We start from the raw sequence: 288358 nt of genomic DNA on the forward strand, positions 1-288358 counted from the left end.
CCTGGGCTGCTCTTGCTCTGCTGTGCTCAACCAGCACCCTACTTGAGAAGATTCCACTTCCCAGAGTATAATGCACGTTGCCTGACTCTTCCTCCCCATCACCTCTACACAAGCCTCTCCCTCAGCCTGGAAGCAGTTGCCATCTCAGAGTGCTCCCAGCAATGTGATGTGGTGCCGGTGTCTTGAGGGGCAGCATGTGGCACAGCAATGGGGGTCCAGGTTCTTGCCGTAACTTTGTTGCCTGTGTGCTGTGTGTCCCGTTTTCTCTTCTCCACAGGGCTTTTAATGGGTATGGGAAGAGACTGCATCAAGGCCTATTAGCCAAATCTCACACCATTTCACACCAGAAATTTAGTTTCTGCTTTTAAACTGGGAACACAAAGTGAGGACATAAGTCTGATGATGTCTGTGTAGATGGCCCTTTCACCAGGCAGGAAGGACATCCTGCCTTTTTGATTCATGATTTTTTGGTAGTGAAAGAAAATACCTCAGTGTGACCTGCAGCAAGACTTGATTCTGACCTGACTTGGCTAAGCAAGGATAAAAGCCCCATTTTACACCTTGCAGATAAGTTAATAAAAGACCTGAGGTTAAATCATCCTCTCAGGATCGCTAAGTCTGAATCCAGAGATGGCCAAGGAATGCTGAGACAATATCCTTATCATGTTTCCAGGAAAACTCAGGACCTTATGAGAAGTTCTGTATACTGAAGCATAGTATTACATTTGGAATAAGATCTGTATTAAACCTTTATGACTGAGTTTCAATAACATAAGAATACGATTTCTTTATTAAAAGTTTAACTGCTTTTACACTAGTGAAGGTTGGAAGAGGTATAAATAATAAAAACAAATAAAATGAATAGTTCATAAAGATTTTGTGCTTGGAATACAGTCAGGATCATACACTCAGTCAAGTCACATGCCCTCAGACCTAGTTGGACACCCACCCTTCCCTGCACCCTTTCAACAGCTGTCTTAGTTCCCAGAGGGGTGGGGATAGCGGCAGGAACTCTGGTATCTGGGGGCCATTAATCACGAGGAGTGTGCCTATGAAGTTAACGTTAGAAACATGTAGGACATCACTAACTAAAGTAAGGACAGCAATATAGACTTTACTCACATATGCTACTGAAATGCATCATGACCAATAAATTTGAAGTATCAAATTCAGATGGTTTGACAAACATTTTCAAGAGCCTCTAACATAAGCAAAACAAACTAATATTAGTAGTATGAGACTATATAGGAGTTAAAAATAGTAAGATCAAAACACAAAAAAATACCTCTTTCCACCAAATAGGGCCATCTCTCCCTACCAATGTATGATGTCCAGGACAATAGTAAAACCATAAATTCTTTTCCCCCAAGTTAATGAGTAATGTACATACCAAGAATTTGATGACATTAACAATTATGGGATCAGAGTTTCAACCACACTTTTTACAAAGAATTGAAGCCCCCAGCTCCAAACTTGATCTTAGGGGTGGCATTTCTCCTCATTAGCTCTCCTATGGCCCAGATGCTGGGATCTGGTGATGGCAGGTCTGCCGCAGGCTGCCTGAGGTGAGTGGCCTGGCCAGTCCTGGGGCTCCTCTGGTGAGTGTTGCAGAGAGTTCCGTGAGGACAGGGGCCCAGAGAACCAGCCGCAGGGGTACCACCAAGGCTGCACTCAGGAAGTTCCCTCCCCTGCCACCGGGGCCCAAGACCCGAGGAGGTGTGCAGTGGCCCTCAGGGTCCTTTCCCTGACCCTCTGCACCCCTGGCAGAGGCAGGCTGGGCAGGGGGCACAGCCTGTGCCTTGTATCTGAGACCTGGAAGCCCAACTCTCTTACCTGAGGTCCACCACTCGATTTTGCCCAGGAGCTCTAATGCTGTGATGTGAACAGGACTCTGGTTGACTCACCTGGAACAGTGGCCTTTAACATGGAGAATATGTACCCAAAGGGTCCTGGAAGGGGTTGATGATCATATGTTCCTAGATCCTATGACCTTAAGATTCCTGTATTTCCCTGATTTATACTCCTGTTAAAGTGTCATGCTAAAGAGGTTATATTTTAGTCCATATTGGGATTATCTGAATTCATATACAAGCTAGATTGCAATGATGGCAGTTAGATACTTTTGGACTAATGACTATCTTCTTCCATGGCCTGGATTTGCAAAGTATGCATTTGAAGGAGAGTTTCATGAAAGCTTGGCTAAGATAACATTAGTAAGGAGTGTGGACTGTTGAAAAAGCCCCCTCCTGCCATGCATTTAAACAGAAGCAGCTCTTTTCAGCTTTTCTTGATATTTATCCCTAGGACACATCAATAGCTAGAAAGAAATGAAACTTTAAATAGCAAAGCAGTTTAGGTTATTGTCGCTAATTCTTTTAAATGTAATTAGAACGTTTTCTTAGACTGCTGAAATTTTCCATCTGTACTGGATAAAAGTTCTATGAGATCTTTCCACTTGGCACTTATTATTCAATGAAGCACTTAAAACAATATTCATCAGATACTGTTTGGAATGTTTATTATATATATATATATATAGAATACAGAAAAATCTTCATCTTTATTTCATCTTAAAATGTTTAATATTTTCCACCTCCTGTTAATAAAAAGTAAATAAGATCCTATATAGACCAATTATCTCTGACTGCATCTACCTTTGTTTTCATTAAATGTAAAAGAAAACATTATAATTGATTCATCTCATGAAATGTGTTGTCAATAAAATTTGACTTTTATGCTTAACAATTATCAAATTGTAATATATTTACATCATTTTAAATAATAGTATATTAAAATAACTTAATAACTCAGTCTAGAAGAACTTTATAATGTTATGTAAGTTTTTGTAGTGATTTAACATGATATGTAGTAATATAGTATGATAGGACACCAATAAAAGGCTTACAGTCACAAAAATATCTTAGAGCAACAATTTTATTTTTAAATGTCCATATTTAAAATATACTGATTATCTTTACAGCATCCTTTGCAACTACTTAAATTCATAATGAAGTATTTTAAATGTCAATCTAAAAATGTGCAAGAAGTACATAGTTAAAACAATTTTTTTTCAGGGCATGTTGGCAAAAACATTGACTTAAATTCTGGAAGGAACATGTGGATGAGGTCCTTACTTAATCACTGCTATTAAATAAGGTAGTGAATTCTTTTCTCCCTAACTTTATTTTTTCTCACTAATCTTAGTTTTATACTGAGTACCGTGTACCTCTTGGAAAAATAGAAAGATTCTAGTTATGAGATTCCATCTTAAATCTCAACCATTTTAAAAGTCTAATAGAGAATGGAATCTTGGCTGCGCTGAATTTTAAGATATTCTGCTTTAAACCGGTAAAAAGAAGTAGTCATTTTATTTTGGCAGTCACCTTAATTCCCTAGAAATTTAAGGTTTCAGAAAAAAATTACATTGTAGAACTCATTCACTTTTAGAAGGCAGAAGACAGAGGCATCTCTTTAGATTAATGTGTTAGGCCGTATCAGGCTCACTAGGGAGAGAGGTGGATATGTCAGATGACAGTGTACAATGCAAAGCCAGATGTTCATATGTTTTCAGAAAAAAAAAAATTTTCCAGTGTTAAGTTTTATGATGGCCTCAATTTTTAAAATGCTTCACTATTCTAAATTATATGTTTGTCCTTGGACTATTATTATTTGTGAGAATCACTGATTGTAATAACAACCATACAAACTAAGAATCAGCAGTGAGTATATTAACAAAATATAACAAAAACTCTTTAATGGCAAATGAAATCAATCACTTTCATTATTTTCTGAATTCAGAAGTTTAAAGAATGTGACCACCCTGTGGTATAATGAGATGAGCTCACTTTATACTGATGGGCACATGAACATAGTGCCTTATTGTGTAAAATGCAGTTTAACATTGAGAATCTGAATCAAATTCTCATTCAACTGCTGTTAGTTTCACCTTTAAAGTAAATTGACCAAGGTGTAATACTGCAAGTTATATTTAGGGATTAAGAACTACTTTCAGAGGGAATAGTGATATAATATTTCCTTCATAATCCTAGTAAATTATCTAACTGTTCTATGTTTCATAAGCCTCAAAAGACAACCAGCATAACTGAATTTTCTTTTGGGATGCACATTTCCAAATATATTCTGTTATGAGATTAAAATTCAAGATTATTCAACGATTCAATGATCAAAATGAAAGTATTTCTACTGGTTTAAAAAAAAATTCCAGTTCTTTGTGGATTCAGAATCTAGGGTGATGATAAAAGATTTTGTGACTATTGATCAAATATTGATTTCCTGTAAATCACTAGTTTTCCTGGAGAGTTACAAATTTATAATCAGTAGGCAAGAAACAGAATTTGAAGGAGCTGAAAGGGTCCAGGAGGTGGGGAGCAATGTCTGAGCACTGCTGGTTTCAGTTCGGTGTAAGGAACTGGGGTTAGCAAGGTTATTTCCGTTCAATACAGATGCAAGGCTTTTAGAGGCAGAATATGCCAGGGCCAGTGGAACCACTGTGACCGTTGATTCGCATACTTTAATGTACATGAGTCACTTGAGGATCTCATTAACATCAGATTTCATTCATTGATTTGCGTATAGGGTCTGATATTCTGCACTTCTAACAAGCTCTCAGGAGACACTGATCCTGCTGGACCATTTTGAGTAGCAAGAATTTAGAACACTGATCTGTTCTTTCAGTCTAGAAGTGAGAAGTGTGGCCAGGAGTCAGGGGGCCCAGGCTCTCTCATCAAGTTGACTGGTAAGCAACTATAAGAATAATAAATTATTTAACCTCAAAGGGACCTATTATCACCTGTAAAATTATAGGTGTGGACCAGGTCATGTGTCAGGTCCCTACAGAATGATAAAACTTAGGATTTTAAGATAACCCCTTATTTTTATTTTGGCTGCTATCCTCTATATTTTCCCTCAGAAATGGTTAGCAAAAATCAGAATGAACTTTTATTGTACTGTGTTACTCCCAAAAATCACCATGGAGTGTTTTGTGTTCTTTGAGCCAAGATGATAGCTACTTTTTTATGCCAATTTCCACACTTTCCCCATAATTCTTAGGACACTATTCAGATTTGTGTTTTCTTTTAATTTTAATGAGAATTCTTATGAATACAGAGTCTATGAGGTGAGTTATCTATTACCCAAATGAAAATGTAGTTCCTATTATTGCATATTTTTCAGAGAAGCTGTAATATTCTAAAATAGAGGGTGATCCTTTAATTGGAGCCAATCTCATATACTGCACCCCTGCTAAGTGGCATGGCTGGTAATGGTTTCGAAGTGCACTTAACTGGGAAAAAATTCTTTTCACTCTCTAAGCACAATTTGAGTCAACTTCTTCCTGCTTATTTCCATTATCAACACCTTTATTCAGAACTTCATTAACTCTTGTCTGAACTGCTGTACTAATCTACCAACTGGTGTCCCATCTCTAACCTCTCCACTCCACAATTATTCCAGTACAGCCCTGCCAGAGTAATGCTCACACATTTCAAAAAAGTACATGCATTCCACATCCAGTCAAAATCCTGCAACGGGCCCTTAGTCAACACCTTCATGTTGTGGGGTTGTGTGCCCACTATTTTCCTGCACTCACATCTATGACTCTGTTTATACATCACCTCTACTTGGTATATCTTCTTCTATAAAACTCTATTCATTCTTCAAGACATATGGTAAATGCCAACTCTTGCTAAAAGTGTTCCCTTATTCTTCCAGCAAGAAGTTGAACTCATGTAGCACCTTGCTTTTGATATTGTTCTCTACTCAACACCTACTGCCCTACGCTATAATTTCTGCATATGCTTCAACTCTGCCCTCTATTATACAATTCTTGGGAATCTGTAGTATGTCTTTGTTGTCTTTGTAGCTCTCACAAATCTCCACATCTGTTGAAGGAATGAGTGAATATACAACATAGCTTCAGTATTATTCTATGGCTCAAAATGTCTAGAAACTGCAGAAGTTAAAAAGTTATTAATTGGTCTTATTTAGTGTTTATCTGAGCAAATTACTTAATCTCTGTGAGTATTCCCTTATGTATTTGGGGGAGAAGAGTGATGGGTGCCTAGTAAATTTGTTTACCCACATATGGATAGATGTAAAGCACTATGCTATATAAATGCTGGAGAAGAGGGAAATATTTTTATTTTCTGGATCATGGTAAATATTATCATATGGTAAGTGTGTTTCAGATTCAACCACTGTGCTAAGTAAATTTTATATGTGAATTCAGAATAATATAAAATATACAAATGATACAATATTTATACTTAAGATTCTAAAGATGCAACACAATTGCATTGGCTTCATGACTTGTACAGGGCTAATGTTTTCAAAAGGAAAAGTAGAATTTCTTCCTTAAGATACCATCTTAGCAATGCTCTCATTATTGTCTATCATGGTTTGGGGATTATTAAAGGTGTCCTGTGCAAAATACAGTGTACATTAATTATTTTCTTGAAACATGAAAGGAAAAAACTGAAAAAGTCCATAATCATTATAGGATTTGTGAGCTTTGGGCATATACCAAATTGATTTCCTCTGCTCCATAAGCTACAACATGATGGTTGGGAATTTTCAGCTGCAGATGCATTAATCCTTTTAGGACACTAGGTTGCTCTATCACTGCAGTACTGTAATAATCATAAGAATTTTAAAAGATGAAACTTGAGAAAACTTGTTCCATAAATAAATAGACTGTAATTAATCTGTAATATTACAAATACTTTTTAGACTAAGGGAACATGAAAAGATCTTAGTCTTACATAATTTTCAATATTAATGTCTCTTCCAGTCCATTCCATTGCCAGAAAAATATGTTTAAGTATTTCTGACTAACTATAAATATAATAATTTAATTCGATAAGACTTTTTAAAATTGCTTGAGAAATGTACGTTAACTATAGAAGAATTCTCCCATCTTTGTCCACCAATATTAGTTTAAGAGGAAGAGCAGATAGGGTTATAATTCTCTGAGGAATGTTTCTATGATATTCTTTTCTTTTGGCATCTATAAATCCTCTGTTGAGATCATAGAAAATGTGTGCTATAGAGAAATTACTCTCAGATTAGAATAATAGCAACACATGTGAAATATGGCACAAAAAACTCTCTGCTATTTGGCTATCATAGTGATGAGAGAATTTATAAAATTACTCATTGTAAAGCAAGAGTGAAACAAGTAGGCTTAATATCCATTATATGCACTTGAGAGCCTTATGTTGCCATAGTACTCACTGCTCTCATAAATTCCTGATACTGTTTCACACCAGGAGTTAGTTCATCAGTGAGAAAACACAGAAAGCTTGAATGTGTTCTTAACCTCCAGGGTATATATTCTAATGCGATTCTCTTTAAGTGTTCTTCCTTCAAAAGATACACACACAACTTAGACTGCACCACTGAAATGGTTTGAAATGAATGTAAATGTTGTCTCTCTGTTCACCCAGGGAATTACCTCTCTCATACACAAGTGGAAATAATACAGTCTTAGTGCAGGTCAGAATTCTGTTTTCAGAGTGATCATTTATAAAATTACTCATTGTAAAGCAAGAGTGAAACAACAGGCTGAGAAGCTAGGTTTTGCACTTGTAGTCTTTACATCATTTTAGGAAGGCTTATGTGTGACTTCCTTTACAAATTTAAATATGTTCATAATTTAGGAAAACTGTATGCCCATGGTTCTTGAAGAGTGACTTGAATTACAAGACTGTGGAAGAGCTAGTATAATCTCACAACAAAAACTGTCACCCAAAGTATTCTCTTATGCTTTTACTAAAGCCTTGGCCATTTCCTTTACACTATGAGGCCTTGTAATTTACACATGCGAAAGCCAGGTGGGAAGCGTTGAGGTCTAGTGCAGCTGTCTCCAGAGTGTGCCATGAGGACTGCTGGCAGTATACACATGTTTTTAAGGAAACACCAAGGAACACTTCATGTTTTTATTTAAAAGTTATTAGAGAAAATACAACTAGCAAATCAAACTCATTACTCTAATGTTATTCCTCCTTGGGTCAAGTCTCTTTTTTACATAAATTTAAGTTTAAAAAATGAGTTTAAATTTAAAGAAACTAGTAGGTAAATATAATGCAAGTGCTTCCGACAAAAGTCATGATGGAGGTCGGGAGGTCTCTGGTGAGTGGCAAGTGAGATGGAAAGCTGTGGTCAGGGGTCAGTGGTTCTGGCTCCAGCTCCATCACTGACTGGCTATCCCACCTTAGCCAAGTCGGATCTCTTTGGACATCCACTCCTTATTAGTGAAGAGACTGTTGGGGTGACTGCTAAGGTCCAGCCTAGCACCCCCGCTTTATGATGCTATGTTCTTTTGTCAGATGTCATTACAAGGAACTCTAGTCTCTGTAAAACCAAAGTCAGCATTCTAAGCCTTAACACGAGAGGTGCTCGCTTAAACTAGCCAGAGGAACCAACTGGCCTAATGTGGAATTATTTTTTTCGAATTTCAAATCAAAACACTGTATTGATAGATTAGACCAAACCTTTGAAAGATTGGAAATAAACTTGTTGCATGGTAACTTTACTTTTTTGTTCACATGGGAGGGATTCCAAATGCTTTGGATTCTCTCATCACTGTGATAGCCAAATAGCAGAGAGTTTTATGTGCCGTGTTTCACATGTGTTACTATTATGCTAATCTGAGAGTAAGAAACCTGGATGTCCATAAAGCAGTCAGATGAAGGGTTTAAATAAAGTTAGTCTTGGAAGAAAAATACACTTCTATTAGAAGTTGAAAAAGATAGATGAACACAAGCTTAATATAAAGGATTGTGTTTCAAGGAACAGGAGGAGCCAGAGCTTTAAGATAACTTAAAATCGATGGTCTGGTTTCTGGTTTTAACTTTTCACTCTGAAAATAGAAAACACCTTAACCAGATACCCATTTTTAAGGGTAATAAAATTTGAACTCCAAATTAGCCCTACGTGCCTCTATGAAACTGCCTTGTATCAGTTCTCTTCCAAATGGCTCAAGAATACAAGTTCAAATCAAAACCTGAGTACCATAAAGTATTCAATGTAGAAAATATCCACCAAGTAATAACTTCACAGCCAGGCTGTTTTCTGACGTGATCTCGATAGTTTGAGAAGTAAACCACATTTTTCTTGAATTGGAGTTGCTGTTCCTTTTTTTAGAAGGTCCCCTAGCTTCACAGGGGAAACTTTCTTCCTGGAGGTTACCTATCAATGCTGCTGCCTTAGCCTAAAAAGAAATAAACTGATTGAGTTTGTGAGAAGAAAAGGAGAAGCTTTTAATGATGATGAACTCTGAGTATTTGAACTAAGCATTTTGGAAATGATTGAATTAAGGACTAATGTATTTCCAGTATGTATTTGGAATACTAAGTTTATCTATTTAACCTATTCAGCTCAACAAAGAAATTAACGCCAACAAAATGAATACAATCTGTTCTTTGTGGAAATATATCTGCTTGTGATGCTGCAGAAAGAAAAGGGGAAAAAAAGATGCTATGGGTGAAAATTTTACCTATGATCTCTAAAAGGGCATACTCCTGGAGCACATCTAAATACACAATCCATAAATCGAGAAGTTGGCCCTCTGGAATACCAACAACTTCATTATCTGTTGCAATTTCAAAGGCTTCTCAGAAAATGTGGAGCCACAATTTCCTAGCTTTTCCAATTATCATGTTACAAAATATCTCTAGACATGCATTCTTGATCTGTGATAATAATTTGATGCTTGTCATCCTCAGTTACAGGGAGTCTGGCCCTCTGAGAAAGGCCCAGCATCCCTGGTGGAGCTGCTCCTGACTGGATCGGTCACTGCTCACTCAGTCTCCGCCACAGAACAGCAGCCAGTCTTTGCCTAGTCTTGTTTACTGAAGATGTGTCACCCCTGGGAGAATGGGGCTGGGGGAGAGTTGGCAGTGCTGAGCTGCTGGCCCTCTTGGGCTGAGCTGAGCCTGGCGTCGCAGTGGGTTTTGACACTCCGTGCAGGCTGGGGATTTTGATTCTTTTCTCAGAGTTCAGTCTTGCGAGGCTTCTCCCTCCTTGGTTGCTGACTGCTGCTGCAGAGGAGGTCAGGCTGCCCTGGCTGAGGGAACATGGGGACAAAGGTAAACTTCCACCCAGCTTCCTGAGCTCCAGGAGCTGTTCTCTGGCTTGACTCAAAGCCTCCGTCAGTCCAAAGCGTTCTTCACACTCTCTACGCACTGTTTCCTGAAGAAAAGCATTCTGAAATGAGAAAACGGGGAAAAAAAGGATCCCTATCTTTTAATTGTATGCATATGGATAGTTATTGGCAATATAAATTGAGAACTGAACCAGAAATCAGGGGTCTATGTTCTCTATCTTTGTGGATATTCTACCACATGGGACAGACAAGGCAAAAATTCAGACGATTTCTGAAGCTGGAAAGAACTTAAAGAGAACATTTGATTCAACCCTTGCAGAAGAGAAACCAGGGGCCAGGGCCACTCAGATGGTAGTGGTGGGGGCTGGGGCTGGAACCCGGAACATCTAATGCCCACTTCAGTGGGGTTTCCACTCCTTTGGGCCTTGTGTCTCAGACAGTGTCCTGCACATGTGATGTCTAGCAGTGAATATCTGTACTATCATGTATGTTATTTTATATGAAGGTCAACTACAATACATATGACAGGTAGAATTGCTTGAATTATAAGACTGAAAGAATAAAATATATCAGCTATATTATTTAAACAACAAAATCAGTTACTCTATATGATGCTTTCTCAATAGAACTTAAAAATACCACTCATCTGCTTCTCAGTAAGAGATGTATCAACACAAAGAATATCTTCTGCTTTCAACTCCATTTGGCCATCATTTATCAAGTTACTAGGAGCTGCAGTGAATACTGTTTTTGCCCTCAAGAAGTTTGCAGCCTCATAAGTTTGAGCAGACTATTTTTTTATGCCCCTGATAAAAGTTGGAGCCAAGGGTGGAAGCTGTGGGACCTAAAAATGAGGACGAACTTTTTAATAGCCAGAGCTATCTGGAGGGTACTCTGAAGGGGTGAATCTCTCCCAAAGGGGATATGTTGGAGCCAATTTAAGCTTCAGATGTGTGACTGGACTAGAGAGCATCAAGGTCTCTTCAAATTCTGAGAGTACATTTCTAGTTGAAGAATGACCCTTCTTTTATCTATGGAATTCCTCAAAATGACTTTGGGCCTATGGTAAGAATTAGTTCTGGGATCTCTTGACATTCGCACCTACAAGATGTCAAAAGAGGTTGAAAAGTAAACAATTCACAATGGTGTCTGAATGAGTAAACATAATTAAAGTGATTGGGTTATTGGATTCTTCAACTCAGAATGAATTTCCATCAGATTAGCTTGCCTGTAAAAACTGCCAAGCATTTCCCAGTCTGACTCTCAGTGGAAAGTGTCCTCTGAGGGGTTTGCTGACTAATTTGCTGTCAGTGGAGCTAAATAACAAAGCATCAGGGAAAGGAGCATCTTCCTGTATCTGAGTTTCTTGTGATTATGGTCAGAATGCTATTCAACTCCAAATTTGGTCATCAAAACTGAAGACCATGGAGCAATTCCAGATTAACAGTTGCACAGTAATTTTCTATAACACCAGTGGCTTGTCTAGACCAAACAAAACTTCATCTTTTACATATATTATTAACATATACACACACAATGCATATAACCACATTTTTAAAAAAATAATGGGGGCTAATTACTTGTTTCCAGTTAATATATTTTGCAGGAAGAGGAGACCAAGGAGTGTGTTTGTGGTTTTATCATCAGATGCTCATTATCATGCCTGAACTACTTACTGAAAAAGCAGGGGAAGGAAGGCTAGAGAAGAAGATTAATAAATTGCCATGTTAGGTGTCATTTCATTTCCTGCTCCTGTATTTGGCAAAGAAAGATACTGAAACTCAGATTGGTTATGTAACCAGGTCTGAAGGGGCGGGGCCCTGCCTGCTTCCGGAGTCCTGCTCCAAGCTGCCTGTGCCTACATTAATTGTCAGATAAATTACATCAAGCATGCTGGGGCCATTTTGTTGCAGGAGCAATAAAAAAACAGTAAGACACTTCATCTGGTTTTGCCAAGTTTTCTAAACTTATTCTAAACTTTTTTTAAAAGGAAAAAAAGTCCACAATGCATTGTTTTGTATTTACTAGCCAGTAAACTGTCAAAACATGTTGAAGTGATTCATTTAGGACGCTTTCAATAAATTAGTACAAAAATTCCCTTAAGAAAGCTATGAAAAATAGTTAATTTTATTTGACTATAGTAAAGGAAAAAATGGATACCAGTTAACAACAAGATCAATAAATTGGTGACATGAATAATAAGTATATCAATATGGAAGGATGAGGTGAGGGGTGACATGATAACAAGAACTCTCATTAAAAAAAAATAAAATTCAATCCATTTACTAAAATTAGATTCAGGTCTCAAAGGAAAGGGGTAGCACTCTACAGAAAACATCCGTAAGCCAAGTCACATAAAAGCTATTTCAGGTCAGGACTCTCCACGAAGGAGGAAATGAAAAAGTGGAGCAAACCCAAGATGTCCCCAAAGCAAGTATAACAGGAGCAAGGGCCGCACCAGCTCAGACTGAACTTGGAAGGGCGGATGGCCATCTTAGTCTGGGCCCACTGCTCTGGAACGCTTCCTTCTTCAAGGCTATTAGTTTCCAGAACAAAGGACTCAGTCTCTTTCTTCTATTATTTCCCAAATTAGGAGGAGCTCTGAACTGAAAACAGGATCCAAAGTTAGGTCTTCTATTTTTGTCTATGCCACAAACACTATGATATTTCAGGTGAATCTCAAAATACCTGCAAGTCCTCTGCCCTCCTTGTTGAAAATTGAGATTGTAACTCAGTTTTGTACAACTGGCAGTTCAGATGTTATAATTTATTCAATCATGGAGTAAAAAAATGGAAATAGAGCACATTAAGTTTAGGGGATTGCTATTTCAGGGGTAGAGTGAGTGTGAAAGCACATGACAAGAACACATGTGGATGTGGCCAGAGTCAGTAAGACACGTTAATGGAAAATTCCATCATATGTGGAAAAGAATTGTTCACTTACGGTTGGATTTCTTTTAGCAATTTAGGCAAAAAGTTTGTCTTTTTGGATTGTTTCTCTTTTTGGGAGGTTGTATTGTTGCAGAATTTTAATATGTGTTTTTATTGAACAACATGGGAAATAGGTAAGATGGAATATGTTCAGTAAGATTGAAAATCATGGGCAAACATTAACCAATGAAGCCATAGCATTCCAAATGTTTTAGGTAAAATTACCTTTGGCTGCATTTTTGTATAGTAAAATGCTATCACTGGATTGCAATTAAACTGTACGTCAAAATGAAAAGGGAGGAATCAGACAGGTGAAGAAAGGGCAGTAGGGTTTTCCTGGCAGAGCGGGCAGTTGAGTGCAAATGCCTAGTGGTGAGAGAAGGGAGGCAACTCTGGGGATGAGACATGACTCAGTACGACTCAAGTGTGGAGTGCACAAGGGGAGGAGAGCCCGGGACTGAGGCAGGGAGGAGTGGGCGGGGTCAGACCGAGGACAAGTTTGGCAACATGTCAATACTAGAGTTTCCATTTAATTCTGAGGGCCATATGGAATCATTGAAAGATTTATTTCAAGCAGAGGACTGGCATGGTCAAATATGCATTAAAGGAATATCCCTTGGTCAGCTCTGTGGAAAATGGCCCTTAATGGGGCAAGATGGGAGTCAGGGAGGATAGGAAGAGGCCAGAGTTTTCATGGAAAAGGTTCTTATTCCTAGTGCCCCTTGTTTAGGGTGGTCTAGGGGAGGAGAACTAGTGTTTCTGGGTCCTTAAGCTCTGCCAATGGTGGAGAGTTTTATCTATAGATAAGTCTACAACATTTTCAGATGAAGGCCATTTTGAATGGGCTTAGAATATGGCTTAATTGCACTCCCACTGGGTAAGTAAATGTCAAAATGAAAATATAAATTAGCTCACCATCTGTTTGAAATTTCTAATATTAAAAAATGGCCAATTTTCCCACTCTTTGCAGTGTAAGGGTGGTTTATTTTTATGTTTGTTTTCATTTTTATCCTTAGAGACAGCTGGATTGATTTCAATTCCAAAAAGAGTGGAAGAAACAAGAGAAGGCCTTGCTGGATAACTTGGTCATTCTGAAGGTGAGAATCCCATTTTTATGGCAATCAGCTGTATTTGGCATGATCTGGAAGGAACATGCCAGAAAAACAAGTCCTCAGTGAAGAATAAGCTCAGATGATGGTCTTAGTTCACGCTTTATACCTAGGGAGGTCTGAACCAGTCATGGAATGATCAGATGAACCAATTCCACCAACCCAAAGGACATCCAGCCCAGCACAGTGGGTGGCTAGCCAACCCGGTGGGGAGCTGAGGTGAAAGGAAACTGTGGAAAAGGCGTGGAAACCAGAAAGATGGGTAGGAGTTAGCAAACAATGTGCCTGAAATTCCATTTAAGGCTTCTATTCAACTCATCTGATCAGCCCAAACACGGTAGGAAAAAAGTGGAAATGGCCCTTTGGTAAGACAGGGAAGGGAACCTGATTAAATTTCCAGGAACACAGTAAGACCCATGTCAGGCAGATTGCTCTCAAAGTTGTCTCTATGCTTGCAAATGTAATGGACATGTGAAATAACTATGGCAGATGTATCCAAACAGAAGGAGCATCAGAGGCGATATTCCCATGGGCTGACAAACTTCCAGAGCAGATTTTCAGAATGGGGAGAAAGAGCCTATGAAGCCCATGAAGTGCAGAATTTACTCCTCTGTGTCAATAATGTAACCTTAATTGATATTTAATTAGTATTAACTAAACACAACCAAAACAATTTCTCCATACTTTTTTCTCATTCGGTCAGCTTTTTGGCATCCATATGCTCTGAATCAGGGTGGACTGCCTCCAACATGCAAAAGACAGGCTTGCCTGGATGTCTCTCCATGGCTGGACACTCTTAGTCTGCACTCCTCCCACCACCGTTTTGCCCCTTGCCCCAAGGCTCAGGTTCTCTGTCAGTTTATCCTTCGGCCCTGCAAACCTGCAGCCTGTGCACCGTAAAAGCTCCCTGACCGCCCCCTGCTCCTCTGGAGTCAGAAATTAGAGAACCTCCATTTAGCCCTTTACTCATTGAAAGAGACTCAAATGTTCTAATTTTGGTTGGTTCCAAGGTTGAGAACCACTCATTTGCTAACTTACTAACTAGTACTTCAGATTCTCATAAATAGAATTACCAGAAAAACATGACCATCTTCTCTATATCAATTAAAATGCAAATACAATAAATGTATAATGTAAAACTAAACAAATCCCTTTTGCCAAAAAGCTATGTGTTTGAAAATACCATGTATTCCTAAAATTTAATCTTAGGGATTATATAAATCCATCCTTGCCAGATTTATTAGTAAACTTTCCTAAAGAAATGGGTTTTCTTTCTTTTAAAAAAATAGATTTTACATTTGAAAAAAACTAGTTTTAAAGTCACCCATAATCCCCCAATTTTTTAAAAGTACATAAGTGAAACCCATGCCCATCTCTTCTACCCAACAGTGGTAACTACTGTAAACTGAAAATATCCTTGATTAGTTTCTGGATAATTTCCTGGCTTCCATTTTCTCTTTCTCACCTTCTGGAACCCCTATTAGTAGAATATTAGATATCGTGACTTGATTCTCTAATTTTCATTCTTTCTCTCCATCTCTTTGTTTTTTTCTTCTGCTTTCTGGGAGATTTATTCATTTTTATCATCTGACCCAAATATTGAAATTTTTACTTAAGTGTTTTATTTTAATATTCATTCTTATTCTTTATTCATATCTGTGGATGCAATATCTTTATTCTTCTCTCTGAGGATATTAATTCCATTCTATTTTGAATACTACTTTTGCTCCCTACATTGTTTTGTATCTTTTTCTTCTGAGTTCTTTTTTGCTTATTTGTTTGATCCTAGTTTCTGTCTTTCATATTAGAGGCTTTTCTAAAATTTTTGTTTGATGACCTTTGCTGTGTAAAAATGAGTCTCCAAAATGCTACTAGAAATTTCCTGTGCTTAGTTAACGTTAAGAGCTTACCGACTGGTATACTTCTCAGTGGCTGGACTGCACATGGATACTGCCGGTTCATTGGGAGGCCCTAACTGTCAGTATCCTTAGGTCTTTTCTTTTGAGCCAGCTCATTTCTCCAGAGAGGGCTCTTCCAAATTCCTGGCTATTGATACATAAGCCTGGTGGTCTATGTCCTGGGAAGTAACTGGGTGAGGTGCAGTGGGAGGTCTCACTCTTTAATATACAGACTTTCCCTCTAGCCTCTCATCCTCTGTCGTGCATCCTTAGATCCAAAGCCTCTCCCATCCAGTTTTCCTAGAGTGTAAAGCTTTGGAATCCTGCCAGGATGGTGAGTGGGGGCTGCTTGGGGGTTAGGGAGAGCATCTGAGGATCTCTCTGCTCCTTTTGCAACCATTCAAACAGCCTGTTTTCAGATTCCCTCTTCTCTCCCTAATTTAGAGATACCCAGTTCCTGAGCTTTTCCCATGCTGTGTCATGTAACTGGGTCTGCTTCTTTTAGGACCCCACCCTACGCCCTGGCCCCGCTCAGGCATCCTGAGCCTACTGAGCTCTCACCCATACTGTGCTTCCTGTTTTCCAAAATTTGGTCAGCATCCTTTTCATCTAGTGTCAGTGCCTCCCTCCCCTGTTCTCTTTTCCTTATGGGTTTATTCACTTTTTATTAATTTACTGTCATTTAGTACTATTTTGGGATGAAGCAGAGATAAACATATTTATTCAATTCTTCACGTTTAACCAAGAGCATTCCTTTCTATTGCTGAGTATCTTCCATCTCCGTGAGACGGTTATAGGAACTGGTAGAATTTAAAACTTCTGTCCTTTTTCTTTCCTTATCTGTAGTTTTAAGACAACAGAGATATTGAACTGCATACAGGTTTTCCTTTGCTAGTTATATGTAAACTGTTTTAGTTGTTGTTGTTTTATTTTTTTGTTTTCTTCTAATTTACCACATTCTTCCTCTGGATCCCAAGACCCCTCACAGTGGGGCCGCACGGGAAGCAACGGGCAGGAGGCAGCATGTGATCTGTTTTAACCTGGTTTTAAATGATAATGTCTTGTTCTCTAACATACCATGTTTCTCTTCTGACTTCCTTCTTTTTAGAAGAGTATTCCATTTTGTGTGTGTGTGTGTGTGCCTTCTCCCTGTGAAGAATTTTCGGGGGCCCCCTTTTCACATTTACAGTTCCCACTCGGTTTTTCTTTCTGTTTTCTCTGCTTGTTGACCTGCACCTTTTGTTCCTTCACCTCCTTGGCCCTGTTGTTCCTGTGGCTGCTGTCCAGCCGCCCCTGCCCCATGCAGGAGGGCCTGTTTTGCCCTTCAGAGGCTCTGGCTTTCCTCCTCTACTTGAGAACTTTCTTCATACAATCAAAAACAAAGTCCACCCTTTCTCTGGCCTCTTGAAAGAGAACAGGGCTTTCCTGCCCTTAATTAGCTTCCTTCTTAGACCATTAATTTATCTTCATTGTAATGGGAATTATTTCTCCACTTAAACGCGGCTTTATTTTCCCAGAACCTGAGAAATTTCAAGCGTCTGGAATGCATGCTCAAAATAGTAGTGTTTTTCACTCTACATGCTATAATCTCTACACTTTCTGGTTCATAGCTCCTATCAATTTTATTGACTCATTTTCTCTTTTTATAAGAATATCCTGGACTTTGGCATGCTTAACCAGAGAAGCAGCCTTAATTATTTACTCTTACAGTTCAGTTGTAATTATTTAACTTCTAGTGGAAAATCTAGTGTCTAGTCTACCCTCTCCTTCTCCCACCTAGCTGAAGGAAGTATGCCCCCAGGCATGCCCTTAGGTAACTTTACTTCAGGGAGACCCCCTTTTACTCCCCAGTAATGATTCATGATCATTTATGTACCAACCCAGAGTCTTGCGTCTTTCAAAAGTCCACATTTTTAAAAAAATGGAACTTTATCTCTAAGTAGCTTCCTTTTGTAACAATGAGCAGGAAGAGCTCCAAATGTTGCTCCTTTTGTCTGAAAAAGATACACACTCTTCATTTTTAATCTAGTTTTTCTTGCCAAAATGACCTCCAGAGGTCCTGAGATTAGCAGCCTCTAAAATGGCCCCCCGTTATGCCTCCCCTCCTGCTATTCATTCCCTTGTACAATTCCTTCACTTTGAATGTGGGCTGGACTTAATGGCTCATTTATAATGAATAGAACACAGCAGAGCACTGGGACGTCACTTCTGAGATTAGGTTATGGAAAGACTCTGGCTTCTCTCTCCATCACCCTTTCTTGTCTCGCTCAGTCTCCTTCATTTGCTTTGAGGGAAGCCAGCCACCACGTGGTTGGCCATGCTGTGGAGAAGTCCCTGTTGCAGAGAACTGACGGAGACCTCTGACCAATAGCCAGCAAGGTGCTGAGCCTGTCAGCCCAACGGTCTGAGGAAATAAATCCTGCTAACAACCACAGAGTGAGCCCGGCAGCCAATCCTCCTCCAGCTGAGCCTTAGATGAAAGTAGTGCAAACCCTTAAAACCCTGACACCAACTTCCTGAGAGGTCTAGAGCCAGAGACACCCAGCTAAGCCACACTCAGATCCCTGATCCACAGAAACTATGAGGTAATAAATGTTTGTTGAGGGTAACTTACTGCACGACAATCAGTAACTAATACAGCCTCTTCAGGCCTAGGCCTTTTTTTTTTTTTTAGCATTCAGTCTTTGCTTTTTATAAGAAAAACTTCTGTTCAAGTCATTCTTTCTTCTGGATGTCAATTTAATTATTCACGTAAGATTTTCATTAAATTTCTCTTTGAGAGCAGGAATGGCAGTTGTCAGTCTTGTTCATAATTGCCTATCTAGTACACAATGCCTGGTACCTGAACAGATGCTCTGTGTATATTTACTGGATTTGGCCCTTCTGTCTATTTCTACTTGTCCTAGTTGATAAGTGACTCCTCACTTTTCACAATGCCATTTGTTTTGGGATGTAACAGTTAGAAAACTTGCTGGTCCAGGTGCCTTGGCCTTTCTTTCCTTTAACCTGCTGTCCCTCCTCTAGAACGTCAAGACCGCTGTCTTATTTGAAGCAAATGTGCTTCACCCGTCCTCCTCAGGGCTTCTCCAACTAAGCCGAGCTCACGTATGCTGTCCCTGGCCACTACTGCCTGGGCTGATCAAAGAGGCTGTGCTGCTCTGGTGCAGCACAAGACACTCAGTCATCTGAGCCCCTAACCGTCTGGAGGAGTAAGTGGTGTATTTGCTCTTATTTTAAAAGCAAAATAAACGAGGCCTAGAGATGTTGAGTGCTAAGCCTGAGGATCACTTTGAGATTTATAAGCAGAATCACTAGAACTCAAGTTTCCTGAAAGAGGAAACATCATATCCATGGAAACTCAAATTTGAATCTTGGCTCCGCCATGGTGTGTGAACTTAGGGAAGTTATTCAGCCTTTCTGACTCAGTTCCTCATCTGTAATGTGGAAATAATTTCTATGTTATAGGATTGTTTTAGGCCTTTTTCTTAATCTGTATTCTGTCCATTCCGTACTTTAACTTATAACTTCTCTGCTATAATTAGGTTCACTTCATAATTATAATGATAGCATAAGCTTTTTACAGGCGCACCTCATTTTATTGCTCTTCACTTTATTGTGCTTTGTACCTATTGCATTTTTTACAAATCGAATGCTTGTGGCAACCCTGCATTGAACAAGTCTATCAGCACCATTTTTCCAACAGCATTTGCTCACTTCATGTGTCTGTGCCACATTTGAAATAATTCTCTCAATATTTCAAACTTTTTCATTATGATTATATTTGTTAAGGTGATCTGTGATCAGTGACTATAACTCACTGAAGGCTCAGATGATGGTTAGCATTTTTTAGCAATAGAGTATTTTTAAACTAAGATATATACATTGTTATTTAGATATACTGTACATGTAAAAGACTACAGTAGAGTGTGAACATAACTTTTATTATATACACTGGAAAAATTCATTCGATTTCCAAAAAAAAGTCATTTGACTTGAGATATATGCTTTATTGCAGTGGTCTGGAACCCAGCCTGTAATATCTCTAAGGTGTGCCTGTATGTTGGCTGATGATTTAAATATAGCAACACCATGGCACATTTCTTACACTCAGTATAATTACTAGCACTTTCCTGTTATTTCTTTATTAAGATGCCAATAAAACCAATAAAAATATTACTTGTCATTAACATTCAGAATCTTCCTCCATTTGCCTTTATTTGCTATATTGTCATAAATGGGATCAAATATTCTAATGTGACATTACTTTGGTGATTAGAGGACAGATTAATGGTTTCACTGGCTTAGTCTGTTCAGGCTGCTATAACAAAGTACCACAAACTGGTGGCTCGAGCAGCAAACAAAATTTATTTCTCACAGCTCTGGAGGCGGGAAGTCTGAGATGCGGGTGCCTGAAGATTTGGTGTCTGGTGAGGCTTGCATTTTGGTTCACAAATGGCCATCCTCTCTGTGTTCTCATAATGGCAGAAGGGACCAGGGAGTTCTCTGGGTTCTTTTTCATAAGGTCATGAATCCCATGAGGGCTCCACCTTCATGACCTAAACACCTCCCACAGTGCCCACCTCCAAATATTACACTGAGGATTAGGTTTCAGCATAATCATTTGCATTCAGTCAAATTCTAAACAGCATCCACCATTTCTAAACTCCTTAACAGTTCAGAAATAAGACTTGATTAGAAAAAAATTTTCAAATCAAAATAAGTCTACTCCAATTTAAATAAAAACATTGCTGAAATAATCATGCATACCTAAGATAATCATGCATACCTAAGACAGATAACAGATAGGACCTGAATACGTGAAGATTCTTAGTCTTAGGGTTTTAAATGGTATTTGCAACACAGTAGACCTGGGTGTAGAGGAAACCTTTGAGATGATGTAGTTCAGTGCACTCATTTCACAGAAAAGGAAGCCAGGAGCAGAGAGGCTGAGTGACTGCCTGGTTACCTGGATCTGCTGCCAGGTCCCTGACTAACAGTCCAGGACTCTCTGCCTGGCACCAAACTGCCTTTCATGTTTTTCTTTGTTTATTTTGTTTTTGAAGGCCCAGGTGCTCATTCACAATTTGCAATGGTACCATCATTGCTTCCTACCTCTTCCTGGGACTGGTTAAGTTTCTGCAGAAGTTCTGCCTGTGCCAGCATTGCTCTTCCCAGCTCATCTGACTTCTGTTGCAATTCCTTCCTCAAGTCCTCTGAAATGGAATCATTACTGTCAACTTCCTTCTTCAAGTGAGATTCAAATTCTGCAACCAAATTTTTAAGGCTTTCAATTTCTTTCTTTTTTGACTCGGAATCTTCAGTGTGTTGGATATGGGACTCATGGAGTTTTTCTTCAAGAGTGGCCACTTCCAGCCTTAGATCTCTAGTAGCGCCTGCGATTAAGTCAGATATCTGTAAGATAAATCTCATGTTAATTTGCAGACAGTATTTCTAGGTAACCATTGAATTCTTATGGTTTTAAGAGGCTAATTCTAAATAATCAGCATGCTCTTCTGCTCAGATGAAAACAAAACCTATGACATATGTAGGCCTCCAAGATTTTCTTTTTTAAAGTTAAGACTAAAACTTATATTTTCACCACCTTAAATGGAATCATATTAGTTATTTGGGCATCCTTGGAAATATACAAATCTCTTTTACTAGATTGAGCCATCAAAGACAGCTCAAGTCATCATCAGGAGCCTGGTTGGATTCACTATAGGGTGACTTTGGAACCTAACAACACCTGATATTTGGGGATCCATATATGGAAACACCACAATTATATTTTACTACTACCTTACTGGTAAGTTTTCCTTTGACAGACTTTTTAAAAATTTCTTGTATATGATGACTAGAGGTACCACAGGTACTACACATTTTACAGCAACACTGTCCAATAGAACTTTTTATGATGACAGAAATATTTCTGCGATGTCCGACATGGTAGCTGCTAGCCACATGTGGCTATTGACAGTGGTATGCTAATAAATGTTTAACAACTGGCTCACACACACAAAAATGCAGATATGTATCTAATTTCCATGGTATAAATACTCTCACCATAGTCAATTCTAAGCTACCAAGGTAACATCACCAGTTACTGAGCTGGGAAGAGATACGCCAATAGTTTGCTAGTACTGGCTCATGAGCATTTGGAATGTAGCTGATGTGACTGAGGAACTGAATTTTAAATTTATTTAATTTTAATTAACTGAAATTTAAGTAGCCATGTATGCTATCATATTAGACAATGCAGTTCTAGGGAATAACCAGAATACTTTGAAAATACACTGCTTCTCAAGGTAGTACCTCTAGAGGTTCTACCTCTAGAAAGATGTAGAAATCTTTCAAAGGGAAAATATTGCTTGTTGGAGTATAACAACGAAGCAAAACTGAAGGAACAAAATGGCAGGAGACTCACAAACTCCAAGAAGGGACTTGCAGTTACCAAAGGAGAGGGGTGGGAGAGGGCGGGTGGGAGGGAGGGAGATGGGGATTGAGGGGTATCATGATTAGTGCACATGATTAGTGTGGGGTCACAAGGAAGACAGTATAGCACAGAGAAGACAAGTAGTGACTCTGTGACATCTTACACTGATGGACAGTGACTGCAATGGGGTATGGGAGGGACTCTATAATAAGGGTGAATATAATAGCCACATTGTTTTTCTTGTGAAACCTTCATAAGAGAATATTTCAATGATATCTTAAATTAAAAAAAATATTGCTTGTTTTCTTCCACCTTAAAACACAAAACCAAGAATAGAAAACAAACCAGAAAGAACAAAGTTGCTTCTGATGAAACATCATTATTTACGCTATGAGTACTGTCATATTATATGTATTAGGACAACAAGGAAACCAGCTCATAAAGATTCTGGAAAACATTCATAGACCAAAATTCCAAGGATTTTTTTAACTATTACTTAAGAGTTATGTATCCCAAATTTGATTCAGATGTTAAATTTACATCAAGAATAACTTTTGTAAGAAATCTATTGACCACACTTGTAATTTATAAATTAAATTAATATTGTATTACTTTCAGTTAATCCTGGACGGAAGAGATCTGAGCAGCAGTTTCCCGCATCTGGAGGAGAGCTGTCACTGATAAAGGGCAGGGTACCCTTGGGAAAGGAGGCTTCCATAGATATCTACAAATATATTTTTATCTTTTTAAAAAGGGAGTCAACATTTAAAAATCAAGAGAATTCACCAATAAATTCTGGAATTATTTCTGCTTTTGAAAAACTGTAACCCCTGGCAAGCTGGAGCCTGGCTTTTGGCATTCCCCTGCTGAGGGGACCTTGAGGCACCCAGGACGGCAGTAGCAGTCACAGAGTGAGGCAGGAGGAGAGCAGGGGCCAAGGCGGCGGGGAGGGGGGCTGGCGCGAGGGGGCCAGAGGCCTGCCTAGGTCAGAGGGGTCCCAGCTCCCAGCATGTGCTCCCCAACAGGACTTCACTTGCGAAACACAAATTCAAAGACAAAGTTATTAAGAACTTCAAGACAGTGTTTACAGATCATTAGAACCAAAGCATGAGACCTTTATGAGTGTGGGACCCTGTGACGCTGCACCTGTCATACACTCAGACAGCTGGCCCTGCCTGTTGTTCACAGTGAACTGGGAAAAGGCTGTCCGGTGTCTCCTGTGCACCAAAGCGAGGCCACTGAGTCTCATTTGGTGCTTAATTTATCCAGACTGCTAATGAGTTTTTTCAGAATATGGTTTCCCTGTTGGGTCTTGGTTAATATACACACACATATACATACACACATGCCAACATAGGGCATATACCCTACACTCAGGACTTATAAAATCAGGGGAACCTTAGCAAAACCTTAAATTATGTTGAGGACACACTGTTTCAGAAATTGTACAGGTGGGTTACATTTTAGAAATACTTCCCTTCATTCAAAAATATTTAGAATTGAAAATATTTGCAAATAAAGGAGATAGCCTTTAGTTGGGAAATTTTAATTATGTAATACATTTCATTATCTTTAATGTTGGATATTGGAGGTGTTGGAATATCTAACCATGATAATTACTAGTTATAAAATTTATGCTGTTTTAAAAATAAGTTTATTTTAGTAAAAATAAATTTCACACATAGCTGGTGTGTATAATTTATCTGTTGTGCATTCTGGAGACTCTCCTAACCATCCTTCCTATGTGACTAAAACCAAGGAGAGCTGCCAGAGTTAGAAATACTTTAGTGTTCTTGGGAGGGAATAACCAACATCTGTAACTTCAAATCCATTAGATAATAATGTATACCATAACGACAGACCTTCATTTGTAGTTCCTCTTGTTCTTTCTTGTGCTTCTGGATTATTTCTTGGTGTTTTTCTTTTTCAATATCAAGTTCCAGTTTAGCTTCTTCCTTAAAGAGAAGAGCTTGCTCCTCAAATTCAACTAAATGTCGGGCTCTTTCCCTGGCAAGTTCAGCTTCAGTCTAGAAAATAGCGTTTAACACATGTATTAAGCTGTTTTATCTTAAAATAAGTAAATTAAGCTTATTTGCAGACTCTAAAAAAATTAATTCTAATATTAATTCAAAAGTCTAATTTTAAAATTCTAATATTAAAAAAAATCTGACTCAAACCTTAAGTCAGAAAAATCGACTTTGGGCCAAATATTTTAAGATCTTCTGAGACCTTCTAAGACCTAAGAAATGAGTAGACCCTTCAGAAACACTGGAGGCTTAGCCTTCTGTTCTCTTACACTATAAACTCAGTGCCTGCCACTGACCTTATAGGGAAAAAATAGATTTTGAGACCCTTGTACTATGTTATGTTGAGAGCTCAGAGGGGATACAAAGTACACATGCTGATTTTTTAAAATTATCTTTTCTTCATGCAGACCATAGAATGTTTTGGAGGCACAGATTATCATTTAATGTGACTGAAGCCAGAAGGCTGATTAAGGAAAGAGGTCAGTGTTGCCTGTATTCATATTTTGACTCAGAATCACAGCGCTGGAAGGGACCTTAGAAATCCCCTAGTCCAGTTACTCAAGCTTGAATTGTGAAAAGAATAAAACCAGGACTTTCGATTCAGATAGAGTCGAGTTTAAATCCTGGCTCTGCCACTTTATAGTTGTGTGATCTTAAATTGTGAGTGCAGCCTCCCCGGCGGGGTTTTAACTAGTCCCCTTGGGATTCAATAGTCAGTGGAGACTAGATCCATGCTCTGACCCCTTGGTCTCTCCCATGGCATCCGCGCCAAGTGATCGTCGGCTCTGTGCCTCAGTACCACCAGGAGTGAGTTAACTCCTTCCTCAGCAGGCGTTTCCATTTTCAGACCAGTGGCTCTTAGCTGCTGGTTTTGGCTCTGCCTACTGGAGCAAGAGAGGGAGCTCATGCATGAGCACTGGGGTCACTCAGGCCTTGGGGGTTTATCTAGTGAGACTAGACAAGGGATCCCAGGGACAGGCTGACTCTAGATTTACATTGTGCCATGATCATAAATTCTAACAGGGAGTAAATGCTGGATAACTTGGAACAAAAACTGTCAGACCTGACTTACTGTGACTGTGATTTAGGCTACTATAAAAGGAGAAGGAGAGAGGTCAACCTGAATTTCTCAAGGGAACAATCAAACGAGTGCATCAGGAAATAGAAAGTATGCTAAGAAAGTTTTCAGGAAGACCTTTAAATGAAAAAAAAAGTAGATCAAAGGCTAGCCCCAGTGGGGTTAGGCGGATTTACTGCGCTGGAGAAAGGATTAAGCATTTGTCCCAAAGCAAAACAATGATCCCCTCCCCACCTGTTCCTCCCTCGACCCTCCCCATCTCAGGACACAGTACCACTATCCACTTAGTTATTCAAGTCAGTAACTGGGGCATCATCTTTCATGCCTCCCTCGCCTATACTCTCCTATCTAATCTAACATCAAGTCCTGTTCATTTTGCCCCCAAAATATGCCTTGAATCTACCCATTTCTCTTTATGTCCACTTCCACTACCCTAGTTCTGGCTACTGTCACCTCCTGACTGGCTTACTTCATTCCTTGCCTCCTCTCTCTAGTCCACAATACACACAGCAGAGTGTTCTTCATACACACAAAAAGCGGGCGGTGGGGGGGAGGGGATCTTTATTCTCTCTTAGTGCTTTCTCAATGCATTAGCATAAAATAAAAACTCCTATACATGATCTTCTACTCAGATGAACATAGCCTCAGGACTTGGTGATCAGAGCATAGGCTGGAGTCCAGCCCCCTCTCTCCCTGAGCCTGGGCTGTTGGGCAGGCACAACCCGAATACCGGCCCTCGTAGCCCTGGACTTCTCCAAGGTGACTTTCACTTTCTCTGTTTGATCGCTGTGCTCCAGCCACATTGGAATAGGTAAGTAAAAAACACATGAAAAGAAGAAATCAAATGCAAAACATTTGGAAAAATTGCAAGCTATAACTTTAAGAGTTCATAGGTCACAAGATTCCTTGACATTATTTTTAAAAAAACAACTAAATAAACGTTTTTTGAGACACTCAAGAAAAATGTGTGCTGAGGTACTAAAATATCAAGTGTTCAAAACAATTTCTTGTTTGTTTAATTGGTAGAGCCAAATATTATGTTACGACAGAAAAACATCTCTCAAAATATGAACCGATTGCTCAAATTAAGAGAACAAGAATGTACACAAACTAGGTGGGACAGGACAAACTGTAAATTAGATGACAGAAAAACTTTAGAAGGACTTTTTTAAAAGCCCTTTAAATTTATTATGGGGAAGAAGCCATTTAGGAAATCAGTAGAGTCCCTTGGTGAAGATAAAACAAAGAAAGCATTCAGGGAAGAAAAGGGGGTGGCTGGCTGCTTGAATGAGTAGAATGTTCTGTTCTATTTGAGTCAGGAAGCAAAGACATCTTGCCCCTTAATTATTCCTTGGAATGAACTATTATAGGTGAAGAGGGAAAAAAAGGAAGGACTAAATGGAAGATGGAAAACAAAAGTCACTGTAGATAGAAGGGAAAAGGGTGATTTACTGTTACTGATTTGATTTTTAATTTGCAAAATCTGAAAAAGAGAGGCACTGTGATGAGCTTCAGGTGGGATTTTTAAACACTTAAGGAAGCTGTGCTGGGATGCCAAGAGTCATCTGAATGTGCTGACGCTGTAGCACAGAGAGATGAAACTACTGGTTCCTTGATGATTTGAATAGTTTGAACAAAATGATGAGCCCACAAGCAGAATGATTCGCTTAAGCTAGCATATTATTTGTCATTGAGAAGATGAATTCATGCCAAATCATCATGTTTGTTTTTTATATATTGATAGAAGCTGTTTATCTAAAATATCTTGGATGGCAGAACTTATGTTTATGCAAAATAAATGAATTTGGTAACAGTACATATGTAAAATATGAACTGCTTTATATAATAACTAATAATAATTTTAATAATCACGGGGAAATTCAGATTTACAAAAAAAAAAGCATGAGTTAACACAAAGTAAAATAAATGATCTGTGTACACATTCCAGGATTTAATTTTTTTATGCTTCTTATTTACCCATATCCTCCTTTAGCTCAAACTTTATCTTCTTCATGAGGGCCTCCTGATGATTCCAGAGAATTGAGTATGCTGTTTTTTAAATTCTTTTTGAATTTGTTAATGAAATGCATAATTAGTATTTTATATACCCCTGTATCTAATGCTGATGTGCAAAATATTGTCTTTTCCGACATAAATTTACAAGTGAGATCTTTGTGGTTGATTTTGATATCATTTTCTAACTGTCCATGGAGCCAAACATCATGTTATAATCATTTATTACTTGATGATCCCTTTAAAATCAAGGGAATTCAGATGCCAAAGTGGAAATCAGATCATTTGTTTATATTTGAGGTACATATATCATTTTAAAAAATGTATCTCCTAAAAAATAATTTTACTGCTTTCCAAAAGTTAAAAACAAATTGAAAACTCTACTTCAGATTATTTGAACTGAAATTATACTTCAAATGAAAAGTACACAAGATTATTTCTGAACTGAATAAATATATTGTAAAAATAGATGATTATTCAAATACACAGACTTTGTAGTTATAAAAAAAACCAAACTCAATGCTAAGGAATCAAAATATGTATTGAAGTCCTGCCAGGAACTTTATAAACTTATGATGGAATGGGAGAATATTCACTGAGTACCTATACCTAATACAAGCTAGGGTGATAGATACAGTATAGGACACCTTCCATTTGTTCATTTAACAAAAATTTTGGGAAGGAAATATTATTATTCCCACTCTCTAGGCTCAGAAAAGTTAAGTACCTTCGCCAAGGTCATAAAGCTACTACCGACTGAAGAGGATGTGCACAGTCGGATGTTTCTGGTGGACTCCTTAGCTCAGTGTGTTTAATTTTTTCCTTAAGCCTGTTTTCCCACACATCTATATAGCATACTGGTAAGGACAGAGAATTGGTATGTATTTAGTTTCAAAATATTGGGGTATTTTTCCAGATAACATTCTGTTAATGAATCCTAATTTAATTCCACAGTGGCAAGAGAAAATACTTTGTATGACTTGAATCCTTTTAAATTTATTGAGACTTATATATGCCCCAGAATATGACCTATTTTAGTAAATATCTCATGTGCACTTGAGAAGAATGCACATTCTGCTGTTAAGTGGAGAATTCTATAAATATCAGTTAGGTCATTTGTTAATAGTGTTGTTCCATATATCTCTTAAAAATAAATTTTTATACTATTTTTCCATACTACATACATATCCTTACTGATTTTCTGGATATTTTTCTATCAATTATTAAAAGACGGCTATTGAGATCTCTGACTTTAATTATGGATTTTTAAATTTCTCTTTGCAGTCCTATCAGTTTTTGCTTAAATTTTAAGCTTTGTTATTAAGTGAATAAACATTCAGGATTATTATGTCCTCTTGGAGAGCTGATCCCTTTGCCATTATGAAATGACCTTCTTCATCCCTGGCAATATTCTAAATACTCCAATTTGTTCGCTCTGAAATCTATTTTGTCTGTTAGTGATATAATTACTCTAGCTTTCTTTTGATTTGTGTTAACATATCTTTTTCCATCACTTGCTTTTAAACCATTTGTTAAAATATTTCTTTTTATTAAAGTACATTTCTTGTAGGCACTCTAGTAGACTCTTGCATTTTTACCCAACATGACATTCTCTGCCTTTTAATGTGGATATTTAGACCAGGGCTTGGTAAACTATGACCCACAGACTAAATTCAGCTATGCCCATTCATTTGCATATTTTTATGGCTGCTTTTAAGCTACAGTAGCAGAATTTAGTAGTTGCAACAGAGATTGTATGTCCCACAATATTACTAACTGGTCCTTTATAGGAAAAGATTGCTGACCTCTGGTTTAGACCATTTACATTTGATTATTGATAAGATTAGCTTTAAATCTATCTTGCTATGTGTTTTCTATCTGGCCTATTTCATCTTTTTTTCCTTCTTTTTGTGTCTTCTTTTCGACTGAGCATTTTTTTAGTTCAATATTACCTTGTTTGCTGGCTTATTAACTATAACTGTTTTTCTATTTTTGTGGTTGCTTTAGTTTATTGAATACACCTTTAACAGTCTATTTTCTAGTGATATCACTTCATCTATTATATAAGAATATCACAATAATATACTTCCATTTCTCCCTTCCTAGCCCTTGTGCTATTTTCATATATTTTGCTTCTACATTTTATAAATCACAGATTGTTAATATTTTTGTCAATTATACTTTAAAGAAATTTATTATAAATTTATTATAAATCCTATTATAATTTTCCTTCTGACTAAAGCCCTTCTTTTAACATTTCTTATAGTGTGAGTGTGCTGATGATACTTTCTTTCAGCTTTTTCATTTCTGAAAAAGTCTTTATCTTACCCTAATACTTGAAAGACACTTTTGTGTAGAATTCTAGATTGGTGACTCATGCCCCACCTTCACCTTCTTTTAGTACTTTCAGTCCCCCTGTCTTCCTGCTTACATTGTTTCTGATGAAAAATCTGCTGTCATCCTTTGTTCCTCTAAATAAAATGTCTCATTTTCCAGTTGGTTTAAAAATTTTCTTTATATCACTACTTTTGAGCAAGTGGATTATAATGTCCCTCCGTGTGTTTGAGGTTTGTTGAGATTCTTGATTCGGTGGTTTTATAGTTTTCCTTAAATTAAATTTTTTCAATCAGTATTTCTTCAGAAATTTTTTGTTCCCTCCTCTATTTCCTGTCTCTTGGGGGTTCCAAGTATACATATAATAGTCCACTAGAATTTGTCTCACAGCTCACTAATGCTCTTTGTTTGTTCTGAATATTTTTTCTATTTTGTTTCATTTGATAGTATCTATTGCTGTGATTTCAAGTTCATTAAACTTTTCTTCTGGAATGCCTAATCTGCCATTATTCCTATCCAGTGTACTTTTTATCTTAGACGTAGTAGTTTTCATCTTTGGAAGTTTGGTTAGATCTTTTTTATATCTTCCATATCTCTACTTAACATGGTCAATTTTCCTCTAGTTTTTGGACATATGGAATATAGTTATCATAACTCTTTTAATATGCTTATTTGCTAACTCTAACACCTGTGACTTTCTGAGTCAGCTTTATTCATTGATTTTTATTTTTATCATGAGTCCTATTCTCCTGGAAATTTTTGATTGGGTGCTAGACATTGCATATTTTACCTTGTTAGATGGTGGATATTTTTTTATTCCTATGAATATTCTTGAACTCTGTTCTGGGATGCAAATAAATTTCTTAGAATAAGCTTGATTTTTTTTTTAGGATTTCCTTTTAAAATTTGTTAGCAGGATCAGCTCAACATTTATTGTAGGGCTAATTATTCCTTACTAATGATGCAAGACCTTTTGAGAACTCTATCCAGTGCCCTGTGAATTATCAATTTTCCAGCCAAGCTAGGTATTATCACTGGCTTTGTGTAACATTTGGTAGTCTTCTCTCAAGTCCTATCACATGGGTCTTTCCTTGGCTTTGGGTAGTTCCCCCACATATATGTACTGACCATCCATACAATTAATGGGGACTTTGTTCTTTGTGCAGCTCTCTCCTGAGAACACCATCCTGGAAACTCTAGTCACTTTCATTTCCTAGATTTTCTGAAAGGTCTCCTCAATTCAAAGAATCTACCAAACACTCCACCAGGGTTCCCAATCCTTGCACATGGCCTTAATTTTTTTTCAAGGTGCTAAGTTAGGGAAATCAAAGGGCTCACCTTGATTGTCATCTATCTCCAAGGACTACTGTCCATTGCTTGATGTCTTGAAACAATTGTTTTCTATCTTTTCTCCAGTGTTATAGTTGTTTCAGGGAAGAGTGTAAATCTGGTTTATCCAGGCCAAATATTAGTTCATCTAGGTCAAATGCATAAGTTTTGGACTTTGTGTTTACTTCTCATGTTCTTCTTTCTTCCAGGTTTATACCAGTTCTCATTTCCTGGCTGTATATCTTTGGCAATTACCTTACTTCTCTGAGACTTATTTTTTCCATGTGCAAATGGGAATTAATAATGTTATAATAATGTTTGGTAGCTATTCCAGATTTAAAATTAATTCAATTTTGAAAATGATATGGCATAATTTAAAGAATTAAAGTGTGCCCTCAATATTCTTTTTAGCCATACATTTATTATGTATAAATGAGAATTTATATTTTATAAATGACAGCTTCATCCTTGTCAAATTTTGTTATTTTACAAGTTATGCTTTTCATTTCATTACTAGTACACTAAAATATATTAGGACTTACAAGACCATTTGGTGTTTCTATTTTGAAGAAGAATTTGAGATTTTTTTTGCCTTCCTTTGATGCTAGAATTGACTATTTCTGGAACTAACCCCACCCCACCTCCACTGCATTTTCACTATCAGTCCAGTTGCTCAGCCAAAAAGTAAGGTTTTGTTCATTTTAAGTCTTGGTTTTTAAAAGCTTTATGCACTATTTAAAGTGAGATCAATAGTGTAATTCTAAAATGTTTCAAAATGTGATATCTTAGTAATATCTAAGAAAATACAGTTGAAATTTGTTTATGGCACTACAAAAGTGATAGTCAATAAGTGGCTATCACTTATTGTAAGCTGTCTGGCTATAGGAGTTTTTTTATTACAAATTTTTAACTGAAAAGTATCAACACTGTGCATTTGGAATCAATTTTAACTGTTCAGCATGCACATTAATTTGCTTTCTTCACATCAAAGCAATTCTTGAAATAAACAAAAACCCATGACAATAAGTAAATACACAATTATTTAAAAATGTGTCACCCTTGTTACATAGCAACTATTGATTCTATTATGTGCTTTTTATACATTCTAAAATAATCAGGCATAGGCACCAATTGCTATCTACTTCTTTTGAATGTTAAAACATTTAAGCTGTGAAGTTTATTCCAATATTTGTCTTATAGATTTATAAAAGGAACATTTCATTCCCATGCCAAGGCACAGGCATCCAAGAAAGAGATGACAATGTCATATTAGTGATTCTCCTTTCTTATGAGAAGACTTTAAGGGAACTTTTTATTCAGAGTCTTAACATAATTATCATTCCTTTGCTTTACTGGTCTTGATCTTGATTTACTGCTAAGCTAGATGACAAGATTTACTAACAAGAGGTCATGTTCTCCCAAAAAAATGAAATATAAATCTATATTATAGAAAGTCATACATGACAATTTACATTGTGATATAATTAATTTATTAGAAAGATACCATGACCTTAGTAAGAACTTAGAGAATCTTACATAGGTTTATTTTCATCATTAAATTAACAGCATAAAACAAGATCATAATACTCTTATATGATCAGATGCTAACATTCATTCGGTCTGCTCTCTGTGCTAGCACCCTGGGACACTGTATAGTGAGCAGCAATACTTCAGTGCATCATGGATGCAGAGACTTCTCCAATAGATTGTACCTAAACGTCCTTCGTGGGATGTGACTATGGAGATGAACTTCTACAAAAGCAGAGGCAGGAAAGTCCACTCTGTTAGTCTAAGAAGAGCTCAGGAATTTAAGGGAAGGGAAGGATCTGTGAATTTTTACCCACATTAATTCAATCACCGAATTTCTGAGTCAAAAGATAGGGCGTTTATAATTTCCCTTCATGTATATTGCCGAACTGCTTTCCAAAAAATTGCTATAATATCCAGTCCTTTAAAGTATAAGTGTGAAAGACTATCTCGCTAGACCTTTACCACAGTGCAAAAACTACTCTATCAACTGGATAGATAAAATATAATCTCCCATTGTTTTAATTTGCATTTTTTGGATTGCTAGTTAGGTCGATCATCATCTTATATTTTTAAATGTGGATTGGCAAGGATGGAGCAAGTGAATAAGAGTAGACTAGCCAATTGAGTACACTGAGGCTAATACAGATTAGAAAGAATTAACGAGGTGTGGACTGTCGAGAAAAAGTAAAAGATTTGGTACAAAATAAAACAAAATAAAATAAGACACTTAGAGCAACTTTTGTCCATATTCTCCAAGTTGAATTGTTACCTATATGGAACTGTTGTTAGAGTGATCATTTTTTTACAGGCTGAATGTGCTGTCCCTGAGGGACAAGGGAAGAGGGACTGATTTATACAGGGCCAGTACCAGCTGAATAAGGCCACTGCATGAGGAATGGAAATGAAAGTGACAAATTTAGAATTGACCTGAGCCAGAAACAATACTTAAAGGATTTCAATCTGGTGGGTGGAGAGTGGGAGATTTCAAGTGGGAATGTAGGTTTGAAGGTGGTCAGTGCTTGCTGCTTGGAGTTACAAGTTACAGGGTCTGGTCACCACAGAGAAGAATCTCATAGTAACCAAACAGCTTCTCAGGATTTTAGTCCAGCAATCAAAATTTCAGTAGCCAGCTCTAGTTCTAGAGGCAAATTTAAGATATAACCGGAAAACCAAGGCAGAAGGCTAGTGCTAGGGACGGGTACCAGCTGTGAAGAGAAACAGTTGGGAGGGTTTCATGGCATTGTGCAGGACAAGGCCCAGGGAGCGATCAAGGCATCTCAGACGTTGATTAAGGGGTGATGATGGCTGTAGCCTCAATAACTAGAGCTGGGCACAGCTTGAGAAGACAGGGGCTAACAATTTTTTAAATATTAGTAGGATTGTTTAAAATTATGAAAGTAACAAATATTCATTCTTGAAAATGAAAAATATAGAAAAGTTCAGGCAAAAATCAATGTAATATTTTTCATACTTTCAGAGCAAATGTTTTCTTTATAAATAGTGAACTAAATACTTATTCTTTTAAACTTGCCAAAAGTTCCAAACTAAATAATTTTAAGTCATTTTTTCATTCTTTTATGTTCTTAAAACCATAGAAATTTTAAGAATGATTACTATTCCCCCACTTCTAAGGATGTGGTCAAATGCAGATTCTGTCACTTTATGTGAAAAAGGTAAATATTTAAAAATAAAAATTATGCTTTTACGTGAGGACTATGGGCTATCTTAATCTTACAAGATTTCAAATTCTTTTCTTGCCTTTTTATTTCCCATTATGTAGTCTAATATTTTGGAAAACTCACAAATCATAGTATGTTTCATTAAGAATTCCAGAAGGAATCAAATGTGTGCATAGAAACAAAGAAATCTATCTGGAATAATCTCCTGCAAGCAGAATTTTTAAAAAGCAAATAAGATATATGCTGATGAAAGCTACATTGTAGTTACCTTCTCACTCCAATTATCATCATTCAGCAGCTTCTGTCTAAGAGTTTCCTCTAGTTGCTGGATGCTTTTCTGATGTGAAATCAGCATCAGTTCCCTGAAAACCATAAACCCAACAAATGAGTCAAGACTTACCCCTAACATTCTTCCCAAGGTGCAGTTCCTGGTTCAGAGAATATTATTTCACAGCTTAGTCTGTTTTTTCTCTTTAGCAATATAAATACTGTGACCAGCTCCATTGTAACTGTTAATAGCAATTTGCAAACATTGCATTCAAGGTAACTATTTTCTCCAGTATAATTTTCACTTAATGAGTAATGTAATTTTTGCATGAAATAATAACATGTGGAATTACAAATATAATGAAATGCTCTACATTTTGGTTCCAAAGTTTCTGACTAAATTCTAACACTAAACAAGATTTTGTTTTTTAGCAAAAGGAAAATATATTGGGACATTCCATAAAATCAACTCATATTTGTTGTTCCTGCTTGACTTAGTTTAATTTTACTTATCTCAGATACTGATAGAACAAACTAAATTAACTAGAGGATGATGTCTGAAATGTGGTAGAGTACAAAACATATCAGAAAACTGAAAAAACCCAAAAAACAGTTTAATACTTTAATCCACAAAAACAGATCTTAAAACTTAGTCTGTAATTTTGGGGGTGGAAGTGAGAGAGATTCATGAGCACATTTCATAAGGGCACTGAAATTAATTTGAATGTCACAAGTAGTGGCAAAAGCATGCTTGTTGATCAGGGCTCCTTCCTTCTTCTGCAATCACCATGACCCTTCTTACTTTCTATGTAGGCAATTCTTCTCCATTGCTTATTCTTCTTCTAATCCCTTTGTTTTCATCTTCACCCTCTTCCTTTTAGTTCTGACCCCTTTTCTCAGACATGTAGCTTTTACTATAACTGCCTGTTGGACATCTCCTCCCTAATGGGCCATCAATAACAAAGAGTCTACATTTTGAAAAACAAATTCACCATCATGTCCTACAACCTTGGTTTTCCTTTTGACTTCTGAAAAACCTTCAGCAGTCAAAATCTTTTACTAGAAATCCCTGAGTCTTCCTACTTCTTGTTCAATTCACATGCATTCAGTAACAAATTCTGTATTTGTTTCTTGGTGCATCTCAAACTATTTCTTCCTTTCTTTTCCATTACCAACAGCCACATTTTGCCTCTGACTTTATCTCCCACCTAGAATATTGTAGTAGGCTCTCAGTCTATCTCTTGATCTCTATTCTAGTCTCACTCTTATATATTTTTTACACTACTAAAAATAATTCTTACATTTCTAAGCTAGAAAATTTTAAGGACACAAACATAAGAAGACACATTTGACTTTGTAACCAGGATTATAAATATCATTTGATGGAAACTGAACCCCCCCACCCCCACCCCACAGATTGTTCTTTCCTGTTTCCTGAAACATGCTGGACTAGGTACCTTGACAACTTTCCTACTGAAAATAAGTTGCAAATTTTACTTATAAGAAAAATTTTCAAACAAAAAGCAAACAACCCAATTAGAAAATGGGCAGAGGAGTTGAACAGACAGTTCTCCAAAGAAGAAATCAGACGGCCAACAGACATATGAAAAGATGCTCCACATCGCTAGTCATCAGAGAAATGCAAAGTAAAACCACAATGAGATATCACCTCACACCAGTAAGGATCACCACCATCCAAAAGGCAAACAACAACAAATGTTGGTGAGGTTGTGGAGAAAGGGGAACCCTCCTACACTGCTGGTGGGAATGTAAACTAGTTCAACCATTGTGGAAAGCAGTATGGAGATTCCTCAAAAAGCTCAAAATAGACATACCATTTGACCCAAGAATTCCACTTCTAGGAATTTACCCTAAGAATGAAGCAGCCCAATTTGAAAAAGACATATGCACTCCTATGTTTATTGCAGCACTATTTACAATAGCCAAGAAATGGAAGCAACCTAAGTGTCCATCAGCAGATGAATGGATAAAGAAGACGTGGTACACATACACAATGGAATATTATTCAGCCATAAGAAGAAAACAAATCCTACCATTTGCAACAACATGGATGGAGCTAGAGGGTATTATGCTCAGTGAAATAAGCCAGGCAGAGAAAGACAAGTACCAAATGATTTTACTCATATGTGGAATATAAGAACAAAGGAAAAACTGAAAGAACAAAACAGCAGCAGAATCACAGAACCCAAGAAAGGACTAACAGTTACCAAAGGGAAAGGGACTGGGGAGGACGGGTGAGAAGGGAGGGAAAAGGGGGGAGAAGAAGAAAGGGGGCCTTATGATTAGCATGTATAATGTGGGGGGGTGCATAGGGGGGCTGTGCAACACAGAGAAGACAGGTAGTGATTTTACAGCATCTTACTACGCTGATGGACAGTGACTAATGGGATATGTGGGGAGGGGGGGACTTGGTGAAGGGGGAAGTCTAGTAAACATAATGTTCCTCATGTAATTGTAGATTAATGATACCAAAATAAAAAATAAATAAATAAATAAAAATAAAAATCTTAAAGTTCATCAGTGAGCTGGACAAAAAATGAGGAAGATGCAGAACAAAACTCAAATGAAAGAGCAGAAAAAAGATACCAGTAGAAAACTAGTGAAATCTGAATAAAGTCTATAGGTTAGTTAATTGTATTATACCAATGTTAATTTCTTACTTTTTGCAGATGTGCCATGGTTATGAAAGATGGGCCAAAGGAAAATGTAAATTCTCTGCACTGTCCTTGTAACTGTTCTACATATATAATTATTCTAAACTAAAGGTTTAAAAAAATGAACTGAAAGGAAGAACCCCAACAATAAGTAGAACATTGAAGCCAACTTTCACCTTCAAGCTACTTTCCAAATCTGAAGAAACTTAGCTTTTAAATTTCACAGTCATGAAGAACACAGGTGTCAGGGGAGAGAAGAGTCTAAAAGGAAACTCACCTGCATGAAGATGCATCTCAAAGAGCTACATATGCAGTGTAAGTGTGAAACTCATATTCAGCATGTGTAAAATACAAATAGCATCTCCTCTTTGAGATTCAAAAAGGAAATTACTGGCTTTGAATGGTGGTGCTAGATAGAGAGGAAAATATGCATCTCCCACAAGAATCTGTGGACACAAACCAACACTAATGCATGTGTGTATCCTGAATACACATTATGTAATTGGTCCAAAATCTTCATGTTAAAAAGATACTTTAACTGGTGCTGGGTTAACCTTTCCACCAGTTGCTTGCTAGGAAAAATACCAATATTTTGGGGAGAAACCTGTCTTCAACCTGGGATTTAAACAATTCCTACAGGTAAAATTCAAGACCTATGAAATCATAATTAAAAAAACACAAAACTATATTTTAATAAAAGCCAGTAAGAGGAACAATGAGCGGACACAAATGACAGCATAATCAAATTCACAAATTCTAAAGTATTAAATTTGCAGATACAGAATATAAAATAAAGATGTTCAATATGTTAGAAGAAATGTAAGATTGATTTAAATGACTAATGATGTTTGAAAAAGAACCAAACTGAACTTGTAGAAATGGAAAGTATAATAATTGAAATGAAAAACTCAGTGGATGGTAGTGTAGCAGAGTATTCAAAACTGAAAAATGAAGTAATAAACTGAAAGGGAGAGTCAAAAATTCTATAGAGTGCAGTACAGGGAGTCAAAAATACAGAAACTATAATAAAGAAGTTGATATATGGAGGACAGAGTGGAAAGATCTAATAGAGATCTATTCATCATCTCAGAAGCAAAGGAGAGGCAGGTGGAGGAAGCAATTTTGGAGAGAATATTCCAGATTGAGGAAAATCATCAAAGCACAAATATAGAAAGCCCAAAGGATTCCAAGTGTGATAAATAAAGATAAATCTCACATCTGAGCATCTGGTAGTAAAAATGAAAATCATCTAAGTTGAAGAGATCTTAGAAGGAGCTGGATAGAAAAAAAACAGATTCTCTTCAAAGGAATCCAAACATAGTGAAAGCTTATTCGCTAACAGAAACAAAGGAAGCCAGACAGTAAAATAAGAAGTTCAAAGACCTATTAGAAAATAGCCACCAACCTAAAGTTGGGTACCTAGCAAAACTATCTTTAGGAATGAGGTTGAAATAAAAAATGTTCAGATAAATAAAATTCTAGTGTCCACCACCACCTAAGGGAACTTCACTAAAGAAATTTCTAAATAATATACTTTGCAGGAAGGAATAGGACCTCAGAAGGAAGGTTAGGCATGCAAGGAGAAATGGTGAGCAAAGAAACTGGCAAACACAGAGGCAGGGAGGGCTTCTTGGGCATGTGATCAGGACAGTTGTACAGAGCCCTTGCTCAGAAGGGGTCACTGTTCTTCACATGTGATGCTCTGTGGTCACCATTGAGAAATTCTTAATAAGTTTATCTTTGAATTTGTGTTTTGCAAGTGAGCTGTTATGGGACAATGTGCCAGGGGTTTGGAGTCTTGGCTTAATATAGTCCTACCTCCTGCCACATCCCTGCCTCTCCAGTTGGTTCTCAAACCCCTACTTGCTGGCCCTTGTCCAGCAACTGCTGCCATCCACTGCTCTGGGCAGGGGCCCTTCCTGGGCATGGTAATGGGAGGGTTAGGGTCAGTCATATGTACCCCCTGCTCTGAGTCATGGGGAAGGGTCCTGGGTACCTGTGAGAGTTTATATGCATCCCATGATTTCCCTGTGCCCAAGGTACATAATATTCAGTAGCAAACAAACAAATAAAAAACCACCATGTCAAGTTGAGAGAGAGAGACTGAAGGAAAGAAAAAGCTTTTCAGCTCTCTGATCAAGTACACATGTTTATTTTGCACTGGGCCCTGAAACAATGCAGCCAACCCTGTGCATAGGTAATTGTAAACAAACATCATCTGTATAAAATAATAGCTTTGGCTATTAGTTGACCAAAAAAAGGGTTGAACTAAGAACACTGGATAAAATGTAGGATGTATGTCATATGGCAACTATCAGAGCTCAAGTGTTCTTTGGTCCTTGCATTATTCAAGAGGAGATTGAGATGTTAATTTTAGACTTCATTAAGTATGCATGGTAAGTTTTCAAGAGTAACCAGTAAAAGAATAGAAATAGAATATACCATTAGATGAAAAAATGTGCTAGGAAAATAAACATGATTCCAACAATACTCCCTTCCCCAAAGGCACAAAAGGAGAAAACAGTGCAGAAAAGGAAGGAGAAGTAGAAAACTTAAAGCAATAAAATTGTAAATCAACTAAAATTGTAAATCAACTAAATTCATGAGTTAAAAGAAACAGAACTTGATAGAAACATATAAAAAAACTCAAACTATATGTTCTTCATAAAAATTCCTTAAACACAAGGACATGGAAAGATTTTCTTTTTTAATGGAAAAGATATAACAGGGAAATATTAAAGAAGAGAATTATGTGACTATATTCATAACAAATAAAGCAGACTTTAAGACAAAAGTCATTATTCTGGGCTGATAATGATGACAGGTCAATTCACCATGAATATTCTAAATTTACATGCACCTGTTTAAAAAGTCTCAAAGTATATAAATCAAAACTTTATAGAACTGTAAGGAGAAATTATCAAATCCACATCATAGTGGGTTTAATACAGCTCCCTCAGTTATGGTTAAGTCAAACTAGGACCAACATATAAGATCATGGAAGTGTACATTGCACAGTTCCAGGCTGTTATGTGAATGACTCTCCTGTAATATGTAATGTGGCAACCCAGGGTCAAGCAGACAAATAATTCAGTAAAAATTAAGAGGATTTAAACAATGGAAATAATAAAATTGACTTAAATCAATAAGATTGGCTCACATACAGAGCCCTGTGCCCAATTAGTGGGAAAATACATCATTATTTTTCAACTCACATGGACTTGGCCACATACTAATCCAGAAAGTAAATTTCTGCAATTTTCAAATAATTGCACTATAAACTTGTATAGCCCAATATGGGAGCCACTAGCCACATATAGCTACCAATCACTTAAAGTGTAAATAATCCAAATTAGAATGTGCTGTTAATGTAAAATACATGAGATTTCAAAATTTAGTACAAAAATGTTCTAAAATGTCTGTGATAATCTTAAAGATAATTACATATTTAAGTGATAATTTGGATATATTGGGTTAAGTAAAATACATTACTAGATAGATTTTCCCTGCTTATTTTTACTCTTTTAAATGTGGCAATTAAACAGCTAAAACTACCTATGTGGCTCACATTATATTTCTACTGAACAGCACTATTATAGTCCATATCCTCTAAAAACAAAGAAATGTCAGTACAGAAGATAAATATCTCCATGTATTTGGAAATTTTTTTAAAAAGTATTTGTGAGTAACTCATAGGTCAAATAAAAATTCATACTTGGTATTTACAAATACTTAGAACTGAACAATAAGGACAACATTAGATATCAACATTTAAAGAATTTAGTTAAAGCAGAGAAGATAAGTAAATTGTGCTTTTACTTGAGAAAACGATACACATGAAGGAATGAATGTTTCTCAGCCACATGCAACATCATGGACAGATCCCAGAACATAATCTTGAGCACAAAGAAAAAAAAATCACTGAGTAATACCTATAGTATGATTTTATTTCTATGAAGATAAAATATATGCAAAACCTGTTTCTTAGGAATACAAATGTACTTGGTAAAGTTACAGAACAAAGCAAAAGAATGATAGGTGCGATCTGCAGATTTTTACACTCTTTATCAGTTTGAGGAAGTTCCCTTCTAATCGTAGTTTGCTGAGAACCACAAAATGCAGATTGGTGGTTTCCTCTTAAGAAAGAGGAATCCAGTAGAATTGGGGAGAAGCAAAACAGGACTTAAAAGCTAATGTAAAGTTCTTTTTCCTAAATTGAGCAGTTGACACATAGGTGTTCATTGTTTGTATTTCGTTATGCTTTACACCTATATGAGCCTTTTATGTATCTTTTTGTATCTACTTAATATTTATAAAAACAATTTTTTTATAAAGCCTGAGCAGAGAGCAGAATGGGTATGTGGAGGAGAGATTTAAAGGGAAGAATCAAGGTGAAGGAATGGGCAATAGGGTGATGTTTACTGCTGCTCTGCCCACTATGGACAAGACAGTGTCATCGGAACAGAACAGAGGTGCATTAGGAAGACAGGGCTCTTGTCCAAACGGTGCTCAAAATCCAGCATTGTAAAAAGATTTATTTTTTAGTGTGAGGGAGACCCAGCAGGTTCTGAGGCTTGCTCAGAGGAGCTGGAGAAAAGGAAGTGAAGCAGAAAGAACAGAGAATAAGGGCAGCAAAAGTGGAATTACCTTGAGAACCTCATTTGCAGCTTTTTCTCCAAATATTTGGCTATTCCTGTTTCCTTTGCAGATGCATCTTCCGCTACTTGTCAATTAAATGTTTATGTTCCTCAGCACTTTGTTCTGGGACCTTTCTTCCTCTCTTCTCTTTCTCCAGGTGATATTGTTCACTCCTATGGTTAAAATGCAATCTAGATGCTGACAGCTCCCAAATTCTAACTCTAGCTCAGATCTGTTCCAAGTATTTGACTCATGTTACCAACTCTCCACCTGCTCTACTTTAATATTTGAGACATCTTGAATTGAACATATCTGTAATCTCAGAGGCTTACAATATCAAAGTTTATTTTTTGCACATGCTCTGTGTCATCTGCTGCTCTGCTCCACATGTTTTGATTCAGGATGTAGCCAAAGGAGAAAACCCTTACCTAGGAATGCTGTTTTTGTGGCAGATGGAAAAGAAAAATCACCAAAACATTGGATCTGTTACAGCTTCCTTTAGAATTGGTGCATATCACTTCTTTCACATTTCAGTAGCAAGAATAGGTAAAATGGCCAAGTCTGATATTAATTAGGTGTGGACAGTAATACTCCTGTCACTGGAAGGTGCACATTGAGTCAACTGGCACCAGGCAGAGACCATTCCAACTCTGAAATTCCACTTGGAAGCAACTTGAGGATTCCTACCCCAGAGGTGGGGAACATTCCTTGCTTGGACACTGGTTCTTTTACCTGTGAGTAATTTCCCAGTCCAGTTTTCTCCACAGCTCCTGGCTTTTCTATCAGAGATGTACCTTCTTTTCCATTATCCAGCTTGGCCACATCAGAAGAGAACACTAGAGAGTTAGCACTGATGGGAGATAAACAGCTTTCTCAACTTCCTTCCTATCCATAGATTTTTTTGGGACAAAGATGGTTTCAAGAAGAATAAAAAAAAATTTTATTCAGACAAAACTGACAAACAATAATCTGCATGTTTAAAGTATATAATTGGATGAGTTTAATTGTATAAACCTGTGAAACCATCACTACAATCAAGATAATGAAAATATCCATCATATTCCAAATTTCCCTATGTTCCATCATAATCCTTCACTTCTGCCTTCTTACTTCCAGGCAACCAATGGTTTGCTTTCTCAGAATTCTGTGTATCATATAGAATATTATTTTTTGGTGTGCAGCATCTTTCACTCAGAATAATTCCTTTTAGATTCATCCATGTTGTACCATATATCAGCAGTTCACTCATTTTTATGGCTGAGTAGTCTTTCATTGTATGGATAAACTACAATTTATTCATTACCTATTGATGGACATTTAGATTGTTTCACAGATTTTTGGCTATCAATAAAGCTGCTATCAATATCTATGTACAAGTTTTTGTATGGATATTCCCCTTGGGTAAATAGCTAGAAGTGGAATGGCTGGGTAACAAGGTAAAAGTATATTTAACTTTTTAAGAAACTTCCAAACTGTTTTCCAAAGTGGTTGTACTGTTTCACATTTCAACAAGAGGGGTATGAGAGTTCCAGTTTCTCCACATCCTTGTCAACACTTGGTATGTTCAGGCCTTTTAATTTTAGACATTCTAAAAATGTACAAAAGTATTTCATTTGATTTTGATTTCCATTTCCTTAATGACTAATGATGTTGAGCATCTTTTATGTGCTTATTGGCCATCTGCATATCTTCTTTGGTGAAATGTCTGTTCAACTCTTATTCATTTTTTGTTAGGTTGTTTATGGTCATATAACCTAAACTTCTTTATATATATTCTGGAATATATAAAGTCCTTTATGAAATATATTTTTTTACAGATATATTATCCCAGTTTATAGCTTGTCTTTTCATTCTCTAAATAGTGTCATTTAGAGAATGGAAATTTTAGGTTTCATGAAGTCCAATTTATCAAGGTTTTTTTTTCTTTTATGGATTGTGCTTTTGGTGTTGAAGCTAAGAAATCTTTGCCTAACTCAAGGTCATAAAAATTTTTCTTGTATATTTTCTCCTAGAAGTTTATAAACTTAGGTTTTATATTTATATCTATGATCTATTTTGAATTGATATTAATATATTGATTTATACATTAAATTATAGTATGAATTAGAATTTGTTTTTTACATATGAATGTACAGTTGTTCCAACATCAATGATTTTAAAAAAAACTATATGTTCTCCAAAGAATTGCTTTGGCACCTATGTAGAACATCATTTAACCATTTATTTTGCCTATTTCCAGATTCTCTATTTTGTTCCATTGATCTATTTGTTTTTCTTGAGACCAGTACCACACATCTTGGTTATTTGTAGCTTTATAGTAAGTCTTAAAATCAAGTAGTAACTTTGATCTTTTGGCTACTTGAAATTTTTTTTGAAGTTGTTTTGATTATTCTAGGTCTTTGCTTTTCCTTATGAATTTTAGAGTTAGCTTGTAAATTTCTACAAAAATGTCTGCTAGAATTTTGATTGGGATTACAGTGAATATATAAACCAATTTGGGTATAACTGCTATCCTAACAATTTTGAGTCCCCTGATCTGTGAACATTGTGCATCTCTCCTTTTATTTAGGTCCTTCTTAGTTTCCCACAGCAATATTTATAGTTTTCAGTGCACAGGTCTTGCATATCTTTTGTCAGATTCATCCCTAAGTATTCCATGTGTTTTGAAATATTTTTGTAAATATTCTGCCTCTTAATTTCAATTGTTCTTCACAAATATACAGAAATTGACTTTGGATGTTGATCTCTTTTCCTGCAACCTTGCTAAGCTCACTTACTAGTTCTAGTAGCTTCTTTTGTAGATTCCATAGTGTTTTCTGTTAGCAAACATGTCCTCTGTGAATGAAGACAGTTTTATTTCTTCCTTTCTGGTCTGATACCTTGTATTTCTTTTTCTTGCCTGATTGTGCTGACTAGAACCTTCAGCACAAGGTTGAATAGAAGTGCTAGCAGTTCTTGATCTTGATTTTAGGAGGAGTCTTTCACTATTAAGTATGATGTTATCTGTAGGTTTTTGCAGATGCTCTGTATCAGTTTGAGGAAGGAAGTTCTCTAGTTCTACCTTGCTGAGATTTAAAAAAATCTGGGATGAATGTATTTTATAAATTGCTTTTTATTTATTTTTTTGCTTCTATTGACATAATCATATGTTTTTTTCTTTTTTTAGTTTAACATATTGAATAACATTGATTGATATTTGGATGTTAAACCAATCTTGCATTCCTGGGATAAACTCCACGTATTCATATTTGTTTCCTTTTTATATGCTGCTAGATTGAATTTGCTACAATTTGATTTAGAATTTTTGCATCTATGGTCATGAAGGGTATTGATCTATTCATTTTCTTTGTAATGTTTTTGTCAGGTTTTGATATCAGGGTAACACTGGTCTCGTAAAACAAGCTAAGAAATATTCAATTTTCTGAAAGGGTTTAAGTAGAAGTAATATTATTTCTTCCTTAAATGCTTGGTAAAATTCACCAATGAAACATTCTGGGTTTGAAGTTTCCTTTGTGGGAAAAATTTAGATTATAAATTCAGGTTATTTCTTTCTTCTTTAGTGAACCTTGGTAGTTTGTTTTAAAAAAATGTGTCCATTTCATCAAAGGTGTCAAAATTAATGGTGTAATATTATTTATAATATTCATCTATTATTGTATTAATATCTGAAGAATGTATAGTCATTTGATCTCTCATTTCTGATATTAATAAATTCTGTCCTCTCTTTTTCCCTGATCAATCTAGTTTGAGGTCTACTAATTTTATTGGTCTCTTCAAAGAAATTGATTTTTATTTGTTTTGTTTCATTGATTTCTGGTCTGACTTTTTATTATTTACTATCTTTTACTTATTTTGAATTTCATTTGTTCTTCTTTCTCCAGTTTCTTAAGGTGGAAACTGAGATTTTTTTTCTTCCTTCACATAGACATTTATTGCTGTAAATATGCCCCCCAAAGTTTTGCTTCAGTGATATGTCACAAATTTTGATCTTTTCATTTCCATTTAGTTCAAATACTTTATAATTCCCTTTTGACATTTTTTTTTACCTATGTCTCATTTAGAATTGTTTTACATAGTTTACAAATATTTGGGGGATTTTCCAGATAGTTTTCTGTCATGAATTTCTAAGTTAATTATATTATGACCAGAGAACATACTTTGTATGATTAGATTCCTTTTACATTTCTTTGATTTTGTGATTTTGTTTCACAGCCCAGTTGAATTCAGTGCCCAGGTCTGTCTTGGTAAATATTTGATATGCATTTGGGGAAAAATGTGTATTTTGCTGTTGTTGGGTATAATATTGTATATAGCCTTACTGATTTTCCTGTCTTTGTTTTATCCTTTACAGAGAGAGGGCTATTGAAATCTCTAAAAATATTTGTTAATTTGTTTACTTTTCAGTTCTATCCATTTTTGCTTCATGTATTTCTAAGCTCTGTTATTAGATGTACATTTAGAATTGTTATATCCTTCTGATGGATTGATCCATTTGTCATTATGAAATGAATTTTATTTTTGGTGATATTCTTTGTTCTAAAATCTATTTTGATATTAATAGCGTCTCAGCTTTCTTTTGATTAGTTTCAGCCTGGGGTATCTTTTTCCATTATTTTACTTTTAATCATTTGTGTTTTTATATTTAAAATATATTTCCTGTAGGCAGTATATAGCTGAATTTTACTTTTGTATGCAATCTGATAACCTTTACCTTTTTACTGGAATATTTAGACAATTTACATTGTTGATACAGTTGGGCTTATATCTGTCATCTTGCTATTTGTCTCCTATTTGTCCCATCTGTCGTTTCCTTTTCCTCCTTTCACTGCCTTCTTTTGAATTTTTCATATGTCTTATGATTCCATTTTATCTGCTTTTTTGGCTTATTAGCTGTAACTCTTTGTTTAGTTTTATTTTAGTGGTTGTTAACAGGATTGATAATGGCCATCTTTAACTTAATCACAATTGTGGTAGGCTGAATAATTACCTTCAAAGATATCTATGTCCTAATCCCCAGAGTCTAGAAATATGTTACCTTATATGGCAAAAGGTATCTTGATAATGATCCCTTTGCATGAGTGACTAAGGACCTTGATAGGGAGATCATCCTGGGTGTCTGGATATGCCCTAAGTGTAATCACCAAGATCTTTATAAGAGACAGTCAAGAATGTAATGTGGGTGGAAGTGATGATGTGACAACAGAAACAGTTTAGATTCGTGAGGCCAGGATCCGAGGAATGCCAGCAGCCTCTAAAGGCTGGAAGAGGCAAGGAATGGGATAGCCTCTGTAGCCCCCAAAAAGAACCAGCTCTAATCACACCTTGGTTTTAGCCACTTAATATTCATTTGGACTTCTGACCTCCAGAAGAGAATAAATTTGTATTGTTTTAAGCCACTAAGTTTGTAGTAATTTGTTATAGCAGCAGTAGGAACCTAATACCATGGTCTACCTTCAAATGATATACAACTTTATGTATAAGATTATAATCTTATAATAGTAAACTCGATCAAATAAAGAACAGCAGTCAATGGAAATAAAGGAGCACTTCACCTGGTTTTCAAAATGCCAGTAGCATAAAATGGATGTGGCTGGCCATGTGCTTGTTAGAAATGGCTAGACAGCAAAAGTCATGGCAATTTGATCCACTTTTCTCAAGCCAGATTTCCTACTTAAAAAGGAGGTCTCACTGATTAGAAAATTTCCAGGTAAGCATTTCCAGGTAGGTTCCTGTGAGTGCATTAGAAGTTACTTTTATTATAAAATGAATGGTACTAAATATCTGAGATTCTCAAATTTCAGTCTCCCTGAAGATGGTTATAATTTTTATGCCAACAAAAGTAGTCTATTCCCTATACATTCCTCTGATGGATCCAGTATAAAATACCACTGTTTTATGTATTTTTTTGGACCAAAACCTGTGTTATATATTATAGAAGCTAAAATATAGTAGACTGAGGTTCAAAAAATGCTAAAGAAGCGATATTTATTTGCTGAATTTTCAAGGAATTATGAAGTTCCTTATAACATTTCCACAAAGTATAATGTGGTTTGAAAACTGTTAAAAAAATTATGAACTTGCATGTGTAATGGTAAGTTTGCTTGATATTTATGGCTACAGAAATGAGAAGGACTTTCATATTTCTTTGATTCCTGTCAAGCCTCTTTTCCTGACCCTAAGAACTATTCAGTTTGTCTCTTATAATAAAAGGCAGAAAGAATAATTACATGTGATGTTACCAACACTTACTGTCTTTGATTAGCATGGAATGGGTAGTGAGTAATGTGTACAGAGATTATTATATGTGTGAAAAGGATGATCCTGATTCCAAAAATACAACCACACCTACATAGCACAGTCATGGAAGAGCTCTCACACTATTCAGGAATTCAAAACCATCCTCACACATTGATAAAGAAAAGCAATCTTGTGTTAAAAGAAACTATAAAAGATCAACTTTGACCCTAGTGAGACTTTTTGCTAGAAATCTAGAGGGATGATATGAAATAGAACATCAATTGTTAGAGGTATATTCCATATTTTTCCATGTTATAAAAAGCTGAAAATATGTAGCCAGTTTTGAATATTACACAGGTATCTAATTTTCTATTCAAAATGAGTTCTAGAGATATTGATGCTTCAGAATTAGAGGATACAATACAGACTTAGGTCCTAAATTTGGATTTTAGTAAGAAATTAAAAAATGATTATAAAATGCAGGAGTTTGAATTATACTCCCAGCTCTAATTTTTGACAAGTCAGAAGCCCTCTGGGCTTGAGAGAAACAGTGGGAAATACTGAGTTTTAAATCCTGCAATCAATGGCTTGATTGGGATTAAATTAGTTCTCATCCATACATCCATCTACCCAGCAAATATTTATTGAGTGCCGACTGTGTGTTAGGCACTATTTTAGTCTATGGGGATACAGTGGCTCTTTCATGCCATTCCTTGGAAATATTCCCCAGAAATTCCCTATTTTTACAAAGAATGAATATTCTCGGTGATAAATGACTATCTGAAGTGACATGGTTCATAGGAAGCAAAGCTGGCTCAAGTTTATATAAGCCTTGGGCTCTCTGCAGTATGTTATGTTACCTTTGCTTTTCACATTTGAGGAGGTATGGGTTTCTGTAGCATCCTACCCTGCAATTTCTCCAGATATTAAAAAAAAAAAAACACTTTTAGAGTTGGCACAATAGGCAAATTAGTATCTACTCGCAATTAAGAGTATTTATTTTTAAAACCTTAACTTGTAAATTCTTAAGTTTAAAATTCTTTTAAATTTTAAAAAGAAAATGAGAATCTAATTTCTTAAATACATGTAAAAAACCTAGATTCCCTTAATTTTAGTTAAAAATGTAACTGAAAGCAAATGTCAAACCATAATGCCAAATGACAGTTTTAAATTCCTTTTCACAAGTTGTTCTTTTAGAGATGTCTTCACATTGTCAATCAAAGAGATAATTTTGATTTTGCCACAAGTCCTGCCTTCGTTAAATGCAGTTAAGTCTATGATATCCTAAGAAGGTTGGCAAGCTTCTTGTTCTGAGAGCTATTGAGGGATAGGAATTCAGACGAAGAGGTGAGTCTTGGAAAAAACCTATAAGGTTTTTAGGAATGATATTACTTGGAACATTTCAATTCATAATGTTTAAACTAATAGGATAGCATCCAAACTCAGAGCTGTAAAGATTAGTCTGTGGAGTGACTAAGACCAAAGCAGATAATATTGAATTCAACAGACATTTACTAAATATCTACATCACCAGTGCAGGGTATAAAAATTAGTAAGATATGATGCTTTAAGGGGTTAGCCACCTAAGGAAAGATGAAAGAGGGGGTATAGTACTTCTGGAGCACCTATCATCTATAGGTGTAAGACTAGATGCTTTAATCTTCACAAGAAGAGAGCTAGTATTAATATGTCCATTTTGTAGATAAGTAAGTAGGTCTTCCAAACTTGACACTGGTCAAGTTGGGATTTAAACCCGTGTTTGCCTAACTCTAAAGTCCATTCTTAAAAATATTAAGCTATACTACCACGAGGAAACAGAACCCTTGAAACACTGCTTCTAAATCCCTTTTGATATTCTACACTTCTCATTGCTTCCTGCCTTCGTGAAAATATGACAAGCCTCATTAAAGTAACAAACACTAAGCTTTTCTTCTAGAATGTTGTGAAATGTTTTTATTCTACTTTCATTCTGAAACTCTAGCTTCACTTCTGATTTTGCTGACACAGTAGAGAGGAGAAGACAGAAGTCACTACCTTAAATTTACTGAGTGAATGGAAGAATCCTGGAAGAGTGGAGGGATGGGAGAAGCAAGCAAGGGAGAGGGGACACAGAGAGGCACTCTCGGTTTCTCTGCTTTCTAGGAGGGCTGGGACTCCCCTGAAGACTCAGTAGTATAACATGGTTAAGAAATAGAAGTCACACTGAAAGAAGCTGACAAAATTGAGCCCCTCAAGACAAGTGCTGAGAGGCTTGTGCAAAATGTAGAGGAGGGAACATGGGTTATAAAGTTAGATACAACAGAGCTTGATTTCTGGCTTTGCCAATTATGACCCTGAGCAAGAAATTTAGCCTTACTTGACCTATTTCTTCATGTGTAAAATTTTGAAAATGACACCTGCTTCACAGACAAGGTGCTTCACAGGCCACAGCTCTGTTAGACAGTACCTTTGTGCAAACTTGAAAATGGCCTGCACTCTGAGTTGGTGAATTAGAAAAGGTGCGCCCTCTCGGTGGGGGCAGACCTAAAGACAGAAGGCTTCGCAACAGGGTGGGGGTAGTGGTACCCTTATGCAAGAAAAGTGAGCCCCTTCCTCTGTGGCAAGTGGCCAGGAGAGCAGAGTGCAGGCCAGCTGTGACATCTGTCCTTCCACCGAGGGCCACAGTGATGCCGGCACCTTCCTCAGGGCAGCGTGAAGACAAGATTAGATCAGATCACGTCCACAGAAGCATGCCAAGGGGGCTGCACGACCTGCGGATTGTGTGGGAGAGCTTGAGAGGGGTAAGGGTAGGAGGAGGGCTGGAGAGAAGTGGGGGGGAGCCCGAGGGCACAGGCACGACTCGTCCTGGGCTCGTGTCATCTATGGGAAAGCAGGGAACTCCAAGAACTTCTTAAAATAATTTGCTAGATTTTGTGTTTATTTTTCTGGGGTGGGGATTTGTAGCTTTCAATTAAAAAAAATAGGGAGGACTAGGAAATTGAAAAAGAAGTTAATACTATGTGTGTGGACATGGAGATAAAACCCTTCTGTAGAGCCTAAAAAATATGCTTCTGGAAGGACAGGAAGCAACTAAGTAAACTTCATGAAGGTTAGAAAAATAGCTAGACAGAGAAATACAGACATGTACTTCTTTCATAGAATAATTTACACATAAGCAACTTGCTCCTAACTGGTTACAACTAAGCTTTTCCTTCAACAAAGCTCTTCACTAATCCCATCATGTATTCACAGGTAAATCACGGTGTTTCTCTATATTTTTTTCTTGGAGTTTGCCAAGATGGGGCTAATACAGCTCTTGGGAATGCATAGGGTGTGAGAGGTGTGACAAACTGCTGTGTGTTTTGATGATGTGGTTGTAGGCCACATGCTAACGCATAAACGAATTTCTCTAAGTGTTATACATGGGCAGTCTCCAAGCTTAAACACATATGTCCTTATAAAATATATTTGTAAGTTATAGGGAAATCCAAACATTTTGCCATAGAAATAATTTCCCATAAAAATGGAATTAGGCCTGCACACTAGCCCACCAGAACCCTATTTAATCCACAGTGCCTTTGAGTGGGGCGACAAATTAACAGTTCTAGGCAGAGTTCTGGCTCTGGCTGAAGGGACCATAACCCAGAAACATGAGAGCTGAGGGCTCACTTTACACAGAATTAAAAACCAGTCACACCTTTCCCTGGCACTGTCCCCGGTGCCTTGCTGCCTCCCTGCCCCTCACAAAGGAGACCCCTCTCTCCAGCCTCAGGGTGTCTGTGGCCAAGCTGGGCAGACCTTCCCTACCCACAGCATCTGTGATCTTGAAGGACCTACTTCTCTTCTTTCCAGTGGGGCCTCTTCTCCTAAAAGAGCTTCCTCAGATGAGGGTGGGAGAGAAAGCAGTCCATAATTAAACACATTTGTACTAATATATGAATTATTTCCTGGTCACTAACAACTTTCCTGCTCCAAATTCAGAAGTTCTGCTGCTTTTTTTCTAGCGTTGGTTCTGGCTTTTTACATCTTTGTTTCCTCTCTGCATAGCTTCTAAATTGCATGTATTTCATAATGGTCCAGGGGAACTTCAGCAAGGGCTCTGCTGTTAGGAGGAGGGTGCAGGAGGGGCGCTGTGTTTAGGGAAGCAAGCCGTCTGCCTGCCTGAGTTGAGGGAAGCACGCACTGTTGCAGGAGGGAGTTGGCCTTTGGCCTTTGGTGCACACATTTAGCAGCCTGGTTGGTCGCAGTTCTTCATGGTGGTGTAAAGCTGTAGAGCAGATCCCTGGGCACCGCCCAGCCCTACTGGACAAGAATATCTGCAGGTGTCACCAAACATCTCCTTTTTAAAAGTTTTCCCAGAGCCCAGCTTCTTATGGAGGGACTTTAGCATCTCCAGCTGCTTAGGGATGTCTCTACTTACAGGTTCTACCAGTGCTTCCAATCTCAGCTTCAAGAGCAAACTTGCTAAGCTGAGAGAGAGTTTACTGAAGGGAAGAAAGCAGAGAGAGGAAAGCCAAGTTCATGCATGAACCTTAAGGAATGTCTGCTGCCAGGTGATTGCAGGAGGGAAGGGCAAACACCAATAGAGAGGCAGGAAAGGGACAGAATAACACGTTTCCCCTGCAGCCAAGGAAGATAAAGTTTTAAGGCAGGTTTGGGCACTAATGTCAAACGCTTCTGAAAGGTCATTGTTCTTCTGGATGTCTTTTTAACTTGGCTTTTCTATGTCCCCTGTGGTTCAACATAGAGTAAGCCCCAGATATTTTGCTGCCATCCACTTGGTACAGACACTTAAAAAATACAAAAGCAACTGGCAGTGTGTGTGAGCTGAAGATTTTCATTTTTCTCATGTCTCTTAGGCTTAACTCTACAAAAAATGATCCTTTGATTAACATCAAAGCAGTAAATGACCCGACTTGCTTGCCTTGCCAATGCCATACCCAGCTCCAGAAGAAGGTTTCCACAGTGTCGCTCCTCTGCTTCAATCCCTTCAATGGTTTCTTTTCATTGCACTGAAACTACTACCCAAACCCCAAAAGGCCCACAAGGTTCTTCATGATCTGGCTGTTGCCTGCCTCATTCACAACAGTAGGCCTCCAGTCACACAGCCAGTTCCAAGAACTCACCAAATTCTTTGCCTGTGAGGCTCTTTCCAGGTTCTTGGCCTGGTGTGGGGAAGTTGGGGTTCCTCCTATGACCAGGATCCTCACTGAACTTAAACCACCTGATGATGTAACTGGCCTGTTGCTAGGCTACAGCTTCCACACCTTTAGGCAATAAGCTATTATGGCTCTATATAGAGAGCTCAGCCCAGTGCTCTGGGCAGAGGCAGAGATGCTGGTGCTCGACCTACTGCTGGGAGAACAAGCCGGGTAATAAACCCTTTCACCACAAAGAACGTTTTGCTGTCTATTTCTTTGGTCACATTGAATCCACAGCGAACTTGCCTGAGGCTGAAACCCATTGGCAAGACATCTAATAACTCCTATTGTCTGCCTTTATGCAACACTTTGGAAGTCATATTTATGACTTTCGTAAAAGAAGGGGAGTCTTTCAGTCTTCCCTACAATCCCCTTTACTTATGTCAGTCCATTATTACAATGTATAATTATTCTAGTTAGTTCTCTATTGTCTTTTATTTTTTTACTGTCTGTCTCTCCCATTAGAATGTAAGCTTCTTGAGGACAGGGATGTTTTAGATTAGATTCACTGTTGTAGCCCCAGGGTACATAGTACCTGGATGATAGTAAATGAGCAACAAATAATTGATGAATAATCTAATTAACCAAAGCAAGTCATTCATTCACTTAACAAATACTTATGGAACGGATACATGTGCCAGACTCTGAGGATACAATAAAGGATAAGGATCTAAATGTGACGGAGGACCAAGACAAAGGACAATGCTTTTGTCTAGGAGTCATCCTACTGTAATGTGATAACTTACTGGTACATAAGCACATTTTAATTTTCCTTATGTGACAGACATGTCAGTAAACTTGGCATCACCAAATGACTAAGTGTTACCATGCCTGCCGTGAGATAAAGTATAGAGAGCAGAAAAGGAAAAAGGGCAAGGGTATGAGAGAAAAAAAAGTTGGGGGAGGAAGGAGAGAAGGTAGTTCAGTGATGTCTCTATTGTCTGAAAACAAGAAATCATACTTCTCATTCAGCACTGATCACAGAAGGTAAGGTTAGAATCATACTAAATTTTTAAAAATGGTAAAACATATACATCCAGGTGAGTATGCTATTTCAAAGCAATCCATCAAGAAAGCCCTAGATATATTTTAATGATGTTATTAATCCTAAGCATTCATAAAACTGCCTTCTTCAAATTGCAGCCAGAGATAATTTATTAAGCACAGAAAAAAAATTTTATTTTATTTTTGATCGCAGATGGCATTTTCCAGGCTCATTTCCAATCATATTCACTGGACTTGCTTCACTGGACCTACTGAGATTATTTTAAAAATCAAATTTATTCCTAACGGGCAGAGTCATTGCACTGAGGATATTCTAAAACATGTACACTTAGGTCAATCCCCAGAAAAGAGTTGCAGAAATGTCTGAACAAAGATAGGATCTTTTCAGTGACGACTGTGAAGGAGACAGCGTTCATCTGGATAAAGTTAATCTAATTAATCTGATATCATTGAAAAGTATATTGCTCAGATAACCAAAGTTATAAACAGAGGACTGTAAAATTTTTTATTTTTTTCATGGTGTCTGTATCTCTTGTATAGAATATGTAGCTGATTTTAATCTTTCTGACTCAGGGCCATCATCGCGGCTGTCAATTATTAACCCATGTTATACATACAGGGAAGCTTAAGGTTATTAATATATGTGGGGTTATTTGTTCCTATTGTATATTGGGCAAACTGCAGTGCTTTTAAAGTTTTTTTTTTTTGCATTTATAGTTTTTCTCTCTTCTTTTGTATGGTCAGTCTTTCAGCTGACATTTCTTCTTGTTACTATTAGTGAAGTACAGCTCTTGGGAATTTCCTACTTATTGGTGCTTCTAAAATGCTATGGGCTGAGCAGCTACATAACTGAAATGACAGAGGTGGTGGGGTGGAATGAAGAGTCATATGCCTACAAGGTACATCATCTTTGCAAGAAGCAGGCTATAATTGGTGTGGCAGAATGAGGAAGAAATGGTGTGTGGCAATCAGCTCTGCAATTTTTCATCTTACTCAATCAAAGAACGCTAATGTTTATCATCCCAAGATCATAAATAAGACCAGAGATAAGACTTGCTTACCTGTGTATTAGCCTGGAGTAGAGACAACTATAACCTAGGGCAGAGTGGTGGAAGAAAGTTCTGAGACAATGAAACTGCTTCTAAGCTGTGTGCAACCTACTCTCATGGTCCCACTCCCAGACTCTTGCTCTGGGAGAAGATGGTGGCTCTTATAAAGAACTAAAAAAAAGATCACAAATCTCCTAAATTAGAAGCAGTCAAATATTCATAAGAGGAAATTAATAAAATAAAAAATAAAATAAAACATGATGGAAAGAATAAAAAACAAATAGCCAATTGTGCCTTCTGTGCCCAGAGAATAATAAAAGAAAAATCATTGCCCTTATGGAACTTGTGTTCTTCTGGAGTATAACAGTTATATCAATAAATGTAAATGGGATAATAACTTCTATTAAAGACTCCTGGATTTGCTAAAAACCAATAAAGTCAAAAGCAAAACTTGTACTATATATCAGATATCCATTTAAATCAAAAAGAGTCAGAAAGAATGAATAAAGACATACCAGACAAATGAAAACAAAGGAGAAAGAAAGTAGGGTTGATATAGTAAGTCCAAATAAGGTTATATTAAGTCCAAATAAAGTTAATTTAAAGACAAGTTAATAAACAAAAAAATCTAGGAAGGCTGGACAAATATGCTTCTTATGTCCTTGATGCTACCTCAACCCGAGAGGTATCTTTATGGAGAGTCCTCAGTAAGAAGTATTGACAAATAACAAACAGAAGGAAAGTAGGAGCCAATAAAAGGAACAAATGAAATAAAAAGATGTTGATCTGTTGGACTATGATAGAATCCACCAATTATTGGCTCGGGTGAAATTCAGTAGTATACATATCACACATTGTCTTTTTGATTCTTTTCAATAAATATCTAACACCAAATTCAATGTGGGTTCTATCTCTACTTTCACTAACTATGATGTTAAGTAAGTCATTTAACCAAATTGGGCTTCAGTTTAATCATTTGTAAAATGTGGTGGTGGGATCTGATGACCTTTCAGGTGAAATACATCTTTAATCCCGTGATTTCACAGTCATTAAAATATGTAGGACATGAAGTTTCAAATATATATGGAATACTGACTTAAACATAAAACGTCTTTACAAGAAATTATTCTTGACTTCACCTTTCACTTTTCAGTGTTACAACCTCTTCCTTTGTCTGATTCAGAAGAGTTTTGGTTCTCTCTAGTTCATTTTCTGCAAGGGTAATTCTTCTTTTTATGTCTTCTTTTTGCCTTTCTTTTGCAGTTAGTTCTTCCTGTAAAGTTTTATGTATTTGTTGACTAGCCACTAAAGAGTCTTCTTTTTCTTTAAGCAATTTAGTGTGTCTAAAATGGAATAGGAAAAAAATATACATTAGATATGATATTTTTATGGTTACCAAAGACATGAAAATACCATTTGAAACTAAAGACTGTAATTTTAACTTAAAAAAATTTAGGATGCTAAGAAAGCAGCTAGCTCTGTGATATTAAAATTTCCCACCTAGGAGAAAGCAAAATCAATGAATAGCTTCAAGATTTTATAAACTTGAATTAGGTATTGCATATGCAAAAATATAATAAGAAAAGTTATTTAATAACTTTTCTATATTTAATATTTATTTAATGAAGTTATATATAACTATTTTAAAATAAAATGTTATTTAAAATATGGTTTCAAATTCAATTACTAAAAATATTAATTAAAAATATGTGCAGTATATACCGTGACTCAGAAATAATGGATTCAAACTTCAGTTTTCTGAGTTCTCTTTGACAGTCATCAGCTTCATTATATTTATTCCTAAAACGATACAAAAGAGGTTCAGATATTTTATTTCAAAATAGCTAAAGTACAAATGTTTTCCTTTCTTTTAACATTGTTTCCCTTATTACCTTGCTTATTCTAGTTGTGATTATATATACAGATTATCTTTGAAACGAGAAATATATAGTCAAAGGGTATTTCTTTGCCAAAACCACCCCCAATCTGTTAGTCCAACTATATGTGTTTTTCTATATCATTATTATATTCATCCACAGAAAAAAATTCTTAGCATCTTCATATTATTATTTCTTTAAAGAAATAAACATTCAGTCTATTTCTATAGTGGCCAAGTAAACTCCTATTAGACTAATCTACATTTAATTAAAAAGTCTAAACTTTGGTTAATGTTAAAAAAGGAAAGGAAAGAAAAGAAAAACCCCTATGTGAAGGCATTAGAAAGTGGCAAAAAGCTGGAAGATTTTAAACCTGAGGGCAGGAGAACTAAAATTTGATAGAAAACTGGTAAAAAAAAAAAAAAAAAAAAACAACTCAGTCATTCCAGCCTGATGAACTAGGGAGTGTTTGGGGTAACTACAGCTGCTGGAAAGTGAAGAGTGAATACTGAGCAGAAGAAAGGGGGTCCCAGATACTGTGAATGAATGAACGCCTGAGCCTGGAACTATGCACAGTGCAGACTCCAAGCTGCCTCCTTAAAGACAAAGAACTGAACTGAGGTTTGAGCTGTTGCCTAGAGACAGAGTTTGCAGTTTGAGGCCAACCAAATTAATTGCCTGCTTATAGCCACATGATCCCCACACTCCACTCCCACCAACAACAAAATTTGGAGAAATATAGCAGAACCAGAATTTCTGTAACATAACATTCACAATGTCTAGAATATAACAAAAATTACTCAATTTAGGAAGAAACAGAAAAGCATGACCTATTCTCAAAAGACAGTTAATAGGGACTGACTTGGAGATGACCTAGATATTGAAATTATCTGACAAGGATATTTGAAGGAGCAATTATTGTAATTCTGCTCAAAGACATAAAGGAAAATCTACTCTAATTAGTGAAAAGATGACAAATCTCAGCAGAGAAATAGAAACCATTAAAAGGAACTAAATGAAAAGTCTAAAACTAAAATAAATAGTTGTCTTGATCTTATTTGAGTTTTAAACTCAAACGATTAATATAGTAAAAAGATTAATAGTCCAGTTTAAGATTGTATGGACCACTCCCTAATTAGTCATTATCTGACTATACCTTAAAATAGCTTATCAACTGTACAATGAAATATGCTAGAGTATCAATGGGTTTGCCACACTTGTAGAATCATTTTAATTTCTAATAAATAATTTATTTGCATCATGAACACGAACACTCATTTATTTTTAACCTTTTTATATGAAATATGATTAAATTGTAAGCTATATAGGATTACATAAAACTATTATGTAATGAATTATTATAAGGAGAAAACTCTTGTAACTATCATCCAAGTCAAAAAACAAAGCCTTACCAGTTCACCTAGAAAATTCATGTCCGGTACCAGTTACAGCCAACTCCCTCCTCCCTAAAATAACCATTTTCATAAAGTTGAAGGTAATCACTTTGATTTTCTTTGGAGTTTTGCTACCCAAGTTTTATCTCTGAACACTATACTTCAGTTTTACTTTTTCTGTTACAAACATGTTTCTTTTAAAAACATGTTTTTCCTTTATTATCCACCTTTTGTGAAATAGCTTTTTTATTAAGGTATTGTATTGATATACAATAAACTCCATACAACTTGATAGGTTTGATTTATGTACAAGCCCAGGAAACCATCAGCAGAAGGAAGAAGCTCACGAGCTTACACAGGGCCTTGATCTTGGTCTCAGTACCATTCCCATTCAAAGGAACCAGTACTGCTCAAGAGAAATGGCTGATTTCATGGCTAGGGCAGAGTAGGTATATCTGAAACATCTTTTTATGCCAGGAAGTAAGGAAATGCATATAAAAGATGGTTCTCACATCACAGAAGCCAGCTTGAAGGGGCTCCTACTGGCTAAGCCTAGGATGACCTGTGTACCAAAATACTGAGCACAGAAATAAATGATAAACAGTTGAAAAACATAGTTAGAGTTCATACCAATAATAAATGGTGGGAAGAAGAGATGTTCTTGCTTAAAGTAGAAGGCTGAGGGTTGACTAATAAATGGGAAGAGAAGGTTACAGTGGCAAAACTCATCCTTCAGCAACCACTGTGGTCTAGATTGGATACAGCAAAAATCATTAATGGATGCTATATCTAGGGAAAAATTTTGATGAGAAGCAGAGTATATACATGCATTTAGTCTCTTATAAACTGCTTACGAGTTGAAAGGGAACAAACCCCCCCAGTAATAATGCAGTGGAAAGTTGAGCAGCACCTGACCAGGTGATCAAAATTAACATCAGCAAGACAGGAGCCTCCAGATGTGATACCCTGAGAAGGGTCCATCCCTGTCTATGAGATTTTCTGGCTGACAGTACATATCTGTAATCCAATCAAGAGGAAACATCAGACCAATACAAAATGCAAAACATTTTTACTTAAGTATTAAGTGTTCTGTATTCTTCAAAAATGTCAATGTCATAAAAAGACAAAGATGGACTGGAAATACTCCAGATTTCAGGAAGCTAAAGGGATGTGCCAAGTAGGGTGACCTTACCTGTATTGTATGCTAGGAGAGAAAATGCTATATTTGGTCCGCTAACAAATTTGGAATAGGGATGGTAGATTAAAGTGTTGTATGTAAATTTATGAAACTAATTATCATGGTTTTGTGAAGTATCACCCTCCCAGGGAAAGACAAGATGAAGTATTTAGAGGTAAAATGTCATATTGTATATAACTCATCCTCAAATCCTTCAGGAAAAAAACTGTGTGTGTGTGTGTGTATGTGTGCGCGTGCACAGTGAGAGAGGGAGAAAGCAAACGGGTTAGAATGTTAATAACAGGTAAATATAAGTAAGGACCGTTTATTTGTGTGATCTTTGTACTATCATTGTATTTACAACTTTTTGTAAGTTGGAAATTATTTCCAAATAAAATGTTAGAAAAGAAAGAATAAAATATAAAGATTAACATACCACTAGAAAAGTGGGCAAAGGCTATGCTCAGGAGAGCCATAAAGGAAAGAGTATTAACAGCCAAATATACAAGGGTATAATTTTTCATCAGTTAAACTAGTAATTTTTTAAAAATTATAATACAAAGTATTGGCTAGGAAGTAGAGAAATGGGTATTCACGAACACTGTTGAGATTATAAATCAGTATAATCCCACTGGAAGATGATGAGTCCTTACGTATTTAAAAGTCTTAAAGTTATACACATTTGATTCTAACAAAAATTATCCTAAAGAGATAATTGTATGTAAGTAGAAAGATTTATCTATATGAATTTCAAAATACCTTAGTTATAAAAATGAAAGTTTTGGGTAATCTAAAAAATGAGGGGTTAGTAAATAAATTACAGTACCTCCACAGATTGGAATACTATATAGCCATGTATATAGTATTTTAATTACATATATATTATTTAATTATGTATATAAAATAACAATAATTATGTAATAATTATCATGTAATGACAAGGGAAAACATCCAGGATATATCACTAAGTAAAAATATGTTTAAAAATACACATTACTTTGAAAAATGGACTATAAGGATATATTAAAATAGAGCTATGTTGTTTTTTTGTGTGTGGGTATTCCAGTATTTTCCAATGCTTTACATATTTGCTTTAAAATCAAAGAAAAATGTTCTGTAAAAAATATTTTGAGATTCAGCAGCCCTACCACAATGTTCACTCTTTGTTCAGATTCTTACACACACTTTTCCATATCTAGAGGCAGGAACAATAGAACTTCTTTTATTTGTTATTTTACTATGTGTACAATTAACCTTGGCTGAGATTTTATTTTTAAAAACCTGTTCCCTCAGGGAGTCTACCATCCCAAGAACTCCTCTCTGACCAGCTCCCACCCGCACCCATACCCCATGCCAGTTAAGCCACTCTTTCTGTGTCTGCCCCTCACCACCCAATTCTCATCTTCACCTTCATTAGGGTGGGAGGAATTGGAAGGAGTAACAAGAACACCCCTACATCTCCTTAAACACTATACTGCTCCTTTTACTCTCAGCTAATAGTAATGATCCTTCTTCTTCAGCTGCTTTGAATAAACCTTCAGAAAGGCCCTTGTTGTCCCTGCTAATCAAAGTAAAGGAAATAAGATGAAATAATTGGATATTATCCCCTAATGTGAAAGGTAAGAGTCCATGTTCCAGCTGCCTTCTTGATATTTCCACTTTGCTGTCCAAAAGTTATCTCAACTCTAACAGATCAAAAGCTTTGTTTTTTGTTGTTCTCCCTTAGCCTTATATCGATTTCTTTTACAGATTTTCCCACTTCAACAAATGGCACCAACACAATAATCATACTAAAAGGTGAACACCTATGAGGGCTGTCCTCAAAGCAGCCCTCAGTGCCCTGTGACAGCTGAGAAAACTGAGACCAGAGAGATGAGAAGGGTGCCCAAGGGGACATAACAGCTAAGGAGCCGTGCTGGACATGGGCCCTGCAGCGCGGGTCTGCAGTGGCAGCTCGGTCACTCTATTCTGTTGCCTCTCAACTGTCTACCCTGCCGCTGAAAGTCCCCAAACCCCATCCTTTAGTCTCTCCTTTCCTTTGCAGCCTCCTTCCTCTCCAGCCACATCTCCTCAGTTAGTGAATCCTGTCAAATTGCTCCCTGACATATATTTCTTTCCATCACCACACTAAACCAGCCACTTCTCAAGCATGAAAGCACAGTCCCACCTGGTCTCCCTGACTGCTCCTGTACTCCCATTCCAGCCCATTCTCCATGTAGCAGCCATGCTGGCCTCTTCATACAAATCGGATCAGCTCACTCTCTTGCCAAAAATCTTCCAACAGTTTCCTTCCTGGACCTTGGCATAAATCCCAAATCCTCACTAGGCTCTGGACACATTGGTGCATTAATTTCTTACTGCTACTATAACAAATTACCACAAACTTAGTGTTTTAGAACAACAGAGGTTTATTATCTTACAGTTCTAAGGCAAAAAGTCCTAAAATCAAGATATCACAAGGGCTGTGTTATTCCAGGAAGCTCCCTAGGAGAATTTGTTTCCTTGCTGCTTGAGGCCACCTGTATTCCTTGGCTTGTGGCCCCTTCCTCTATCTTCAAATCACATCACTCCAACCTCTGCCTGCATCCTCACATTGACTGTGACTTTGACACCCTCTTGCTTTCCTCTTATAAGGACCTTTGTGATTACATTGGACCCACCCGAATAATCCAGGATAATCTCGCCATCTCAAAATCTTTAAATTAATCATATATGCAAAATCCCTTGTGTTATGTAGGGTAATGTATTTACATATTCCAGGGGTTAAGACCAGAAAACCTTTGGGAGCCATTATTCTGTCTTCCACAACTGGCCTTTTTCATGTTTCTTGAACTTGTAAAACTCACTCTCAAGAATTTAGGGCCCTGTCCATGACCTCTCCGCTTCCAGATGTTAGTGTGCTAGCACTGCTAGCTCCTTTCCTTACTTGAATCTTAACTCAAAGACCATCTGCTCAGGGATGTCACTCTTTCAAAAGTATACCACCCCTTCCCATCACTCATAATCTCCTATCCCTGCTTTATATTTTTGTAGCACTTAACATTACCTAAATTACCTAAACAGCCCTACTGGAACTTGTTGATCTTGCTGTATTTCAATATCTGGTGCCTGTAAGTGGTCATGGCACATAATCACTTCTCAATAACATTGTGTATTGAATGAGTGAATGAAGTAAATCTAGCCTGCTCAATCTAGGATCATGTGAAAAGTGAATCCATACTCTGACAGTGGAATGCCACCTGGCCACTTGCTTGCCAAGGCAAAAAGTTTTCATGAATGGCCAGAGAGGTAAGAGAAAAATCAGGAGAACAATATATGATGTTCCAAGAACAGACAAATTAACTAGGTCAAATGTTGCAGAGATGTTACATAAGAGCTTTACAAATTATATTTATGATGGTCAGAACCTGATTATTCCTCAAATTGTTAGTTAAATGAGGAGGCAGTTGCTGCTAATAAAATTAATGTATAATTAGATTCCAAAGGTCTCTAAATTAAGAAATATGTTTTATATGACCACTTTAGACATATTCATTAGTAACTAATGAATCATAAAACATTTTAAGTAAATTTTGTTCTTTTTATTATGTACGTGAAACTGAATGCATTCATGCTGTAAGCCATTTAACATTCTGTAAGTATATAGAGTAAAATATGTCTCTACACCCCACCCCCACTCTCACTTCCCCAGGGAACTGTTGTAATCCTCCTATTGATTCAATGCATTTAAACCCACATACATGTGTAGACATTCATGTGCTCTTTTAACATGAATAGAATAATTTTTCTAATCATATCTTTAATCTCTCAAATTCCTAATAGCTTTTCTCCCATAATAACATATTTTTTTATGGTTACAATCTTGGACTTTGGAGAATATCTTAACTTTGAAAATTTATCTTAACACCTTCTGTTTGCTACTTAACAATCTTGGGCTTTAAACTCTTACTGTGTGGGTTCAGAGCCATTTTTGGTGGGGGCTGGGGAAGGTGTTTCTCACACACCTGGTCACCTTTGGTTGGGTATTCACCCTCAGCCTTCAGAGCCTGTTTACCTGACTACTTTGCTGTTTGTTTTACCTGTGGGCTGTTCTGGAAGGTTGTGATAAAGGGGCAGGGAATGGTGAAGCCTGTCTTGGGGTGTGGACCCCTGGCCTCTCCTGGTTCAGAAGCTGCTGGGTTCCGCAGCTCCAGTCCGGGACGCCTTGCTTTATTCTGGGTGCAAATGCTGCTTCATACAGGGCCTGTTGAGGGAGCGGATTTGTGGAGAGGCCTTGACTGTAATATTCCAAATATGATTCCTCAGAGTGGGCTTCACTGGACCACCCGCATCAGAACTATGCAGGGAAGGCATTAGAAAGGCAGATTGCTTGGAGCCACCCCAGACCCAGGCGTAAAATCAGGACATCTGTGGGCATGGAGCCCAGAAACAGACCCTGGGATTGGAACTGTGGGGAGGTCGTACTGTAATACATGGCTCAGGAAGCTCCCAGCATTCTTCTACAGACTGGATTTTGAGAACCACTGTTTTGATCATTTGCCAGATCCCACTCCCTTCTCTTTGTGGTAACTGATTCCAAACAAAGGCCTACCTGTCCATGCCCACCACACAACTTGTTTTCCTCTAGGTTATTCCTTCATACAATTGATACATTTTATAATCTTTCCCATATATTCTCTTCCAGGAATTCCTAAAAATATCTCAGTATCTATAGAAGTCTTTCTTATTAGTCTTATTTATTTGTTTATCCTGATATACATTTAAAAGACTTACATATATAAATATGAAAGTAATAAAACTATATATCTAAGATTATATATCTCTCTATATATATTTAAAAGTAATAGTCACATTTCATAGCATCCATATTTTTCATTACCTCAGGGAGGTCTTCCCTAAATTAATCTAGATATTGTGGCACAACTGAAATTTCAGGAAGTTTCATCATCAACCTGTCAGAGCATCACTAACACTCCACCGCTTCTGCAAACATTACTGGTTACCTTCTGGACATGGACTCCAGCTCTCTTCCTGGCCGTCAGAGCTCCACTGCCATCTGTTCTCAGGATAAATCCTGCTTGGTCTAAGCTGTTGTGGTAGTCCTGGTCCCCCGACCAGTGATCCTCTTAGGAGAGGAATGTAAAGGGTTCCAGCCAAAGAGATGTAAGGAGAGGACAGTTTGGTGGCTTCTGGGCACTTTCGATCTCACTTCTACGGGAACACCAGAAAGGCTCCTCCTCTCGGAGGGGTTATGTTTGGATGTGGAACCAGGAACTGCAGCCATCTCTGGTTGCAAGGGACTCAGCCTTGGGGGAAACCAATGCTGAGGGCAGCAGGAGGGCAACAGAGAACAAGATCCTCAGGGACATTGCTGAGCTGCCGGTGGGGTCACTTGGAACCACTCTACCTCTGCGACCTTAGCATCCTTCTCATACAGTCTCTGTCATCAATTCTTAACAAGTTCTTATAAACTTGGAGAATATTTTCTTAAAAACTTCAGGAAAAAAAGAACCTGAATTTCATCCATTTAAAAATTGCCTCTTCCCCTTAAGTAAGAATCCACAAAACTTACATCCAAATATTTTAAAATCTTTAAACTAAAGGATTATCTTAAATTGGAGAGGTGAAACTCATTCCCAGCCCCACAAAGAATGAGGATTAAAAATATAAAAAAACGATTTCACAGCACCTTCCAATTTCTGGAAGTTCAAAAAGGGTTGGGTGTGTCTAGTAAATCTCCAGTTTATTAACAAATTGCATGTCACAATTTTTGAGTTAATTATTTTGACTTCAAATTTAATTTACCATAAGACAATGGCCAACTTGCAAATTTGGTTTTAACCCACACATAAAGTAGTGCTTATACACTACTGGGGAATCTCCTGAGCTCTGAGCACTCCAAGATGGGTCCCAGGCTCTGATCCCAAATGCCTACCCTACTCAGCTTCAGCCTGGGCACCAAGGAGGCAGACGGAGCAGAGATGGAAGAGCAAGGAACGGCAGCACAGAGCAAGGTCTCCAGCCGTTGGGGCCAGTTAGGTGGCTCCAGCTTTCATATGTCACATTTTCTAGAAATAGATAACCTGCCCATGTTCTAATTTTAAGTTCTTATGTAGACAGGAAGCACCAGTTTTATAAACTGAAACAACAGCATCATCATTTCTGCAACTGCATAGCAATTCTTTCCAGGTAATTCACTTGATGGCCTTTAGAGAGGTGGCATATTTCTCCCTCCAACCCCAATCTATTCTGATACTTACAACTTCCCAGCACTCACAAAGTATGTTAAAAATATGATTACAAAACATACCACAAAACGTGTTAATTTTAAATAGGTAGGCTCTTTGTATATATAGAGAATTCCATGCAAACTTATTCAGTAAAAATCAATCCATGTCACAACCAATGAGCTTTATTCTTCTTCCTCAGTATGCTTAGTACTGTGATTAGCTTTTCTCCTAACTTGCCAGGACGCTACTGTATTTGCTGAGTCTTGGCCTGGCCAAAAATTCCTTTTTAGCTTAACTGAGTACCAGCAATACCTCCCTATTCCCAGACTGTGCCCTCTTCACCTCTTGAGCTTCAAGGGGCCAAAGCCACACAGCAGCCACTGCGGCTGATGAGGGTACCCTCCACGTGAAACCTCTGCATGGCCAGAGCTCTCTGCTTGGCGTTACTAGAGGGTAGGAGCGATTTTTTTTTCCTGGCAATCACCACCTTGTTTCACTTTTTCATGTTTCTTCTTGAAACTTCCTGGGCCCAGTGGGCATCCAAGGACCCCCGTCCACTCGTTCCTTCAACCCCATCCCACAGATAGGTGAACTATTGCATCTACTATACTACTAACCACAGTGTTCTGAAGCATGCATATTTTTCTAGAACAAATTAGTTTTTGACAAATAATCCATACACTTTAATATGATAGGGCATTTTTGGAACTTTTTTCTTTGTATTGAGAATTTTATTAAACACATTGTCCTTAGGAGTAGTCCATAGTAGACACGACATTGGATTGCTGAGCATTCTAAATATTTATATTTCTTATTAGGTTCATCCTTCTAAAATATAGGAACTAAAAACCAGAGCAACCAGATTATATACCACAAAGTTGAGAGTTTATTTCCTTTTCAAAGATTACATAAGTTCTATTTTAGTGTATAATTATAGATGTACTATATTTATACTTTAAAGTAATTTTTGGAACTTCAGAAATAAATTCATTTTTAAAAGAAATGTGCTCTGGATATTTTAAAAGGGCATTTTCTTATCATTTGTTTCCCAATAGTTTCTTCCAACATATAAAGTATAAGTACTCCAGCATTTCAAAGACACTCAGCTATCTTTTGAACCTAAAATTGGAAATTTTAAGGAACAACTTCAATGTAGTTTTTTTCCGGACAGATAACAAAGAGACATTAATAAGAGAAAAAGTTCAGAAAATATTTCACATTACACTACTACATTTGAACAACTAACTAGAGAAAGCTTTAATACAGATGTGTAAGTTTCTTACTGAGGGAAAGAAATACTTCATGTATTTAAAAACATTGGTCCTTCAATATACAATGTATGCCAGAAAAGTAGCTGAAAAAAGCAGCAGTATATCATACCCACTGCCAAAAGTCAAAAAGAACACATTGGGGGTCTTTCTAAATTCTTATAGGCGGTTTAATGTTCCCCATCTTACATGAGTTTTTCTTTATAGTTGTCCAACTTGGCCGTGGCCTTCTGAAGTCTGAGCCCAAGGGCCTCTACTTGACATTGTAAATCTGAAATGACACAATGTTTCCATCTGATTAGTACAAGTTAAGTGTTCAGATATTTTCATAGAGTAAACCACATTCTTAAAGATGCCACTCAACTCCTGAAGAACAATGCACCTGTTTATTTCACTTTGCCTGGATGACCATATGCAGCTCATCCCTACTCTGAAACCCCATGTAATTGATGGGTTTGGGGCAGACCCAATTTACTGGCCTATTTCAGCCCCCAACCTCATGCTCATTTTCAAACAGTTTATGGGCTAAATTTTACAAATGTTTCCAAGGGAAATTTACGTAGCTGACACACATATGAACTTCTGATCATGTGACTCACTTCTGAAACACTCGATTGCCTGAGCTAGGGCTAGCTCTTGTGGCCGGGAACTGAGAGGTATTGCTGAGGCCTCCTAGTAGAAATGAAATAGACAAACCATGTGCAAAGCTCCCAGTAAAGAATCTGTTAACTCTGGGTAGCATCTAATAGGCATTTTAATGATGTCCAAAGCCAAGAAAATACAAGCAGAAAATTGGCTTCCATAGAGACTTGAACTGGGGAATTCAAGCAGTGTTTGAGGACGATTATTCAAGCAGCCGTGTCTAACATGTGTGTGGATGCAGAACTGAAACTAAAGCAGAAGAACAAAGGGCTTGAATGATCTGCGTCCTGCCCTTGGCCTGTGTGTGGGAACTGTGATCCGAACCCCAGTCCCAGTGGTGACACTTGTTGGCGCTCTTTTTGGGAATAAAGTGGAAAACAAACTTACACAGATGGACTAACTGCTTTCTATGAAGAAAATAAGTTTAAAACATTGGAATCGTAAAATTTCTATGCTCCAACTCCTCACGTTTTAATACCATTTTTCACAATAAAGTTTAAAACCTTTATGCATCCAAACAAATACATAAAATTTCTATATATATCTTCTCTCTGCCTTCTCAAGCCAGTTCCTTAAATCAAAAATAAATTCACTCAAAACAAATGTTTTAATTAGAACCTACTAGATATTGGTAAAATTCTTATGCTAATCCAGTACATTCACATACATTATTTAATTTCACCTCTCAAATTGCCCCATTTTTCAGAAGGAAAAAAAATGAGATCCTTTCTTAGTCTCTTGCCTGGTATCTTACAATGAGTAAATGCATTAGCCAGCAGTCAAACTGACTGAAGGCTTTAAACTCAGCTGAGGAGATTAATTTGAGAGGCTGGTCCCTTGAAATAACGTTCAATATGGACTTACTTGATTGATGACAATTGTGGGGTATATCATTTCCATTTATCAAGTGATACCATTATATGAGAGAAAAGATAAAATTACATACAATGGAGAATTTATCTTTGGTATAACCTTTTGCAACAAGGCAGTCTCTTATGAGTATTATGTAAAGTGTTGCTTTATTAAGTTCATGCAGGCTTGCAGAGGAGCTCTATGCACACAGGCACAACCAAGAGATTTTGACCCATCCTCTGAAGAATAAATAAGGATAGAAGTTAATGTTTGTTGATGGTGTTCTATGTCCAGGCACTGTGCAAAGTGCTATCTCCTGTATCATTTGATTCGTAGTCATAACAGCCATGAAAAACATACAGGTTTTATTTTTACCAGTGAAGACTGTAAGAGCCCAAGTAATTAACTAAATTATCAAAGGTCACATAGCTAGTTAGAAGTGATCTTGTGATTCAAACTCAGATTGGCCTCATCCCAAAGTCCTTACTTTCTCTCTTACCTGGACTCTCAAAATAGAAAAAGCACAGGGAGACATGATATTTGTCTGTGAAAGTGTGGTTAGTGTGGCTATAAATCTGTTTAGCATATCTCAGAATCTTTAAAGAGGTACACCTAAGACAAATGAAAGGGATTATTTTACATAAAATATGTACTAAATTGGTGGAATGTCTAACTCCAAGAGGTCGGTTTAATTTTAATTTTTGAGAGTTTAAAATTAATATATTATAATTAATGGACAACATTAAGGCAAGTATGGTATTACTGTGATGGACTTTGTGAGAATGCCGTACAAGAGGACAATTATGGCTTCCTAGTAAATATCCCTCTGTGCTTTGGGCAGGATATAATCTTAAACTATGAAGCATGGGTCTGAGCACATGTGATAAAATTTTGTGTTATCATTTATAAATTCAGTTATTGTAAGAGGAAGAATTGATTATCTTGAAAATAAACTTGAAAGAACTGGTACTTGATATATGAATTTTATGCAGTTAATTCTCAGTTACCTGATAATTAGTAGAATATGATCCAGTAATAAAGGAAGCTAATTCAAAACCCATTTTTATAGCACTGGAAAGTATTGTTAGGCTCATATTTGAATATACTTGTGCATCATAGTTCCAGAATTTACTTGATTTTAAGGAAAATAACCTACACAATCATGACCCAACTCAAAAAAGGAAAAGTTATAGTTTCCAGTATTATTCTCTCTGCCTACCTACCTAAAGCTCCCTTTCCCCTTATTTCAAGCTAAGCATAGATAACTTAGTTTTTAATCCACAGTACCTAATGAGTAGAGAAGCCACTTCATTCAAATTATTCACTATATATTTACAGCAGCACTATATATTTACAGGGAAAGGAAACTCAATGTTTTAGTTTAAAATACAGAAACCTCTGAAGGCAGTGGCATGAAGTTAAAAGAAGTGGGAAATACACGTAATGTCAACAAAAAAATCACTTTATATAAGCAGAGAAGATACCACATAGAATTGAGAAAAGTAGATTCATTATGAATAATCCATAACATAAACAGCCCATCAATGTATAATTAGGAGTTGATTAATATATTTTCCATGGCTGTTTTCTTACTTTTGGTTATATTTTCTCTAATAAAGAAGTGCTAATAATTATTTTAAAAATACATAGTACATATCTTTACTATTCTGCATAAGGCACAAATATCCTATTGGCTTATTACTGGTTCTGGTAGACTAGTAGAGTCTTTTTGTTTTTGGAAGCAAAGTACCCAGTTCCTCTCTTTAACAAGTAAAGAAACACAGGAAAAGCAGCAGAGAGATTAAGCCACCTGCACAAGACAGCTCCTTCAGTTCCTGAGGCAAGGAGTTCTTAAATAAGTGTATTGTTCTGTGCAGCCCTTCTCTATAGCTAAATAATTCAACTTCAATTTTCTGTCATTCAGCATGACATTGGATTATGAGGCAAAAGGCCCTGAATGCCTACAAAAAGAAAGGAAGCATTGGCTTTAAACACTATGCAGATGTAAGGCGGAACCCATGGAAACAATCCAAAATTTACAACAGCAAATTCTACTATGATGTGACTGCGTTTTTGCAGATATTAAATAAGAAGCAAATGATTTTAAATGAACAAGACAGAAAGGAGCTCTTAGTCTCTCTTTATATGAAGCCAGCTGCTCATTGGATAGCATTACACAGGCATCAGATTTGGGATAATTAGTCATTAAAGAGAATGCTGTTATTCCTAAAGGTTTCTAGGAACTACAAATACAAAAGGTATTCATAGTTAGCTGTTTTATAGGGTATAAAACTTTACAGTCACTTGAAGGGTATAACAAGTTAGTATGATGCTTGAGAAAACAATCAATAAACCCTGTATAATGGAAAAATATTTTAAGCTTAAAACTTTTTGGATAAAAAAAAACACTAGACAAATTAAAAATCTGGTTCAAAGGGCTATATGGAGGAAAATGATTCCAGATTCAAGTAGTACAATGCAAAACAACCAGGCAGAAGAATTGGCTCCTAGATCGAGACCCAGGGTAAATTTTTTTAATGAGATTGAAGGCTGTATATTTTTTAATACTAGAGGTAACTGAAGAAAAGGAAAAAGAAAAGCTCCTCATTCTTTTAATACATTTCTAAGACAGTATAACAGAGGTTTAGTGCATGAACTCTAAAGTCAGACTGCCTAATTTTCAATCCTGGTTCTGCTTCCTACTAGCTGTGTGTGACTTTAGGCACTTTCACTTCCTTATCTATAAAATGGTTGCTACAGCATAGGATGGTACTGAGAATTCATTGGTTTAATACATGTACAGAGGAGAACAGTGCCAGGCACTATGTAACTGTTAGCTCGTATCATTGGTGGTGGGAGTAAGGCCACGCCTCCCAGCCCCAACTTCTGCTCTGAGTCTCATCACTTCTCACCTTGGGGACCTTGTTCTTGCAGCTGGACCTGGTGTCACCAGTGGTTATCTTTGTATGGGGAAGGGTAAAAAAAACGTGTATTTCTCTTTAACAATCTATAGAGTAACTATGGCAAAATATTAAAACTTAAATATGCATGATGGTCTCACACATATTTGTTATGTTATTCTCTGTATTTGTCTGTGCCTGACGTATTTTAAAGATATATTATTTAGAGAGGGGTCTTGATTGCAGTCAAGGATGATAGTGTGTTCTGTACCAAGGAGTCTAACCAACTCAGTTAGTTCTGTGTGTCCAAGGTACAGAAGAAAACAAGGGAAGGAGAACTTGGTGGAGGTGGGAGGGATGAGGTTGAAACTAATTAAAGACAATCTGATTGTGTGAATAAGCACAGAAATGCAGTTGTTGTTTGCAGGGATGTGGTTAATAAGGAGAGTTGTTGATTTTGTGTTTGTTTTAAGATATTGTGACATACTTATTTGCATTTGGGAATAATCCACTTTAGAGGGCATCCACACCTGTGAATTTAATGTATGCCTCCTAATTTGTTTCTTATGTGTGAAAAAATAGCACTTTTTGCATGTGGTTAAAAAAAAACTATATAAATGGTATTAAGCTATAAATCTCATTTTAATTCTTACTTTTCTTTATTACACATTATGTTTTTGAGGCATATCCATGCAGTTACACAGAGATATGATTCATACCTTTCTACTATCTGATATTTACTTGTGTGCACATACCACATTTTACTGATCTAGTCCAATAGTGAGGGAACCTAAGTTGCTTGTAGCATTGCATCACCACAAATAATCCTGCAATAAAAGCTATTTATCCATCTTTTTGGGTATTTATGGGGAAGTTTTTCTTCAGTATTCCCAAAGCAAACTCATGAGTCACAGGCATATACATACTTAAATAGTGCCAAATGGTTCCCAGGAGGGAGGCACCAGCTGACACGACCAACTCACTGAATGAAGGTTCCTGCTTTCCTAACACTTATTAGAGTTATCTTAGAAAATTTTGTTTTGCCAATCCATAGGGTGCAAAGTAGGTCTCATTGTTAGTTTAATTTTCAGTTCTCTGCTTACTATTGAAGCTGATCTTCTCATTTTATACTTCTACGTAATTCATGTTTCCCTTTTTATGATTTGCCTTTTCCCCAGTCTCTTTGCCATCCATTCCAATTGAACTTTCTTTTCTACTCCTCCACAGAAATAGATCTTTTTCAGGTTACATATGGCTTCCTATATTGGCAGTTCCAAAATTTAATTCTATGTTCTTACATAATCAAATTTCAGCAGCATTTGACACAATTGTTTACTTCCTCTTTGAAACATTCCTCTGGTCTCCATATACTACACTCTCCTGTTTTCTTCTACCTCATTGGCTATTACTTCTTAGTCTCTATTGATGATTCTCATTCTCTGATATACTGTAAATGTTGGGAAGCACCAGGGTTCAGTCCTACACCCTTTCTCTCTACCTGCATTTTCTCTCTAGCAGATCTCATCTAGGACTAAGCTTTCCTAGCATTAATCTATATTAATATTAGCTAGGCTTTGAATAGCATTAATATAAAGGTGTCTTCCATCATCATCATCACAGCTAGTAAGTGTTGATACTTATTATGTGCCAGGCACTATTTTCTAAGTTCATTACACTCATTTAATCTTCACAATATAAACTAACTAGAATGTATGTTCTATGAGACCAGGAAACCTATCTTACATTCTTGTTGTTGGGACCTGGAAGGTACTCAAAAAATAATTGTTGAAAGAATGAATGAAATTTTATAGATACCAGAAATAAGAATGCTAGCAAATAAATGTTTAAAATTATGTACCCAAGATTAAAATGTATGGAACAGAAAAAGTTGTTCAGTTTCATTGATAATATCTAAGATGTGCCTTGCCATTAAAATGCAACTTTCTTATAAACATGTTATTTTATTTCAGTAGACATTTATTGAATACCAACTCTGTTATAGGTAGGGTTCACGCTAGCTAGATTCAGTGTATAAATATCAGATATCAATATTCCTTTGTCCTTAGAGAAATTATAATCAAATGCCCTATTTTGCCTTCATGAAGGATAAATTGTGCTTTAGATAACAATATCAAGCAACTCCTTTAAATTTAAATCTGTTTCATTTTTCCAACATTTTAAATGATTTTATTTAATTAGATGGTTGGTTAATTATGTGGCTGAAATTGTGGGATTTCTGATCAGATATAACTGATGTAAATGAACATAATCAGTATGCTGCAATTAGATGGCATTTGTATGTATGTATTTGTATCACAGTCTGATGAGCTTAACCCTTTACAAATGTAATATCTCACTTAAATTTTTTAAATTAGCATTAACAGAGAAAACCTGTGCAGAAGTAAGAATATATACCAATAATAGTAGAAAGTTCTTTAATGAGTATTCAACTATATCAATTACAAATTAACATACTTTAACTTTAGCAAACATTTTTACAAAGCTCAGATGGTGATACACCCCCTTGGAAAATTCATTTCATTTTAGAGTTTATATTTCAGAGGTTTGATTCACATCTATTCTGAAACAAGTGTATGTGAAGTACATTAACATATTCTGCATAATTTCAGAAGGAACTGAAATAACATTCCAAGATTTTTATAAATCAGATGCTAGAGCAGGTGTGGATATACAGCTAAAAATTTATAATTCAGTTCAGATGTAGTTATATTAAAACCAGAAAATTATTTAGCTGGATGTATGTGGGGAGGGGAGCATGGAAAGTGCATTAAATCAAGCTAGGAAGATAATCAGATATTTAAATTTGGAAATTAATTATATTCTAATATTAAAGATTATTTATTCTTTAAAAACAGCACTTTAAAAAATATATAGCTTGAAAACCTCAACTGTATTTTTTTAAATTCTGAACATTACACCAATCCAATATAACATGAAGATAATTGCAACTTTCAGGAGCTTATAAAATATTACAAATTATGGATGGATAAGATAGGAGTGGTCTTAAATTTTATTTTTTTCCCCTAAATATAGTAATTTGGTTTGCTATTACACCAGGAAAATTAAAATGCACTTTAATATTCTATATTTGTATAGTTCTTTATGGGTCTCTGTATTTTATCTTGTCAATTTTCCTAATGCTCTAAGATAGTTTAAATAAGACTCATCTTTCTATTTTACAGATGAAGTAATGGGGTCAAAGAGATTAATTAACTTGTCCAAAGGGCCTGCAACATACATAAACAGAGCCAGAAAGCAGAAGTGTTTGACTCCTGGGTCAGTGTTTTTTTTCCAGCTGAATCACATTGCTCATACGACTTTTTCACTTTAACAGAGGAGCTCCTAGTGAACGGATGCAGCACTTACGCATGGTACAGCGTAAATGGAACTCAAACACATGCTAAGTCAGAGAAGTCAGATATGAAAGATCACATATTGTATGGTTCTATTTATATGAAATGTCCATTATAGGCAAATCTACAGACACAGAAAGTAGATTAGTGATTGGTGGGGTAGGGACAGAAAGGTAAGGGGAGTGACTGTTAATGACTATGAGGTTTCTTTTTGGGGGTGATGGAAATGCTTTAAAATTAGATTGTGATGATCTTGAAACTCTATAAATAACCTAAAAATCACTGACTGACTCATCTAAACAGTTGAATTTTATATTTAAATTATCTCTCAATAAGATTAAAAATTTAACAGATGTTAAAATACTGTATACAAAAACATTTTATTCAAACAAATTTGTGCATTATTTATTGTGCCAAAGAGTTTACTGAAAGAAAAAAATCAAAGTTTTTCATTTGGAATAAATTTGAAAGTTGCTCAAAATTTATTTTAGGAAGGATCTAATACTGAAGTGATTTATCTGAACTTTGTCTTCCAATTTTTGTAACTACTGACAAAAAGTAAAGGGTACTTTATTGTACCAGGTGGAAGGAAATTCATTAAAGTGGACTGACTTGTGGGTCACAATGACTTCTGAGAGGATTATTATCAATTGAGATAAATTGTGCATTTTGGAAATTATATTACTGTGAACTAAATGTAAAGTTACAAAACTTGTGTAAATAAATCTTTAAAAGGGAACCAAGAATTTAGTCTCTAGAATTTTATCTTATATGTTCACTTTTCTATGAAAAGATTACATGTTGGCATTAAGATTTAGGTTGCTATTGACAGCCTTAATCTTTAAGCTATTTGCTCTTAAATCAGTATTAACAATATAGACCAGAGTTATCACTTGTATTTAAATTTTTGAGTGTCTATATTTCAAAAGATAAATAAAGGGAAAATATAGGAGAAACAGTTAAAAGTTTTTAATGCAGAAAAGTAATGATCAATAAGACTATATAGTTGAATTAAAGTTGAAATTGTTTAATGATGATTTAAAAGAAAAACATCAGAATATAAAAATAGGAACATTTATTTAGCTTTGGAAACAAACAAATGGTATCAGAGTTAATAGATTTATATCAGTTACAGCCTGATGGAGCCTCTGAGGTCTTAGTCCAACACACTGTTGCCTACGTGTGGACACATGCTCATCAGGGCTAAATGGTCAGTCACCTGGCTAATGTATGGAAGGTCATCACCTTCTGATTCTTGGTCTAGCAAGCTAATTAATATCATGTTAGTGGGGAATGTTGGGTTGCAGGCAGAGGCTGAAAGACATAACAGAGAGGTAGTTATAGTTTAAAGTATTTAACATAAGTTTAAAATTTCACAATGTAAATAAGTATATTTTCTGAACTCATTTTACTAGGCTAGCATTACCCTGACCAACCAGACAAGGACACTCCAAGAAAAGAAAGTTACAGATCAATATCCCTGCAAAACATATCTATGTTATGTATGCTCAATAAAATAATAGCAAACTGAATTCAAAAATACATTAAATGTCTCATATACCATGATCAAACTGGATTAATTCAGAGATACAAGAATTGTTCAATATCAGTAAATCAATCAATGTGATATACCACAGTAAAAAATGAAGGATAAAAATCATGTGATCCTCTTGATAGATAAAGAAAAAGCATTGGACAAAATTCAACATCCATTTATAATAAAAAGATAAAAAGTATCAACAAAGTGGGTATCTCAACATAATAAAGGCCTTATATATGACAAGTCCATAGCTAACATGATATTCAATGGTGAAAAGCTGAAAGCATTTCTCTAAGATCAGGAACAAGACAACAATGCCCACTCTTGCCAATTTTTATTCAGCATAGTACTAGAAATCGCAGCCACAGCACTCAGGCAAGAAAAAGAAATAAAAGGCATCCAAATTGGAAAGGAAAATTGTCACTTTATGCAGATGACATGATATGATATATAGAAAAACCTAAAGACTCCACTGAAAAACTGTTGTAACTAATAAATTAATTCAGTAAATTTGCAGGATACAAAATCAGTATCTATTGCATTTTTATACACTAATAATGAACTATCAAGAAGAGAAATTAGGAAATAATCCTATATGCAATTGCATCAAAAAGAATATAATACTCAGGAATAAATTTAACCAGGGAGGTAAAAGACCTGCACACTGAAAACTATAAGACATTGATGAAAGAAATTCATTACAAAAGAACACACAAATAAATAAATGGAAAGACATCTCATAGTCACAGATTGGGAGAATTGATGTTACTTAGAATGTCCATACTACCCAAAAACATCTATAGACTCAATGTAATCCTTATAAAAATTGCAATGGCATTTTTCACAGAAATAGAACAAATAATCCTAAAACTTGTATGGAACCACAGAAGACCCAGAATAGCCACCGCAATCTTGAGAAAGAAGAACAAATGTGAAGGCATCACAGTCCCTGATTTCAAACTTTAATTAAGAAGTTATAGTCATCAAAACAGTTTTATTGGCATAAAAACAAACATATAAATCAATGGAGCAGAATCAAGAGCCCAGAAATAAACCTATGGTAAATTAATTTACAACAGAAGAGCCAAGAATAAACAATGCCAAAAGGACAGTGTCTTCAATAAATGGTGCTGGGAAAACTGGATAGTCACATGCAAAAGAATGAAACTGGGCCATTATCTTACACCATACACAAAAAGTAACTCAAAATGGACTAAAGAGTTGAGTGTAAGACCTGAAACCATAATATTCCTAGAAGAAAACATAGGCAGTAAGTTCCTTGACATCAGTTTCAACAATGATTTTTTGGATTTGATACCACAAGCAAAGGCAACAAAAGTAAAAATCAATAAGTGGGACCACATCAAACTAAAAAGCCTTTGCACAGTAAAGGAAACAATCAGCAAAATCAAAGACAACATACCAAATGGCAGAATATATTTGCAAATCATATATCTGGCAAGGGGTTATTAATCAAAATACATAAAACACTCAAACAACTCAAAAGCAAAAAAACAAAGACTGCTTAAAAAATGGGCAGAGGATCTCAACAGACATTTTTCCAAAGAAGACATACAGATGGCCAGCAGGCACATGAAAGTGCCTCAACATCACTGACCATCAGGGAAATGCAAATCAAAACCACTATGAGATACCGCACCTGTTAGAATGGCTATTATCAAAATGACAAGAAATAACAAGTGGTGGCGAGGATGTGGAGAAAAGAGAACCCTTCTGTACTGTTGATGGAATGGAAACTGGTACAGCTACTATCGAAAACAGTATGGATGTGCCTTAAAAGTTAAAAATAGAACTACCATATGATGCAGCAATTCCACTTCCAGGTATATATCCAAAGAAAATTAAAACACTAACTTGAAAAGATATATGCACATCCATGTTCATTGTGGTATTATTTACAACGGCCCAATTATGGAAGCAACTTAAGGGCCTGATAGATGAGTGGATAAAGAAAATGTGATACATATATATATATACAATGGAATATTGTTCAGCCATTAAAAAAAGATGAAATCTTTCCATTTGCAACAACATGGATGGATCTTGAGGATGCTAAGTGAAATAAGTCAGAGGAAGAGAAATACCATGTGATCTTATGTGTGGAATCTAAAACATATATATAGTTCATGTTAGTCAAAAAAGCATAATGTGTTAATGTATTAAGAGAGAGAGAGAAAACCTAAGAGAGAATAAGGAACAACTAAGAGCATGGATAATAACAGGTCACAGAATAGAAGTTCAGGTGAGATGAGTTAAGAGATTGAGAACACAGAGGGAATAAATGGTATGGAGGTCGAATGCTGTGAAGGAAATAAAAAGGGGGGTAGTGGGTGGGGCAGAGAATTAGGCAAGGAAAACAGAAGGAAAGATGTTCAACTAGTACTAAAAGGAAGCCTTATTGTGGTGCTTATCACTTAAAGCTGGTTCTACAATTGTGGAGAAACTGGAAAAATGGCTCATAGGCTCATAGGGAGGAGTATAAACCAGTCAAATGCTTAGAAGTGGATTTAAAATTATTAATTATAATAAGCCACTTACAAAACTCATATGAAAAAGTGAATTTGAATACTTTCTATTGTATCCTTTGAACAAATAATTATGTTTCTTAAAAGCAAGACACAGCAAAAGTGAAGAGATGAGTGGCATTTTAACTATTTGCCCACAGAAAATAAAAAATGCTATATCCATTTGTTAATCCAGTAATTCGCTGTGATGTATTGGGTTTTCCTCTTCTCAAATGACTGGCATGATTTCTGAAAAGATATTAATCTAGAAAAAGATATGATGATGATTATCAAGATAAGAGAAAATCTTAAGGACATTAATTGGTTGGTAGTGGAAAAATTAGGCATGCATTTCAAAGAAACCGGAATAAAAAGTAAGATTGTTGAAGCTTATGAAAATTATGAAAGAAAATGTCATGAAATGATAAGGCAAACTAAACAAAATAATTTGAATGACAACAAAATTGAAGCTAGACAAAGCTGTAGACTATTTTTAATATAGAACAACAACAAAAAAAAACTGTCAAGGATGGCTGTAGTGCCAACACACACAACCAGTGTGGAGCTAGGAGGTCAGAAGCCCCACGCAGACCCTTGAGGAATGGCAGAGCACCTGCACACCAGTGGTCAAGGTGAAGACAAGGTCACTTGGTTGGCATGTGGTGGATGCCCAATAAATACTTGCTGAAAAAATGAGTTAATCCTGGGACATGGTCAGCCCGGGGCCAACAGATGGGAACAGATGTGTTGTGGCGATAGGCTAGTGAATAGATTAATGGACAGTGGGCAGAGATTAAATTCAATTGTAACAAGTAGAAAATAGGTAGAGAAGAGGGAACAGAGAGGTGTGCTTGGACCACTGGAAGTGGGAACACCTGAGAAAATCCCCCATGGACCCTAGAGGGAAGAAGAAAGTGTACTAGGTTTGGGATACAGTGCTGACAAGACGTGAGATAGAAGCTTTACTGTCTTTCCTGTACTTGTAGTTTTCCTAAGCCACTGTTACTACTTTTTTTTAAATTAAATCCTTTCCCCAACTAGTGCAGCTACTATCTGTCAATGTAGTAAGATGTCACAGAACCAGTGACTATATTCTTCATGCTGTACTTCCAACCTTGTGACCAGCTTATGATTGCGATTTTGTGCTCCTTTACCCCCTCATCCTCTCCATCCATACACCCCAACCTCTCCCCCATGGTAACCGTCAGTCACTTCTCAGTGTCTCTAAATCTACTGCTGTTTTGTTCATTTTGTTTTTTAGATTCCACAAAGAAGTGAGATGATATTGTCCTTGGCATTTTAAATCATGCTATCCACTGCATAGAAATGCTCTCAGTCATTTAAGGTTCTACTTATATAAATTAATTAACTTGACATTTAATTACCAAAATATAAAAATTAGTATCAGTCATATTTTCATATCATATTTGGGTCTGAAAAAATTTACAAAAATGAAAAAAATGACCCTTTGAAGTGCTTGAAAATTTTGACTTGTTCAAAAAGTGAAGAACAATTTAATTAGCTTTAAGGAAAGGCTTTTTGAGCAGAAAAAAAGCAATTAGCCCACTGATCTAAAGAATGGGTCAGAAATCATTTCCATTAGCATTTCAACTCATTAGTTATACAAGATCTGGGTTTGTGCAGTTTGTTTCATTATTTCAATGCCAAGTAAATGTATTTAACTTGTGTAGTTCTGGTGGTGTACTACGTGTCTCCACATTTGAGGCAAATACACAAAAAAAGAGAATATGAAGGTCCACAAATGTTTGTATTTTAAAACCTTTAATAATGGAAGTCCATGAAATTTTTTAATTGGCATATTATACATGAAAAATCACTTGGTGGATAAAACGTTTGCACCTGAGGTTAAAAGAATGAATGTGGCATCTGATACCATAACAGGTAGAGGCCCGGATATCTAATTGATCATCAAAACACAGTAAGGTTTAAATGCATGCTTTTAATATCTGATCTTGGAATCCTATCAGCAGATATGGACATCTAGTGGTTAGAAGACTTACTCTCTGCCTTTAATGTATGATCACCAAGGTCACTGTTTTCATGAGATACCGAAAAATATTGGTGGAACAGGAAAAGCTTCATAAGTAATGTTGGTTATCATTGTGAATAGATGCAATGTGCCACTGTTATTACTTTTATAAAATGAATTGGAAAGAAACAACAATCTGTGCAATCAGTTCACCAGAAGGGTATTTGTGGATAAAGCAAGAGGTACATTTATGAACATTTTTCCAAATGTTCTGACAATTTCCATACTGAGACTCAGATATGGGAGTAAGACTGTTGTGGGACAAATAAAAAAAAACAGAAACAAAACTAGGTGTCCTTCATGGATTTAGTTCAAAGGAAGTGATAGTTATTTATCACAAGTGGAGAGCAGCTTTAATGATCCTTCCCACTCTGACTTACCAATTTTAAATGGTTTCAACCAAGAGAGATGTAACAGATAGCCTTTAAAGTGGTTTCTTTCTCTGTTAACATAGTTTGGATGTTAACCACGGATTGAATCTGTTCAAAACCAGCAGCAAAAATGAAACCCTAATTTAGTCTTGAAATTATATGCCACTTTGCTCTGTAATTACACTGTCCTTTAGATGAGTCTATTTTACATCTATAACTATACACCTCTACATGAAGTACTGAATATATCAGAATCTCCAGTTGTGCTTTTGATTTCAGTATAGACTACTCAATGAAGGCGAGGCCTTAATGAGTATAAAACTATGGCTAATTCAGCACACATAATGTAGGGGGGGTCACGGGGAAGGCAGTATAGCACAGAGAAGACAAGTAATGATTCTATCACATCTTACTACGCTGATGGACAGTGACTGTAATGGGGTATGTGGGGGGGATTTGATAATGGGGGGAATCTAGTAACCATAATGTTGTTCAAGTAATTGTACATTAATGATATCAAAATTAAAAATTAAAAAAAATTTTTAAAAGATGGCTAATTAGTACTACGTTATTTTGGTGAGATTCTTTATTGTAGGAGGTTCTTTATTGTGAGCTAATCTTGTAATATGTGTAGTTTTTTCTCTTTTGAAGAAATGTTTTTCCTTTTTTTATTGAAGTATTGTTTATATACAATCTTATAGTGGTTTCAAGTACACAACATAGTGGTTCAACAGTTACCCACATTATTAAATCCTCACCCCAACTGGTGTGGTTACTATCTGTCAACATAGAAAAATGTTACAGAATCATTGACTATTCTCCATGCTGCACTACCATCCCTGTGACCAACTTATAGTATGACTGAGAATTTTTGTGCCCTTTTATCCCTCTCACCCTCCCCACCCATCCACCCCAACCCCTCCCTTACAGTAACCACCAGTCACTTCTCAGTGTCTATATGAGTCTACTGTTGTTTTGTTCAGTCTGTTTTGTTTTGTTTTTATATTCCACAAATAAAATCATACGGTATTTGTCTTTTTCCACCTGGCTTATTTCACTGAGCATAATACCCTCTAGGTGCATCACGAGAAAGGAATTTAAAAGAGGGAAAAGAGTCACTCATATTTCCATCACCCTAAAATTTATTTTTATTTCTTTATGTTCTCTTCTGATTCCCAATTCACAAATATACCTATTTTGGCATAATTTTAATTACAAGACACATTCAATTTTGTGGATTTTTTCACTATGTAATATTGTAATTATAGCATTTTCCCATGTTGATACCCAGTTTTCATGTTGTCATTTTTAAAATCTGAAAAATGTTCCAAGGGATAGTATGTGATAATTTACTACCCATTTCATTAATTGTTGGAGCTAAATTATTTCTAATTCTTCACTCTTAAAAATATGATCTTTGAAAATGAATAATTTTATTATTCTGCAGGTTCCTAAGCATAAATTCTCAAGATTACTAGGTCACAAACATTTTTATGATTAGAAAAACACAGTAATTTTTATCACCAAAGGAAGAAAAACTTTATCATTAAAGTCTTCATACTAATTTAGAAGGAGGTTAAGTGTTTTATTTCTGTCATTCAGTTACTAGTAGTTACATGTTTTGTGCTTGCATATTATATTTCTTGTGTTGTCTGCTTTTGTTTCTCAACCATTTGCCTGCTTGGGGTCATGGAGTTTTCTTACACAATTGAATAAATTATTTTTATGGTATGACTAGTAACCCTTTGAATACCATATATGTTATAAATATATTTTGACTGTCTTCTATTTTTGGTTTGTTTGGCAGTTTTGGAAGCCAGAGATTCTACATTTTTTATAGGCAAGATCTCTGAATCTTACCCTCTGCAATTTTAAAAGTGCTGCTTTATTCCCCTGCAATTAGAATAAGTTCTATATCTTTTTTTTTTGGTGTTAGTTTTACCTGTTACTATTTCTTAGTTAAACTGAGGTTTGTCTTGGTGTATTTGGTTTATTTTGTTTGAGTTATCTCTACACTAATTTTTACATAATTTTGCTTTTTCCCATTTATTAATGGTCTTTATATGAAAATACAATTCTACTTCTGGATTTGTTCTTCTGTTCTAGAAATGTACATTGTCATTTTTACAGCTGCAACACACTGCTATAATAATATATTGTAAATATGCCAGGGCTAGGTGGCCAAACATGATTCTTACCTTCCAGACTATTTAAAAAATGTCTTTTTCCCAAGATCTGACTTGAGAACAATTGACACAAAGCAACAGAAACAGTAGAGAATCCATTGGATCAGGTAGTGTCTAGTATTTTGGGGACACAGCAGCCATATCCTCACCAGATAGTTCTTGTGGCATGATTTTGGCTATGTTTCTGGTAGCCTAGCTTCACTGGGTTCCTGACCGATTTCTAAGCCTGGTTCTTACACTGTCCCAGACATTCTGAATATCTAAATAATATCCTTTTGAAAACTGAACAGCTACATGCAAGAGAATAAAACTGGATTACTGTCCAACTCCATACACAAAAGTAAACTTGGAATGGTTAAAGACCTAAATCTGAGACATGAAACCATAAAACTCTTACAAGAAAACATAAGCAAAAATCTCTTGAACATAAACATGAGCAATTTTTTTCAGGACACATCTCCCCAGGCAAGGCAAACAAAATAAAAACTGAACAAGTGAGACTATGTCAAACTAAAAAGCAAAGGACACCACCAAAAGAACAAAAAGGCCACCTTCAGCATGGGAGAATATATTTGTAAATGATTTATCCAATAAGGTGTTAACATCCAAAATACATAAAGAACTCATATGCCTCAATACCCAAAAACCAAATAACCCAATTAAAAAATGGGCAGAGGACCTGAACATTTTTCTAATAAAGAAATACAGATGACTAACAGGCACATGAAAAGATGCTCCACATTGCTCATCATCAGGGAAATGCAAATCAAAACCTCAGTGAGATATACCTCACACCAATTAGAATGACCACTATCCAAAAGACAAGAAATAACAAGTGTTGCTAAGGATGTGGAGAAATGGAAACCCCCCTATCTACACTGTTGGTGGGAATGTAAACTGGTACAGCCAGTGTGGAAAGCAGTCTGGTGGTTCCTCAAAAAAGTAAAAATGAAAATACCATACAGTGCAGTAATTCCACTTCTAGGAATTTATCCAAAGAAAACAAAATCCATGATTTGAAAAGATATATGCACCCCCCTATGTTTACTGCCACACTATTTACATTAGCCAAGATATGGAGGCAAACAAAATGTCCATCAATAGATGAATGGATAAAGAAGATGTGGTACATATTCACAATGGAATAGTATATTCAACCACAAAAAGAAAGAAATCCTGCCATTTGCGACAACATGGATGGACCTAGAGGGTATTATGCTAAGTGAAATAAACCAGGTGGTGAAAAAAAGACAAATACCATATGATTTCACTTAAATGTGGAATATAAAAACAAAACAAAACAAAACAAAATGAACAAAACAGCAGCTGACTCAGATACTGAGTAGTGACTGGTGGTTACCATGGGGCAGGGTTGGGATATGGGTGAGAGTGAGGAGGATAAAGGGGCACAAATACCCTCAATTGTAATACAAATACCATCGTCACAGGGATGGTCATACACAATGGGCAATTTAGCAAATGATTCTGTAACATCATATGTTGACAGACAGTAACTGCACTAGTTGGGGTGAGGGTTTAATAATGTGGGTAACTGTTGAACAACTGTGCTATATAATTGAAACTAACATAAGATTGTATATTAACTATACTTTAATTAAAGAAAATAATATCCTTTCAATTCTTTTGTGATTAAATTATAGTTTCTGTTACTTGCAACTAAGAAACCTCACCAATGCACCTCTTTTAAATGAAGTCATTTTGTATTTTTTAGTATGCTACAGTGTGAAATACTTTTCCTCGTTGTTTTTTTAAAGCTAGTACTAAATTTTCCTCATCATAGGAACCACCTGAAACACCTATTAAAAATATTCTTAATCCTGGAGATACTAACTCAGTATGTTTGGACTGATGTGCAAGAATCTGCATTTTCAGTAGTTTTTTTTACCTTCCCTCCTCCATTTTTATTATTCTCCTTTCTTAAATCTAAAATGAACAGTATGACATATTCAGGGTCTTATTTTATTTATAACTACATCTAATTTTATAAATAACTAATACATTCAAGGAGTTCAAAAATTTTAAATATCAAATGAACAGTTGAAATTGTCATGTTGATATTCATAATATAAATAGGCCTCTAATATTCCTTTATTTTTAATATTTTTGTCTGATTTTTAGTAACAGGGTTATCTTGGCCTTGTAGAATGAGTTGGGAAATGTTACCCAGTTTTTGGTTGTTTGGAAAATATTGCATAAAATTAGGATCCTCTACTCTTTGAAAGTTGGTAGAACTTACTTATAAAACAAAACTGGCCTTTTCTGTGTAGGAAGACATTGCTTTTATTTCTTTAATAGTGATAGGACCATTTAATTTTTTGAGTAAGTCTTGGTAAGATACATATATGACATGTTTTTCTAATAATATGTCCACTTCATTGAAGGTTTTAAAGTTGTTGGCATAAGGTTGTTGATATATCCACTTTCATCTATTTTTTCACTCTATCAGTAGTTACTGCCCCTCTTTCATTCCTTATATTTTTTCAGTTGTGTCTTCTCTTCTTCTGGCCAAACTTGCAAGAGGTTTGTCTATTTTATTGGTTTAAAAAATGTTTTGTTGATCTTTATCATATCTTTGTTTTCTCTTTCACTGCTGCTCTTTATTATATGTTTTTCTTCTATGTTCTTTGAGTTTATTCTTTCCTTGTTATATAAATATTTAAAATTGCACATCTCCCCCAAGGTACTATTTTGGCTGCATCCCACAAATTTTGATATATAGTGTTTTTAATATCATTCAATTATAGATATTTTACATCTGTTATAATTTCTGCTTAAACCCAAAAGTTATTTAGCAGCATATTCTTACAAAATTGTGAATGAGAAAAGGTTGTCCCCACTATCATTATTCTACTCAACATCATATATGAAGTGCTAGACAGTACATATATGTCATAAGTGATCTAACTGAATACTCCTGAGAGCCATGGAAAAAACAGAAAAAACAAGGAGAGAAATCTAGCAAGAACAAGCTACCTTTAAAGGAAACAGAATCAGAGCTGCAACAGACTTCCCCTTGGCAACACTGCAAACTAGAAGTTAAAGCATTGACACCTACAGTCCACTGAAAGCAAACGCCCCAAGGATCCCACACCTAGTTGAGATACCATCAGGCCCATCAAGTTGAGAATTAAATTTCATTTTGTATTTCTAAGGAACATTTAAAAAACTTGTGTACTCAAGATAAAGAAAAGCTTAACAAATTCAAAGAGGCATTATAAGTCACATTACTTAATCAGAATACCCCCAATTAAATACACAATTAAAAAAGTGTCTCTCTCTCAAAACAATTAACTACCTGGAAATTGAGAAATATACTCCTAGATAATCCTTTGATGGAAGGGAAAAATGAGAAATTACAAAGTATTTAGATAGTACTGAAAAGGAGAAAATTTTGTATTAAAAGCTATGAGACATAGAGACATTTCACTCAAAAGTTAAAAGTATACCTTTAAATGCCATTATTAAATAAAAAAATATGAGAAATGAAAGAACTATGTATTCCCTTCAGATCACAAGTCTGAAAAATAAAAACAAAAACAAAAACAAAAAACAGGAAGAGGAAATGAGTAAATATAGAAGTAAAAAGTAATGTTATGAAAAATAAAAGTAGTAAAGAAATCATATGAAATATAGAAGCTGGTTGCTTGAAAAGACCAAAAAATAAAGGCTTTCCCCACCTGATAAATAATAAAAGATAAAAATAGATAAGGTTAAAAATCAGAAATCAGGTATAACCACGGAGAATATATTTAAAAATTAAGAGTATTACATGATATATTATAGGTCCAAATTTGAAATCTTAGAGAAAATGAATGATTTCCTGTCAAAATATAAATAATAAAAACTGATCTGAGAAGAATTGAAAATATAAACAGTCAAATTGCTACAGAAAACTCTGGAAATACTAAACAACCACTATTGAAAGAGGCATGAGAATCAGTTGACTTCGTAACTGATTTTACCTGATGATACTGGAATCATAATCAAGTTTTATCTAGCTTTTAAGAAACATGTAATCCAATGTTATTAAATCTAGTTAATTGTGAAATTCACTTAATTTTAACACAAACTATGATAGAATTAGTGCTCCCTAATAAAGAAAAGTTTAGAAATCAATCTTGTTTATAAATACATGTACTGGACTTACAAATAAACTATAACTATGTAGAAAATGATACACAAAGAAGTAAATGATGTAGGCATTATTCCATAAAGACACAGGTGCTTCAATATCAGGAAATTCAGTAATAATAATCCATTTTGCCAGTTGGTTAAAAGGAGGAAAATATGCTGTTATATCAATAGATGCTAAAAAGGCATTTAACAAAATCCAAAAGCATTTCTAATAAAATATCTAAGTAAAACTGGAATAGAAGGAAAGTATTTAATTCAAAATAAGGAATATTTACCAAAACCAAACATCAAATATACTTCCAAGTGGCAAAACAGCAAATAATTTCATTAAAATCAGGAAGTAAATATGCTCACTGTCAATATTATTATTTAACACTGTCACAGAGGTTCAAGTGAACTTAAGAACATATAGACAAAACAAAACAAAATAACTGATATAAACACTGGAAGAGCAAAGATGAACTCTTTTGCAGGGGTGTTGGGACTGATGATATAATCGTGTAACTATAAAATCCAAGAGACAGTAATAAGAAACTAGAATTAATATGAAAATTTTATAAGTTGATGATATAAAACAGACAAAAACCAGCAGCCTTTCTCTATTCTATCAACAAATATCAAGAAACTGAAATAGAGAAAATAGTCTGTTCACAGCAGATGCAAAAATGATCATAAATTTAACAAGAATGGCAAAGAAACATTTTAAAATAAAACAAAAAATCACATTAGAGAACATAAAACATTTAAAGAAAAAGAAAAAATACTATATTCTTGAAAGACAAGGCTTTTCTAATATTAAGAGGACTTAGTATCTCTAAATTAGTATATAAGTACGATGCAATTATAATTAGAAACCTTGTCAGGATTAGAATTCAATGAAGTTATCTTAAAGTTTATGTGGAAGAATAATTGCCTGTGAATATATAAGAAAATTATGAAGGCTGGAGGACAAAAACTTTACTAGGTATCTATCAGAGACTGGACTAGAGTTAAATAAAGGATCTTAAAATTCTAATCAAAGACAACTGCCTCAAAATATTTAAAAGGTAAGAACAGTGGAGACAGAGAAGGCTCACCAGCTATTAAGTCACTATATTCCAGTTAACATATTAATTATAGATCAAATAAATTAGTGGAACAGAAGAGAGAATAATAATAGATGCTAGCATATATGAAATTTTAATATATGACAGATCATAGTTTTATTTAGTGGAAAAAGGACAGATTATTTAATATGTAATACTGATATACTTGGCTCTTCATTTGGAAAGAATAAAAAAAATTATAAATTCCATGTGTATTAGTGACATAAATGAAAGAAAATCCATGTAACTAATACGCACAATAAAAGAATGAGAGGGACTGTTTTAACGAAGAATAACAAGAAACAATAAAAGATACTTATTTTATCATACCAGAATGAAAAACTTCGATATGGTGGAATTTGCCAAAAAAGTCCATGGACATATATAAGCAAAAAAATTTATGTTGAAGATAATTACTATATGATACATACTGCTTTTAAAAATTATCAAGGAAAATCCTAATAATGCAATAGAAAATTAGCAAAATCTATGGGTAGGTAATTCACAGAAGAAAAAATTTAAATAACTGATTTTAAAATTTGTATCTGGTTTCATATTGTTTCCAAGTTCATGTGTTGACTCCTTATTTTCTCTTCCAATACCAGTTTCTCTCCAGATTTCCCAAGTCTGTCATATACTCCCATTATTAAACTCTCCTGAACAGAGAGGTTCAGAGTCCTCTGTGACTTTCTTCTCTCCCCTGTCTACTCAGCCAAATGTTCACCTCCCTAGTCCTAGCTGGTCCTCTCACCCCTGACTCTGGCTTAGCCTTCCCGTTGCGGCCATGGAGAGGGCCAAGGAGACAGTGGAACGAGCAGGAGCCTTGGAAGCTGACGACCAGATTTGCTTTCAATCCTTGCCATTTACCAGCAATTTAGGAACAGGCATGTTATCTCTCTGGCCCTGGATTCTCTCCTCTGTTAAGATGGGATAATATACCTGCTGCTCATGGTCACTGTGAGAATTGACAAAAGTAACTTAATCCAGGGCTAGCATGGTGTCCAGTACACATTAGGACCTAAAAAATGTTAGTTCCCTTTCCTACTTCAGTTGTATGACTAGTCTAGGGACTGGACTACCAACGAATATATTTTCTAAAGCGTGACCTGGCTTCAACTGCTTAACACTCAGAACACCTCCATTCATGGCTAATAGCTTAATTTTGCTAAAAACACTGCTTGCATTATATATTTCTCCTGATTACCAATTTTCAATGATTCCTTATTGCTTTCAGGAAAAAGTACAAACCCCACAGCCTTACTGCCCAGATCCTCATTCCTCTGAGGTAGAAATTTAAAAACCTTGCACAAGGAGCCCCAAACACAACTTGTGATCTTTTCACTGGCAAAATAAAGAAGTGTCTAAAAATTTGGACTCACCTTACATAATAGCATATGCTGTATTTTTCTTCAGTACTCTAAACTGCTGTCCACTGGGAATAATGATATACACAAGTAAATTCCACTTTGTTTTCCCAAAATCTAACTTTGTATTTGAAATGTCTGTTATGTATTTTCTTGCCTTACCACTCTAAATGGCAGAAGGATGATAGCAAACATGGATCATACACAGTTATTGACGTAGTTACTAATAATTAGGCATATCTGCAACACAAACTAATTAAAACAAGAGTTTGCTGTGATACAGCAATAAAGAGAAATAAAAATTTAGACATGTCTCATAATGGCTAGTTGCTGACAATAGGAAAAATAATTCTCTTGTACCTAGTACTTCTTTTTGCAAGTTGTGGCATCTGGTTTGCAAGTTTACTTCCTGTTGTTTGGATGTTTCAATCTGCTTAGACCTCAATATCGCTGCATCTGACAACAGTTTCAGATTTTTCATTTCCTCTTCAAGGCATACCTTATTTCTCTGGGACACAGTCAAACTTTTATTTAGTATCTCTATTTCTGTAAAGAAAATGCAAAGTTTACCAACAGGCAACATTGAATCACAAAACGTTTCTTCAAAGAATGCTTACTTTCTTTTACAAAATCAATAGTTAAAGTCAAGATGACTTTTCTGAGAGTATAATGATACATAACCAAAAATTTAAATTTAGTAGTTATTCTGAAAAAGAAATGATTGCATTGCAAAATGATGCATGAAAAGCTTTAGTTGTTTTTTTTTTAGCCTTTAAATTGTATTAAATGACAATATTGCCTACTTTTTAAATGCTCCCATAAGTGAATAACATAATATCTGTGTGCTGTTCTGGGCTTTATTGAAATTAAATTTCTTTCTTGGCAACATGATTCAGAAAAGTAAATTTAAATATGCTGGCATGAACTAGTTGGGTGGCATTTCTAAGAGTAGCCGAAATACATTCTATACAAATTATGAAGAAAGATCAAGATGGAGAGGAATGAAAGGGTGCAGTGTCTGACACTAATAAATTTATGGGCAGAAAGTGTTAGTTAAGATATCTTAATAATTCTAATATTATTCTGTTCCCTAAAAATGAGACCAGAATGTCATCATAGCAATCACTTGTCCCTATTCTATTTAGATTAAGTTTAATCAAAATATTCCTTTGCATCATTATGTAGATTTAGATGTGCTAATTTTATATAATTTAATGAGAGCATATTATCCTGCAGAATGATAATTATCAAGTTCTTCCTTTATCAGTCTTTTCAGCACCTTAATCACCTTTAAACCACCATTAAAATATAAAAACACACAGAACTGATAAAATACTATAAAATTTGTACAACCACAATTCACTGAATTGATGAGGATCTACATGAAAACCTGGACAGTCTGGTTTTCTAGAGAGTTCGCCTGGCTTTCCCCTCCTTGGTTAGCTCATCTTGTGCCATGGGATAGGTTTAGCTTCTGACTGGTGTCAGAGGAGGTTGGCTTAGTCTATTGCTCCTGGAGCCACCACAGGAGAAATAGCAGCCACAGGGGTCAATGAAGACGAGGCACAGAGATCCACTGGACAGATGCGGCAACAGAGGCAATATGGCCATTAAGTGATTCCAGGAGGAGAAAGCAGTGTACTAGCCAGAGCACAGAGATGGCATGCCATGAGTGGTGATGAGTGGGACCAGCAATGGGGTCCAAAGAGAGAAAAGTGTGCACAGAAAGTATGTCTGGAAGAAAATGTGGCATTTAAGACAGACCTAAGGCATGAACAAAAAGGGGTCTGCTACCTTCTTCACTTCTAATTCCTGCTCAAAATGGAAAATCTCGGATGTAAATTGATAAGGACCAAATAAGTGTGTTCTACTTTATTCCAATTACTTTATATGGGAATCTTTTTCTTAAGAATAGCTACACGCTTCTAAAAACTTGTAGATATACACCCATTTGTGTGGGGAAGACTGATAACACATTAGTACATAAAATTTTAAAGGAATATAGTTGAAAAAATAAAGAAGTGGCTGCTTTTCTTCAGATCTAAAAAGTCTTCCTGGGTATTTTTGTATCTAAAAAGGTGGCTTCTTATACGGAATAAACTGTATCATGCCCTAACAATATCTATCTATGTCTAAGTCAGAATGACACTGCCGAGGAGCACACACAGGCTGTCACCCATTTGTGACTGCCAGGATCATACTGCTCAGGTTAGCAGCTTCACTCGGTTAGTGTACACTACTATCTGTCTCTAAAATAACTACTCATGTCAACATGACTTTCTATCTGACATTAAAAGAACAAGAATCTGCAATACAAACTCATTTGTGAAATATATTCTAACACATGGGAAAGTACAGCAATATATCAAAATCAATAAGCTACAGTGTTTCTAACATGGAATCAGAATGAGTAAACTCAGCGGAGGTGAATTAACTCACCTTTGGCAAACTACACATCCCCTATACCTATGGCAATCCTGGCGTCAAATATTCAACCCTACCTTTATAATTAATATAACTTCATATTTTCCAGTCATGTGACCCATTTAGGGGTTGAGAAATTATGATCTCCACTAGGTCAGCCAGTTCCCGTCCCTGTATCTGCCTCATGCTCTACCTGTTTCAGCACCATCCCATGATGAAGGCCGTCTAACCTCACACACTCAGCCTGCCACAGCTCATCGGCCATCTCTGCCTGGAAATCTGTTTTGATCCTATCTGGAAGTGACCTTGATCTTCCTGAAACTCACCCCAATTTACACCATTTCTATTGCACTGATTATATGTGTACATGTGATCTACTGTTGTATTATAAGTTATTTTAGGCCAGAGGTGATAATATCTTACTCATTTTTTATTTCCTTTACAATTTCTATAACAGGAGCTCAATACCTACTAAATGAGTGAAGGCATTGTTGAGCAAAGTTTCTAAATAGATTCTGGTTGAAGATCCTCAATATGTGTTAGCCTTACTTCACCCTTCACTTAAGAGGAAAGCATTTTAAGCCCTAGATTACTTAATGTCAGGTTAGAGAAGGCAGTAAAAACACACATCCAAAAAAAGAAAGCATTTTTAATAGGATAAGGAAAGAGGCCTATTCTACCCCCTAATTTCATCAATTTTATGAAAAATGTGGACTACATTTTGAAACATAATTCAGGACTTGAACTTTAAAAGTTCAAGAGCTGTCTAGTCAACAATTACCTTGAAAGTGGAAGCAAATTAATTCTATACTTGCTAAAATATTCTGCCTTGGCAAAAATTTTTTTCTGAATTTTCTTTTCTTAAAATAGGTATGCTCTGGTTTAAGAACACAATCTATGAACATTTTAAATTAAAAATGCTTATTACACAAAATGACATCTACTCAGAAGAATAGGAAATATTTCATTCATATCTACTATTCAATATTTAGCATATTTTGTCAGCAAGAAATTATTAAGCAATATCTTTTTCTAGGAATAGTGTTTCAGTTTTGGGCTTTGATTTTAAACCTAAATTTTAACATGCAAATCTTTTAAAGTATCTGAATCATGTTGTGTGATGTATATGGGTTTACTATACTTACTAGTTTGCTAGGGTTGCTGTAGCAAAGTACTACAGACTGGGGATTTAAAACTAACAGGCATTTATTTCCTCACAGTCTGAGGGCTAGAAGCCTCAGATCAAGGTGTCAGCTGGGTTGGTTTCTTCTGAGCATAATGAGGGATGGCTCTGGCCCCTCTGCTTGGTTTGTAGATGACCCTCTTCTTGTACCTTCACAATGTCTTCCTTCTGTATGTGTCTGTTTCCAAATTTCCTATTCTTACAAGGACACCAGTCATATTGGTTTAGAGACCACCCTTTTAAATTTAATTATTTCTTTAAGGACCCTAACTCAAAATACAGTTATATTCTGAAGCACTGAGGGTTAGGATTTCAACAAATTAATTTGGGGGAGCACAGTTTAGTCCAACACACTATATTTTAAAATATTTATTGGCATTTACATTGTGATTATAAACATGTAAAAATAGGTGAACATGAGGAGGAATAGACAATAAAATGAAAACAATAGTGTTAGGATAAAGGAATTAAGAGTTTATTTTAGTCTTTATAAAAATGTTTTAAATTTTGTTTTACATTAACTTTTCAATTGAAGAAGTATGCCATTCAGATTCAACTCACAACATAAGGGTATATCCATATAGGTTACAACTAAAAGATGATATTTTTTTAAGTATTTGTTATCTAAAATGTTTGTAATATTGTTAATGTTTATAGCTAATACATGTTTTTAAATTTTAGAATAAGTTATATAATTTGTTAGCTAAGTAGCTAAGTACAATTATTAGTATTAAGCTCATACAATCAATTTCTTCACCTTGATATGATTTTTCTGTTGTTCTTAGTCCTGTTAGCTCATTCAAATGGGCTTAAAATTACATTAGGTCATTATGTTCTTAGGAAACCTCTGTAACATTATTGCCAAGGCATACAAACAGTGTGGGATCATAAATTCACATGACTTTACATAGCTTTATTACAATAATATAAAAAACCCCAGAGACTAGATTATTTAGCAAAGGGATCATAAAACACTATACAAATTTTTAAAATACTTTTTACTTTGAAATACTTAGAGATTTATAAGAAGTTACAAAGAAATAGATACGGGATCCTGTGCCCCCTTCACTCTTCCTTTCCCCAGGCTTATGACATTTTGTATAAATATAGTACACAGTCAAAACAGGCAACTGACATTGGTACAATCCACAGAGCTAATTCAGATTTCACCAGTTATATACACCCTTGTGCATATTGTGTGTGGTTTTATGCAATTTTATCACATATGTAGTTTCATACAACTATCAACACAATCAAAATATAGGATAATTCTAACACCACCAAGCTGCCTCCTGCTACCCCTTTATAGCCACACCTACTACCGTCCAAACCATCCCAAATCTCTGTTCTCCATCTCTATAACTTTGCTACTTCAAGAATGCTATACAAATAGATTCATTCAGCATGTAACTTTTTGAGACTGACTTTTTCACTCAGCATAGTTTGCTTGAGCATGTATTGATAATTTGTTCCTTTTTATTGATGAATAGTATTCCATGGTATGGATAAAGGACTGTTTGTCCATCTATTGAAGGACATCTGGGTTGCTACTATTTTTGGCTTTTATGAATAAAGTTGCTATGAACACTTACATGCAGGTTTTTGCGTGAACACAGGTTTTCATTTCTCTGCAATAAATGTCCAAGAGTACAACTTCTGGGTCATGTGGCAAGTTGATCTTTGGTGTTAAAGAAAATTGTAAAATTATTTCCTAGAATGGCTGAATCGTTTTACATTCCTACCAGGATTGTTGAATGATCCAGTTTCTCTGATTCTTGTCAATACTTGGAGCAGTAAATTAGAATTTTAGACATTCTAATATACATATAATAGTATTTTTTATTATTATAATTTGCATTTCCCTAATTGGCAAATGACATTTAAAATTTTTTCATGTGCTTATTTCCCATCTGTGTATCTTCTTTGGTGAAATTTCTCATATATTTTGCCCATCTTCTAACTTCACTCTTTTTTAATGTAGAGTTTTGAGAGTTTTAAAAAATATTCCAGATAAGAGTCCTTTGCTAGATATGTGGTTTGCAAATATTTTCTCCAGTCTGTAAATTGTCTTTTCATTCTCTTAACAGAGTCTTTCAGGAGTAAAAGTTCTTAATTTTGATGAGTTCCTACTTATCAGATTTTCCTTTCATGTATCATGCTTTTAGTTCAAGTTGAAGAATCCCAGGTCCCAAAAATCTTCTTAGGTGAAGACCACTGATTTTGTTTCCTTATTTAGAGCCACAAGCCCACCACAATGAACACTTCTAAAGGATAAGTAACAATTTAATAACAATAGCAGGAACATGTACCAAGAATCAAATAATAACATCCTAAATTCTTACTGTGCTTCCTAAATTCTTACTGTGCTGGACATATTGCTGTGTGTGTGTGTGTGTGTGTGTGCACGCATGCACATGTGTGTATTTCCTCATTTTATAGACAAGGACTCAGAGACCTAGAGTCTTTTTGTAAGTGGTATAGCCAGGATGTTAACTTTGGCTCTCTAACTCGAGAACTCTGCTCTTAGGATTCCTACACATCTTTAAGTATGTAAGAATCGAAGCCCACAACACAAACAGGCCTGTGCAGGCTGGAACAGACAAACTAGCTGTGTGGCCCTCCTCCAGGCCTGGTGGTCAGGTTCATAAATGTGCAAAGATACCAAGGATCCCACATTTCCCCCAGATGCTTCCTGAATTCTGCCTCAAGTTCTAATTACTGAATTTTAGTAGAGTTGGTTTAACAAATTTAAATAAAAGCTGAACTAAATAGTCAAGACAACAAAATAGAAATAAGAAACATTAAGAAGATTAAGAGAGTGACTGTTGAAAATATTCTTCATTTATAATTCACATTGTCCTTACAGTTTTTGTAAATAGCAAATAAATTTAAATGTAATCATAACATATACAAAGTTTTAAAAAGTGTGAAAAGGTTCATTTCACTATCTATACCAGTGTTGTCCAGTAGAAATATAATGCAAGACAAATATATACTTTAAAATTTTCTAGTAGCCACATTAAAAATATAAAAAGAAACATGTAAAATTAATTGACAGTATATTTTAATTAACTCAATATATCCAAAATATTACTGTTTCAACAGTGGCTAGAGCCACATTCAAAGTAATCAATAGCCACATGTTCATCTTTTTGTATAGATGATAGCTCCTCAAGCTTTACAAGAATTAACTTTAAAAAGCATTGCACTCACTTTATTTTCTCTGAATCTAAAATTTAAGTCATAGATTTACTTAAAATTCTATGTTGTGAAATTGGCATGTTTATATACTTACTAGAATTGCTGCTAAATTTAAAGTGTGTTCAAATCGATCAAAGAAACTGTAAAAAGGCAATGAACAGCACCTTTCAGATTTTGCACATACTTGTACATGTTTGTATATTTATGTCTGGGGCTTTGATTGTGCTGATAGCAATGAGGAAGAGGAAGTTTTTAAAAAGGAGGGAAAAAAACCTTTATAATAATATAGAAAGAATTTCACATATTCAATCTGCTGTGTTCACTAAACTCTTACTTGGGAATAGAATATACTGTTCTTGTGTATGTGTTTCCATCTCTGAGCTCCTGCATTATGTAACTTGTAACACAAAGCTTTCCTGCTCCTGAGATAACAGTGATATGATTTACTATAATGGTAAATATTGAGGTTAAAGGTTGAAAACTAATGCTTATGTCATGTTAGATAAAATGTAATATTTCTATATAAAACAAAAAGCAAATGGGCACACACTTTGATTCTTCAATTCCATCTTTAGAAATTAACTTTTAAAGAAAAACTGGGACAAGATCATAAAAATGCAAGTGTAAAGATGTTCACTGAAACCTTATTTATGAAAGCAAAAACTATGATAAACCTAAATGTTCATGAACAGAAAATTAGTTAAGATATATTCTTATAAATAATACTATGTCAACATGTATGACATCACATAGTTGCAATGACAGAGGACTGACAGTGTCTGCTACAGTGAAGGGTAGAGATATACTTGACAGAATTGTCTTTCATCATTTTTCTATTTTAGGCATCATTTCCATTATTTGAACATTCATGTGTATATATATATTTTGTGAATATATGTTTTTATTTCTTATAAACACCTAGGAGTAGAATGGCTGGGTCATATGGTAGGGTATATTTGACTTTTTAAGAAACTACCCCATAGTTTTCCAAAGTGGCTGTTCCTTTGAAATTCTTAACGGCAATGTATGAGAGGTCTAGTTGCTCCACATCCTTGTTAACACTTTGTATTGTCAGTCTTAACCATTTTAATGGGACATGTATATAGTATATTAACTCACATTTCAAATAGTTTATTGATGATTTTATCATTCTTGAATGTCTTTTTTGTCACATCTTATTATAGAATATTTACATCATACTGTCAGTAATGATGAACTCAATCATATCAGAATAGAAGCATCAGCTATACACATTTTTGTTTTCATTTGTGTTGCATTATTAGTATCTTCTATAATCCATGATTTCTTTAGGGGAATCTTTTAAGCCAACCATCTGTTAGTTTAGTTAAACCACATAGGAACACATAGGCTGTAATAAGTCACAATCATAGAAAGAGACAGAAAAAGGCAGGAAGCACAGATAGCACTTCTACATGGAGAAATGATACTCTGACCTCAGAAAACCACACTAACCTGTTTCTCACCGAACATGACCCATGGCCATGCCTGTAAGATATATGTACAGAGGGAGGCACTTCAGGTTCATAAAGGGGAATTTGGCTGAAGGTCTCCCAGAAGTAGCTGCCTTTTCTTATGATTTAGGTCTTAACTCAAATTGTCACCTCCTCAGAGAGTTCTTTGCTGACCACTCTAGCCAGTCTTCTCTTACACTTCTCTATTCCATTTTTCTGTTTCATTTTTAATAACATTTATTACCCTCAGAAATATTCTTATCCATTTACTGATCTATGTGTTTACTGCCAGTTTCTTATTAGGCTGTAATCTCTACGAGGACAGGAATTTTGACTGCTTTGTTGCATATTGTATTTCTAGAGTTTTATAAACTAGAGTGTTTATAAACTAGAGTTACAACTAGGAATACAATATCATACCTATCACAAGGTAGGGGTTCAGTGACCATTGTGGGTTGATATGGAAATAAAAGTACACTCAAATTTTAATACTGAGATTGCTAATAATTTTTATCTGCCTTTTTTAAACGTAATGAGTATTTTCTATGTGTTTTTGGTAATGCACATGTATTACTTCTATAATCTGGGGAGAGGGAGTAAGGATAAAGGAGAGCCCTTTTTTATGAGCTACACTTGCCTGAAAGCCAGGGGTTACTAACAGTAATAAAACTGTAATCTGATTTTTCAGCCAGTGAGTGCATTGGACCTTTCAATGCCCTTCCACTGACTTCTCAGCATGTGCATATGTGCACTGGAGGAGTCTTTTCCCTGGAATAGAAGCAGCACTGCCACCTGGGAGTTATGCCAAGCTTCCTCACTCCCTGAATGGGCAATTCTGAAGCATGTGTTTTAAACCATTCTTCAGAGTTTCCTCATGGGATTAAGCTACAGTTGCCCATTGCTATAGGGCAAACTTTGTTAACTGCCTTTCCTTTCCTATATCTGGATTACTTTCATTTGCCAAATAAACTATCTGCACTCATATCTTTGATTTAATGAACTAAGACACTAGCATATATGTAATATTTCATTTATATTAATATTGATTTCAAAAACATCACTGAATTAAAAAAGCAATTTTAATGTATACCTACAAAAATACTATCTATGTAAAATTTGAAATTTAATGTAGAAATAATATAATTCATACATGCACACATATTAGAGTTTAAACAATTATATTTGAAATACAATATTTTTTCTTTTTCAAAAAGTATTTAAAAATGACAATTTTTTGTAGTGAGAACACGGTTGTTTTAAGTCATCTGCATTTGTCTAAATTCAATTCTTAAAATTAATTAAAAATTTTAAAAGAACATTGCCACAAAGTCATTTCTGAAGGCATGTAACAATTCAATTATGAAATTGAAGTTGTATGCCTAGAATTTTCTTTTATCTAATATTTAACTAAGAAAAATATTAAATATGCAGAAAAGTTGGAAGAACTGTACAGTGAACAAAATATACACACCACCTAGATTCTTCAATTAACACTTTGTTATTTTGCTTTATCATATAGCTTATCCATCTATTTGTCTAATATTTTTATGCATTTCAAGATAAGTTGTAGACATCAGTATACTTCAACTTCTAAACACTTCAGTATGCATTAAATTAGCATTAAATAAGTATTTTTGAGTATAATTTACCTACAAAGAAATGCACAAATCTCAAATGCACCATTAGATAAGTTTTGACAAATGCATCCACTATGTAACCCAAACCCCCATCAAGATAGAGAGAATTATCATTATCAGAGAAAGTGCCCTTGTGCCCCTTTTCCAGTTAATTCTCCCCTCCAAGGTAACTACACTCTGATTTCTTTCCACTATAGATTATTTTTGCTTATTTTAGAACATCATATAAATGGAATCATACAATATGTATTATTTGTGTAAGGCCATTTTAGGTAGCATTATATTTTTGAGCTTTACCCAAATTACTACATTGTCTGCAGTTCATTCTATATTCCATTGTTTGCTTTTTTTTGACAATAAATTCTATTAAAGTCCTTCTTGGTTTTTTCCAGTTTAACACTATTTTCAATAAAGCTTGAAAAAAACTGCTGAATAATTCTTAAACAAATATTTTTATGGATATATGTTTTCCTCTTTAGGATGTACAAATACCAAAGAGAAGAATTTCAGGATCATCAGATAGTTGTACCTTCAGTTTTATAAAAAACTTGTCATATCTTTTTTCAGAGTAGATATGTAGCATTTTATATTCTCACCACTTTGATTTAGAGCTCCAGTTGCTCTTCTTCCTCACCAACATTTGCTGTTTTCAGTCTTTTCATTTTAACTATCTGATAGGTATTTACTGGCGACATCTACATTTTCTTTATGACTGATAGTGTTGAGCAGTTTTTCATGTCCTCATTGCCCACTTGTGTATCTATCCTTGTAAAGTGTCTGCTCAAATCCTTTGGTCATTTTTGATTGGATTGTTTGTCCTTTTGTTACTCACTTTTATTCTTGTAACAGCAGGACTTTGTCATATGGTATTAAATATTTTCTCTCTGCCTCACTGCTTAATTTTCTTTGTGGCATCGTTGGATGAACAGGAGTTTTTAATTTTGATGAATTCTAATTCATCAATTTTGGGTCTTTTGTAGTTCTTCTGTGTCCTGTCCAAGAAACCTTCATTTATGACCAATTCATGGAGATAATTTCCTATGTTTCTTCTTTATAGTTTTAGCTTTCATACTTAGTTATATTATTTATCTTGAATTAATTTTTAGACACAATGTGATGTAGGAGTTGAGGTATATTTTCCCTTATGGGTAGTCAGCTGTTCTAGAACAATTTGTTGAAAGACTTTGCTTTTCCCATTTGATTATTTTGGTGCTTTAGTCAACAATGAAATAATCTCATAAATAGGGGTCATTTGCTAAGCTCTTTTGTTCCATATCTATTGTTGGTCCATATACCACTACTATACTGACGTGATTACTGTGACTTTATAATAAATCTTTAAGTCAGGTGATTTTTTTTAATTCAAAGAAAAAAGACAGTCTTTTATATTTACCCATATTTATCATTTATGGTGCATTTTCATTCTTCCTATGGATGCTAGGGCTCTGTTAATTATTTTAGAGTGTTTATTTTACCTCTTCAAAGTGAACAATTTCTACTGATCTTAAAGTTCACTGATTCTTTTTTCTGTAATCACAATGTGCTATAAAGTTCACACAGCAAATTTTTATTTCACATATTATATTTTTCAATATGTGATGATTTCAAAGTTCCAATTTTTAATAGTTTCTTGCTGAGAATTTCTATCTTTTAATTCATTTCTTTCATGAATTTATCATTTATTAATTTATATCATTATATCAATTATATCATTTATATCATCATTTGAAACAGCTGATTTGAAATCCTGGTCAGCTAACTGTATGTGAATAAACTTAGGGGTGGAATCTACTACGTATTCTTTTAAGTATGGACAATATTCTCCTGTTTCTTCCAAGATCAAATAATTTTGGATTGTATCCTGAACATTGTGAATGTTATATTATGGAGAATCTGGATTCTGTTATGTCCTACCAAAGAGTATTGATTTTTTTTTGTATTGCTTTAACAAGCAGTTAACTTGGTTAAACTCAAACTATAAAATGTGTCTCCCCATTTTACAGCTAAAATATCAATTACTTTAACTTAGGTGGGCTGCTTAAAGTCTTCCATGTGAGCTTATATTTCAGGGATAAGCCAGAGATTTGGGAAGAGTTTATATACAAAATCACCTCTCCTCCTCTATCTCTTTTCTGGCTATTTTCTGACTTCTCAGGAGTTGGAGCTGCCTTAATCTCTGTTCTCCAGTCTTGAAGTCAAAAAAGACTAGAGATTTTAGCTTCCCTGCATGGAACACACTGTACCCTACCCTTAATCTAATAGCCTTAAAAACACAAAAAACAATAAACAAAGCAAAACAGGGAACTCACCCAGAGCCATTCCCTTACTGAAAAAAAAATTTTTTTAATGGAATTTTTTAGATCAGTTTTAGGTTCATAGCAAAATTAAGCAGGAAGTCCAGTGAATTCCCATATAACCTCTGCTCCCACATATGCAGTTTCCTCCACCATTAACATCCTGCACCAATGGTACATCTCTTGTAATCAGTGACCCTATAATGACACATCATTACCACCTGCAGACAACAGTTTACATTATTAGGATTCCCTCTTGTACATTCTATAGGTTTTGACAAATGCATAATGATACGTATCCATCATCAGAGTATCATAAAAAATATTTTCACTGTCTTGAAAATCCTCTATGCTGCACTTATTCATCCATCCTTCCCACCACAGCAACCACTTATCTCTTTTCTATTTCCATAATTTTACCTTTTCCAGAAAGTCATTTAGTTGGAATCATATGCTATGTAACCTCTTCAGATTGGCTTCTTTCACTTAGTAATAGGCCTTCTTTCCACTTTGGACATCTCTTCCTTATGTGCTTGGTTTTAGTCACTCTACAGTGTTTTCAGGTAATAATTTTGTCCAGAATTTATTGTTGTTTTCTGTGGCAAGTCTTATCTAATATGAGCTACTCAGCCATCAAGTTTTAAAATACAGATTGGTATATTTAATGGAAATAACCAGACCTCTGACCGCAGCTCAAGATACATCTATCATAGGTTATTTTAGATCAGCCTATAATTATTAAATTTTAGGTTCAAGTAGATCACAATGGCCATCTAGTCCACCAGCCAATAACGAGTTTAAAAGTTAACCTTAAGTCCCATTACATAAAGTGAAATACTGTTTCATTACTTATGAGGTAGCATTTACAAAGAAACAAAACAGATGATTATGTTTTAATTATTTGTAACAAACCTGTCAAGGCTGTTTCACTTATGGATTTAATTTGTAGAAAAACTCCTCCTTTCAGTGAAGTCCAGTTTTGAAAATTATCACATACTTCATTTTTAATACTGGTTAGCTCCCTTTTAACAAAAGTAAGTAATGAAAGAGTCTTATTCCAGAAATATTTATACTCTGCCAATCTTTGACTGTAAAGTAGTAAAAAAAAAATTAGTATTTAAATAAATAGCAAGCATAATAACAAATACTTCTCTGAAAAATAGTTGTCTTTAGAAAATAGTTTTAGAGTAACCATATAATCTACTCTCTAAATAGAGACAATTTTGAAAGTGAAAGGAAGTGCTATTTGTATTTTGCTGAGATGACAGAAATAAATTGGGACTATCCCAGGAAAACTGAGGTATATGTTTGCCCCAACTCATTTCCATTGTGTTACTATTTTAACTATAAAGATACCTATTTCCATACACATTTATTCTACTAACCTCTTTAACAGCAAACATTCAGGGAAGAAAATTTAGGTCAAAAGTTACTTAGAGAGCCAAAATGAGAAATCTCAGATTCTTAGCATTCTTCCTTCATACCATGGTACTACATGGAGTATAAAATCTGAGGTTAATAACAGATAAAACCTTTCAAAGTGAGGGATCCAGTGCTTTTGCTTCATGAAATGCCACAGCTCAAAGAAATCATGTATTTATTGCCATCTCAGTGATTTTATTACTTCAGATGTCCTGGATATAATTTACCTAATAACTGAGCAAGGCGCAGATGTAGATTTGGGAATTATGAGCAAAAATGATGACTGAAGATATGGGAGTGTAATTATTTGATTAGTATTTATCTCCCTGAGTAGACTAAGATCTATAATGCAAGGACTACATCTGTCTTGTTCATTGCAGTCTCCCTAGCACCTTACATAGTACCTATTTAACAAATACTGATGAATGAATGAATGAAAATAATAGATTCCTCAGAGGAATGAAGATAAAACAGTAGACAACACTAATATTTATGGCACAAAATCAGAGAAAAATCCCTCAAAGGAGAGTAGGGAGGTGCAATCAGTAAGGTAGATGAAAAACCAAAAGAGTAACACCAGAAAACCAGGGGATAAGAGAATTTAAAGAAGAAAGTGGAGGTCAGTAGTTGAGATGTCAGACAATGGCTGAGCACAAAGGCCTCAGGTGATTTCAGAGAAATGCATTAGGTAGGAAGGCCCTGAGCAGTAAAGCAGAAGTGAGAAAACAGTCAGTTATATGATACCAACAATCAAGAACCTTAACTGAGGCAGCAAAGAGAGAAAGAGGAAGAGGGAGAGTAGAGTGGTTTGTTAGGTTGGGAGACACCTGGGTGTGTACACAGCTGAGCAGATAGTATGAGTGCAGGCACAGAGGTTAAAACACAGACAAGAGATGCCATCATTTTTGTGCAAAGCCCTAAAAGCAACAGATGTAAAGTGGAGGCTGAAAGATTAGCCTTCACCAGGAAGAAGGGTGGTATCATTCTGTGCGGTACTTAAAGTCTGAGTGACCAGAGTCAAAATGGATGCCTCAATCCACACACAATTCAGGGAGCTAAGAGAGACATGGATCTCAAAAAGCAGAGAAACAGTCCAAATAGATTACTAAGTCAAAGGGACCAAAAGTAAGGATGAGAATTCTGAACGTGGAGCCAGAAACTGGTAAGGTAGGGAGATGAGAGCTATGAAGTCAGTCAAGGTTAAGGCGCTAATGGGCCCAGTGTAAGGCAGCTGCTGAGAGCTGACCATGTACATGAGGAGTCAGGGCCTACTGGGATATTTAACAGAAGACTGGATGTGGATGAAGGTACCTCTGTAGGGGGAAAGGCAGGAAACAGAATATTAAACTAAGTTAACTAAGAGCAGATCCATATTTTGTGGGTCCTAAATCTTAAATAATTGGTTATAGTCGTGGGGCTTTCTTGAAAAAATGAATACAAAAATGATGACTGTAAAATTAGGTTTAAAAGTGTGCAATTATTTATAGAATGAGATAAATCATTACACATAAAATTTTACAAGTTGATAAATGCCATCAATATCACAAAATAGAGGGAAGCAATATAACTTTTTAATAAGTATCAGCTCTGCAATATTTCTTTGCCTATGATTTTTGGCTACATACTCTACAAGCATCTCTTCATATGAGGGCCATTTTATAACACTTTATGTGGAATGAATATAAAGATTATATTCATCCTTTCATCTATCATGGCCATTTGTTTTTTATTATTGGTAGTTTTGAAAGATTCTTTCAGGTTCATAGCTCATTGGTAGTGTCATATAAATATTAAGTATGGTCAAATTTGGAAAAATCCTTATCCAATTTTTTTCATATATTATCATAAGATTTTTGGCATTTCAAGTTTTCTTGGAAAGTGACTAATCTTTAATTGTCTTTAAAATGATGAAACTCATGAACCGATTTATCTTAAATGTCTTTGAAGTAGTATAATATTATTTTTGTTATATTTAGTGACATTAGTAGTTTTTGTCAAATTAGCAAGAAAGATTTAAATTTTTCTCCAATGCATTCAAATAATTAACTCCTCTTCATTGAATGGATTGTGAAATAATCCAAGAGCTTTTATTGACAATGTCTCTTTCTCTTAATGAGTATGCTTCTGATGTAGTCTGAAAAAATTGGTACAATTTGTTTCTTCATGCCAGAATAATTTCTATGGCTTAAATTGCTCATCTTTATTGCTTTTATTCTAGTAATTTAAAAAAATTCATATACATCCAAATTTGTAGCCTGCAATATCTTGCTTCCATTACTGAAGCTTTCTAAAATTTGTTTCCCAATGGAAGTTATAATAGTGTATCCCCAATTCAACTTTTTCTTACTCAGATCCTCCAAATGCTTGTGACTATTCCAATGGTATACCAACATCAGAGGTGTAAGAGGGGAAATCAGAGTGGAAAAAGACAGAATAAAACTAATTACAATTAAACCATCTTACTTTTGCCAGGGGTCTTCTTGGAACCTTCAAAAGGTTCCTGAGTGAGGGGTTCTAAAACTTAAGCATATCTGATTCATGGCAAATCTGCCTGTGTTGATAACCTTAACTTTCTGTGTGAAATATGAGGTGAGACACAGCTGCCCAGAGTAGCACAGTGGAGTCTAAGCAGAATAGTGAGGATTTAGAATAGTACTAGAAAAATTAGGGCCTGGTGTTTAACAACCTGTATGTAGGTATCAACACTAGAATTTTAAGGGTAATTACAATGAAATGAGCAGAGATAAAAGGAGTTAGTAGACACCTCTAGGTAGAAACTTCCTCTACGTTGAATACCCTAAGGCATACACATACAGTAGAAAAAATAAATGGTTTCATCAAAGTCACAGGACACATGATCTATATGGAAAAATCAATTTTATGTCTGTACATTAGCAACGACCAATTCCAAAAATAAAATTAACAATCCACTCATAATAACATCAAAACGAAGAATGAATATACATAGAAAAAATTTTAATTAAAGGAATGCAAAACTTGTATGCTAAAGGCAAAACATCTCTCTCAGGACTAAAAATCTCAATGGAATGATATACTATGTTCATGGGTTGAAAGATTCAATGTTCTTAAAATGGAAATTATCCCCTAATTTATCTTTAAATTCAATGCTAATACCTATCAAAACCCCAACAGGCTATTTTGCAGAAATTGACAAACTGATCGTAAAATTCATATGGAAATGCAAGGGACCCAGAATAGCCAAAACAATCTTGAAAACAAAGAAATTTGGAGGAATTACATTTCTTGACTTCAAAATTTAATAAAAACTGCAGTACTCAGGAGAATGTGGTATGGACATAAGAAAAGACATACAAATTAATGGAATAAAATAGCCTGAAAACAATTCCCTGCATTCATGGTGCATTGATTTTAGGTAAAGATACCCAGACATTTCAATATGGAAAAACTGTCTTAAACAAATAGTGCCAGAACAATTGAACATCCACATGAAAAAGATGAATTTAGATACTTCCATTACATAATTCACAAAGTTAATTCAAAATGATTCACAGACCTAAATGCAAAAACTAAAAACTATAAAACTTTTAGAATTACAGGAGAAAAAATCTTTGTGACCTCTAGTTAGGCAGAGGTCTTAGACACATTACCAAATGCTCAGTCCAAAAAAGAAAACATTGATAAATTATATTTCATTAAAAATAACAACTTTTGCCCTTCAAAGGATGCCATTATGAAAATTAAAATAGAGTCACACACTGGGAGAAAATATTTGCAAATCATATTTCAAATATAGGACTTTAACCAAAATACATAAAGAACTCTTACAACCCTATAACACAAAAACAAGCCAATGAAAAATTCGGCAGAGTATTTTAATGGATATTTCACCAAATAACTAGGCAAAAAGTTAATAAGCACATGAAAAGATGCTCAACATCATTGATCATTTGGAAAACACAAATCAAAGCCACGGTGATATACTATTTCATACCGACTAGAATGGCTTAAATAAAAAAAGATTGACAATAAGAAGTACTAGCAGAAAATACAGAGATCCTAAATCCTCATTCCTCGAAGGAATGTAAAATGGTGCAGCCACTTGGGAAATACTCTGGCAGTTTCTTAAAAACTTAAATATAAATTTACCATGTGATTCAGTAATACCACACATAGGGACATAAGAGAAATGAAATATGCACCCACACAAATGCTCATACATGAATGTTTATAATAGCATTATTAATAAGCACTAACAAGCAGAAACAATCCAAATATCCATCAACTGGTACATGGATAAATAAAATGTGGTATATTCATACTATGGAATATTATTTAGCAATAAAAAGGAATGCAGTATTGATGCATGATACAACAGGATGAACCTCAAAAATGTGAGTGAAAGAAACCTCATGCAAAAAACCACATATTGTACAATTCCATATATCCAAAATGTCCAGAAAAATACAAATCTATGGAAGTAGGTTAGTGGTTGCCTAGGACTGGTGCTAAAAGCAGAGACTGATTGCAAATGGCAGAAGGATCTTTTTGGTGTGACTCAAATATTCTAATATTAGATGTGGTAAAGTTTGCACAACTCAGTAGGTTTACTAAAAATCATTATTTTGTCCACTTAAAATGGGTGGATTTTGTACTTTATGTATGTACTTATATCACAATAAAGCTAAATAAATACTTATGTATGTACTTAAATAGATGTGAGGTGATAAACTATGGGATCAAAGCTGGGAAACAAAGTAAAGCCAGAAAATGGTTGGAAAAAAAAATAGTGGAAGCCTAAATGAGGCTGAGCAGTTAGCATTAAAGTGAGAGGGCTGTGAGAGATTTGGGGGCTTGGCAGTGAAAATTTCAGAGGTGACGGTCTAGATTTACAAATAAGAAAAATTAAAGCACAAATGCTTTATATTTCAAACAATTTATAAAAGATTCACAATAGGAATCTTCTAAAAGTAAACACTGCTAAAATATTTCAAATATGGATTGATTTGGAATTTGGATTTATATACCATTTTACGTGAAGTAAAGTATACCTATATTACATATGTTTCTAGTGTTTATTTTACAGGTCCTCTAAATATAATTTCCATTCTCAAGAGACATTTTCTTCTGAATAACCGATGTGCTGAATCAACTGAGGCACACTACACCTACTCTTGATCACTCCCTTGCAAGAGACAGGTTGGAAATGATGTCAGGAAAACATAGAGCATGAAGAACACTTTGCTGGAGGCTAGGTAATTAAACCCAATTGCAATTAAATAAATGAGAGAATAATTTAAAAAGAGCACTGTGACTCAGAGACATAGTTCATTTATCTATTGAGAGTTCTTTTTGGGCTTCATAAATAAAGATGATTACACCTGAGTAGCTAAAGCTCATGCATCTTTACCAAATTAAGAGAGAATATAAGCTCCTTTTGTTTATCCACAGAAATCACTGTTTTACATTCTAATAAATATTTTTTAAATAATCAATAAACTAGTGTAAAATAAACTTTTAGTAATGCAACAAAATCACTGAAATCTACAACCTTTGTTTTGATTTTCTTTTCACCAGACTACCTTTTCCTATGTAAAGTACCTATGAGTGAGAGTAACTATCTTTGTTTGTCTCTCACAAACTTTGATTTATACTAAGTATCCAGTTGGGTGGTCACTTCCAAAATTGTTTTTAGTAAGTGCTACTTTTTTGCATGAATGAGATCCTAGACTTCCAATTTGTGTTCTTATAGCTAAAAATATATAAAAATCACAGATCTTTTGAAAACATTTGAAAAAAATAAGCAATTAAAAGTATAACTCAGAATGACAAAATTAGAACTAGAATAAACTAACAATTAAATATGTATGTCTAAGTTTTTTCAAAAGCATACAATATACTAAAAATCACATGTAAAATATGAACAATGAAAATTAATTGTATCTGTCCATAATATCTTGAAGCAGAATTATTATTTAATCTAGTCCTGGTATAACCTTAAAAAATTAGTCAATCCTATCATCCATGATAGCATTAGTGGATAAAACAAATGGGATTTCATTAGCAGACTGGGCCAAAGCTACTGTAGGAACAAAGACTGAACACTGATGATCCTGACTAAAATAATAGAGTTGGGATCACCTGGATGATATTCTGCCAGTTGAATAACAGATTTCAAGGAAAGGGCAGAGATTTTAGATGACTCTGTGGCATCTTACTACACTGATGGACTGTGACTGCAATGGGCTATGGGGGGGACTTGATAATATGGGTCAATGTAGCAACCACATTGTTTTTCATGTAAAAATTTCATAAGAGTGTACATCAACAATACCTCAATAAAAAAATTAAAAAAATAAAGCAAAGGATCAGTCCAAAAAAAGGGAGAAGATAACATTCAAAATATTCATCTGGTGTATTTTTTTAGTCACCCTGAACCTGTGGCTATTTATAATGTTCATTTAACTTATTTCCCTTTTCTAAATCCTAAAAATTACTCAATTTGAAAAGGAATCATTCTTTATGATGTTTTCAATATATTCAATTGCATTTTTATTAAAGAAAATGTACTTCGTAGTCTCTTTCAAACACTGGGCTTTACCTCTAGATATTATATACCTTCCAAAGATTATATAACAGCAGAATTAACACCAGTTATGCTGGATATTTTTAAGATACCATGATTTGGAAAGTTTCTCTATTACTTTTTGTGTCAAGGGACTATATCAGTCAGGGAATCAAACACACCAGGAAACAAAAAAGAGGAAAGTGAATTGGTTACTGTGCTTTTATTTGAGTATCACTGCAAAATAAGAACAAGGTGTTTTTCTGATTTAAATTTTAAAATAAACCTATTCAATTGAAATAATGGTTAAAAAAAAGTGAAGTTGTTTCCATTTTTTTCAACCACACTGAATACAGAAACTATATTACTAAAATGTGTTTGAATGTTTATAATGTTAGTATTAAATATATCTTTTCAATCTTTAGTTTTCAATTCTTTAATGATAATCTTACCTCAAGATTTGTGATTGTCTCTGTTTAATTTTTAACTCTTCTTGAGACTGACTCAGTTCTTTCTGTACTCTCTGAAATTCACTTTGTTGACTTTTTAACTGCATGCTTGCATGTTGAATTCTGAAAATATAAACAAACAACATCCATTCCAAGTTTAAATTCCCTTATGAGTACTTTGTTAAATTAAATTTTAAATGCCCTTTTAATACAAATAAATTAAAGAAGAACACTATGCATGTTTATATATGCTAAATGAATACACAAAAAATATGGAGAGACACATATAAAATAGGTATTATCCCTGGGGTGGAGAGTGGAACTGATGGGCATGGGAAAAGCAAGGAATATTGAAGGGAGGCATAATTTTTACTCTGTTTCTTTTGCACTGTTTGAATTTTTACAATGAACATGTATTTTTACATGAAATAATTAAAATGTACCTAAACAAATAGAAATTTAATTTTCATTAAGTACATGTACACAATTTAAAATGTAGAACATTACTAACAGTCATAAGAAAAAATAGTAATAATTTTCTTTTACCCCAGATTCCACTGCCCCAAACAAGTACTTCCAATTTTTTTTTCACTAAATATTGTCTAGTATATTACAAATCAATTAAGATCTGGTTTTGCTACATGTGAGACCTGAACATGATGGCTTAAATGTACAAGAGTATATTGTTCTTGCATAAGACAAATGTACTGGTAGCCAGTCCAGTGGCTTTGTAGTGTCATCAAAGCCACACATTTCTTTCAGTTTTTTTGTATACCATCTTTGGCGGGTGTCCTTTATTTTCACGGACCATGATAGTACCAGAAACCCCAACAATTACTTTCCCATTCCAGACCAGCAGCAATAAAATAATGGCTCTTTGTCCCTCTTAAGGAGGCTCCCTGGAAGTACCACTGAATACTTCTGCTGAACTTACACACATGGCCATACCTACCTACAAGTAAAGCTGGAAAATGTAGCCTTTTAACTGGAAAGATTAGCTCCCAGATGTATCTAGAGTTCTATTACTAGGGAGGAAGGGAGAATGGATGTTAGGGGAGGCAGCTCCCATTCTCTACACAATCCTAATAAGAATTGACCCCCCTACTCATACCTATATACCTACATATTTACACACAAATTGACACACATACACACATACATTCTTCCTCTCCTCATCCTCCCAATATAATTAAATTAACCTTTTTATTCAGGTTTATGTTATTCTTTACGAGTGTGCTACATGTTATATCATGATCACACTTCTTAACTTGTACAACATTTTGTTGTCCTTTGATTAATGAAAATTTCTTTTGCTTCTTAGTTTTCTGTGTACCTATCACTGTCACTTCTTCCAAATCTGAGATGTGTTATTTTCCTCTCTCGATACCTTCAGACACAGCAGGTAACACTTCCACATCAATTCTTTTTCAGGAGACAGAGCCATTCTAGACCTCTCCGTTCCTCTGCTCCAGTCTATTTATGCCCTGGTTCGACTATGCAACTGTCATCCTGGGGCCTCCTCTCCTCACCATTTCAGGAATCGTCCTCAGCTCTCTATCATGTCGAATCTCCTGTATACTGATTCTAAAGTCTCCCCCCTTCTTCATTTACTCTTTTTGGTGGAGTAAATTCTCCAGAAGCTTTTTCTGTGCATGGGAGGCAAATTTGAGAACTTGAATATATGAAAATGTCTAGATAGTTTGGCTCGACACAGAATTATAAATGAGAAAAGTATTTTTTATCAGCAAAGTAAGGCATTGTTGCACTGTTTCCTAATTTCCAGTGCTGCTTCTGAGAAGTTCAAAGACATTCTAATTCTAACCGTCTGATAGGACACTTGGTAGGTCCTCTCCACCCTGCCCTCATCCTAGGGTAGACGTTTTAAAACCTCTCTCTTTTCACTGACTATTCTTAAATTTGATCACAATATATCTTCATGTTTGTCTTTTGTCATCTCCCATGCTGGGCACATATATGTTTGCTATAGAAACTTACGTTCTTTAGTTTCAGGAATTTTCCCCAAGGGAGAATAATTCCTTCCCCTCTATTTTCTGTTTTCCCTCTGGAACATCTTTCTATTATTTTGGATGTGGTACCTCCAGGAGAGATCTGCTACTTTCTTAACTTTTTTTGCCATCATACCAGTTTTGTCATTTTTTTCCTATTTTCATTATCTTCTATCCTGCCTATGAAATGTTAAATTTCTGCTATCACATTTAATTACCAAGAATTATTTCTTATTCTCCAAAAGGCCATCTTTTCACTACCTTTTGTTCTTATTTCATGGATACAATTTCTTCTCTTATTTTTTTTAGGATAATTATACCGATTCTTTTCATATTTTCTTCTTTAAAGCTCATTGCACTGCTTCTGTTCTCTCTAGGGTTTTTTTTTTTTCTTTGCTTCCTTTTGTCTTTCACATTTGTGGCTTCCCTTGAGAGTCTGGAGATTTTTGTTGTCTATTCATTTATGAATGAGGCCCTTAAAGGACAATTGGTCCATTTTCTACAAGTAAAGATGACAAAGGGAGAAACGGGAGTGGGGATGTTTCTAGGTAAAAGAGAAGCAAAATAGTTACAATCAAATATGACATGGATCTTGTATAGAACCAGATTCAAACAAACTGTAACAAAAATTTTTTAATTGAGGAAATTTAATTATGGACTTGGAATTAGATAATACTGAACAACTTGCTAATTTGGGAAGAATAATAAAGAAATAGCACATCACACTGAATTAAACAGGAATGAAAATAGCATGCAGTCTTGAATTTGCCTCAAATTACTTCAGCAAACAAAAAAAGAGACAGATGAAACGCTTCTAAGCAAATCTTGGTAATCTTTGAAACCGTATTCATGGGTATTATAATAATTTATCTTCAAAAAACTAATGAATGAGGTACTAAAATGCTATCTGTAAGCTTCTCTGTGCGTGTAGAAATAGTTAAATAATGAGCTTCTGTGGACAGATCAGGTAGGAAATATCTGCTTTGATAATACCTATGCCATCTGCCAGAGTCAGGACAATTATAAGTCTCTGGGGAGGAATGATGGGAGAGAGGTTCTGAAAGCCTAAGTGCACTTTTTAAATATTTTTACTGAATCCTATTTTCAGCCCTACATTGTGCCCTGACAAGTATTTCTCTTAGCATACTTAGAGAAAAAAAATCAACCAAATGTTTTCAGGAGTCACATCTAAAAACAATAAATTAATAGAGAAGAAAAATCTGTTAAAAGTCAATGAGAGAGAACAAATTAATAATCATAATGGGATGTATTACATTTCTCACAGAAGTGGAATGATCACAATGGCATGAAAAAATAGGTAGAGATATTGAGGATTTCAATAACATAATTAACAAACTTGATGTATATATGTAATTGGAACTTATCTCTAATAATCATTTCTTCCAAATACATCATATAACCACAAAAACTGACCATGTAATGGGCTATAATTGAAAATTTAATATAGTCTTAAAAAGAAAAAAATCATATACTGACATTCATTGCCTACAATTAAAATTACATGAAAAACTTACATAAACAAAAAGGCAGTCAAAAAATCTGCATACATGTAAAGTTAAGCATACATCTAATGATCCTTGGGCCAAAGAGGAAATAAAAGTGGAAATTATAACCTATTTAAAAATAAATGATAATGGAAACACTATATACTAAAGTACTCAGAAGAGAATTTACAGCCTTAAATGTATTCATCAAAAAAAGAATAAATGGCTATTCTGAATGTCATAATCTAAGAGAAAGGGTACAAATGGCAAAAAAAAGAAAAAAACAATGAATGCTCATAAGCAGGGTTACCACAGTAGTAATGAGCACACTCAATGCCCACATCTTGGTTTCTAAATACCATTTTCCAACTAAAGAAACCAAAGCATCTTCCAACTAAAAGAAACCAAAGGACTGGTTGGTTCCAGTGTAGCAGCAGGGATATTTAAGATGTGCCAGAAAGTAAGGAAAATCTCAAAGGAAGATAGGGGCATGTTAAAAGGGCACAAATGCTACCTGAGAGAACTCTTAATGGCCCACATTGGGCAACTAAACAATAAGATAAATAACTATAGTATTGTATTATAACTCACAAAACAAAAGTGAATGAATCCATACTATGTTCATAAATAACTAAATAGATATATAAATAGGAGACAGGAAACAGCTTTTCCTTACAGAGATATTCCAATTAATAAATGTAGAAAGAATGAGAAAAAGAGAAAAACATCATTAGAAGAATACAGTAATAGTTGTTGCAAACAAAACCTACTGATATTTGCTGAAAAGGTGTGTGAAAGTTTAAGGAGAAACAGAATATCTGAGTATTTCAAAGTACCTACACCAAGATATTTATTAATCACAAAGAAAAAATAATAATTTTACAGTGGAGGAACCTGACAAACACCACCTTAGCCAAGTGATCAAGATTAATATCACCTGTGAGGAGACACTGACATCATACACATTCTGATACAATACACTGAGAAGGGTACATTCTTCCCTGCCATTCTTGCCAAATATGAATAATTTCACTATAATTATAAGTAAACATCAGACAAAACAAAATTGAGGGGTATTCTACAAAATAAGTGAAGGAGTCTTCAAAAGTCTCAGGTCAAAGATGAAGATTGAAGAACCATCACAGCTCAAAGAAGACGAAGAAGATATGACCTCTACATGCAATGTCTGATTTCAGATGGAATCCTGCACTGGAAGAAAAGATGATAGTGGAAAAACTGATAAAATCAAATAAAATCTGTAGGTTATTTAATAGTATTATAATAAGGTTAACTTCTTAGCTTTTATAACTGTACCACACTTATGTAAGGTGTTAACATTAGGGGAAGCAGGTTACATGGAAACTCTGCATTGTTTCTGCAACTTTCTAAAGTCTATAATTATTTAAAAATAAAAAGTTAAAAAACAATCACTTATACATACACAATGAATAATTTATACATGTAAATGTACTGTATCTGTAGTGTAAAAAGTTGGGTACACTTAAAGTTTAGGAGTTACACAGTATTTTTAAGAACAAAAATAAAAGGAAGAAACCTTTATGGTCAATATTAGAGGAATATTAAATAAGTTATATTCCTATGGAATATGATACATAAAATAAAAAAGAATGAAATAGATCTCTATATCCTGGCATGGAAGGAATACTAAAACTTATTATCAAGGGAAATGGAAAGCAATTATAATTTACAGATCAACAGAAGCTTTCAAACACTCCTAGTGGGAATGTAAACTAACACTATTTTGAATAAATAGTAGGATCTACTAAACTTGGCCACAGGCATAGGTTATGACCCAGAATTTCTATATGTAGCTCATATCCCCTCAAAATGAGCTCACATATTCACCAAAGACATGCACATGAATGTTCATTGCAGCACTGATTATAGTTTCAAACTGGAAACAGTCCAAATGCCCATCCCAGTAGAACAGATGTCTACTCTCCATTCACATCATGGAAAACTGACCAGCACTAAAAATAAATGAACAGACACTTCTCCAAAGAAGGAATACAGATAGCCAACAGGCACATGAAAAGGTGCTCCACATCGCTAATCATCAGGGAAATGCAAATTAAAACCACAATGAGGTATCACCTCAAACCAGTTAGGATGGCCACTATCCAAAAGACAAGAAATAAAAAATGCTGGTGAGGACATGGAGAAATGGGAATCCTCCTACATTGTTGGTGGGAATGTAAACTGGTGCAACCATTGTGGAAAGCAATATGGAGGTTCCTCAAAAAACTAAAAATAGAAATACCATTTGATCCACTAATTCCACTTCTAGGAATTTACCAGAAGAAAACAAGATTCCTGACTTGAAAAGACATATGCTTCCCTATGTTTATCGCTGCACTATTTACAATAGCCAAGATACGGAAGCAACCTAAGTGTCCATCAATAGATGAATGGATAAAGAAGAGGTGGTAAATACACACAATGGAATATTATCCGGCCATAAAAAGAAAAGAAATCCTCCCATTTGCCACAACATGGGTGGAGCTAGAGGGTGTTATGCTCAGGCAGAGAAAGACAAATACCAAATGATTTCACTTATTTGTGAGGTATAAAAACAAAACAAAACAGAAGGAACCCAATAGCAGTAGCCTCATAGACACTGAGAAGGGACTAGTGGTTACCAAAAGGGAGGGGTTGGGGAAAGTTGGGGGGAAGCAGATTAAGGGCACAATAATTCACATTCACAATATAAACTCATCATGGGGATGGTAGTACAGCAAGGAGAATACAGTTAATGATTCTGAAACATCTTACTACATTAATGGACAGTGACTGCATTGAAGGGGGTGAAGATTTAACAATATGGGTAAATGCTAAACCACTGTGTTGTGTATTTGAAACCAACATAAGATTGTATATCAATGGCATTTTAATAAAAGTAAATTAATCAAATAAATGAACAGCAGCTACCCACAACAAAATGGGTGCATGCATCTCACAAACATAATATTGAGTAAAGGAAACCAGACAAAAGAATATATAGAATATAATTCCATTTACATAAAGTTTAAAAACAGGCAAAATTAATCTGTGGTGTTGTAAATCAAGAGAGTAGTTTCCTTTGGGTGGGTGACAGTAAGAGAGGCACAAGACAGTTTCTGAGATGCTATGTACTATTTCATCATCTGGATGCTGATTAGGAAATTCACTTTATAAAATGTAATTTAGCTCTACACATATTACTTATGCATTTTTCTCTGTATATGTTATACTTCAATAAAAATTTATAAAAATAAAACAATAAAATGAGAGTTAAAAAAAAGACACCTAGACAGTCTCATGAAATGTGTATAAGCACATCTAAGGTTGATAAATGGGGAAAAATCCATAAATATTAGGAGGAAATTAACCTTATATTCTGTATAGCTGGATTAAATGAAATCTGTATTAAACATTCCTTAATAAAAGTCAACTCCAATTATTTATACTTACCCATAAAAGAATTCTAAGGTTTGTTTTACAAAACATTTTATTTTTTACACTTTTTTTTTAAGTGTCTACATGCTAAACATTGTCTCATGGCCTTTTTTTTCTTAAAAATTTTTTTGGTATTATTAATGTACAATTACATGAGCAACATTATGATTACTAGACTCCCCCTATTATCAAGTCCTCACCACATACCTCATTACACTCACTATCCATCAGCGCAGTTAGATGCTATAGAATCTTTACTTCTCTTCTCTGTATTATACTGCTTTCCCTGTATCCCTCCCCTGCAACATTATGTGTGCTAATCGTAATACCCCTTTCCCCCCCTTATCCCTCCCTTCCCACTCATCTACCCTAGCCCTTTTGCTTTGGTAACTGTTAGTCCATTCTTGGGTTCTGTAAGTCTGCTGCTGTTTTATTCCTTCAGTTTTTTCTTTGTTCTTATACTCAACAGATAAGTGAAATCATTTGATACTTCTCTTTCTCTGCCCGGCTTATTTCACTGAGCATAACACCCTCTAGATTTCTTCTTTACCAGTATGGATGCCTTTTATTTCATTGTGTTGTCTGATTGCCGTGGCTAGGACCTCTAGAACTATGTTGAATAAAAGTGGGGAGAGTGAGCATCCTTGTCTTGTGCCCGATCTTAAGGGAAAAGCTTCCAGATTCTTGCTGTAAGTATAATGTTGGCTATGGGTTTGTCATATATGGCCTTTATTATGTTGAGGTACTTGCCCTCTATACCCATTTTGTTGAGAGTTTTTATCATGAATGGATGTTGAATTTTGTTGAATGCTTTTTCAGCATCTATTGAGATCATCATGTAGCTTTTGTCTTTCTTTTTCTTGATGTAGGGGATGATGTTGATGGATTTTTGAATGTTGTACCATCCTTGCATCACTGGGATGAATCCCACTTGATCATGGTGGATGATATTTGTGATGTATTTTTTAATTTGATTTGCTCATATTTTGTTGAATATTTTTGCATCTATGCTCATCAGGGTTATTGGTCTGTAATTTTCCTTTTTGTGGTGTCTTTGCTTGGTTTTGCTACTAGAGTGATGTTGGCCTCATAGAATGAGTTTGGGAGTATTCCCTCCTCTTCTACTTTTTGGAAAACTTTAAGGAGGATGGATATTAGGTCTTCACTAAATTTTTGATAAAATTCAGCAGTAAAACCATCTGGTCCAGGCATTTTGCTCTTAGGTAGTTTTTTGATTACCAATTCAATTTCTTTGCTGGTAATTGGTCTATTTAGATTCTCTGTTTCTTCCTGGGTCAACCTTGAAAGGTTGTATTTTTCTAGAAAGTTGTCCATTTCTTCTAGGTTATCCAGCTTGTTACCATGTAATTTTTCATAGTATTCTCTCATAATTATTTGTATTTCTGCTTATCTGTAGTGATTTTTCCTTTCTCATTTATGATTCTGTTTAAGTGAGTAGACTCTCTCTTTTCCTTGATAATTCTGGCTAGGGGGTTTTGTTTATTTTGTTTATTTTCTCAAAGAAGCAGCTCCTGCTTTCATTGATTCTATTTTATTCTTCTCAATTTTGTTTATTTATCCTTTAATCTTTATTATGTCCCTCCTTCTACTGACTTTAGGCCTCATTTGTTCTTCCTTTTTGATTTTCATTAATTGTGAGTTTAGACTGTTCATTTGGATGTTCTTCTTTCCTGAGGTAGGCCTTTATTGCAATGTATTTCCATTTTAGCACAGCCTTTGCTGCATCCCACAGATTTTTGTGGTGTTGAATTATTGTTGTCATTTGTCTCCATATATTGCTTGATCTTTGTTTTTATTTGGTCATTGATCCATTGATTATTTAGGAGCATGTTATTAAGCCTCCATGTGTTTGTGGGCTTTTTCATTTTCTTTGAGTAATTTATTTCTAGTTTCATACCTTTATGATCTGAGAAGCTCGTTGGTACAATTTCAATCTTTTTTAATTTACTGAGGTTCTTTTTGTGGCCTAGTATATGATCTATTCTTGAAAATGTTCTGTGTGTACTTGAGAAGAAAGTATATTCTGTTGCTTTTGGATGGAGTGTTCTGTAGATGTCCGTTAGGTCCATCTGTTTAGTGCCTCTGTCTGTTTATTTATTTTCTATCTGGTTAATCTGTCCTTTGGAGTGAGTGGTATGTTGCAGTATCCTAAAATGAATGCATTTCATTCTATTTCCCCCTTTAATTCTGTTAGTATTTGTTTCACATATGTAGGTGATCCTGTGTTGGGTGCATAAATATTTATAATAGTTATATCCTCTTGTTGGACTGACCCCTTTATCATTATGTAATGTCCTTCTTTGTCTGTTGTTACTTTCTTTGTTTTGAAGTCTATTTTGTCTGATGCAAGTACTGAAACTCCAGCTTTTTTCTCCCTATTAGTTGCATGAAATATCTTTTTCCATACATTTACTTTCAGTCTGTGTATGTCTTTGGGTTTGAAGTGAGTCTCTTGTAGGCAGCATATAGATGGGTCTTGTTTTTTTATCCATTCAGTAACTCTATGTCTTTTTATTGGTGCTTTCAGACCATTTACATTTAGGATGATTATCAATAGGTATGTATTTATTGCCATTGCAGGCTTTAGATTTGTGTTTACCAAAGGTTCAAGGGTTGCCCTTACTATCTAACAGTCTAATTTAACTCACTATGTATGCTATTACAAACAAAACCTAAAGAATCTTTTTTTTTCCTCCTTTTTCTTCCTCCTCCATTCTTTGTGTGTTACGAGTCCTATTCTGTACTCTTTGTCTATCCCTTGGGTAACATCTATTTAGCCTTAGGAACACTTCCATCTATAGCAGTCCCTCCAAAATGCACTGTAGAAGTGCTTTGTGGGAGGTAAATTCTCTCAGCTTTTGCTTATCTGAAAATTGTTTAATCCCTCCTTCAAATTTAAATGATAATCTTGCCAGGTAGAGTATTCTTGGTTCAAGGCCTTTCTGCTTCATTGCATTAAATATATCATGCACCTCCCTTCTGGCCTGTAAGGTTTCTGTTGAGAAGTCTTATGATAGCCTGATGGGTTTTCCTTTTTATGTGATCTTTTTTCTCTCTCTGGCTGCTTTTAAAAGTCTATCTTTATCCTTGACCTTTGCCATTTTAATTATTATATGTCTTAATGTTGTCTTCCTTGGGTATTTTGTGTTGGGAGATCTGTGCACCTCCATGGCCTGAGAGACTATCTCCTTCCCCGAATTGGGGAAGTTTTCATTAATTACCTCCTCAATGATCCTTGCTATCCCTTTTTCTCTCTTCTTCTTCTTCAGGTACCCCTATAATGTGAATATTGTTCCTTTTGGATTGGTCACACAGTTCTCTCAATATTCTTTCATCCTTAGAGGTTCTTTTTTCTCTCTGTGCCTCAGCTTCTTTGTATTCCTCTTCTCTAATTTCTATTCCATTTACTGTCTCTTCTATTACATCTAATCTGCTTTTATATCCCTCTATTGTATGTTTCATTTCAGATATGGAATTTCTTAATGATTGAATCTCCGTCTTAAATTCATTCCTGAGTTCTTGAATATTTTTCTGTAGCTCCATAAGCATGTTTATGATTTTTATTTTGAACTTTCAGGAAGATTGGTGAGTTCAGTTTCATTTGGTCCTTTTTCTGGGGTTTGTGAGATTTTGGTCTGAACCATGTTCTTTTGATGTTTCATATTTCTGTGTGGTGCCCTCTAGTGCCCAGAAGCTCCAGTCTCTGGAGCTGCTCAGCCCCTCGAGTGAGGTTGAGGGTCATAGGGGAGTGCATCTGGTACCTAGGGGGAGGAAAGATCTGTTGCCTGATTCCCACCTGCCATGCCTGTCTCTTGTACCAGAGCCAGTGAACTGAGCACACAGGTGTAAGCCTCTGTGCTTGGCATCTCTAGCTATTGTATGTGGGGCCTAGCTTTGACTGGCCTGTCACCTGCGCAGTGACTGCTGGTTTGTGAGCCAGTGCTGTCAGGCCAGTAGGAAGTCGCAGCAGGCTGTAAATCACAGTCGCAGGCCTCAGAGTTGAGTAGCCAGCCAGGGGGACAGAGTGTCTGAAGCTCCTCAAAGTTCCCAATCTGCTGGGCAGAGCATGCCCAGACAACCTTGTCCCCCTATCCCTTCTCCCACACAGCAAGCTCAGTGCAAACCCCGCCCTTTCAGCAGCCCTTTCGCTGCTAGGAAGCTTCTCAGACCGCCTGCCTTTCCCTTGTCCAAGAGTGGCTGGGTGTGGATCCCATCCTCCACAAATGGTTGGAATCTGGCTCCCAAACACTCTGCCTGTCCCAGCTCCCCATCCCCATCCTCCAGAGCAACACACAATGTAGGTTTCTGCTCACAAAGCAGACCTCCAGGGCTGGGTGTTCAGCAGTTCTAGGTTTCCACCCCCTCCCCATTCCATTTCTCTTCCTCCCTCCAGTGAGCTGGGGGGGGAGAAGGGCCTGGGTCCCACTGGATCAAGGCTTTGGTACGTTACCCTATTTCGTGAGGTACCCTCTGTTTGTGAGGTTACCCTCTGTTTGTGATGTCTGTATGCAATCTGGTGCAGCCTTCTTTCCTGTTGTTGTTTTAGGGTTAGTTGTATTAACTATATTTTTGCACTATCTGTGGTTTTGGGAGGAGTTCTCTGTCTCATCTCTCACACCACCACCATCTTGAATCTCTCTTCTCTTTTCTACACTTTTAAAATAACATGCACATTAAAGCACTTTCTAAAGTCACTTCTTTTAATATGTTTCCCAAATGAGTGTTACATAAAAATCGCATCTCAAGCCTTCTGACAATACTCCCTAGGAACTTAGGTCACATTAGTTCACTCTGTTCTGGCTAAGCTAAGTCTACTTTTCTTCTTTCAAATCAAACAGATGTGGTTAAAAATGACATGCTTGGAAAGGCACTAATGTTCACTTTCACTGTATATATTGTATCAACTTTCTGAAATAAACAATTCACAATATGTTGCAATACAGTTTGTACTGTGCAAGCACAGAGTTTTCTGTAACCATCATAATTCTGCACAGAATTTGAACACTATGTTGATATGAGGACATGGTGTTGTCCCGTGAGAAGGGTGCTCCTGAAAATAGTAGGGACTAACAGCATATTCTAGTGGAGAGAGTCCTGTACTGGGAGTTAAATTACTTGCATTACAACTGTCTTGCCAACACAACCATGAGAACAACACATTTATTACCCTTATCTATTTATTTCCCAGTTTTTCCCTTAGCCAACTTGATTAGAATGGATTGTGTGAGATTCACAGTTGCGAAAAAAATATAGAAAAGGTATATTAAGGCCTCTTAATTATTTGGACCATCTATTGATATTACTCACATCAATGAAAATATTCTAAATATTCTAAATAAAAATACTTTAAAACACCCTTTCAACTTCCCTCCATTCTATAGTCAAACATTTTAGAAAACACAAAGAAGTCAATCACATCATTAGGGATTTTACCACCTTAACCTATAGTCTTTTCTGTCAAGTTCCTGGTTGTATGGATTGATTTATTTTTAGTCTTTCCCTCAAACTGGTTTGCAGCAATCTAAGATGACAAGTGAAGTTCAGGGTCTGTAAAAATGAAGTGGGGGATTTTCAGGATTGTATCCTACCAAGATCTGACAGGCAAGGGCATCCAAATATGAAGAGAAAAGTTAGGATTGCAACAAACAAATTAATCAAAACAAGATAGCACTTTAAGAGTTCTTGGGAAATAGATTTCAGAAACTGACATGACAGCCAATTATAAGTAGTGCCTTCTGTAATGGCTCCTTTGAAATTAACCACTATCTAAATACATCGGGAAAATTCAATTATCTTTCAAGAGAGTAGGGAAAAGGGGGCAGGGAGCCCAATATATAGGTAGATAAATCACAATTCAATAAAACTGGAAAGAATTCTTATTTTGCAGAGAAAAATCATAAGCACTTTGTGAAATCCTAGAGGCAGAAACCAAATTTCTTCATCTATTATCAAGAGGTATGGCAAGTTCAGAAATGTCAACAGGAGAATGCACAGGATGAGCAATGTCACGAACACACAAGTGCATAGAAGAGTAACAGTATTTTTAAAAATTATTTTCAAATAATTTCTTTTTGAGTAGCATTCTATTGCTGTTATTTATAAAATTAGTGTGATACACATGTATATTGCCTACAAAAGTTCTTAGTTATTAAAATATATTATTTTGTTAAGGTAGTTTTAATTTTATACTGGAGTCATAATTCCACACATTATCAATGTACTCCCAGTATATTGATAATAAATGTACTCCTTAATAGTTTGATTCCTGAAGAGTAACTGCTCTGTTGAGGATGAGGAAAAGTCTAGCAATAATAAGCCACTGTCTTGACTTTGCTACCACACATTCATTTTCATTCCCTCCCCTTTCATCTCCCCTCTCTCTTCCCTTTGCTCTCTCTCCCCACCCATTCCCAAAAAGGGGGGAGAATAGTACCGTTCCTTGGATTGAATCAACACTGACTTTTAAATTAACCTCATGAGTTAATCTCATTTGAGCTTCATTCAAGCCTTTGATTAGTACTTCTTTTCCCCCTAGTCTTTTTAATATGTAGACTCTATTAAAATAATAGATCTTTTTTGAAAAAATATGATATACTTTAATTTTATTAGTGCAGAAGCAGAAGTTAAAGATCTTAATCCTGACTTAATAAAAAACACATATTTCTATATTGTAGGATTAATTTATAATTTCACAAAATGCAGGTGAAATGTTTTACTGTATTTTTCTTGAAGGTAAGAGGATAGAAGACAATTTAGAGAAAAATTGAAATTTCCATCATTTTTTGTTGCTCTTAATAAAATCACATTGTTATATAAAACACTTCCAAATACTGCTGCCATCATTTTAAAGTACTCTTAATAAAAATTACATTATTTATTCTTTCATACAAGAACTTATGATTCTTACTTCCCCAAACTTTTTCTCCCAGTTCTGGTAACATGGTAGGCAGTGATAAATATTCTTCTACTGATTAATTCTAAAAGATGGAAAAGCATATAAAAACCTTGCATTTTCTTTTTTATGAAGTGGTTATCCATGGTTTTGTCCAGCCAATATAATTACCTTTCTTTGGGAATCATCAGGCCTTTATGCAAGGAATTGTATCTTTCCACCCAAGTCTTACAACAACAATTCATACGACTCCACAGAAAATTTCATGTTCTACAACCCAACCCCACTAAGTGGATGAAAACTTGCTCCAAACTGAGTCAATCAGGTTCTTCTCCAGGATTGTTTTTTTCTTGGGACTAGAGAAAACAGTGGCCAGTCTCTCTCAGGTTGCAGTAGATATAACTAAAACTTAGGAATTGTGGATAACCATTTTTCCTTCTACATAGAGAAAGTAGATCTGTAGTTCAAGAGAATACAGAAACATGCAAAGAAAAGCAGAGAAGAAACACAAAAAATATCTTAGGGGTGGTCATGTCCTTTATTTAGGTTATTCCTGAGGCCCAGCTTTAAAGGTCTTTCCCTGGTTCCATTTTTTCCTTGAAATCTGTGATCCAGTAAACATTTTTTGCCTAAGCTAGTTCAAGCTAGACTTTACTCACTTACAACCAAGAGCTCTATTTAACAGTGTATAGTTCAGAATCTATTACACAGTAACCTTAAAATTCACTTCTAAGAGGTTAGTCTGGAGACTGAACACTTTCTACTAATCCTTAAGAATGGAAAACATAGGAGACCTTGATCAGACTTTCGACTTGGTCTCCTTCTTTGTGTCTGGTTTGTCTCTCATCCAGGTTAACTTCCCCTCGAGCCCTTGTTGAACTCCCCGCCGGCCGGGGCAAGTGGCGCCCAACGTAGGGCTCGAGCCTGATCTGGACGTCGCTCATATGGACGGCCGTCCTTTTTTCTTTGGATCGCCACCCTGCCAGTGAGTGAAGATCTGCACGAAGATCACCACAGGAGTACCCGCCTGTGACACAGATCAGTAAAGGTAAGGAAAGCGACGCAATCATGCGGCAAACACTAAATAAGCATGAGTTATTTGTTAAGGGACTTAAGGCTTCTCTCAAGACACAAGGAATATGGGTTAAGGAAAAAGATTTAGTTAAATTCTTTATCTTGCTAGAGGATGTCTGCCCATGGTTCCCCCAGGAAGGAACTATAGATGAAAAATGGTGGCGCCGAGTTGGCGACTACCTGAATGATTATTATCGTTCCTTTGGCCCTGAGAAGGTCCCAGTACAGGCATTTTCTTATTGGAATCTCATAAATGATGTGTTGCAGGTCCACCACTGTCACCCAGATGTTTCAAAGATTGTTGATGATAGTGAAAATTATCTGAAGGGAAAGTTTAAAACCAGTCAGACTTCTCTCCACAAAAAGGAGGTCCCCAAGGACCTTCGTCCCTCCTCCCCAGCCTCTAATTGTCCCTCTGTCTCCATTCCCATGCCCAAGGTTAATAATGATCTGCTGTCTAGCAGACCCCCCCCAAAATCTATTTACCCAGTCCTGTCCAGTCTCAAGTCCAACAGCCCTGATGATGATCCCCTCTCCCCTGAAGAGGAGGCCGAACTAAAAGACGCTGCCGCTAAGCACCATAATCTTGATTGGCCCCCTCAAGCACCTTTAGGTGCATGTCCACCGCCCTATAACATACCACCCCCTTTCTGTACTCAACCCGATCTAGAAGAAATAACTAGACAAGCCACTGTTAAACTCTCTCGGGAGGTGCAGTCCCTTAAGGCACTGCTTCAGATCAAAAGGGAGAGATCCCAATTGCTTAGGCAATTACGTGACCTTGACTTAGAAATAAGCTACCCCCCCGCCCCCCCCTCTTGTTCAGAAAATACTCTCTCAAGTGAAGCTCATTATGTCTCAGTCAAGGCTTTCGCCCTGGGCAAGGGTTGGGCAAACACTCTCAGGGCGCAAAAGAGCCAGTCCTGGTCACCATAAAAAATGATCGTGCTGGAATTGGCTATGAAAATTTACCCTAACAGCCGTTGACATACCTGTACCCCATGCAGATAAAATATCCTGGAAAACAACAGAGCCTGTATGGGTTGATCAATGGCCCTTAACTTCTGAAAAACTGGCTGCAGCTACAATGTTAGTATAGGAACAACTTGCTGCAGGCCATATCGAGCCCACCACCTCCCCCTGGAATACTCCTATTTTTGTCATAAAGAAAAAATCAGGAAAATGGAGGTTACTTCAAGATCTTAGAGAAATTAATAAAGTTATGATACCTATGGGGGCCCTTCAACCAGGACTCCCCACTCCTGTGGCAATTCCTGCAGGATATTGTAAAATCATTATTGACTTAAAAGATTGCTTTTTCACACTGCCCCTGCATCCTAAAGACCGCAAGCATTTTGCATTTAGTTTGCCGGTGATTAATTTTAAAGGCCCTATGCCAAGATTCCAATGGAAAGTTCTGCCCCAAGGAATGGCAAACAGCCCTACGCTGTGCCAAAAATTTGTAGCTCAAATTATAGACTGATTTAGGCAAAGATGGCCTTCTATATATTTAATTAATTACATGGACAACATTCTCATAGCTGGTCCTAACCCCACTGAACTCCTTGCTTATTCCCAAGAGCTTTCTAGGGCCCTTACCAGAGCTGGTCTTCAGATAGCCCACAATAAAATTCAATTAAAACCCCCTTACTTGTTTTTAGATTTTGAACTCTTTCATAATAAGATTCTTTCACAAAAGTTTCAATTTAGAACCGATTGCTTAAAAACTTTAAATGATTTTCAAAAACTTCTAGGAGATATCAATTGGCTCAGGCCTTATCTCAAGCTAACTACTGGAGAGCTTAAACCCTTGTTTGATATTCTTAAAGGGGACCCAGATCCTACTTCCAGTCGCTCATTAACAGCCTCTGCCCTAGAAGCCCTAAAGGCAGTGGAAGCCACAATTCTAAACCAAAGGGTCACCTTTATCTCTTATGAGAAGCCTCTTCTCCTAGTCATTTGTGCTACTGATTTTACATGCACTGGAGTGTTCTGGCAAGAGGGGCCCCTTTTTTGGGTCCATTAACCTGCCTCGCCACCCAAAGTCCTTATCCCCTATACCTCCTGAGTGGCTGAGCTGATAAAAATCAGACACGACCACAGCAGGAAAATATTTGGTAAAGACACCGAGAAAATTGTCCTACCCTATTCCCCTACCCAAATCCAGTGGTTGATAGAGAATGATAATGAATGGGCAAGATCCTGCACCTCTTTCTGAAGGGCCCCCACCAGTAAGATGGCGAACTTCTGGCTTCTCTTCAGGGTCCTCGGTTCCCGCCGGTGCCACCTGAAGCCCAATCACCTCTCGCCCTCCTCCCAATCCCAGCACCTAGCCAACAGCCAACAGCCCTCTACAAGTAGCTCCACAATGACCCCATGCCCCTTCCTATATAACCCAGCACCTTTCCCTAATAAAGCGGATTTCTCCGGTGAATTGCTGCTGTGTGTCACTCCTTTCCTTTTATTGGTGCCAAAACCCGGGAGACGGGACACCCCAACTGGGCCCTGTCTTCCCCCTGACACGAGCAGCAGCTTGCCCTCGTCCTCTTTTCCCAGCGCTGGCTCATAACACTCACCACTCCTCTCTGGCCTTTAGGTAAGTTTTCCCCCCGGAGTGGGCCACTCTTCCCCGAGCTATCGCAGTGCCATTGACGGAGATTGTCCGGCAAGGCCCTGACGCTCGGGAATGAGGAGGGAACTCTCCCCGCCTCAGGCCTTCATGGCTGCAGCGGACCCTCAGGCCCCTCATCCAACAGCCATAAATTCCCACCTCAGGCCTTTATGGCTGCAGCGGACCCTCAGGCCCCTCCTCCAACAGTCATAAACGCACTCACCATCCCTTCCATCAGTGCAGAAACTTTTTAAGCAAAATTTCTCCGGGGTGGGCCACTCTCCCCCGAGCTATCGCAGTGCCATTGACTGTGATCGTCCGGCAAGGCCCTGACACTCGGGGATGAGAAGGGAACTCTCACCGCCTCAGGTCTTCACGGCTGCGGCAGACCCTCAGGCCCCTCCTCCAACAGCCATAAATGAGGTGACTACTTTGCGGATGAGAACACTCCCTTTTTCCCCCCCTCCTCCTTCTGTTCCGTCCGCCGAAAATTCCTAGTACTAGGTTCCTCATGACTCCGGCACTCTGCCTTCTTAGAGAAGCCTGGGTGACGACTCACACTTCCTAAGAAATTCCGACTCGTATACGAGTTTCCGCAGACCACCAAGGATCATCGGGGACACCCTTTGTCTCCTTGCGGTCTGCCTCCAGTCTGAGGATCTCCTTTCATCTTCCCGTTTGTCTCCTTCTCTGCCCTTTAGCCATGGGAGCCTCCTCATCCCTCCATGAAAGTTCACCTCTTGAATGCCTGCTTAAGCATCTGGCTACCCTCTCCCTGATGCCTCATATAAAACCAAAACATCTCCGTAAATACTGCTTCCAAGATTGGCCGACATACCCCCTAGACAATCACAACCAATGGCCCGCAGGGGGAACTCTTGATCCTAACATCACTCACGATCTTTTTAACTACTGCCAGCACCTGAAAAAATGGAAGGAGATTCCCTATATCGAAGCTTTTCACCTCCTAGCTCAAAATCCCAGCCTCTACACCACCTGTTCCCTGCCCCAAGTTCTCCTAGCCTGCAGGCCGTCTCCCTCCCCTCCCCAAACACCCAGTCCCTCTTTGATTACCTCTGACCCAGCCGACGAGCCTCCGCCATACAGGCTTCCCCCTTCGGCCCCTCCCCCTCCTACAACCCCTACGCCCTCTACCACCATGGCCGCCGCCTCCACCTCCTTCCCCGCAGAAGCCTCCCATCCTCTCCCTTCCCCCTCCTCTCCTTCCTCCACCACCATCTCCTCCCCCACCTCAACCCCTCCACCTCTGTCCCCCTCACCTTCCCCCCTCCTGCAGATCGAGCCTGAGCCTTTCAGCCCCCCTCTAACTAAGTCCCAGGAGCCTCCTCCATCTTTGTCCCCTCAGACTCAGTCCCAAGGGCCTCCCAAAATTATCGCCCCTCTCCGGGAGGTAGCAGGATCCGAAGACATTATGCACATTCACGTCCCTTTCTCCTTAGGAGATTTAGCCCAATTTGAGAAACGCCTAGGTTCCTTTTCCACTGATCCCACGACATACATCAGGGAGTTTCAATGGACCCTCCAGTCTTACAGCCTCACACATCATGACATTTTCATGCTCCTGGCCAATACTCTGCTCCCTGAAGAGCATAGACAAGTTTGGGACTTCACCCAAATGCATACTACTGAAAACCACAGGACTGACCCCACCTATCCCCCTGGCCCCACTGCTGTCCCTGAACAAGACCCACACTGAGATTATAACACCGCCATGGGTCTCCGCTCTCGAGATATTTTTGCCTTCTGCTTAATAGCAGGTCTGAAAAAGGCAGCTCGTAAAGTAGTCAATTTTCAAAAGCTCCAAGACATAATTCAAAAGAGAGATGAAACCCCCTCCGAGTTCTTAGACAGACTCACTCAAGCCCTATTACAGTATACCAGCCTGGACCCAGAAACACCTGAAGGAAGACATGTCCTTATGACATACTTCATAGCTCAAAGCTACCCCAACATAAAAGCTAAACTCAAAAAGGTAGAATAGGGTCCCACTACCCCACAGACTGAGATCATAACAGTGGCCTTTAAAGGCTTCCATAACTGGGAGGAGGAGAAAGAACACCATAAACAAAAGGCTAATCAGGCCAATTTCCAAATGTTGGCCCAGCTGATGAAACCACAACCTGGGCGCCCCTCTACAAACAAGCCCCCCTCCCAGGAGCCTGTTTCAAGTGCGGAAAAGAGGGACATTGGTCAAAGGTGTGCCCCTCCCCCAGATCTCCTACCACCCCATGCCCCAGATGCCACAAAAAGGGCCAATGGGAGTCTGATTGCCCAACCACCCGAAGGGGTGGCTGGACGAACAACCCCCATCCTAAGCCCGCCGTAGTGGGGTTGGCAGAAGAAGATTGACGGGGCCCGGGGGCTTCTTGCCCGACCATTTCCATCACCAAACAGGAGCCCAGGGTTACTTTAACAGTAGACGGTCGCCCCATCTCCTTTCTCCTAGATACAGGAGCCACCTTCTCAGTCTTGCGAGAATACCAGGACCCTACCATGCCAGCCATTACTCCTATAGTTGGGGTAGGAGGTAAACAGATTTTCCCATTAAACCCCCCCCCCTTTTATGTACAATCCAAGACAATCCCATACCCTTCTCCCACTCCTTCCTGGTTATGCCCCAGAGTCCCATCCCTTTACTAGGACGGGACATCCTTTCTCTCCTCCACGTTTCCATAACTATATCCACTCCCACAGCCCCCAGTACTCCCTTTCTGATGGCCCTCATAGCCGAGGACCCCCCTCTACCCAATTAAAGCTCCGGTTCCGCCCTCATACACCCTGTAAATCCCAAAGTTTGGGACATTACAAGCCCCTCCGAGGCCCTATGTCCCCCTACCTCTATCAAATTACCTGACCCCTCTCAGTATATCTGTCAGGCCCAATACCCCCTAACCACTTCAGCCCTCATAGGCCTCCAACCCATCATTCAAGATCTCTTGAACAAAAATTACCTCAGACCCACTCACTCCCCGTTTAATACCCCCATATTAGCTGTTTAAAAAAACCAACGGATCTTTCCGCCTTGTCCAAGACCATCACCTCATCAACATGGCCGTTGTCCCTATCCATCCCTTAGTTCCAAATCCATACACCCTTTTATCGCAGATACCTGCCTCGGCATCCCACTTCTCAGTCCTAGATCTCAAGGACGCATTTTTTTCTATCCCTCTGGACCCCTCCTCCCAAGATTTTTTCGCCTTCACCTGGATGGACCCAGGCAAGAGACATTCTGAACAACTTACTTAGACAGTTTTGCCACAAGGCATATTTTTGGACAAGTCCTAGCTCAGGACCTCAAACAGTTTCATCATGATCACTCCGAGTCCACTTTATTACAATATGTAGACGATCTTCTACTCTGCAGTCCCTCGTGGGAACAGTCTCAACTTGACATTACCTCTCTACTTAACCTTCTAGCTTCCAGAGGTTACCGGGTATCCCCCGTGAAAGCTCAAATCTCTTCCCCTTCTGTCACTTACCTTGGATTCCTTCTGTCTCAACAAAGAAAGTCCATTACCTTAGACAGAAAATGACTCCTCTCTGACCTGCCCGTTCCCAAAACCAAGACAGAAATCCTTTCCTTTCTAGGCCTGGCTGGTATTTTAGAGCATGGATCCCTAACTTCTCCCTGTTGGCAAGACCCCTATACGACCTCAGCAAAGGCCCCCCTGAAGAACCATTATCATCCTCACCCCGACACTCCTTAATTAAGCTCCGTCAAGCCCTTGTGGAAGCTCCAGCTCTCCATCTCCCTGATTTGTCGAAACCCTTCTCATTATACATTCATGAGAGGTCCAGTCAAGCTCTACGAGTCCTAGGCCAATATTATGGCCCATCCTTTGCCTCAGTAGCTTATCTCTCCAAGCAATTAGACCCCACAGTTCGGGGATGGGCCCCCTGCCTACGGGCATTAGCCGGTGGGCAGCTCTTGCAGAAAGAAGCTCATAAACTAACATTCGGGGCGCCCCTTACCATTCTGTCCCTACATCACCTAAAAGATCTCTTAACCTACAAAAGGTTACAGACTCTCCCTCCCTCCAGACTCCTGATCTTACTGTCCTCTCTCCTCCAAAATCCAGACATTTCTTTCCTCCCCTGCCAGCCCCTGAATCCGGCCACTCTTCTTCCTCTACCCTACTCTCCTCATACTCGCTCGCATGATTGCCTGGAAGCCCTTCACAACTTCCTTCCATACCACTCCACGATCTCCGAAGGAGCCCTCTCACACCCCAACCTCATCTGGTTTACTGATGGGTCCTCCTTTAAACAGGAGGGCACCCACTATGCAGGATACACAGTAATCTCCCTCGAAGATGTCATTGAGGCACGAGCCCTACCCTCTGGTACAACCAATCAACAGGCCAAACTCATTGCAGCCACCAGAGCTTGCACTCTGGCCAGGGACACGCCTCGCACATTGTACACTGACTCCAAGTACGTATTCCACATTCTCTTGTCTCACCCGGCAGTATGGAAAGAACGAGGCCTCCTCACCACAAAAGGAAATTCCATAACTAATTCAGCCTTAATTACTAAACTTCTAGAGGCTTCACAACTCCCACACCGACTGGGCATAGTCCACAGCAAATCACATCAAAAGGATGACTCCCCCACTGCAAGAGGTAACAACAAAGCCGACAGAGTAGCCCGGTCAGTTGCCCCATCAGAAGACACACCAGACAACAATCGATCTGCCTTTGCGGTTTTAGCCTTATCACAAGACACCCTCTGTTCCCAGGACAAAGAGTCTCTCTTCCGCCTCTTACATGATCTGTTCCATCCCAGCCCCCAATCCTTGATCCATTTTTTACAATCTTTTTTTCTCTCTCTCCTGAAGACAAAACCCTACTTAACCAAATCACCTGCAGGTGCACCATCTGCCAACGCACTAATCCTAATACCCCCCTCAAGGCCCGACCCTTCCCAGCTCATCGAGCAAGGGGTAATGTCCCCACTGCAGATTGGCAAATAGACTTCACTAACATGGCCCCCGTATGGCGTACCAGATACCTACTCGTGTTAATAGATACATTTTCAGGATGGGTCGAAGCTTTCCCCACCACTAACAAACGAGCGTCCGCGGTTGCCTCTATCCTCCTCACCCAGATCTTTCCTAGGTTCGGGATGCCTACTTCCCTCCAATCAGATAACGGCCCTGAGTTCACTGCCCAAATTATCCAGAACCTCTCCAAGTCGCTCTCGCTCCCCTGGCATTTACATTGTCCTTATCGACCACAAGCTTCGGGAAAAGTGGAAAGAGCCAATAGGACTTTAAAGGACATCCTGACCAAACTATCTCTAGAACTACACCCTGACTGGGTTCGCTTACTTCCCTTACCTCCACTCCGCATTCGGGCCCTCCCAAAGAAAGCTTCCTTCTTGTCGCCCTTTGAGATCATGTACAGCTGCCCGATTCTATCCCCGGGGCTCCCTTCCCACAAAGGACCAATTCCTCCCAATATGGCCCTTCCACTACTCTCTCTCCTCCGCACTGAACTGTGGAAATATGAGGATTGGCTCCTTCCTCATTCATTCGCCTCCCAAAATCCTCCTGTCTTACAGGCTGGACAACTAGTGTTTTATAAGCCGCCAGAGGATCAGCCCTCTCTCACCCTAAAATGGGAAGGTCCACACCCAGTTATTCTCGGCACCCCCTCGGCCGCCAAGCTCTCACTGCCTGATAACTCTGTCACCCCTTGGATTCATATCTCCAGGTTGAAACCAAATACCCACGACCCACCTTCTCTGGACACCCAAGACCCATCAGTCACAATCCAGAGTCCTTCGGATACAGCCCAAGATGCTGTCTACTCTACCACGCCTCATCCCTCTGATCCCTTGAAACTCCGCATCTCCCGTTCACCCCCTTTGCCATCCATAACCGAATCATGACTTTTTCTTCTTTACTTCTCTCTCGCTTTTTTTCCTCATTCCTATTGTCTTCCCCACCACCCCAGCCTCCTTTGTATGGCGATTCAAAGTCAGACAGACTTACACACAGCATCAAACAAAAGTTGCTGCCCTCATTGCCACATCAGACTGCCCTCTGAAAGGCTGCTCTGAGCCTTTATACCTCCACTTTCCTCCCTCCACCGAAGTGTTCACTAACAGCTACCTTTATTCTCCCTACCTCTGCTTCCTCTATGACCAAAAACAAGCCTATTGCAGTGATGGCCAGACACCTACGGGGGATGTCCCTACTGGTCTTGTGCCATTCACTACATGGGTAACTCCCGGTACCCACAGTATTACTCCTCCAACCATTTCATAAAATATCCCAACAGCTCATTCTCCTTATCAATTCCAGATCCCTGGGACACTCGATGGGCCGCTGGAGTCACAGCCTCAGTTTACTACAGGGGGGTCCTCGACCCCCCACGGTACCCTTCATATCTCTTGAGAGTATGTTCCCTCTCTCCCAGATCTCTCAAGTTGCATCAGATATCGGACATTCTGAAAAAGTCATTATCCAAACTCTTGACGGTGCCTCTTCATCTTCTTATTCCTCCTACTCTTGGTTACAGCTCATTCAAGACACCACCATCTTTCTTAATCACACCCTCAACACCGCCAATTGTTTCTTGTGTGCATCACTACAGCACCCACTGCTGGCTGCCGTGCCCCTTAATATTTCCAACTACTCCTTCCATGCAGAAGGACAACCCCTCCGCCCCCTGGCAGACATACCCCTATGGGAACCAGAATACGCAGATAATCTCACCATCCACCACTGTGTAGGCCCAACTCCACCCCTCTCCAGCGCACTTCACTGCCTCTCTATCTACACCCCTACCTCCGGCTCTAAGACTTTTACGCAACCGGGACACTTCTTTTGGTGTAATGGCAGTCTTTTCAACTCACTGCCTCCCAACTCCGATACATCCTGCATTCTCGTCACCCTAATCCCACAGCTTACACTTTACAGCATGGCAGAATTTCTTGAGCTCCAACCTCCCTTGCCCTCATGCACAAAAAGGGCTGCTTTCCTTCCCATCATGGTCGGTATCTCTTTGACCACCTCAGCCATTGGGGCAGGGTTTTGGGGAGGAGCCTTGGGTCACTCTCTATGGGCAGTTAGAGATCTCAACGCCAAACTTGAGGGAGCCCTGACATCCACTGCCGATTCCCTAGCCTCTCTCCAAAGACAGGTCACTTCGCTAGCTAAGGTCACCCTTCAAAACTGGCAGGCCCTAGATCTGCTTACAGCCGAGAAGGGTGGCACCTGCGTCTTCCTCCGGGAGGAGTGCTGCTATTACATCAACAAATCTGGCATTGTAGAAACTGACATTACCAAACTCACTGACCTTGCCTCCAGTCTCCACTCTGCTTCCAATTCCAACCCATTCTCGTCAATACTAACAAACCCCCTCCTCACCTGGCTCTGGCCCATCGCAGGCCCCATAATAATCATTCTTCTCGCCTGTCTCTTCTTACCCTGTATAATAAAGTTCATCAAATCCCAAGTCGGAAAAATCTCTAATCAAGCTTTCAACCAGCTTTTACTGAGGAACTACCAGCTTCTGGCCACAGAAGATCCCTCACCCTCACGTGACCTCCTCACCACACGCTGAGATGGACCCCTCTCTCCACTGGAAACTGTTCCTGGAAACAATGGCTGCAGGCGCCTGGCTCCTGACACCCATATCCTCTTGGCACCATTGGAATCAACAGGTCCTCGACCTATGGTTACAGGGAACCTTCATTGATTTCCAACCTGAAGAAGTCCACATCTACTCATCCTTACTGTGGGGAGTCCTATCAACCCTTTCCTCCCAATCCTCAAGCCCTCACTACCTTCTCCGCCCCTGTTCAGCAGAAAGCAGTCAGAGAGAAAGCAACGTCCACAATCCCATAGAGGAGAAAGGGGGTAATGAAGGGCCCCCACCAGTAAGATGGCGAACTTCCGGCTTCTCTTCAGGCTCCTCGGTTCCCTCCGGCACCACCTGAAGCCCAATCACCTCTTGCCCCCCTCCCAATCCCAGCACCTAGCCAACAGCCAACAGCCCCATTGAAGTAACACCACAATCACCCCATGCCCCTTCCTATATAACCCAGCACCTTTCCCTAATAAAGTGGATTTCTCTCGTGAATTGCTGCTGTGTGTCACTCCTTTCCTTTCACTTTCCAGGGAGCCCTTGACAATCATTACCCTGCTAACAAGCTTCTCCATTTTCTAAGGACCCAACCATTTGTTTTCCCTACATTGACCTCCTCCCAACCCCTTCCTCATGCCCCTGTAGTTTTCACTGATGGCTCCTCCAATGGAGTGGCAGCCTTCACCATAGATAATCAAACTACTTCCCTAAAATCCCCATTCCACTCCGCTCAATTGGTTGAACTCTTTGCTGTTTTACTAGTTTTTCAACAACTCCCAAATACTCCATTTAACCTATACACTGACAGTGCTTATATTGCTCAATCCATTCCCCTTTTAGAGACTGTGCCCTATATAAAACCCACTATGAACTCCACCCCTCTGTTTTTTTCCATCCAGCAGTGCATACATTCCAGGCAACATCCCTTTTATATAAGCCATATTCGTGCCCATTCTGGTCTTCCTGGACCTCTAGCCACAGGCAATGCTGTGACTGATAAAGCCACCCAACTTGCCCTTCTCGCTGAGCTCGATCCTGTGGCTCAAGCCAAAGAATCTCACTCTTTACACCACCTTAACGCTCAAACCTTACGTCTTCTTTTTAAAATTACTAGAGAACAAGCCCATCAGATTGTTAAACAATGTGCAAATTGTCACTCTCCTGCCTGTTCCTCACTTGGGTGTGAACCCTAGGGGCCTAGTTCCCAATGAGATCTGGCAAATGGATGTAACACACGTCCCCTCATTCGGAAATCTTAAATATCTTCATGTTACTGTGGATACCTTTAGTGGATTTATTTTTGCCAGCCTCCATGTTGGAGAAGCTTCAAAAAATGTTATTGCTCATGTATTCAATTGTCTTAGTGTCATGGGAAAACCCGAGATTATCAAGACTGATAATGGTCCTGGATATACTGGAAAAAAATTCCAAGAATTTTGTCGCCAATTACAAATTAAGCATGTTACAGGCATACCATACAATCCCCAGGATCAAGGGATTGTCGAACAAGCCCATCTAACTATTAAACATACCTTCCACAAATTAAAAATGGGGGATTTATATCCCATGAAAGGCTCTCCAAAAAATATTCTTCATCATTGCCTTGTTTGTTCTTAATTTTCTAACTTTGGACACTCATGGAAAATCTGCAGCTGATCACCTTTGGCACCCACAAACTGATAAAAATTATGCCACTGTCATGTGGAGAGACCCCCTCACTTCCCATTGGAATGGCCCCAATCCCATACTCATATGGGGCCGGGGATCTGCCTGTGTTTTCGACACCAAAGAAGGAGCTATTTGCTGGCTGCCAGAGAGTTTGATTAAACCAATAGATTTACCAGAAGATTTTTAAAAATCTTATTCAACTGTTCAGGGTGGTGACACCCCCTGAGACATCCTTTTTCTTCTTCTCTCCATAGATTCTGGCCGCCAGTTTAGTCCTTGCCTTTATCTTAGGCATAGGACTCGCCGCCTCCACCCCTCCCCAGTGGACCCTTGTACAGCAGACTATTCTTGTTAACACTTACTGGATCCTTGTTGGCGTCTTCACACCTCTTAACTGCACCTTATAAAAAGATGAAGCCCGTCAACTCTCGCGTTTTCACCTTCTTTGCGGTAAGTATACTATTCCCTCTCTATTGTCAGGGGGGGTTTCAATCACTGCCTAACAAAGAACAGATCTATATGCAGCTATTTGGACAACCATGTGATTGTAAAGGAGGAATACAGGATTTAGAACCCAATATAGAAGGACATAAACAAGTAACATCTCAAGGGACAAAATACTCAGCTGGACCTCAATTGACCACCCAAGGACCCATAGATTGTCAGGATAAGACAGCATATCTCACAGCAGATATCTCTGCAGGAGGATATTCCTCTAGCACAGGATGGAAACAACTCTCTTGGAAATGCATTAAAAAGCCTTCTGTAACACCAACTGCTGACAAGAAATCAATACCCTGTAATTGCAATGCCACCAGCACCTTTACAGTCCAAGATCAAATGCATAGTAGTTGCTATGACTCTGTCCAGAGCTGTCATCATAAAAACCAGACTTATCTGACAGCCATTCTAAAGACAACCCGCTGAGGCATTGTACAGACCCATTCCCATAACTCACCACTTTCAGCTAGTTGTGCAGGGACGCCAGGAAAACCTGTTTGTTGGAAGGTCTTGTCACCTATTCATGTGTCCGATGGAGGAGGTCCATCAGATAGGGCCCATGAACAACTCGTGCAACAGCATATAGAGCAACTCATAGAGTATATGTATCCTTCCTTAAAATATCACCCCCTGGCTCTCCCAAAACCCAGAGGAATCGATCTTAATTCACCCATGAGCAACTTGCTTAAAGAAACTCACAAACTCCTTAATCTTACCAACCCTGACCTTGCGTCCAATTGTTGGCTTTGTCTGCCTTGGGGAACACCCATGCCTCTAGCTATTCTCACACCCAATATCACACAAAATCTCCAAAATAATAACAATTTCTCACTTTCCTCTCCTTTTAAAGTGCAACCAGTATCACTAGATAAGATAACCTGCTTGTACCAAAGATTTCAAAATAATTCCTATGATATTGACCTAGGGAACGTTTCTTTCGGCCACTGCTCAGAAATTCTTGTCATTAATGTTACAAACAGTGTCCTATGCCCCCCTCCCAAAGACCAAATCTTTGTTTGTGGGACTAACATGGCATACACCTCTCTACCCACCAACTGGACAGGGCAGTGCACCACTGCTAGCCCTTTACCTGATATATCCTTAGTTGATGGAAAAGAACCAGTCCCTTTGCTAACCTTTGATTACTACCCCGTAAGGCATAAAAGAGCAGTTACTGTCCTTCCTCTGTTAATCGCTCTTGGAGTCACAGGTGGTCTGGCGACCAGTACCACAGGAATGGGCATTACCATACACAAATATAATCAACTATCCCATCAATTAATTAATGATATTGAGGCTGTTTCAGGAACCTTACAAGATCTTCAAGACCAAATAGATTCCCTTGCAGAAGTAGTCTTACAGAACAGGCGTGGCCTAGACCTTCTCACCACGGAACAAGGAGGCATCTGCTTAGCCTTAGAAGAGAAATGCTGCTTCTATGCAAACAAATCCGGAGTAGTTCATGATAAAATAAAAAGACTCCAAGAAGATCTCGTGCAAAGAAAGAAAAAACTGTTTGAAAATCCCCTATGGACTGGGATGAGTGGGTTTCTTCCTTATCTTCTCCCTATACTAGGACCCTTCTTTGGTCTCATGCTTGTGCTCTCCCTTGGCCCTTGGCCTTCCGGAGAATTACCACCTTCATTAGAGAACAGATCAATACTGCCCTCGGCAGACAGATACAAGTCTACTATCACCGGCTTGACCTGGCGGACCAAGGCTATGATGTTGCAGATGACTCCCCTCCTTTAGAAGCTGCATGGGATTCAGACCTATGCATATCGGCTCACAATAAAGTGAGTGAGATATGGGCACCAATGTGGGTGCGAAGCTAAGCATCGCAAGGGAAGGTCCATGAACCACCTCTGAATTACCTGAGAGGAAAACCTGGCTTGCATGGAGGTTGGTATCTAAAATAAATATGCCCTTCCTCCCCTCCACAAAATATACCAAGGGCCAATGTTGACCCCCATCAATGGGGAGTCTCAGAGGAGCCAGGTCACTACTCCCCCAATTGGTTAATGCCCACCGCTAAATAGCGGGCCTCCCCCTCTTTTGTATAAAAGAAGGGAGGAGATGTCAGGAGCCGTAGGCCATAGAAACAATGGTCTCGCCCTTTTCACCTAGGTCTCTAGTTTCTCAAGCCTGCCCTGTTTACGAAAGATCAATTGACCCAGCTTGCGATTAGACCACTGGGATAGAGATTAAGCAGCTGCCGTGATAACATCTCCTCCTTAGTAAAACATTCTGTCTTTTCTCAGTAATCCCCCACCCATGATATTTTCCAGAGAACATTCTTCATTAGGTATCCTAGCAACCTAGATAACCCTTGCCACTTCAGCTGGGGCTGTTTCTCCCTCCTAGCTCCTATATAATCTACCTTGTAAGAATAAACCTTGAGACCTTGATCAGAAAAAAAAAAAAAAAGAATGGAAAACATATAGTTAAGTATGCAAGTGAAAATAAATAGGCCACATAGAGAAAGAGATATTCTGAGTAAAAAACTGAAACAATTGTTTATCACTAAAATTCAGAAAAATAAAAATTGAAACAATATGTCAATTAATAAATTTAAAATGATTTAACAAAAATGAGTATATCCAATATTGGTAAATTGCAAAGAAACAGCATTCTATTACATCATTTGTGGGAGTACACATTTTTATAGCTGTATTTGTAATGTGTTTGGAAACTATGCGTTAAGAAGCTTAAAAATATTTATATTAAAATACATATATACTTATATTATTTGACCATGGAATCCCACTACTGGGATATTGCCTAAGACAATAGATCTAAAGGCATAAAACTTTCTTGTTGCTTTTGCTTTGAAGAAAGCCAATCACCAAAGTGATTTGCAGTAGCAAAAATCTGGGAATAATACAAATGTTTAGTAAGAAAATGGTTGAAGGGATTCAAGATGGCAGCATGAGAGGTGAGACAGAGAACTCCGCCCAAAACCATATGTAATACAAAAATATAGTTAACACAACTAAACCTAAAAAAGCAAGAGGAAAGAAGGCAGCACCAGACTGCATACACCTGAAGAACAGAGCAGACCTCACAAAACAGATATGGTAACATACCAAAGCCTTGATCCGATGGGACCCAACCACTTCCCCCACCCTAGCTCACTGATGGGGGGAAGACAAATGGAGCAGGGAGGGGATGTAAGCCTAGGACTGTTGAACACCCAGCCCTGAATATCTGCTTTGGGAACACAAACCTACATAGCATGGTGCTCTGGAGATTAGTGGGGTTGGAAAGCTAAGATAGGTGGAATATTTGGATTTTTTAGTGGGGTTAGAAAGCTAAGACAGGTGGAATACTTGGAGAGACTGAGATTCCAGCTATTTGTGGAAGACAGGGATCCACATCTGGCTGCTATGGGGAAAAGGTGGGTGGTCTGAGAGCTTTCTGGTAGAGAGAAAGCTGCTGAAGGGGTGGGGTTTGTATGAAACTTGCTGATTGGGAGAAGGAATAGGTGGACAAGGTTGTCTGGGTGTGCTTTGCCCAACAGGTTGGGAACTTTCAGGAGCTTCAGGCACTCCATCCCCCTGGCTGGCTACTCAGCTCCAAGGCACACACTGTGATTTTCAGCCTGCTGCGCCTTCCTCCTGGCCTGCAGTCACCAGCTATCAAACCGGGAGTCTCTGCCCTGGTGTCAGGCCAGCCAGAGGGAGGCCCAGTCTACAGTAGCTAAAGACACAAAGCACAGAGACCTACACCAGTGCGCTCAGCCCACTGGTTCTGACAGTGGAGACAGGGACTGTAACTCAGAAGCAGGAAACAGCTCTTTCCTCCCCCAGGGCACCAGTGCTGCTCCCCTGCGACCCTCCACATCACTCTAGGGACTGAGTAGCTCCAGAGACTAGAGTTTCAGGGCATTAGACAGCACCACACACAAATACGAATCATCAAAGGAACCTAGTTCAACCCAAAATCTCACAAACACCAGAAAAGGGGCCAATGAAACTGAACTCACCAATCTTTCTGAAAAAGAGTTCAAAATAAAAATCATAAACATGCTCATGAAGGTACAGAAAAATATTCAAGAACTCAGCAACGAATTTAGGATGGAGATTCAATCATTGAGAAATTCCATATCTAAAATGAAACATACAGTGGAGGGGTTTAAAAGATTACATGTAGTAGAAGAGAGAGTAAAATCAATAGAAATTAGACAAGAGGGATACAAAGAAGCTGAGATACAGAGAGAAAAAAAGGATCTCCAGGAATGAAAGAATATTGAGAGAACTCTGTGACCAATCTAAATGGAACAATATTCACATTATAGGGGTACCAGAAGAAGAAGAGAGAGAAAGGGGGATACAAAGTGTCTTTGAGGAAGTAATTGCTGAAAACTTCCCCAATCTGGGGAAGGAGATAGTCTCTCAGGCCATGGAGATCTCCCAACACAAAGGACCCAAGGAAGACAACACCAACACATACAACAATTAAAATGGCCAAAATCAAGGATAAGGACAGACTTTTAAAAGCAGCCAGAGAGAGAGAAAAGATCACATAAAAAGGAAAGCCCATCAGGCTATCATAAGACTTCTCAAAAGAAACCTTACAGGCCAGAAGGGAGTGGCATGATATATTTAATGCAATGAAACAGAAGGGCCTCAAACCAAGAATACTCTACCCGGCAAGATTATCATTTAAATTTGAAGGAGGGATTTTAAAAAGCTGAGAGAATTTATCTCCCACAAACTACCTCTACAGTGCATTTTGGAGGGACTGCTATAGATGGAAGTATTCCTAAGGCTAAATAGCTGCCACCAGGGAAATAAAACCACAGTAAAGAAAATAGAACAATTAATTACTAAGCAGATGCAAAATCAAATCAACAACCCCCAAAGTCAATCAAGGGATAGACAAAGACTACAGAATAAGATACTTAATATATAAAGAAAGGAGGAGTAAGAAAAAGGAGGGAAAAAAGAAAGAACCTTTAGGTTGTGTTTGTAATAAAATACTAAGTGAGATAAATTAGACTGTTAGATAGTAAGGGAATTATCCGTGAACCTTTGGTAACCAAAAATCTAAAGCATGCAGTGGCAATAAGTACATACCTACTGATAATCACCTTAAATGTAAATGGTATGAATGCACCAATGAAAGGACATAAAGTCAATGAATGGATAAAAAAATCAAGACCTGTATATATGCTGCCTACAAAAGACTCACTTCAAACCCAAAAACATACACAGACTGAAAGTAAACAGAAAGAAAAAGATATTTCATACAACTGATAGGAAGAAAAAAGCCAGAGTTACAGTACTTGTATCAGACAAAATAGACTTCAAAACAAAGAAAGTAACAACAGACAAAGAAGGACATTACATAATGATAAAGGGGTCAGTCCACTGAGGATATAACCATTTTAATATCGATGCACCCAACAAAGGATCACCTACATATGTGAAACAAACACTAACAGAATTAAAGGGGCAAACAGAATGAAATGCATTCATTTTAGGAGACTGCAACACACCACTCAGTCCAAAAGAGAGATCAACCAGAAAGAAAATAAGTAAGGAGACAGAGGCACTGAACAATGTATTAGAACAGATGGACCTAACAGACATCTACAGAACACTCCATCCAAAAGCAACAGGATGCACATTTTTCTCAAGTGCACATGGAACATTTTCAAGAATAGATCATATACTAGGCCACCAAAAGAGCCTCAGTAAATTCAAAAAGATTGAAATCATATGAACCAGCTTCTCAGATAACAAATGTATGAAACTAGAAATAAATTACACAAAGAAAATGAAAAAGACCACAAACACATGGAGGTTTAATAACATGCTCCTAAATAATCAATGGATCAATGACCAAATAAAAACAGAGATCAAGCAATACATGGAGACAAATGACAACAATGATTCAACACCACAAAATCTGTGGGATGCTGCAAAAGCCATGCTAAGAGGGAAGTATATTGCAATACAGGCCTACCACAGGAAAGAAGAACCCCATATGTACAGTCTAAACTCACAACTAATGAAACTAGAAAAAGAGGAACAAATGAGGCCCAAAGTCACTAGCAGGAGGGACATAATAAAGATTAGAGCAGAAATATATTAAATGGAGAAGAATAAAACAATAGAAAGGACCAATGAAAGCAAGAGCTCCTTCTTTGAGAAAATAAACAAAATAGATAATCCCCTAGCCAGAATTATCAAGGAAAAGAGAGAGTCTACCTACATAAACAAAATCAGAAATGAGAAAGGAAAAACCACTACACACAAAGCAGAAATACAAGTAATTATGAGAGAATACTATGAAAAATTATATGCTAACAAACTGGATAACCTAGAAGAAATGGACAACTTTCTAGAAAAATACAACCTTCCAAGGCTGACCCAGGAAGAAACAGAAAATCTAAATAGACCGATTACCAGCAAAGAAATTGAATTGGTAATCAAAAAACTACCTAAGAACAAAATGCCTGACCAGATGGTTTTACTGCTGAATTTTATCAAAAATTTAGTGAAGACCTAATTCCCATCCTCCTTAAAGTTTTCCAAAAATTAGAAGAGGAGGGAATACTCCCAAACTCATTCTATGAGGCCATCATCACTCTAAATCCAAAACCAGGCTAAGACACCCAGAAAAGAAAATTATAGACCAATATCCCTGATGAACAGAGATGCAAAAATACTCAACAAAATATTAGCAAACTGAATTCAAAAATACATCAAAAAGATCATCCATCATGATTAAGTAGGATTCATCCCAGTGATGCAAGGATGGTACAACATTCAAAAATCCATCAACATCATCCACCACATCAACAAAAAGAAGGACAAAAACCACATGATCATCTCCATAGATGGTGAAAAAGCATTCAACAAAATTCAACATCCATTCATGATAAAAACTCTCAACAAAATGGGTATAGAGAGCAAGTACCTCAACATAATAAAGGCCATATATGACAAACTCACAGCCAACAACACACTTAACAGAGAGAAGCTGAAAGCCTTTCCTTTAAGATCAGGAAAAAGACAAGGATGCCCACTCTCCCCACTTTTATTCAACATAGTTCTGGAGGTCCTTGCCAAGGTGATCAGACAACACAAAGAAATAAAAAGCATCCATACTGGTAAAGAAGAAGCTAAACTGTCAGTGTTTGCAGGTGACATGATATTGTACATTAAAAAACCCTAAAGAATCCACCCCAAAACTACTAGATCTAATATCTGAATTCAGCAAAGTTGTAGGATACAAAATTAATACACAGAAATCTGTTGCATTCCTATACACTAATGATGAACTAGCAGAAAGAGAAATCAGGAAAACAATTCCATTCACAATGCATCAAAAAGAATAAAATACATAGGAATAAACCTAACCAAGTAAGAGAAAGACCAATACTCTGAAAACTATAAGACACTCATTAGAGAAATTAAAGACGATACCAATAAATGGAAACACATCTGGTGCTCATGGATAGGAAGAATTAATATTGTCAAAACAGCCATCCTGCCTAAAGCAATCTACAGATTCAATGCAATCCCTATCAAAATACCAACAGCATTCTTCAATGAACTAGAGCAAATAGCTCTAAAATTCCTATGGAACCACGAAAGACCCCTAATAGCCAAAGCAATCTTCAGAAGGAAGAATAAAGCTGGGGGGATTATGCTCCCCAACTTCAAGCTCTACTACAAAGCCACAGTAATCAAGACAATTTGGTACCATCACAAGAAAAGAACCACAGACCAATGGAACAGACTAGAGAGCCCAGATATAAACCCAAGCATATATGGTCAATTAATATACAATAAAGGAGCCATGTATATACAATGGGGAAATGACAGCATCTTCAACAACTGGTGTTGGCAAAACTGGACAGCTACATGCAAGAGAATGAAACTGGATTATTGTCTAACTCCATGCCCAAAAGTAAACTCAAATGTATCAAAGACCTGAATGTAAGTCATGAATTATAATATTCTTAGAAGAAAACATAGGCAAACATCTCTTGAATATAAACAGGAGCAACTTTTTCCTAAACACATCTCCTCACGCAAGGGAAATAAAATAAAAAATGAACAAATAGGACTACATCATGCTAAAAAGCTTCTGTACAGCAAAGGACACCATCAACAGAACAAAAAGGCATCCTACAATTTGGAAGAATATATTTGTAAATGACATATTGGACAAGGGTTTAATATCCAAAATATATAAAGAACTAACATGCCTCAATACCCAAAAAGCAAATAACCTGATTCAAAAATGGGTGGAGGATATGAACCAACTCTTCTCCAAAGAAGAAATTCAGATGGCCAACAGGCACATGAAAAGATGCTCCACATTGCTAATTATCAGGGAAATGCAAATTAAAACCACACTGAGATATCATCTCACACCAGTTAGGATGGCCAGCTTTGGAAAGACTAAGAACAACAAATGCTGGCAAGGATGCAGAGAAAGGGGAACCCTCCTCACTGCTGGTGGGAATGTAAGCTAGTTCTACCATTGTGGAAAGCAATATCAAAAAACTAAAAATAGAAATACCACTTGACCCAGGAATTCCACTCCTAGGAATTAACCCAAAGAAAACAACCTCTCAGATTCCAAAAGACATATACACCCCTATGTTTATTGCAGCACTATTTACAATAGCCAAGTTATGGAAGCAACCTAAGTGTCCACCATTAGATGAATGGATAAAGAAGATGTGTTACATATACACAATGGAATACTATTCAGACATAAGAAACAAACAAATCCTGTCATTTGTAACAACATGGATGGAGCTAGAGGATATTATGCTCAGTAAAATAAGCAAGGCAGAGAAAGACAAATACCAAATGATTTCCCTCATTTTTGGAGTATAACAATGAAGCAAAACTGAAGGAACAAAATAGCAGCAGACTCACAGACTCCAAAAAGTGACCAGCGGTTACCAAAGAGGAGGGGTGTGGGAGGATGGGTGGGGAGGGAGGAGGAAGGGTAATGTAGGGTATCATGATTAGTGCACATGGTGTGTGTAGGTTCATGGGGAAGACAGTGTAGCACAAAGAAGATAAATGGTGACTCTGTGGCATCTTACTACACTGATGGACAGTGGCTGCAATGGGGTATGGGAGGGACTTGATAATAAAGGTGAGGGTAATAACCACATTGTTTTTCTTGTGAAACCTTCATAAGAGTGTATATCAATGATACCTTAATAAAAAAGAAAAAAATGGGTTAATTGACTTTATGAGGTATTAGTCATTAAAAATAATTTTATAGTGGGTGTGTAATAACACAGAAAAATGCTTTCATTATGGTATTAGGTTTTTAACCAATTGTATAATTACATGTTTTTAAAACTGCACCTATAAACAATAAAAATAATTCAGGCATTTCTCAATGAAAGTTATAAGCTAGATATCATTCAGTAGATTAACAGGTAACATAGTTTGCATTCTGAAGCCTGCTCTTAGTGAAAAGTTGATCTCTACAGGTAGGAGCATCTTGACTTAAGGGACAAAAGCTGTTGTCCCCCAAATATAGGAACACACAGGTATTCTGTGTAAGGGGCTAGCTGCTCAGCAGGCCTTGCCTCCCTTCTTCACTGTTGGTGGACGTATAACAGTTTCTAGAAATGCAATTATAGTACACTCTTACATGCTGATCCGGATGTCCTCAGTGACATTTAGGTATATGTCTGTTCCTTAGCTAAACTACATTTATTTACTGTGTTTATCCTGCAATAGCAAAATATCTATAGAAGGTTATAAATGACTTTCATAAAATTCTTATATAAAAAATTACTTCTTTTGATTGTGAAACTCTCAGTGGCAGAGCCTCTTTTTCTTATTGAAATATACTTTAAAAATGTGATTTTTGAGGCTTTTTGGGTAATATAATGAATGAACATATTTTAAGAGACACTGACTCTAAAAAGTTAAAACCAGTTTTCTTAGGAAAAAACATTACAGGCAATCTTTTCTACTTTCTACTTTCCAAATAGTCCATAATGTGCACAGTAAAAATAAGAGACTTAATTTTTGTTAAATCAAAAATCAGCAAGTAACTTATAATGTTTGAAATAATGAAAAAAATGAATGCATATGAAACACTGTATGATAGCCCATTTACTAATGCATCCCCAAATATAATTGTTACACTGGCTATTTTAAACACTAGTCTATACATCTGTTTTTCTTTGAAAAGGTTCAAGGAAGCTGTATGTGAGCTTCTAGAAATAATGCATAGAACTGTAAGATGTTCAAAGAATCATTAAAATTTGAGATTTTCATTTCTTCCCATTTTTACATTTGAAGCAATAGTAACTTTGGTTCAATCAAAGGAAAAGAGAATGTGTGACAGTTTCAGGTCACTATTTCTATCTTCTGACAAATTTTAATTACACTAGGGACAAAAAAATAATTAAAATCATTCACTCAAAACTATGTAAAACATGCCTGCTATGTGCATGACACCACACCAGTGACCATTAAAGATTCAGTAGTAAAAGAGTGGTACCTGTTGACTCATGGTTAGAAGTGGGAGAGAGTGAAAAAGAAGATGGTTACATTACAGTGCGACAAAGACAGTAAAAGAAGAAGGCATATGAGAAGAGGCAGAGAAGCAAGTCACTGCCATTCTTTGTGCATCCTGAAAGTATGAAGAACTTTCTGAATAGAGAAGTCTCTAACTGCATCATAAACGCTGTTAAAAACAGGTAAGGAGTGAGGGAAGAGGGAGGGAGGGCGCTTTCCAGGTATAATGGAGGGAAGAAAAGAAAACATATTAGAAAGACTTTTGCTTTTTTCTGCAAATATTTAACAATTAAGGGAAAAATGTGAGTTATTATGGTTGCTTCCAAATCAAAGATCATTCAAAGAGTTTCATTAATACTGAAGTGACATGTAAAAATGCCCAGATAATCTTTTCAACAAGATATTACATGCCCTTTGTTTCACCATTCAAAGAGAATACAGAAAAGAAATGCAGTAGTATTTACTCAGCATTCAACTTACTGCCTGCCATACTCTGAGGAAATGAAGTTATGAAATATTCTCCAATGACAAATTATTAAATCACATGAAATGTAATAGTCAAAATATTCTTGCAATTAAGAAACCTATTTTACTTTGGGCCAGCTTTTCTATTAGTGTTTTACTAAATATTTTCTAACTCAAAGCCTAGAATGTTACACTGAAGTTTCCTAACAGCAATGCCATTAGGAAACATATTGTGACTTTTTTAGATCATGAAGTAATGGTACTGAATGGTCTTAAATTAATTTTAAGCAGATGCTTATAAGGTTCATTAAAAAAAACCCCTCAGTTATGGGATTGAACAGGAAAATCATTACACCAGAGTCTTTATAGAGGGTTCAGTGATAAACAGAACCCAGTGCTGAGCTGATATGAAGACTTGCTTGGGTTCTGCTGTGTGAGGTCTAACATTTGCCTAATTCAGAAGTTGCAAACTGGTCTCTGTATGTGTTTTATTTGACTTGCAGAGTGTTTGTTTGTTTGTTTCTTAATGAGCAACGTTTTAAAATTTGAGAGATCTTATATAAAGATACAGATTTCCTACTTTTCTTTAAAAAAACAAGTAATTCAGAAACAATGGGAGCTACATTCTCCTCAAAAAAACAATCTCCTGAAAGAGCTGCGTCCTTTAGCGAGCATACATTTTTTGATTTACTGTAGTTAACCCCCAGCCTGTTTCACTCACTTATTCTGGATACCTTCCTTGCCCCATAAACATTTGAATTTGCCATTCTGCCTAATTCTAAAATTTGGTAGCTGGATTTTAGATGCTTTTATAAGCCATTTAAAGTTTATCTGAATGAGACTTTGACTACCTCAAGTATTTTTTTCTCTGAATATTACAAAAGGGGTTGTCTGCCATTCACTTGAGGAATTCTTTAGAATAAGTGAATTTTATTTTTACTTTGTGTAATAAATTATGTGTGTGTGTGAGACAGACAGAGAGACAGAGAAAGAGACAAAAACAGAGACACAGAGAGAGAGAGAGAGAGAGACAAAGAGAGAGAATGGTAAAACCATAGAGAAAAATGTGATTTTACACTGACAGTTGCCACAATACTAAAACTTGAAGGCAAGGAGAAACCATGACTGTTCGCTCCAAAGCTGCAGAGGTTCCTTAGCTGAAAGATTAGCTGAAAGATAAGCTGATAGCAACTTGTCTCTAGGACGGCTGGCAAGAATAGGCCTTTATTTCATCTCCTTTCCCAGTCAGACAACAAAAACAATTAACAGCAGCAACAATGACCCAGTATTGTTGCAAAAGGCCTGCTGCACCAGGCTTCACAGCTGCTTTCTCATGTAAGCCTTTTGGAGAATCCTAGCTCCAGCTTCTCAATTTCCTTTTGGTTCCAGTAAAGGTAATTTTTCCTGAATTTTAGCAGTTTCTTTGCCATATCAAACCTTTGATTAACTCTTATTTAGGTGTGGTCAAGGTGCATTCTACAGTGAGGCCCAACCACAGCCTGAAAATGGTTTCATAGTAAAGTAAGATTGGAAATAACAGATTTCTTTACTGTAAGACTTCTCAGAGCTTTTACTATGCTAATGTGTAAAGTGTATCACCAAGAGAAGATAGATGTGGAGTATGTTCCAAACTTAAAATCTGACAATAGATTACTTTTTCAATGACAAATCTTGGGAATCCCTTGGAACACACTTTGAGGATCAATGTTTATGTTTAGTATTAATTTTATAAGCATTCTATGTTTTTACTTTTACTTACAGTGATGTTCATCTCAATAGGATATCAGAAAGTATTAGCAAAAGGCAGAAAAGTTGAGCAGGTGTTCCCAACAAGAATAGAGATCCCCTTTTTCCTAGTGAGTCCTGCAGAGGCTTTATCTGGCCACATGAGCCATCCCTTTCGTAGGGACTCCTGCCCAGGACAGAGTCTGCTCCAGCAAAGTCATACACACTGTTTCAGGGGTTGTCTCGGGTTTTGTCCTACAAATTTTCTTAATCATCAAACTGGTTTTCAGCTCCTGACCCTTGACTTCTGCCTCTAAATTCACCCTTGGCCCATTGCTTTCAACTTGGAAGACTCCTTTGTCAAATCAATGTGCCCCATATCCTGTTCCCAACATGGAAGGGGTAGTTGGGGCACATTCACTGCCTAAAACCAAATTTCTACCCCAGACCTTCACAGTTTCTTTGACTATGGGAGAAGATCAACAGCACCACACCTATGCTGCCACTATCACCTCGGTGAAATGAAATGTTAATACTTTTCTTGTTAAAGGTTAGTAAAGCCAATCCAAAAGATATGGGAAGGGAGCTAATGAACAGTGTTTTCTCATACCTACAACTTGTCACATGGTCAAAATCACAGAGTTTGACTTAATCTGATCTTCAGATATTTTCCAAGTAACCCATACCATGGACTTCAAGAGCCATGGATAAAAATTACAACCAGAGAAGGTCTTTTCAATGCCATTCCTCCATTAGGATCTTGAAGACGGAAATGACATTTTTAAAAAATATTTTTCTAATCTCCAAAATAAAGAATCTGAAAACTCCCCTGACAGCAAAGGCATAATTAGAATCCTAGAGTCCCTCAATAACAGAGATTCTCCTATATATTTTGACCTCACAAGGCTCTAGTATTGCCCAAAGGGCTCTTTTGAGAAACAGAAGCCAGCTAAGGAAGACCTGTTGAAAGTTTTTGGATGGTACCTTCACTGTAGGTAGGAAGGTGCATTAGTAGGCCTGAGGCACTCCAGACAAGCTGCCATCAAACTGGGCTAAATCTTAGCAACAATTCTCTCCACTCAGTCTCATCAAGGAACTTCAGTTAATGTAGAAGACTGCTTGGCCAGTCAACCAGCACTAAAGGCAATTACTGTAATAGCAGGGATGTACAGAATTTTAGAGGAACTCAGAGCAGTCAGTCCAGGAAGCTGGATGGTAAAGGATGAGTTAGAGTCAATGTGAAGCAGAGGAGGGCGTAACAGGCAAGGGATTCCAGAAGGACATTAGCCAAAGCACAGAGCTTTGAAAGAAGATGGAATATGCTGGTCAATTCTTAGTGGTTCATGCGGAGTGACAAGAATTGAAGACAAGGAACAGAAGATCATGTGAGCCATCTTATGGAAATTGAACTTTTCCCTCACTGTTATGGGTCCCTGGAGGATCTGAAGCAGGAATCATATTTGCATTTCATCACTCCAGAAGTTACCTAAAACATTTCCAAGGAGATTAAGGCCTAGGAATATTTGTTTCACAGAGCCCTCACCTCCTATCTCATCTACCTTCTCTCTCAGAATCTTTTCTCCTAGAAAACAATTTATAGATATTCTCATTGATAATAGCAGTCAGCGCTTATTCTACCCCACAGCTACTGCCGTGTGATTTCCCCACTCAGAGGCTCACCCTCCTGCTCTCATGTCTTTCTCTTTTTCCTTCTCTCTTTGCCTATTTGTTAGGACCAAATCTGACTTTAGGCCAGGCTTCAACAGCCCTGTCCAACTCTCTGCACCAATACCTTTTGTTACCGATTTTTTACCCTCCTTTCATAAACAGGCTTTATCTTGGTTTCTTGTAATCTTGTCTTCTATTGGTGACCCCACCTAAGACTAGACCCTAAATATTTTCTTTCAGGCAAGGGCTACAGTCTTGCAGTCCAGCTTCTGTAATTGTCATTAAGTGATTAGGCTTTTGGATTCCCCAACATGAGCCTTACCACCTGTTGGGGCAAATTATTAATTAGTAGTTTGCCTTGAACTTCTCTTGTTACTTACTTATGCAGACACATCAACCCTCTTGGAAATTCAAGGGCTCTTGGTGGGGGGTTAGGGTGGAGCACATAGTGGAAGACTAGACCTAGATACTATGTAAGGCCGAGGCTGTTTTCCTTAGTACCTGTTTAGCCAATGGATAGGTATAATTCCAGGTCCTAGTCCCTTCTAATAAGCTATGTACTTGTCATAAGACATGCAGCCAAGTTAGTTGAGTTCAGGGAGATTACAACTAGAATTTATTCAAACTGCTTCCTCAGATGACAACCTGGACCCTCAGATGATCCTCACTGACACCTAATCTTATGCTGTATGTCATTAAATAATCACTTTGTGCTTTTTCCTACTAACCCTTTAAGCCTTCCTTTCCTTATCTAGATTAAAAAGATTCAAAATCCCTTCAGTTCATCTACTCTTAGAAACTAGACAGTATTAAGCCTGTCCTGTAGTACTAATAACTTACTAAGTATGGTATAATGTAACCCCAAATGTCAAAAGTATATACTTTTTTCTTACCTTTAAGTAAGGTATTGTATTTCCCAAAATTAAGAATTCTCCTGGATTGTAATAGTGTATACAAACCCAGAGATGCTTATCTGGCTTCAGTGCTCTAGTTAAAAAGAAAGATGGCTTTTAGAAAATAACTGCTTATATCCAAAGTTGCTGCCTCTTTTCTCATCCACCCTTCTGTCAAAGTAATGCTGCTAGAGCATTACTCGGATAGAATGATAATGCTGATCTCAATTAAGACCATAGAGAGGCCTCTGAGTTCCCCGGTAAACATAATACTATATTACAATTTGATTGATTTCAAATATAGTAACAGGGAATTCTGATAGTTGAAACAAAAGGCTGGGCTGAAGCTGCATTATTTATGATGGAAATATAATATGTACTTACAAACATGAGAAAAAAAATACTTAAATGTGAACTATTTCTATTGTAGAAATAATTAAAATATAACACTAGGTTTAGGGGGTTATTAAAGCAAATCCATGAAGTATTAAATCACAATGCTTTTTTGTCCTGGTTTTATTAATTATATGTACTTACATGAATTAAAAATTGAGCATTTAGAAGTATTCTATCACTTAGTTATTTACTAATTTAGATTGCTCTTGGCAAACAACTTTGATTTGTTAGGTCATGTAGCATATATTGGGTCAAGTATGTTATAACTTCTCAAATATTTCACTTCTCTTTATATTGGCATTTAAATAAATGAGGTAGTTCATCATGCTACCTTATATGTTGACAGTCTGTTGATATTAAAATGTTTATTTTTTAAAATCATATTTTCCTGCAGTTAAGAATAACAAAAATAATAATGAACATTCCTGAGCAATTACCATTTAAACATCACAATATTCCTATAAGGTAGCTCCATTATCTGCCCATTTGACAGATAAGGGAATGAAGAGGTAGAGGAAACCAAACGGAACAAAACCACACAACCAGCAAGTGACTGTTGGATTTGACCCCAGGAAACATGACTCTTATCTGCTACTAACATGTAGTTGACTCTACTTTGCTCCTATTTTGGACTTTTGATTATTTATTTGCATATCATTTCAGAAGATAGATTTTTATTAGCATATTGAACTGTGAATTCTGCCTTGATTAAATTGATACATTAGGGATTGACGAGAATTGAGGAGTAGGGAATGGCATTGCCAAGAAAGAGAAGTGAGATTAGATTTCAAATTTTAACCCCTAAAAAGACTACATGTAACAAAGGAATGGTGAAATCCAAATAAGGTTTGCATCTGAGTGAACACTATTATAACATCATAAATTTTATTATTTTGACATTTTACTATAGTTATAAAAGATATCATTGGGGCAATACTAGGTACACAGAAACTCTGTATTTTTTGCAACTTCTTGTCTTAAACAATTTCAAAATAAAATATAATAAAAATAAAGAAATAAAAAATAAATTAAAAAAAAGAAAGAGAAGTGGGCAGCAGCTGAAATATTATATACATGAAGAATAGTTAAGTAGATGGTTAACTTTACACATATTCCTGAATATATGTTTTTTTAAATTCCTGCACAAAATCCAGGGGTCCACAAAGGGGAAGAGTTCAGTGGTAATTCTCATGACCATTTGTTTTCATAGGCATAAATGTTTTCAGAATCAGCCCCAGTTAGTCTCTGTCTCCCAGCATGGTAAGAGTTTAGCATGCTGCTCCTTTCCTCCTGAGAAAGAAATCCAAGTGTTTGCCAGAGCACTTAATATTCTAGCTTCCACAGCAAATCACTTTCATCTCTTCTAACTCCTTCCAAACTGACTTCAGATTTGAGCAAAAGAGAAAGACATTGGAGGAAAGAGGCACAGGGTTGGTGGTGGTGGTTACTATACTTTTTTTCTACTGTGACAAACAAAACATGTTTATAATTATGTGAGACATATTTTTTTAGCATAATTCTTGTTATCAACCCTAGAAAGCTCTCTAATTGTAGTCTTCTCTCCCACAATAGCATAAAATACCAGGCCAATATAATAGCATAAATGAGGTGCTAAATGACTGGTTTCTACTTCACTGACAATATTGAGTTTTACTTCAATAGTGAATGTTTTTTCTTTTAAAAGAGGATAGGGAATGGGGAAAATTATAACCTATTATTCTAGATATAAAGATATGAGTGAATAAAATATCTAGCCAAAGAAAACAAGACTAAAAAGAAGTCTATGATTTAGTATTACAAGAAATAAAACTTTCCTTTTTAGAGAACAAGAGCTACCAAACAAGTTCAGCTAAAGTTAATTTTTCAAAGGCACAAACATAATATGTTTTTCTTCTTAGCTCATATTCTAATTAGTTTTTCATTATGTAAAAAAAAGAAAAAAGACAGGCTTGTATTTGGAATGGGATGCTGGTGAGAAAGACTTAAGAATACTAGACAAACACAGAAGAACAGTGGCGATACATATTTCAAGAAAATGCACTGTTAACAAGTTAAGTTATATACTTATAAAATAAAAGTTGGCTAAAAGCAAAAGGTTAGAGAGAGGAGAATAAATAATCTTAAGCAAAAGAAAAAGAGCAAGCTTTTCCCTCATTTCAGCAGTCCCAAATATGCTGGACATTCTAACTACATATTGTCAATCCCTTTATTTTTGTTTATCTCTCTGTGCCTCAAAAAAATGTCATTACCTTCATTTCATAAAATATCTGGCTCAAAAAAAGTCATTACCTTCATTTCATAAAATTATTTATTTCGCAAAAACAAAACTATTAACAACAGGATAAGGAAAACTTAAATCACAGAGCTATGAGTGGCTCTGTGAGAGTGTTGTGGATTTGGCATTAGTTCTTCCACATGGGAATGTTGTACTTCCAGTCTAAGCTTGACTCTGAGATATACACTGCTGTTAGGAGTGGTGATGAACACTACGGTATCTCCCAACTGTACATTTGCTTCTTAACAGAAGTGTTGACCCACTTTCTTTTACTTCATTGTCCCTTCCCTTCCTGATCTTCTCCCTACTCCAAACTCTCCTACCTCTTTGACCATCTCTTATGCAATCACATTAAATTGGAAAGTTCATAGACAAAGTGAAGAGTATGAACTGAGACCACATGAGACAGCATTACATGTTAAAGACAGAGACATTCTTTCCATTCCCTGATTATATCACTGTGTTCACTGTGATCACCATTTTTTTTGCATGCTAATGACAGACCATAGATTAAAAACACTCTTGAGTTTGTCAAAATAATAATGGGATGATGCAAAATATATACAAATGAATATTAAAATAGCTTTCTGAAGATATACCATCTAGAAAACATTAGGAAGTGATGAGTCGTTCATGAATAAATGAATGAATGAATGAGTTAACCTAAGTATTTATGGAATTTTTTCAAATGGTAGAGGGAAGAGCAGAATTACCCTGATCTTAGCATCTTAATAATAATTATGTCCCACTTTTAATTTTCAAAATTTCTAATAAATAAAAATAACTAAATTAGATCAACAATGGGATTAAAACTCATATAACTATATGAGGTGCTGTTTGACTGCTTACCCCTGAGAAATTACTAGGGGACTTTCATCAATGTACCAATAAACCAGAATGTATAAACTAAATCATTCAAATATTTTTCAAAAGAGAATTCAGAATTCAAAGCTATTCTGATGGTCACTTAAATCATCTAAAAAGCAATCCATAATATTTATGAACACATGCTTTGAGATATGAAGTCTTGTTCTCTGAAAAAAATCTATTACTTTACTAATACAAAATGTGTGAAAAAAAGTGTTCTCTGTGAAAATAAATTTACAGCATGAGTTTGAACACACAAAGTCCTAAAGGGAAAAGAAAACTTTAAAAATGTTTGTTAAGCTCATCTACATAATTATTGACATCCAAAAAATGTATAATTACTAAAAAGTGAAACATTTTTCTTCTCTTCAGAGCCTTTATTAACTAAAAGTGAAATACCACTTGTAAATATGTATTTTCCTTATTCCCATCCTCCTTGCCATGCTCCATCCCCAGCTTGGGCAAAGGGCATGTTATAAATCATTTTCCCCTTTTGTCTTGCTGTTTCTCTGCTCCCCTGTCCAAGCTCAGGCACAGGCACTCCATAAGTGCCTGCTGGCTGGCAGCAGGTAAAGTCCAGCCCTCCTCTTCTGAAGGCAGACGATGACAAGACCCAGGGATAATCATGTAAGGCAACAAAACTCAATATAGGACTCAATTAATAGAAAAATGGACTATAAATCCTAGGAAATTATTATGATTCACTATTTTAAATTATTTTTGAATGATACACTTTCCAATGCATCATTGACATTCATCTGAGACCACATAGAACCAAAGCAAGAACATCTTTCACAGCTCTCTAAGCATTTACCTGGGTACAAATATTAGAGGATTCAGCATGAGTAAGGTTGCCTGCTGAGAACAGAAACTGAAATGCCAGGAGGCATATTAAAAGCCAGTGTAAATGATGCAGTTTATGGCAGAGAGCCATCTATAGGCCTAAATGCATTTACTTTTAATAGAAAACAGAGGTGGTAGCAAGAGATATACTGTTTCATTTCTCCTTCCTTGACATGGATATCATTTATACTACAGAACAACACATAAGCTTTAGTACCTTCCTGAAGGCATGTAAACATTCCTATGTTACGTGCAGTGGTAAAATAAAAATGAAATGTAATATGAAAACCTCAGCTTCATGAATCATTTCATATGTTTCAATCACTCAGCAAATTAGAAAACACCTACCACTTGCCCACCACTGTGCTAGGTCCTATGGGTAACACAGGGAGGAAAAAGACAGTTAACTGTTCCTAAGGATTCTGACATATTAAAAAGGCAAGACTGAAGAACAGGCACCAACAAAAATACAAAATAAGGCACTACATATTCAACTGCTAAACAGCTCATTTAAACACATAAGTACTATATAATATCAAAAAGAGATCATTATGGGCTGGAGTAATGAGGTACCATCATAAAAAAGAAGGATCTTGAAGAATCAAAATAATCTAACCACAAAGAAAGAAATGAAATGGGTAGGTTATTTTGGCTAGGGGAAAAAATCATGTGAAACATACTGAAATGAAAATGGTTTCAGAGAGTTTTATATTAACTCAAATCTATATCAAAATTATAGTCTTTTTTTACATATATAAATGAGTTATTTTCTTAAAATTAGTCATAAATCTTAGGACAGTTTCCAGTTTAAGCTTATTATTCAGGAATAATTATTGAGGGTAGGAAAACCTGAACCGTAACTGACAAATTGCTGGAGACTCACTATGGACAACTGCGAGATAAAAATTCCAAGGGGATCCAGTCACAACATATTCTCCACAATATTGTGAGATTTACCTGGACTCAACCAGGTTCCCACAGTAAATACTGAATAAAAAATCCCCTTGTAATTCCAGCATGGGAGGGGAAAATAGTTAACCAGAGCCTAACCTGCTGGGATGTTACCAGAGCCTAACTGGACTGGGAAATGGGGATATCCAGGTCCAGCCCACTCTAGCCATTTGTCCTACCTAAGGGCTGGGGGCTGGAGGCTGGGCAAGGGGCAGAGCTGAGAGGCCCTCCAAGGTTCACTACAAGCCTGGGACTTAACTACAGGTTATAGATTGCAGCCCTCCCCCTACATCTCACCACCACATTACTGAAGGCCTATTGACAGCAATTCCTTTTACATGGAAACTAAAAATTGATGGAATTACATAGAACTTCCTTGCAGGAAATATTAGAGAAGTTCTTCAGAGAGAAGGAAAATAACATAGATCGGAATTTCGGATCTATATAAAGAAAGGAAGAGCATTGAAGAAGAAGGAAGTGAAAGTAAAATAAAAACTTCTATTTCTCTTATTCTTGTTCCATCTAATAGGTAACAGTTTGTTCAAAATGATAACAACAATGTATTTGACTATGTATTCTTATAGGTACCTTATGTACATATATATGTTTATATATGCTTATATATAAGTGAAAGGAATGACAGCAGTGGTACAAGGGATGGGAGAAAGGAATCAGGATTATTTTATTGTTATAAGGTAAACACAATACTACTTGTGAAGTGGCATAGTTATATGAAAGTGAACTTGGATTAGTTGTAGATGTATATTGCAGAGTCTAGGGCAACCACTAAATAAGTAAAAATGCAAGTATAAATGATCCGTTAAGAAAGAAGAGAAAATTGATTCATATAAAGTGCACAATTAAAACCACAAAGACAGAAAGAAGAATAGGAGACAAAAATAAGAACAAAGAATAAGGACAATAAATAGAAAGCAGTAACAAATATGGTAGCAATTAATCCAACTATGTCAATAATCACTTCGAATGTCAATAATCACTTCGAATGTCAAAAGCCTAAGTGCATCAGTTAAATGACAGAGATTAGAGATTATCAGAGTGAATCAAAAAACATGAACCAATTATATGTTATCTACAAGAAACCCACTTTAAATATAAAGACACATATAGATGAAATAAAATAGATGGAAGGAAATACCATTTCGATAAGTGAACAGTAATCAAAAGGAAGCAGGATAGTTATATCAACTTTAGACAGGGCAGACTTCAAAGCAAGAGAAGTTATCAGGGATAAGGAAGAGAATTACGATAAAGGGGTTCATTCTCTAAGAAGACATAACAATTCTTATTGTATGTGCACATAACTACCAGAGCCAAAATTAGATAGAACTGCAAGGAGAAACAGATGCATCAACTATCGTAGTTGGCAACTTGAACACCCCTCAGTCAGAAATGGATAGATCAGTAGGGAGAAAATCAGCAAGAACATAGGTGAACTCAACACCACCATCACCACTGATACAACTGACATCTACAGACTACTGAATCCAACAAGAGCAGAATACACATCCTCCTCAAGCTCACACAGAATATTCACCAAGATAGACTACATGTCCTCTGAATTTCAGGTACGAAGAACAACAAGAGAGCAACAAAGGGAAGGAGTGGTACAAAACTTCCCACAACCCCCAGAAAATTTTCACTTACATCTAATTTGACAAAACCTTCACAGAAATTCACCCTTAACTGTAGATGAGGCGGAGAAAATGAGTGTCTGGTCTTTCAAGAATCAACAGCAAAAAGTCAACTCTAGTGCATACAACAGAGTGAAGAATCTGCTTCATATCTGCTCATACATTTATCAGTTTGACAAACACACTGGAGCACTAGTATGCTGTGTTAGGTGCTGGGGATAGATAAAGCAAAGAATAAGACTGGTTTTCATGGAACTTACATTATAGCCAGGAATGCAAACATTAAACAAATAATTGTAAGAGTGAAGAACACTATAAAATGGAAAACAAAGAATGCATTAGGACTTCATCAGGGGTTGGGAGGAATTCCTTCCTGAGGATCTGCATTTTAGCTAAGACCTGCAAAAGAAAGTAGAGAAAAGAAGGTGAAACAGGAAAAAGTCCCCAGCAGATGGTGCAGTACATTCAAAGGGTCAGAGGTGAGGTGAGAGTATGGTACATTTTAGAAAACCAAAAAAGTCTAAATTTACTGAAACAAAGAAAGGCTGGAAGCATAATCAAAGGCCAGAGATCATACAGTCTCAAACCATAAAGATTTTGCACTTTATTCTAAAAACAATGTAAACCTGTGACAGACAAAGCAGTGGAGTATAATGGTCAGACATGTGTTTGGACACAATCACCTGGGTTGCAGAGTAAAGAATAAACTAGAAATGGGCAGCATGTCCATGTAGGGAGATTATTTTAGAGAGCCAAACAGAGTGTACCAGGATGGTGGCTGTATGGATTGAGAGACATATGGGAAGATTCAATAGATATTCAGGAGGAAGGTGATAAAATAGGAAGAATCCCAGAATTGATGATAATCATAATTACATCTTGTTACAGAAGTAGTTCACATATTTTATTAAATTTACATATATATAAAAACCTCATAACAACCCTATTTAATACTCAGAATAATGTTGTGATGCATGTAGCATTACTATTTCCATTTCAAAGATGAGGAAGCTGAGGCAAAGAATATTTAAGTAATTTTCCTAAGTCCATAGCACTAATAATTTGTGGAGCCAAGATGCAAACCCAGGCAGTCTGACTGCAGAACAGACCCTCAACACTACCTTAATGCTGCATAGTGGTGATGGGAATAACATTTCCAGAAGTTAAGAACACAGAGCAGCAGATGTAGAGGGAAGGTGACCAGTTCACCCTGGGGCATTGTTGAAGCTAGATACAGCCAGGTGGTGGTGGTGAACAAAGAGGTGAATAGATTAGTTTGGAGCTCAGAGAAGAAGTTAGAAGTGCAAGTGGAGAGTCACAAGCCTTCAGCACAAAGTGGGTAACTGAAGCCTAGGGACTGGGTAAGTCAACTGGAAAATGAAGAGAATATGTAAAATGAAAATAGAAGAAAGCTATGCAGAGCCCTGAAAGCCTCCAGTATGTATAGAGCAGGATGAAGTGGAGAGGCCAGGGAGGGAAAATAAGGAGCAAAAGGTATCATAAGAGGCCACACAAAAACCAGAAGACTATGATATCATAGAAGTAAAAGGAGAATTTTGAGTAGAAGGAGTAAAACCCTGTGTCAATGCTGCTAAGAAGTGAAAAGTAAAGAACTAACATATTTTTTAGATTTAGTAGAATGGAAGGAACTGATGACCTGAGTCAGAACATTTCTTTGAAATGATTGTGAATGAAGTCAGAGTCCAGGGAGCTGAGTTGTGTGTAGAAGTGAGAAAATGGAGACAGTAAGTCCAGATAATACAAGAAAAGAAGGTGGGAACTAAGGCAGTAGCTGGAAGAAGCCTCAGATTGAATGAAGTTTTTGGTTGATTTGTTTCAAGAGTCCTGTGGAAATGCTGTTGGAAAGGAAGGAGTTTGTAGAGAAAGAGAAGGTAAAAAACATTATAGAAAGAGGAAGTCATAGGTTGTATCAAGTTCCTGGCAGGCAGCACACCAATACAAACAGTGTGGTTAGCTGGAATCATCCACATGAGTTTTCCAGACTGATAATGGAAGGATAATGGGACAAGGGACTTTATGTTACTGTCAAGGGAATGGTTGATACCACAGACCAGGGGTGCCAAGCTGGATAGGAAAAAAGTGATAACAGAAAAAGAGAGAGAAGGTAAGGGCATCAGTAGATTTCAGGCCACAATGAAACTGATCAAATTGGAAAGTGAGGAGGCTATAAACAAAGAATGGATGACTGTCCAAATTAATAATTTCATATGTGGAGGCAGTTTGGTTGATGGAAAGAATTTTCAATTCTCACCACCTTTTCAGTTACTTTAAACCAAGGCAAGTAACACATGAAAAAAGAAAATTTCTTGTTGAGCTCTTCACATTGTTTCCAGAGTCAGCTTCCCCACAGTGCTTCTAACTCAAACAAACCCTGTCTATTGATAATAGTGGATGGCTTTTTGTACAGTTGGATTTCTTCATCCCAACATGAAAAAGCTCAAGGTATGCTCTGTTCCTTCAGAACAAGTGCTTTCATGTCATCTTTTGCCATAGCCATACTGGTTTGGCTTCTTCACTATCACTGTGATAGTGATATAGAAATGATAGATATCATATTTAGATGTCTGTAATATGTACATATTATATTTATAAATATATATAAAGAATCTGCATAAATTGCACACTTTTATGAAGATGATATATTAATTCAAAACTGCAACAAATAAAAATCATCCTATTCCTAAGCTAAAACAATATGCTCTGACTTGTTTGTTGAGGCCTAGTGGCAAGTGAAGCAGTAAGGAGGTGGGTGGAGGGATGAGGATACAGACAGCTAACGAAAGCAAGCTGAGGCTGCATTCTTTAGAATAGTTTGCTGCCTACTGAAAGAACAGCAGCATTAGAGGGGTATCCACCTATACTGCCTGTTAGAATTGGTTCAGAAACACAGCGCAGGTTCTCACTAGGGCCTAACTGCGCTCCTGGATCAGCTCTGGTAGATCTCTTGTAGATTTCTTCTAGCTTAAGTCAGCCTTGCCTAAGCAAATAAACAGCCAAGCCAAATAAATAAAACCCTCTCCCCAACTGCAACTCCATTTCTACTCCTACAAAAATGCTGAGCACAGAAATCCTGAAGTTCAGGTAAAAGGATTTGTGGGACAACAAGTCCTTCCTTTTTTCCCCCGTGTTGTTAATTTTATTATGTTCTTTTAAAATACTTCATATCCTTTTTGGAAAGAAGGAGTATAATAAATAAAAGTAACAATTAAGTTCTAAAGTTATGTTTTCTAAAAAATCTCTACTCCCCTGAGCAGAAACAGTCTGTAGACATAATCGAAGCTGGACTAGGTGTTTTAAAACCCCAATCAACCTAGAATTAATTGTTGTGGTAGAGCTGAGATCAGGATATTTTCTAGACCCACGAACTTCTCTTTAAATATTACACAATAAACATATTTAGACATCCAAGGAAAGTGGGAATATAAATACATCTGTGGGGCTAGGAGGGAATGTATGCTATTAACCTTACCTTAAAAACATGGAAAGGAAAAAAAAGGAGAAGGCGAGGAAAGTGAAACAAAAATGAGTTCCTGGCAGGTACAGAGTAACATGAATATCATTCCTGTGAAGTAGATGTTCTCTGACCACTTTATAGATGAAGAAGGAAAGATACAAAAAGATTATGAGGGCTTCTACTGTTTTTACCATATCGTACATTGCTTCCCTTCATTTTTGTAATTCCCACTAGGATTTAGTCCAATGAAACTTTTAGGTTATAATTATAAATAGCTATTTTAAGTAAGGGAAATTCAAGAAAAAAAGATAAATAGAAAGAGTACTGAATGTCTGGTACAAAAACTCCACAATTGTGATTAAAAAGCTTAGGCGAAAAAGTCTCCTTTAAAACGACAAAGCAGAGCGGAGTCGCGCATGCGGCGCACGCGCACATCCGTTACTACTACCCCTCGGGCCCCGCCCTCCTCGCGCAGTCGCTCCGGTTGTTTGGCGTTACCATGGAGCTTCAAGGGGCCGACAAAGGCCGCTCGTCACCCGGCCGACCGGGGACGACCAAACCGGACAGAGGTGATGGCGGCGACGCTAACTGCTGAGATGGTGTCCAAACCTGTGCACGGCCTGCCCTTTCTCCCGGGCATGTCCTTTACGGACTCCACGAAAACAGCATTTCATAGAAGCCAGACGTTGGGCTACAGGAACCGCTATGCGATTGTTAGACGTCCAACAGTTGGGGCCGGCTCCAGATCAACCAGCTGTCCCAAGCTGATGTGGATGAGTTGGCCAATAAGGCACCAGTTCTAACTTATGGCCAACCTAAGCAGGCCCCACCTGCCAGTTTTATTCCTGCACATGTGGCTTTTGACAAAAAGGTCCTGAAATTTGATGCCTACTTCCAGGAAGTTGTTCCCATGTCAAATGAAGAGCATTGCAGGATCCATCACGTGAACATTTACTACTACCTAGAAGATGACAGCAGTCTATCATACAGCCTGTTGTGGAAAACTCTGGGATTCCTCAAGGCAAGTTAATCAAACGTCAGCGGCTACCCAAGAATTACCAGGAAGACCATTACCACTGGAAAGACCTAAACCGAGGAATAGACATTACGATTTATGGCAAAACTTTCCACAATTGTTGACTGTGACTGATTCACACGGGTGTTTTTGGAAAGCCAAGGGATTGAATTAAATCCACCAGAGAAGATGGCTCTCGATCCTTACATTGAACTCCGGAAACAGCCTCTCCATAAATATGTCACTCCATCAGACTTTAATCAACTCAAGCAGTTTCTCACCTTTGACAAACAAGTTCTTCGATTCTATGCAATCTGGGATGATACAGACAGCATGTTTGGGGAATGTCGGACCTATGTCATTCGTTACTATCTTATGGATGATACAGTGGAAATTCAAGAAGTCCATGAACGAAATAATGGGAGAGATCCCGTCCCACTCCTGATGAACCGCTAGCATATACCTAAGGTTTTCGTGGAGAATGCAAAGAACTTCCCTCAGTGTGTGCTGGAAATCTCTGATCAAGAGGTGTTGGAATGGTACACCGCCAAAGACTTCATTGTTGGAAAACCAGTCACTCTCCTTAGGAGAACTTTTTTCATTTATGATTGTGACCCATTTACTCGACAGTGTTACAAAGAAAAGTTTGGAATCTCCGATTTACCACGCATTGACATGAGCAAGAAGGAACCACCTCCTGTAAAACAGGAATTGCCTCCCTATAACAGTTATGGATTAGTTGAAGACTCTGCTCAAAATTGCTTTGCTCTCATTCCAAAACCTCCAAAAAGAGATGTTCTTAAAATGCTGATGAATGATAACAAGGTCCTTCATTATATGGCTGCCCTGGAATCCCCCATCCCAGAAGACAAAGACCGCCGATTTGTCTTCTCTTATTTTGTAGCCACTGACATGGTAAGTATCTTTGAGGCTCCTGTTCGCAATTCTGGTATCATTGGGGGCAAGTACCTTGGCAGAACCAAAGTTGTTAAACCATACTCTTCTGTGGAAAACCCTGTCTACTATGGCCCTAGTGACTTCTTCATTGGTGCTGTGATTGAGGTGTTTGGCCACCGCTTCATCATCCTTGATGCAGACGACTATGTTGTGAAGTACATGGAGAGCAATACTGCTCAGTTTTCACCAGAAGCACTCTTGTCAATTCAGAACCATATTCATAAGCGAGAAACTCCTGCACCAGATTTAGAAAGCAATCAAACTGAAGAGGATCCAGGCGTGCAAGAACTGGAAGCATTAATAGATACAATCCAGAAGCAACTGAAAGATCATCCATGCACAGACAACATTCGCGAAGCATTTCAAGTACATGACAAGGAAGCATCGGGATATGTGGACAAAGAGACATTTTTTAAAATCTGTGACTCTCTTAACCTCCCAGCTGATGATTCCCTGATTAAGGAGCTGATCAGGATGTGCTCTCATGGAGAAGACAAGATCGACTACTATAACTTCATCCGTGCATTCTCAAACTGATCTAGCTGATGAGAGAATGCAATACAATTTTTTGAGGTTGGACCTACACTTTGAAATATCTTGTACTCTTTGCAAAGGCATTTACCAAGCTCTTGAAATTAAAAAAAAAAAAAGACAAAGCAGAAAAAAAGTGCCTTATTTTGGTAATCATGTTGCTATAGCAACAACATAGTGATACACAGAAGAGCTTTCAAAGTTATACTGGTAATAAAAGATACACATCTATACATAGGTCTATCAATTTTGTTGAATAAATATCAGTCTCCATAACCTTGCCATATCTAGTAATGAGGAAACCAGTGCAAACACTATTGATACCAATAGCAAAAACACCTGTCAACTTCTAGTTACTGTTTGCGCATGTCCACAGAGAAGAGAAATAAAGAAAAACATATACTCTATACCTAAGGACTTTGGTCTGGAACACAATCTGGTGCTGGTGGGGAGGAAAATGAAAAGATAAGATTAGCTGGTCCTAGAACTACTTGGTGTGAAAAAAAAACGTGTTTAGATTTCTCAGAGTTTAAGTAATGCATGGTACAAATATCAACACAATAAATTATTCAGTAAATAAATTTATATATAGACAAAGGAAAATGTAACATGAACATCTAGGTTTAAATTGTTAACAACCCTATGTCTATTGGAGCCATTTTTTCAGTGTCCTGAAAAAGAATAAAATTCTTTTCCAAATGGTACTCTACGCTTTTTCCCTGCCTTCCCCATGATATGCCCAATTACACTTCTATCAGTAACAGCTCTCATTTCACTGCAGATATGCTCACTCTGTCCAAAAAGGACAACTTGGAATCTTAGGGAGGGGTAAAGTCTTGAAAAGGCTCCTGGAGATTTGAAATGATTCCCTGGGAAGGAGGCCTTGCCCCATGAGAACTACAGTTATTTGTTCTATAAAATTTTGACTATTCAAAATTAGGTTTTCCTGAACATTTTTAATATGAATGCCTCTTACACTACTTCCATAAACACCAGATAGTACTGCAAAAATAGAAAAAGCAGAGCCTGCATAAGACATGACAGAAAACAAGACCTTTTAAAAAGGGAGTCCTTGATAGATTTCTTTTCTTGAGATACTATTTCTCTTCCTCTCAATGAACTAAAGTAAGCACACACACGTTATTTTCTGGAGGAAAATGGAATGGTGCAGTGAGTAGGCCCGCTAGTGTCTTCTCCCTCACAGCAGAAGTTGATGCTATTTCAGGTAGCAATGAGAGCCAACTCCCTGCAGTCAGTTCCCAGACTCCCCTGCAATTGTGGGAAAGCATTTGATCTCCTAATACAGGCATTTCCCCTGACTGTTCCCCTCTTTGTATTCCTGCTTAGAAATGAACAAGTCTGGCAGTGCAGAAGCCATCTGGAGATGGCAAGAAGAGTAGCACAAGACTGGAGGCCTACTCACTGAGGAAGAGAGAGATGGAAAGGGGCTGGGCTGACTATACCCCTTCTTGATTCAAGAAACAAATAAACCCTTGTCCATTTAAAGCCACTTGCTGCAGAATGCTTCCTAACTAATATAACTGGTTTATGTGGGAGGTAAGTTTGGCAGAGGAAGATAATGACTAACAAAACTGCCTTTTTTGCCCTATCACCCTCTATTCCAGGCAGGTATGCATATTTCCTCCAACTCTCTTCATTTATCAACTCAGAAACACACCCTATATTAATCACAGACTATGGACTCAATCTGGCTCTCTGAACCCTTGGCACCTACCCATGCCCCTTCCTTGGGCTGACTGCTCTAGACTTGACTTGTATGGCTCACCTGATTTGTAAGAACAGCCAACTATGATCAACAGATCTCTTAGGTCTGTTTGCTCATGGAGAGGCCTAGCCTACTGCTGTGTAAATCTCCATGAACAGTCTCAGTTTGGTATGACCAGAAGAAAAGTCAGAGAGGAAATGTTTCACAGGCACGTAGAGATGGATTTACACAACTACTGACTTTTATGAGCTAATTATTGACTTTGTGAGAATTTAATCAATTACTTTAAAAATGTTAATTATTTAAAGTAATATTTAATTTGACTAAAATTATCAACCAAAGGTCACAACTAAGATGGAGTAGCCCTGTTATTCCCAAGTCCTCCCTCTTATACCTAAGAATCCCTGATAATAATACAAGTACAGGAATACTCTGAAAGGTTGAAAGAAGACGGCAGATGACCTAGGCACCTCAGGACTTGGGAAACACCAAGGCAAAGTGATCCCTGAGTTTCCTTATTATCTCCCATATATTCCAAATGAGGTGCTATAGAAGTCTCCAACCTAAAACTGCCAAGAGACATAGACCAAAAAATAAAAGAGAAGAGAAGCTCAAAGAAAAGTGTGATCAAGGAAAGGGTGACTAAACAACACAAAACATTCTCAAGTTTCCAGCCAAACATCAAGTGTGAAACCATACCTCCACATTCTACAGTTTCAGCAAGGCTAGGGTGAAGCAGACAGCTGTTCTTTCATACTCTTTCCCTAACCCATGTAAGCAAGTGGTGAGAATTTAATAATATGGGTAGCTGTTGAACCACTGTGTTGTATAGTTGAAACCAATATAAGATTGTATACCAACTACATGTCAGTTTGTAAAAAAGGACAGTAAAGGAATACTATAAACAATGCCTTCAAATATTTATTGACTTGGAATAGAATTGCTTGAAAACCACAAACTACCAAAACTCAACCAAGATTAAATAGATAACTTGAGCAGTCTTATAACCATTATAGACATGGAATTTGTATTTAAAAAGCTACCAAAAAAGGAAATCTCCAGGCCAAGATGGTCTCATTATAGAATTCTATCAGATATCTATCATTCATCTAAAAGATGAATTAACACAAATTTTACACAATCTCTTCCAGAAAATAAAAGAGGAAGGACCACTTCTTAATTCATTTTATGAGGTTAGCATTAATATAATACCAACACCAGACAAAGACATTACAAAAAAAGAAATTCCATACCAATATCTCTCAATATCAAAGGACACAGAATGAACATTTAACAAGATAATATACATTCATGATAAAAACTCTGAGCAAACTAAGAAAAGAGAGGAACTTCTTTAACTTACTAAAGAACATTTACAAAAATCTACAGCTGACATCATACTTAATGCAGTGAAAGACTGAATGCCTCCTCTCTAAGACTAGGAACAAGACAAAGATGTACACTCCCACCACACTTATTCAACATATCATAGAAGTTCTAACCACTACAACAAGGCAAGAAAAAGAAATAAAAGGTTTAAATAGTAAAGAAGAAAAAAAACTGTCCTTATTTGCAGATACCATAATTGTTCGCATTTCTATACACTAACAATGCATTCTACATACTCACAATGAACACATGGGAACCAAAATTTAAAATACTATTGCATTTATAATCACTCCAAAGAAAATGAAATATTTAAGTATAAATGAACAAAACATGTACAAGATCTGTATGCTGATAATTACTATATGCTAATATAAGAAATCAAAGAAGTGGAGCTAAATAAATGGAGAGACATACCATGCTCATGGATTGGAAGCCCCAACATAGTAAAGATGTCGATTCTCTCCAAACTGATATAGATTAATGCAATTCCTAAAATCTGAGCAATACGTTTTACAGAAAAGCTTATTTTATATTTTATATGGAAAGGTAAAGAAACTAGAACTAAAACAATCTTCAAAGAGAAAAAAGTAGGAGGAATTACTCTACTTTTAATATGAAGGTCTATTTTATAGCTACAGTAATCAAACCTGTATAGTATTGGTGGAAGAACAGACAAATATTTAAATGGAACAGAACAGAGAACCTTGAAATAAAGCAACACAAATGTGTTCAATTGATTTTTGACAAATATATAAAAGCAATTCACTGGAGGAAAGGTAGCCTTTTAAACAAATGGTATTGGAGCAATTGGACATCTTTGTCCTAGATCTCACCTTACAAAAAATTTAACACAAAATAAATCATGGTCTTAATTATAAAACATAAAATTACAAAACTTTTTTTAGAAAAAAGCATAGGAGAAAATCTTCAGGATCTATTGCTAGGAAAAGAGTTCTATGACTTGATGAAAGCATGATCTAGCCAAAGAAAACTTGATAAATCTCACCAAAAGTAAAACTTTTGCACTGCAAAAGACCTTGTGAAGAGGATAAAAAGACTGGGAGAAAATATTTACAAACCACATATCTGGAAAAGGACCAGTATCTAGAGTATATAAAGAATTGTCAAAGCTCAATAGTAAAAAAATAAACATTCCAATTAGAAAATAAGCAAAAGATATGAATAGATGTTTCACCAGAGAATACACAGAGCAAAATAAGCACACTGTTATGGATCAAACATGTTCCCTCCAAAATTCCTATGTTGAAGCCATATCCTCTAATGTGACTGTATTTGGAGACAGAGCCTTTAGGAAGGTAATTAAGATTAAATGACATGAGAGTGTGGCCCTAATCCAATAACGCTGGTGTCCATACAAGAGGAGAAGGAGACACCAGAGATATCTCTACCTGCACACATAAAAAGAAGAGGTCATATGGGGACACAGTGGGTGGGCAGGCATCTGAAAGCCAGAAAGAGAAACCTGGTCAGAAACCAAATCTGACAGCATCTTGATCTTGAATTCTAGCCTCCAAAGATGTGAGAAATAAATTTCTGTTATCTAACCCACACAATCTGGTATTTAGTTATGGCTCCCCTGGTAAACTAATACTAATACAAATGAAAAGATGTTTAATATACTAGCTATCAGGAAAATGCAAATTAAACCACAAAGAGGTACCACTATATACTTATCAGAATGGCCAAAATAAAATATTGTGTTGGTGAGTACACAGAAAAACTGGATGACTCATCTATTTCTGGTGAAAAATGCAAAATAAAAATAGAACAATCACAATGGAACACTATTTGGAAGTTTCTTATAAAATCAAACGTACCTACCATATAATTCAGCAACTGCACTCTGGGTATTTATCTCAGAAAAAAAACATGTTCACACAAAAATCTGTATTTACATATTCATAGCAGCTTCCTTTGTAATAGTGAAAAACTGAAAACAACCAACATGCTCTTCTGAGAATGGTTAATGTGAATGATTAACAAAATATGGTAAATCCATACCATGTAATACTACTTAGCAATAAAAAGGACTGAACTATTATTAATATATAGAACTTACTTGGATGCATGTCCAGAAAATTACACTGAGTGAAAAACCTATCCCAAAAAACTCATATTGTATAATTCCATATATGACATGCTTGAAAGGTTTTTCCTTGAAAGGACAAAATTATAGAAATAGTGGTTAACAGGGGTCGTGGATGGAGGAGAGAGAAGGGTGGTTTTGGCTATAAAAGGGCAACATGATGAACCCTTGCTAATAGAACTGTTCTGTATCTTGACTTTATCAAAGTCAATATCCAGGTTGTGATATTGTCCTATAGTTTTATAAGCTGTTAGCACTGGGACAAAATGGCTAAAGGGTACATAGGATCCCCATTATTTCTTATACTACATGTGAATCCTCAATGATCTCCAAATTAGAGTTAAGTGTAAAAAATCCATTCAATCCTAAACACAAATTTCTGACCAATAATATGTAATTGTGGTTCTTTAATTCTTTGAAATAAACATCCATCTGTGATCAGTGCCGCTACACTGTGATGATTGTGAAAGGTATAATTTGTTACATGTCATTCTGGCCAGCTGGTGAGTATCATAGCTTAAACTAATAGTTTCAATAAGCTTAAATAAACAGATAGGCCTATTAGATATAATGATGATATATTTGGCTATGCAGTATCAATCTGTCTACAAACACACAATCTCCTGTGACTACTCAAATGGAATCTTCTCCAACTCTGAAGAAGACCTCCCAGAGAGGCCCCAAAAGATATTTCTGCCACAATGTCAGGTTTGTAGCTCAACACTTGACCATGACACACACCAGAGGGATTGACATGGGAATAACAGCACTGGCTAATTATAATCAGAAAGTCAAGGTTAGTAAAAAGATACTCCAAATCCATACTTTAAAGTCTTAGGCATTCATATTTTTTGTTTATTGCCTTTGTTCACCATGTTCTGCTCTGCCTCTTGGGCTGTCTACACTTTGATTCAGGCTTCAGGAGTTTTAATGAGTCCACTTATGAATGCTTACAGCACATGAAAAAATAATTTTAAAAGAAACATAAACCATTTTTTAAATGGCAGTAAAAGACTTCTGGTTTCCAGCCAGGAACGTAAGGTGCTTAGAATTCACTACCCTATCTGTACAACAAGTAGAAAGATGATGAACAAACCCAAAATCAACAACTCTTTTTCATATCTGTCAGAGAAGTGAAGTCATAGGGCAAACTACTGCCCACAAAATTGGAGAGACAAAGGTGGATACAGAGAATCACAACCTCCAGAGGAACGAGTGCCAGTATAGGAAAACCTGAATTGTAACTGATGAATGGATGGAGGCTCTCTGTGCTCAAGTTTGAGAGATAAAAACTCCATAGTGAAGAGATTCAACACTTTTGTGAGTTTTACCTCCAGTAGCCCAACTAGGTTCTCAGAGTGATTTACCCAGAAAACTCCACTTGTGTTTTGGACAGAGAGAGGAAAAAAGAAAATATTGTAAAATATGCCAGGGCTTTCTATTCTTTTTGACAAGGCTTGCCTTCAGAGAAACTATTATATCAGAGCTTAACCTGATGGGCTTGTATCAGAGCTTAACTGACCTGGCAGAGGGAAAAACCCAACTGCAGCCCACTCTAACCATCCTGTCTCATCTAAAAGCAGGGGTTAGGAGATTCTCTGGCAACTGAGAAACATCTATAAAGTTCATAGTCCAGAGGCATAGGCTCACTACAACACTGAGACTTAATCATAGGACCATAGAACACTTCGCCTTCTCAATCCCACATTACCACCGCATTTCTAAAGGCCTATTTGCTGCAGTTCCTTTTACCTAATACACCATGTTCACCTTTCAACAAAAAATTACAAGGTGTACTGAAAGGCAAAAACACAGTTTTGAAGAGGCTGAGAAAAAATAAGAACCAGAGTCAAATATGGGAGGAATGTTAGAATTATCAGACTATAATTTTTAAAAATTATGATGAATGTGAAAAAGGCTTTAATGGAAAAAGTAGGCAGCATGCAAGAACAGATAGATATGTAAGCAGAGAGATGAAACTTCTGAGAAAAAAGTCAAAAAGAAATGCTAGACATCAAATGAAGAACGCCTCTGATTAGCTCATAAGTAGACTAGACATTGCTGAGGAAAGAATGTCTGAGCCTGAGGACATGACAACAGAATTGAAAAGCTTCTAAAATAGAGAAGCAAAGACAATAAAAAAGAGAGAAAAAACATATAAGAAAATATCAAGAACTTTGGGACAACTATAAGTGTATAATATATGCACATAATAGGAATACCAGAAGAAGAAAGAAAGGAAAAGAAGAAATATTTGAAATGATGACTGAGAATTTCCTCCAAATTAACATCAGTCACCAAGGCACAGATTCAGGAACCTCAGGGGAAACAAGGCAGGAAAAATGCCCCCAAAACCACACTTAAGTGTATCATTGCCAAACTACAAAAAAAAATCAAGGATAAAGAAAAAAGTCTTGAAAGAAGCCAGGGCATGAAAACACCTTACTTATAGAGCAACAAAGATATGCCTTATATCCAACTTCTCCTCAGAAATCACATAAGCAAGACTGAAGGGAAATATTTAAAGTGTGAGAGATAAAAACCACCAACCTAGAATTCTGTACCCTGAAAAATTACCCTTCTCATGTGAAGGAGAAATAAGACTTCCTCAGACAAAAACTGAGATTTTGTTGTCCACAGATCAACTTTGCAAGAAATGTTAAAAGAAGTTCTCCAGAAAGAAGGAAATGAATATGGGACAGAAATTCAGATCAACATAAAGAAAGGAAGAATATCAGAGAAGGAATAAGTGAAGGTAAAAATGAAGATTTTTCTTTTACTTATTCTGAATTAGTCTAACAGGTTAACAGTTCATTCAAACCAATAATTGTTCAACAATATATTTCATTATGAATGCATTTAAAATATATAGATATTTATGTATGCTTACTTATAAGTGAAATGAATGACAGCAATGATACAAGGGTTGGGAGAGAATAATTAGGTATATTTTGTTACTGTAAGGTACTTGCACTATCCAAGAAGCAGTGTAGTGTGATTTGAAAGTAGACTTGGATTAATTGTGAATATATATTGCAAACTCTAGGACAACAACTAAAAAAAGTGACAAAAATATAACTGACATTCTAAAAGAGAAAAAAAATGGAATTATATAAAATGCTCAATTAAATCCACAAAAGACAGAAAAAGTGTGGCTGACAAAAATAAGAATAGAAAGAGTACCAAAGTGGTAGCTGTTGAACCAATGATATCATTACTTTGAATGTCAATAGTCTAAATGTAGCAATTAAAAGATAGAGATGACAAAAACCAATACCCAATTATATGTTTTCTGTAAGAACCCACTTTAACTATAAAGACACATATAGATTACAAATAAAGGAGTGGAGAAAGATATATCATGCTAATACTAATCAAAAGAAAAAGTATCTATATTAGTTTTAAACAGAGGATTTCAGAGCAAAGAAAGTTATCAGGAATAAAGAGGGGTATTATATAATGATAAACTTCAAGAAGACATAATAATCCTTAACAAGAGAGGATCAAAATATGTGAAGCAACAGCATACAGAACTACAATGAGAAACAGATGAATCCACTAGTATAACTGGAGATTTTAATATCCTTTTATCAAAAATGGATAGATCTAGCAGGCAGAAAATCAGGAAATACATAAGTTAAACTGGACAGCATCATCAATCAATACAATTGACATCTGTGGTCTACTCCATCCAACAGCACCAGAACATACATTCTCCTCAGGCTCACATGAAACATTCACACACATGCTGGATCATAAAACACATCCTAATGAATCTGACAGACTAAAAATCATATAATGTCTGCATTCATACCACAATGAAATTAAACTAGCAATCAAACAGAAAGAGCTGGGGAATCCCAAAATACTTGGAGATTAAATGACATGATTCTGAATAACATATAAGTCCCAGAAGAAACTGCAAGTGAAACTGAAAAATACTTTGAACTAACTGAAATTGAAAACACAACTTTACAGAAATTTGTGGGATGCAAATCTACATGATGACCTATGTAGAATATCTAAAAGAATGAACCAAAAAACCTCTGGAACTAATAAGTTATTATAGTAAAGTTGCAAGATACAAGGTTAATATACAGAAATCAACAAATTTACCATATACCATGAACACATGCAGTTTGAAATTAAAAACATATTAACATTTGTACTAGTGCCCCCTCAAAAAACATTAAATACTCAGGTATAACCTTAACCAATTCTAGCAAAATATGTATAAGATCTATGTGGGGAAAACATACAAAACTCAAATGTACAAAAACAGAGGAACTAAATAAATGGGGAGATTCCATGTTTGTGGATGAAAGATTCAATATTATCAAGATATCAATTCTTCCCAACTTGATCTATAGATTTAATTCAATCCCAATCAAAACTTCAGCAAGATATTTTGTGGATATGGACAATCTGAAGTTTACGTGGAGAGGCAAAACACTTGCAATAACCAATCAGTTTTGAAGGAGAACAAAGTTGGAGGACTGATGCTACCTGGCTTCAAGACCTAGTGTAAAGCTATAATAATCGAGCTAGTGTGGTATTAGTGAAAGGGCAGACAATCAATGGAAAAGAATAGAGAGTCCAGAAATAAACCCATATAAATACAGGCAACCGATCCTTGACAAAGGAGCAAAGGCAATGCAATCCAACAGACGGTCTCTTTAACACTTGGTAGAAGAACAGCTGAAAAACATCCACATGCAAAAAAAGAATCTAGATACAGACCCAGCATCCTTCATAAACACTAATTGAAAATGGATCATAGACCTATATGTAAAATACAGAACTATAAAACTCCAAGAAGATAACATAGGGGAAAACCTAAATGAACTTGGGTACAGCAAAGATTTTTTAGATATAACACCAACGGCAATGAAAGAAAAAAATGATAAGCTGGACTTCATTAAATTTAAAAACTTCTATTCTGCAAGAGAATTGGAAGACAAACCACAGACTGGGAGAAAATGTTTGTGAAAGACACATTTGATAAAGGACTGTTATCCAAGATATATGAAGAGATTGTAAAATTCAGCAGTAAGAAAACAATCTCTTTTAAACTGGGCAAAAGACCTGAACAAACACCTCAGCAAAGATATATAGACAGCAAGCATATGAAAAGATATTCAACATCATATGTCATCAGGAAAATGTAAATTCAAACAATGAGATACTACTACACACATATTAGACCAAAATCCAAAACATGAACACCATCAAATGCTGGTATAGATGTGGTAACAGGAATTCTCACTCATTGCTGCTGGGAATGCAAAATGACAGAAACACTTTAGAAGACAGTTTGCTGGCTTCCTACAAAACTATACATACTCTTACCATATGATCCAGAAATCACACTCTTTGGTATTTACCAAAAGGAGTTGAAAATGTATGTCCACACAAAAACCTACACATGGGTATTTACTGCAGCTATTTCTAATTGGCAAAATTTGGAGGCAATGTGGATATTCTTCAGTAGGTGAATGAATAAATACACTGTGGTGCATTCAGAAAATAGAATATTATTCAGTGCTAAAAATAAATGAGTTATCAAGCCATGAAAAGACATAGAGGAAACTTATATGCATATTGCTAAGTAAAAGAAGCTAATCTGAAAAGACTACATACTGTATGACTCCAACTATATGACATTACAGAAAAGATAAACTATGGAGGCAGCAAATAGATCAATGGTTACCAGTCCTTAGAGGAAGGTGGGTACAGACAGGCAGAGCACAGAAGGTTTTTAGGACATGTAACTATTCTGTGTGACACTACAATGGTGGATACATGTCATTATACACTTGTCAAAACTCAGAGAATGTACTACACCAAGAGTGAACTTTAATATAAATGATGGTTTTTTGGTGATAATAATGTGTCAAGGCAGGTTCATTGATTGTAAAAAATGTATCACTATGGGGTAGTATATAGATAGCAGGGAAACTTGTGAGGCAGGGGTATATGAGAACTTTGTAATTTTCACTAGATTTTTCTGTGAACCTAAAACTTCTCCAAAAATTAGTTTATTATTACTTTTTAGAGCATAAAACATTTGTGAAGTATAAGGACACAAAATTTAATTTTAAAAAATCAGGTATTAGAAAACGAGGTAGGTGGAGAATATTCTATATTAAAAAATACGTAATCCAAAAATGTAAGTCCTATATATCATATTAACATAAGTTTTCATTTATCTTGGAGGACTTTAATATTCCCTTATGATTTGTCAAATGAAATAGACAAATATAAGTAATGATGTATAGAATTTGAATAGCACAATTCACCAGTGTGATTGATTTAATGTCTCTATTAAAAAGTTATATCCCCAAAACAAAGAATATGCATCCTTTCCAAGTAGGTATGGAGTGTTTCCAAAACTCACTGTTTATTAAATAAGTTATGGATAAGTTCTTCTAAATAAGTCATATTCTCTGTCCACAATGGAATAAAAATACACATAAATAAAAAGCAAAAAAAATCTATCCACTTAGAAACAGAAATATTCTTCCAAGAATTACTTAGATTAAAAAGGAAATAAAAACTGAATTTCCATCTTATTTAAAAGTAAATGAAAACAGAACACTATTGTCAATATTTGTTATTGCCAAAGCTTGTTACCACGGGGCAACTTGATAACTCTAAATGTAATTACTAGAAAAAGAGACCGAAAACAACCAAACCTTCAATGAAGTAACTAGTAATAAAAAACTAGAAAAATTTAAAAGGATAATAGAGTGTAAATTAATGAAATAGAAAAGAAATGTATTTGATCAATTAAGCTAAAATCTGATTCTTTGAAAAGGCCAATAAAATAAACAATTCGGCTTTTTTTCCTAGAAAAAAAGTTTTCTCTTTCTCTCTTGATTCCATCTCTCTCTCTTAATCAAACACAAATAATCAACCTAAGAAAAGAGAAAGGGGGTAATAACAAAGAGGAAAACTTTCAAATAAGATGATACTACATATTACTAAATACCAAGAAATTTGGAATGCTAGTAAAATGCTTGATTTTCTAGGAAAATATCAATTTCCAAAAATGACTCAGAAAGAGGTGAAGTCCATGAATAAACCAATAATTACAGAGGAAATATAATGGGTTGTCAAAATTTACTATGCCAAAAAGATACATTTTTTATGAAGGAAATCTACCAATGTTGCAAGGAACAGGTCACTATGTGTTATTCAAATGTCTGCTACACAAAAGATGGAAGGAAGCCTTCTTAACTTTTATTAAGAGGCTAGTGTAAGCAAATCTTTATACTACGAAAAAAGAAAACTGCAGGCCAACCTCACATAAAAATCTATGTAAAACATTGACAAATTAATCCAACACCATCTTTAAAAGAACAAACAATATTTTATTTCTCAAAATATTTGAGAAAATTAATACTCTTCATAAACAGTTTTAAACACAATTAGTAATATGGGCAATCATTTTAGTGGTACAGAGGCAAAACACATTTTATTTTAATGGTGATTATTTTTTATCCTCTAGGGAAAATAATAATGTTTTCTCACTATTAATATAATTTACTACATTACAGATTAAAGCAGAAAAATCATATGATCAGCCTAATGTAAGGTGGAAAAGCATTTATTAAAATTCCGTACTATTTCTGATTGAAAAATAAACCTTAAAGATCTATAAATAAAAGGGAATTCCTTGAATTGATAAACTGTATCTTTAAGAAATCTGTAACAAGCATCCTGTTTTAACACAGGAACACACTGGACAGGTTTACATTAAATTAGAAATAAAGCAAAGATGCATTCTACAAGTATGTACTATTCAACACTACTTTAAAGGTTCAGCCCAAGTTAATGAGACAAAAAGGAGGAGGAAGTCATAACTATTAGAAATGAAAAGGTAAGATAGTTACATTTGCCTGTTATATGACTATTTTATATATGTATATGTTTGTATATATATAAAATAAATATATATTTTCAAGAGAATCAACTGAAAAACAAATACAAAAAATGAAAGAATTCATTCAGTAAGGGATCTAGATAAAAAATCAATATACAAAACTCAGTAGCATTAAGAAAAATTAAAAACTGTAATTAAGAAAAAGATCCCATTCTCAATAACAATAGAAATTATATTAACTAATATGAAATGTGCAAGAAAATGATAAACTTTTATTGAAGGATTTAAGGAAGATCTGAATAAATGGGGGGGAAATACTATGTTACAGGATAAAAAGAGTCATGATTATAAAGATATCAGTTCTCAAGATGTCGAATTGTTCTAGAAAGTAAATTCAACTCCAAGCAAAACCACAATATAAACTGTTTTAGGATATCTGATAAACTGATTTAAAAGTTCATCCAGAGAGAAAATAGTTAGAAGAGCCAGGATAACCCAAAAAGCAAAACAAACGCTTGCTCTACAAAATTTCAAAACACACAAAGCTAAAGTAGTTAAAAGTGTGGTGTTGACCCATTACTATACACCAAATATTCGTGTCCCCTACAAAATGTGTAAGTTGAAAACCATTCCCTAATGTGATGGAATTTGGAGGTGGGTCCTTTGGGAGGTGATTAAGTCATAAGGATGAAGTACTCCTGAATGGGATCAGCAGAGAGCTCCCTCACCCCTTCCCTCCTGTGAGGACACATCAATCGAACAGCTGTGAATTAGGATGGAGGCATTCCCCAGATATCAGCTATACTAGTATGCCAGCACCCTGATCTTAAGACATCTCAGCCTCCAGAACTGTGAGAAATAAATAAATAACATTATTATATGGCCCCCAATCTATGGTACCTTGTTATAGCAGCCCAAAGAGACTAAGACACTCATTGATAGACAACAGAGACAACAGATCAATAGCATAAAACATTCTGCTATGAGTCCAGAAATAAGACAAGAATAGAAATGAATAGGTGAATGATTTTTCAAATAAAGGGAGAAAAAATGAAGGATTTAATGAATGATATTGGGACCAACCATACACTTAGAAAACAGTAAAAACCATGAAATTATAAATTTATCTCACAAAAATTAATTCCAAATAGATTAAAAAGCTAACTAAAACAATACTATAAAAGTTTTAAATGTGTTTTTTTTCAACTTGCCTGAATCTAGGTTAGCTGTTAGCCAGAATAATTTTCTGTTGTTTGCAACCAAAAGAACTTGACATAGAACTCTGACCAGAAATTTGGCATAGGATATTTTTTAAGTAGTATGGAAAAAAATACAATAATTGAAAAGACAAACAGCCGCAAGAAAATATTAGCAAGAAAATATAATGTTCCTATTATAGTACAAGTCCTATAAATAAATATCCCAATAGAAATTTGGACAACACATATGAACAAATAATTAATAGAGGAAGAAATGTAAATGGTAAACATGAAAAAATATTCAAACTCATTAGAAATAAAGGAACACAAATTGAGTAACAATGAAATAACACGTTTTTCCCTCAAGAAAAAAGTAAATATTTGAAAAAAATTATGAAGAATCCACTATTAACAAGATGTAGGAAAATGGCCACTTAGCAAACTATTGACCAAATGTAAATTAAAGGTATCTTCTCAAGGGACAATTGATATAATATACATAAAAAGTTTAAATTGGCATTTCCTTTCAGTAATTTCACTTCAAGTAATTTATCCTATGGAAAACATATGTACACAGGAATACAAATACTTTATGGAATAATAAAAATTAGAAATAATCTAAATACTGCGAAGAGAAATGATTGAGTAAATTATGGCATATTCTTAGTAAGGAAAACATTGTAGCAGTTAGGAATAAGGTAGCTCTATATGGATTAACATGGAACAATTTTCAATATACATAGTGGCAAAAGTCCCAGAATGATATATTTCATATATTGCTTATATTAAAAACTAGTCTGTTAAGAGATAAAGATTTTTTAAACCATATCACATATATAATACATTACATATATTAAAGAAATATATGTATAATAAAGGCACAATGAAGGATCTAGATATACTAAACCATTAAAAATAATTTCCTCTCCAGTAAGAAAGCATTCAGCATGATAAAAAGAAACTTTGCCTTTTCTTCTACATATATCCTTTTACGCCCTATGTTATGTGTTACTTATGTAATTCAATCTTGCATGAAGAAAGTAAAGTGTAACATCAAATAAGAACTTCTGACAGGCAAAAACCCTCCAAAATAAGATTTTTAAACTGAATACTTCAATTTTTAAAAATTTTTTCCACTCAAATATTATGAAATACTTTATTATTCAGATCTGAAATTCAAGAAACTATGACAAAGAAATTTTTCTTGGTAAAGGACTACAAAATACCAGTCTCAATTGACATTTAATGCAATTATAAAAAATTGTAATACAATATAATAGAAGTTCTTATTCTAAGGAAGTTAAGAAAGTTTCTACTTTCACAAAGATATAATATTCATTAAATTCACTAATTCAAGGTTTATTTACATCTACTGTTGATATTTTAAATGGAGAAATATACACGCATGAAAAAAAGGAAAATTTATAAAACACCAGCAAAAACCCCCTTGTAGAAGTGTCTGTATGAGTTCACTGAAGTGTCTTTAGGCAAACTAAATTGCTGATTAGATTTGACAGCTCTAAGAATCCATTCTTTAATTTCATTCCAATTTCAGTGATGTAGAACCAGGTGCCAATTTTAATGTTTGGCCATCCTTATAAAAACTGAAAACTTTATAAATCTAAATATTCAAGGCCATTTAAAAATAGATGTTAGGTATCAAAACTACCAAAATTCACCTGATTCTAGATGAACAAATTTTCCTAATAAGATATGTATCTGGGGAAAAAAATAAAACTTGACCCATCACAGCTTACAGTTACTGAATTAACTGGTTTCTAATTATCCAGGTAGTAAATATATGCTTCAAAGCAATGCTCAAACTACAATACTATAATTAATAATCATTTTTAGTAATTGCTAATAATTAATAAACACACGCAAATGTATTAAAGTGTAAATCATACCTAATACGGAGAAATCCTACAAAAGCATTCAAAGCCTATTTATTTTCTGTACTTTTCTTTCAAACTAAATAAATAAAAGAAAAGAATAACATACTCGAACCTTTCTATTTGGGATTCACTGTCAATTCTGTAGTGCTCGAAATCTTGTCTAAGAGACTGTAGCTCTTCTTGAAGTCTCTTTTCACGTTCTACACTTCCTTGATAAAATTTCATCTCTTTTTCCATTGCTTCCACTTTTTCTTCCATAGCCTTAAACTCATGAAGAATTAGATAGCTGACTCCACAGTACTTACAAACTTTTTCTTCAGGGTACATCTAGAAAATAGAACATATATTTACTGAAATGATATGTTTTAAATTCTGAAAAATACAGTTCAACTGAAGGTGTTACTGCAATCATGCTGGTCAAATGAAGTGAATGCATACTATACTATGCCATGGAGTAACAGTTATGATATTGCCGACATCTGGATAAAATTTTTGTAAGTGTCAAGATATTGACTCTGAAACAAAAATCTTGGAATTAGAAAAGGGTTTTTCAGAGCAACTATTTCACCATGGTATTTCTAAGAAAGATTTACTCTTGGTATAATTTCCATAATATAAAACTGAAAATGATGAAAACATATTTGCAATTCTTGCTTTAAGATGAATTTTCCATGAGGTGGGAAGAAATCATTGGCGTTTCACTGCCAGTTGCTCTGTGATCCCTGAGCTGCTTCTTGGCTTTTTCAGATCTTATTCTACTCATTTTTAAATTAGGGCATTGGACCAAGTAAACTTAAAGCTTCTATTCAGTTTTAACATTTTATAATTTTTATAGAATTTAACACTCTGTCATAAAACCACAGATTAGAAAAACACTTTGAACCTCACCTCTTCTCCCTAAATCAGTAGTTTTCCCCTCAGGGAGGTATGGTTATGCCCATTTCATAGATAAGGAACTGAAGACTACTGAAAGTTAAACAAGGAGCTGATGGGTTGAAAAACTGGGATTAAACCCAAGTCTTTTAAAATCCAGTACCTATGTCTATAACCATGTGTGTCATATTTATCTACCAGGTGATCCTGTTATTTCCTTCAAATAAAATGGTCTTCCTTCCTATGTCTCTGGGTCAGCATAGGTGAATAAAAAATGGAATTTTAGCAAAGTCACGAAAGAGGTAATTCTTTTCTTTCTATGTAAAGTATATAAATATTCCTCAAGTAGTCTCTGTTTGGCTTGCTACTCACAAAGGATAAGAGACAGTTTCATGAAATATTTGCTCCAGAGCACTGAAATGAAAGCACTTGGATTGCTCGAGGAGTACTTACTCTGAAAGCACTCTCCTTAGATTAGAAACTGCTCCTGTAACTAGAAGTGATGTCATCAGATCTGCAGTCAATGCTATTACACCAGAGTCAGTTGAAGTAAACTAATAATAAATTCTTAGATAGTTAATTTTGCTTAAACTTTAATAATAAAAATTTAAAATTAAAAACCGTCATATAATACTGTGGGATACAGAGGAATTACTATATAAATAATTGCCACTGATACCAAATTTATAGATTTGTAAAACAACATGTTTGAAAGAAATCATAAAGATAACCTGGTTCAAGCTCTGGATGGGTTCAGAGTTTATTCTAACCTAGATAAGTTGTTATTCAGTCTCTATTTCAAATCTCAAACAGTAAACTACTTTGTGAAGCAAGCCTATTCCATCTTCTGATGCTTTTGTCGATCAGGAAATTTTCTCATGCTGACCCCACATCTGCCTCCTTAAAGAGTCCACAGATCCTAGACCTCCTAGTAACCATGTGGAACAGCCTCAGGCCTCTTTTTAATACTTGAAGACAACTATCAGGCATACTCCATATCTTCTCTTCTCCAGGTCAACCCTTCCAATTCCTTCAGCTATTTCCCATATGACATGGTTTTAATTTCTTTCTCATTCTAGATAATTTTCTCTAAACTTATTCTAGTGTTCTATATCTGTTTCAAAGTAAGGTGCCCAGAACTGAATACTTCAGTGTGGTCGGCCTCACTAAAACAGAATAAGAGAGGTCTCAAACTTCCCTTATTTTGAGATTTAATTAGCAATATTTACTAATGCTATGTTAGATCACAATGGTCTTTTGTATTTTCAGTAGTTAAATGTTGGCATTATATACTATAACTAGCTTTTATGCTAATAAAGCTCACATTTAAAAAAATACTGCAGTGCAAAACCATGTCTCATTATATTGAATATACCAATTCATTCTTACCCACCTATGTCCCCTTTTTTTAAATAATCTACTTTCTACAGTCCTGGCTGCTCTGTTTGGTAATGTGACTAAAACCTCCTCTACTCATCCATCCTAGCAATGGCTGATTGGTGGGGAAAGACTGAGTGCCAGACCTAGAAGAACCAAGAACTACACTGAGATGAGCCAAGTCCTGTAAGATGCAGGCATTTAGGACACCTTGAGAGCAACCATGATGAAGAAGGGTCATGTGCAAGGTACAGAGTAAGTCACATTACTGGAATGAGAGAGAAGATGAGACAAAGACATTGTGGATTCAGAGTAAGAGGAAAAAAATGGAATCAGTCATTGTCTTGCACCATTGACCTTCCAAGTCCTCACTTCAGTCCCTCTTGAGACTAGCGGCCCTACTTGCCCTTTGGGATCTATACTCAATCTTACTCCACTAGTCTCTCTTTTCCTTCTTAAGCTACCTATTCCTTGCAACCAATAGCCCCAATTCTATTATGTGAAAACCTGACTTTTCAGATCCAAGGGCAGAATGATAAACGTAATTGTAAATGTAAATAAATAAATTATACACGCACACACACAAGTAACTTAGAAAACAGATATATAAAGATATATATATGTCATATATTCAGCTTTTTGTTACTGACTTTGGTATTCAGGAAATTCAAAGGTTTGCTCTTCTGCAGATTTGGTCCTTGTAAGTTGCTGATGTAAGTATTTAATTCATTGATAAAAAAATGTTGAATACGACAAAGCTGAAGATAGAATTCCACAGCATATCTCCTAGTTTGATACTGATCCATTACTCAGCACATTTCAGGGACAATTCTTCAACTGGTTATTAAACTAACCAATTATTTTTATAACCAGCCTATTTTTATTCATACTGTTTTCAAGAATATTATAATAAACTTTGTCAAATCCCTTCATAAAATCCCTATATTCTATACCTACTACAATTTCTGGACCTAGTAACTCTACACAAAATGGAGTGGCAAGGCCTATGCTGATTCTCTTAATGAACATAAAAATGGCCCACGGTGAATTGTTTTCTCTAACGTATTTTCACAAATCACCTTTCAATAATATATTCTAGAATCTTGTCTGGAACTAAAATTGAGTCCACTGTTTGTAATTTATGGTCATTTTAAGCCTGGCATGGCATTTGTATGCTATTCTCTTACTCTGTACATGTCCTAAAGAACACCATGAGTAGCTCTGCAATCCCCTCAAAGGTACCGGAAGTCCTTGGGAATACAATTCATTCTGGTCAAGACACTTGAACTAATTCAGAGCAGTTATATTCTAACAATCCCTTTGCCCATTGTAAGTTTTGGTTCCTTCTCATCAATTTGAAAATTATATTGCTTACTCCAAGGCACTTTCATCCTTAACCTTTTGCCTATTAATCACATTTCTTGCTGTGCTCCTGGCAAAGTGCCCTATCCTTTTTTTTTAAAGAAAATTCTTGCTGGATGAAGCTTATTTGCAGCCTGAGGACAAAACATAAATGGCAAAAACTCCACATTCTAACCTATTAGAATGTTATTCCACCATAGTAATCATGGGGTGGAGGGAGCCAAAATAAGTGAAGGAATACATTTTATAGAACAGATCTGCTAGTTCAGCAAGGAAAGCCAAAACATGATCATCATTATGATCTAGGAAACAAGACAATCAAACTATAAAATAATAGGTCCATAAGCATGGTCTCTGACTTCACCTCATACAATCTGGATCTCTGAGTGAGCTATGTTTAAAAAAGTATACTGTACAGAAGTTTTCAATGCTATTAAAATGTAAATAATTTTCTGTAAGTAAAACTGCAACAGAAAAAATATAATAACCCTTCCAAATTTTAGTGTCTGTGTGGGCTAATTACTTAGGACATTTCTGTGAAACTTGAGAAGCTATGAAATACTATAATTATGTTCCCAAACGAAGTAAGTAAAAGTTATCTGGGTTTTTTTTTTTGGTAAAATATAATTTGTACCTCATTCTTATAACTTGGTGTTATAACATCTCGTTGTTTTGTAAGTAAAATAATGACATGCTGTCATTCTTGACCAAAGGGCTATCATTAGCAGGATGATTCTGCTTTCTACAAGAGACACTTGGAGGAGGCATAAACAATTACAGCATATTAAACAAATGCAGAATGATTTAAAAATAAATTATAAAATAAACTTCTAAAATGATGCATCTGTACTTTAAAAATTATAGTTATTTAATATAAAAACTTATGCATATTTTTGAAAGGTTAAATTGGGCTTCAGATCCTTTTCAAGGCTCCTATCTGTGCTTCAACTAGAAAAGGCACTCTATAACCTCCTGCTGCCCAGCTGAGGCATACTCTGCTCCAGAGAACGTTTCTCCTTTCTTCCCCGACCCATTCCATGCTTTTTATGCCTGAATTGGAAGAAATAAACATATAAACTATTGCACAAAGGTGAGAGAACAGCAGTACAAAATATTAACATTTTCTATGAGGTTTTGCATTAAAAAAAGATGCTTTTATTCAAAATAATGAGTATCTAGTGAAATTTCATCCAGATTGGGAGAAACATTTTGAAACAGGATGGTGAACCTTTTGAACCATTAGTCACACAGACCACCTGCACACATTACAAGGCCTTCAGAACACTGCCTCATCAATAAGTCAAGCTTGCTGCACTACTGATTTAAAAATCAACTTAGTAAAGAGCATCTACAAAAGCTCTACATCTACATTACAGCTAACAGTGAAAAATTGAGTGCTTTTTCCCCTAAGATCAGGAAAAAGGCAAGGATAGCCCCTCTCTCTGCTCTTATTCAACATAATGCTGGAAGTTCTAGCCAGACTAATAAGGCAAGAAGAGGAATAAATAGCATATGTACTAGAAAGGAATAAATAAAACTGTCCCTACTTGAAATGACATGATTATCTACATAGAAAACCCAAGGAATCTACACTAAAAACTTCTAGAACTAATATGTCAGCAAGGTCAATGATTCAAGATAAAAATGCAAAAACCAACTGTATTTCTATATTCTGCCAGTGAACATATGGACAGTGAAATTAAAAACATAATACCAATTACAATTGCTCAAAAAATGAAATATTTAGGTGGAAATCTAACAAAGCATGTACAGGACCTGTATGCTGAAAACTACAAAACATTGAGGAAAGAAATCAAAGAAGATCAAAATAAATGAAGAGACATACTGTGTTCATGTATGGTTTGGGAGACATAACATATTTAGGATATCTATTCTCCCTAAATTTATATGTGGGTTTAATGTAATTCTTATCAAAATTCCAGCAAGATGTTTTTTAGATATAGACAGGACTGTTCTCAAATTTATATGAAAAGGCAAAGAAATTAGAAGAGCTGAAACAACCTTGAAAAAGAATAAAGTGGGAGGAATCATTTTGCCTGATTTCAAGACATACTGTATTGCTACATCGAGATTGTGTGGTATTGGCAGAAGGACAGACACATAGATCAATGAAACAGAATAGAGAATGCAGAAATATATTTACATAAATATGCCAAACTGGTTTTGGCAAAGGTGCAAAAGTAATTCAGTGAAGAAAAGACCAACTTTCCAAAAAATGGTGCTGGAATGATTGAATATCCATAGGTTAAAAAAAAAATGAACCTCAACCTAAACCTCATACTCTGTACAAAAATTAACTCAAAATGGATCATGGACTTAAATATAAAACATGAAACTATGATTTCAGAAGAAAAAAACCTAGGAGAAAATCTTCAGGATCTAAACTAGGCAGAGTTTTTACACGTGATACCAAAAGCATGACCCATAAATAGAAAAATTGATGAACTGGATTTCCTCCAAATTTAAAACTGCTCTGTGAGGATGAAAAGACAAACTTCAGAACAGGAAAAAAATATTTGCAAACCACATGTCTGACAAAGAAGTAATATTTAGATTATATAAAGAACTCTCAAAACTCAACAGTAAAAAAAATTCATAGATAATGACCACAGTTAATGGTCAAAAAACATGGAGAGACATTTCACCTAAGAGGATACTTAGATGCCAGAAAAGCACATAAAAAGATATTCAACATCATTAGCCATTAGGAAAATGCAAATTAAAACCACAATGAGATATCAATGCACACCTAGCAGAAAGGCTAAAATAAAAACTAATGACACCAAATGCTGGTAAAGAGGCAGAGAAAGTCCATCACCCATTCATTGGTGCTGAGAATGTAAAATAGTACAGCCCTCTGCAAAAGTTTGGCAGTGTCTCAAAAAACTAAACATGCAACCACTATACAACCTAGCAATTGCTTTTTTGGGCATTTATCCCAGGAAAAAGAAAACATGTTTAAGTAAAAACCTACACATGGAGATATGTATATATACAGCTAGCAGCTTCATATATAAGAGACAAAAACTAGAAAAAAAAACCATGTTCTTCATAAGGTTAAATAAACTGCAGTACATTCATACCATGGACTACTACTACTCAGCAATAAAATAAACTATTAATACGTACAACCACCTGAATGAAGCTCCAGAGAATTACACCAAGTGAAAAAATCTAATCCCAAAAGGCTACATATTATATGATTTCACTTATAAAATATTCTTGAAATGATAAAATTTTTGGAGACCAGATCAAAGGTCAGCAGGGGTCATGAGTTGAGGGTGGGGGCTGGGCTGGTAGAAGTGTACAAAGGGAGAGGTTGAGGTGAATGTGGCTATGAAAGGGCAACATGAGGAATCCATATTGTGACAGGACTGTTTATGTCTTGATTGTATCAATGTCAAGATACTGGTTGTGATGCTGGAATACAGTTTTGCCAGATGTCACCATTGAGGGAAGCTGGGGGAGCAGTACATGGGATAACTGCATGTGAATCAACAGTGATTTCAAGATAAGAAGTTTAACTTAAAAATAATAAAAATATATTAAGCTAGGACTAAAATACCAGAGCTTAATCCATAAAGAAATTTTGTTGAGAAATTTCAAGAAATGTTGGCTTCATACATAAATTGTACCTGACACACTATATTTATCTAAATATTCTTCCAGAGTATATTTCCTCCAGCACCTATTTTTCCACTGAGAACCACACCTTAATAAACTCTATGACGCTCTATGGCCAACGAGCAAAAGTATTTTGGACTACAAATTGACAAATGAAGATTTTTTTTCAGATGCATAGTGATTTTTTTTAACGAACTGTTTTTCCTAATGAACTATTTTGAGTCAAATATTAAGTGAATAGTCTCTCCAAAAATTACACAGCTCTTTATTTCTTTTGTTACTAGGTTTTAAAACTGCAACCGCTTAAAAACAAAACACACATACCCTGCCGCTCCCATCCCCACACACATACACACATATCACTACTTTTCCAGGATGTTATGATCTGGAATTTCTATGACCATTTCTCTTTCTTTTTCCTTTACTTTAACTCAACACAAAATCTGACCCTAGCCACAGTGGCCCAAAATGACCTGGAAAATTGTTTATTTTTTCTGGCAATGACAATCTGTGCTTGGAAATATAAAACTGTTATTCTGAATAAATTTCAAAGTTCCAAAGTACTAAAATTACTTTACTGAAACAGGACAAAATGAGCTGTTACTGCTAGGGAAAGGGATTGTTATCCTAGCAAGAACAGTGTGCTCTGCAGCCCCTGCACTGCCACTTCTGTTTTGTAAAATAAACAACTCGAGTCTCTTTATTTTACTTTGTGTCCTGTGGTAATAAAATCTTCTGAAGCTAAAATCCTATTATAAGTGTCCATTTTGTCACCATTAAAAAAAAACAAGGGATCAGTTTTACTTTTGCAAAATAACTGATTTTTTCTGCTGGTTTGTCACAGTTGTTTGCCTTCTGCACATGTTCCCAAGTAAAAGCAACAAAAGCAAAGTTGTTGGTTGCTTTCTTCCTTAAAAACAAAAAAACAAAAAAACAAGAGTTCATATGTCTCTAAAATGGGTTGCTATTCAGGAGAGGAAGAGATATAGAATTATTACTCTGTTGATTGATAACTGTTGTTTTCATTTTAAACTGTGGCAATAAAATCCTAAACCTAGAACTTTACTATCATTACAAGTGCATTTTGCTTTCAGAACACTGGATGAAAATTCGAGCAAAGCTGTTGGTTATCAGAGTCAGAGACACGTAGGAGTTAGCTCACTCTAGAGAGAGAGGTGAATTAGAGATATGGTCTAAGGACATACTGAAGTGAACTTGTCTAGCAGCAGACAGAGGGAATGAGTGTGGTCTTGCTGGCTAGCCCATGGGCCTGTTTCACATTTTCTGCCACTTGGGGAGATGGAAGTCTGAGATGTGTCTTATGCTCATTCAGAAATTGTGATAAAAAGCAAAATGATCTAGGACTAGGAGACAAAAGATTATCTTATTCTTTCTTCCCTAAGAATCTCTAAGATGAGACCATGGGCAGATGACTTAAAATCCTAGTCTCCTAGTCAGGTAATGGATTCTCTTACTATAGCTTATTGTCATCACCATTGTTGTCCGCCCTTTCCCTTAAATGGCCATCTCTCCCACCACCTTTACTTTTTCTTGCCACTCTTTCTACTACTGCCTATTTTGCCATTAATAGTACTGTGTTGTGCAGACATTTTCCTGTTCTTTTTCCAATATCTCTCACATATTTATATCACATAGTAAAAATACAGAAAGAAATAAAGAGGGAACACTCCCTTCACCTTCTCTTCCATGATTTCTATACTAAACTTCCTTGGCACACATAGAAAAACAGAAGGGGCTTCTCTAGAAAGAAGAGCCAGCATGAAAACCAACACAAAATGTTATCAGAAGAACAAGAAGAAAAAAAAGCCTTTGAAAGACGTGTCTGTCACTAGCTGCTAATGCACCCCCCTCATGTTCTTTATCCAATAGAGAAATGGAGCACAATTTCCAAGAGATTATGAAAAAAATGATTTGTTTTTATCATTTTAATAGTCCATAGTACTAATATGAAGTATTCCTATTACCATTAAAAGCTTTATATATATCTAACATGAATCTGTATAGAATGATGTATGCAAGCTGACTAAACAGATACACTACCTGATCACAAGGCAATTTACCAACTGTGATTATGGACAATCTAGATGAATCAAACATAGGTAAGAAATTATGGAAAGAAAATAACTGACTTATTCCTAGACTGCTTTAATAGGCTGTGGGATGCATGTACACATTTTGGTTGATCTGTAATCAAGTTCTGGGTACTTGGCTGGTACATAATAGGCACTCAATAAATCTTTGTTGTATAAATGCATCTGATATAGGCATGAAAAAAATGCAAAGCTACACCTTACATCTGAAACATTCAACAGGACAAGGGCTACAAGCAGTATATTGTCCAGGGCCTGAGGCAGCTGAGCCTCTCCTGGCATCCCCACTTGTCTGTACTGTATGGATAGCTGCCTACCATTCCTGCTTTGAAAACATAATTGGAGATTTATGAAATGCTTGGTTTTAGCATTTTTAAACAACTTACTTGTAAAGTACCTTAAACATGAGAAAAAATTCACAGTTCTTATAAAAACCATGTAAAAAATAAATATATACTCTTTCATGTATTCAAAACATTTACAATGTTAACTATTCCTTAACTTGGCCAGCTTTTCTCACCAGTAAAAGCTTCTGTTCCCTTGGCCTAGGATACCCTATTCCCTATCTGTCTATAGGGATACTTGGCTTTCAAGAGTCAATTTCAGTTCTGTCTCCTGGTATAAAGACCCTCCTTTGACCCTCCTGGTACTCAGGGATTGCTCTCCCCATCTTCTCCACCCTCAGAGAAAGTACTATCTTATATGACATATAAATCATATACTGTCTTTTAGACATGTCATTATATATCTTTTTCCTGACACATGGCTGGGATCTGAAGTATGGGTATTGTTTTTTGGAGATTGTTTCATTTCTCTTAATCTCTGCCACACCAATAATGAAAGGAACTCAGCTGCGGGAGAGAGGAAGGACAGCCCATGACTTCAAATCCACATAAGCACCATTTCTCAGGTAAGTGGAGCATAGCTGAGCTCTTTACTAACTTGTATACCTAACTTAAAATGTGAAGCAAATTTAACACGATGGTTTAAAAGGTCTTCTCTAGTAACTGGACTTCCCTTCTAGTTCCTACTGCAGTTTATAGAAATCTGAAGGACATACAATAACAGCCCACATCAAGTTAAATCAGGGGTATGATTAATGCTAATAGGCAGCCCAAAGCAGCATGCACAAAGGATAAAAGCATATCTTAGAGCTGACTGCAATTTTTAATTAAAAATAACAGATTGGTCATTAATTGAGAGATGACTGCAGATTTACTGAAGAACCTGAATGATTAATGATAGCTAAGGTTTGAGGTTTCAATTCACAATTTGCCAGTCAGTTTCAAAGAGATATTTTTAAAATTATACTCTTAACACTGTATTCATTGCCAAACTAAATATGGAAGAAATATGGGAGGACAGATAAGAACAGGGAGGAGGTTACATAGGAACTGCAGAGAACTGATTGTTAACCAGATTAGATGAGCTGGTATATATGTAAGGGCTTAAAACAACGTCTGTTGCACAGTAAGTTACAAGAATTAAGGTAAAACTAAAATAGACCCTGAGAGAGAGTCTTAAAAGCTCAGCATCATAAAAAGTTACAAACCAGTTATAATTTCTGCAGTGGTTTAAAACTAATTTGTTTTGCAAATACAGAATAAGGATCAGTTAAAATTTTAAACAGATCCATTTGTTTCAGGTTTTTTTCCTGAGAAGTTGCTAGAAAAACATATATATATGTATATATATACTATTTGGACATTCCTGGGGCCCTCTTTTCACAAGGGCTCTGCAAACACCTGGTCAAATACTATGCTGGAATTATATATCTGTCTTCTTCCACAGGTCAAACATTCTTTGCACTGAATTGAATTCTACAATTCTGGCCACTGTGATTATTCCCTTCACTACCATACCAATTTCAACACAGATCCCCTGACCAAAACAAATATTAAAACTCTGAATTTACTCCCCTAGGTTTTGGAATTATGTAAACATACTCCTAATGTTACACTGTAATAACATATTATGATATCATACCTTTTGGATTTCCTCAGGTAGCTCATATATAGGAATGTGACGATCCATAATTTCTCAAAATATGCTGAGGGACCTCTGAAGTAAAATAAGCTAAAAACATTGATGGCAATAGTTAGAACTGAAATAGTATGAAGAAAATTCAAATTAAAAGATATAAATTACTGGGAGTATTTGGGGATGAATAATGATAACTGTTTCAATAGGTATTTGTTTCAACTCAGTGCTAAAAGGTAGAACTGTGGCTTTCAGTTATTAAGCCAATAGAATAGGAAGGACATAAGAGTCTTTTCAGTTAGAAATGGTATTTTCTTTCTTCAGAACTTTATAGTCTAATTCTAATTTCTGTGTTGGTTTACTATTATTTGCTTTGCAAATACTTGGTAAGGATCACTTATTTTAAACAGATCCACTCATTCAGTTTTTTTTCTGAAAAACTGATAAAAAATATCTAAATATATTAATCCAGCAGATAAGAAAAGCAATTGTGACATGAATGCTGGTTTAAATGATGAAGTACAGGAAAAAAAAGTACCAGGCTAAGTATGGTATGCAGGCATTGAACAGAAGAGTTGTCAAAGCATGAGAAGCCAAGTGTCAATATTACCTAAGATAAGCATTTGCATATTTTTGTGCAGCTGATTTACTTTTAATAGATTTTCATTTTCTAATATAACATAATTCAATGTAAAACTCTATCACTACTTTCATAATAACACACAAGATAGAGGAACACTTTGGGAAAGAATAGACAGTCCAGTTGCATGAGTGAGAGATGTGTGTATATATATATAGAGAGAGTGGGCAATAGAAGGGGCCAGCAGAGAAAGATGATACAGACATAATTCCATAGCTGGGAAGAAGTCCTGTGTGTCAGGAGTTGTAGAGAAGGAACAATATAGGAATTCAGGGAAGAAAAATGTCTCATTTTTCTGAAGGGAGTGGAGAATTAGTAAAGACTTCCTGAGGCTATTTGCTTTTGATCAGGGCAGGATCTTGGCAAAGAGACTGGAGAGGCACAGCACTCTGTCACAGACAGCAACCCCAGCAGGGGCAAGGTGGCAGGGACATTGTAGCTGACTAAAATTCCTGTAGTGGTAGCATTTCTTTAAATTATGCAACCATTAGTGGAAGAGAAGATTCCGCATCTTGTGTGTTAGTACAAAGCCCATGTTTTAATGAGCTGCTATTTAAAACAAGTAACTAATAAGCTGCCTTCCTATACAGACATATAAAATGTGTGTGTGGGAGGGGGGTGTAAAGTTAACTGGGGTGGGGGTAAAGTTAACTGACATGGTTAACATAGGCCCACATGGCCAAGTATATCATCTAAAGTTAGGCAAACTGTCTCTGTGATGTAGCAAGAGCTCATTATTCATAGAAGATTTATTATTCACAGAAGATTCATTATTCTCATTTCCACCATTTTACAGTGGCACTCACCATCAGTAAAATAAGATGGCATGGTCCTAACTAAATTGTATTGGGAGTAGAATTTTTCCTAAAATTATCAACTAAATGTCCTTTTAAAATTCCACCCATAAAATTATTTGAGAGCATAAATCTAATGATGGTATAAACAAGGCACCAGTGGAAGTTTTTTATTTCTGTAAATACCATCATTGTCTGTAAATTCGTTCCGACTCTGTGGCCTTACTATACTGAGGGGAAAAATTGGCAGTTTCTGATTATTAAGGAAAAATTTAAAACAAAATACACTGCCAACCCAGAAAATCCCTCCACAATGCAGAAAGAAAACAATTTTATTATTGAATTAGCAGTTAACCAGACTGACGCACAGCACAATCTGCTGAGATACAAAAACAAAGAAATCTCATTTTTTTATACAGCCAAGCAGATATAATCCATTACATACACATTCTCAAGGTAAATGGTAACTTTGTCTTCAACACAGCTTACTATGTATTCTTTCCTAATTCGTTTTAAATTCCCCTGGAAATTGAAGTAGCCATCTGTGCTATCTTATTGCGTTTGTTCGAAGGAATACATATCGCTAAGACAAAGCAGGCTGTTAATAAAAGTAAGGTGCCTATGCTAAACTCCCAAGGTGATACAGTGATAGGGGCGCTGTCTTCTTTAAGGTTTACATTTTAAAGAAATGGTTCCCAGTTCCTCAAACTTTGTCTTTAAAAAGACTTGCATATATATATTAAAGGAATAGAGGATGCATTCACAAATGTGAGGTTTCTCAAAAAAAGGGGGGGAGTCTCTTTTCCTCTTGGCAACAATAAAATGTTTAATTTATCCTTACATTATTTTGCCTGTTTTATTGAGCCCCTTTTATTATTTGACATTACACACGCGTAGACTGCCCTTCAGCAACAGGTGAGGTAATAACTGACAGCAGCTACGTAGGTATTTGTGAACCCGCAAACAGGGTAACGAGGAACATGTCAAAAATTCAGAAATGTCCATGATTATTCACTTCCGAATCCCTTCTTCACACCAGTGTCACGTTGGGCCATTAACTCACGTTCAGCTTTCAGGCCTTCTCATAAAGAACTTCCCCTGGAGTGAATCACCCACAAAAGAGCAGGTCAGAGTCAGGTGAAACGGAGTTCACGACCTAAAACCTTGCTGAAGAGGCAGGATTTTCCAAATAGAAACCACTGCAAGACCAGCCAAACTGCTGGAAGGGTTTTGAAATCTGTCCCTTTCTAACCCCGTTCCCTCGGGAACCGCGGTGGCAGAAAAAAGAGGAGGGCGCAGGGGTGAGGCCAAGCCGCGCATTCCGGGGGAGAAGAGGGCGCCGGAGCCGGCGGGCTCGCGGACACAAAGCTGGGGCCGCAGAGCGGAGCGGAGGCGAGGCTCGGAGTCCCATCCCCTCGCCGCAGCGCCGTGGCTCAGTTTCCGGCCCTCTCCCTGGATGCCAACACGCCTCCGCTCCGGAACTGCATCCCGGGGGACCAGGTCATCCCGGGGCTCAAGGAAGCCATTCATTATCTCTCACCTACACCTCGATGCTACCAGATGCGAAACGGCTTTCCCGGTCTCCCGGGAGACCGGGCCGCACGTCGGCCTGACGTCTGGGCGCAGTGACGTCAAGGCCTACGCCGCTCACCAACGCGGAAGCGGTGCTCTCCTACCCCGCCCGTTCACCTAGCGCCGGGCGGAAGAGGGATCGTTGGCGGTTCGGGGGTAGTGGCTGCACATACTCGGAAAGCTGGGAGAGGGAGGGAAAGGGCTTGGAGAGCGAAGCGGGGGAGGGCGGGCTGGAGTCGTGGTAGGACTGAGGGTATGGCGGAAGACGTCCCTAGCCCTTTCGTGCTTTGAAGAGAGCCACTCCCGGGGGTTCAGGCTCCAGTCCATCTTGCCTATCGTCCCTAGCTCTAGGGTCCCTGAGGCCGACAAAGCAGTGCGCAATTAATTGTTCTTGATCAGAAAGAGGAGAGTTGCCTATGGAGGACATGGGTGTAAAAGGAAGCTCTGGTCACAGTCTTTTAATTAATTAATTAATTAATTAATTTGCCGCGAAGGGCAAATTAATTGGGAAAGCATTGGTAAAATTTTCATCCTAGTCCAAAAGTAGTTAAGATGAAGGGCTTAGTTCAAAAGGTATCTTGAGAACCCTAGTTCACAATTTGTTCCTTTATGGAAGGCTGCCCACCCTTACACGCGAATTGTTTTCCTTTCTTCATAAAGCTGGTATTTACTGATGACCTACTAGGCGACAAGTACTGCATACCAGGATGGGGTGATGCTGTGACTAACCCAGACAGGGGCTGTCATTGGAATGATTTGCAAGTGACTCATTTGTAGTCCATATTTCTCCTTTTTAGGGTTACCTGAGGTCTAGAATGCAGCTCTTCGAAGAAAGAAAACCTTTGCAGCTCGCTAGCAGGAAAAGAGACTTGTTACTACTGAATGAAGTTAAAGTTGAGTAAATACAAAGAAAATCAGGTAAAACCTATAGATTTAGAGGAGAGGTCAAATAATGCAGAGCAATACTAAAACAGTTGTCACACTGATGATTGATACCTTTTTATTAGTGAAAATGACATCGTGAAGTACTGACACTTCTAAAAGCCTTATTCCACAAATCACTAGATGTCTTCTTTAGATGTACCCTGTAGACTTTATCTGATGGATATTTTTGCCCCTACGCCTGCCAGTGACTTCCATTTAATTGGGAAAGATAGGCAATAATTAGGATTGAAGCGAGGATGTGGGGTGGGGCAGAGGACATCCAATGAAGTGTTCAAGGATGGTATGCTTTTGAGAAGCTCAAAGAACTTTCAGAGCTTTTCATTCTTAGCATGTTTTTTTTCTTTGGAGGACAATGAAGGTAGGACTGTTCTCATTTTGTAACAGTGCGGGTTTAGATATAGGGCACAAAAAACAACTCATCCCGTTTCCATTGAGTGCTTTATCTGGAACAGGAATTGCACACCTAAAGCAAGATCATTCTGTTCTGAGCCTAGTTAGGTAAGTAGTATTATTCATAAAGTTTGGTAAGTAGTAGGCTCCCACCCTTCCTGGAAAGGATGTAGGAAAATACTACTTTGCAAGTCTGATAAAAATATCAGAAAGTCTATCCGAGATTGCTAATTTCAAAGTGAGCTCAGAACTTTACAAAGGCAGCATGGCAAAATTACAGTTAGCCCAACTTTATTTTTATTCTGTGAATCAGAACACAGTACAATTGCTATCACCTCAAAGTTTGAGTAAAATGGTTGCAGAGAGGCTTCTCAGGTTAGAAGCAACTACAGCCTTTACTGCTGTTTCTGGGTTCTATCCAATGCAAGTGCAGAAATTTTTTTTAAGTCAACATTTATTAGGTAGGCTCTATTTACCAGCACTTCACACACAATATCTCAATTATTTGGAATCCTTCCAAACATAACTCAGATCCTACTTATTGTTCACTTTCACCTAAATGGTGGAAGTGGCCAAGGGTATGGTCCAACATGATCACAGAAAAGTACTTAGGCTGAATATGAGTATAAGCAGAAGCACCTGGGCCGATGTACTGTTAGTTGACTCTGCCAGCCAGCCAGTACCCGTGGACCATCATCCTACTATGCATTAGTAACATATGTAGATATCCGAGAGGTATTTAATTCCTAGAACTTCACTTCGTCTGAGACTTAACTTTCTTCATAATTTTATGATACAACTTACAGTTTTTAAAAAGGAAGTCAGCTACAAGTGACCTTCTTTGTTGTACTTACCTCAACACATTTTATTCTAAGACTGGATTTTCTTTCCTCATACTATTTTTTTTTAAACTGCTAATCAACATTTAAACTTTTAGACTCCTTTGTAAAACCACTTTGTATAGTTTTGTACTGAACCCAGAATGACTCTATCCTGGAAATGGCTTTGACCACAAAATACTGTTTGTGAATTATGCTCTGTATGTTTCTGAATCCATCATTATGTGCAGTATAAACAAGTATCTAATAAAATGAAGATTCCAATGTTTTAGCATCTTTCTCTAGGATTTCAAATGTTTTGTCATCTGTGCAGGAATAAATTGTGTACTCAGTTCATTTTAGCCCTGAGAATATGATTATTGAATGGAATTTACAATGAGACAAGTCAGGCCTTTAAGTGATACTCTCAAATATTAAAAGTAAACCAAGCACTACAGTGAAACTTTGGTGGTTATAAATGTATCCTCTTGTGGCCTCTTCACTCCTGAGAAAAGCTTTACCCCAAAATGTAGTATGTACCAAATATAGCTTAATATCTGTTACATGTTTATTATTAAAATATAATAGACATTAGTTCCAGGTGTACATGATTCAATATTTGTATATATTGTGAAGTAATCACCACATCAAGTCTAGTTAACATCCATCACCACACATAATTACAATTTGTATGTGTGTGTGATGAGAACTTTTAAGAACTGCTTTCTTAGAAACTTTCAATTATATAATATGGTATTATTAACTATAATAACCATGCTATACTTACATCCTCACAACTTATTTTCAAGAATGTATTTAAAAACACACACAAAAGAATAAAGCTCTTATAGCACTGACTTAAAACTCTTGTAATGAGTTTGATGCTCAAAAATATGGCACTGATAGTTCTTTAAACTCTCAGCATCCAGTATCTAGTCTATGATAAATGTTAAGGAATTCAAAGACTGAAAAATGTTAACAGCCTTATGCATTTAAAAAACTTTTTGTAGAATTTGCTTATTTCTGAGATTTCTATAGGATTTTAATGAAGCATCTAAGAGTCTGTACTTATTTTGATAAGTGATTGGCAGAAGTGATTTCATTCTATCTTTATAGAGATGAAGTTCATTTTCTGTACCTGTAATTTTAGGTAGCTATGGAATTTATAGGAATCAAATTCTAGCAATTTTCCTGTCATTTTGTTGTATTTATATTAATAGAATATATTTTAATGCCATTAAATAAGGGTTATGAATCACCTTAAGATATTTTCTTATCTTGATTTTAAAATATCAAACATTATAACATCTATCACATACTTGAGAAGGATTCAAATAATTATACTAGACCTGGTTTTTCAAGTGTGTAGAGCAAACAACCCTCATAAGCATTAACTTTAGGGTCAAAAATTAATACATTTATTATGTTTTACACACCGTGAAATGTTCAAAGATATTGTAATGGACACAATGTAAAAGACATCAGATGTCTTTTTCCTTTTTCTTTCCTTTTGTTCAGTAATTCAGACGTCTTTGCCCTTCCTAATCCCTTACCACCAAGCACACGTGAATCAGCCCAACTCTGGGAGTGAACTCAGATTAAGAAATGATTATGTAGTTCTTTGGTGATCAATGTCTCACTGTATTATTCTGTGAAAAAGCAAGCTGAAGAGTATCATTAAATCCCCCCAAAAAAAGTATTTCATTTAGCATTCTAAGTATACATTTTGTTAATTATTTCTATAGATGTTTATTTTATTAGGATATTTTATTAGAATCAACCCAAGAGCCGGATAACCAAGCGTCAAGAAAGTGGGAAATAGGGCTGCTTTGAGAACTGCAGATAGGGATTCTGAAACTCTTTTTGAAAGTCAGTGTCTCAGCCCTTTGAATCTATCACTTTATGTAAGTTGGTTCTGTCCTTTTACAGTCTCTGCACATGGCAAGACAGTGGTGACTGACAGTCCCGTTTTGCTACCAAGAGGAAGAGAGGAGGCTTCTCTGCCCAACCTCCAGTTAGAAAAATGTCTGGAAATGACTACTCGTCACACCTTGGGTTTATACAGCAATTCTTTGACCAAATCACTGAGGCCAGGAGGAGTCAGTTACATACAACTTGACCAATTGTGGGGACCAGGTAGGCAAGGCCACACACATGGTGAGGTTCCTTTTCTAATTGCACTTCTAAAAGAGTAGAGGCAGAAGCAGAATCCCTGGAGGAAGCACAGAAGAGCAGTAGGCAGACAAAATAACCATTCCTACCTACAGGTAAGTGAAAATCAGAGTTAGCTGGAAAAACATTTTAAACTTAAACAGTGAATCTTGCTCTCTCTTTTCTCACGTGGTAAGTTGAGAGGTAAACATGTGCATTTACTAGAAAAAAGCTAGTAATTTATGGTAGTTATCCTAACCAGGAGAATCTCTCTCTTCAGCAATAGTATGTTACTTGTATAACAAAAACGAATGTGTAACTAGGCACCGTAGGCCTAAGAGTAATAATAAGAGAAATAAGAGCATAGATCCACCAAATCAAAGTGTAAATAAAAACAAGCTAATGTGGAATTTTGCAAATTTTCAGTAAATGGAACGGTTTTGTGAGTTACGTTTCAGTGTTATTTTTGTTTTGCCCTCCAAACTTATTTACAAATCTACAAACAGTTGATAACTAAATAGGCGAGAAACATTTCTGCTCATGTAATCTTGAGAAGAAACTTAGAATCCTAGCATCTTATGACTTGTGCAACTTTTTTTGTTGTTCTAATGCCCTTGAGACTTGAGCTCGTCATATAAAAGAGGTATCTCCAGTTATAATGCCAGGGAAATAGGCACATCTTGATTTTAAAATAAAACACGGGAACGAACGCTTCTGGGAGGAATGACAGCATGCAGAATCACGACTCTGATACTAAATCTTTTTGCAGAGTGGACGAAACTTGCGTTCCAAAGTCGCTGTCTTTGCCCTGATTCCTTTCTGCATAAGCATGTCAAATGAACTGCACGTGCGTGCCCTGCCTCTTAATTTAAAGCTTTCCTTGTAAAGTTTCCCCAGCATGATTGCTCATTGATAGAGCAGCTCGGGTTCCCGGTTCCTCTAATACATCCCGAGCGGATTTTATTGCCGAACGCTACCCACGTTCTGATAACACGCAAACTCCTTGTCCTCCCCGGTGAACTTACTCCCTGTCCCAGTAATATAGCGTGACTCCCCTGCCCCCTGGGGTTGTAAAAGTGGAAACCGGGCACCGCCCTCCAGCACCTGCGCCTCCGCCCCACCGCGGCGGCGGCCAGCCAGGCCGGGGAGGGCCTCCCGGGGTACTAAGTGCGTGCAGCCGCCGGCCGGCAGGTCACGCAACCCCGGCGGCCCCACCCCCGGCTCCTGCTCTCGCCGCTTCCGTGCGCGCTCGGGGCTCCCTGACCGGCGGAGGTCGCCTCGCGTGCCGACCCGGCCGCAGAATCCGGAGAGGAATTCCTGATTCCGCCTGGCCCACCCCGCCCTCCACCGACTTTAGCCCGAACCGCTGATACCCTCAACTTATGTCAGAATGTTTCCATATCTGCCGCTGTAAAGCAAGCACCTCGGGCGGCGGCACGAGGGAGGAGGGGAACGCGGGCGGGGAATCGGTCTCGCCCCGCGGAGCCCTCTGGGGAATCGGTCTCGCCCCGCGGAGCCCTCTCCGCTTCCTTAGGCGCCTTAGCGCCTGCTCGCCGCCTCCCATGCCTGGCCGCTCCGTCGCTGAGGTGCCAGGCCCGGCGGCCACAAGAGTTGGCGGCCTCGCGCCCTGCCCGTGTTGCGTACAAAGGGACGCGGGCGACCGCCCCGGAGCAGGGAGATGCGGGAAGGGACACCCGTGGGCCTCTCACGACACCCCACCTCGGCCGCGACTGCCGAGAGCTGGCGCGCGGGAGGCGAGTGACCCAGCGACACGGCGCCTTCTGCAGAACTCAGAGGGAGGTGGCAGCTGTGCGTCAGGGGCGGTGAGGGGCAGGGCCCGCTGAGGCCCAAAAAGAGCGAAGGCCAACGCTTGGGAGGTTAGGTAATTGTTGCCGTCCAGGGCCATCTTTTTGAAGACGGAGAACAGTGGCGATATACCGCGTGGAAGGGCTTCCTGCGTCGCGGGCCTGCCAGGGCCGGCGCGGCGCGTTTGCACGAAGGCTCGGGTGAGCGCGCGGCTGTCCCGGAGCCTCTCACGCTACGCCGCGTGCAGGCAAGGAAGCGCGTGTCGTGACTACCGGCGATGAGATCAGTTTGAATTACCACAGAGTCGGGGCTGGGAAGTGCAGCCTGTCACGCAGCCGCTGCCTCGGCCGGGCGTCGGCTCTGCCCGGGTGGCCGTGACCGTGGCTGCCCCGCGCGCCGGCTCCGGGAAAAGGAGCTGGGGTTGAATCAGCCGCTGCCAGGAGGTGGCCGGGGAAGAGTCAGAACTATTCCCAGGGGACGACGAGGGGGTGGGGAGCCCGAGAACAAAGTGCAACTTGAACAGTTAGAGGGGGGTGGGGGAGGCTGGATTCTAGAACAAACCAGTTTATGAGGCGCACGTTGAAAATTATCGCTCTGATCGTGTCTTACACTGCCCTGTAGGTAACTGTCGGAACACCACCATATTACTGAAAAAGGTCATTAAAATGTGCCTTCAATTTGTTTATATTACTTAACAGGCAGTGCACACCGTTTGCATATGCACCTATGAAATTTAATTTATACAGTCAAGTCTGGAGGCATGGTTTGGCAAGAGGAATAACTGAATTCAGTAAGAGACGGTACAATTAGTAAGACTACTTAAAAGGACAAATGAACTGAAAAAAAAAAAGACCACACGAGGAAGCCATTATATTCATCTTTTCATGGTCTTGAACATCTTGTACCAAATCAACCATAATACACAACGGAAACTTCTAATTAGACACAGAAAACGCAAATATTTCGCTTTACCAGGCAAACATTTTTTAAAAATTAGTCTTGTGTTAGAGATAACATAATAGATCTGTAACATGAGAGAGAAAAGTATATCTTTGAATTTTTAATACTTCAGTAATTTACTTAGTCACATACATGTGACTCACCGGTAGGTATGTCACTATGAAACAAGTAGGATTAATCCTCTGCAGAAAAATCCCTGCTCCGAATTTTAAGTATATGTTACTCCAATTTTTTTTTTTTTACAGATTGTAGTGTTTCATATCCAATGAATTCAGTAAGGAAATAGAAACTTGAGTCTACGTGCCTAGCAAATGTCATCAAATGAGTATGTTGAATGAAGGAAGAAAGGAGTGAATGAATGCGTAGGCAGTAAGTACTCTGATAGTTGGAGCTCTGAACTTAAGTGTCATTAGTGAGTAATACCAGCCCTGCCACTGACTCATGTGTGATCCTCATACGAAGAAATAATGCTTTCGGCATACCTACTTCACCAGAAGTGTGGAGATAACTATTCCTTACTCACCAAAGGTGCTTTGAGATCTTTGCAGAAAGACAGTATATTCGTTATTGTAACTAATATACCACTGTTACAACCCATATGTGAAGCTACAAAAGTATAAAATAATGTTTAAGTACAACACGCCACTAAATTTTGTTTGTTTGTATTTAGTCTTATCAAGCCCTGAAATACAGGGTGGGAGGCTGCATCCTTACGTAAAATATTTGGCTTACAGACATTTCATCGTTTGTTGACAAATAATGATGTGCAATGGAAGTTTTAAATAATCAGTATTGAGTAGTCTTTGTGGTTGATGGCATTTTTTTATAAGAGAGTCGAGACCTCTAGCTTATGGAGTACCTAGGAGAAAACTCATTTTTTATGATTTTTTCCTAATTTGATCTTCGAAATCTTCAAAGTGAGTGATTTCTTTGAAGACAATTTTTTGTTGCTCAGTGACTGAAAATCTAGGATATTAATTAAAGCAACATATTAAAGGACCAACTCTTGTCAGGCATTGTTCAGGTTTTGGGGATAGAGCAATGAACAGACAGAACTGGCTGATTATTTAATGTTTAAATGTTTTTGGTTTCTATTTAAATACAGATAACTATAAGAATAGTAGTAGAGTAGACGCAACTTTGTGTAAATGTAAAATCTGTTCCTGGTCTCAGCTTTTAGAAAAGATCCCCTGAGAGGGAAAGGAGAAGTCACCATAGAGTGGTAAGAGTTTTCAGATGCAACCCTTAATCAGTCTCTTCTATAAAGGAAGTCATAAGACAAATCCCCACAAATACTGTATGTTTTCCATCATTCTCCATATCAAAACTGCCCTCATCTTTCTTACTGCCCTCTGCTATCATTTTAAGGTTGTGCATGCCCTTTTTTGGCAGGATGCCATACACTTGTGCGGTTTGTTGACTGCATAATGGTGCCTCGTGGAAGAGATAAGTAGGCGTTGAACTCCAGCCCCTAGCTTTACCCATTAAGACATGTGCTTTGCATCCACCTGAGGAAGGGGTGTCTTTTTCTAATTTGAACAAAGCACTATAGGAACCACAGTGGCTCTCTTTGCTCTTCAGAGTTCTCAGGCAACTTGCTCCCAGCTGCCCCTTGACATGTATTTTCATGTTGTGTTTAATAGCACTGCTCTCATATGAATCAAAAGACAGGGAACATTGGGGGACGGGGAGAAACCAAGGCCGAATGAGAAGTGAACCACCTCTACCAGCTTGCCAGATATCCAGTTAATATCTAGGTAAATTAAGACTGGCCCAGGGCATGTGCTGTGTGAAACATCCTGCAGCAAAAAGGAAGCAATGCTACAGCAAGAACCTGCCTTTTTAATTTTAGCAGACTGGAAGAAAAGTCAGCTCACACCAGGTTGCCTCAGTATTACATTGTAAGTGGAGAACATGATGCAGACGGACAGCAGTGCCCAACTTCTTGGCCAAACTCATTTGTAAGATTTTATATCAGATGATCTGAGGGGATATATGTCCTGCTGAACCCTGAGGCTGGCCTTGGTATTGAAGTGTTTTCCTTTTCCCGTTGCTACTTCTCCATGGTCTGTTGACATTACATCATGTTACAAACAATGGGTGGTAGAGACTGCAGTGTCAGGATGTAGTGACCTGATTAGGCCAAACTCCTGCAGGGGAGACGTGCAAATGGATGAGCCCCAACAGGACCTGAAGAACTGTGTGGTTTTGAAATCCTGGGTGGATGGGCCACGCCCTATATACACCTTAAATTTCCTGGTGCTTTGAAGTTATAATTATTGCCCAACAAGGCCTGGGACTGAGTTAATTTGATCTTTGTAAGATTTGATTATAAGAAAATAAGAGTTTAACTTACTGAAATTTGCAAATATGTGCATAATAAAAACATTTTTAAAACCTTGGAATTAATGTAGTTTAAGAGCATAAAAATAACCCAACTGCATTAACACCTTTTAAAATGTCTCTAACAACAGTTAAACAGTTGGTTTTGCAGCTTAACATACAGGCCTAAAGTAAATGAAACCCATGAAGGAATATGATTACCCTGAACTACGAAATTTATCATTTCACTTATCAAGTGAAGATTCCTATGGTATTTCTTAAATCAACTATGATTATTGTTTACAAAAGCTTTTAGAGAGTATCGCTTTCAGTTTTATATAATTTCAAGGTGAAGAAAACAGATACTCCGTAAACGTCTACCTACCAAAGATGAGAATTAAAGCAATTGTGGAACTTTACAAAAAGATGTAACCTGGTAAGTATAGTTTGTTACTATAAACTGATTAATTCCCTACCTTGAGACAGTAAATGCAGCATGCAATAGATCATTTCCTGTTTGAGGACAGAGCCTGCTCCTGTGGATGTCATTGCCAGGGCCACCCAATAAATGATGATGATTGAATGAATCTATTAATGAATGAGCATGAGAGAAAACCGGTAAGAACAAACCTCCAAGCACTCCACTCTAATGCCTAGGCCCTCCCAGTTTCTCTCTTGCTGAGTGCCTTCCCAGATTATTGATGCCTTACGTGAGCAATCAGGAAAAAGGAAGCAATCCAGATGGGAGGCTAGCTGTGGTCAGATGCCTCTGCAAGGAAAAAACTATTTGCAGATGTTTCAACAAGTGGAGGGGCTGGACTGAGTCTAGGCCGCAGGAAACAGCTTCCACACCTTGGGGCTACTACCATAAAGGTATCATCACTCACCAGTATGGGATTCTGTTGGAAACATAAAAAGCACTCAGGCTTGGAATGCTGCATGTATCCAGACTTGCCTCAGGAATGCTACAAGTGATCAGAACTAAGTATAGAATGAATGTGATTTGTAAAAACAATATAGGATCATGGTTATCTGGGAATCAAATCCTTTAATCACTTTAAACAGACCTAATGAAACTAGGAGGAACCATCACTGATTTTGAGAGTCTTCTTCTAAATTAGTTGGCCTTTGGCATTTTGAGAGCAAAGTTCAAATTCCAGTTCCTGTCTGAGAGGAAAATAAGTCGGACACAAAATAGATAGTCTTTTAGACTCCAAACTGGAACAGCAGAGCATAAAGGAGACATGAGTCTTGAAGAGCCTTTCTTTCAGGTGTTGTTGAATCCATTCACCTATTGTGGTATTTTTCACTATCTTTTGAGGCTACTTACTTTCAATTTTATGATGTTTGCCTTTGTTGGCAAATCTGTTCAAATGCAAATAGGAAATGTTATATTTTCTAATGAAAAAGTTCTAAATTCTACTGTGTTCTGTGCTATGCCCTCTTCTGGAGCACCTTAACTTTCTTGTGGCATAGCGGATGATGGGGCACGTGATTATAAGTACCAATTGCTTCATAGGATAACAACATACAAAGGCACCTTAAAAGGTGCACAAAACCAGGCTCAGCTATTTACTAGCATCATACCCTGGTTGTAATACTACCTGAGCCCAGTTTCTCATCTCTACCATGGTAAGAATTGGAGAGTCGTTTTGTTTTTGGCTCAGTGGGCAAAGAGATTTTCTGAAACAATGATCTGAATATTTGACAATATTGGATTTGTTCCACAAAATACTAACTTTTTAAAATGAGAAGACCTGATAGTAACATAGCTGTGGACATTTGACTAATAGAAGCTTTTCATCACCCCCAAATGAAAGTTTTTAAAAAAATGTATAAGGAATGGAAGAAAATATTGGCACTATTACTAAAATTGACCAGGATATTTGGGGGTTAGAGAAAAATTAATGAAGCCCAACATCATAAGAGAATTGTATGTATGTGCTACTGGGTTAAGTGAATGTCCTTTCTGAATATTGGAATTCAATATACAAAGGCTAAATGCCAATGCTGGCAGAAATTCTTTTGTCTTTTTAAAACCAAAAAAAGAACAGAAGTGTATCAGATTTACTGAATCTCCCTAAATATTGTACAATTAGATCACTAGAGCAAAGAAGAAATTTAAACATAATCAAAATCACATTCCTCATTTTATGGATGAGGAAACAAATTTCATGAGAGGATCATTTATTTTAAAACATTATTATTATTGCTCTTGTTATTCCAAGTGCTATGCAAGGCACCAGTGTCAGTTCTGGGGATTCAGCAGTGAACAAAACAGATGTGGTCTCTTGCCCTGACTCACAGTTAATGGAGAAACTAGAACCAGAAATGAATCTGTGGATTTCTAATTTAAAAAGCATGCATTAATCAGGTACTGACTCTAGACCAGGCCCTTAGTGTTTCACCAACATTAAGTCATGTAATCATCTTCAGTAATTCCTAGTAGGGTGAAATCCCACTCCTGATGTCTTCTTTGTAAAGGGAACCCCATTTACGTAATAATCCTGGCTTCTCTGAGTGTCTTATGTACTCTGCCCAAGGGAAGATAAAGTATAATTTGAATTTGGAAACAGTAGCAATGCATGAGTAGCCCAGACCCTTGCCTAGGAGTGAGCTGCCCTAGAGAACCTTTGTTTGCTCTTTCAGACCCGAAGATGAACAGGGCAGAAAGAGGCCTTGTGATCAGAGAGACAAGTCTCATATTGGGGTTTTAAATTAGGAAGCCTACTTTCCCACAGATATCACTTTTTCATTCATAAAATCTCTGTATTTATGTGTGCAATAAGCCTTTCATAAAAACAAAAGAGTAAATAGCCAAGTGTGTACTGTCATATTTGAACCATCCCAAGCCAGCCAAATTCTCTCTAGTGTGCATGGCTGTGCTTCACATTCTGATCCCACTAGCCACAACATCCAGGAAGTAGTGTCTTAAAATAATATCAACATAACCTTCTGGGATCATATGCCCAAGCAGCAGAACAGCTTGCCTAGCAGCCTGGACCTGTTGCAGATGGCACATAGCATTAACCATCACACCTTCCAAACAGATCTGACCCTAATCCTCCAATTTCTACAACTGTGAAGGTTTGCTGTTGGGCTTTTTCAGAGACAAAGAGGTGAAATGAAAAGGGCATGGTATTTATAGAATGGGAGGACCTAGATTTGAGTGCACCCTGAGTAAGTCTCTCTAACTTTGACCCTCTGTTTTTCCTCTAAATAACAACACAGATTGCCTTTCCAAGGTCACATGGTTATTTGAGGCAAAAAGGAAAATCCATGGGCAAGAGCTCCGTAAACAGTAAACAAGTATACAAACTGTTTGTTGTTTTACAAGCTTAAAGGTCAATTCTTTAAATAATAGTTCTCATGTTAACGATGAGTTTTAAACTTGACTTCATTCAAAGGTGGTTGTATGGTTAGTTGGTTGATAGTGGCCCAGATAGTTATTATTTAAAGGCTGAAAACCATTCTCCCAACTAAACTCTCCCCTCTCCCAATGAAGATTACTTACTTGCTTACTTAATGTAATTTTAAAAACTTCTCTTCATTGCTGTCTACATCTTTACCACTAAATCTTTTGCATTAGGCAGTCTCTCTCAATGACTCCTGTGAATTTTAAGCAGATTTGTAAAATGCCTTCCCACTAGAAGAACAGCAATGAACATAAGAATTGGAGTAGAGCTGGGGAAGGATAAAGGCTGAAAGCAGGTAAAAGGCATGGAAGAGTCTGGGCTAAGAGTCTGAACCAGAAGTACTGATAGGGAAACAGGCAGGAGCAGAAGGCAGCCAGAAGCAAGGGAACATTGTTTCAAAGTGGCACCTTCTCCACAAACGGTTTTAACGCTTGCTCCCTCTTATCAGTCTGCCATGTCTCAGGCTGAAAGTTAGAAGCAATGGATTCCAATCCCGTGTCAATGACCATGCGGCTGTGTGACCTTGGGTATGTAAAGTTGCCTCCCTGCATCTAATTTTCCTTATGTGTAAAATGAAAACTTTGGAAGTATTCTCTAAAGCCATTTCTATGACTAATATTCTATAATTCTAGCAAAGAACCCATGGATTTCCCTTTTCCAACATTTAAATCTTATTTTCCCCCAGGAGAAAAAATTATCTTAGAAATGTGCTAAGAAGTAGGGGTGTGTGGGTGTATGTCTATGTGTGTGTGTGTTTATGTGTGTGTAAAGATACCAATGGTAAAGTTATACCAGAACATCATAAGCCAGAGAAAAGCATTTCATAAAAATTAAAAACAGTGTAGTTAAGCGAATGTACCCTATCATCTTTGAACCAATTTTCTTATAAGCAAAGAAACTCCCCAAGAAGTTGTTCAAATTATAGTTAAAACATTATATTCAGACATGTTCATAGTTCAGTTAAAAAACCATTAAGCCTTACAAATCATATTTGGAATATTAAAGAAGCGTTTAAAGCAGGCTGTCAGCCTAAAAGCATACAGCTTTCTTGACAATTGCTTTGAGTCACTAAGAGAACAAATGAATAAAAATATGTGAATAGTTGTTTAATCCTCAAAAAAAATACATTTTTCTCCTGAGTGTGGAGGACAGACTCTCCAGATTTTTCTACATGATGATAATTCTGTTCTTGGCATAAGTAGGTTCAGGCAAAAGGAGTAACAGAAAGAAGTCAGCTGTACGACCGCAGGCATCAAAAACAAAACAGTTGAGGAGGGGATTCACTGACTGAGTATTAATCATTACAAGAATCTGGTGCACTCAAAGGCATTCCTGTGTCTTTCATGTAGTTAAATAAGTTATTAATAACTTTGGCAGCTATTAAATAAAACTCCACTCTCAGAACCTCTGAAGAGATAGTAATATTGTCATTTTTCTCACTTATATATAGATGACCTATTCCAGTCACTCTACTTAATATGACTACTGCTTCCAGAACTAAAGACTGAAAGCATTTCTATAAGGCTAGAGATGGGGACCAGAGAAAATCATTAGAGTTTGGGGAAGACAGTACACCAGAAAGACCATGGTCTTTGAACTGAGCTCAAATCCTGGTTCCCCTAAATTTAGGCACTTAACCTCTTCAGGTTTGATTTTTCTCACCTGTGAAATCAGGCTAACATCTGCCTTGCAGTTGTGAGAAGTCATGATACTACATGTGAAGCAGCTACAGGCACTCAATACACAGTAGATGTTATCATTATTTCTTTGCTAACGGTGTCTCAGTGTGGCAAGAACCCTGTCCTCCTTGTTTTAAATTTGAAATCATGCTCCTTCCAGGTCTTAACTCTTATGGAACTATGTTATTTCAGAAAAGTTATGTAATATTCTTAAGACTACTTGGGAAAATAATAGAATCTACCTGGTCTTCAGAATAGAATCTATCTTCTGATATTAAAAAAAAAGCAAAAAGGGGAAAAAGGAGGAATAAGGAAATAAGGGAAGAAAATGAGCAGAAACAAAAAGAAAAAGGAAGGAGGGGACACAGATCTTTGCACTGGCATTAAGTCCCCTGAATGGTTTTCATGAAAATCTCAGGTCTTCTCTTTTTTGACTTCTGCAATTATAATAGTTCTTTGAGTTAAAAGCCCTCCTCAGATTTCTCTAGACTACCAAATTTTTACTCATCCTGCAAGGCTCTCATTCAATCTCACTGAAGGACCAAAATATGCAAAGGATGCACAATGTGCCCAGCATCTTGCTATGTGCTTTATTTGAGTTACCTTATTTACAACAGACAGCAGCCCTGAAAGGTAAATATTATCAACCATTTACACAAGGAGGCAGTGCAGAACTAAGTCACTTACCCAGGAAAAGAGTCAAGCCAGGAATGGGTCCCAAGACTGTAAAACCCAAAAGCCTTAATTCTGTCCCTCTCCATGACAACACACATATCCCTGACCCTCCCCATCAGAACTAACCCGTTCGCCTTCCACTCAGCAGCAGCCCTCGGCTTATCATAACAATTACTTCACTCCATTTTGTATTTTATTATTTTCATTATCCTGCCAGTTCTATTCCATTTATCGAACATTTGTTGAACATCAGCTACGGGCAAAATACTGGACTATATCCAGACTCTAAGCAGGCTGTAAATTTTTTTAAATTTCCTTGTTTTTTTTAATTGTGATAGGAAAACACATAACATAAAATTTACCATCTTAACCATTTTTAAATGTACAGTTCAGTAGTGTTAAGTATCCTCACATTGTTGTGCAACTTTAAATTACTTTATGAATGTCTGTAATCCCCTATAATGCCATGTTTGCTGAGTGGTCAGGACTTAACCTAATCCCCAAACTGCCAGTCCCCAAATCCCAATGCTCACTGTGCCCAAAGAGATCCTAGGTAGTCCTGTTGTAAGGACAGAGTTAATATTTCTAAAGCAAATTCTTTTAAATATTTCGTGCACAAAAGCTGTCATACATGCCTGATCTTTAATTTTATTTACTAATTTCCAAAATAGGTCATAAAGTCACATGGTTCAAAACTCAACAACTGTAGGAAAAGTATTCAGTGAAAATTCTCCAACTCATATCCCCAGTCATGTAGTTTCTCTCCCTGGAGGCAATTTTTATTATCCTTATAATTTTAGGCATATACAAGCAAAAACACACACTCAAACACACATTTCCCGTGTCCCACCTTTTACACAAATTATAGCATAGTGTTTACACTCTTTGGTACCTTGCTCTTTTTACTTAATATATCTTGAAGATCATTACATTTAGTACATTCATTATATTTTATGGATATATAGAACTTATATTAATAAGTTCCCTATCAATCAACATTTGGGGGGAATATCTTTCATTACTGCAATGAATAGCCTTTACATATATCATTTTGCAAATGTGCAAGTATATCTGTCAGATAATTTTCCAGACTTGGAATTACTTGGTAAAGGGAGTGTGCATTTGTGGTTTTAGCAGACATTGCTGGAGATTTTCATATTCCCCCTGCCCCCCAACACTGCCTAGCAGTTGAGACTTGTTGCAGTGTTAAGACAGACATTCCTGCTCACAATGGCTGTGTGTGTTCTATGTGTTAACAGTGTGCAGGCAGAAAAAACAGAATCACTATCTGCCAGGCTTCTTTTGGTCAGTATTTCAGAGTCATGGACAAGAGAATCTGCTTAATCAAGTTTGTCATATCCAGCCCAGCCTCCTCAAAGTCTCCCAGAGTCACTAGCCAGGGTTATTCACCAGCTCTGGGTCACATGCTCAACTAGAATCCAGTCTAGTGGTTCACAGTCAGCCTGATGAGCCTGGGACTGCCTCTCTAGAAGGGGCTGTGGACAGAACATGATCCCTTTGGGGGAGCCTTGGGCAGGCAAATACTGAGATTGGGATATCTATAAAATGACTATAATCCCAGTTTTTCCAAGACAGTTTCAGGTTATGTCTGTTGATTGGCATAATTACGTAAGTGCTCCCTTTCACCCTCAAAAGTGTCCCAGTTTGGACTATAATTTACAAACATTGCATAAGGCAGGGCAGTGCTGGTCCTACTGTTGTAAATAGTGCTGGGGTTTGTAAAGGTGCCTGAAGAGAGACTTTCAGAGGGAATGGGAGAGGCCAAGAATGTGGGATTTGGGCCCCGTTGCCACTGTCTAATGCAACTAAGGGGAGTTTACGCTTATAATAAATGAATACATTTTTTCTACCTAATAGGAGTCGGATGGTTCTTAAAACTTTTAAATCAGATGTACCTGTCCTGTATCTTCTGACAGGTATGTACTACTGGGCATTTTCTCCACCAGAACAGATCATCGGAAATATCTTGAGGCAGTAATCCCTTGACCTCAGCAGGTACGAATCTGCACTTACCACTTATTTGACAGTACAGATGGGTACAAGCCTTGAGCTCACAGACCACTTATGCCTTTTAACAAGAGCTCCCTGAGAAGCATTTTCACCCCATGCAGATTCAGAACAAGAAGTCTGGTCTAGGTGAGAGAATGGGCAAAGATGACATTCTAAATTCAGTTCAAAGATGCTGCACTCTGCTTTATTTCCAAAGCATCATTTAAGCAGTGCAAAGGATAGACATGAGGTAAGGCAGATTGTGGATAGGATTCTCACCTGGCCATGGTTGACTAGCTCATTGCACACCTCTGGGCAATACATGGCTGTTGACTATAAAAAGAGCTCCACCCAGTGCTCTGGGCATGACACAGTGGCATGGCTGCAAGGCTGCAGGAGAGCAGAGCAGAGGCTGGAGTGGTGGCAGCACAAAGAACAGAGGCCGAGAGGACGGCTGTGTGGGACGACTGTGCAGAGGCCCAGAGGACGGTTCTGTGGGACAACTGTGCAGGCAGAGAGGCCCAGAGGCAAAGACCGGCTTGCTGCACGCAGACTCACTCTGAGTGAACACGATTTTAGTGACTGACCTGCCACCTGGAAATAAAGTTGGGTATAACCCTTTCACCCCAAGAACATTCTACTGTCATTTCTTTGGTCACACTGAATCCATAGCAAACTTGTCCAGGGCTGAAACCCATTGGCAAGACACAGATACAGCCATCCATTGCCTCCCCTGATTTTCACAGAGACACCATAAATTTGGTGATCTTGGCAGCCTGAAGAGAGTAAGATGTCAGGGAAGCCAGGGGGAGCCTAGAAGTGTGGGCTTCACCATCTTTCATACCTCCAGTCACATTAGCAATCATAAATAATTTATGCTACCACATAAGGCAAAAATGAGTTACTCCACAAGCTACTTCATCCAGGCTAATGTCCAGATTCCAGACCTTGAAATGTTTGCTGTGCCCAGCCTGGAGCAATCTCTCCTTATCTGCACCTGGGCCACAGGGTGTAGGAGTTTTCCACCAGTTTTGCAGGCAGGCCTGGCCTTGGACTACCACAAACGTATTTCAACCTTTAAGTTCTCAAACACACTCTTGGCCTTCTCCTGAATTAACATAGGCTAAAGGACATCTGTGCTGATTCTGATCCTCTAGCTCTCTAGGACAGACTTTCCATTTTGTTAATCATTTTGCCTCTTCTCTCACTGATTACCCCTGATTGCAAAAAGCCCTGCTCTTCAATTGCTGCCTTATTCTCTTTGTACTTCAGAGCTCTTCCTTCTGGGAAACAATTCACCCCTCCCAACCTGCAACCCTCATCATTTTCTCATTTAAAATGTTTATTCCCTCCACTGTGTTTTCATCCTAGTATATGTGCACCTCCTGACTAGCTCTTGCAATGGTCTCACAGCTTTTCTACTTTCTGGACACAAAAGAGTCAGGAGTGTTCATAAAGTACCCTCAAATCTATACACAGTCATAGCAAGCATGGCCAGCAACTAAAAATGGCCACCAACACCTGTCATTAGTCTTTGCCAAGCAGGTTAGATGCAACTTTTCCTCTGGAGCAGAGTTTTGTTCAAATCTATGAAAGCATATCGGTTTAAGGTTCTTATAAGTAGCTTCTTTTCTTCTTCCTGCTTCACTTCTTTCTTCCTTTTCCCAACCTCTCAGTCAAAAATAGTTCAAAATAATTTCTAGAGTCCATAGAAACTGATTACAGCTTAGATGATAGCAAAAAAATATGTAGAATGGCCAGTGAAAACAGGGTGGCTGAAAAAGTAAACAGGGAAGAAGACAGGAACGGATCGTACTAACTTGGATATCCTAGATGCCCATAAATTTAGAATTTAGTTTGGACAACTTTGCAAAGACAAATAGGAAATCCAGCTCCTCCCTACCAACCCCTCCCAAGAGGGAAGGATTATATTGTAGGAGGGATTATATTAGAGAAGATGACACTTTCCACCAACCAATACTAGGTTTGGCTTTCTAACTTTGACTAATAAAATGTGAGTAGAAGAGCCATATGACACTTCTAGCAGAAGCTTTAAAAGCCATTGCATGGTTTTGCCATTGCTTTCTCTCTGCTATAAAAGAACCAGTGTGTCACAGGTAGGGATTGCTCCTTCAGTCCAAGTCCCAAAATAAAGACGACGTGAAGCAGAAGCTGACCTGCTATTAACTTGAATGAGAAATTAAATCAGAAAACAAATTTTGTTGTTGTAAAACACTAAAATATCAGGGTTGTTATTGCAGCACGATTTAGCTTGTCCTGACTGATAAAGCAATTAATTCCAGAAAGCAGAGAAAGTGAGCAGCAGTAGGAATATTTGGAAGGGGAGAAAATGTCAAGGAGACTGTGGCACAATGAGACAGGAGACTTAGGTGCCAGTCAGATATCAACAAAACCACCAAGAGAAACAATACATGCTCTGGCAGGAAGATCTGGGATCACAGGAACCGAACAGAGCAACCTGTACAATGACTTTCCTTCAGGAAATAGGAGGGGAGGAAAAAGGACACAATTCAGAATGTATTACAGAACAAAAGCACCTTATTCTTAGTTGTCTGTAGGGTAGAAATGAATTTGTCTTTTGGAGCTAAGACTAAGAAACTCCAAGTATTTTCTTTCCTCTGGGCCACATTTGACTGTCCGCAGTATGATCGAAAGCCCCAGATGTAATTCTTAAGGAATCCCACCCAAATCTCCATGATGAACAGTAGCCTTTTATAGACAGCATGCAAGCTGTAGTAGTTCCGGCCCAGCCTACTGCCTGGGCCCAGCTTCTATGGTTACATGCAATCTATGTAACCAACTAAGTAGACCAGGCCCTGGATTGGTGTGAGCTCAGGGGGAAGTACTTTTAGGGTCAGTTTCTTACTTTTCTATATCATTCATTTCATCCATGTTTGCATTCAGTTAATGTTGAAAGCCAGGACTCTAATTTTGTCTCTGGAACTGAAAGAAGTTATATTTAGAGGTGCATTTTCCCACAGGTTGAGGATGATAAATGGATTGTATTCATTCGTTGTCAACGTCGTTGTTGATATGGATAACTCCTCCCTGTACCAGGTACAGAGTATGAGGTCACAGTCTCACATTCTGCCTGGGTCTCCGGGGTGCAGGAGGGCAGTGGTGTGCCTTCAGAGTGTGGTTCTCAGAGCATCAGCATCAAGAAGAACCTTGTTAGAAGGCAAATTTCAGGCCTCATTCAACATCTACTGAATTAAAAATTCTGGAGTGGGGCTCAGCAATTTATGTTTTATGAAGCCGTCCAGGGGGTTCTGATCCACACTTAAATTTAAGAACCAGTGCATTAAGGATGTTAGTCTGAACAATAAACGTGTTTCCTTCTCAAGGCAAGGCTCAATAGCCCCAGGCTAAGATTCTGAACAACTCCACACCCTCCTCTGACCTTACTAAGTGATCAGCCAGTCCGGATTGCCAGCTATGCTTCACTATTCACAGCACATCTCTGAATGGAGGAGGCAATGGAAAGGGGTCAGGCCTTCCTGTGGTGCTGTACTGAGCACCTTTGCCAGAAACTCTAGCCAGTCCAGCTCAGGTCTAGGTGGGCTTTGGGAGCCATAGACAAATAGAACCTTCACTGCTCTCATGTCTCCCTTCACGTAAAGTTCATGTAAGACTAACACAGCTGCTTATGAAATCTCTCCTGTGAGATCGATCTTATCTCTATTTTACACCTAAGAAAACAGTGACATGAAGCTTTAAATAACTTGACATAGTTGCAAAACTGGTAAGTGTTAGAGTTGGGATTTAAAGCCAGTCTAACTTCAGAATCCACTGGGAAACTGGAACATTCCCAGACACACACTTTGAAAATCCTGCTCCAAAAAATACTGTCTACGCTTATTTTGCAGCAAATGTCAAAAGTGTCCACTCATATCAACCTGCTGTCACAATTCATTTGCTTTCCAAAAGGAGGCCACTGACCCAAACATTAATAAATGAAAATATAATTCCATTTTCAAGAGAGATGTATTGTTATTTCTCTTCAATTATTTGCTCTTTAAACTTTTCTCCAAACCTAGGGACAAGAGATGTTGATCTCCCCTGAACTCTAGGCTCCACACATCTCCCTAACAGGTATCTCACGCTGGACATGTGCGAACAGAACTCTTCATTATTCATCCCCAACCTGTTCCTTCCCTGCTGTCCCCTATTTCAGTAAACACACCACAGTGGTCAAGCCAAAATCTTAGCTATTTTTATTTCTTCCTTTCCCCTTTCTCCCATATCCATCTACATCATCAGCAAATCTGGGTAGGTCTATTTCCAAAATGTATTCTAAATCTACATACATTTTCACAGCTCTACTGCTACCAGCTAGTCGAGCCATCATTAACTCTCACTACTATATCCACTTCCCAACTAGACTTCCCGTATTTATCCTGTATTCCTATCACCTCCTAAAAATCTGTTTCCTGTGCATATTCTGAGTGAGCTTTTAAAAATACACCAGCTTATCATAGTAGATCCCCACCCTTCGTAATACCCATTTATTGATTGCCCTCGGAGTGAGAGGACTAGAACATGCATCCCCAAATATGCTGCTTTGGCACATTATTTTGAGCTGAAGGCAACTGAAAAATAGCAATACAGGAAGGGCTCTCTACTTTTCCCTCTTTCTGCCTAAAAGCAGGATATATTCTTGTGAGAAATAATATCCCATTCTGGTACCAGGAAGAACAAAATATTCTTATCCCTGGAAATGCAGAGTTAATGCCAAAAAATGAGTCTGCACAAAAAAAAAATCTTACTAAAATTATCCTTATTTTCCATTAATTTCCTCCATGTATTTCCTAGTCACTTGCAAACAGTTACTACCCCTAAAGGCCCAAACCCCTGTCCTTTGCTTATTTACCTCTCTGTAACTTACTGTCCTTTGTTAAACTCCAAGTCTAACAGCTTCTTGCGATTTTCACCTCTTCCCTATTAAGCACCTTTGCCATGTAAAAAATATTAAAATCAAATAAAATCAGTGTGCTTTTCTCCTGTTTAGTCTGTCATTGGTCAACTTAATTTTCAGGTCCTTGCTACAGAGTATAAAAGAGCAGAGGAAAAGTTTTTCTTCTCCTACAATAGCACTTACCTATCATTTATATTGCTTATCCTTATATTTACTGTTTGTTTAATGTCCTCTCCACTAAAATGTAAGCTCAATGAAGAGGGTTATTTGCCCTCTTTACAACCATATCTACAGGCCTGGCACATGGTTGGTGCTCAATAAATACTTGTTGAACCACTGAATCTGCACTGAGGTGACATAGTTTAAGCCCCAGGGAGAGGGACATATCTGAGAAGAGCCCCACTCACTGGCCACCATTGACAGTATTGTTTGTTTCAGATCCTAAACACAGGCTAAGGTACCACTTTAAATGAGCATTTACTAAATGCAATTGAAGGTAACATCTTCTTGTTTGAAGAGGAAGGAAGACAACTGTAAAAATCTGAAGGAAGACAAAGTGAACTATCAGAGAAGGGCACTGTGAGAGCTACGGCACTCAGCAAGAAGTCTGAAAGTAGGACAAATACCAAAGAATAAAAGCCTGATTTTAAGAAGTAGTTTCAGCACAGAATCCTGAGGAAAGAAAAAGAAAGGCTGGGTAGGGGTGGGAGTTGGGGGAGAGTCAGTCAGGGACAGAGAACAAGAAACAGAGTGAGACAGAGAGAGAAGGAGAAACAGAGAGATTAGATAGGAAGCCATGTTCTCTTCAGCAGTGAACTCAGACTTCTAATTCTAACCATCAAATAGCACATGCGCACATATTCTCCAGGAAGAAGAGTAGTCAAAAGAATATTATATACATATTAGTTTATACATTATATATATACACATGTATACATATTATACATATATGTATATACACACACAGATATTTATTATATACAAAGAGAAAGAAAATAAGTGTGAAGCAGGGTCATTTGCCAAGCTGACAGCCCTCCAACAATATGGGTTTGCCCATTTACATCACAGCCTCTGACGGGCCACGAGGGCCTTTTCAGTTTTCATGTGCTATGTGACCCTTCCCATGAAAAGCCTAGTGTGGTTGATTTAATATGTTACTACTGAGTTAGAAATTAAAATGAATAGAAATTTATAATGTGGGCAGTGCTACAGTGATACTCCACCACCCTGACCCCTGCCAGAAGTACCTAGGAAGTGTTTGTGAGGGGAAATGCCAAAGCAGAAAACCAAATGACTTTTTAATACATGAACTTTTTTAAAGGCAAGAGGTGTTACACACAGACACACATACACACACACACATTCTTTTATATATCAAAAGAGCTTCATAAAGTGACTTATAGACTGTTCTAAATAATAATAACATGATTTTAAGACATTTCTACTTTAGGCTAATAAAGGAATTACATTTATGTATTTTTTTAAAAAAAGAACATCACAAGGAAAATTGTAAATAGAAAATTATGGAAAAATAAATTTGATGAGTACACCCCTTGCTAGTATAGGCCTGTGATAGGAAATGAATTTGAAGAGATTTTTAATTATATCATCTCTAATCCATTTGCCTATCATTTGGTGTCACTGAGTCAGTCTATTATCTGTGTAGTGGTTAAGACACATTAGACTCAAACAGCCCTGGATTCAAGTTCTAGCTCTAGTGTGCTCTCACTGGATGAGTCATGATTTTCCCATCTATAAAATGGGGGCCATAGGATTGCTGTAAGGACATGTATGTAAGACATTTGGCATAAAGTAATGTGTAGTGCACAGTCCTAGTAATTATTTTTAATTAAATTCATTTCATAAATGTATATCATGTGCCTTTGGCATAGTAAGCATTGTTCTAGGTGCTAGGGGTAGGCATCAGGGCTGCCTGTAGGATTATATAGGACTGTGCATAAAGCAAATCCATAGGCCACCACTGGCATCATCCACAGGAACAGTGCACCCTGGAGCTACACTTAGTTGCCTTGGAGCCATACTTAGTTGCCCTAACAGTGGAAGATAAAATGGAATGAATACTCCTTTCTAATGAGAGGAATAATATTATTACTATGACTTCACACTTTATAAAAACCATATCATTCAACATATGAATAACTAACAAATCAGTAAGTATTATTTAAGGATTTATCAAATATTCAGTGTTATATTTGTGGAGTAGGCAATGTAGGAGTCAAGGGTTTGCCTTATTTCTGCAATTAAGCAGTTTAAAATCCAGTTGAGACATCAGATACACAAAATGGGCCAGCTATTTTTCTTATAACTCCATTTACATTGGATTCAAATTTCACTTCCAGCATCATCTTTTTTTTGTTACTTTGCTGCACTTTCATCTTTGTTGGGCAACTCACTCTTGATTAACCATTTCCATAAAATGTCACAGAGGTTTATCCCTGGAGACAAGGGGGCAACACAACTGCACACTTTGCTGTCTGTGAGTGACTGAGTAACAGATGCAAGATAGCCAAAAGATTTTGGAGGAAATGACGTGATTGGTCACAGATCATGATGGACCTGCGTTATTCACATAGTGATTTTGTGTACTGAAGTGCCAGCAACAAAGTTTGTACTCCATGCAAATATTCACAATTAATACATTGTATAGCACAGTAACTAAAAGTTGAACCCTGTTATCAGGGGACTGGTGTTATTTAATTAAAATGTGGTGGCTGAAGTTTATGCATATCAAAACCACACAGAGGATTGCTTATCCTCATTATCTTTGTTAGTTTTTAGCAAATATCAATGGAAAATAAGTTCTCATGATAGGAAGATAACTCATGTGATAGCTGGATTGGATTAAACATGGAAGGTTAATAAGGGTAATACATCAAAATGAAGAGTTAAACATGTACTTTACCACAACAAACAAAGCTAATAAGCATCTACTGAATCCCAAAGATTAGTTCACCTACTATGTGGCATGGCAGTAGAGGACAAAGCCCAGTAATGTCTAGTCTTTTCTGACCCCTTTATTCCATCTTTTTTCCCTTCTATTTTTGCCTTTTCTTGTTCCTTTTCTCCTATTAAAATGCACATTCAATTAAATGTGATATATTTCATTAAAAAGAGCAACACAAAACTTAACTTTTATAAGTGTTTCTCTATTCTTCTATCTGTATATGCAGAGAAAGCATCTAGAAAATGTTTTTCTACTCTTAAAATGAGAATATCATTATGAAGTGGTAGAAAGTGAGATGATTTTTTCATGTTCATATTTGTTCTGTGTACATTCTTTGAATTCTTCATGATGAATGCTGACGAATAAGTTTAATGTTTACAAAAGCAGTAATGATTACCTCAAAAAAAATTGGAAGCATTTTCAAAATAGTTGAAAGAAATCCTTCCGAATTTTCCTAAGTGACCTAATTTTCTCAGAATTTCCTCAAGGAAGGCACAATTTGGCATTTTGGATGGTAAAATTGGTCCTTGAACTTTTTCCTCTACATTCTTTCTAAAAGCTTGATTTTTCTTTTTAAGAGGAACTGAAGATGGAAAACGGTCCTCCTACAAAATGACTGTGACTCCCAAGGGAAGATATTTCCCCAGCTCAGGGCAAAATACCTTTGAACCGCCATCAGTCAACGAGAAATGAAGTGGGAGAAACCTGTCTCTTGCTTACAAGCAGTCATCTACTTCTGCTTGGCCCAGTCTCCAACTTGTTGGCTTCAGAAAAAGAGGCCCCTCCAACCTCTCAGGTCCAGATATGCCCACTCTCCCCTTTGTATTACCTGTTGATAGGGAGATGGCTACTTCTCTCCACCCCTTGGAAACACCTGTTGATATGGAAATGTACTAAGGTCAGGTAAGAGATTCTGGAAATACTGCAATTTTACCCACAATGACCAAGTGGTTATACTTTAATCCCTTGCTCTGTGCTGCTAGAACAGTGATTCCTTTACTATTGAAGATGTTAGCAAATTTTACTTTTCTTGACTTTGTAAGCTGCATAAGAGCAGGGACCGGACCATAGCTTCCTAATCTTGCATCAGGCACTTGATAAACATTTATGAAAAATACTTCTTTAAATTTTTGTTGAAAGACAAACTTTACGCTTTGTTATGCTAAGAGTAGTGACACGTTTTTAACGTCTTCCTGGGATGGTAAGGGGCAGGCGCGGTTCCGTCCGGTTCTCCAACGGCGCGGCCACGGGCCCCGGCAGCTCGGCCGGCGGGAGGAGCGGCAGCGGCCGGGCAGCCGGCCTCGCGAAGGCCCTCGGCGCACTGCGGCCCCCAGGCGCCCGGCACGCGCCCGCCCCGCCGCCGCTGTGCCCAGGGGAAGGTCAGCTCTGCCGGGCACGGCCACGGAGGCGCCCGAGGGGAGATGGACGAGGCTATCAACTAAACAGGAGTGGAACCGAAGCCAAAAAAGGCGACAGGAAAGGATAAATCTTAAAAAGTGCAAACAAAAGGGAAAAGGAGAGCGAAGCCAAAGCAGGCCGAAGCGGCTAACCCGGGAACTAATGATTAACCTACAGAAAACGGAGAAACTAGAAATGAGGAGAATCCAGCCTCTGATGAAGTAGGAGAGAAAGAATCCAAGTCTGATTAATATCATACACCCTGTCTTACCAGTGGACCCTGCCTCTCTTCTTGTACAATCCAGAGGAATATTTGTATCAACTAAACTATTTTGTAAATGCAAGCTTTTTAGTACCTCTAGAAACATTTGTAAGGAGGGAATCCCACCTCATTGCATTTTTTAAGTGTAAATTGCATTTTTAAGAGATGAAATCATTTGCTGGTTGCTGATTTTGGGACACAACCAGAGAATAGGGAGATACTGAATATGGGAGGCTTTGATGGTCCTTGGGTGTCAGCTTAACATTCCATAATGTGGATAGTTTCAATATCCTGTAATATAAACATATTAAATGGCAATTTGGAGCCAGTCGTGCATTTAATATATCTTGAACATTTAAAATTACTTCTACTCCTGCATTGTTTTCGGTAGAATTGTTTCCTAAAGAAAACCACTCCTTGATCTTGGCTGTCCCTGTCAGAATTTTGGGCAGTCTGTACATCTCCGGCGGTAGTAGTAACTCTGTTAATGTGCTGTGAAAGATAGAAAATTTGCATATGGGCAGTGCATGTGATATGAAATTGTGAATTAGTGGAACTTAATGACGTAAAAGCATACCAACATTTGAAGATAATGGTACTTGATATCCAATTACGGGAAATGTGCCTCCAAAGTTTAGGCTGGAAAGTCACTGCAGTAACTGTTAAAAACAACCACATGACTTTTTACATATTCGGTATGTTAAGAATTGTGTACAAATTGAAATGTAAGTGTAGGGATGCTCAAAAATAAAATCTCAATTCTAAAAGAAAAAAAGTCTGCCTGAAATTTTGTTTTGCTTTGAACTCAGAGCTTTCAAGTTCAAGACTATCAACCTTCCTAGATTGCATGAAGAGGCTGCAGATCCTAGAAAGACACTCCAGTTTACATTAATATTTGTCATCATCAGTAGTAAGTAAAAATTAGAAGCTATTCAGCTGAGTCTGTTTTGTGTTTCTTTAAATTTTGCTTTAAATAACAATTTTTATAGTAAAACATATTAATGTTCATTGCATTGATATAAAATAGCTGCTTTTAGCAAGCTATTTTTTCCAAACCTGAGTTAATAAAGGAGCTCTGTGTGCTTTTTTCCTTGATTGGACAGATCAATTTAAAAAACAAAACAAACACTTTGTTATACTGTATTCTCAGCCTTGCTGTGGATATAATCAGGGTTTGGTTTTTGACCTGTTTCTCTTTTTCTTACATGATCTTCTGGGAGTTCTGCTTCTCTAGTAGCCTCAATTTCTATTGACACAAAGGGTATTTCCCAGCCTGTCTTCTGCCCTGGCCTGTCACCCCCAGGACCTCTTAATTTTGTATTTCTAGTTGTTTATATAAATGTGCCATGATCCCCTAAGAGTTAATATCTTGATAGAATTCTCTTCCATCTCCATCACCAAGGCTACTTCCAAAATGGCCTCCACTGTGAACCTTGAGTGTTCTTCACAATAGCCTTTCTCTTCTGGCTGTTGTGACTTGCATCAGTTCATTCTGTTCGGTATTCATGATACTTGTTTCCTCCTTTTCTTTTTCACCACTTCTGCCTGAATCCTAATCCCCTTTTGTACCTGGACTTCTATAACAGGCTTTACCCAGGCTGACACAGGCTTGACCCAACCATTCCTGTGTCAGCAAAGTAGACTCTCTCCACCAATTTCATCACTGTACTTCTGCCCACTGGAATAAACCGCATTTCTCCCAAATTAACTCCATTCAATAACTTCCACAATCTACCTCCTTTTCTTATTAAATTATGCTACTTTCGTGTTGGAAACTGTCCATTTATAATGTCCATTTATAATGAAATCATGTTGTAATTTCACTCCTGACTCCTTACCAAGGCCTGTTACAAGGCCTATCTTTCTGACCTTGTTGCCTACCATGTTTGCCACAGCTCACTCACTCTGCTTTAGCTCACTCGTTTCTTTCTGTTCCTTCCTACCCAAGGTCCTTTGCACTAGCTTTCCCTCTGCCTTGGGAGCTTTCTGCCCAGATCATTTCATAACTTGGCTTCTTCGCAGCATTTGGGACTCAGTGCAAATGCTCTCTCCTCAGAGAGGCCTTCCCCAGCCATCCTGTCTCATGTGCATTCACAGATGCTCTGCTACATCTCTTGGTTTTGTTTTATTCATGATACTTTACGTTATTTGTCACTTGTTTATTATGTCTGTGCCGTTGAAGAAAATGGTCTGCAAGAACCCAGACCTTGGCTCTCTGTTCACTGCTATATCTACAGGGCTTAGAACAGTTCCTGGCACAGACAGCTCAGCAAATTGTTGTTAACTGAATTACAGTGTCATAATTTTTGCTCCCCAACTAGACCAAGCCATTTTCTATGCTGTCTTGTATGTCCATATGAAAATTCTTAGTCATGCATTTTCTTCATTCTAACCCCTCTACAGAATTCTCTTTACCAGTCCTTTTTACCAATTTGTATCAGTCACTTCTTTCAAGATCTAGCTCAAATGCCACTTGTAAAAGCCATCTTGAATTCTTTTTGACACGAACACTCCATTCCTCCTCTACCCTACAGGATTTGCCTATATCATTGTCATGATATTACCTTGTGCTTTTAAAAAATGTTTAACATGTTGTTTATTGTAAGGCTGGAGGTTCTGGAGGGAGAAGAGCGAGGACAATGCAGGCGGAGCAGAGACAGCACCAAGTAGCTCTGTGCCTTATGGGGAAGGAAGGAACAGTTCTTCCTGGATTCCGGTCCCATGACATGCTGACAAACCCCGGACGCAGACCCCCTCCATCCGGAAGGAGGAGACCTCTGGCTGTCCATCACCCGACCCTGAGCCAATAAAAATTCCCCACATACCCCTAGTGCGGCCCACTTCCCCCTCCCTTCCCTGTTCTCTTAAAAACTCCCCGCCTCCCCTCCTGGGCGCCACTTCCCCAGCCTGCGTACCTGCAGACGAGTGAACTCACCCAGGAATTGCGCTCAAATAAACTGCCTGGCCCTTTGTTGCCTCTCGTCACCTGCTTATTTTGGCTAGAATTTATCTTACATTTATAACTACATCTTTTTCTTCCCTTTTTGGGTCATCTAATTATTTCCTTGTTGAGAAACAAGGTGTAATCAAATGATTAAAGCTTTGGACTACAAGGCCTGGGAAACAGTTACAGACTTTGGATGTGCCATTTCCCACATCCAGAGGTTGCAAAATGGCAGCCCACAGATTGAATAAGGGCCATAGATGTGTTTCACTTACCCTTAGTAAAATTCAAATTAACCGGGCAATGTTTAAAACAAAGAAAATTTTTGGAGAACTTGGAATTCTATCTTCTCTGGAGAAAAAACTTAACAGACCAGACAACAAAAGATCTACGTTTCTGCATGGCAGCTAATCCATTGAGCAGGAGAGCAACCGTCTCTTAACGCAGGGTGGGGACTCTCTGGCATGGCATAGCACTGACTGACCTAGGCACCTGACTTGTTTATGGTAATTCTCTCTTGGAGTTTGAATACACAATCCCCAAACATCATCTCGAAGGTCCCTTCCAACTCCTACATCTGTGATTCTGGATGAATATATCATAGCTCTCTGCTCAGACTCGGTTCTTGAAGGGGCAGTACCTGGTGCTTTCTTCTGCTTGTACAGGTTGTAGTGCTGGGCATAAAGTGGACACTTAAGAGTTATTTGTTAAACATTAAATCTAGTTATTAAATTTAGTTACAGATGGGCAGTAAAAACCAGATATCAACTAATGTAAATTTGTTACCAATCTTTGAGACACTGAGAAGTGACTGGTGGTTACCATGGGGGAGAGGTTGGGGCAGGTAGGTAGGAAAATAAGTGCATAAAAATTCTCAATCATAATATAAATTGGTCATGGGGATGGTAGTACAGCATGGAGAATATAGGCAATGATTCTGTAAGATCTTATGTTGACAGATAATAACTGCATTAGAAGGGGTGAGGGGTTGGAGGTAAGGATTTAATAATACGGGTACTGTTGAACCACAGTGTTGTATACCTGAAACCAATATAAGATTGTATATCAATGATAATTCAAAAAAAACTTATTACAAATCTTTCATTGACTTTTATAAAGAAATACACCCTAGCAAAATGGAATTAAAATACTGACACAGAATTTGTGTGATATGAAAAATTTAACTCTGTACAGATATCAACCAAATGAGGTTTCATTTAGGCAGAAAACAACAAATATGGTCCCTCAGTCTCCCACCTGTGGAACTCCCACTAATCGTTCATTGTAGTTATGCAGGTGGATCAGAGCAGAGTGTATCCTAGAGATAGAAAAACATTGCTATTTGCCCTCACAACTAATGATCATGTGTCCCAACAGCTGGGACTTGCTGAAACCCTCATTTATTACAATACCAGTAACTACCTTTGCTGTATTCCCACAAAACCACGAAATATTTGGCATAGTTCAGGACTACCAAATTTTAATAAATCCCATTATTCTTTTTGCAGCAAGTCATTCACTTTTAAGGGGAACACATCACACTAACATATTTTCCATGGATTAACAGCAATAGCTAAAGAACTCCACATCAGGTTGGGCTATGCATGGCACATGGAAGTGAGTGGGAGACACAGGTGCATAACTGAGGGGAGATTGAACACCCGTGTTATAATCTGAGTACCTTCTTCTCTGTATTTTCATTTTCTACTGTAAAGATTATTCACAAGTGACATAAATATTTCATTTGAGAAAAGATTGCACTCCTCTAAAACTTCTACAGTAACAGTGGACATATAGCTGATCCTGTGCCTTTCATATTAATACCATTATAAATCTTTTTAATGAAGTTGGATAATTGTAGTATTTGAAAAATATTTTAGAAATTTAATTTATTCAGACCATTATAGTCTGAAGAACTACAAGACAAATAAGTAAAACTGATTAAAAGTTTTAACATTTAATTTGGACAGTTTTAGTCTCCAATTTTTTATCATGTGCAGGGACTGAGCTGAAGTATACTTTTGTACTGTTTATGAAAAAAAGTGGCTTAGTAAGTAAATGAATAGTATAAATAATATCTGGAAGGAAGTATTTAGTTACCAAAGAAGATAATTTTTTCCAATAGTTGGGATTTCTTTTTACTTATAAAATGCTCTATTCAAAGTGTGGGCAAGATCAGAACTTCTTATATGCTAATCATTTTTATCTATTTACAAATCTGGGCCTGAACTGCCAGCACTTATTAGTCATTTTGCTGGTTACTGTATGTACTTGACAGGAATAAAACTGCATTTCCTTTGAAATGGCCCAGTTGATCCAGACTAGTGAGTTTTTCTATATGTATTTATATTTCATGTTTGGATAATTTTCATCTTCCACTGGTGTCTAAATCACTGCAAACTATACAATTTACATATTAAAGACATCTAGTTGCACCCAACAGTGAAAAGTATAGTAAAAGAAATCTTACTGCAAGCTGAGTGGTTTTAACCTTGCCAAGTCTTAGTTCCCTCATTTCTAAAATGGGGGTAATAATAGTTCCTATTTCTTAGGGATGTAAAGGATATTAATAGAGGTAAGGCAAGCATTCTGTTAGGAAACATTATCGTCATCATTCCTAATATGTGTTGAAGATCCTATGTAACGAATTGTGCATTTTCTAATTTATACTGCATGATCTCCATTTTACAGATGAAGCTTCTGAGGCTCAGAGAATTAAAAAAAAAATTGCTACAGATCACATGTTGAAGAACCACAATCCTAACCACTTCTGTTTGTCAACTGGCTGCAAGTCGGGCATTATTGTGCTACAAAAGCTACCTTAGAAATTAACCAGCACCGTCAGTGATAATCCATGAGTAGTGACCGCAATTCTGAGACTGGTCTTGTTCAGCCTCACTATTCTGAGGCTGGACCCTGTGCAGTGAACATGACTATCACCCACCCATTCACTCCTCCACATTCTGACACTCTCCATTATGAATTAAGTCCTAAAAATTCCTATCTCACTACTCCCCAAGGTTTTCAGCCACAGTCGTCTCTGACTTGTATTTTCACCATCCTAGTTATTGTTTTCTTAAACTCTTCTATTAAGCTACTCCACGTCTACCTCAGCAAATAACTTTGCAGCCTTATAGAGGAGTGAGAAATTGTTTTGACTGTGGATTGGTTTACAAATGCTGCACTTTCCAGTTCATACTGTTCCATGACCCAGTACCATGTGGGAGGACATGACCCTGGGTGCTGAGGAAACGCCCATGAAACATTGTTTCCCTAACTACCTGCAGCAGTGGAAGGAGCAGCACGGTGGTGGTGGCGGTGATGGTGGTGGTGGAAAGATTTTGTTCAAGCATGTTGGCACCTCACTGGCAAATACTTGCATGAGTGTAAGATTTCATTCTACTCTGACATCTGAATTTACCTCGTCAATGTTTTGTAGGTTATCAGGAGCTTAAAAGTTAAAATTGAGGGTTCCCCAAAAAACAGTATGTGGGTAGATCTTCATATGTGGTATTGTGATTTTTTTCCTTTAAAATTTAAACCTCAGGTGGTAGTTCTTCATATGTGGTATTGTGATTTTTTTCCTTTAAAATTTAAAACGTCTCCTACAATTTGCCTAAAACAAATGCTTCCAACTTAAGGCCAGAGATAAAAGTGAAACCATGTCACACGGATTCAGATAAGTTCTCAGTTCTTGGGAATCCAAGGTGTGGTACGTGTGCTGACCAAGGGGCAAGCTCCCAAGTGGATTAGAAGTATATTATGGAGAAAGACAATATTTTGCTTGTCATTTTGAGTACCTAAAATATTTACAATAAGATAATTTCAAAAGATACTTTATATCAGCAAAGTATTTCTAGATGTGTTTCTAGATCACAAAGCTGCCCTGCCTAAGAGCACAAAGCGTTAAAGGGTGCACAGTCTCAGGCCTTAGGAGGGTAGGACCGCACCCTGTGGAAAAGCCTCAGCACAGCCTCAAAAACACATAAAGGTCTGTGAATGTAGCTTGGGCAGGGTGCGGAGCAAAATTCCCTGGGCTCTTTTATGGCTTTGTCTGTTCTTGCAGTCTATGACCTCAGGCGCTCTGCAGCCTCCTTCCCATGTCTGCACAATGGAGGAATGCAACTCCAGGACCTCTACTCTGCTTTCTCCCCCAAGGGACCGGAGACTGTCTAGGCTACGCACTATGTAAGTCCCAGATCCTTTGCTCTAGGTGTGGTTAAAAGAACAAAATTATTGTAATTACTGGGCGTAACTTTAGTCATCTGCTTCACATCTTCCTCTAAATGTGCACCCTGGATCTGCATGTCTCTTACCAAGAAAAGAAGGTGACTGTGGGAATAGGAAAAGACTTTCTGCTGAAATGCTGAATTTTACACTGTTTTCTAAAATCTGTCTTCAATAGCCACCTGCAAAGCTACAATTTTGATGTTATGAGCTGGCAGTCTAACCTAACATCACTGTATCTTGGATTATTGAAATGTCTCCTCACGTGCCCAACTGCCACATTCTCTTCCTCCTTTCCTTCACACCTCACCAACACTGCCCACCTCTTTCAGCCGCCTGAGTCTCTATGTACACCACCTAACACAGCAGCCAAGGGCCAGCATAGCCAGTGAGCATGAGAAACACAGCCAGTCTGAAGTTAAGTGTAAGATACACACCAGATTTCCAAGACTTAGTATCAAAACAGGAATGTAAGATATCTCATTAATAATTTTTTAATATTGCTTATAAGTTAAAATGATAATGTTTTGGACATATTGAATTAAATAAAATTTGATTAAAATTAGTTTTACCTTTTTAAAAAAATATTTTTGACTGTGCCTACCAGAAAGTTTAAAATTACAAATGTGGTTTGAATTTGTAATTCACATTACATTTCTGTTCAAAAGAGATCTAAATGGTTTCTAGTCCTTTACATTCATATGCTCTATTTAAGAAGAAAATCTGAGACAATGGCATCTAAAAAATGTTTAATCTTTTTATATAAATATCTAATATTTTCAAATAGATTATCAACTAAATTTGCATTTTAACTATTTAAAATAATGAATTTATGTATCTAAAACAGAACCAGTTGTACTAGAAATTCAAATCTATTCAACCATAGGGAAGATAATAAGACAAGCAATACAGAAGCATGTAATAAAAAGCAGTGGTACTAATCCTTTTGCGGTCATGGACCCATATTGTTCGTTGAACAAATTACTTATTATATGCCTACTGTCATCAAGACTGTGCCAGGCTCTGGAAATACAACTGGTAATCTGATGAAACGTTCAGACTCTCGCCCCAGAAAAAGCACACATCTACAAACACACAGGTTTGCATTTAATTTGAGGCTCTTGTACATCTTCTGAAGCCCATCCATAAACCCTAAATTAACAATTTCTGAATTTGAGAAAAGAGCATGGATTTTAGGGCCAGACAGATGAGTTCCAGTGCTGGTTCCACTAGTTACTGGGAGGGACCTTTACCTTTTCTAAGATCCACTTTCCTCATTATAAGAGGGAGAAATTGAACAAATAGCCGGGTATTATGAAGATTAGCATTGATATATGTAAAAAGGCCTTCCTTGTGCATTCCTTCCTAAGCACCTAAGTAGGAGCTTAATAAATCCTAACAATTATTTCTCATCTTCCCTTATGTGTCAAAGTGGCTCAAAAGGTTAAGTTAAGAGGATGGATTCTTTATGTCTGAATTTTCCTGTCTATGTCAAGTTTGTAAATTATATAGTAGCCCCAGAGGTTAGTTGCTGAAACAAAAATTAGAGTTTGGCTCTCCAACCAAGCCATAACCTCTTAAATAAGATGTCCAAAATTAGTGTGTGAGCCGTCTGAGGTAATATGACTCTACAGAACTGAGAATACATCTGCCCACACTTTAAGAGATGCTATGTGGTATGTGAATATGTCTTTCTGTGGTTTGGAAACAAATTTGTGTCTGCAAACCTTACAGTTGGGTTTCTGTTTTACGGAATTATTTTTGTTTGTTTTTTAAGAAAACTGTCCTGGTATGTATATACACCTCTTATAGGCAATCTGAAGGCAACAGTTAGCAGCCACAAGTAAACTGGGATGAGAGTACCTTAAATGAATAAGAAGTTGGGCTAAGAAGCCAAACGCCATGCTATTCCCACACTGCTTGTCCTTTCAGTGCCACACTCTGGAATGATCCAGCCTCCAAATCATGAAGGTAGAGGTAGAGTGACTCACCAGCTACCAGGAGGTGAGGGCAAACCAGCCTTGTCATAATTTTACAGACTCCTCTTTCTGCTCACGAAAACAAGTTATGTATGGTATTTACATACATCTGTGTTGTTGGGCATTTTCCAAATGCCTTTTGGAGAACATTAAACAGGAAATTGATGCCACAGGGCAAATATTCATTCTTCCCATCCTCTCTCACAAAATCAAGTACAGATTTGCTGTGGCTAGACTGACTTCCTGCACTGTGTTGTTGCTTATTCAATTTTACACTAGTAGGAAAAAAAATACATTCTCTGTTTCAGTTTAGAGCATGTTGAAAATGGCTGAAATGCATAAACAAAAAAATCTCCCTTATGAGAGCACTGAAGTATAGAATTCAATGCTTTATAAAATTGCACAATTCAAAGGTTAATGAGTGTTCTTTACGCCTATTGATGAAAGTCAATTTGTATCACATTAGACACATCAAATTTGGTTTAAACAGCATGTGCTCTAGTTCTAAGATGGAAAAACCTTTAAGCATTTGGCCACTGCAGCTTTTCATATAAGGAGAGCATCTCTTTTGAACCTCTTAAAGTGGTCTTTCGTTAGTAATAACACCCCAAAACAGAAACCCATCTGTAAGATTTGTTTTCGAACTGCAGAAAAATGCATGCAAATACCACACAGCATCTTTCAAAGTGTGGGCCTCTGTATTCTCAGTTCTGTAGAGTCATGTCACCCTAAACAACTCACACACCAATTGTGAGCATCTTAAATTCAAAGTGGTCTTTGATTAGCATCTGAACCCAAGTTCTTATTCATTAAGACTACTTTCACCCCAAAGTTTGCTCTAGCAAACTAACCACAGACTACTATAACATTTCTCTCTAATATCCATTTCTCCCTATTCATTTCTTTATCAGCCTGGAAACTGTTTAGGGATCCATAGGCTCTGGAAAAGTTTAATCTACTTCCAGTTCCAGGAATAGAGGATGTGCCTTAGGTTAGTTCTCTCCCTTAGCCACAGAGATTTGCTCAAAAAGAGCATGTGATCTGAACTCATCTTAAAGTGAAGCCTGAAGCTTTTGCTGGGAAAAAGTCATTCTCTTTTTCCTGGTGGTTAAGAACACTGAAGCAATTGGCAGTCATCTTAGGATCATAAAATAAAGTACTTGTGTCTTAAAATAAAGCAAGTACTATGGAGGGCAGAAAAGAGAAACTGAAATAAACTAGGTCCCAAATGTCATCATTTTACTGCTGGCTCAAACATTGCCTGAAGATCTGTCTCTGGGCCATTTAGTAATATAAATCATTGAATCTCCTATATTGTTCAAACTAACTTGATTCAAGTTTTGTGGGGTTTTTTTTGTAATTTGCAGCCAAAGCTTCATGACTTCCCTACCTGTCAGTTAGAAAACACTATAAAAGGAAGGGAGAGAACAAGAAGAAATCTAATGGGCTACTTCAAGGCCAATTTCATAACTAAATATAGGAGAACAAGACCAATAAGGAATAAAAAAGTGATTGCCTTTAAGAACACGCTGAGGAAAATAATATCTCCAGTGATGTGTAACCACATACTAATGCGGGGTGGGAGAAGAGTCAGTCCACATACTTCTCCCTGGGACCAGGCAGAGTGTTGGGTGTGGGGACTTAGCAGCAGGAAAGGTCTAACTTCAGCCAAGGTCATCCTTATTTACTCTCTCTTTCTTTTCTAGAGTGAACTACTTAGCAACATATGCTGTTTGCAATTATTCAAGTCATTTGACCTCCATCCTTACAGATGTTCCTTACAACTCTCTCTGAAGAATTATATATTATTATTATGTCCTATTTTATAGATGGGAACCTAAGGCCCAGAGACCCCAAGTCATATGTATAATAAATAAGCAGTACAGAACAGACTCAGAGTAGATCTTCTGATTCCAAAACCTATAATCTTTGTCATACAGCATACATCATCCTTGAAGTTTGCCCTTTTTATATTATATGGGATATATAATTTGGTAATTGGAGTCTCCTAGAATGAGGCCTAGAGGTATTTGACATCTGGCCTCATCGTTACTATTTCCTTCACTTTTCCCTTAACGAAGATTAGCAGAGTTTATTTTGTCCCTACGGTCACCATAACTTCCTTCCATTCTCCATGCTCCAAAAGTATCTCCTCTCTACCTCCCCTGACCTGACACCATTAAAGCGACCATTTCCTCAGTCCCTAAAGGCAACACGTTGTAAGGAACGGGTTTGCTGAATGAATGCACACTAAGACATGAAATGCCGGTAACTCCAGCGTGAATCCTCTCTCTGAACATACGGACCTCTTAAGTGGGAGCTTGGAGTGACACTGACCTCCACGGTAAGAAGTTAATCTTGCACTGTGAATTTCAAGTGTGTGGCAAATTGGAGGCAGAGATGCGGTGGGGTAGGGGCCCTTCCCGCTAGTCTTGCTACATAAACCGCTCCTTCCCGCACCCACTCACAAGGCCTCACCCTGCTGTGGCCCACAGTTTCCAGACACCTTTGGAAACACCTTGGTCCTTGTAGAGAACTACTCTTTCACCAGCCTAACATGGACTCTATCATTCCCAAAAATATTCTGCACATCTCAAAGCTGCATTCCTCGAACACTGCTGAGGACTTACTGTGTGACAGCTTGGCGTGTGGATGAGACAAGACACCAAATTATTCCAGCTCTTCCAAATGGCAAGGTACAAAGGTCTATTCGGGATACTGCAGGAGATTGAAATTATTAGAAAGATAGATGGGGAACCTCAGAGCTACAAGAACCAGCTTTTAGCTGGCCAGGTGCTCACAGAGAACTAGAACGTGGTAAACATATAGCGAGAGCTTCCGACGCCCTTTGGGCACAGGAGCTCGGTGTTCTGGTCATCTGGCCAGAGCCTGGGGCATGTTTATTTATCCTTCCTCTAGTGAGTCTTCTAGTACTGTGACCCAGCTACTATCCATCTTCATTTATTTTCCTTCCTTTCTGACTAACGTTTGCCCGCTTCACAGCTTCTACTACCTCCTTGCTTCTGCTTTGAGCCTTGAATGGCATGCCTCTGGGCCTCTGTTGCTCTCTCCTGCCTGTAACCCACTTCTTGTGACTCCTTTCACAGGCTCCAAGACAGAGGATCTACCTGGGTCTGTTGGGCACTGTCTAGACCTGAGCCTCTGTTTGGGCCTAAATTTCAAGCCAGGGCCCCCTGAGGACCAGGCACACCCTGGTTAAACTATTCATGCGGTCTTAAGGACGGCAGGTCCCCGGGACTCTGAAGAGTCACCTGGGAGATTTCCTTCTCTGCTCATTTTAACAGCAACCCTTTCCCAACCAAAAAAAAAAAGGCAAAGAGTAAGACTAGACTAGCCAGAGCAGTATGACAGGTCACTGCACATTTAGTGGTAATTTGGAAGAAAAGAACACAACATTAGAGGATTAAGTTACCTAGCCCTGAAAGCAACATGTGAAAACTGACATAGCAAAATTGGGCTACTAAAACACATGCTCTCATCTAATCTAGGCCTTAGAAGAGTGTTAGATGTCCTTAAGGACCAGAAAACTGGGAATCACAATAATAGTTCACAGAAACATAATACCAGAGCTGGAGAGTACTCAGCAGGTCATGTGTTCAACCCTCTCATTTCATAATTGGGGAAAGCCCATGGCCGGTAATTGGCCAATTAACTAATTCACACAATTAGTGGTGTAGCCTGACTCATGAGTGATGACCAGTAAACCACCAGTCTCCATTCCTGGGCTAGTAATGGATTCTCCTTCCTAAGGATGGAGTAGATTTATCTTTATTATTCAAAGGACTCTACTGATTGTCCCACTGAATGTGGACAAGGGTGAATAACAAAGTTGGGACATAATGCTTTAAAGTATTCACATAAAATAAACTCTGTGTCTTCTACAGGGGTAGAGAACACAGTGAGATGTAATAGAAAAAAGCAAAAAAAGTGAGAGTTTAGAATCAGAGTCAAGCATCATTTTTGCCACAATCCAGCTGTGTATGCTTGGATTACTATCAACTCCCTGAGCCTCAGGCTTTTCATCTACCTAAGGAAAAATTAGGCCAGAGGACCATGCAGGTCCCATGTACCCCTCACTCCTCCAGCTCTGCCTGTTCTAGGAATGATAGCACCTACCTTTGGCGGCTAAGCTCAGTAGACCAGGAGTACCAAACCTAGCTGATTGCCGGTCAACTAAATTGAGAATTTAATAGAATATTCTCAAAGCCAACTAAAGGCAAATGGACTAAGGAATGCATTTGGCCTTTCATGGAATCTTGGCTTAAATTTGTTGTCATCTCTTAAAGTACCCAGAAAAGCATTTAAAATCATAACATTTCACATAGTAAAAAAGAAGTATGTTTATAGTGCACCATACATAGAGACATTTAAACATTTATGCATTTTTTTCTTTCTAGTGCGATGAAAATGGAAGAGACACGACAAGTTATCAAGTACACAGAGTGACATTTTAATATACTTTCTTAGTAATAAATTTTGATGGATATCAAACTAAAAATAGACTGTGTAGAAAGAAGGTTCTCCTTTTCTCTCCTTCCAGAGTGTGGAAGTCAAGCTCTGAGACAGCTAGTAAAGCTTTAGGCCACTTGCAGGGCTGCTGCAGATGGTTAGACCCCAGACAACTCTAAGAGGTGCCACTCACATTGAGCCTAAAGGGGTATCCTAGGAGTTGTATATTGCACAAGTTACAAAATGGCCCATAATGGCCCTGACCAGGGGAATATTAGTGATATCCTTCAGAATACCACGTGTGTGAAGTGATAACTCAGCAGTCTGCTTGTGGCACTTGCTCTTCTCATGATATTTCAGAACAAACAACTATTCGAAAAAAGCATATAGCAAGCATATGAAAATTATTTCAATCAGACAAAAAAAATGTATTTTCCAACTTTCAGCCTTATAACTTTCTTAACCAACTTTCAATCACTATAAAATCCAGTTATAGTAACCATCCAGTAGCAAGAACTGCCTGGATTTTAATCTAAGTTTTTTGGCATCAACTAGTAGCTCTGTGTGATTTGGGAATGGTACTTAATCGCTTTATGTGTGAGTTTCCCTTATAAAATGGGTATAATAATATTACCTATATCAAAAGGTTTTTTATAAGAATTGTACTAACCGTATTCATATTTTAAAGTGCTTAGAACACTGTCTCACACGTAATAAGCAGTGTGTGCATTTGTTAAATAACTAAGTAAAGAATACAGCCATATATTTATTATCATTTACTATTCCAGCACATTGTTTGTCAAACAGAATATTGTAGTAGCCACATTTACAATTATATATCCAACTAAAATATTACTAAGGCAATAATTAAAACTAGAGAAGACAATATATTGACAACTGTTTAGCCTCTCTTTCTACAAAATAAATTAGACATGACATATTTGAGGTTAAGAACTGCATTCTTAACAATAAAATATTCTTAAAACAATAAAATATTCTTAAAACAAATGTGTAAGTTCAGTGTTTGGGGCATAAACTGGATTGTCAGGCAAGTTGAAAAAGAATAGCCAGATGAACACTCTTTTATAGGTGTTATTTTTTCTTCTAAAATCATAAACATAAACTGTTTTCATAAGCTGACTGTGGCCCATTTCATTATGAGAATATATGAACTCAGAGAGATTAATTATCTCTACTCATTTGGATTTATTACAAAAATAGCATAACAACAATGACACAAGGAAGGAAATACCATTAACAAGTTTATCCGAATACATTAGTGGTTTCCATTTTTCTCTGCTCTTTTCTATACCAAATCCATTTGCCTGTCTTTTTTTTTGCATAGTGGTTGAAAAAAAAGTAAGATGTTTTATAGGCCTCAGTAATCTGTCCTCTTTCCTTATCACACCACACACTCCCTCTGGGAGAAGCTTTTATCCATTCAGTAAATATTTATAGAACACTTCCTACATGCCAAGCACTGTTCCAGGTGCTGGGGATATAATAATGAACAACACAGACAAGCCGCAGTCTTCAGAGAACTTAATTCTAGTTGAGAATAAATATGTAAACCAAAAAATAAACAAAATATTTCCAGACTTTTGGGGGTCAGGGAAAGGCCCTGTGAGGATATTTGAGCTGACAGAAGAAGGATGAGGAGGCAAAAGCTGAAGGCGTCAGGCACAGCAAGTGTAAAAGCCCCAGAGAGCTCAGTGTATGTGAGAAAATACACTTGGGAAAGAGCTTAGTATATGTGAGGAAGCTACAGGAATGGAATCAGAGAGCAGGGTCCTGTGAGGTAGGCAGGAGTCAGCTTAGTAGGTCCTCGTAGGACATGGTGTTGAGTTTGGATTTTATTCTAAGTGTGGAGAAAACTTAGCATATAGATTTTAAGCAGAGGCAGCACTCAAAGGTTCCTCTGATTGCTTCATGGAGAGTGAATTATGGTGGGGCAAGAACAGAATGAAAGAGACCTGTTAGCAGGCTATAGCATCATCAAAACAAGGGAGCATGATGGCTTAGCCCGGGATGCTGGCAGTGGAGATGGAGTAAAGTAGATGGATTCAAGATCTATTTTGGAAGTAACACCTACAAACTTGTTAATGGGTTAGATGCACAGCAAGAAGGAAAGAGTAGAATCTAGAATGATTGGGATCCTTGTTTTTTTGGGTTAAGCAACTGGGTATATGATGGAGATATTGACTTAGACTGGGAGAGGATCATATTTAGGACAGAACTCAAGAGTTCTTTCTTAAGCACATTTAGTTCACAATACCTACAATGCAGTTAGATACATGCATCTGAAGCTCAGGACAATTCTGTATCTGGGAGTCATCAGCACATAGTGACACTTAATGCCACGGGGCCAAAAGAGAGGTAAGGAGAGAGAATTGAAAACCAGGCCTTATGACATTCGAAATTTCAGCTGTTAGGCAGAGGTAAGAGAGCCAGCTATAAAAACTGAGAAGAGTTCAGCGATGATAGGGAAAAATTCTGAGGTGTCTTAAAATTAAGTGACATAAAGTCCTGAGAATGGGGAAAAGAGACAAGGGAAGGTAATCAGTCAACAGCTGTGAGCCCCAGCTAAACAAAAACTCCACGTTCCTGATGAAGTCATTTCAACAGTTACCTAGAAGGTCCCCAGAACCACAGCATCTCTCTTGCATGAGAACAGTTCCTGACCATCATCAGCCAATCCGCAAGCCTGCTCTATGGACTAACCACCTATCCCAGCACTTTCCTTGCTTCGCATTAGCCTGCCTTCCTTATCTATATCCAAAGTGAATTTAAAAAACTTTCTTTCCTTGAGATATCTTATAAAAGTCCCATTTCTTGGGTCTGCTGGGCAAGTTGTTTCTGTTATTTGGCTTTGCTTCTGGTGAAGCAGAAACTTCCTGTCCCAAGACTCTATCCTTTATCTGGTTAGCAATAGTAAAGTCTCAATAAATCCTTCTATTTCAGAGATCTTTCAGTCTCTAGAGTTTTTGATTTGTAGTGACTTAGGAAGAAAATCAGGACACTGATGTTTCTGAAGCGTAGACCACAAACTGAATAAAAAAGGAGAGCATTCTTATCTGTGTTGAATGCTATTGAATTTGGTAAATTGGAGATTTTTAGTGATTTTGAAAAGATCATTCCAGTGGAGTCTTAGAGACTGGAGCTAGAATGGAGTGGGTTAAAATGGAATAGGTTCAATGCAATTCCAGTGAAAATCTGAATTGGACATGTCTTAAAAATTGACAAACTGATTCTAAAATGTATATAAAAAAGCCAAGGGTCAAGAATAGCCAAATCACTTTTAAAGACAATGGGGAAATTTTTCATATCAAGACTTGTTAAAAATCTAAAGTAATATGGAACATTGATGCATGTCATTGCATGATGGGTTATTCAATAACTGGAATGATTAGTTTATCCATATAAAAAGAGTAAAACTGAATTCCTACCCCCCCCACCCTCCTGAAATGTTAATTACAGATGGATCCGTATTGTAAAATAAAGAGCACAGTTTAAAAACTTCTAGGAGAAAACTTTGACCTTCGAGAAGAATTTCTCAAATAAAGTTCTAACCATTAAAGAAAAGACTAATAAATTTGATTACATTAACATTAAGAACATCTGTTTCTCAAAAGAGACCTTTGAGAAAACAAAAACTCAAACCACAAATGAGGAGAGTAGGAGATGTTTGCAAGAATGATACCTCACAAAGAGTTATAATCCAGAATATCTGAAGATCTCCTACCAATCATTATCAAAAACACAACTGACTTGATAGAAAAGACAAAGGACATGCAAAGAACTTGTATAGAAGAGAAATCCCTAATGGCAGACACATGGAAAAATGTACAACCTTTTTAATAACTAAGGAAGTAGAAATTAAGATGATAAGGGGATAACATTTTACATTCTCTTCTCTAAACTGACAAAATTAAGTCAGACAATACCAGGTGGTGGAAAGAATGCAATCAACAGAAACTCTTAAAAAATACTGCTGAGAATTCAAATTGGTATAACCAACTTGGAAAACCTAGCATTATCTTAGAAAATTGAATAATCATATAATCTATAACTCAACAATTCCACCCCTGCTATGTACTGTAATGGAGTAGGTGCTGTGTTCATATCCTCACTGTTCATGAGAGTGAAAATGAGAAACAATACAAATATCCACTGACCAGAAAATGCATTAGCAAATTATAGAATGTTCTCACAATGCACTACATTTAAGTGTAAGTGAATGAACTGTTGCTCCCTGAAATAATATGGAAAAAAATCAAGTTCCATATATACACATACTATTTTGTAAGGCTCCTACCCAAGAAGAGCATACACTAATTTGTTTGGGGATACACTATGCCAGATCCATCAGACGGTACTATTGTGGCCCCATGTTAACGACAGGGCCCCTCTGAGGAACAGGCAGTTTGAACAGGCTGCAGCTAGGGAATTGAGGAATAAACTTCCTTGTTCTGCGATTTTTTGCTTTAAGTCTCTGAAAGTTTACACAAACACACTCCTCACCTTGCCCAGGTCTGGCCCAGAGGTGAGGGGTGAGGGTGAGCAATGAACACAGTGAGAACACTAGATCTGACGTTGTGGCTGGCCCTGCCTTTCAGCTGAAGAAGGCTTTTCTTTTCTACTGTGGAACAGCAACTTGCCACATACCCTGTCCTTAATAAATAGTACTACTTTGTGGCTCCTTAGAATAAATTGTGGTTTCTTGGCTCTTGATAAAGGTTTTGGAGTTTTGAGTCAATCTTTTTGTTTCAAAAAGCCAGCCTTTTGCAAATCAAAACGGCTTGTCCTCAGGCTATTTTGTTTCTCTAGGGACTTAAAAAGCTATTGTGAAATTCAAAATTCTAGGCAATGATCTATTTGTTCTATGCTGTATCAAATACTGCCTTTCCCTAAGATAAAAACCTTAGATTCAAGGTCTATTCTTAAGGGCTATGAGGATGAAAAAACCTGAAATTACTGGAAAGGAAAAAAAAAACCACGAGAGATAATTTACAATAGCCTACTTTGCTCTTTAGCCCAGGATTCGCTACCCTTCGGGTCACGTGGTCCCCTTCTATCCTGCCAGTGGCACTACTCCATGCTTCCCTGTGCCTTCTACATTCCAGCTACAACGGATTTCAGTACTTGTAATTCCCAAGAGCACCAAGCACGTGGGTGGTACCGTGCCTTTGCACATGCTGTTTCCTTCAGCCTGAAAGGTCCTCTCTTTAAGATGGTTTCCTCATTTTATAAAATTTAAACTCTTAAACAGGAAATTAATTTCTTTTCTGTCAACTCCACACCCATCTTTCTCTTTTCTCCTTTGTGATGCACGGTTAGGACTATGCCAACCTTTCTCATTTTTCAGAATTCCCCTTCGTTTTATCAACAGGGGGCATTAAAGGGAGACTGAAAGGCAGGAGGATGTTGAAGGGACTTGTTCCTTCTTATTTGCTTGCTCTTCCTGTAATGTCACCCAGCAGTGGCCCTTTGTCCTGACAGCGGCAGTCATTTCCAGTCTCCAGTTTCTTCCAGCACTCCCAGAGCCAGCTTCAGCCCATCTTCCTCAGGAACACCCACACCAGGTGGCCAGTATCCCCTCCTCTGAGCTCTGGGTCCGCTCTCTGACAGGTACCTCTCCCAGTCTGTAAAGTCTGAATCGCCGCAATCCCTTTCCATGGTCTGCTCAGACCCAGGAGGTGGTAGCTGCTTCCTGAAGGTACTATCTCTACGAAACCGCAGTGTTCTCCTTTTGCATTTTCAGTTCCCTTAAGATCTGGTTAACTAATCCGCTTTATTTTCTGTTGAAATTTTGAATGTGGTTTTTGTTTTCCTAACTGATTATTTGTTCTCTGTTAAGTGAAGGGTAGCAGAACATGCCACCCCAAAACATGCCACTTTGGTATAAGGACTATTTTAAAATGAATTGAGAAGGAACGGGAGACAAACTTTCTGATCTCTCCTATTTGCCTAAATGCGAGATATAAATTCGTTAAGATGTCTCCCCTCTTCTCTCTACTGGAAAGGACAGAAGTTAATCCTGCCAGAGCAATCTACATAACAAACTTTACTAACTAACCTTTACCTTCCATTAGTTAATCTCCCCACACCCTTATATTTACCTTCCCCCAATTTGCCCTTGCTAATAAACTGCTGTTTGTCTTTCTCTTGTTAATCTTTTATCAGTATAATTTGCAGAGCTTCAGCCAATAAACCTAAAATGGGTATAGGGAAAATAGTTTGTCCTTTCCTACAAAGGACCATCTAGACCATTTCATCCAATCCCTTCCCATCAAAGCATTTGTTTTTGTGCCTCCATGGCACCTTGTAGATTGCTCCTTTTAAATGCTTGCTGCAATGTATTATAATCATTTCCTATTGACAGTGTCCCACCATTATGCTGTTAGACTCTCAGAGGTAGAGACTGTTGCCGGAGATGGGTCCCTGGTCTTATTTTGAGAAAGAATTCAAGAACAGATGCAAAAAAGTGGTTGAGCATTAAGACTTTATTTGGAAAACGAGTATAAAGAAACGCATGCCCGAGAATGGAGGTGGGCTGACTCAGAGGGAGTTGCACTGAAGAAACAATAGGGAGCCTTTTTTATATAGAGATAAGTATTCACTAAGTGGGTTTAGGTTTCAAAAGGCACAGGTGGAGGTTTTCTGGAATTCAGGCTTACTCCACTGTCATGTTATAGAGGTGGTAATTTTGACTCTATTTCATCCCCATTGGAACTGTCATGTGCAGGGATGTGTGATTTTTACTGTGTTAATGCCGGAGGGGCGTGATTTTTACTATGTTAATGAGTATATAATATATTTTGGGGTGAACTTTGGGTCAACTTCTCCTCCATGTTGGAACCAGCCATTTTGGCCAGTCTGTTATCTATATTCTCATGCCACTCATCCCTCCAGGATAGCTCTCATGAATGTGTACAATATAAGCAAGCATCTAGCTGAATGTAAACTCTGGCCAAAGTCCCCCTTTCTCTCCTTTGCTCATGTCTGGCTATCAACCTACTCTAACAGAGACCATGTTTTGCTCATCTCTATAGTACCCGCCTTATGTAATGAGCACGCACTCAGTAAGTGATCCTTGAATTAATAAATGAACAATCAAATAGGTGAATGAGTACATGACTCCAATAGTTATGTATTTTATCCTGCTAAAAGTTACAATGACATCTCTTATCTACAGAATAAATCCTAAGGCCCTGTCAAGTTGGCTCATGTCTTCTTTTCCAGCTCCAGCTCCCTCCTACCCCTGTCTTCCCAGCCATACTGAATGGCTGATGACTTCCAGAATGCACCTCTAGACCTCTGCCCTCACAATCCTTTTTTTCCTGAAATGCTTATTCATGTCTGATTCTTCTACTACACTGTAAGCTATTTGAGGTATTCTTTTATTGCCATTGCCCAGGAGAGGGAGTGCATAATTATTAAGTAAGCATTTCCATATTGCTGTAGTTCTCATAATTATCACTTTTGATTCTTGCACAATACTGTATGTAGTATATGCCATGATTTACTTAATCACTCCTTTATTATTGGCTATTAAGATAGTTTCCAACGTTCGTTATTAATGCAGGAGAGCACCTTTTCTTGTGCAAAGAGCTTGTTTTCTCTTAAAGAGAGTTATTAATTTTTCTTTTTCTGAAAGGAAAGGCAGAGTATAAGTTAATAAGAAAAAGAGTTTCCATTTTTCTCAGTTGGTGTCAATGATCGTGGGCCTAAGTCCTAAGGGATATTTTTGGGATCATGATGTCTTCAGAAGTCAATGAAATAATTTGATGCACAATAATTTTGAATATTTCTCTAATGACTTGCTAAACAAGATGTCAATGTCTTAAGTATCCTAGACCCAATAAATCTACATGCCTGAACTTTCATTGTCTCCAGCTTCTCTTTGAATATAGAGAGGCAGAAAACAAATACATGGCATGTAACCTTGGGGATGGACTGGTTAGGGTTTGAGAAACAGGATAATATATGAATAACTTGTCAATAGAGATTAGAATCAACTGAAATCACCATCACTGAATCATACCAAAGTTATTATTGTTTTCATTTAGAAACCTCTGAAAAACAAAGGAATCACTTGATACATGAAACAGAAACACAAAAATCTAAGTCCAAATCCCTTTCTAGAACTCTGTTTTTCTAATTGGTTTTCATTTTGTAATTGGACATGTGTTTCTAACTATAACATGAAATCCAGCATCCTTTCCTAAGCTGTCTTCTGATCATTATAGTTTCAACGAGGTTTAGAATTCCCAAGTTAAAGAAGAGAGAGAGGTAAGACAGAGAAGAGATTAAAGGGATGGCCAGACCTGTGGGGAAGTTGGGGTTCCTATGGCCAGGATCCTCACTGAACTTAAACCACCTGATGATGTGACTGGCCTGTTGCTGGGCTGCCGCTTCCACACCTGTGGGCAATAAGCTATTATTGCTCTATATAGAGAGCTCGGCCCAGTGCTCTGGCAGAGATGCTAGTGCTAGACCTACTGCTGGAGAACAAGCCAGGTAATAAACCCTTTCACTCCAAAGAACGTTTTGCTGTCAGTTTCTTTGGTCACACTGAATCCATAGCGAACTTGCCCAGGGCTGAAACCCATTGGTAAGACAGACCTAAAACTGAATTGACTTCTAGCTTTGGGACAGAAACCTTTCTCCTCATCCATAAATTGACTAGCAGGTCCCCAAAGCCCCAATTCTGAATTAATCATGATGTGAGGTAAATGGCAGAATTTCCAGAACCTCCCGCCTACTCTTGGTTCATTTACATATCAGTAGGTGTTTACCACTGCAGAGCCTCCCATCCATCTGTGGCAAAGGGTGGAGAGAAAATGGCCATTCCCTCCTCCCCTCGTCCCTGGTATGTAATTGGTCTGGTGGCATCTGCCATTTTCCCTTGACTTATTTTCGTTTCACAGGATTCATAGGTTACTTGCCCAGGCCCGGAATACCCTCATTCCCAGAGCTACACGTGACTTTACATATTAGTCCTGATATGTGCAGAAACTTCAGCTAAGTTCAAATTAGCTTTTGGCTTCCCTAGGTCAAGAATAAACAGTGTAGCTTAACTCCCTTGCAGGTGTAAGTCACCCTGCATCTCCCTATACAAACTTTTAAAAAATAACCCAAAGAATTTTACTGCTGTGACTCCTCAGGAAATATTCTCTACTTCATTCATTATGTTTTGTAAGTTCTCCTTACTCCAAATCTATGAACTCATTTTGCACTCTGTTGATACAGAATCCTGAAATAAATCTCTTACAACCTGCAAAAGACAACTTTGTCCAACTTAGCTGGTCCACAGAACTGTATCAGGAGAGCTAATGGAAATGAATGTCTCCTTCTTGCAACTTACCAAGACAGTTAATTAAAATTGTTGTTTTTTTAAACTAGAATTAAAGAATATCCACTTCCATTTGGAGAAGTTGCTCTGGGCTATACCACATGTCCCGGACTTTATTTGCAGATAATAGAAAGACCACTCGTCTCCTCTGCTCCTTCAGGTTTACTCACAATTTATCAGAAGAAAGGGCATTCATACAGCTCCATGCTTCATTTTTCTTTAGTCAGCCAGTTCCTCCAATTTCCTCTCCAAAAGAACATGCAGCTGTTTATAAAATGCCTCTATTTAGAAGTCCTCGTTAGGAGGCAAAAGGAAACCTCAGACTTCTCTGTGTTTTGGCTGTTTTGGCACTCTGCATCTTTGCTTTCAGATAATGTTTTGTGAGTGATAAGAATAAGTAATATATTACTGTTTGTAAAGAAGAAAAGGAGCAAAATCAGTGCCACCACCCCTACCAAGAGGGCTCCTTACCACGGACCTCTGCTTAGGAAAGGTGGTGTTCAAAGGAAACCAGCCCTCTTTGCTGCCAGCACATTGGCTGGGAGCCAGTACTGCCATGGCCAGTTTAGCTAACAGGCGGCACTGCTTGCAAGGGGAAATGAATGTCACTAACCCATATTTGGCCATCTCCGCTTTTAGAAGTGATGTTAGCCATCCAAAGTGATGAATATCAAATAGGAATGTTCAGTGAAGGCAGCTGGTCACTATTAAGAAAGCAGATTCCCCCATTTTATTCTTCTTAGGATGAATTCAAACAGTAAATGTTTCACAATGTCCACCTGATGTGATAAGTAATCGGTAAGTCATGACACAACGCAATGCTTATTTTAAATACAAATCAGAAATTTTCGTTTAATTAGAATGCTGCTTAAAATAAATACAGTGTTCTGTTATCACAATTACAGCCTCAGGTTAGTAAAGGGCAGCATTTCATTCCTTTGTAATCACATTTAAGCAATTGTGCACTTGATAATCAACTAATTTTTATTGAATACCTACTAGTGTATGTATGTGTGTGTAGACATATATATGACTGATATATTCATGTCTCTGAGTTGAAAAGATATATATAGGAGATGAGGTCATAGAGGTACATACAGACTGGATAATGCAAGTCTTGTAGACCATGTTTAAGTAAAATTTAACTTGAAAACACTGAAAGATTTCAAACAAGAAATAAAAATTACTTGTGTTTTAAAGTTGGAAATCAGGGTGAGGGAAAGGTAAGAAACGGGGAAAATGTTTCGGTTTGAACAACCAAGTGGATGGTGGTATCATGAGATGGGGAATTGAATTCAGGGTGGAGGGAAGGAATAGGTTTGAGATGAACATAGGAATCAAGAATTCTTTGCAGCTCTGTTATATGGGAGATTTGTTTTGGACATCTGAGTAGACTTATGAAGGTTGGGGAAATAAAAGTTGGTGTGACTGGTGTGTAAAAGATATGTAAACTCATGGGAGAAGAGAAAAGCAGGAAGCTCAGGACCACCCATGACACACTCTACATTAGAGGTTCAGGACAGTGGAAATCGATGTAGTACCTAACATACTATAACTGGAGGCCAAATACCGGGCTTAAAATATGTTAGAGAAGGACTAATAGATGACCTAAATATGCTGAAAGCTGCACACTCTGAAATTGTGCTAACTTTCTGCTGCAGTGAAAATAAAGACGAAAACCATTTCATCTGAGTTAGCAAATATTATGGAAAAGTAAGTGCAGATCTCTATTCCATGAGGGTATTTATAGTAAGTGACTGTCTGCATCACTGACACCCTCATGAGCAGTTCTTCAGGAACTGTGATTTGTCTGAGCATGAGGGTGCCCTGCACCCTGGGATGAGTCTGAGGAAATAGCACACCATTGCATATTCAAGGTTTGGAGAGTCCTGTACAGTAATACTGAGTCATTTCCCCACAGCTTCTAGAAATTAAAGATGGGGTGGAGATATTACAAAGATGGGGTAAAATCTCTGGATTAGTTCTTCAGATGTTAAGGTCCCATCTAGTCAGTGCTTAGTAACCAAGCCCTTAGGAGTCATCTGCAGAGACAGCTCTTATGTAAACACAGTAAGCGAGACATTCCACCTTCAACCAGGACAGAGTTCAGCGGCCTAAGAGGTAACCATGGGCTTTGGAGCCAGGCCTATCTGTATTCAAATCCCAGCTCTGCCACTCTCTGGCTGTGTGTCCTGAGACAAGTTACCTAAATTTTCCAAGTCCCAGTTTCCTCATCTATAAAGTGATGACAATACTTCACAGGCTTGTTGGGAGATTTAATGAGGTACCACGTGCGAAGTGACTAAGCCAGTGACTCAATGAGCAGTTAGGAGGTGCTTGATAAACCTCGGTCTGTCTCCTCTTTATTTTCATCCTAATAGCTCGTGGAAACACACTTTAACCCACTAATGCCCCAGGTAAACCTGATTCTAGCCCCATTTGCTATAATCTTTCTGAATGTAAAAATTACAATTAGAATGTTATACTTGTTGGGTCATTTCCTGAGTAAGTGATCCTTTTTGTGAGCTGGCAGAGGGAAAGTTGAGCAGCAGATAGCAGTTGTTACTGCTAATTCAGTATGAGAAGGATTCTCAGTCAATGAGCAGTGCCCTTTCTCCGGTTAATTTCCTCAGCAATGCGATGGGCCAGTAACTTCCTACTTAAATTCTCGAATTTGAGTTTAGAATCTAAACTCAGTAACAACAGGGAATCTTCTGATCAACTGCTTGCCAGACTTCCCTTTTGTACATGGTATAGTAATTTGTCACGAAACCATTGTTGCTTCTTTTCACTTAATTTATTAATGCAACCAATATATACTGAGGTACTTGACATGGTGTGGATACTGGAGTGACTATGGTAAGTTAGATGGACACAGGCCCTGAGCTCATTCTTGCACAGGCTAAGGTTAGCCAACCCGTTCCACAGGCAGAGAAGTGGCTTTCCTTCCCTGCTCATTCCCAAGAGGTCTTTTATTTAGACAAAAATGTAACTTGTTTAAGATTCCTGGAATTGTTTAGAAATATGAACTAAAGGTTATTGCCATCTTTTCCCAGTTTTTTCTTTAATTGAGGAATAGGATCTGCTTCCTTTATGTGTATGTTTTTAATTATAAAAATAACACATTCTTGCTTTAAAATGTGTTAATCTCCCCTAAAATTAGAAGCTTCTCCTCCTTGCTAAAGGAGAAGCCATTAACTGCTAGAATTTGGTGTCTACACTTTCAGACTTTTATCCAAGAAGATTCAAATACGTATCTGTTCATATCCACTCCCACACCCCATGTACACACAGTTTTGGTGGTTTTGTTTTTACAAAGATAACATCATATTTATATAAGTTTTCATAACTTGATTTTCACATAGCAGTGTACATGGATGTGTTATCATTTTAGTATATTAACCTACTTACATTTTTAGTGGGCTACACAATAGCCACAGAATAAATAAATCATGTTTGTTGATTTTTAACCATTCTTCTACTGATAAAACATTAGATTATTTCCAATTTATTGCTATTAGAGACCATGATTTAGGAAATGTTCCTGGACATACATATTTTCAGACTTGTGTGTGCTTTACCTGTAGAAAAAAATATTGGAAGTGGGATCACTAGGTCAAAGGGGTTGTGCATTTTAAACTTGGATAATGTGAAGTTGCCTTCAAGAAAGATGACACCCGGTTCAGGTTCCCATCAGCAGCACGTGAGAATGCACACTTCCTCCCTCTCTAACACTGAATATTAAGTTTGCCAATCTGACAAGCAAAAAATGGGATGTCATTTTAGTTTGCAGACTTCTGGTTTCCACTCTGACATGTAAAAAGCTTGGAAGTCACCATTCCCATCTTTACAACAAGAAAAATCTGGATAAACTAAAAATCAATGGCTTTTCTTAGATCCATCAGAGAATTGAAATTTCAAGGTAAGCTGAACCCTGAAATCTGGAGAAACAGGTGCATCCAGAGAGATACAACAGAAGCCGCCGGAGTGGGAAGGGTGGAACCATTTAACTTCACTAGTAATTATGACGAATGGCTGGAAGTTGAGTGTGGAATCATGTGAGAGTGAGAAACATTTGGGACCCCAATCATAGAGGAGCCTCTGTAATTTTGAGATATTTTCCCCACCAGATTCTTACCGTGAGGATCTGAGAAAAATCCCCTTGGACCTGGCAGGAGGATGGGAAGAGGAACAATGGTACAACACTCTAGGATCTTCTCCCTTAACAAAGCCCACTCTCCGGGGACATTACTCATCCAAATTGGACATGAAAATTTCCACTCTACTCCAGACCCCAGCCTTCCTGTCTCACTTAAATCCAAAAAGCATGGTGACCAGGACACTAAGAATGCAGTATGCATCTCTTTCATTACTAGTGAAATTTGGAATCCTGGAAATGTATATCTTTTCTCAAAATAATCGTTCATGTTCTTTGACTCTTCACTTACTGATTTATAATGTTTGATATATTGTGTGTAGTAATCCTTTGTTATATACAGAGCAGGTATTTCCTTCCATAACTTTATATATGGAGTCTTCTATATACAGTCAGACTATATATTTAGTCAAACTAAAATATTAAAAATGTTTGTGATCAATTTTGTCAACCTTTTTCTTCCTTGATTTCTAGTTTTTAAATGTTGTCTAGAGATGCCCTTCAATTTCTCCCAATTATAAAAGCATTCTTTTTTTTTAATTTTGAATGCTTCTTATATTCAATGTTCAGGTGTTTAATGTACATACAGTTCATTATTGTGTATGCTATGATGGAAAGATATACTTTATTGTGTTTCTATTAGAATAGCAATTTTCCAACACCATTTAGCCAATAGTTTACTTTCTGTGAATTTATTACCAAAAGATATATTTTGAAAAATCTGTCCTTCATTTACCTATTTATGACAAGCTATTTTTGGACCTTGTATTCCATTTTAGTGAACTACTGATTTTTTTTTCTGTGCTGAAACCACTTCTTATAATTACTATAGCTTTTTATTATTTTTGAATGCTTTATTTGATGAGGTAAGGTTATCTTTTCTTGTTCTTTGTTTTCAAATCTTAGCTATTCTTATCCATCTGCCTTTCTATGTTTTCTTTAAAATGGGCATGTTGAGTTCCATTTCTAAAATGCCAATTGCGATTTTCATTGGAATTGATTAAATTTAGATATTAATTTAGGAAAAACTCAAAAGCTTTATAATCTTAAGTCTCTCCATCCAATAAAATAGTATTTCTGCCATTATTCCAATCTTGTTTTAGGTCCTCTTGAGTGAAGTCTTATAGTTTTCTTCGTATGTGTTTCACATAGTTCTTGTTAGATTTATTCTCTTTTATGGCGGATAATGTATTGTGTTTAGTTGCTTTTGTAACTGCAATTCTTATTCCATTACATTTTTTAATTGGTCATTGGTGATAGATTATAGGTAAAGCTTTTTGGTTTGTTATGTTGATCTATATCTGGTCACTTTAGCAATTTTTACTCTTATTATTATTCTAATATTTTCCAATTAATTACCTTGGGTTTCCTGAGTAGATTTTATAATAACCACAAATAATACTTTTTCTTTTTATTTCTACCATTTCCATTAATATTTCTTTCTTGCCTTATTACATTGACTCAACACATTGCTAATAATAATGATAATTACAGATATGTGGCATCTCTACCACTGAGTTTAGTGTTCCATCAGAGAGGAGAAAAGGTGTGCCAACAGGAGGATGAAAAAATATGAAACCAGAAAATGCCCTGGACTCCCCTTCTAAATTATTTTTGAGGTGTTCTCTTGGCAAGTAAATTCACAGGAAACTTAGTTATCTTTTCTGCTAGGTCTGATAACTTTTCTAAACTTTTCATAGGGTCTGTGACTGCCATTTTACATCTGGTGATTATAATACAAAATCCCTTTTAATTCACTAAAAAGAAAATCCCACTTTTAATTTAATGAGATTGCTTCTAATGTTTGTGGATAATATTTATTATAGTTTCTGATATCAAGTAAGAAATTTTTCCTTCTAGTTTTAGCTTGATAACACTTTTCAAAGGATAGAGGCATTCATTTTTTTTTTTAAGGTATCATTGATATACAATCTTAGGCTCAGGTTTCACATGCGCAACATTGTGGTTACTACATTCCCCCCATTATCAAGTCCCCACCACATACCCCATTACAGTCACTGTCCATCAGCATAGTAAGATGCTATAGAGTCACTACTTGTCTTCTCCGTACTACACTGCCTTCCCTGTGCCACCCCTATATTATGTGTGCTAATCATAATGCCCCTTAATCCTCTTATCCCTCCCTTCCCACCCATCCTCCCCAGCCCCTTTCCCTTTGGTAACTGTTAGTCCATTCTTGGGTCTGTGAGTCTGCTGCTATTTTGTTCCTTCAGTTTTTGCTTTGTTGTTATACTCCACAGATGAGTGAAATCATTTGGTACTTGTCTTTCTCCTCCTGACTTATTTCACTGAGCATAATACCCTCTAGCTCCATTCATGTTGTTGCAAATGGTAGGATTTGTTCTCTTTTTATGGCTGAATAATATTCCATTGTGTTTATGTACCACATCTTTATCCATTCATCTACTGATGGACACTTAGGTTGCTTCCATTTCTTAACTATTGTAAATAGTGCTGTGATAAACATAGGGGTGCATGTGTCTTCTTGAATCTGTGATCCTGTTTTGTCAGGGTATATTCCCGAGACTGGAATTCCTGGGTCAAATGGCATTTCTATTTTTAGTTTTTTTGAGGAATCTCCATACTGCTTCAAACAATGATTAAACTAATTTACATTCCCACCAGCAGTGTAGGAGGGTTCCCCTTTCTCCACATCCTCGCCAGCATTTGTTGTTGTTTGTCTTTTGGATGTAGGCCATCCTAACTGGTGTGAGGTTGTTGTATGTATTAACCACAATATCTTATTGTGATTTTAATTTGCATTTCTCTGATGATTAGCAATGTGGAGCATCTTTTCATGTTAGAGGTATTCATTTTTAATATGCTTTCACAGCATCTATTAAGATAATCATGGATTTTCTCTTTTAACCTATAAATGTAATGAATTAATTTAATAGATTTCCTAACAGTTATGAAACCACCCTGGCATTCTTAGAGAAACACTAATTGGTCATAGTATTTTATACTTCCAATATATGTTGATTTGCTATTATTTGAGATTTTTTAAATATCTGATTCATAAATCTACTGATCTAGTCATTTCTTTCTTATTCTTTATCCCCCCCACTTATATGTGTTTTGTGCTAAGCTCAAGTACTGGGGTTATGTTGTCCTTACTGATTAGATGGGATGCTTTCTTTCTCTGTCTTTGCTTTACAACAGCTTAAATAAGGAAGGAATCATCTGCTCCTTGAGGAAACTGCCTCTGGGGAACTGAAATACCTTTGAGACTAATTCTTTAAATACCTCTTCAGTTTCTTCTTTAATGGTTCTCTATTCAGGTTTTTAACCTCTTCATCTAGATTTTGAATTCATTAACTTATTGTCTGAAATTATATGGCCCTTTCTTAATCTCTCCCTTGCCTATAATTAAGTCTTCCTTTCCTAATATTCATTATTTGTGCTATTTTTTTGTTTTTACTCTAATTACCCAAAGGTTTATCTTGCACCTTTCTTTCGAAGGAACATTCAAAACTTTAAAAAATTTCCAAGAAGTTCAAAACTTTGAATTTTCATGTTAATGTGATTTTTCACTTGTTTTCCCATTTAATTAATTTCTTCTTTTTGGGGTATAATCTCTCATTTCCTTTTGCTTTTTCAAAATGTTTATTTTGTTATTTTTATTCTTTTTGGATTCTTGAAATGAATACTTGCTTATTTTCAAATTTCTTTTAAAACATCTGAGTCCCTCCCAAAATGTTTCTAATATTTAAGAATTGTTTTTCATTCTTCTTTTGTTTAAGGTTGCAATATCTATTACAGCTTTCTGAGAATCTCAAATACATCTTAAAATTAATATCAATTTCTCAAAAAGCTCTGTTTCTTTGGTGGTTAGCTTTTCAGTGACTGTAGAATCTCTGTTCCTTTAAGAGTTCAAAGGCAGATTCTGGTTCCAAGGGTAATAGCTGGGAAGTAGATAGGTGCGTGGCTTGGTGAACTTTCATTGAAGGTCTACATACAGATTCAGGACCTCATTTCACTGATGTTAGCTCTAGATTAGCTAGGGCCATCATTTACTTCTCTGGTCCTGTTTCCTGCACGAGAGCTCCCACTTTCATCTAGAAAACTACATTTATGGCTTGCTGCTGGTGACAAACACTTGGCAACTCCACTCAGGCTAATGCTCGGATTCAGCTGCTCTGCAATATTTAAATAGTGACCTGTCCCTGCTTATTGCCCACTCTTTTTCTTAGCATCTGCTATTTCTGATCTTGGGTTTTTATTGGAGATCTGCTGAAAAATTCCCCTTTACAAAATGTCTTCTTTCCATCTCCCTGAGCTTTCAGTTCCCTCTGTTTTGGGGGTTATCTGCCAATTTCTCACTGTTCTGAGCCTGCTAAAGTTACCCTTTCTGGTTTCTTAGCTCTGCTGTCAATTATTCTTACTTTTTATGTTTCTGTGTCATATCAGTGAGATTTGGAGTATTTAGTCATCTTGAAAGTTTTTCCATCCTTTCTCTATGCTCTCAAACAGATCAAATAATATAGGAATTTTCTCTATCTTGAAAGCTTGCTAGAACTTGCCAGTAAACCGCTTGGGCTGAGCCACCTCTTCATCTGTGATTTTTAACTATTTCATATGCTGCTTCCTGAACTCATAAAAGTCAATCTATCTGCTGGTCTTAGGATTCAACTTAGGGTATTGCCTTTGAAGAGAACCCACCTTGGTTTCACACATTACTCCTGGGTAAGTTTTATCTTATTCTCCATTTTAGCAAATCCAGCCATGGCTTCCTGTGTGTCTATAATGGGGAAATCAGTCAACTGATTTTCCAACGTTATGTTCCTTCTTGGTTCCACAGGGCACTTTTTTATTATTATTATTATTATTTTGTTATCATTAATCTACAATTACATGAAGAACATTATGTTTACTAGGGTCCCCCCTTCACCAAGTCCCCCCCCACAAACCCCATTACAGGCACTGTTCATCATCATAATAAGATGTTGTAGAATCACTACTTGTCTTCTCTGTGTTCCACACGGCACTTTTAACCAGTACAAACAAAATACGAAGGTCGTATGTCTTCAGCGACTATATTTTCCAAACTAAAATTTGGTACTTGAAAACTGACAACTGAATGTAATTTGAAAGAAAAATATGTCAAGTATTTTAAATGAATATTACCCTGGTAAATTAGATTACAGACATAGAAGCTACACATTTAGTCAATGTGACTTTAAAATGAAAGTTGGTTAGCCCATCTATAACTTTTTTTATATTCTCATCAGCCTGTTTAAATACCTCATCACTGAGTGTCTCATTGCCTCAGTTGGAACAGCCTGGAGATTTCCTTCAGTGACAGAGTGGATTAATTCAGCTCAAAGATGAGCGATCTTGTAAGGGCATGAAGGGTTGAAAGAAAGAAATACAGAATATTTCTTTATTTAATGTTCACACTGGAGCAGTTTGCTTAATTTTTACAGTGGCCACCAGGCCTTCATGCAAATCTTCTGACTTCCCTAGATGAGAATTTCCATCAGTAGCTTGTCAGCCACGTGCTGCTAAATGGCTTACCTAGCCTGTGTTACATACCGCATCTAGCCAGCACTGTACTCAGAAAGGACTGTGAGCCCTTTAGCATCTTTCCTCAGGTCCAGAGTTTCAGGAATCTGTGAAGCAGACGGAGCAATAAAGCAAAGCTTTCTGTTCAAAGAGCAGCATCTTCCAAACCAAACTGATTAAGCCTCATTCCAAACATACCCTTTCCTTGTTGCTAAATTGAGATCCACTCCTTCTTTCCGCCATATTTGGGAAGATGCCACTCAGGAGGATCTTCCCAAATAACAACCAATAGAGTTACATCTCCTACAGCAATTTTAATGACTGAGCAGTAAGAGCCAGAGCCTGAACTGTGCCCAGCAGCTCATGAAATCTGCTCTATGTGCCTGCTTAGGGGACACGGCAGGGGATTTTCTGTCTTATGTAGTAGGCACGCCATGCATCTGGAATGAAAAGCAGACCCAAAAATGTTCCCAGCGTGTTGCAGCTCAGTGTTTTCTCTCTTCTTCAGTAGATAAACTGGAGTAGTTTTGATTTATTCTCTCTGAATTTCGAAACTCCATACAGCAGAACATGATGGTAAGGGGAGACAGGGCCAACAAGCAATTCCACAGTGTTTCTTATGCAGGAGCCATTTTCCAGCTGCCATTTTCCAAACGGCCAAGTTTTACTCTGTGACATCACAAAACAAGGAGATGAGTCTGTGAACCCCCTGAAATGAATGATGAGGATGGGATATGCGGGGAATACACCTTACAGCAATTCTTAGGCCCAGAGACTGCCTGCACCAGTGCAGAAAAGCAGAGAATGCCTGCCCTCTCTCTGTTTCTCTCTCTTTTTTTTTTAAATCGCTGAAGTTCTGTTTTTTTAACAAACCATGAAGAACCACAACCTATCCACAATGAATCATAGGAAATCCACAGTTCTCAGCATTTATTTTTAAATAACACATGTAGTCATGTTATGAGGAGTCATAAACAGCATATGTAAATCTAAAATTGAAGACATTTAAAAAATATGTATAGCTTTCTATGCTTAATTTCAAGGAAATGTTGAGAGCTCTTTATCTTTGAAGATCAGCATTATTTGGGGGGTAACATTTGAACGCTTTCCTCTACTGATGAAAGAGTGATTCATCTTGCTGTTACTAAGGCTAACCCAGGACGGCTAGCTGATTCTCTAAAAGGTAGAGTCAGGGACACTTGTTAGCAAGCGCTTTGCCTTGTCAGAGCGAATTAATTTTGATACACGGTTTTTATCAAGTGCCTTGTAAAAAAACTGCAATGTCTTTCCTGAAAAGTTCCTTTGCAAGAATCTATTTCTAAGAGCACATCTGATCCTAGGTTTCATTTCTCATTTACGTAAAGGTTGCTGTCCTTCCTTATTTGCTTTGCTTTTGATTTCCACGGCCATGCCTGCCCTTCTGGGAGAACAGGAGCTGGGCTCTGATGTGACCCCGTTAGTGAGAGCAGGTCCACACGGAAGTGGTGCAGAGTTTCCTGGCTCTGAAGCACATGTGAGCCCACAGGACTCTCTTTACTTTTCAATCTCAGAATCAGTGGATTTTATTGGGATGGTGCTGACATAAAAAATGAAATGAAACATCTGAGTCTAACAGCTGCACAAAATTTGGACTCGTGTAAACTGGTCTGACATCACACATTCTGCTTGTGAGTTCCCTGAGTATTCACCATATGGTGCTAATACAATAACATGCCTGCAAAGTCCCTGTGGTTTACAGTGTGATGAGCTCCAGAGCTGAGGAAACGAAGCCAGGAAGCCCACACCACTTGCTGAATGGAACTGGCTTTGGGTAAGGTCTCATTCCCACTGAGCCACTCAGGTTCACTAGGGACAAGAAGCCACGCTGGGCATGGAGCCAGCTATAAGCTTTCTGCTGGGGATTGTGGTGCCCTCTCCTCTGAAGGGGTAGGAGAGCTCTTATAATGGTTTTTGCCTCACACTGTAGAAAGATAGATGTGGGGGCATAAAGGAGTTGCTGAAGCCAGCTTATTCCTCCTCCCTGGCAGTCAGGAAAAGCCAGGTAGAAAGAGAGAAAGAGTACATAATCGCTCAACATAAAATCCTGGTAATATACAGTGATCCTTTGCTGGGAGGCTGGCGTCCTGCCTAAGGAACACGGTGGCGTTGATCAGATCAGGGACGTTCTACACTGACCCTCAGCTATAAACAAATGCTGCACGTATTGTCTTTCTCCTGCGGAAGACAGGGGCTACCAGTACTTGCAAGTAGTTCTGACAGGCTAGAAAAAAATTCTGTTCTTATTTCATTTTTTAAAAAGACTCGAAGTCTCTTGTTTATCTGTTCGCTTATGAACCACAAGGAGGAAGACTTTTGGAAAATATTTATCAGCTTGGCTTTCCCTGTTTGCTCAGCGTAATGCTGTATTGCTTGCCTTGCCGTCAGTTGCAAGCATCAGAGAATACACACTACAAGTGTAGCATTATAAACAAATTCATGTGATAGAACTTCAAGGTCAGTGACCTTAATGAACACAGTACCTATCTGTATGAGGAAATTAGTAAATGGACATAATAGCTTGGGGCCCCTCCTGTTTTAGAGCTACACCTATTGGCTGTGTGAGAATGTGCATCCCAGCTCTGCTTGCCACTATAAACACACAGGCAGTAAGACATCTCCCAGAGCTCAGTTTCAAGAGCAGCAAATGTAGAGACAGGATATTTGGGCACAAGTGAGGGTTTCCATGGTCTGAGGAAAGGAAGGGAGAAAAATAAAGCAGGGATGGGAGAAATCTCAAATCAGGAGAGCTCAACATTAAGTACTATAAACGTATTTCAAGATACACAAAAATCAATGCTATCTAGCTATATTTTTCCACCAATGAAAATGTATCTTTAATTTTCTTCAAAAAAATCATCAGCAGAACAGAATTCCATTCATATAAAAACACTTCATAAAAAATTTTGCTTAAATGTATTCACTTCGTAAAATTGGAAATACCTGTGACTTTGGTTGACACTTAAGCAAGATATAAGTCAAAAGGTAAGCGTAGCAATGAAATCATTGTACAGTGCTTTGTAAAGCCAGTTTCAAAATTCTCTTTCATTTTGACCATCTATGTCATTACTCTCCTCCATCACAATGAGCAATTTAGAGATGAGTGTCAAAAAAAAAGATTCTGAGGAATTCTAGTCTAAGCTCCTGGGGTGCAAGCTGGTGGCTTACATCCGCCACTGCTGCTGAGATCAGAGAGTCTTCTTTGGCATTCTACCCAGGTTCTAGAGCCTTCTCTAATTGCCCCAATTGGAATTAAACAAACTATACAGTGTTAATGAGCTGTGTGGCTAGGACTGCCTGTGCCAGGCACGCTACAGCCCTGCCACATGCTGTCAGGTTACCACACACTAATTATCTTCCAGGTTTCCTGCGCGTTCTTTTCCAAATGAGGCATGCCTGCCAACTTGTCAACAGGGCATATTCTCTGGAAATTAAGTTACTTTCATTTTGCCTGAGAATGGCCACAGTGAATTTCTCAGAGACCTAAGAATAGAAGCAAGATTGTACCTTTTGCTGCCTCTTTAATTTAAAGGGGAAAACAAAATCTCAGTAAGCTAATATGTAGATTATTGTGATTAAAGTATGCAGGCTTCTCTGATTTAAACCAGAGAACAAGAAATGTTACCATTCTCAATTGGTAGAGAAGAAAAAAACAGGTGGATGGTGTGAAATTTAAGCAGACTCAGGAAAGAACTAATCCACGTTTGGAATTCTCCACGGGAGATGTGTTTTGACCATTCTCTGGTAATTTCCTGTTTGGGTTTGCCCTCTTCAGGTTAATGCATGAGGCCTCATGTGATAGCTGAAAAAGCATGGGTATTGAGGTCAAATGTCCAGGCTCTGTCACTTTCAGATAGGCTAGTCACTTATTTCAGTTTCAGGTTTCCCATCTGATAATTGGGGTGATAATACCTAACTAATGCAATGAGCTGCCATGAGACGTTTTAGAACGATCACGAACATGGAAGTGCTTTAGATCGCTGCCTGCCACTTGCTAGCTGTATGCTTTTGTGTCAACTATTCATCTCTATGCCTCCTTTTCCCCATCTGTAAAATGGGGATAATAGGACTCTACCACTCTACCACTCTGTGGTGGTGAGGATTACATCAGTTAGTTCATGCAAAGTGCTTAGAATAGTGCCCGGCATGCAGCGTGCTCCCACATACTTAACTCTAAATGTTCTCCTATTTCTATTTATCAAGTGATATACATACATCATTTATTTCTTCAAGTATACTTCACTCTATACTAATTTAAATAAGGCAGAACCTATATTTATAATTCAACTATTCCTGAGTATTTTGTTCAAGGCACTAAGGTGCTGTATACAAATATAAATTGGAGAGACACTTACACATAGAAAACAGCAAGGCAGTACTTTAATTCAAGAACGGTACCCACTACGGTTTGTAATGCAGGGGAAAATACAGGAAAAATGTAATACATCCTTCAAGGAATGTTTTACATATATTTTCATTATTCTAATATTAATGCACAGTAATTGTAAAAAATTTTAGAAAATACTCTAAGGAGTAATAATAAAAATAACAACACAAAACTGAAATCACCTAGATTGCCACCACCAAGAGATATCTATATCCCACATTTGGTTTAAATTATTTGGTTTAAATAATTTTGTGTGTGTGTGTCTGTGTGTTGTCTGTGTGTGTAGGTACACACAAAATTGGAATCATAATGTTTTTTTAATTTAATAGAATATAAACATCTTTACATGTTACTAAATATTCTTTTCTCCTTTATTATTTTTTTTCAATGTTTATTTTATAATAGTTCTGGACTTAAAGGAGAGTTGCAAAAAATAGTACAGAGATATTTGGAAACTATGCAAATACCCTGTTTCCTCTTAAACATCTGCCCACTCTTTTTAGCATACATTGGTGGATCTTGCCTGCAGCAATAATAATTACTGCGGTGTTTCAGTGGTGATTTTCTATTTCCCTCATGCCTTCCAGATTTATTAATTGGTATTCTTCTCTAAGGAAGAGCTTCCCTTCTCTAGCATCTATTTATTTAATAATTTATTTATATACAAGTGAACTCATGGACATCTATTTTATTCTTTTCCTTGCAATCAATTTTGTATTATTGCTTTTTATTTTGTTGCTTAAATTGCCACAGCTTTGATTATTGGGAGCTCTTTCAGATTCTTGTGCATTTTTTTTATATTGCTTTTCTTAAAAAGCTTTTTTAAAAAGTGTTTCCTTACATCAAACACCACACAATGCTTTAGGCTCATGTTTATTTCCACTGCTTTGCCCCTGGAATAAAACAGTCTTCCAAGGATCCGATTCCTTTTATTGGAAGATGGTATTTAGAAACCAATATGACTGGGAGTTAGGGCTTCTTGTCACTGTTTCTAAGCCCTCTCTATGGATAGAGTTGGGATGTGTGTATTTGTGGGTGTGTAGTAGGTTGCATAACTAACTCATGCATATGCACATGTCTATATTTCTCAACCAATTTATCTGTATGCATTAAAATTTTTTATTTTAACATTTAAAACATGGGCCCATAATCCTATGTCTAAATCCAGTTGAGCACCATAGGAGTCATTCTAGCCTTCCCTGTTTTCTTAGGAGGAACTTCTTTTTCCAACAGTGAGAAACCTGGCTCTCATTATCTCCATGTATTTAGTTTTTTGTGTAATCCAAGTATGCAGAATAAATAGCATCAGAATTCCTAACCCACCCTCCTATGTGAAACAACTGAAATACAGTCTTTGCATTCAGTACTTAAGTCTCATATCAAATCAAAACATTGTTTCCAAAGTTACTTGGCTAAGCTCCTTTCTTCCCTACCCCCTTCATTTTGCTTATGCAATTAACTTGTAATAAGTTAAATGCATTTGTCACAATCTGCGTTCCATCTTTTCTCCTACATCCTGGTAGGCTGGTTGCTTGCTTGCTTTACATGTAGTAAAATTCACTTTTCATGGTGTACAGTTCTATCAGTTTTGGAAAATGCATGAAGTCATGCTATAAACCATAGTTCTATACACAATTCCATTACCAAATTCCCCCCTACTACTCCTTTATAGACAACCCATCCCCAAACCCAGATCCATCAAACTACTCATTTGTTTTTCCTCCCTATGATTTTTGTCCTTTCCAGAGTGTCATGTGAAGAGAATCAAATGAGTCTGGCTTCTTTCAGTAAGCAAAATATAGGTAAGATTCATGCATGTTGTTTTGTGTATCAATAGTTCATTCTATTTTATAGCTGGCAGCATTCTATTATATGGATGTACTACAATTTGTGGTACTTTTAGGTGGTTTCCAATTTTTAAAGCAAGTATGAATATTTAGTTATAGGTTTTTGTGCAAACAAGCTTTCTTTTCTTGAATTTGTACCTCAGAGTGGAATTGCTGGGTCATATGGTAGTTGTATGATTAATTTTATAAGAAACAGTTTCCCAAAGTAGCTGTACCATTTTGTATTTTCACCATTTTTCATTCCCATCAGCAATGTGTGAGAGTTCTAGGAGCTCCACATCCTCACCAGCACTTGGTGTTGTCAGGTTTTTACATTTTAAACATTCAAATAGGCATATTGTGGTATCTTATTTCATTTTTCATTTATATTTCCTTAATGAATGATGATGTTGAACATTTTTCCTTATGCTTATTCTGCATCTGAATATGTTATTTGGTAAAGTATCTCTTCAGATCTTTCGCTTATTTTTAAAAATTGGGTTGTCTTCTACTGAGTTTTGTGAGTTCTTTATATATTCTGGATACAAGTTATATGACAGATGTGATTTAAAAATATTTCCATATGTGGCTTGTCTTTTCATTCTCTAGTCAAAAACTTCTTTTACTGAGCCAATTTTTTAATTTTAATACAGTCCAATTTATCAAGTTTTCTTCCATGATTCATTATTTTGTTGTCATATCTAAAAACTCTTTGCCTGACTTAGAGTTTCTCAATGGTGCGACTATTGATATTTTGGACTGGAGAATTATTTGTTGTGGGGGCCTGTCCTGTCTATTTTAGGGTGTTAGTAGCATCCCAGGCTTATACTAGCTGCCTATATAGCATTCTCTCCTCCCCCCACCCTCACCCCCTGCATTCATGACAATCAGAAACATCCCAGACGTTTTCAAAAGTTACCTGGAGTATAAAAAAATCACTGGCCTAACCTAAGATTATGCACATAATTTTCTTTGGTGTTTTCTTTGAGAAGTTTTATGGTTTTATGTTTTGCATTTTAGGTCTGTGATCCATTTTGTGTTACTTTTTGTGTGAGGTATGAGATACCGGTCAGGGTTTTATTTTTTTTTAACAGATGGACACTCAGCTGTTCCAGCAGCATTTGTTTGATGAGACTTATCTTCTCTCTATTGAATTGTATTGTATTTGTATCATTGTGAAAAAATACTTGACTGTATTTATTTGGGTTTATTTCTGGTCTCTCTCTTCTGTTCCACTGATGTATATGTGTGTCCTTTCTCTATTACCACACTATCTTGAGTTGGGAAGTGTTTCCTCCTTTTCTATTTTCTGAATAAAAGTTGTGTTGGATTGATGTTAATCTTTCTTAAATGATTGATAGAATTCAACAGTGAAAACTTGGACATGGAGATTTCTTTTCGGAAACTTTTTAAGTACAAACTAAATTTCTTTGATATAGCACTATCGGCTTTTTTTCCTCGAGTAAGTTTTAATAATTTTGTCTTTCAAGGAGTCCATTTCACATAAATTGTCAGATTTATGGGCATACAGTCATTCATGATGTGCACTTATGATCTTACTGATGTTCATGGGTTCTGTAATGAAATTCCTTCTTTTGTCCCTAACACTGGCAATTTATATCTTTTATCTTTTTTTCTTCATCAGTCTGGCTAGAGTTTTATTAATTTTATCAATCTTCTCAAAGAGTCAGCTTTTAATTTTATTAAACTTTTCTATTGTTTTCTGTTTTTAATGTCATTTGATTTGTGTTTTAATTTTTATTATTTTTTCTCCTTAGCTTATGTGTAACTTGAGTGTGATTTGCTCTTCTTTTTCTGGTTTCTGAAGGTGGAGGCTTAGGTTATTAATTTGAGACCTTTTATCTTTTCTGTGCATTAAATGCCTAAATTTCTAAGTACTACTTTAGCTTCATGACACTAATTTTGATATGTTGCATTTTTACTTTATTTTAGTCAAAAATCTTTTAATGTTTCCCTTGAGATTTTCTTTTTGATTCATAGATTATTAGAAAGGAGTTTATTAATTTCCAGTATTTAGGGATTTTCCAGGAATCTTTCTGTTATTGATTTCTAGTTAAATTTCATTAAGATCTAAGAATATATGTTGAATAGTTTCTATTCTCTTAAGTTTGTTTTACTTCACAGAATATGGCATATATTGGTGAATATTCCATGTGCATTTGAAAAGAAAGTATTTTCTGCCATTGTTGGGTAGAGTGTTCTATGAAGGTCAATTCCTTCTAGCTATTGATATGAAAGTGTTGTTCATGGCTTCTATTCCCATAATGATGATCTGTCTGCTTCTTCTGTTAATTACTGAGCCATAATTGTGTATTTTTCCTTTAAGTTTCATCTCCTTTTGCCTGGTGTCTACTGAAGCTCTACATTCACAGTTTGGTTCATTATGTTTTCTTGGAAACGAAACCCTTTATCATTATGTATTATACATAATCCCTGATAATACCCCTTGTTCTGAAGTTTACTTTGATAACATGGCTACTATCTCTTTTTTTTTCTTTATGTTTGCATGTCATATTTTCTCCATCCTTTTGCTTTTAACCAATCTGTCTTTATAATTAAGGTGAGTTCACTTATTCCATCTGTCCTTTCTTTCTTTTTTCCCTATCTTTTCTTGTGTTAAGAGAATTTCCTATTATTCTATTTATATTCCAATAATACTCCCATATCAACTTATTATTTACTCCTCTTTTAAAAATATTTTTAGTGGTTTCTCTAGGGTTTACAATATACATCTTTAATTAATTTGAGTCTGCCTTCAAATATACTTCTTCAGGTGTTCTCTAAGGACCCAGCAGCAATATATTCCCAATTCCTTCTTCCTATCCTTTGTGCTATTGTTTTCATACCTTTCATTTTAATGTGTGCTATAAACAGAGTATATCACCACTATCATTGTTTTCAACAGTGAAAAGCTATCTTTTAGAGCAATCAAAACAAAGAAAAGAGATGAATTTTATTTTACTTTCATTTATTTATTTATTCCATTTCAAAGGTCTTTATTTCTCCATATAAATCCAAGTTTCAGTCTGATATCACATTCTTTCTGCCTTAAGAACTACCTTTAACATTTCTTTAGAGTAGGTCTTCTGGTAACAAATTCCCTCTGTTTTTAATAGTCTGAAAAAGTCTATTTCTTTTTCTTTTTGAAAAATACTTTTTTCTGATTAGAGAATTTGGAGTTGACAGGGTTTTCCTTTTTTTTTTCTTTTAGCGCTTTAAAGCTGTCACTCCACTGTCTTCCGGCTTGCATTATTTCGGAAAGTTCTGTTGCAGCTCTTCTCTTTGCTCCTCAGTATGTAATGTTTCTTCCTTCTCTGGCTGCCTTTAAAGTTTTTCTTTGTCATTGGTCTTTAGCAATTTGAATATTATGATATGCCTAGAAGCATGTTTTTGTGTGTGTGTGTGTGTGTGTGCATATGTGTGTGTGGTATCATCTTACTTTGTACACCTTGACCTTCTTGGATCCAAAAATTAAATAATTGTTGGTCATTATTTCTTCAGATATTTCCTGTGTCCCTCTCTCTTCTACTTGTAGGATTCCAATTACTCATCTGTTAGAATGTTTAATAATATCCTGCAAATCTTAGGTGTTATGTTCTGTTTATCCTCCCACTCTTTTAACTCTTTTATTCCAGTTTTGATAATTTATGTTGATCTGCCTTCAAGTTTACTGATTCTTGCCTCATCTGTCTGAGTCTTTTGATGAAATAGTCTAAGGCATTCTTTATCTCCATTATTATATTTTTCATTTCCAGCATTTCAGTTTCATTTTTTTCTTATAGTTTTTGTCTCTCTGCTGAAATAAACCATCTGATCTTGTATGCTATCTACCTTTTTCATTAAGACCATTAATATATTAATTATATTAATTTTAATTCCCTGTCACATAGTTCCAACATCTGTATCATATCTGTAGGTGGTTCTGATGCTTTGTCTCTTTGTAGCATATTTTTTCTTGCCTTTTCGCATGCCTTCTAAGTCTCTGTTGAAAGCCAGTAATTGGAGTAAATAGTTTTTAGCCTTAAGATGGAGGCATCTTTCCTCTGCTAGGACTTTAATGCAGTGCCTTGAATCAATGAAGGTTTGGTTGCTATGCTTATCCTCAATGTGTCATAGGCTTCACATTTCTACAAAGAGACCTTATGTTCAGGGTGGAAGTGAATTCACCAGAGGAATGTCTTTGATTCTGAACTTTACATCTTCTGTTTGCACTGTGCCTCTGCAAAAGTTTCTTGGTCTCTCCCAACCCTGTCTCAGTAGTACTCTACTCTGATTTGTTAGCTTGACAGGGTGGGAAGAGTGTTGTGGGGGTTCATGCTCTGCATTCTGAATAAGCCTCAGTCTGAGACCTGTACTGCATCTCAGGGTTAGGGAAGGGCTGTGGCCTTCCGTCCTCTTGTCCCTACCTCTGCTAAATCTGTGGGCCTAGTGTGCAATCCAGTCCCTGCCTGATTTTTTCCTTTTGATTCCTTTCACCCTGTTGGAATGAATTTTCACCAGTGTCCCAAGAGCAGCAGTGTTTGGTGTGCTTTCCCTCTACAGAGGTGGCGTTTTCCCCCTTACAGGATGGGATGGATGATCCAGCTGGAGTTCCTGGCCCTTTCTGCAAAACTGCTCTCCAAGGTCTGCAACATAATGGGCCCTACTTAGTTAGACATCTTTCCAGTCTTTTCTTGTGAGTACTGTTGGGATTGTGGAAAAAATGCCTGAAAGAAGTGCAGACTCTCCAAATTTTGTGGTCCCCCTAGGTGCTCCCACTTGCCTGCCAGCCCCATAGTTGGTCTTCAACAATTTAGCAACTATTTTTGTTGGACTCTTACTGATGTCCAGTGGCATCTTCCCCAAGTGAGTACTTTGAATCCCCTTCCTCTCCACAGACATTATTGCTTCTTAGGTTTTAGGCCTGTTCTCTGCTTTGAAAGGTTAAAACAAACAAACATGGGTTTGAGTTAATCCAGTTGCTTTCATTATAAAGGGGAGCCTGATGCTTCTTCTAGCTGCTCTCTAGATCACAGAGCAAAAGCCCTTCCCTTTCATTTTAATGGCCAAAGTGCATTCTGTCGAATGAATGTGTAATACACTTTGTTTAAGCAACCCCAATCCCTTATTATTGTACTTTTAGACAATTTTCCTTTTTTTGCTATTGTAAACAAATATTAGAAACAATACTGAATGATTCTTTGCTTATTTACCTTCTAGGAGTTTGAAACAGGCAGGCGTATCAGGAACAGTTAAGTAATGATGTTCGAATATAATGAATGCCCGAATGGTTTGCTAGGATGCAGTCATGACAAGGAGTCATAATGGAATTTTAATGGTACCTCACATCTGTGTACAAGTTAAAATATTCTTCACACTTATAAACCCTTTTGATCTTAAGAATAATTCCCCATTTTCTGTATTAGGGAAATGAAAATTAGAAGACTTAGGCAGGTTAACCCAGTGCTGCATTAGTTACTCAGTGAGGGAGCTAGAACTTGACTCACATCCAAGAGAAAGTCTTCATAGAGGAGGAGATGGGTCTGAGCTGAACCTTGGAGGATTGGCAGCTTTACCATAGGCAAAGACAGAAGACATTTCCCAGCAGAGAGGCGACGTAAATTGAGACACACACACATAGAATGTGTAAACATCCATGCAATCTGCAGAAGCACATGTTGAGACTGAAAAAGGCTTGGACTAATGAATTGTGTCACAGATGTGTTTTTTATTCTCGTTTTAGAACAAATGATTCGTGTATCGGATTTTTCTAGGTGATTGGCACAATGGGCTTGATTTACAAGTAGGAAGCCTACAAGCTCTGCTGCTCCCTGAAGCCAAGGGCTTCAGCCCCTGAGCTCCTCCCAGCCCAGCAAGGGAGCCAGCCTCTTCTTCACCCAGCCGCGCTGTGTTCAGTGTTTGGGTAGAAAGGAAGATGCATTCCAGCTGGCCCAAAAAACAAAGAAAAACTGAAGATGGGTTTTCTTTTTTCCCTTCCTTAGTGAAATAAACCTGACCGTCTGGTAGGAGAGTCTGTCTTGAATCAGAAATGGTTTCACCAAATTGCAACAGGAAACAGCTCCAGTTACTGCGACAAGCGAAGAGAGCACCCCATCCCTGCTTCCTGCCACTCTGGCCCTAACAGGCAGTTGTCCTACGGGGCCTTCGGCTGAGGGTGCTGGACTTTACCTTTGGGATTTCTGCTGTCACAGTAGCCTAAAGAAGAATGGATATTGGCCAAAGGAAGAAGCAATAATCCAATTATCGAGGACCTTGTCTCCAAATGTAGTTAATTTCTATTTAATTGGCCAGTAACTACATTTCAAATAAACACCAGTTGGTAATCAAAAACAGAAGGATAAAGGACGAGCAATTGTGTAAGCAGGATAGAATTACTAGGACAAAACAAAGTTGGGGGAAAGTGAGAGACATGCTGCTTCAGAGAAAACATGGTTAGGAGAGGAGGGATCCCTGACAAGCAGCTGTGGGCCTGGAGGAGTTCAAAAAAGATTTTTATCAGCTTTTACTTGTGTTTGTTAGCCATCAGTAAACTGATTTTAACTGCCAACTGGCTTTTAATCATAGAGCATTTATCCTTTATTAAATAAAAATTAAAAGCACATGTAAAGAACGATTTTAAAACTGTCAGACAGAATGGTAGTTTGGCACATCCTGGTACATCCTCGGCGACAGAGGCACAGCTTCGACAGGTTTCCAGAAAACCCTTCAGCTCCCAGGGCACTTGCTGACCTCTGGCTGCCGGGCGACATGGGCTTGCAGACACCCGGGTCTGCTCCCCTGGGAGGAGAATGAGGAATCCACAGAGGCGGGGCGAGGCATGTCCTGCTGCCAACCCGTCCCCTGCGTTTGTAATCCCTGCTCTTCTGCACCACCCAAGATGTACTAATGTGTCTTGTAAAGACTCATTCCTTGGCCTGTGCTAGTCCTCACGGGGAGAGAGAAACGGGGGCGGGGTAGGGGAGCCGGGGGTCGGAGAGAATGAGGAAGACCAAGGAGAGAGAAGAGAGGGGAACGGCCTGAAAATTAAGTGCTCCAGGCTGCGAGCAAATTTGAAATTGGGTTCTCATTTTAGACATTTTCTCATTAAACTTTAAACCCAAACCCTTGTCCGTCTCTCTCTAAAACACAGGCTATGTGTCTCCCTCCTAGTTAGGATGGAATTATTTCTTCTTTCTCCTTCACTAGAAACTGGAATTAATCTTTAAAGATAAAATTCACATCCTGCCTAATTTTTATCTGACTCATTTGGAGCCAGTGCATTTTCATCAGCAGGACTGAAAAGCCCTGAGAATCAGTGAAGAGGGACCGTGCATGAGCGTCATGATAAGTGGCACTTCTCATCAGACCTGCTGCCCCAGGGTGTTAAACTGCTTTTTAAAATGGGGTCTAATAAGGCCACTCGGCGTTTACTGTTTTTTTAAGAGCTTCAGTTAAATTAATCATGGGACACCATAATCCTGTAAGGTAAAAAAAAAAAAAAAAAAAGATTCCTAGTATTTTGAAACCAATTGCTGATCCACAAAGAGGGAGGTAACGTCCCCCAGAACTAAGATTAAAACTCCACTCCCTTCCTGTCATCAAAGGCCAGCTTGTTTGTATCCAAGGGGGGCCGGGGGCGAGCCAGTAGCCCGGTGGGAGCGGCCTCAGCCACAAGGCTGGGGAGGCCACGGCTCAACCGAGGCTGTGGGAAGGCAGGCTGGTAGTGGGGGTCTACTGGGGTTTTGTTTACTAATTACATATTCTCCTGGTAAGTGGTCAGGCATCAGCGGGCCTCCTGCTCAGGGATTCAAACGCAGCCAAGGCCTACCCAGGAGGGGCTGGCTTCGCCCAGGGCCACCCACACACTGGCACGTCTGTGCACAGAGAGGCCAGTTCCCTCTCTGCATTAGCTGTGGCAGGGATTCCTAGTCACATCTGCACAGCCAGAATGAAAGCCTATAATTTCCATAGAAGCCAGTTCTTTGAGTCAGAGCTGCAGATAAGTGTTTGTTTTAATTTTCTTTTCAAGGTGATTACACATCCTTCTGTTGTGGGGAAAGCCTGGGCTATCACAGGGAGAAGAGGCTGGGTGAATTATTTGAAAAATACGCAGCGAGGCGTGTGGTTGGCTATGGAGGGGCAATGGAATGCCTCCCTCATCCGGGGGCCTCTCCAAGGTAAAGCAAAGGGGACCCCTGACGGGTTCATGGAAGACAGTTTAGTTCTGAAAATAAAGCAACACTTCACCTCCTGTGTGTTGGGTGGGGAATTGTAAAAGACGCAGTCAAAATAGTCATTAAGGCCAAACTGAAGTCAGCCCACAGCAAGGCCTGCTTTCCCAGGAACCTTGTCTACCTCCGTCTCCAGTCCCCATTGTCTCCCACAGGACAAGCCTGTTCCCTTCCATTAAAGACAGCTGACTATTTTATTGACTAAAAACTAGGGGATTGAGCCGGATGGTAAACAAGTTGGGAGTGCTGTTTTTCACTTGTGTTTATGTTTTGCACATGGAAGAGTTTTAAATATTTTAAAATATTTTTTTAAAACTCAACACATGCCAGAAATTCCACAACTTGAGGAGACAACTATGAAAGTTTTGTAGCAACACTTGGACCCTTTAAAGATTATTTCAGGGACTTTAATGGTGATAAATGAGAGAAGGGGCAACTTTTATTAACTGTAACATTTTAGCCAGCTGAGCACAGAGATCCAAACCAAGGGTAGGCATTCCCAGCTCATATTGTGAAGCATCTACTTCTCTCAGCATTTGCAATGTGGAGAGTTCATCTGTTCACCCTATCACTTAAAAATGTGCCCCAGTTCCTGTGTAGCTTATTCAGTTAGTAAAAAGGGTGGCGGGGTGGTGGTAGGGGGAATGTGCTCTTGCAGCATACACTCTGCACTTATCTAGTCAAAGATCCCCGTGGTCTAGGCTAGTGAGAGAAAAGGGTGTCCTCTGCCTGGCTGCGGCTTCTCAGGGATCAGCTTTCACAGATGCAGGCCAGAGAACAAAGGGCGGGCTTCATCTGCCCGCACCCCACTGGCCCTCATGCTGGGGAGCTCTATTCCAATGCCCATCACACGGTCTTTGCAGCATAAAAGCCTTTTAATGATTCTAATTTTGAATATCAAATTGAAATGAAAAGTACATTTAGGAAAGATGGGCTCTGTCCACACCGAGGAGCAGTAGCTATGCAAACAGGTTGGGCCGGCACTGGCTCTGCAGAGCTGTGCTTCTCAGCTTGGCTCCACATTGCATCACTAGCTTTAAAACGTACTGATACCTGCTTTCCTGCCCCACCCCCACCAAAAGCATATGATTGAATTGACCCAGGGTGTGCCCTGGGCATCAGGACTTCTTAAACCTCTCCAAGTTATTCTAATGTGCAGACTTGAGAATAGCTAGAGAATGATTTAACGCAGCGTGCAAAGCCTCTCATAATCTAGCTCCAGCCAAACTTTTTGACCTTTTCTTCCTCCACCCCCATCTCAGCCTGTACAGAAGACACAGAGGCCTTCTCACTGTGACCGGAATGTACTTTGCTCATTGTATTTCCACGCTTTCATGTGCACATGTTGTCTCACTCTGGGAACCAAAGAAAGCCCAGCTCAAAGGTCCTCCTTTATGCAACTGTACCTAGCTGTCACCCCATCTTCACCAGTGAGTCACTCCTTGCCCTTCGATCCCAGAACACTTTGTGCTTAGCTTTGTGAGAGCATTTCTCACATTACCTTAGAGGCATCTGCTTATAGGTCTGCCTGCTTTCCCTCCCCAACAGAGTGTAGACTGCAGTTTCAGCAGTAAGTACAGGGCTTGGCAGGGAATAGGTTTCTATGAATGCTTATGGAATGAATGACTGACTGAATGAATGTCAATCTTGTACACTGTTGATGTTCTACCACATTGAACCCAGTTCTCAAACCAGGGTCACCTGGGAGGCTCTGAGTCAGTAATTTAGGGGTGGAAGATCTATGTCTTTGCTAATCAAAGTGGGGTTCATAGACCAGTAGTGGCTATGTTATCTGAGAGCTTGTTACAAATATATAATTTGCATATTAACAAGACCCCAGGGTAATTCACATCCACAGTATAGTTTGAGCTATTTTTTTAACCAGCTCCCAGGTCATTCCTATGTAGCCGGTCTGCTGATCAGCATTTGGGTTCCACTGTTCTAGATTTCCATTTACTGATTGTAGTGGACCCCTTGTGATTGCCTACTGGTTCCTTCTATTCTCCCTTTTCCCTTCCGTACAAAACCACCATTATGTTCCGGAAAAAACCCTTCACCGCTAAGTCTGTGCCTCAGGGAAGCTGGACCCCACCTCCAGCCCCAGAAGTTGGTCTGATTGATTAAAGTGATATCTCACCCCAGGGGTTGGGTCAAGAATGGACATAAGACCAAATTCAGGTCAATGGAATAGGAGGGTAAGTATGCTGGGGGCAATCTAGAAAAATGCTTCCCCTTTCCTCAGAGAAAGCCCTGGGGAGAAAAACCCTCCATCCTCTTCAGGACATTGTCCTGGCTGGATGGGACGCCTTGGAACTATTGCTGCTGATGCCGGGGTTCTTGTTTGCTGAGCCGAAGAATGAGCTTCACAGTCAAGGTAGGAGAGCAAGGTACAGGCTTTTATTTAGAGAAAGTGAAAGGACAGAGCTCCTGGCTCATGCCAGGAGGAGACAAGAGAGTCCGTAGTGGTGCATTGTCTAGGGGGTTTTATAGGAAGTTGGAGGATTTTTCGAGAACATGAAAAAACTTAGGGGTGGGGACTTGTTAAGTGGTCCTTGAATATTAAAAATTAACGTAACTGTAAGGAATTTCTTGCCTTGATTTCTCTCTGGGACACCGGCGCCTTGGTCTGGGAGCATATCAAAAGGCTGCTTGCCCAGCTCCCAAGGTGGGCCGAGGTATTGTCTATTTGCTAAAGAATCTTGCCTCTTGAACTTCCTGGGTGTTAAAATGCAATTTTATCTTCAAGATGGAATTCTTCCTGCCTTTAACTATGCCGTCTACAGCTGGGTCTGCTTGCTAAGTTAGTTGCTCAGTTTGCAGAATTACCTCCTCAGATCCGAAGGAGGAAAGACAGCACATAGGCCTGGGCCTTTTAGCATGCTAAAGTGACTCTTACACATGGTTACAAATGATTAGCATAATAAAACATGTGCGACTCTTCTTTATCTGGGGAACATTAACTGATTTCACTGAAGAATGATTCTAGAGCTCCATGTTTAACATAGAGTTTTAGTAGGGGGGGGTTTCCTTGCATGTAGTTATATTGCTCTGACTGCAAATACCTCGCCCTGCCCCCTCCGGAGGCCCTCACCCTGCTCTGACTACATCTATGGTCCCTGTCTCACTGCCAGCTTGCTGCCTGCCTCCAGATGAAAGCCAGCACTGAGGGATCAGAGCAGAGACATGGAAGGACCTGGATATGAGGACACTGTCCAGCTCTTCTGTCTTGTTAGCAAAGGAACGTTTTTTTTACTATTTAAGCCATTTCTGTTCCTTGCAACCAAAAGTACTCATTGAAATACTGAACATCTTACCATATTAATTTAATCAATAAATATTTGAGTGCCCACTGTGGGGCACTATGCTAAATACATTATAAGTATTATCCTAAACCATAAGCAATCTGTAAATCAAGTGTTATTCCCATGTTACAGATGAGAAAACTGAAACTTGGAGCAATTGAATCATTAAGCCAAATAGCAAGTTAAGTGGTAAAGTCAGAATTTGAACCCAAGTCTGTCGGATTCCAAAGTACATATTCTTTCCACCGGGCCACGCTTTCTAGTTTGAATAGTTTTATTATGTGAGGTTTCAGTAGATCAACAGTTCTCCACTTTTTAGAGCCCTTTCATTATAAAAAAATTATTGAGGATCATAAGGAAAGCACTTTTATTTATTTAGGTTGTATCAATATTTAACATCTTAAAATTTAAAACTGACAGATTTAAGATGTTTAATTCACTTAAAAATAGCATTGATTAACCCATTTAATGCTAGCATAAGTAATATATTTTCATGAATAATAACTATAGTTTCCAAAACAAAATCGTGAGAAGACTGACCTTATTTTATATTTTTGCAAATCTCTTTACTATCTGGCTTAATGGAAGACAGCTGGATTCTGTTTGCTTCTGCATTCAATCTGTTGTGCTGTGTTGTTTTAGTTGAAGTCTACGAAAAAAATCTGACTTCACACAGATATGCCACTGGAAATGAGAGGCATACAGCTGACCCTTGAACAATGCAGGGGTTAGGGACACTGACACCCCACACAGTCAAAAATCCATGTATAAGTTTTTAACTCTCCCAAAACTTAACTCCTAGTAGTCTACTGTTGGCCAGAAGCCTTACTGATAACATCAACAGTCAATGAGCACATATTTTTTATGTTACATGTACTAAGTATTGCATTCTTACAATAAAGTAAGCTAGAGAAAAGAAACTGTCATTAGGAAAATCATAAGAGAAAATACACTTACAATACTGTACTGTATTTATTGATACCATAAGTTTATGTCATCAGTTTACAAGATGAACTGTCTCAGGACAAGCTCGCTGCAACAGCAGCAAGAGGCGGCTATGCGATCATTGCAGGAGTACAGTCTGTACCACAGTTAGTTGTAAGCAGCTGTGACTTCACACTCTATGTTTGTTCACATTTCTTAAGACTGCAAATGGTACCATGTACCCTCTTTGGGGTAAGTTTTGATAAATTTTAACTTTTTAGAATAGATTTGTGTACATTTAATAGTAGTGATAAAATTGTTTAGTGTCAACAGATATCATGCATTCATGACACACCTAACTTTTTCTTAATCGTTTCCCAATATTTCTAGGCTACACAGGTCATCTGCAAGTTTTCTTAAATTGTTGCAAATCTCCCCAAAATTTCCCAATACATTTATTGAAAAAAATCCATGGATAAAGTGGACCTGCACAGTTCGATCTCATGTTATTCAAGGGTCAACTGTATTTCACGAGTGTTTTCAGATAATTGTGTATGTTCTTTGATATCAGACCAGAACTGCACGAGTGGCAATTTCTTCCAGATCAGTTGCAATGTGGAACATCATCAGTGCAAAGGTCAACACAGGTAAAGAGCATTTTCATATTATCATGATAACAAGTTTTGAACTCATGGGCCACCTGTCATGGTTTTGGGCTCCCAAGGGCCCATAGACCTCACGTGGAGAATTGCTACAATAGGTGACCATTCAGGAAATGAAACCTCTCTTGGATACAAAATGATTTTGCACAGGCCTGGAAGGGACTGAGTGCTGTGTCACAGCATGGTCTGGGCCTTGCATTTGGATCAGTGCCACTGCTGCCTGCGTGGTTGCCATCATGGGGTACCTTTAACAGAGGAGTCTTCAGGGTGTCCCGGTGTTGAGGAGCTGGTAGAACTTGGGCCAGAGGGTTCAGGAAATTGGCTCACCCTGTCCACATGCCACTCGTCAGACACCCTCCCAGCACTGCAAATCCACAAGTAACTTCTTTGTTTCCCTCTTCAGCCTATTAGGCAATCTAGCCTGTACTCAGCTTAGAAATGCAGTGTTTAATGTGATCTGATTTCTGTTTATCATTCTGAAAATACTCCTATTAGTGAAGTCAAACTAAGCCTTGTCTTAAAATTTCTGTGATGCTGAATAGCTATTAAATAATGAAGATTTTGTGTCATTCCGAAGGACATCAGACTCTCTCCCTCCAGCAACCTCTTTTCCCAAAGCTTGCCAAAAGTAGGCATCTTGGCAACAAAAAGCACAACTCTGGGGGCATTTCACTGAGCCAGCCCCTGTTTCCAGGAAGGAAAACCTGTATCCTTAAGCCAGAACTAGTGCTCTGAGGGCTGGGATTTTCCTTTCTCCTGCTAGAGAGGGGAAAACGACAATGGTTTTCTTGAATCTTTGCAATAGCACAAGCCATCCAGTAATTACAGCCTCCAGAAATCTCCACACCAGAGACACTGTCCCTTGGCTCATGACTACACTGAGGAATTTGCTCTGGCACCATCTGAAGGGTTAAAAAGGGATCCATTTCCTTATTTCAGTGAAGCCTGGGGCTGACACAAAGTGGGGAAAAGGCCAGTCAAGTTGCTGGTCTGCTATATTTACAGAACAAATGTCTTAAAGTGCAGAAGCAAGACAGACAACCCAAAAGAGTGACCTGAGTTTGTTCTGCAGATGGCGTTTTCTGCTTGGCTGCTGTACCACTGTGAAAAAAAAAATCACAGTTTGAATATGGCAGGGAAGTAAGCTCCCAGGTCATCAGAGGAATGGCTATAAGTCTCAGCAAGTTTTTCCTAATATTTGAACTAAAATGTTCTTTCCCTCAGGGCTTTCCAGGCCTTTTTAAAAATCTTAAACACAAAAATCAACTGCATCATACATTCCCACCCTCACTTCTGTGTTGGGAACACAATCACTGTAATGTTCTCCTTGGCTCTGGGTATCTAAAGCTTTGCAGGGAATCCACCTAGCCTCCTTGCATCAAGACCAGCCCAAGCCTTGGAAGAGAGGGAGGAGGAAGCAAGGGTATAACTGCCCTTGACCAACTCCTGTGTCCAAGAATGGCAAGCTCCCACCTAAGCTGCCAGCCGGAACGTTTGAGAACTTGCAGGGGTGGGGAGCACAGGCATTTACTCTCTGGAGGTGTTACATGGGTGCCACTGTGACCAAGGACAAAAATGTGATTTCCCCAATCCCCTGAACCTGGTATAGTGCACACACACTACAGATTAAAGGAAAAGAAAAGATGTTAAAAATATATATATATATATATATATATGTATGTATAAAGAGGGCACCAGTTGGCTGTGCATCTGTAGAAAAAAGAGGAAAAATCTGGGTGGCTTTAGGGGAAACAAAAGCAAATAGGAAAAGAATTCAAGAACACACAGATGAAGTGTTGATAATACACATGAAAACAGAATAGAAAAGATGATCCATTCGTACAGAAGGTAAATGCTGAGAAGGGAATTCTCTGTGGCGAGGAACTCACAGTGATTGCCCTTTCGGATGTTTGCTCCGGGGGGCTAGAAAGGTCTCTCATCAAAACAAAAGCATTAGAAATAGGATTTGCTGGTAAGATAAATGCTGAATCAATATATTAAAAATGAAGACAAATTTTTGACCATATTTGACTACATATTTCCTTGAGCCACTATCAAAAATATCAGGACAGTTAATGTACTTTCTGATCTAAACCTACCACAAGGAAACTTAAAATAAAATGATAACATTGGTGAAGGAATTGGCATCAAGAACTAAAGAAAATAATTCTCAGCCAGTCAGAGTGTCAACAGGGGCAGAACTGCTTAAATATTTGGGACAGCATGTTGACATAAAATCTGAGGTCAGTCAGTCATTATATAACCTTGGAGCAATTTTCTTAAATATCCATGCCTCAGTGTTCTCATAAATAAAATGGAACAATACTGTTCCATGGTTCTGTTGTGAGAAAATGAACTATCTAAAATGCCACCATAATTCTAATTAAAATGTCCCTTGGAGTGCATGAGTAAAACCTTCTCATCTTTAAGAACCAAAAGAATATTTTTCCAGGAAAAAGAAAGTCTTCCAGAAGTTAGCCAAACAACAAGGAAAGAACAATTCAGCTAAGAGAGGTCGAAAAAGATGGCTGACCTAGCTTTTAGCTCAATATCCTCTTTTAAATAAAGAGACAAGGCAATCATGTTTTGTATCTTGTTCTAAGAATTCATTTGGGTTATTTTCCCTCGATATTATAAACTAAGTTTCAGCATCCAGTCACATCCCTTTGTGGGGTGTGTTGCTTATATAAATCATTCCTATTACCTATGGCCGCAGGAATGTTTGGCCTGTTTGAAGGTCACAGTTGTGTGAGAATAGATGGTACTGAGAACAGGGACTCACTCAGTCCACGACACAACTGCCAGTAGTCAACCTGAGGATACTGCTTTACATGCAACGGCGTTTTTTCCCTTTCTCTTACTCAGGTGTGCATGAGGAGCAGGTACTCTGTCAGAGCCATGTCCTGGAGGTGTAATCTGGTTCTTTTTCCCTTTTCTGTTCTTTAGTGTGAGAATTACCAGATACTTGCTGATACAGACTAACTAGGATAACCACCCTGGCGCTGGTGAAGTGAGTCTCCCTGAGAATGGTAGGTAGCGAGTCAGGTGGCCCTATTACCCTGGGTTTAGAAAAAGAAAGAATTGAGAGAGAGGTAAAGAGAGAAATAGAAAGAGGCAGAAGAGCTGTTTCTTCCTGGGTAGGGTCGGGGCGGGTTTTGCTGTCTGGGACAGGATGATGGTTTGGGTGGAGGGCAGGCAGATCAAAGCTGGCATGGGTCGTGACCTATCACTCCCAGCCTTGTGGCTGCTGCAGGTGTCTGTGTACATGAACCTAGCATGCAAGTCACTGAGGATGGCCATAGCTCGGAGTTCAGCTGATACCCTGTGCAGGCTGCAGGAGACTGAGTGTTACATTGGAGGATTGCTCACCCCCAAAAGCACCATGAACTGATCTACTCTGCAGTCCCCGCAGAGCACCTAGCATTTAGCTCTGCTTTGGACCCACCCTGCAGGGCTTGCACCAGGAAGATTCGACCACCACTGGTCCCTGAGCTACCCTGTACCTTGGAAACAGCACTTCCTTTCCAAAGGATTCAGGGACGTAGGCTGGGATTTTCCTCACTGTTCACCTATGAGTCAACAGAGACTAGCAAAGACTTACCCCTCCGGCCTAGGCCAGTGTGCTGGAAGCCTTCTTCATTGCCTTGCAGGGGCCAGGGTAGCCCCTGCCTGCCTGGAGAACACTGGAACAAGGGTGATGTCTGAAAAGCTAGGGAGCTACTGCCTGGTGCTGGGGTCCCTGTCCAGATTCCGAGTGTCAGACATGACCCAGCAAGGCCAGCTTCTGTCCACAGCCCTTCTGCCAGCAGCTCACCTGAGACCATCAGGCACTCCAAGATCCATGCAGATCCACACTTGCTACTCAAGACAACCCAAACCGAACCAAAGAGGGAAGGGGGAGGGCAGAACGGGCATTTCCCTGTTACTCTGTAAGTGGCATTTAGAGTCCCAGTGGAAATAAAGAGGTGCTGAATGCCTCACCTTCAAAAGAGAGTTACTATTTGGATTTATTGACAAATTGTACTATTGCTCTACTTATAAACTTAAAAAAGAGAATTACTAGAAAGTAGAAGCTAGCTTTGCCTGCACCTCCTACTCCCACACCTCCTCGTACTTTCTAAGAGACAACAGATAGGCTTCCACAGTCACCACCCACACCACCACCACCTCCCTGTGTGGGGAGGGCAAGAGGGAGTCACCTAGGCCAGCAGTCTAGGGCAGGGTTCACAGCTGAGAAGTGCTTCCCTCCCTATGCCACTGTCCATCCCTTCCCTGAGGCAAAAGACATGAGGGGCAACAAGAGGAGAGGGTGATCTCCAGACAGGGACCACGCCCTCTGGAAAAAAACAAAGCAAGATAATCCATTGTGAGATTTGCTTTGCCCTACTGAGGGGGGCCCAGTTTATTTTTCTGACTTTATCCAGATGCTTTTTTTCCTCCAGCCCTTAAATGATTTGTTGCAACTTAGACAATGTAGCAAGCAAGCCCAAAACAACGTAGTAAGAAACAGGAAGGATTCCATCTTGAAACCCAATTAGTTAAAAAGTAAAACAATAACTCAGCCCACCTTGGGAGCAAAGCAGGCAGCCTTGAGTGATATGCTCCCAGACCAGGAAGCTGCTATCCTAGGAGGAAATCAGAACAATAAAATTCTTGTAAATAACCAGGAAGACTAATAAGAAACTTAGTGTTTCTTCAAAAGTATTTGAGACCACTTTGCAGGTGTATATCCCTAGCCCTTTGTCTTTCAACTGCCTACAAAACCCCTAGACAATGCACCATCCCTGGGCTCTCTTGTCCCCTCCTGGCCGGAGCCAGGAGCTCTGTCCTCTTGCTTTATCTCTAAAAATCTTGCCTTGCTCTCCTACCTTGAGTGTTTGGGAATTTCATTCTTAGGCTCTGTGAACAAGAACCCCGCATCAATCTCACTTCCTGGGTGGACATCTGCCTAGGCTGTGGGCTTGCTGATCTCCCTCTTTGCCTATCTGGGCAGGAGATAGTGGCAGGGGGTCTGTCCCTGCAGAAATAGCTGGTCTGAACCTGTCTCACCAGGATCCATTCCAGAGGGCTACCCACTGGCAAAGGAACCCAGCAGCAAGAGGCTATGTGTTGTGCCACCAGGGCAGATCTGAGAAGCAGCAGCTAGAAAGCCACATCTCCCACATGATGGAAATGTGTGGTCCCTTCTTCCCTACCCCTTCCCACCACAATAGCAGATCTTAAAACCAAGTGAGAGAAGCAGGCCATCATGGAATTCTGAATTAGACATGAGAATATGGTTTTTAACTGGATTGAAAGTGACAAGAGAGTAATGGAACCTGCCCAAGGTATGCTAAGGGAAGAGCTTTTTTTTCATTTTTTATTTGTTTGTTTTGGTTAGGAGTAAATCAAATTGAAAGTAGTGATTGGAAAAATTAAAACCCATTCGTGTTTTATACTCCAAGTTGGGACTGCTCTGTGACTGGCCATGTAACCACGAGCTGTGAGGGGCCTGTGGTAGCCTGGACTAGACAGCCTTCCAGACCCTTCCCCACCCTGAGAGGCCAGTCTATTGTAGCAGGGTATCCATTTGAAAGAGGACCACACTCATCGTTGGGATTCAGCTGTGTGTGGGCATGTCTGGAGGATGGTGGGATTAGTCAATCTTGGGCTCCTGTCTGAGTCCTGAGGGGAAGGTGGGAAGAGGCACTGAAAGTAAAACCTGAAAGAGTCACTTCCATTAAAACTGGGTAAGAATCTCCAAAAGACAAACAACTACAAATGTTGGCGAGGTTGTGGAGAAAGGTGAACCCTCCTACACTGCTGATGGGAATGTAAATTAGTTCAACCATTGTGGGAAGCAGTATGGAGGTTCCTCAAAATGCTGAAAATAGAAATACCATTTGACCCAGGAATTCCACTCCTAAGAATTTACCCTAAGAATGCAGCAGCCCAGTTTGAAAAAGACAGATGCACCCCTATGTTTATCACAGCACTTTTTACAATAGCCAAGAAATGGAAGCAACCTAAGTGTCCATCAGTAGATGAACGGATAAAGAAAACATGGTACATATACACAATGGCATGATATTCAGCCAGAAGAAGAAAACAAATCCTACCATTTGCAACAACATGGATGGAGCTAGAGGGTATTATGCTCAGTGAAATGAGCCAGGAGGAGAAAGACAAGTACCAAATGATTTCACTCATCTGTGGAGTATAACAACAAAGCAAAAACTGAAGGAACAAAACAGCAGCAGAATCACAGAACCCAATAATGGTCTAACAGGTAGCAAAGGGAAAGGGACTGGGGAGGATGGATGGGAAGGGAGGGATAAGGGGCGGGGAAGAAAGGGGCAATTAAGATTAGCATGTATAATGTGGGGGGAGGCACGGGGAGGGCTGTGCAATACAGAGAAGACAAGTAGTGACTCTACAGCATCTTACTATGCTGACGGACAGTGACTGTAATGGGGTTTGTGGGGGGGCCTTGGTGAAGGGGGGAGTCTAGTAAACATAATGTTTCTCATGTAATTGTAGATTAATGATACCAAAATTTAAAAAAAAAATTTTTTTTTAAGCAAACAATAAAATAACCACCCTCAAAAAAAAAAAACTGGGTAAGAATCAGAATTAAAGCATTGCTCTAAAGTCACATTTATCTTAGTGCAAACTGTGCTAAAGTTGAAAAGTTTTTTGCTTGGCAACTACTGCATCTAAAGCTGTGCCGTCCAATACAGAAGCCACTAGTCATATGTGACTACTTAAATGGAATTAAATATTCAGTTCTCCTATCACACCAGTCACATTCGAGTGCTGCCAGTGGCTTCTGTGCTGAATAGTGAAGATACAGAATATTTCCATCTTTGCAAAACAAGTCTATGGCCAAGCTGGACTTCTGAGATATTGTAAGATATGTACAGAATTATACATTCCACACTTCATAGGCAAGTCAAAGGTTAAAGTGACATTACAAGGACAGAATAAGAAGTAGCCCCATCACTGTAGAGGACATGATGATCCCTGAGCTCACAGAAGTCCCTGAGGCCTGAGATCTGCTTTGAGAACCCAGGACAGCTATGGAGGAGGCCTCAGGGTCAGAGGACAGCTGCATCACTTGGCAGGGGCACTGCCCCCACCGCGGTACCTTGTAGAAGTGATGGTGGTCCTCAGGGAAGGTGAGGGCTCTTGGCAGGGAGGGAATGCACTAGAACAATCATTTCCCTTCTCTGGACTCTCAGAAACAGAGTCAGACTTTGAGCGACAAAAGCCTGGAATGTGTGCATTCAAGTATCCTGTTTTTGTCACCAGAGGGAGATGAGAAGTAGCAGAAAAGATCAGTAAGTTATCTAATGCTGTGTTACCAGTTACTCCAAAACATGGTGGCATAACACAAGAATGATTATTATCTCCCACAGTTCCCCACAGTGGCTCAGGAATCTTGGATTAGGTTGATAGGGTGTGCCTAGCTCAGGTCTCTCATGAGGTTGCAGTTAAACTATCAGATGGGCTGCAGTCATTTGAAGGCCTGACTGGGGATGGAGGATCCATTTCCAAGGCAGCTCCCTCACACGCCTGGCAAACTGGTGCTGGCTATTAGTAGGAGGCTTTAGTACTCCTTGTGTGGACTTCTTCATGTGGGCTACCTGGCTGTTCTAACAACACTGTAGCTGGCTGCCCTCATCATGAGATTCAAGTGGCCAAGGCAGAAGTTGCAATGTGTTTTTTGACTTACCTTTGAAGTCACACACCATTACATCTGCTGTATTCTAGTCACACAGACCAGCCCTTATTCAGTTTGGAAGGGAGTTCTAGTCACGGTTGTGAATGCCAGGAGGCAAAGTTCATTGGGGGCAACTGGAAGGTTAACTATCATGAGGTCGCACAGAGCTGAGACCTGCATATTATCAAAATATGTTATCAGAAACCTGTCAATCACAAGAGATTGTTGCAAGAAAAAAAAGTCAAAGGGAATGTGTCTACTAGCACATACAACTGAAAAGTCTTGGTATGGCTGTGCTGAATTGATGTGCTTAATGATGTCCCCAGGGTTCTGTCTCTCTCCATCAACTTCACTCTTGTAGTAGCAATTTGGCCCACGGTGCCAGGCTTGCCTCTCCAGTTTAAAAGAAAGAGACTGCTTATTTACTGTTAGCACCAACAAAAATCCCAGTGGGGCTTCCATTGGTTAGAATACTTATCGCTGAACAAATCACTGGAATCCTTTTCAGGTATGTTGCTCTGATTGGCTAGCCTTACATCACATGCCCCTGCCTGGCCTGAGGGCTGTTACCGGAAGAATGAATGAATGGTGCCAGGCTGGCAAGATCAATCACAGTTCACTGCAAAAGCACATCTGCAACTGTCTGGTTTTATGTGAGAAAATTACTTCACATTATACTCACCACCTGATGATGATGACTGACAAGGCTGAACTTCCAACCCAGAAACAACATTGTTTTCTACAGGCTTCTTACAGAGGCAGAGGTAGACATTTCTCTGTGAGCTTTGTTTTGCACAGCCAAGATTATAGAGATGTCTCCTGGGCTGCCGAGCTTCTGGTATCTCTAAAACTAGATGGTCCTCCAAAGATCCATGGCTTTGTTTTACACTGATCACAATATATCACTTCCAGTATCTTCTAGTCTGTCTCTCTGCCAGGAGGTGGAAAAACTTTCTAGCAGGACCTTAAAGATGTGTTTTCAAAACTACTTGATTAAAGAGAAATATGCCTTATATATGTAGGGAATAATAAATACAGTAACAGCTCACTCATCTAGACCCTGGAGGGCTGATTTGTGATATAGTCAACCCTTTGAAACACAGACTATTCCTGGGCAGGGTAAAATTTGTGCAGATCAGATAAAGCACTCACACAGCTATACATTTAACTGATCATTTGGAGATTTACTGATTCTAAGCCTGTAAACACATAGTTTTGGACATGTTTGATTTCCTAGTTCCCTAGCCCACAATAGATAAGTAACAATACACTGAATAGGAGGGTGGCTGGCAGCTGTGTTATCAGCAAAGAAGATATCTGATGGTTTGAGTTGCTAAGGCTGCAGTGGTGTCCTGGTTCCTGCTGCTTTTTATTTAATATCGATGGTAGATAAGGCACTGTGCTAAGCACTTTACATTCTCACCTCATTCAATCCTGACAACTCTATGAGGTCAGGGCTATGGTTTTCCCCATTTTATAGATAGGAAAATTGAAGCTTAAGGGTGATGGCACTTCATTAGGGTTGTATATTAACAGCTGTTTAATAAAGCAGGTTAGTAGATAACATTTAGAAATGCTTCCTTCAAAAGTGACTTACCAGAGACCTCTTAGGGCTTAAAGAATAAGTGGAAGTTCACTCACAAGAGCTCTCCTATCCTATGACCAGGCACAAACAGGTGGCTCTTGGGTGCCTTCTAAGGCCTGAGATTCTGTGTTCTTGGAAGCCTGGGCCTCGAAGGCCATAGAACCTTATAAATGGTTCTGAGGAGCTTCTCTGTTGGAATTGCCAATGTTCCTATGGATGCCTTCAGAGTTCCCCTTCAGGGCCCAGGAGGGGACACCTGGGACAGCCGCTGGTCCTGTAATCTCTCCTCTGAGGGATTGTTAATAATGGAGCCAGCATCTCTGTGGGGTGTCTGATTCTTCTGACTGCAGTTCCTGGGCCCACCTGGCATCAATGCTGGAAGGACACAAGATCTACTCCCACCCTCAGACACCCTCCTCTTTGTCTCAAGATTACACAGAACACATGCAAAGAATTATCTGAAGAAGGCCATCGTCTTTGGACTTGAAGTCAGGTGCAAGAGTCACTGAGGCTCCCGCCCTCATTGGCTCCCCTGCCCTTGGTTCAGCTAGTAGAGAGAAGAAGCCATCGGTTTCAGTGTTTTCTTAATCTTGACAAGCAAACAAATGGGCCAGAAAAGTTCAGTGTGTGTTTTCTTCTCTCACCAAGCATATTAAAAGGGCCTTCTAGAACCTTCTCAGTGGGGATGGATGTGGTATTGTGAAGGATAAATGTTTGTCAAGACTGTCAGGAGTCACTGAGATGATGTGGCTCACATGGGTAGGTGTGTGTGTGTGTGTGTTCATTCTTGCAGATTTTCACAACTCAATGCAGTCCTGCAAGGCCTAAAATGCAGCTGAAATCGTCCCTGCCTCTTTGAATGCCAGTGCCTCCAAAAAGCTCAGGAATTTCATAGTTTCCTGGAACTCAGACCTACAATATGAAATGCTTCAGTTTTTGCCCTTGGCAAGTCTAATACGCCCATTGTTCTTTCTATCTTGGAACTGACCCTTGCATCCATTCAGCAAATACTTATTGCATGGGGCAAGGAAGAGGCATTGAGGAAAATATCCAGAAATCTAAATTGGCCTTTGAAAAATAGATTAAATTACTGGAGTCAAATACTTTGCAGGAACCAAGGATACAATGTTTTCTTTCAAAGATATTTCTTTTACTTTCAGACTTTACCATGCATAAAGACCAAATATATACCCATAAGGATGTGGTGTTGGCTGGTGCTAAATGAAATTGCAAAGGAAAGGACATTGGATTTCCCCACTTTCCTTGCTTGCAAGCTTTCATCTTCTCTTAGCAACTCCCCTGCCCTGATGTCCCGGTTCTTCAGATGTCCTGTCCCAACAGGGCAATAACAAGGCTCTGTAATAAATTGATTCAAAGGGAAAGAATTAGGAATGTGTTGTAATGTTTTTGCCACCCAGAAGCAATGCGTTTTAAAAAACAACCTCTAAAGAGGGGAACACCTTGTAACAACAAATTTCTTTTGAGAGGTTGAGGAGTCTAAGAGACATCACATCAAGGCGAATCGGAGCATTTCCTAAATTCTTCTTCCTGTGAAAACTGCCAGGGGGTAAAGCACGGCCTTCCCCATTCTTTTTCCTGGCCTGGATACTCTAGGAGAATGATCTAGAAGTCGGCATTCTGGATCCTTCTTGTAACCAGCTGAGCTTGGGAATCACTGGTCTAGGGACTCTCACGCCCTCAGCACCCACACAAGCTGAAGGCTGTGTGGAGCTGCGGAAAGTTGTGCTTCTTAAGACAAATCTGCATTCAGTTCTGACTCCATCACTGGCCAAGTGCCTTGAGCTAATCCTTAGCCCCAGCGAATCTCACCTGTAGATTGGACAAGTTATATTGTTTCGGCAGAGTTGTTGTGAGGCTTGGAAATCACACACAGAAAGGCCTGGCACACAGAAGATCCTTAGATCCAAGTTAATGATAGTTCTTAATAGTAGCTGAGTAAGAATTTGCACTTCAGACATCTTTGTATCATTTCAAATGGATGTTCAGTTCTTTTTAAAAATTTTACTTAAATGCGTGTTCAAACATGCATAAAAACACAGAAAATAGTATAATAACTCCTTGTGTCTATCAGCTAGCGTTTACAAGGATCAATATATCGCTCTGCCTTCTTATAGTTCTGTTGTATTTAACTGCTAAGAAGTGTGGAAATCCCCGTGGTCACCTCTGCTTGGTATTTTTCAGACCTTCCGAGGGCTGGTGCGACCTGTTTTGGGAAAGAGAAAAAAGCCTACCAGAAGTAAACTCAGTGTAAGTCAGCATCCTGATGACAGATAAATGCCAACGACTCTCCTCAGACAACATCCTAACCATAGAAAATTCATCATGGCAAAACACAGAAGTCTGGGGCCGCTAGGTGCATGAGTTATGTCTGCAAACAAGCCCATGGCCTGGACCACAGCTACTGCTGTGCGTGGCATTGCAGAATCAACTCCAAAGAAGGCAGGTGTGCCTCCCCAAAGTGCAGAGGAACTTGCTGGCCTGAGTGCAGGACAGGTTGGAAAACCATAACGTGAGTTCAAGTCTAGTCCATTCCTCCAGCCAGACTGCATGTTTTGTGCGGAAAACCATGTCAAAGCAGCATCTCCTCAGGGTGAAGAAGTGCTGGTAAGGCTGACATCCTGGGCCTGGTGTGCTGGGTGAAAGGTCTGCTGTTTGAGGGCAAAGGACGATCATGACCTCTTCTTTCCTGACGACCTGTGAATGTTAGCACGTTGACAGGCGATACGTGATCCTATCCTTTGTTGCTAAAGCTCATCATTCTTGAATCATAAGTCTGATGTGAGAACTCAGTCCTAAAGTTTGTGTATTCCTAAGTTAACCACTGGATGGAAAGCAGATTAGCCTAATAAAGAATGACCTTCATTCAAACAAACAAAATATAAATAGGAAGGAAGAAAATCAGCGCAGCTCAGAACTCAGCTCTCCTGGATGTCTGGAGTAGACATCCTAATTCAGCATTGTCTGGTGCTTATTCTGTGAATCCAAAGCAGACGAGGCCCCTCT

General features: G+C 37.7%; 1 protein-coding gene, 1 long non-coding RNA gene and 1 pseudogene across 5 annotated transcripts; 2 read left to right on the forward strand and 1 right to left on the reverse strand.

Annotated features, from left to right (window-relative positions):
- Positions 1–7128: 7128 nt before the first annotated feature.
- On the reverse strand, positions 7129–198351 carry LEKR1 (leucine, glutamate and lysine rich 1). Of its 4 annotated transcripts, none has more exons than XM_073232180.1 (13): positions 197262–198351; positions 194290–194379; positions 183048–183262; positions 111155–111274; positions 103649–103824; positions 90886–91071; positions 67671–67752; positions 57258–57335; positions 56675–56878; positions 34753–34846; positions 24357–24521; positions 21174–21473; positions 7129–10224 (listed from the first exon to the last, which is right to left on the reverse strand). In XM_073232180.1, exons 2-13 carry the CDS (start codon positions 194335–194337, stop codon positions 9811–9813), a joined length of 2082 nt encoding a protein of 693 aa, XP_073088281.1. In that variant the 5' UTR covers positions 194338–194379; positions 197262–198351; the 3' UTR covers positions 7129–9810. The 4 variants fall into 4 exon arrangements, with proteins under 4 accessions (XP_073088281.1, XP_036853822.2, XP_073088280.1 ...); XM_036997927.2 differs by having other exon boundaries at positions 103649–103758; positions 197258–198351; XM_073232179.1 differs by having other exon boundaries at positions 197258–198351.
- Positions 14069–23206, forward strand: LOC118968261 (uncharacterized). The gene is made up of 3 exons (XR_005055820.2): positions 14069–14151; positions 21726–21867; positions 23113–23206. It is a non-coding gene; the product is annotated as an uncharacterized lncRNA (long non-coding RNA).
- On the forward strand, positions 163484–169586 carry LOC140848473 (EF-hand domain-containing protein 1 pseudogene; annotated as a pseudogene).
- Positions 198352–288358: the final 90007 nt, after the last annotated feature.

This window comes from Manis javanica, chromosome 3 (genome assembly GCF_040802235.1).
Source record: "Manis javanica isolate MJ-LG chromosome 3, MJ_LKY, whole genome shotgun sequence".
NCBI classification, from domain to species: Eukaryota; Metazoa; Chordata; class Mammalia; order Pholidota; family Manidae; genus Manis; species Manis javanica.

Bases quoted from the DNA above. Each gene is read 5' to 3' on its own strand.
- LEKR1 (XM_073232180.1), bottom strand. From the start codon at position 194,337: ATGGATCGTCACATTCCTATATATGAGCTACCTGAGGAAATCCAAAAG. The intron at 111,275-183,047 runs GTTCGAGTATGT...TTATATTTTCAG, and splicing joins AGTGAATCCCAAATAGAAAG to AATTCAACATGCAAGCATGC. The intron at 10,225-21,173 runs GTAGGAAGCAAT...TTCTCATTTCAG, and splicing joins TTAACCAGTCCCAGGAAGAG to AATGCTTTTCTTCAGGAAAC.